This window comes from Pieris rapae, chromosome 11, assembly GCF_905147795.1.
Source record: "Pieris rapae chromosome 11, ilPieRapa1.1, whole genome shotgun sequence".
Classification (NCBI taxonomy): Eukaryota; Metazoa; Arthropoda; class Insecta; order Lepidoptera; family Pieridae; genus Pieris; species Pieris rapae.
This window is the reverse complement of record NC_059519.1, coordinates 3,535,889-3,824,246: the sequence shown is the minus strand read 5'-3', so window position 1 is coordinate 3,824,246 and position 288,358 is coordinate 3,535,889. Positions and strand designations below refer to the sequence as shown.

The 288,358-nt window shown below is 32.4% G+C and overlaps 10 protein-coding genes across 19 annotated transcripts; 4 read left to right on the top strand and 6 right to left on the bottom strand.

The window, feature by feature from the left end:
* Nucleotides 1-29,989: 29,989 nt before the first annotated feature.
* On the top strand, nucleotides 29,990-30,960 carry LOC110997406. The gene has a single exon (XM_022265553.2). It carries the CDS (start codon nucleotides 30,034-30,036, stop codon nucleotides 30,769-30,771), a length of 738 nt encoding a protein of 245 aa, XP_022121245.2. The 5' UTR covers nucleotides 29,990-30,033; the 3' UTR covers nucleotides 30,772-30,960.
* A 40,679-nt stretch (nucleotides 30,961-71,639) lies between these two features.
* Nucleotides 71,640-73,646, top strand: LOC110997401 (probable DNA replication complex GINS protein PSF2). Its single transcript, XM_022265547.2, has 3 exons — nucleotides 71,640-72,041; nucleotides 72,378-72,648; nucleotides 73,433-73,646. Exons 1-3 carry the CDS (start codon nucleotides 71,797-71,799, stop codon nucleotides 73,505-73,507), a joined length of 591 nt encoding a protein of 196 aa, XP_022121239.1. The 5' UTR covers nucleotides 71,640-71,796; the 3' UTR covers nucleotides 73,508-73,646.
* Nucleotides 73,647-74,915: 1,269 nt separating this feature from the next.
* On the bottom strand, nucleotides 74,916-133,828 carry LOC110997409 (TNF receptor-associated factor 4). 4 transcript variants are annotated; one of them, XM_022265558.2, is made up of 8 exons: nucleotides 133,507-133,828; nucleotides 124,446-124,497; nucleotides 79,547-79,651; nucleotides 78,444-78,605; nucleotides 77,903-78,052; nucleotides 77,209-77,373; nucleotides 76,795-77,055; nucleotides 74,916-76,455 (listed from the first exon to the last, which is right to left on the bottom strand). In XM_022265558.2, exons 1-8 carry the CDS (start codon nucleotides 133,539-133,541, stop codon nucleotides 76,102-76,104), a joined length of 1,284 nt encoding a protein of 427 aa, XP_022121250.1. In that variant the 5' UTR covers nucleotides 133,542-133,828; the 3' UTR covers nucleotides 74,916-76,101. The 4 variants fall into 4 exon arrangements, with proteins under 4 accessions (XP_022121250.1, XP_022121248.1, XP_022121249.2 ...); XM_022265556.2 differs by lacking the exons at nucleotides 124,446-124,497; nucleotides 133,507-133,828 and adding an exon at nucleotides 99,088-99,354; XM_022265557.2 differs by lacking the exons at nucleotides 124,446-124,497; nucleotides 133,507-133,828 and adding an exon at nucleotides 79,928-80,035.
* An 18,082-nt stretch (nucleotides 133,829-151,910) lies between these two features.
* LOC110997408 (cytochrome b5 domain-containing protein 1) lies at nucleotides 151,911-153,877 on the bottom strand. Its single transcript, XM_022265555.2, has 4 exons — nucleotides 153,540-153,877; nucleotides 153,137-153,398; nucleotides 152,694-152,939; nucleotides 151,911-152,007 (listed from the first exon to the last, which is right to left on the bottom strand). Exons 1-4 carry the CDS (start codon nucleotides 153,783-153,785, stop codon nucleotides 151,919-151,921), a joined length of 843 nt encoding a protein of 280 aa, XP_022121247.2. The 5' UTR covers nucleotides 153,786-153,877; the 3' UTR covers nucleotides 151,911-151,918.
* A 175-nt stretch (nucleotides 153,878-154,052) lies between these two features.
* LOC110997395 (RWD domain-containing protein 4) lies at nucleotides 154,053-156,410 on the bottom strand. Its single transcript, XM_045630165.1, has 5 exons — nucleotides 156,247-156,410; nucleotides 155,989-156,110; nucleotides 155,094-155,197; nucleotides 154,740-154,920; nucleotides 154,053-154,550 (listed from the first exon to the last, which is right to left on the bottom strand). Exons 2-5 carry the CDS (start codon nucleotides 156,094-156,096, stop codon nucleotides 154,386-154,388), a joined length of 558 nt encoding a protein of 185 aa, XP_045486121.1. The 5' UTR covers nucleotides 156,097-156,110; nucleotides 156,247-156,410; the 3' UTR covers nucleotides 154,053-154,385.
* Nucleotides 156,411-156,575: 165 nt separating this feature from the next.
* On the top strand, nucleotides 156,576-157,997 carry LOC110997414 (serine/threonine-protein kinase Aurora-2). Its single transcript, XM_022265570.2, has one exon. It carries the CDS (start codon nucleotides 156,717-156,719, stop codon nucleotides 157,731-157,733), a length of 1,017 nt encoding a protein of 338 aa, XP_022121262.2. The 5' UTR covers nucleotides 156,576-156,716; the 3' UTR covers nucleotides 157,734-157,997.
* A 94-nt stretch (nucleotides 157,998-158,091) lies between these two features.
* On the bottom strand, nucleotides 158,092-162,767 carry LOC110997405 (glutamate receptor ionotropic, delta-2; the record flags this gene model as incomplete). The annotated part of the gene is made up of 7 exons (XM_045629959.1): nucleotides 162,721-162,767; nucleotides 161,946-162,141; nucleotides 161,456-161,604; nucleotides 160,750-161,131; nucleotides 160,206-160,492; nucleotides 159,712-159,854; nucleotides 158,092-158,966 (listed from the first exon to the last, which is right to left on the bottom strand). Coding segments are annotated over exons 1-7 (2,079 nt in total), but the record flags the coding sequence as incomplete, so codon positions are not given.
* A 487-nt stretch (nucleotides 162,768-163,254) lies between these two features.
* On the bottom strand, nucleotides 163,255-172,577 carry LOC110997399 (peroxisomal acyl-coenzyme A oxidase 3). Of its 2 annotated transcripts, none has more exons than XM_022265545.2 (14): nucleotides 172,481-172,577; nucleotides 172,025-172,229; nucleotides 171,568-171,705; nucleotides 171,171-171,486; nucleotides 170,131-170,302; nucleotides 169,502-169,641; nucleotides 168,810-168,952; nucleotides 168,244-168,346; nucleotides 167,342-167,479; nucleotides 166,846-167,079; nucleotides 166,156-166,310; nucleotides 165,555-165,686; nucleotides 164,455-164,607; nucleotides 163,255-163,855 (listed from the first exon to the last, which is right to left on the bottom strand). In XM_022265545.2, the coding sequence occupies exons 2-14, from the start codon at nucleotides 172,184-172,186 to the stop codon at nucleotides 163,745-163,747; spliced, it is 2,097 nt and encodes a 698-aa protein (XP_022121237.2). In that variant the 5' UTR covers nucleotides 172,187-172,229; nucleotides 172,481-172,577; the 3' UTR covers nucleotides 163,255-163,744. The 2 variants fall into 2 exon arrangements, with proteins under 2 accessions (XP_022121237.2, XP_045486056.1); XM_045630100.1 differs by having other exon boundaries at nucleotides 172,025-172,205; nucleotides 172,481-172,573.
* A 1,463-nt stretch (nucleotides 172,578-174,040) lies between these two features.
* On the top strand, nucleotides 174,041-190,045 carry LOC110997403 (beta-1,3-glucosyltransferase). Of its 3 annotated transcripts, XM_045630200.1 has the most exons (12): nucleotides 174,045-174,190; nucleotides 175,278-175,463; nucleotides 175,598-175,648; nucleotides 184,458-184,567; nucleotides 185,063-185,254; nucleotides 185,648-185,796; nucleotides 186,692-186,881; nucleotides 187,572-187,704; nucleotides 188,462-188,615; nucleotides 188,864-188,973; nucleotides 189,459-189,628; nucleotides 189,838-190,045. In XM_045630200.1, exons 2-12 carry the CDS (start codon nucleotides 175,451-175,453, stop codon nucleotides 189,982-189,984), a joined length of 1,419 nt encoding a protein of 472 aa, XP_045486156.1. In that variant the 5' UTR covers nucleotides 174,045-174,190; nucleotides 175,278-175,450; the 3' UTR covers nucleotides 189,985-190,045. The 3 variants fall into 3 exon arrangements, with proteins under 3 accessions (XP_045486155.1, XP_045486156.1, XP_045486157.1); XM_045630199.1 differs by lacking the exon at nucleotides 175,278-175,463 and having other exon boundaries at nucleotides 174,041-174,190; XM_045630201.1 differs by lacking the exon at nucleotides 174,045-174,190 and having other exon boundaries at nucleotides 175,100-175,463.
* A 14,576-nt stretch (nucleotides 190,046-204,621) lies between these two features.
* Nucleotides 204,622-288,114, bottom strand: LOC110997394 (integrin alpha-PS2). Of its 4 annotated transcripts, XM_022265536.2 has the most exons (28): nucleotides 287,772-288,114; nucleotides 263,740-263,900; nucleotides 241,471-241,568; nucleotides 226,494-226,620; nucleotides 225,934-225,954; nucleotides 224,986-225,047; nucleotides 219,873-219,921; nucleotides 219,655-219,711; nucleotides 218,412-218,587; nucleotides 217,693-217,899; nucleotides 217,500-217,599; nucleotides 216,580-216,814; nucleotides 216,275-216,441; nucleotides 214,500-214,645; nucleotides 213,997-214,190; nucleotides 213,680-213,832; nucleotides 212,877-212,979; nucleotides 212,449-212,606; nucleotides 212,022-212,197; nucleotides 211,060-211,194; nucleotides 210,482-210,547; nucleotides 209,711-210,380; nucleotides 209,038-209,210; nucleotides 208,276-208,578; nucleotides 208,104-208,192; nucleotides 207,861-208,007; nucleotides 207,225-207,455; nucleotides 204,622-206,847 (listed from the first exon to the last, which is right to left on the bottom strand). In XM_022265536.2, exons 1-28 carry the CDS (start codon nucleotides 287,918-287,920, stop codon nucleotides 206,770-206,772), a joined length of 4,431 nt encoding a protein of 1,476 aa, XP_022121228.2. In that variant the 5' UTR covers nucleotides 287,921-288,114; the 3' UTR covers nucleotides 204,622-206,769. The 4 variants fall into 4 exon arrangements, with proteins under 4 accessions (XP_022121228.2, XP_022121230.2, XP_022121229.2 ...); XM_022265538.2 differs by lacking the exon at nucleotides 219,655-219,711; XM_022265537.2 differs by lacking the exon at nucleotides 225,934-225,954.
* Nucleotides 288,115-288,358: the final 244 nt, after the last annotated feature.

The window sequence follows — 288,358 nt, the reverse complement described above, 5'->3', positions numbered from 1 at the left end:
TTTTTTTTAATATGACATACGAGTAATTTTGGTCTGAACGTTAGAAAAGTCTTGTGTTCTTATGTCTTATTCTCATTTATTTAAAACTACCTAAAAGAATTACTTTACTACGGCTTCAAATAAAAATGTTAACAGGAATTAATTTAGTTCTCTAACTAATAAATCCCTAAACGCTCATGAAGGTCAAGTAATTACTTTTCCATCAATAACAAAGCTCCAGTCTTCTACTATTTTTAAGTGATGTTAAGTGATATCGCCGCTATAATACTTTATATTATATTTAATCTTTCTGTTTAAAGACGTCACATTTGAAATACATCAGTCTACAAAAACCACCCAACCCATTCCTAGACTGACCCGCCCCCGGGATAAGGGGGCAGAACGTCAATGCTTGTCACGTGAGAGCTTAAAGATGCTCAATGCACGTAGACGTTACGTAGCGGAATCTTGAGAAATAAAGTGATTTTTGTGTCCTTTTAAAATTTAATTTTTGGGGAATTAAGTTCTATGTTCAATGGCGCGATTATCTAGAAACTGTATTTGAAACAAAAAAGCTTTGCCAACACGCTGAGTCCTGCTTTTGTCTAGATATGTATTATTTTATAGAACAAGGGGCCAATCGGCAGGAGGATCACCTAGTATTAAGTGATGCAACCTATGGACACTCTCAATGCTAGAGGACTCGCAAATACGTTGCCGGCTTTTTATAAATTGGTATGCCATTTTCTTGAAGGAACCTAATTTTAATGTTTTTGTTTTTTTAACCATTGGAGTACATTGCTTTCCTTCTATTGTCTGTTACTCATATATTAATGTTTATGTACAAGTTTTTTATATGTTCATACGCCTTTTATTAAAAAAATCCCCTCCGATTGAGCTCTTCTCCAGTGCAGTTCTTCGAGGTTTAAATACACTGAGATTATAAGTCCATATTAATTTGTTCACTGTCATTTTTTGTGTTTGTTTTTCGAATAAACAAAGGTTAAATAAAAGAGGTGTAACAGGCATCAATAACGCTATATTCACGCCCAATGGAATCCAAATGACAACTTCAGTTGTAGGCGGCAAACACAATTTTATTCATTGTAAAATAAATTATATACATATATTAATTAAATAATATTAATATTTTCTTTTATTATCATCTATCAATATGGTGATTCGCACCACAATTGCTTCTATTGGATTATTTATTCGTATATAATAATTTCCATCGATAGATATAGCTAGATAAATGGCATTTTAAAAAACACTGAATAAAATAATCATTAAATAGTGTTTTTTTTAAATAAAGGTTTACATCATACATACCCTACATCGTTGCTTATGAGACATATGTGTGGATAAAAAGCTAGAAAAGAAAATCTCCCCTTTCCTTAAAAGGGACTTTATTTACTTAAAGGTAGTTAATTCAAGTACTAGGATACAAGAATGAAATAGTAATAATAATAATAAATTAACATGACACTTTCTTTTTTACTATTAATTCAGTAAATTACACCTTAATTACTTTCTCAACTTGTATAAGTCAAAAGACATAAAATACCTTGCTATATTCATATTAAAAAACATTTCTTTGTATAAAATCTTATTTATTCGGTACAAGAACCGTTGAAAAACAATAATAATTACATTCCAAAGCGTCTATTCGCGAACAAACGTCCCTTATCTACGAGCAACAAAATTATAAAAGGGTAAATAAAACAGAAAGCTTACACAAGTCATAAATTTGATTTATAGAGATTAAAAAAGGCGCTTTAGACGCGGCTCGAACGAAAATTTTCGGTAGGACGGATCGACTTGTCGTACGGTCTGAATATATTTTTGGTTGTTGTTTTGTTTATTCATTACACTACAATTATTTAACATTATTTTTTACTAAAGTTTATTTTTTTACAAAAATATCCCGATTACTTTATAATTTATTTTGTACCAAAAGGGACTTTCATTTTGTTTTTTTTTTGTATTAAGTTGAGTCAGTTAGAGTAAACTACTTTTAACGGCCCAAAGAAAAAAACTGCAACATCCGTTGCAGTTTCAAGTGCAATGGTGTTTTAATATAAAGTCTAGGTACATTAAATATTTTCCCAATTTATCCAACATTTCTTGATATAATATTTATTATTAATTTATAACAAGACCTGGCCTTTTTTTCTATCCATACATTTCATTGCTGTCGATGCCGCCGTCAGTGGGGGTAAGAAAATTTACCGCCACCGACATATTTCAGCCGCGCTAATCCACCCCTTAATGCGTCGCTTTGTTTACCTGCTGACCCTACAACGTTTAATGAACGATTATTTCATACGTACGGTTCGCAAAATCATTTTTCATTTTAATTAAGAACATTCAAAGACCACAAATTTATTAAGGTGATTATTTAAGAATACGAAAAAAAAATTAACTCAACTGACTAACCTTTGCCATGCCTTTTAATGCCCCTTCACGATATGAAGTAAAGGACAAATATGTTTTCTAATTTATTGCTCTTCTCTGTGCTTCTCTACGGCGTAGAATCCTGGACGCTGACACAGACTTACCTTAGCTTAAAATATATTGGACAGACCGTATACGGAATACAAACGTGCTGGATAGAATGTAGAAGAACCAAGAAGTGCTTATGACAGTTAAAAAGGAATCTTGACTATTTCGAACACGTTTTACGTAACATCAAAAAATACTAGTTCCTTTACCTATCATACAAGGCAAAGTGGCAGGTAGAATGACACCTGGCCGTAGACGCACCACTTGGTTGATAAGACGATGGTTTGGTCAAAGCACCAAGTCATTGTCTAGAAACGTGGCATACAAAATTAAACTACCATAATGATTGCTAATCTTCGCATGGAAATTGAACTATAAAAAGAAGACTTTATTATATACATATTGATTGGGTTATAAGAAGGCACAGTATAAAGCCGACGCATTTCTAAGTCTATCATTGGATTACTGGATTCTGTAGCGTATTTGTTACGCTTGGAATATAACCTAGAGACTAGATTTCGCATGTATCGCTAATGTATGTATACGACACTTATAATCATGATAAAATCTTTAACAAGCTTCTCACATTCCCAAAACATTGTTAAAATAGTGTATATTAGCTTCGCATTCTAAGCGCGCATACTAAAAAGCCGTTGAATTTAATATCTGTTTAGTTGTGCTAAAACCTATTATAATTCTCGGGGACCGCACAGTGCTCGTAAAGAGGGCTATACACTTGCAGTTTTTGTCTAGTGAGCTCGTGGTCACCGCATAGTTAAGGCGAAGCTGGGACTCTAAAAGTGTAGACGAAATTGGAACGGAAATTTAAATAAAATATGTCTGAAAACAAAACTCAAGATAAATTAATAAAAAAAACACTAGACGTGACATGACAAAAAAAAATAAAAAAAATATTCCTGACACAGACAAGTTAGTTTACATAATTAACGACAGATGTCTCTATGTACTGTTTTGATATTATTATTTGCGACAACATTTCGCGTATTCGTTAAAAAAGTTTTATTCATTCGTGTACTCATTAACCAAACATGAAAATTATTATCATTTACATACCTATATTCATATGTTATTTGGTTTTTTTGTAACGATTTGGCATAAAAAAAAAACATGATCAGATCTATTTTCTGAATCCTCTAATATTTTAATCAATAAATTTATATAAATTTCATTATAGTAATCCAAACTTTATTTAAAAAAATTCTGAAACACAGTTACAGCTATACCATAACGTGAATTTTGGAAGATTTAACGAACCGATTAAAATTTTAATAGTTAATTATTGAGTATAAAAAATTATAGGAAAAACTATTGTCAAAACCTTCGCCTTAACAGGTGGCCAGGTATTTAGTTGAGTATTTATAGAGGCGTGTTTAAGAGTCTGAGCCAGCACAGATCTTCCCCCCGATATTACGTGAATATGTGACTCCTGTATTGTGCTACCGTTACTGATAATGTCCATCGACTTTAGCCTATTTTCACTTTGGAAATCTCCGCTTTATATGGTTTTTACCTTTGTGGTTTATCTTAGGTAAAGTTCCCTCAAAATGAAATCCATGTAACTTGAATTCTATAACGTCTTTTACGATATCCATGCAATTTATTGTTTATCGAAGACTATAATATGCATTCAGCAATAAATCGCATTTTTTTTAATTCCCCTTTAGCCTTTAAAAGTACAATTTAAATACTTATTTATTTTATAAAGGTAGTCATTAGCTTTTATACAAATTACAAATCCAAATGTACAGTGTAGTAATAATAATTAACAAAGAATTTTCATGAACGGGCGTACCCTAGTAAAATATAATATTTATAAGCGTGTGAGTATAATTTACTAGTTAATATTTACTTAATATGTATATTAAATTGTTTATCGTTTTTAGGTGATAATATTTTATGAGTATACATAAAAGTTCATTCTAGAAACAGCCTGTATAGCAAATACACTTCTGACTCGTGTCAATTTCCCCGAACCATGCCCCCTTGTAATAAAAAACAATTCCTTTATTCAATACTTAAACGTTATTTAGCTTCATCCAAGTCGATTACAAAACTCAAGACGGGGGTATGCAAATATGAAATATGAAAATGAAGATGGCATGTAATAAAAATGATATAGCGGGCTCCATAGTGCCATTCTGGGAGGGAAGTCTCGTCAGGTTTATGCTGGGCCGTCTATCATGGCCTGACATGCCTCCTAGGGTGGAGGGAGAGTCCACTTCAGATTTATGATTGCAATGTTGACGCGAGAAGTTTTATTCGCGGTTGCTGTTTTTGTCTTGAAAGTTTTAAGGGTTAAATCGATTTTTAGTTTGACATGCAATCGTTATATATACGTGATTACATCGTTTGTGAGACTTAGTTCGAGTGGAAATAAGAAATAACAAAATTGCTGTATTGTGATTAATAAATTCTTGTTATCAACGGAATGTTAAATTTATATCATTATTGGTAGAACACGTTTAATTTTTAAATTAAAAATGGAATAATGTTTTATTACGATGTAATTAAAATAAACTACGTCTATATTTTATACAGTCAGAAATATATACAAGACCAAGACCCCAATTAATATTTTTTTATTTTAGTAATGTATGTTTTAGTAATCACGAAGAAATTATATTCAAATATCCTATTGGATTTTTATTATAGGATAGGGGTGAACGACCTCCTACTTAAAAAAGTCTGTGGGATGCTAAAAAGAGCAATCTCACAGCCCATGGACACTCATTTTAGAAGGACTGTTGGCCTTCTAAAATTCTTATATTAATATGCCAATATTTAAAAAAACAAACAACTGCCTAGTGGATCCACAGTTCGCTAGTTCCCAAATGAAATCTTGTGAAGTGGACTGTGGAAGACTTCTAGCCCAGGTGGTGCAGATAAAATTTTGGGTTAATACGGTCATAAAACGAGGAAGGGATCAACCCAAACAACTCTTCAGAAAATGTTTTCTCTTAAATTAGTAGGAATTTCATGTATCTAACGCCATCTAGTGAAGCTTCGTGAAAACTTTGATTTCCACCTGAGATGCAAGGAAACATGATTTATTGCATCTCCATATTTCAATATCGATCAAACAAACTACGAATTTACGAGTGCTTTCTTACTATACAGAAAAAACTTGTTGGGTCTGTCTATCAACGGATATGAACCAAAAACTATTCATCATTACTATTTATTAGGGTTGCGATATATAATGTTTAAATTACAATCGTTTTTTGTTATTCATAAATTACACTATTATAATTTAAAGCTATTCATTATCTGTTTATTTACAGCGTAATATTGAAAAAGGTTTGATTATACATATTATTCATATTCGTGGTTACGAATGTTACAGCAACATTCAGCGAGATTTAAATATTTCTAATTTGCATTTTTTTTATATATAAAATCTATAATTTCTTTAAATATAGTTTTCAACCCTAGTAATTAACTGAATCAATAAGAACTTAACAAATGAAAATCACTATGAATTGTTTTTAAATTTCGAATGGCCATTTACGCTAGAAGGATAATTTTAAATTTCGAACTTCGAAGACAAAAACCTGAGTGTAAGCTAGCTAACGCAATATTGTACGCGTTAATGTAAATATTTTGATGGTTAGTACCGCACAATGCCGTGAATCAGATTGTTAACGCATAAATCCGTCCGCACCGAGTAAAACAGTACATACATATTTTGTTTCGGGTTTTAAATCGAGGTACGTGTGCTCGGCTGTACAGTGGCCATCTAGCAGGAGTACGTGAGACTTTTTTGTTATTCTTTTATTTTTTTAATTATGGTTTGTTGGAGGATTGCTTTATCCTCGTACCCCAGAAGTAAGAAAATAAGATTGATGGAATATCAATAAATTGTTAAGCTATTGCATAGATTTTATCGCGGGCTTGAGCGCGACGACCGAATCAAGAAATTCTATATCGGGAGTGGACGGGTATTGCAAATGTGGAAGAGGCGCAGGAAAGACGCGTTTCAGTAATGGAGAGGCACTTGAAGATGAGAAGAAGAAGAAGAGAAATATTTAACATAATTTAGTTTAATAAATCGTATTTATAAATCATGGACACCCTACTTTGGCATAGTTGCTACTGTTTACGTTGTTGCGTGAGATCGCTCGAACAATTCGTCATCGGCCGAATGAATCTCTCAACACTTACAGACTTCGCTCAACTGTAGAGCTACGCGTTTGTAGAGTGGCCACTTAGTTATACAGACGTAAATCATTCGTTGAATTTCAGATAATACGGATTGCTTTACTGTAATTTATATATAAATATAATTTCCTTCAAGCCAATTTAATTCTGGGTGGCCTACAAGAACTACTCTCTTACTCAGCATTAGCTTTGTCTAGTTTTGTTTCTGATATAATATTTGTAATGTGTTTATCAGTTTATTTCTTTGTTTCTTAATATGAGGACTTTTGATGCAATAGAAGACTTTCTTGAGTTAAATGTTTCGTTTTGCCGCAAAGAGAGAGAACCCTTTCATCTCTCTCTAATGATAATTATCAAACCTATACTATAATATGATGAAATGAATGCACAATCGCTACATTTTTAAATTTTAATGAAAATGACTCGTACAAAGGCTTCTACTATTTCTTATGGGATATTTTGTACAATAACTTTGTAAATTATGTTATTACCTTCCTTACTGAGGTATTATCTGTACAGTCTTAAATCTTCAACATGATGCTGTATCCTGCGTCTCGCGGACAGCCACTGCGCACTAAAATATCACTAATACATTATCTGGGTTTATAAAAATATTTTATAGTTTACTAAAAATATAGTCGCTAATTCAGTACATAGTATAAAACAAAGTCGCTTTCTCTGTCCCTATGTCCCTTTGTATGCTTAAATCTTTGAAACTACGTAACGGATTTTGATGCGGTTTTTTTAATAGATAGAGTGATTCAAGAGGAAGAGGTTTATATGTATAATAACATCCATTCAATAGTGGAAAAGTACTGTTATTTTTGAGGTTTCTAATGTGATGTCGTAAATAATTACATTTTTTCCGCTTACATTGCAAACGCAGGCTGAACCCTACGAGTTTTATCAAAATAATGTACTAAGTATTGTACACAGTTTTTCTGTAGTGTATTTAGTATCAGCATTGCAGTAGGGTCGCTAGTAGGGAATAAAATCAAATCGAGCCTTATAGACAAGAGGATTCTTTTTTCGAAAACGGGTAGTCCACGTGGCTACACTTTGGCATATTATATTTTTGTTGGAAAACTTATTCATAAAAACTACTGACTTTCTTTATCTCTTTAGACATCATGATAATGGTTCAATTGGACTAAGTTTTTAAAAGATACATACTTTAGCTTTTATTTTATTTATAAAAGTATATTTTGTATTACACAGACCTTTATGAATAACGGGATTCAAATTGATGGTCAGAAGCGATCACGAATATTTCGTTCATAATAATATTTTTTATACCATCGTGAAATCAAGTCGACTTGGGGAGCGTTACGTGCTCATTGGAGTGTGTCTACAACCGCAAACTTACTACAACAGAAATCCTTACATTATTTTCCGAGGTACCAAACCAGTGGTGTGAGTAGAGATATGTAAAGATACAGGTGTAATAAAGTTGTAACACGAAATGATTACGACAAATGATTAACATAATTTTTGAAGTAAATGGGTCCGAGATAATCACGGTTTTAAATGTGTACATATTAGCGCAGATATTTAAAATAGCATTGGACAGTTCACCGAGCACATTTTCACTAATTAATACGTTTACAACATCATTCGGTTTAATGGGGAATACCCGAATAATTTCAAATTAAAACGAATTCCGCGTATTATCGGTCAGGTGAAATTTATTTGCAATTTTGAAATATCCAAAACAGAAGTGGGAATCTTTATAATTATTAAAATAATTACAGGACGAACGAACAGCTAACGACCGCAGTCACAGCCAGATGTGAATTAACGGGATTCATTATCAGCAAAAATGAGTTTATTTATTTGAGTTGCCGCACGCGTCACCGCTGTCAAGCCACAACTAGATAGAGCCGATGGAACCAGGTTTTAGACTATTTTGTTTATAATAAGACATAATTGTCTGTTATGAATTGAACTTCAGAAAAATTGTCTACGGTCGATATTAGTTTAATAAAAAAAACATTTCAGTGTATTTACAAGAGTGTTGCTACAGCAAGTGGAACTTAGCCAACTGTGTCTACAGAATACAATTTTATATCCAATTTAAGACTAGCAGGTCATACATGTATTACAACTTCTTATTTAGGTATTAACAATTAGTTACATTAAAGGTACAGGTAAAAGTAACATCGCGATAGCTTTCATGCAACCCTTGTAAGGGAAAATAAATACTAAAGGAAGTGCAAGATGTAAGTGCTGATTGATAGAGGATCTTTTACAATCTGGGACAAATCTTTGTTTTTAATTTATATTATTATTTTTTACTTTATATATCATGTGGAACATGGTATAATCGTTGAAGCTCTTTACAAATGTTGTGAAAACAAAACAAAAAAATTGGCGATTAAAAACAATGGCGGAGAGTTTATTGCCAGTTCTTCTCTTCCGTACTACGCCCTTCATTTGAAAACTGGCAGTAATTGTAAAATTAGAAGTATTTAGTGTATATTTCTTTTTTTGACGTTCTTAAGTGTACATTATGTTACCTGGATGAATATATGATTTTTGACTTTGACTTTGAATCCATAACAAACTCTAATGGTAAAGTAAAAGATAATCTTTTGTTTCTTTAATATCATACCTTAAATTCAAGGCAATAAATAATACACCAATTAGAAGTTATTATTGAACTTCATTGAGCGAGTATTACACCAGTCTTAAGAAAATAAAATAAAGATCTTGTGCATGTTAAAATAAAAGATATATCAATTTAATGTTTCCTATGTAACGAAAATTAGTCATAAATAATAATTGTTAGCATATCAAAAAAGCGGAATCGACGTCAGAATTCATTTGCGCATCACTGACCATTTACAAAGGCTTTTCAACTAAAACTTTGTTGCATTCAATTGTTCAGGATATGGATTGTACCGATTTTACATAAACCATCGTTTATAACATTTACAAATGGACTAGTACCATATAACTACCAATAATAAATTTATTTTGTATAATTACATCATCATACTTTGCTATAAGAACTATATGAAAATTGGGGGTCCTATGCCAGCTTATTTGAAATTCCTTTTAAGAAGCCTGAATTAATCCACATAGACGTTTTCTTCACAAAAATGTTTTAATGATGGCTTCACCTTCAATTGGCATTAATCGAAAAATAATAAATCACAGACTTGATGGTACATGAAAATTTTAATTTAAATTTTGAAATTTTACTATGGCTTTCTAATCGTGTCGTGATTTTTTTAATTGTCTCGGCACAAAGAAACATTTTACCATTACAGAAACTACGCTCGTTTATTAACAAAGATATTTGACATAAAAGTGTCCAATAACACTACTTACAGTCTCTATTAAGAGGAAGACACTCTGTTGTCCCGTGCTATTTTTATCCATACACCACTGGAAAAAAATCTTATCAAAAAGATCATAAAATTTGAAAAATCTTTCATGATAATACTTTTAACGTATGTATCTCACTAAATCGCTAATAACTCTATATCACTCTAAAAATCTTTATTTAGTTAAATAATTTTATATTTTTTAATTTACAGAAATAGTATAAACAGTTAAAATCGACGAATTTACGAATAGGAAAAATATCATTTAATCAATATGAATGAAGTAACATTCGAAAGAAGTTAATTGACTACGTATCTTTCCGGAACCACTACATCATTGGAAACGCTGACGAGGTCCAAGTTATCCAACTTTTCACCCGGACACCTTGAGGCCATTACGGCCTTAATGACTGGCTGTAAATTGGCCATAACTCACGCCTGCTCGTAAATAACATTGTGATAAGGGCCGCTGACTTGTCGCGATGTACCAATGTCTATCTTAGTTTAGCATGTGCCCCGATTTATGGAGGGGCAAATTTATAGTGGGACAGTTTGTTTGCTAATGGAATTCTTGGGACTGGCACGGAAGTTCATTAAACTCTTGACTACTTAATTTGAATTAATTTTGTAATGTATTTTCCATTTCGACATTCTATTAAAACAACAAAATCAGACTTTGTAAAATTTAAACAAACATTTGCCTGTATTATTGAGAAAATTTAGAACACAGAACTTTCCATAAAAGAAACACTATATAATGTGTAATTGACGATCTATATACAAATGCTAAAATATATTCTATGCATTACGTCAATCGTAAACGAGCTAAAAATTAATGACAATATAATAAGTGTCAGTACAGAAAGTGCCTACTGATAAAACACAATTATTTATCTCGAAAAGCCGAAATAGCCACAAAACGGTCGCGCGACAATAGCAAAATTCATTATAACAAGTCGACATTACTGCGAATGATAACCTCATTTGTAAGCGGGATGAATCAAACGGGCATAGCATTGTCATGCAGGAGAATTATTGTGACGCCTCTCGTTACTAGCACACTTCGATGCTGGCGGGCGTGGCATATAAAATGCTGTAGAGTCGCTAAGTTACAGGTATTGCAGTATCAGTAGAATATCACAGATAATGCGATCTGTTTTGTGTCTCGTGTACATATATATGAATATATCATAAGGCTTCAAATTTTTATAGTTGTGAATTGTCTCTTATCTTTTGTAAATAATATATATGATTTTAAAATAATATCTTCAGCAATTACTAAATACGTGTAATACAGACAGAGTTTCATTTTTAGAAATGCAATAGTGATGTAATTATGAAACAAAACAAAATTATGTGGAATATCAGATCATACAAGGATTGATCTTTAACATAATATGTCTTGTACAACGCCAATTTTTAAAGCAAAGCGTAAGCAAAACTTAACTTAGATATTCAAAGTTTAGTTAGCATTAGAGCGACTCCACGCCATTACGAACCAGCAAATTTTGCATTATCGCCCGCGAGTATGACAGCCCAGTGATATATACTCGGACGTATTATAAAAGCAATAAATAAATAAATTTGGGAAATTTAGAACATCACCGATTTTATTGGCGAGATAATATAATGAACGCTTTGTCGCGCCATTTTGAATATATTCGCTTTGTGTTTGACATTAGCGGCGTTTATCATTAATTTGTGTGACGTTAATGCGCTGTTTTATCGAGTATTTGTTTTTGATTTGTACTATATTCCCAATTCATTAAAACTTTGTTAGATTTATAAGCTATTAATAATTAAATAACAAAGTCTAACAAATCTAGCATGAAGCCTTTTTGACGTATTTCAGTCTTACCTCAGAATTTATTGTCAAGGAAATCTGTGGATACACGCACCTGGAGCACTCTAACCAAATAAAAACAAACAATTATCAATAGAGGGTGGGGGGCGCTAAATTAGCAATTACTTGGTCGGATCCGACCGCCCTATTATCTTGGTATCCGTAACTCTTAGCTAACTGTTATTGCCATCATTCCAGCTTGATTTAGACAAGACGTTACGCCGCAGTCGCGTCACTTTTAACAGAATTTCTATGTAGATATAAGAACAAATAGACATTTCACCTTTCTAAGATATAGATAAAGTCAGATGACAGTGAATATAATGGAATCAGTTGCCCACTACAGTATTTCCGAACTAATTCGACTTTGGGCCTATTCGGCCTTCAAGATTACAGCGTATTAATAAATTATAAAACGCACTTGCGAATATTTTGTATATACCATATACAAACATAGTTTGCCTCCTGTCAGTTTTTCCACTATAAAAAAAAACATCATTAATAAAACCGGAGGTGTACCTTATGTCCCATTAACGTACTAATAAAGAAATTCATATTATTATATAAAAAATGAAGGAACTATCTCTATGTCTTCTAAGTCCTGTAGAGTGTCACAAAGATTTGCTATATCAAGGCTGATAAGTCCATTATTCCAGAATGACCAGACACCTTCGTGTTATCTTTCGCTTGAAACGAGCCATAATCTACACCCTTAAATCTAACGTACATAATGAAGAGACACCTTAAAACTAAAATATATTCTCTGGCTTTTTGGAATTAGAAAACATGAAAATTTAAAAATATAACTAAAAACATAACTATGTAGAAATCGTGCGTTGGAAGCTGAAGCATTGGGGTTTTCCAGGTACAAAAATGGTCATATATAAAATCAGTATGAAGAAACAAAAATCGACGGCGTGTATCACAGAAAACACCTACTTACATGTTCAGTAGCTTTATCAAGTTAAGAGATCTCAGATGATACAAAAGTTGTATTGTGCACTGTGAATCCATCTGGACACAATGATTAAAACCTGTCAAAGCAGTGTTGGCCTAGTGCCTTTAGCATGTGACTCTGACCCCTGAGGTCGTAGGTTCAATCCCAGCTGAGCACCAAAAGACTTTATATATGCGCATTTAACATTCACTCGAACCGTGATGGCAAACATCGTGAGGAAACCGACTAGTCTTGAACTCAAAAGGTCGACGGTGTGTCAAGAACTTGATCACAATTATAATGAAACAAATTCTGAAATCTGAGGCCCAGAACTAAAGAGGTTGTAGTGCCACTGATAAACATTTATCAAAACAAGAAAAACAGCGAACTGCTAGTTCTTTTTTTGTTTTTCTTGAATTGACCAGAGATTTCCTATTACACGTTCCTAACCTAAATATTAGGATAGATAAATAAATTATTATAATGACAATAATATATCTTAAATTCGCCTAACAATTCTTGGTTGAAATGGGGGACGTCTTCCTTGGATTACCCGGTGGGGGGAGACATTTAGTCGTGACATTTGGAGTATTTATTCGCATAATAATAATTCCTCAACGCGTCGTCGGGCCACCGCCGTTAAGAATTATAGCGAGGGAGACGCCTTCAAGGTGACAGAGATGAAGTCTTGTGGATGTTCTTTAAATATTATTTACTTTGAACTAGTACATATTTGCTAAATTAGACTTAGAAGACATAGAGATAGTTCCTTCATTTTTTATATAATAATATGAATTTCTTTATTAGTACGTTAATGGGACATAAGGTACACCTCCGGTTTTATTGATGATGTTTTTTTTTTATAGTGGAAAAACTGACAGGAGGCAAAACGAATATTTTGTATATGGTATATACCTTAGAATACTTTTAACATCTTATCTTTTTAACTTACAATAACTTTTCTTTTATGGAAACTTTAACTTTTAGTGAATGTGCCTTTATAATACTCGTCCACGCTGTATTAGACTAAAACTTTAACATCGATTATAAATAACTTAACTTATTATTATGACGTTATGCTAATGTTATTATTATTTGACATTATAAAAATTAATATGATATCTTGCCAAATTGTATATGGCTCACTGTGTGGATTTTTATAATGAATCGATCTAATTGTCTACTTTCTTTGTAAATAAACGATTAATTAATTTATTAAAGGACCAGCAGAAAAAGGATCATGTTCTCATTTATTCGAGGTAATATTATTTAATATGAATTAATGAAATGTATCAATTTTTTTGTTGAGAAGTATGTGAGATAAAAAAGTCCCTGGAAAGGATGGCAGGAGAGTAAAGTAAATGATTATAATATAAAAAAACATTAACACTTTTTTTAACACGTCTAGACATGACATACTATGTAATCAAACTATATAAGCTTTTTAAAGAAATTAACTTTCCAATAGAATATGGGAATGAATCGTCCAATACATTGACTGAGACACGAAAATTACTTCCTTAAACCCAGTAATTCTGGGCTATATGCCCTACGCCTCGCCTAAGGATCCTTTATATAAAAAGTTATATTCCTTATCCATAGCAGCTTTCTCTAACCGTCCATCGCTTCAAGATTAAGGCATTAGGCGTTACAAGCGTTGCGTCGCTAACCGTCCTCAATACTGTTATACCTCAGATTACCTTCCGACACCTCTCCCCACTAACCTTATACCGACACAAAAATTTTCAGTTTTCTTACTAAACAACAACTCTATACTCAGTTAAGGATTGCATTGCTGTTATTGTTTCGATTTCGAAAATAATAAGAATCTCATTAAAAGAATGCATGAGTCAAATAGTCAATATCTGTCACTTATAACACAATAACACACATACTATATTTAAGAATTAATATTATTAAATATATTACAGAAAAGCTGATACTATATTTAATCATAATAATTCTTAAATATAGTATTAGCTTTTCTATGTTATATGAAAACTTTAGGCACATTTCAGATACGATTAATGAAAGTTTTGAATTTTAATTTCACCTTTAAGTCAAGGTTAGGCTTCTGTAATATCTAACATTATTTATTCATTATTAAACATTGGCAAATCGAATAAATCACAAGTATTAACGGTTTAAACTGATTAGACTTTGACGTTGTTAATATAAGCTCTGAGACATGTAATGACAATGGCAACTGACAGATACGACATCGCTCCGAAATTTATTTTATTATACTAAATTTATATACAATAAATACAATGCTTTGAAATAACTGCTATGCGTAGAAGACTGTTTGTAGACTTACTTAACCATATGCTTCTTAGCTGTGTGTCTTCGATAACTGTTTTTTTTTAATAATATTTAAACGCATAAAGAGTATCAAACATAACTTTTCTAATTAAATGAAAGCTATTGAAGATCAAAGCTTTCAAGGCAGCCATATTTATTTGTTCCCGCAAGCCTCGTAACGGCGTCACATCTTGTAATAGAGCTCGAGGATGTATGGGGCGCGATAAAAACGTATCCATCCGATATGCCTCTACTAAATCACCACTTAATAGTCGAGAAAGCCATAAATATGTCAGCGCGGCCCAATATCTTTGGATACAGCGCCCTGCACTCCGTCAAGATTTGCTTTTTTCACATTTACGATGATGCTTTTAAGTTCTTTTCTCCACAGCTAAAGGAGGGGTAACCTAGGGGGAGGGGGGAACAATGCGAATTGTACATATTGCCTAATGAACATGAGTTTATTTATTTGTTGTAGATATACATTTAGTTAATTAATAGCGTGGCACATACTGTACTAAAAAAATAATACAATATCTATGTTTAAAATAATTTATTTTATATTACAAAACAATCCACTTTCCACACACTTCATTTAAAATTCGAACCAAAAAGGGTCGTCGGCTTTTCACAGTAATGTATAAAGTTTATGAAGTAAAGGTTATCATAATACTAATGAAAAGAAACTATTGTGGTCAGAATAATTGGTCTCATTATTATGCATCTATATAAGACAACCTTCTTAAAATAAAATAATAAGTGTAAAAGTTACAAGTTATCTTAAAAAACCTCATTTCTTTATTTAAATAAAACGCAATACAAACGGGTTGCAAAGTACCTAGAGATGTACGAAACTAATTAAATTCAAATTAATCGTAAAAAACCGGCATCATGTCAAATTGAGCGCGAAATTTCAAGAAGAAAAACAATGGGGCAACGACGATAACGGACCACGACTTAAATTAAATCGGAGCTGTTTCGACGAACCCTTCTGTGAAAACATAAGGGATTTAATTCGGCATAGCACTTTTCTTAGATAGTACTAATACTATATAATAATATATCCTGTCCATGCCTATATCAACTACAACTGAATTGTTACTCTAACTACAACTTAATGTGATACATAATTTAAAATTAATAAGTTTTTATTATTATAATTATTAATCCGATTTAAAACCAATAACCTGAGAGTATCGCTTAATTTTAATTGGCTGAATGATAATGACCAATCAAAAAAAATTTGGCTGAAAACTTTGGGAAAAATACAATTTTAAATAATTTTACAATTCAATGGATATAATATAAAAACCAGGATTTTTAAGCAGAATTTAATTTTCATTTATATAATAGCTATTTATATAGTAACTAGTATTCAATATGAATTATATTACCATAGTTAATGCCAACTTATCAGTTATTAATTCCATATTCCTGCTTTCTTAGTTTAAGGCGTTTCTTAAAAATAGCTAATAATCCCCCGTATATTTTGAGCGAGGTTAACTCTAAACTTCAGGCAAGGTATGAATATTTACGAAAGCATTAATTATTTTTTAACTTTCTACGGTTTTAAGAGGATTTTCTTTGCCCGAGAAGAAGTGAATGACTGTGATTATTTTTAGTTAACAAACTTTCCCGACCGTCGATATATTTTTACAACAACATTTATTGCCTTTTTTATTGACTTTTATATCGTAATTAATTACAAACTAAAGTAAATAACTAACAATATTGTAGGCTTGTAGAACTCATAGTACTTAGCTCTTAAGATATAAGAAAATACCACGACGTGAACTAGAAACAAATTGCTGTTCCTTTAACGGTATGGGCCAGCCTATACCTGAACTGACCAACTGTTTGAACTTGTGAACTCCATGGCACGTAGCAGATTGTAGCGATTCAAACTTTTCTGTAGAGCTTCGTAGCTCCGATGTAGAACCAAATTCCGTAGCGGTGAAACAGATATTCATAAAACGTAATTCAACGAGTTTATAAAGCGGGAACAGGACAAATTAGTAATAAACAGGGGCGAGTAATGCGCAGAGTTTGATAGTACATTCAAATCTAGTGTACACATTAAGTGTAATGGCGGAGGTCTGCGCCTCGAGATGATGGTGAAAGAACGTTGTGGATATCCGAAGCTAATTAAAAATTTGTTACAACAAACTGAGTCAGAAGGGCGGCAAATAAAATGTGTCTTCAATAAGTGGTGGTTGCCAATGACCTCAAAACTTATGCTAAACGCGGTCGTACTTACTTAATATGTTGTATATAAGTATGTTCTACAATGATGCCGAAACTAATATTGACAGTACAGTTAACAATATTCAAGTCGGCCTATATAATAAGGAATATTAATAATCAAATATCTAAATTATAATAAGTCAAGATTGTTTCACAGCAGATCTTGTACGCAAAATTCAATTGCACGTATGTTTCAGCACACCGCATGCAGCAAGCGAATTAATTTTTCTGTTTAAATTATAATATATTTGACAGCGGTGAAACGGTTGATATAACTTCAGATATCCATCGGAATACAGAGAATTTAATTCATTAGAGGTATTATAAGAAATTTCTTCATAATGTTTTATTATCAAAACCATATCCACATAAAACTAGCAACTGTTCCGTGCAGCGGTACACCAACAAATTCTCGGCTCATTTGTTTTTTATTCATCCAGCAGCGTAATCGAAAGTATAAATCGGCCTTAACTACGCGCGCAGGCCTCAGATAGCCACCGTTAACTCGTAATAAGAGAATAAACTTTACTTATAACTGGGCTATATCAAACTTTCTGCTGCGCCTTTGAAGAAGTCTTTTGAAATGTGTTTCTAGAATTCTGATAGCGTTGCAGAGCTTTACCGCTTGAAAATTGTGAAAATTGTGCGATTTATATGTTTCCTATTTGTATTTAATTTATATAATAAGGTTTGATAAGTTTAAATATGCTTATAAAAAATACAGTGGTACTACAACCTGTTTAGTCCTGGCCCTCAGATATCTGTTTCATGATCATTTGCCAGTCTACTTTCCTAGTAGGTGATCCTGTGACTTTTTTTGGTCTAAGGCCAGTCACTATATTTTCCTTCACCGTTCGAGCGAATGTTAAATGATACACATAGAAAGAAATTTCATAGGCACAGCCGGGGATCGAACCTATGACGACAGGGATGAGAGTCGTACACTGATGTAACTGCCACTGTTAACACTGCTTATATATTGTAAGTTTAAATATGTTTTATCACAGATGTAATCTCCAGTTCGTAGATACTTAAACCCCGTTCGCCGAAAATGAAACTCAGACTCAATCTCTCAAATCTTATAAATTCTGTCTCTCACTATATATAGCGAGTAAAATAGTTATAACTATTAAGTCAATATTGAATTTAAATTGCTAGCAATATGAAATAAACTAAGCTAGAATGGATTTAATCCGGCCGAGCATAATTTGGGCATTGTCAATAAACAATATAACATAACAGTAACTCAGGCCGTCGGCGATACGGTCTGTCCGTCACTGCAATATCGTAAACTAGGCTTCTGCGGATTTGTGCCAGCCCTGATTATCTCTATCTATGTGTGAGTGAATTGCGATTGTAGGATATGTGAATGTGCTTCAGTTTATTGTTTTATTTAGCAACATCCAAACAATTTCTTATCGAAATTAATATCGTAAGTTATGTAGTCGGATAATAAGGCCAATTGCAAGCGAAAATCACTTAATGGAACAGATTTCAGTTGACAATTTTTAATGAGTTGACCTGTCCGGAACATGACAGGTATTAACAAAGTTCATGGCCCTAACGCCCAAACCCAATAACCTATCTAAAATCATTTTTATCCATCTGAGATAGATTGTTTTCCATCTGAGCTTGATATATTGAGAATTTTTAATATTTTTTGTAATCAAGAAATTAATTAATTGATTTAAAAAATACTATACATTTAAATAAAACGGATAATGGATAGAAACACGAATCTATTATATAATATTAGGCGTTTTAAGTGCATTTCAGAAATCAAATAGCAATATTTATGTGAATAGTGTTAAAATATCTCTATTTTAATTCAATTAAAAAATTCACACTTACCTACCGGTATCCGGTAAAGAATTAAAAATTAAAAACAGTGACACTACGACCGTTTTAGGTCTGGGCCTCAAACTTCTGTATCTGTGTCTTCGGTTTTCTCACGATGTTATCCTTCACCGTTCGAGCAAATGTTAGCAGTCGTACATAGACAGAAAGTCCATTGGTACAACTGGAAATCGTACTTACGACCCCAGGAATGAGAGTCGCACGTTGAATCCACTAGGCTAACACTGCTTTTTATAGTATTTAATATATTCGAAGTATTTTAGCCTAAAGTATTTAATAAGCTCATTACAAAATAATAAAGGCAATATATATGGTGGACGGAACGAGTCGTTATGTTTAGCTAATTACACCATACAGACAAATTTGTTTAACATTGTTATTTACGAGTTTTACACAATTAAAATAGGATTTTGTAACGATATTAATTTAATTCAAATGTTACATTTATATTTATAACACAACTTCATTTGAAATCGCGAGGCTAGGTTTTTTTAATATGTTACAGTAAACTTACAATAAAATTCTCAGAATACTCCAAAGTTCTCGTGTCTTCAGAAGACTTTTCGTATGTCGAAATGTAAACCAGTTATGACAGCACTAAGTTTTGACACTAACTCCTAATATACCTCTTATTTCTTACGTAAATAAAGTAGCAGCATACAAGTAGGTATACAATTTAAAAGCATTTATTTAAACGAAAAGACAATTAAGATTAAAAATTAAACTATTTTAATGTTATTGTTTAACCGAAACGTATTTATGTTAAACATTATAAAGCTACAATGTTACGAGTGCATGTAATTATCGTAAAATGTCACATGTTTATGTATTTTTAATTCCACCGTATATCGAGTCTCGTGGCGGGAAACCGTTGGCATACAATATGGTGGCGATTCGGAAATCGCTCGGCGATAAAGTTTCGTTAATGTGATGGCTTCACTATTCGATGTTGTATTTTGACGCGTATTCCTTTTTTAAATGTTATTTAAAATGATTAAGAATTGGCACAATATTGTAGCAAATAGACGCTGGCTAAAAGACACCGCTCCAGCCGAAAGAGGATTTTAGATAAAAAAAATATCTTTCCCTCTCTTGGTCTTAGTGTAACTTTCAAGGCACGCAAAACAAAAAATCTTTTATTTGATTTACACAGATGATTGAAGCTATATGATAAATAATTTTCTGACGAAAGAGACAGCATGTCTTAAATCTCTATAGTTACTGTTAAAAAACAAATGAACGTAAGACACCATTTGCGCAACTCATGCGTTTAAAAACAGTTGTAAAAACTGAGTCGAGGAGTTAATTAAACAATCTCCATTCACGTTCATTCTAATTACCAATAATTACCGTTATTGCGATTGGATGCAATTTTAATTCGGCAATTGCACAAGCACAGCGACTAACGACTGGAACCAATGGCTTTTTGATCATCACATTTATGCGTTTTAATGCTTATCTGTCTTCTAATGTTCTTTTTCGCCAGGAGACAATGTTTGAATAAAAGTCAATTTTCTTAGCTGCTTTAGAATAAGCCGTTTCAACAATTATTGTGAACTAGTTCCTTCAGACGCTTTAGATTTACCTTCATGTCTTATCATATATATTATCTTAAAAATACCTTATTATTTTTTATAGAAATCAGTTTACTTATCAATGTATTTTACTATTAAGGATTTTAAAAAACATATTTATATATTTAGAAAGACCTATAATACTAAAATGCGCCATAGCATAGATTCATAATAAGTAAATTTTTAAATGTATACAATATTTCATTCAGAACTGTATATAATAAACACACTGTATTTTTCTCTCTACAAACAGACCTGTTGTTCAGACACACAAAACTTGTTCTACAAACATCGGCCGGTCGTCCGATTGCGGAGGATATCGTCGCAATAAACTGCGCTGCAATACGGACGCTTGTCCACACGCGCTCGGCGCCCGCGTTCGTAACTCCGACCATGCGGTCACTGTGCAACATACGGAATTACATCGAGCTGATAGTACTTTATTCTTATTCCACAACATACAGTTTAGCTCAGAATATAGCTATTGAGTGTTGTCTTCTTCACTGTTGTCTCAATTTATATTAAAAAGGTGATATAACACAATTTTATCTGACAAATGAATAAGTAACTGTTATTAATAAGTACTGGCGAGAATTATAAACATACAATGTGGTGTTGATTTTTATTAAAATAAATCACCCAGCTTTAATTAATGATTATACTACTTTTAGTACTATCACATCGGATGATGCGATATTGCCAGAACCGTGGTCTCTGCCTACACTGTCCAGAAAAAGGCGTGATGATACAAATGAATAAAATATTAATAACTGTGTACCTATTTAAATCTGACGCTAAAGTTATATTTGTTACTTGAAATTTTCTTTTGGTCTAATTTTGAAATAGTTGTTCAGTAATTAAAATAACTCTTAATTGTGTGCAACGTAAGCATTGTACCAATAAGAATATTAAAGTCTCGACTAGTATCATACATAGTACCATCTAGTAGTAACTTGGAAAATTACTAATAAACTTTTCATGCTTACTTCAACAAAAGCTTTATAAAACATTACTGTAATAACTAAAATAAAAAGTAACTATAATATATCATAGCAATGCTCTCTAAGTTAAGTTTTAATCAAAAGACAATATAACATTCACCTATGTAACAAAATTATCAACTCCATATAAATCCTTTGCAAACTAGCCAATTAAAACAAGGCAAGTCGACGTCGGCCATCTTAAATCTGTGAGCGTGTATTGGCAATATCTGGGCGCACCTATTACAGTGCGTGCACACGTTCATCCTGGATTTAACACCACCGCCGAGCTTAAACATGCCCTAATATTCTCTCTCTACAATTCTGGGTGGATTTGCTTTTTAGTCCACTATTGAAATGGTTATAAACTGCTTTAATTAATATATTATGTTTTTATTTAATATATTATGTGTTTATACGTAAGAATAATATCATACTTAGCGGCCACTGAAGCCCAGCATACAAACCTGTGTCAAAGATCGATGGGACGATTTATGTTAGGAAAGAAAAGTAATATAAAAAATACAGCTTTAAGAAAAAAATGAAGGTAACAGACGTTAGAATAAAAATAAATAATAATCATTCTTTAAGGCCGGCAACGCACTCGCGAGCCCTCTGCCATTCGAAGTGTCTATAGGCGGCGGTATCACATAACATCAGCTGAGCCTCCTGCCAGTTAGCCCCCTATTCTATAAAAAAAAACTAAAGTGGAAATGAGGACGTGGCAAGAACAGAAAAGTATTAAACTGATGCCCAAACGACAAAGAGGAAGGCAACTTAGAAGGTGGATTGACCAATTTAAAGAAACACCAATGGATACATGGCAGATAGTGGCACATTGCAGAGAGGTATGGTGGAATTTGGAGGGTTAGAGGAGTAGTAGTAAGTGTGCATGAATGAAAGCCAAGACCGTGATGGGCCGTGTCTTGACAACACAGAATTATATAAATATTTTGATTTTTTATATAATATATATAATTATTTGATTTTAATTAATATTTTGCAATTGTCATGAAGACATATGGAAATTTGTTATGTAGTTTCATCTTTAACTTACCCGGAGTCGTCATTGTCTAGTGATGGCGGCTCTCTGATATGTTATCACACTGAATTTAATGCTTCATTAAATATCTTAAACTTTAATAATACCTGTAACCTAGAGACCTCTTTTGTAAGACATTATATGATACAGAAAAATCTATATAACATATATCTCATACAAATTACATAAATGTATGCATAATTTGGCGTGGTTATAAAACAGGCACATTAAATTAGAATTTGCACATAGTATGATTATTTATCACGGCAGTCAATAATGTCGGATGGTAATGACTGCACTAAATATGATTTAGTGATAGTGATGTATAGGCGGCCATAATAGGCTGATTCATGAACAATGCCGATGAATTTTAATGCCAGCTGCTTAAATATTAAGTAAATGAATTGCTCGTGAGGTCTCTATTGGTCATTCGTGCTATACACACCCCATCACGCATATAACGTTTTTATTAAAAGGTTAAAGTTTAAGGTTGGTGGACTCAGTTTCTTACTAGCGCCCAAACCCAATAACCTATCTCAATCCTAATAGTAACAAAAGTGCGCCAATAACCAATCGACGGATTGTAATAGCCATCTGTCGATATAAGTTATCTATGGTAGGCCGGATCGGTGTGTATGTGCATAGATCTTTTCGTCATGAAAATCACAGTTCAACTTAGCCAAAATCCCATCTTAAGATTTTAAACTACACCAGTTTTTTTAAATAATTAAAAAGCTTTATTTATTATATTTTATTTTATTATATTAAAAATGTTTTAAACATATATTTTAATATTATTTGTACGGTTTTATTTACTTTATTTGGTTTATATTGATTATCAAATATGAGTGTAAAGAGCGAAGAGATTGCATTCCATCCGTCGCCAAATTTGATTGTCTTCGTAGGATTTTGTTATTGGGATGCAGATAGGAGATCGATCGATTGTCACGGTGTGTTCTCAGATGCTGTTCAATCTGAGATTGTGGATTTATGATTGGGCGTAAGAATCTTACTAGATCGTAAAGTCCTTGTTAACTAAGCCAGCCTTGCTACTTCCAGAAGCACAGACTTTCTTGGACATTTTGCAGACTTCATGGAACTCAATGCTCCGAGGATTTCTATACGTAGGTTACCCACAGCCTCGCATTCTAGGACTACGGTTATGGTTTGTATTAATGTAGAATAACAGTCTTGTAGGAGCGCGACAAATACATATAAAAATTAATCTTCAACTTGTTTTTTGCCTGGCACAAATATAGTGATCCATTACGCATTTTAGAAAATAGTAGTGATCCGTATCCTCTAGTTAATGTACAAAGCAAGGAATTTGAGTCATTACTCAATTTCACCGATGTTTTTTCTGATTATCAAGCAAATTATACTGGTCTAACTAGATTGCCAACTGTGCCCTTAAACCCTAAATATTTCGTCCAAAAACAGAAGAGAACTTAAGATTAGCACAAAATAGACAGAAACAGGTTTACTTTGAGATATTAAATATTCATGTATATGTAAGAATTACTTACTTTAAGTACCGCTAAGCAGAAATCATAGACATAATATGTATCATTTAAATACATATATATTTTTAGACCATTTATGAGGGTTGAATCCACTTGATATAATTTAACAGCAATGTACGATCAGATAAATATTGTAATAATTCCACATTGTTGCACATTATCGCGAATCTAACCCATAAAACTAGAGTCTGATCAAAAACTGGCGTTCAGAGAGGCATAAATCACATCTTAACAACGCATCGATGATTATAACCAGTTATAACCGTGGGCACAGGCTAATTACAGTAGTAATAATGTCATGCCGGGTTTTAGCCAAATTGACCGATTTGTTTGAGATAAGGAAATAACCCTCTAAGATGGTTGTTCTTGTAATATAATTCTGATTACAATTTATATTCATAGCAGCTCTGTGAACCTAAAACGAATAACTGGATTCACTAATTACTTACAAACTAGATGGCGTTAGCACCTAACAAAAAACTCTGATGACGTTTTGTACCTTCAAATTATTAAAGACTAGCTGACCTGGCAAACGTCGTCTTGCCAAACTACTACCTTTAACTCAGCGCCATCTGTTAGAATTGTATCAAATAATAAACAAATGTTAATGTTATCGTAATTTTAGTAAGGATGCCTATTTTTTTGAAAATGAAATATAGCCTATGTCACTCAGGAATGATGTAGCTTTCCAACAGTGAAAGAATTTTTCAAATCTGCCAAGTAGTTTCGGAGCCTATTCAATTCATACAAACAAACAAACAAAAAATCAAACCTTTCCTCTTTATAATATTAGTATAGATTAATATAGTTTTTTTCAATATTCATTATTATCTGCCAATTCAAACTAGACTTGTCTATGCAATAGATTATTAAATGAGGTCTAGGACCAGAATATTTGCCTAGGCTAGGCTTTTTTTTGTCTAAAATGTCCGTTACTACTTGAAGTTACTAATTGAAGAGGCAAGTACAGTCATCTGTCGCTGGCAGTTTCCTCACGATGTCTTTTCTTTTTCTGCACAAGTGAGTGTTTAATGCACACATGGCGAGAAAAACCATAGGCTCCGGAGTTCGACTCCTAACCGTGACGTCGAAGGTTACATTAGGTAATTGAACAAAACCAAAGAACACACTGATGCCTGATTGTTTTTCCTACTGCTTATTTAATCTGTGGAATGAATGTATTACAGCAAAGGGTAATGAGAGCCGCCAATGCGCTGTTTTGATTTAATGTCGGGGAATAATGGCAATCAATATGTGTATCAGTGGCCGGAATGAGCCGTAAAATTGTTGTGAAACTGGCCTATTTTAATTTTAAAAAAAGCGAAAATTATTATTCTTATTTAAAATAATTATTTTTATGTAAAATGGGTACACTCCATATATCATCTAAATATCTAGTAAATTTTTGTATTAAAATCATGTAAAAAAACTATGCATGGTATAAGAAACATTTTAAGTTTTATAATTATTATTAGGAAATGCAATGTTAAAGGTATACTGCCATAGGTACCCAACTTTCATATTTGTTTAAATTTTCTGTTTAATAATTCTAAATTATAAATAATTATGTATTTCGATTATGCTATGTAGGTTAAGAGTGTAGGAATCTAGTTATCTAGTAAATTACTTTATTAAAATGTATTTATACTAGTTATATATTCTAAAAATAGGGAGATATGTTTTCTATAGCCACATATAAACAACTTGTTTAAGTATTATTACTACTATGTAGTTAAAATCTAGCCAGTTAGCTTGACAAAAATTTGTTGATAAGAAGCTTTCTATCACTCTTTGACATATAAAAATCTCTGTATTGAAATTAGGGTCAGTGCATGATATTACTTTCCATGTACATGTTCTCACGCGTGGACCTTGAAAACTTGGCACATACTTTAAAACACAATTTCCACCGCCTAACTAACAGCCATAGATTTAATCTAGCTCTTAAAGCAGTCCATAACACAATAAACCAATAAAAGTAGAATATAAATAAAAATAACTGCGCTGTTGTAAATAAGGAGTAGCGAGTAACTCAGGCTCAGGGTGACACGTCAGCTTTGAGTTATGGCGTCACACAACATAAAATATACAACAAAAACTGTTGTTCTTCCAACAGTTTTGCCCCATATTAAGAATGAGCGTAAACAGAACGTGGATTCGGAACAAGTTCGATTTTGAGGAGTGGAGTCGCTGTTGTTTATAAATTAAATTATTCTATGTGTCAGTATAGTTTGGATTTTTTTTATAGAACAAGGGATAAATGGACAGGTTCATTTGGTGTAAAGTGAAACCGCTGCCCATGGACACTTTTAATGCCAGAGGATTCGCGAGTACGAACTTTAGTAACTTTCAACATTGGTATTTTATTGAAGGATCCTAATTTTCGTACTCATGGAATTTAGTCATATTCAAAGCATATATATATGTGAACTGAAAAAACTTAAAGTTGAATCTAAATAGGGAACTTTACTTTCAATTACAGCTGTAAAGCGGGTACATTAATTAATTGAAGTGATTCATTATAACAAAAATAAATAAAATATAAAATGTTGTTTATTCAATTTTATTACATACCCACAAATACATTGTGACAGTAGCAGTAACAAGCTCGGACAATGACGGCATCTTTAAAATATCACAATAACTAACAGTGGTCTCGATCTTTAATGAGTTTTTGTTAATTGTTTCATCGAGGTTATATAAAAAAGCGTCGGGATAAAAACTTCAGGAACAGTATAGCGGCCCTACTTAGAAGTTACTGAGTATATACAGGTCCACATCTTTCGCTGTCCATCGTCGTCCTCCAATTCAAGCGGGTCCGTGCAGTAATTCGTTATTTTTATTGTTTTTTGTTATTATCATTCCGTCCCCGGATTACGGAGCACATCGTATGATACACGACATCGCGCGGCGCTGGCTGCGTTTAATTGCCTCGTTTTACATAAATAATAAGATTTAGGAGAATAGTGTTATGAAGTACAATAATTTGTATGTTTTAGATGGTTCTTAATGTCTTCATAATAATAATAATATATAATCCGCATCACAGTCTTCGTCAACATCTTCGTCTTCGCCGTTTATTGGGAATCTATACCTATCTAAAAAATTTCGAACGAGCAACTTTGCGCTGAGAGAAACACTGATTACCGAGCGACGAAAGTGCGATACACTCCAAAGAGATTCCAATTATATCGGGGCTATCAATCAAACCTGGCGTCGTACTTTTGCAGGCAAGGAGGGCCGGAAAGACTTGGAAGAAGGTAAACAGGAGGCTTCAAGCTCAACGCGATGGAGACTCACTATGGACGCCAACAGCTCCATCTAGGTGACATTAAGTAAGTCATCTACGACATAATGGATTTTAAAAAAATGATTTTTAAAATCAATTTAAAACAACTATAGTAATCAAAATTTAATAAGGTACGAAAATAATTGTTGCCGTATAATAAGTTACTAATAATAATATGTTTTTCCAATTTTCAAACAGGAACTCAAATCAAAACAAATGTATGGGAGTTCACAAAAAGTTTTTGTTTGAAAAGCGTATAAATTAGCAACTGACGCTGACGTGTACAGCCCTTTGTAAATCTACTAATTAATGTAATACCACTGAGCTCCATACAATTTATAATTTCAATTACAGTTTTCATAAAATAAATTAATAGTTCAAATTTGAAACCAACTTTGTCACATTTTATATAAATGTATTAAAAGCAGTGCCGGGTTGTATGATTTTTACGTAATTTTTCTACGAATTCACATCAGACAGAAAGCTACTCGCTAAGTACTAGGTAAAGAAAACGTTTTAGTGTTACCAGGTGAGTAGCACTTAAAAATGTAAATTAAACTCGTACCGAAAAAAACCCGAAGTTTCTAGGCTTGTCCTTTTTACGCTTGAAGCTATACACTGTAAAGAAACGGCCGGCAACGCACTTGCGAGCCTTCTGGCAACGTAATGGGTTTATTTAACTTCAGATGAGCCTCCTGCCCGCTTGCCTCTTAATGTAAAATCTTAATAAACCTAAATAATATTTTAAAAAAATATTTTGATTAATATGACATGCTTTTTTAGGGTTTTCATGACAGCGAACAAAATCTGAACAAAGTTAACTATAAAGTATTTACTACAATAATTTTCTTGAATGCTATAGTAAATTTGAGCTATATCTATATTAGCTATATGAACATATCCTTCACATATCTACGCCAGCTTCACTTTAAGAAGTCATTTGATTATGGCCAACAGGTTCAAATTAAATGACGTGGAATAAGTGCTCTTATGTTCCAAAATAAACGTATTTTATTTTTATTTTATTCAATAGTTTTTAAATCCATGTCTAAATCAACCCATATCTCCGGCTTTAAGCATTCAGCAGCCACCATAATGAGCGCTTAGTTTTAATTACACCTGTTATGATAAACAAAATAAACAGCTCTATTTAAAAGCGGGTTCGCTGCTAATTAAATCAGTATCTCACAAGTGAATGTTCCTATAAATTCATGCAAACTACACGTGTGTTTATATTACTGTTGTTTAGTATAGGGATATTTTTATGTGTTAGTGCGATTATTGTATGGTAGCAAATTCAGGCTACCAACATTATTTTACTAATATAATTGGTCGGTATCATAATGTCCGAAGGGATCCATATCATATTCCTAAGCAGGCGCTTCATTGGAATCCGCAAGGACAGCGGAAGGCCAGGCAGATATGGCGTCGTACAGTTGCAGATGAGGCAAATAGGGACGAAAAGACTTGGAGAGAGGTCAAACACAAGGCTAAAGACTGTAGGAGATGGAGACACGCTGTGGATATACTCTACCCCATCTAGGGGTTATAGGATATATGGTCACGTAATTCAAGTCTCATAATGTCAGGCCACTAAATTTAATTGTTAATAAAATTTAATGCTTGTTAATTCTATTAAACTAGATAATGTCTTACAATGCAACTTTCAATGTATTATACATAGTACATACTTTTTTTTTATATTGTTAGGGTAATTTGTTTCTACGTGTTCTACGTAGGCAACGCCTAAATTATTTAAAAATATTTTTAACTTTACGCCAAACCAGCGTAACGCGTGCACATAAGTACACACACTTATTTTTTTCAATATGTTGAACTATTTAGAATAAATTAGCTAATTAACGTATGTAAAAAGTATTTAAATAATTCATAAATATATGAAATAGATCAAAATATAACAAACGCATATTTTTATAGCTTTATATCAACTGTAAACTTAATACTCGTATAAATGTATTCAAGGACTAGTTACTGCAATTGAAGGTCAAAATACCAAATAGGTACATTATAGTTTCTTAGGAATTACACATTTACATTTTAGTTTTACATTTTTTATTGTATATGTACTTATGTAAAACATTCCATGTAGGTTTTCCTTTAAATAATGTATATTCAGTTGATATGTTATGCAATGAATATGAATATAATATTAACTGAGATGTTTATTAACACTCATATTTAATTTACAAAACAAATGTCATTCTTAAGGTAAAATATATTTATTTAATTACCTAAAGTGAATAAAATTACAGAAAAATTCATATGTCACGATTTCGTAAAAACATTATTAGCGCGTATTCATTTAATAACTTGTTTGTCCCATAATGCACCAAGGAAAAGAACGAGACAGCATTACTATTAAGATAATTAAGAAAAATTAAATCTACCGTGCTTCAGTTGCATTTGTGAGACAGCACGCGACGCGTTAAAATGAATTCCATAGTTGACACCGACCAAATCCTCTCCGAAAACGAACATTGGAAAAAACTCGAAGAACAATGGGGTATACCAATTGACCTGGAGGTAGACGAACGCGATGACCAGCCAAAATTAAGACCAGTCTTCAGCTGCCTGGACCTGAAAACAACATTCGATTCGTCCTTTCTCTTCAAGAAAGTCAGACGGAAACTCGGCCGACAGCTGTCAAAAACGTCAACAAAAACGGCAGCTGACTACCAGGACTTCCTCACCAACCTGCATGACCCTTCAAAGGAATCCTCACAACAGTTTTTATGCATCCAAAATGCTATCTCAGCATCATCTGTTGAAGAGATCTGTAAGAAAATTGATGATATTTTTCGATCCATCGAGAAGTTATCGACGTGTAGTATCAGGAAACCCAAGGTCAACCTCCCAGAAATAGTGCATTGCAGCATATCAGCATCGGACCTCTCATTCGATGATACAGTCCATGAAGAGAGTCACTACGACAGTGAAATAGACAGACATATGGAGGAGGCATTTCATGACTTGAGCACCATCAAAAGCACAGAACATATAGACCAGTCTACCTTGGAATCGGTGACAACACTCGTGAGAAAATTTAGCAGAATTCTAGAACATCCCACAATGAAACAGAGTGCAAGAAGACAAAAGCAGTGTAGTGAAAAGTTTAGGGATTTAGCTGAGTTTTGGAAAAGTCACGCATTTAACACACAAAATATCTAATTTTTATTTTGGTTATCAAATCAGGTAAAATTTCGCTAAATATGTAATACATATTAAAAAGTATTTAGTTATATTATATGTGCTTATGATTATGACAGATACATTGTGTATTGCCTTATTGAATTATTAATATTATTATTGAAATATTATACTGGAATTGTAAAGAGATTAAATGAGAATATAAATACGTTTAAGAGTTTAATTTATTGGTACCTACATAATAATAAAAACTATAATTGTGCATGCAAAAGAAATAAAATTAATATGTAACAGGAGATTACCTAGTTGTAAGTGATATTAAAAATAGTTGCTATATGTACATGATTGTCCTTTTTATAATACGCCTTCATCCTAACTTCATTCATATTTAATAGTATTATTAAAGCTAAAAGATATGTTGAAAAGCTTTTATATTAAATGTATTTACTTCAAAGAGAAGGTTTTGTTATATATTGTATTTAAATTTAATTTTTGTATTACGGAAATTAGTACGATATATTTTATAATTGCCTTAAATAGGCATGTAAATTATTATGACCTCTGCTTCATACGGCTGAACTATATTTTATTAAAATATTGAAATCAGACCAGTAGATTAAGGACCCGGTTACACAAATAAATACAAATATATCCTAATGACAAGAAAAAGTATTTATTTATAAATTGCTGTTTTAATAATGAACAGATAGGGTAAATAAAGGGAACTATTAGTTAATTACCTGAGCAACAACAAATAGAAATTCATGGTTCATTAGCGACAGAAGCATGGCTCGACTCCGTAGCTCGTCCAAGGTCCAAGTTGGACGCTAAATCACTGCTGGTGCCTGTGGACCTCCGTCAGAAAAATACAGTTTCTAAATGGGATCAAAACGTCACGCTTTTTTATCAGACTAGACTTGAAAACTGTAGTTCACGATTAAACTAAGACCTACTAAAAGTACAAGGTCAATACACATTTATTTTGTCAACATAGATAACGTACACATATTTATTTAAATATCATTACTTTCGAATTACTTCTGTATCGCTAGATCAATAGGGTGGAGGGCCTGCTGCAGCTAATAGGCATCAATTTTTGGCGATTGGCGGGAGATGGCACAGGACCTGGAAGGATTCTTATTTCGGAGGCCAAACCACTTTTTGGGTCGCAGATAATATTTCAGTTCCACTGAGAGTAGAATACTAGTCCTGGGTTCAGCGTTAATAATCTTTACATTCAAAAGAAAACATCGCTTTCACGATCACAATATCGTCTCGTATGTTTCCACTGTCCCGCGCACTGACCGTAAGCATAAACTTATTCGTGTTCATGAGAGTTGGACACTTTGTCAATTTATGAGCAGCACAATAGCCGTAGCGATACGTGAAGTCAGATCTGCTTAATTGAGTTACTGTAATATGAGGATGCAGCTTAGATATATTTTATCTTATTAATTATATTACTACTTTTCTCTTGCCTCATAACATCTCCGATAAGTATCTTCGTGAAGAGGTTTTAAGGTAAGTTTCGTAGTATGTGTACTAATATTGAACAAAGCAAAAGTACAATGGTTTGTTTAGGTATAATTACTAGCGGATCCGACACACGTCTTGTAAACTCAAATGTTTTAAACACAAAAAATCTTCTTATTTTTAACCATTCTTGAATCATGAATACAAATTTCATCAAATTGGTCCAGCTGTCGTACAAACAAGTGGAGTGATTGTATTGAAGCCAAGAAAATGCTTCATGCATAATAAACATCGTTATGAATCTGATCCATATAAACCCTATGCCAGGATACAGGCTATCAAAATGATAATTGATTTTTTCACGGGCTATGCGTCAAGCGATCGCAAATGGCTTACGCCACCATATTGAATTAGTGCGTGGACGGAGCCGATGACTGCGCATAGCAAAATACACACAGTAGCTTATTAAACAAAATTTCAATATGATCAAACAATGAAACTTATTATAAAACTACGCCATCTTTGGACTACAGCCTGTACTAACAGTAACATTAAATAATATATCAATAACTTAAGCACTATTCAGAAGATTATTTTATTTAAGGTTTTGTATTCTTTTTAAAGGGAAGCCTTTGCCCGTAGGCACACAGAATTAGTAATCATAGATTAAGAAAAAAAACAAGTTTAACGTATTCGTATTTATTGTAGTACGGATGAAGTCAACGTAGTGATGTCTTCCTTTTCCTTACTGTTAATAAAAATTTAGTAAAGAAATATATTTCATTTGTTATGAGCGCTAAGTACTGGTTGGTCTAGACTAATCAACATGTAAAATATTACAAACAAAGCAAACGGTTGATGATGACTACTACACACAAGTACAAAATTAATGTATGAGTGATTATGATGTCACTACAGGTATAACGAACGATTAAATGATTATTAAATTCTACACAAACTTTCTACAGTATAACTGTAACTGTAACTGAAAATCAAATATATATTTGAAAAATATCACCCACTCCAATGCTTTCTCTAACCCAGTGATGTTCACTCATAAAATTAATTAAAAATCACTTCTCTCTGGCGATTTCCTGCAAATTGATTGAGAGCGGTGTGCGTTGATGTCACTAATGGAGTGACAATGTTGCTACTTTTTACGAGCGTAATTTTTTAAGTTCCTTGCCCTTTGTTTTGGAAAATTAAGACATAATGGAAGGAAATTATGAAGCATTTATAATTTTATTGAAATTTTGCTTAAGAAAAAAAAAGTAAACCGTTTCCTTATTTATTTTATTTTATTAATTTATTTTAATTATACAAAATTTAACAATTTAAGTATTAAATCATCGTAGTATAATATGTCTGGAGTAGGTAGGCCTTTGTTATAAAAGGCACACTCCTAGAAGACGATTTAAATATTAATGTTTTAAATGTTTTTAAGTATTTGAACTGAATGGCTATTATTATTATTGATCTAGAATTGAACTCAAAAAGTAGACTTTAATTTTGAAATTAAACGGCCGATGCCTACAAAATAATGAATTAATGTCAGCAATGTGACGTCACATTTTTTAATAATTTATCTGCAAGTCCTATTTTTGATATTATTGACATCGTGCGTTCTCGGTATTGTTGCTAATTTCCCTTTACACAATTAGAATGTTTTGTGTATAACTAAGTTAATTCCATAATACTTTTATAAAATAATTCAAATTTCTACTTTGCAACGTTGAAATTAGTTCATAAATTTAATAGTTAATGATTAAATCAAGCATTGTACACTTAAGTAGTTAATGACTACAATAGATCAAGTGTTTACGAGATCAATATTTTGTTTGTTTAACAAGAATTATTTTTTCCGAATAGAGGGTATGCAAACAATTACGATACTTAGATATTTTAAGTTATACAGAAAATTGGCTTGGTCAAAATTAACATTCGCCATTGAACAGTCATACAATGGTCGTTACGAACAATTCACATTAAATTGATTTAAATTACAAGAGAACTAAGCCAAGTATATAATTAATTGTCGGTATTATTAGCATACATCGATGCAGCATTGCACTAAATATCAGAATGTTTTAATATATGAAGGAACTTGTGCAGTTTGGGGCTGATGCAGAGGAGCAAGTTTCGATACACAGGGACCATAAATTGATAACGGCTTGATATATTAATGTTAGATGCTAATGGACTTAATATTATATGAATGGGGAAATTAAATCCCTTCTCCAATCCAAAACATTAGTAATATTTTCCTTGTTTTTATAAAAAAAACATATGAGTCGGTGTTGGTGTTGCAGTTTTTGTATACAAATTGGTGTTGCAGTTTTTTTTAAGGCTTTGACGATACTTGAAGAGGTCAGTTTTCCAAATTATTTTTGTTTTTTGACAAAGCCCAAGGCTCACGACAGTGGAGTGAGTAACATAAACATTATTTTTACTTGATAAAAAAGTAATTGCTTGAAAGTATATTTGAATTCTTACTTAAACCCTTTCAATTTTTTATTTAATTTATTTAATTCCCAGTTACCTTAATACTTATTAACCTGTTAAAATATGCGTCTCGTAGAATCAAATGAAATATTTTTCATACCTGTTTATAAATTTCAAATTTTAAAAAAGAAGATCTATTTGTCCTTTATCATGTTTGTGTGTTGATTAAATTACTGACATTTTAAAGTATTTTTTTTTCTTTTCTACTACTTAATTCCGTTCAATAACAATAAACATTCATTAGAAATCGTAATACATTTTTTCATACACTAACAACGTTATCAAATTCGCAGCGTGTATCATAAAGACGTACGATGCACCTGGGAGGTCGTGTATTACCGACATGTTTATGTGTCCATGCCGCTAATTATACTCTTCCCCACCTAATGAGCGCTTTTACGACCGTATCTCTTAATCATTGTGATGCTAAGCACTCTGCTTATCTATTTATTTAGTAAGACTGCGTGTTCTCGCTCTAAATGGGGGAGGATTTTTTATGTTTTCGTCAGGTGTTTATGCAATTCTAAAGCTTGGCGTTGTGCTGTGCACCAGCAATCGTATGAAGGAAATAACAGAAAATAATAAGGTGATGAACTAAAGTACAAAAAGTGGATCACCAAAAATTGCTGAAATTTTATCAAAAACATCATACAACAGACGCAGAAATGTGCCTTTAAACCCTTGATTATTGAATGAAACTTTCGACTTTTCACACATTAAATGCTCTTTTCTCGGATCCGAGTGGATCGGGGTCATAGTAGCGATGCCGTCCACTCGGAACCGTGCGATTGTCCCTTTTTTTTTAACTATTGCCATCCCTAGCTCTCGGATCCGAGTATTCGGCACCCTATGTGCTGTATGCCGACAACTCAGATCCGAAAAATGTTTTTTTAATCAAAATAATAATTATACATTCCATTATTACACTATTTAATATATTTCATTCATTTTTACTTAATCGAAATTCGCCATAAAAAGAAAATTGGTTTCCGGCTATTAATTTGTATCCATTGTTTACGCATTCAATGTATTTAATGACGGTGATGATACATTTTATAACGACGTTATAAGCTTGTGGTGTCGAAACCTTAAAACATCATCAGAAATATGTGCTAAAATGCTTAATGAAATTGGGACAGCAGGACCCTCGGAAGTGGTCGGGATTCAATTTTAATAATGGAAAGTTGAAGTAGCCCAGTCACTGCTCCTTACGTGCGTAACCGCGCCCTCACAAACAAACAATCTTGTTATGCTACGGCCACACATTCGGCGCGTAACATCGTGTCGGGAGAATTAATGAAAAATAAAAAAACAACTTTCATTTATTAACTCTCGTCTGCTCTTTGCTGGACTACACTACAACAATTCCTATATGCATAACTGAAAATATATATTTTTTTAAATCAAGCACGTAAGTGTTTTGAAACTAAAAAGAATCAAAGATGTTTTTTTTTAAATATTGTTTATCGTAATTATTTTATATAATTACTTTGTTAATACTGGCGTCGACAATAATTAAAAAAGTAAGATAAAAGTAAAGTAGTCACAAAAGAAAGATGACTGGCTATAAAACATTCCCTTCCAGTTTATTACTATTATCACATATAGTCGATATTTCTGTATTACATTTTGCGTTCGCTGTTTTATGTCAAGTGTGGTCGCACAGTAACACCGGCCTCAAATTAATCTAACGCCTAACACACTAGCACAACAGTTAGGATGACCATTCTTCATTAGTACAAAGGAACTCGCCTTTTGTCTTGCGACCATTCATTTGTGATTGTTTGCGGCGACCGAGAATGTACCGGCTTATTCTGAAACACCTTGACAATTTAAATACGAATGTTAATTCACACTATAGGGAGTTTAATACATACAATTCTCTTGAGTCTCTTCCTCTAAAGGCGTAATTTATTTATAAGTCCTAACATGTGTGCTTAAAAGAAACATTCACAAATTGTACACACACATACTCTTATATTAGGACATAAAATAATAAACTAACAAAAAAAATGAAACGCAAGCAAACATGAAAACAAACTGAATGTTAAATTAGACAATATTAAGAACGTAATAGACAAAATTACCGTAAATAGGAAAACGGTGCAACAATGTACAATTATTTTAATTCAATATTTTCATTAATGTTACTAATTACTTGGTAAAAGCGATAATATTGATTGCTTAGGTACCTATAGAAGGCTTTTAGTACTAGTCAGTCTAGGATTTAGAAATAATTACAAAGAAAGACTAATCGACTTTTCTCTGAAATATTTTATTTCAATAACAATTATTGAATTAAATGACTCATCTTTATCTATTAATTTCGCACTTTCTGCATTGCCATATCAATCTTAACATCAGAATAGTCCCTTATCTGGCCCGGCTTGATCCCTGTCAACAAATCCACAATACTGTGACTCGTCGTCACCCGAGTCCAACAATGAAGTGATTAATGGACACCCTTCATGCTCTCAACTATTTGACTCCTATTCGATTTGAAGTTGCATTATTAATTAAGGTAATGGATTGTTGAATGTTATACGATGGATACGATAATTTCTTAGTAGAAAAGCTACATTTAGGATCTTTTTACCTTACATAAATTTACTGGTAAATTTAATTCTAAGCTAGTTATATGCCATATACATATAAGCTAATCTGTTTTGTAGTAATTAGGTCGTAAAAGCAGTTCAATATTTGACCTTGATCTACTTTACGACCACTGCTTGAAGTATTCAGTGTATTAAGCTAAAAAGCAGTGTTTGCCCAGTGGTTTGCCTCTCATCCCTGAGATAGTAGGTTCGATGCCAGGCTGTGTACCAATGGACTTTCTTCCTATATAATTAACATTCGCTTGAAAAGTGAAGGAAAACATACTGAGCAAACTGGCCTGAAAAAAAACCCACAAAGTCAACGGAATGTGACTGAAACATACTTGCCTATAACACAAATAATCATGAAACAGATACAGAAATCTGAAGCTCAGACCTAAAGAGTACCAATGATTTATTTTTCATATTAAGCTGTCATATTTTTTTTATATTAGGCTATTTTCAAAACAGTACTTTAAAATTTAAATAAGTATCTCCGAACCAATTCGACTTTGACACAGGACAAGCGTACAAATTTTTAAAGTCGGCATTTGTCCATGGTGTATCACATAAGATGAGCTCTTGCCCATCCCTTAAAAAATTTAAAAAAAAAAACTTCTCGTTTCTCACTGAATTCCTTTAAGTTGATGGTATTTTTGGAATATCCCCAAATAATAAAAATCTTCAAGTCTTTCAGAATTTTATTTAAGAAGCCTTTTTGGTAATCCTCATCTAGGAGACAACCGGCCGCGGCGACGGGCTCCGTCACTCCGGGATTATTTTCAAAGATAAGCGACGACACGGTGAAACTTAAATAGTACTTACTTACTTAGTAGCTACTTATTTAATTATTCGTAAGCAATTTTTACTAGCAAAAATCCAAAAAAACAAAATTTAAACTAGTTATTTTAAAACACTTAATTTCTCTTATATTTTCTACACTTATTAGACAAAACATCCATGCATAGTTTTTCTGACCAAAGAAAGGTGGACAAATTTAAAAGTTAAACGAAAAAATTTTTTTTATAGAACAGGCTGATCACCTGTTGTTAAGTGATAATTTCACCAATTAACGCTCTCAATGCCAGAGGTTTAGGATTTTATTGTTTAAAAAGAGCCGTCACTATTGTCTTCCCAATAATAATGTAGCTTAGCTGAAAGAAAACTAGAATACGACTTAAATCTCTTCAATTAGAGGCGTTAAACGCCCACTTAACTTACTATTAACCGACACAAGTAAGTGACAAAACAAACTTGCGCCGTCATGCGGCGGCTCTAACCGCCTTAACCGGTTTACGCCGGTGTGAACCGGTTCATGCCGGCTTAAGCTCGATTTACATAAAGTTGCCAGTGTTAGATGTTTAGTATTTCATAGAGCGTTCTTGTGAACATTATATACATTTTTATATTTATTCCATTTAATATTTTACAATAATAAAACGATGTCATTTATGTGTCTGGTAAGTAAATTTCCACTTTTATTAAGATTGAGAGTAGTGTCCCCGGCTGTGTACTAATAATAGACATCTTTTCTATGTGCTAACATTAATAGTGTAAAATAAAGTTTATATTTATTTAGTTTTATATTTAACTTTCTTTCTTGCCTTAGGGCCCATACAGTCGACGGCGTGTGTTTATTTTATAAACTATTTCAGTGCCGTGCAGCTGAACTTAGGAATGGTTAAAAGTATTGTTTACTTTACAGGTATAATATAACATCAATTACGTAAGGAAAAACCATTTATTCTTAACATCTAGAAATGCACTGATCCATATCCTTACGCGGCATTAAGCAAGTCGTCTTTATACCCGCATTTAGAACATTTGTGATTCTATGGTCACACTGACATTTAGCTAAAAGGGTAGATAGTAATTATTCTCAGGTACGTTTATTTTTATGAAAGTTCTTTATATTATACATGTTTCCATGTCATCTGATGTAATATAGATACTGTATATATAATTTTTATTGACTACCAAATGTTTACATACAAAAATCATTCAGATGTGTCACAAGTCTTCTTTCAAACCAAATCTATTCAAATAACTTTTTTAACACTATTACTCTTAATGTGACCCAATTACAAACAGATATGATGCTGTCAAAGAACAAAACGTAACATACACATACATCAAGTTGATAACAAAGTGAGTGGCAAAATGCGTGAACCGCAAAGCAAATAAGAGAACAAAGTTAGCAGCTCGGATTGTACAGGATTACGGCGCTCAAAACTGACGCGCGGCGGCTCGAGCCGGTTCAAACTAGTTAGAATTAGGCTAGTTTTGTAACTAAGAGCGCGGCCCGGTTGCGGAAGCGATCTGTCCCTGTTTTTCAATTAATCATACTAAAAAAATATTACTTAATGTAAAAAATAAATAAATTTACACTACATTACCTAGTTGTTTCTCTCTTGAAAATCTTTAAATATTCATGGCTTGAAATTTGTTTGAATTAGCACTAACGCCATAACACAATTTACTACATAGTTCGTACAACTGTCACTCGAACTGGGTTGATGGTGATTTTTTCACTTCAAATCCAATAACGTTTATACATTGTATGAAATATATTCGAATACGTAAACTTTTCAATTAGCACAAATAGCGTGAGGCTTCACGCAATCGCCTCCGCTTCCGCTCCCGCAAGGCATTCTATTTACCCGGCTAGAACCAGTTAGTGGCGGTTAGAAGCAGTTAGTCAGGTGAGATCCGCGGGTTTTACTATTGGTATTATCGTTGCGCGATTGCGGCTGAATGTTAGTTACTAGTTTTACTAATCCACTTATTTTCGGTTATATCTCTCTGTTACTTAGCTGTTTAGTTACCTAAGTTCTATAATGTGAGTTTTGTTATCAGTTTGATAAGGACGATTACTGTTCAAAATATATTTATTATTCATTCACCACAGTTGCAGATAATGCAAAGAGAGTCGGAAGGACTTAGAGCGTGCAACTTGAGGCTCAAGACCGAACGGAATGGAGACTCACAGTGGACGCCCTCTGTCCCATCTAGGGGTTAAAGTCGACTCAGTTAGTACTGACCGTAAATATTTTAAGCATTGTAAAATGAGTAAAACTATAACGGTTACCTTTATATATTATTAAAAAAATACCTTCACCTAAATGTTGGTATTAAATAATTGTGCTACAGAAATATGATTCATTTATATATAAACAAAATTTATTTCTGTATTTAAGTCTTTGTAATCGCCATTGTATGATCGTGTATTATACGAGACCATAGTCCTAGAATCAATTCCGGGAATAATAATAATTGGGTCAGCTGGTACTTGCGTTAAAAAACATCAGGAGAGGGACACACGACGAATACAGAAAACTATGGCGACTTATTGCCTTAGCGTTGCAATCAAAATTAAACTGAACCAGTACTGCAATATCATAATCAGTCGTTCAAATTCACACCATCAATCTCCGCCATAATACACTAAGCGGTGCCCTTAAATCAATAGGTCTTTGTGCAGGTACCCTAAGTGCTATCAGGCTTGTTTGATTTAATATAATGGCCATATGTGCCCATTAGACGATCAATTGGGCATCAATTGCTAGGTTAATTTGCAGTAAATACGCGTTAATCCTATGCGTTGAGGGTAGATTTGAATGTCTTAGTGATCGGTTTACTGAGCCTATGCAGGAACAACTTGTTATGGACGAAGCCTAGTAGTTCTGTAGGCCGTGTCAGTGCTGCTCTTAGGCGGTGTATTATTTGCACTAAGCACTATTAATTCAGCTGCTTCTTGTGTGAGAGCAACATAAATAAATATTTAGATTTGGCAATGGTAACTTAAAAGCATACTACGATAACGATACTATCCAGACGTTACCTTAAATCTTTAATTAGGGGGAATAGTTATACCAACGTAGTTATGAGTTTATATATGTAAGAAATATAATTGTAGTTAATTCTAATATACCTAATAACTAACCATAATATTTAAATATTAAAATATATTATTGAAAGAAGTCCCTTTAAGCAAGGTTTCGAAGATACTGGCAGCCTTCCCCCTTTGAATAGCTAAACTAATTCTTTGTCCGAGATAGCTGCCAGCTCTTCGTTCTCCTGTGATGTCGACTAAACTTTTTGATATTTCACTAAAAAGCCTAACAGCGTTAGGACCCCACAGACCAAGGGTCTCGACACCGAATGGGACTAAATCATATTCAGAGCCTAGACCCCTGTATTTGTAGGCTTTAGCATTTTCAGCCGCATCACACGCGGTTCACATCACAATGAATATATGAAAGGGCCAGTGTGTCTGAACAGGTGGAATCCCATACCAGCAACCGATCCATCTTCAATGGAATCAAACTCATACCGTCCGGTCTCTTGCCATCGTCTCGAGAATTAAATTGTATTAAAAAAAGAGAATCATGGGCCGTGGAAGTCAAGTGATCTTTTTCAAAAGGAACAAAATCAATGAAACCTCTTGTAAATATTAAATATAGAAACTATAATATAAAAATATATTTCTTGAGTTAAACTAAAGGAAGTATGTACAACAATTTTCAACGACACTATATACTATTTTAATACGAATAATTAAGGTATTCAAATGTATATAAATTAACTCATAGTGAAAATTCCGAAAGATCAAAACAAATCGGCTGTCGTCTTAAAATCAACAGCAATTTTTCTTTAGACGGCTTGAACTAATTGATTATCCGTAATTCAGTCGACACTACAAATTGCTAGGCGATATCTCAAGACGACAACGGCCTATCAATAAGAGCAAACCTACAGTACTTGCGGATAGTCTATTGCCGGTAGAAACAACATCATTTCGTAGAACACAGGACATTATCATATACGCGTATTCTAATAACGAGGTACTAAATACTCCCCGTGATCCCGACTTAAATAATGATGATTTGCTCTGCGATTGTAAGGTTGCATCAGTGCTACGAATATTAAAAGATATTCCTCTTCGTCTTCATCGAACTTATGGAGACTTTTTTGGAAACAAACACCGACCACACCAGATCATTCACAACTCAAACAATTCAAATCTTTATACTTTAATTATTAAATTATTCTTTTGCAACAATAGTTTAAATATATATAGAAAAGACTAGTTGCCCATGACTTAGGGAATCTTAGTGAGGGGCTGCACTTTCATTAAGTGTTTCTATTCAGTTTTTTTTTATTTTGTTTTTTATACAAACCGTCATTGGTGTCAAGTTACGGAGTAAGGAAGCATGGAGGAAATTTCACACAACTTCTCCGAGAACTAATCAAGGGTTTTGTGCATACAATATATTAATGATAATGACAACGATACTTGTCAACAAAAATCGTATAGTGTGATAAGTGAACCGGTATCTAAACAAACCAATTTTCGAAAAATATTTTTTTTATTAAGTATTATATAATATACATTTATATATAATATACAGTTCTTATTTTCTACCCGTCATTTCATTTATAATTTTTTTTTATTGAAATTACAAAATAATAACTTAATGTGGAGACTATTTATTTTTTATTTTTTATAGCGACTTCAAATCCATCATTAGTTCTTTTCCTCCACTGAGTACCATTATTTACCCAACATTGGTTTTTCTGTGGAAATAATGATAGACATGATGGTCACCCGAAACGGTGTAAATTAAGAGGACCAATTTACGAGCATCGGTCGGCAGTCGTTGCCGAATGCTTGTCCTTGTCAATGTTAGATTGAGAGCGTCGTAATTATTACCACTAAGTGTCGTACTGTATCTTCCAAGCAATAAGAGATTATTACACATACATTTACAAAAATCAATTTATAATATAATTTAGACTAAGTAGAAAAAGTAGATTAAGTTTTATTTAATCTAATTTTTAGTTGTTTAAATTTATTTACATTTAAGAGTTATATAAAACACGGGACATAATGGATTTTATTACCAAAACTACATTCATTATAAAAAACTAGCTGACCAAGCAAATACAACAGGTTTCCTCATTTATTAATTAAAGTACCAAAGATTTTACTTGTTGCAAAATTAAGTAGTTTGATACATTTTCCTTATATTAATTAATCAGGACCTGGATGACCGAGCTTAGCTCTGTATTTTTTTTTAAAATCGTGTTTATTGGAAATTTTATTTAAGTACGAATTACATACTAATAAAATTATGAAATATGAACATAATTATCGAATAAAGATAATTATATTCATGTTTAAGTTTTTATTTGACTGACATCTTTAAACGAGCAATTCAATATATTGATAAAAACACAAATAAAATGACATTTTCTAGAAATGATTCCTAGCTAATTCGATTTATCGCCCCCGAAACCCTCTGTATACTAAATTTCATGAAAATCGTTGGAGCCGATTCCGAGATTCCAATTATATATATATATATACAAGAATTGCTCGTTTAAAGATATAAGATAAGATAAGATAAACATATTTCTAAACGCACGTAAAAATATTTGACAGCCAATATGTATGTCAATTCTGTTCATTACTGACATTATTATATATTTTTAAAATCGAAATTACGCGATTATCCGAATATTGTTGATATAAAGCGAAGAAATTGACGTGAGGAACATTAAATATTTGACATTTTGTATTTAATATTTTTGTGAATTTTACAATGTTTTAGGTAGGTATTCCGTTATTCAGGGCAGAGACAAATAAAACAAATCGATTCTCGAGTTATAAGTGTTCGAACAACTTTGTTTCATGTATTATATTTTTTATACATATATTTTTTCACAGTAGTAATTTATTATGAGTGCCAGAAAAACAGATTAGCACTTCTATAGTTAAGATTCTTCACTGTCATGAGCAATTTATAAATGTCAAATAAACCATAAACAATAAAATCGCTTTCCAAATTCGAAAACGTAGACAATTTATTGAATAGATACGAAGGGAAGCCAAACTCATATGACGCTAAAAGACCTGCATTATATCCACAAAGCATCTTAAATTCAGTGACCTTTTAACGCGGGGAGTATATCAGCCGGTCTCGGCCTGTCCTCTTTCGATTCCGCCCATAACATAAACATGACGGTACACTATTAAAACTTGGACTCGTTTTGTAAGCCGAAATATTCCGACTACCTTCTATCTCGTCTGTATCGGAACCAGGGTTGCCAACAGTATAACATTTGCATTTTTATTTTATTTTATTACACTCGCTATCCGAATTCGAAATTCCATTTTTAAAGTTTTCGAATTCTGTTTACAATTTTGTTATCCCCGTTCGCTGTTCACGCTTATTTGAGATTTAAACTGGGATATTTTGTACGCGCTAATAAATTTTTGTGGTTCCGTATTTGCGAATATGTAAGTCGACTAAAGTAGGTGACTGTTTGGTCTTTATTAGATTACATTCGAACTCATAAAATAACATTTATTATAAGTATTTTATCTTACGTTTATTTATCTTTTGCTATTTGTACACACTTTTCACCATAATTAATTATTTCTATCCATCAATAAGTATTTGATATTATCTGCATTCCTTTACGTAATTTTTCATTCATTTGTCTATTTGTCATTTGTTAGATTTACAAAGTTTCACTGATTTACTTTATAAATGATAAATATTGACATATTTCTTTAATCTTTTTAACGTTACGTTCCTTGTAAAGATAAATGTTAATCATGGTACGAGTCACGGGAGTTTTGGCTCAACTGTTAAATCAATTATAATAAGGCTATCTTTGGTGTTGAAGGCGGTAATGTTTGAAAGGACATCAACGTGTCAACCCTATCGGCATAGTCCAGGGTAGCCCAGCGGCTGTCTCATAAACATGGCCCCTGTATCAGCGCGTAATCTGCCGGATTTGTCGATCAGGCCGGCTATCCACTGGCCAGATTTGTACCGGGCTTTGCTCCATACGTTTTGCTTTTCTTGTCCAACTATTTATTGGTGCGCCAGGTGGACCTAATGGTTGGATGTTATGATCGGAATCACTTTATTGATTGCTTTTTATCGGTAAATTTATCATTGTTAAAATTGATTTTTGAATGACATTAATAAATACATGTTATAAAGTAGATTAAAGAAAAAAATAAACCCCAAATCTTTAATATACTCAAAATAACAGGATTATGGAAACAGCAATTATTGTTATTGGGTGTATAAACATGTAAAGAAAACTATTCTAGTGTACGATTTTTCATTTTAATTAACGCTAATGAATGACATCTAATAGGAATGTCAATATTGTTAATATTTCAGAATAAATGTAAACTGCAGAATAGGTATTGAATGTTGTATTGTTTAATGTACGATTAAAAGAAACTTCGCCATTTTTTGGTCGAACCTTATACATGTCGGCGCAATGGCGTTACTGTCAGCTGTCAGATATATGTCAAAGAGCTTATAAATTACCAGCTTCAAATCTATTTAAAACCTATAATACTTGTTTGTTCGATTTGCCAATGTGACTAGGTTTAGAAATTCACGACTATATTAGATAGTCCATTGCTACAGTGATTTCATAGTCATTATTATTATAAAAAGTTATTCGATACTCTTCGATCTTTGTAAGTAATATTGGGTATATTACTTGTAGTCAAATTTTTATTTTAATTATACCATTAAAAATATAGTACGCTATAAATCAACAAAAGCACCCTTAACTAGACGTAATAAAGGCCATTTGGTGTCATCTTACACTTAACGAGATCATCAAAATTGGGAACAAAGTCAACCCACAAACCATAAAATATACTTTATTTTCGCCTCGCCTCTTTTCATTTAAACATTCAAAATTGTTGCAAACTTATACATACAATTAAAGAACATGCTATTCTATATATTTAAGTGCGTATAGCGTAATTTCTTTACAGTTAAATCAAGATTGTTGGACTCTGAAATCTAGAATTTTGTGACCTACACACATACATAAAACTTATAAATATAAGCCTAATCTATTGCAAAAGAGCAAAAGTTGTGTTGGCCCTTTATCCCTAAGGTTGGTACCCCGGCTGTGCACTAATGGACTTCTCTTTCCACTACTAATCATATCAGTACTTAAAAATAGTTATGGAAACTTTTTTCTAAACTTTATTCGGTGCATTATTACACATAAAATCTTAAACAACATAATCATTTAGTAATAAATTCCTATTACATTATTACATACATAAGCTTTGTGTCACAGCTATATAAAAACATTCGAGTAAAACCACCTCCATACTTTTCTACTGCAACACGATCCAACGATAAATAATATTTTAAATTAATGCTAATGGCGAGTTTGGCTGAACGGTGGTTTGTTATAACTCAAGATGTCCATCCCTTCGTTAATATAACAATATTTAAAGCGGCATTAGGCGTTATTTATAGTAATTGTCGGTTGAGACGTTATTGTTACAAACTTAATTGCCGTCAATGTATCAATGTCGTGGATAGATGAAGTAAAAAATTCAGCTAATACTTATTAGTTTTAATTAATTAATAAAAGCACCATTTAGATACAATTTTTAACACTAATAAAATCTACTAAGAAACCAAAATTATGACGATTAAACAGCTATGTGTTTATAGCACATGTATATTAATTTAAAAAAATATCTCTATCTTCTCTCAGTAGTTTATCTAAATACACAATAGACACGCAGTACTCGTTGATCGAGTTTGCTTATATTGCCGAAGCCGCGTACAAATTATTTGAAGAAGTCTATTAGGTATGAGGGTGTTAGTTAATCAATTGTCATCTAAAATTCGAAATATGAGCATGTTTAACAAATTTATAAACGCATTAAAGTCGCATGTTATAGTGAATATAGTAGACTTAATTTGGGACTGATAAATATTAGACGTATTAGCAACTACGGTTATAGTATGTTATTTAAAACCTTTTTTTATCCCGTAATCCCCAACACACCTCAAAAGGAAAGGTATTACTTAATCTTAGTCCTATACATGCTGTAAGCATTTTAACTTCATATTTAATTTAAAAATTAATTACTGTCTTACTTGATTTAATGTATTATAGCCCTGGATAGGGAAGAGAGTTTCCATCGTGTTCGGTCTTGAGCCGCGTATTCCAGTTCGTTCAAATTTTTGCGGCTGCAACTGTATATGGCCTGATTTGTTTGGGACGGACACTGTTCCTCTTTCTTTGCGGGTTCCAAGCGTCTGCTAAGATTGGAATCTCTTTAGAGTGAACGGTCTATCCAGTTACACTCATATTACTTAATCTACTTGCTACTGGGAAGGGTTGATTAATCATCGTAAGTTAAATAAAGAAACCTTTATCAAAGCCATATTCATATGTCTCAAAATAGTCGATATGTTTTGTTTATAATATATCTATATATGCAAGTAGATGAGCCTTCAATGCCTGATACGCATTGTAGATTTTGTGTGTCTTAAAAATGATGTTTCCTACGTAGCGTCTTAAGAAAATGCTTGTATGTATAGCTTCTTACCGCGGGACTTAGTGTGGTGTACGTAGTAACATAAGTACAAAAGACAATTCAATAACACAAATAGGAGCGCAGTGTGTCATAGTTAAATCGTTGGTAGTTAAACAATGCAGGCGTAGTGCGAGTTAAGTGTGAATTATCGGCCAAGTTCGTGTCTTCATATTGTTTACCTTGTCGAGACCCGTTTACCATTCCTAAGTGATTAAGAATACTGTTGTATGGACAGGGAAACTATTGAGTTTAAGAAAATAAGACTATAAATGAAATTTAACTCACAATAGTTTTTTTAAGTAATGATTACATGTAATTTTATATTACTAAAAGTATCTGTTAGTTCAATGTCAAAACATAAGTTTGGAAGTTTGGAATTGAATCAACACACATTACCTCAGGAGGAGGAGGAGGCTCACAAGTGCGTCGTCGGACTTTTAAGAATTGGTACGCTCTTCTCTTGAAGGAGTCTAAGTCAAATTGGTTCGGAAATATATTTATGAGTTTCACTACGGTCATATGTGGCACAACCTGCCTTAAAAAACACTCAGTTGTGGAACGGCGGACGTCGATGTGTATTGGATAAATATTTCAATTTTATTCCAATTTGCTTTACGATTTCATCGTTTCAAATGTATTTATTTATTTCAAAAATATACACATTATCGTTACAGCCTATTCCAATACGACAATGTGGAGAAACATTTAATAAAAATATAATAATGTACATAAAAATTAGACACATAATATACACAATATCGCTACTGTGAATTCACTCTGCGGACATACAAATATGTCGATAGTATCGGAGACAACATTTAGTAAGCGCAACGTCCTGGATAACGGGGATCTATGCAACAGACTGGTTCTTGCCTTTGGTATCGCAAATAACCTAGGCCCTCGCCGTCGCACATATCCCATATGTACTAAGAAGCCCAGTTCCTGGAGTACACTCGGGTTACACACTATCCCCTCAACACTTTCAGTACGTAGTAGGCCAACTGTAAATCCCGTCTGGTTTCCAATTTGTTGTACCCCACCATCCCTAATACAAATAATGTTGGGTACATTAAAGGATAAATTATATCGAGAGAAAACCTTCTCCACGTATCCTATATCCCAATCTCGGATGTTAAATACACAAGACACAGTGCTCAAATTCCAAGTCAAAGTGAAGTAAGTTACATTCAGCCGATCGCCTTTGTAAGCTGCGAGGCAATTATCATTCATTATTATTAAATGTGACGTTTCAGTAAACGTTGGCCGATAACTTGAGCAAATAATTCAAACGGAGGGTCGCTAAATGAGAATCTGATATTTAGATTACAGAGATATTACTTTGGTATAAGCTAATAAATAAATTTCCTTTTTTCATTGGTTTTTAGAATAATTTCGTTGCGTAGAGTGTAGCAACGATTAAACGCGCACGGCGTAGCATGCTACGAGGTGCTACGAATATCTGTTAAGTCTATTCAAGTTAATTTGAATAATTTATGTTTAGTATCATACTCCAGTAAACAGTATTTACTATTTTCTCTACTCCTAAGGGATCACAATAGAAGTTGGAGGAAAGACTTATATTTGAGCCGTTTATTATTTTTCGCCTGCTCTGCGACTTTCCCAGCTTTTTTGCTTGTCCAATAGGGGGCTTACTCTAGTAATATTTTTACTGAAGTATTTCCGAACCAATTCAACTTAAGGTCCTGCAAGAAAAGAGCGTACCAATTCTTAAAAGGCCGGCAAGGCACTCGCGAGCCCTCTGGCAATGAGAGTGTCCAGGGCGGCGGTATCACTTAACATCAGGTGAACCTCCTGCTCGGTCTATATAAAAAAAAATAGAAAATAGAATAGTATGATTATCTTTGGCATAATTTACAAATGAAGGGTAAATCAAGAAGCATAAACCTCCCATAGAATATCGAGCTAAGGATTTAAAAAGTTTTGTATTCTGTAGAAAATACCCTTTTAATGTGTAGTATAGTATTATATTATGTCATCAAAAAATAATATGTTTGTGCATTTGACTAAATAAATACTTTCTATCTTTTAAAATTTCCGTTTGTAAAAACCAAATTATACTGTAAGGTGAAGGTTAATTAACAAAAACATCATTTCCTGTTGCCATCAAACGGAACACTACATAAACACGAAAGGTAATTATTGCTTACGCGACTGAATCCCGATAGATCTTCTCGTAGATAAACAAGTAAGCGACGCACTTTGTTGCCGAATTCTTAGCTGGGTTAATGGCATGTAACGGTGATATCAATGGAGGTATGAATTCTGAAGAAGGTATTTTGTATTAAAATTTTAGAGAAAAGAAAAAAAAAGCAGGCAACCAAAACATAAATAATATAAACATTAAAAAAATTATATTATATTAAAAACTACACTAAACTTAGTATAAAAATACATATAGGTATAATATCCGAGGTTAATTGCAATCATGTAGTTAATTGTTTCTTAAATGTAAATTTAGCCTGCGAGATCTGAACATGCAAGACTGTAGTCTTGCCTGTAGGCAGACCATTCCCCAATCGAATCGCAGTAACGATGAATAAGGAATTTTAAAATTGGATCAATAACACGGCGTACAATCCAGCAATGTTTAATGCCTGTAGAAACGATTATTAATTCCAGAAACAGGTCTAAAGCCTGGTGTTATCTTTCTTACCAAAGTGTGACCCAGTTGTAGTGACATCTTTCGGCACAATTAAGACCCAATAAATTAAATTACACATGTGAGTACTAAATTATTTTTCAATACTATACGAAAAGTATATATCTAAAATAACGTATCCAATAGCTCAGAACTAGTGTCAGTATCGCGTATCAGAAATCTCAATAGGATTTTCAAATAGGAGGGGCTTGACTCGATAACTAGCTTTCGATAAGAAATTCTACAAATCTAGATATCAGCACTTAATTAATTAACATTTAAGCGAATTTATTTCGACTTTGAACTAATTGTAATTAGTAGAAATGGTTTTCTTTGGAATACGAATTTTAATTATTAGAAATGTCGTTGAAAATGTTATTAATTTTTTTTCCTATGAAATTATACTTGTTATATTTCTACAAGTATTTACTAACGGCAATTGTACAAAATACTTAAACCTGTTTACCTTATGTCGTGCACAGAACGTCCAAGATTATTAATTCCAAATTCAAATAATATTTTAAAAGAAGTGTATTTTCTTAAAACCTAAATAATTAAATATAATTACAATCTTCGACGTCCACGACGAAAAATATCCACGTTTGATTATACGATGTTTTAGAATATAATAATGCCAGGATCACATCGGATAATTCAAACAAGGCCTATTGTGTTGATACACCTTAAGTTATCAGATAGGAAAAGTTTGAAACAAGAGAGAACTCATTTATCCACCTCAATACAAACTGCGATACAATCTTAATGCTACTGATCTAATGGAAATTGTAAACAGCTTTAGATACTTGACTTTATCAGCCACCAGGCTAACACTGCTGATTAAGAAACATAATCACATTTTGCTTGACAGACATGCAATCTGAAGTCAGAACCCATGAAATAAAGGCTTAAGCGGAACTGCACCCTTTAAAGGTTTTTTAAATAAAATGAAATGCCGAAAAACACTCTTGCGATAAGCAAAATAGCAAGGACCATCTCTTCTCCCAAAATCCAAAGTATATAATCTGTTACTCTTGTTGGTTTGTTGATGTTGTGGCCTAAATATATATAAAAACAAAAGAAGAAGATAATATTAACTTTGTCTTAAACGACTGTCGAAATTGATTAATCTCTAAATGGATTCAATATTAAAAAGTTAAAATTTAAATTAATTTAAATTTTCTCTGGTTCTTATTGACGCGATAAAGTGAATAAAAAAAATAACTCAAGGCGCATACTAAATAGACTTTAGACAATCACCTTAACAAAGCACCATTCGTTGTTTAATTAAACTCAAATTAGTGTTGCCAATTAACACGAACGTGTACGCAACATGCCGTGAGCTTATATGAAAATATCCCTTATACATACGTGAATAAAGTAGAATGTTCTATGAATGAATTTCGTTCGACAAATGAGACGATCGCGCCCTCTTACAAATCGTCCGCATTAATACAAAACAAAAGATATTCTGCCTTCGACTAAAGAAAGTGTAGGAAAGTTATAGATGGATGTTTAAAACTTAAAACATTGGTTAGGCAAGGTAAACCTAAGAAATAATTATTAATTTGTTTCATTATTTATTTTTTTATAATAAATTCCCTATATTGAAATCTTAGTTTATGGTTATATATTATATACATTGGTATCACAGCATATTTCATAGGCAGGTTATCAGTTTGGCCTGTAAATATGCAATTGGATATGTATACGTGAATATATGAGTAACTACGTACGAGCAGTAACGTCAAGAATCTTTTATATTTTTATTAAGTATGGCTTCCAAATTCTCATAAAAAAATAATATAACTCCATACATATGTGGCAACAAGTCTCGGTTTTGAGTGAGTGGACAAAGTTTAGACATATACTTTTTCCAAGCTTATTCGACGGTGAATTCCCAGTGATATGAATAATTTTCCCTGTATTTCGTAGAATGTCTATTAATGAAGTAGAATGGAGACTGTTGAATTACACCTTGAGGATACACTGCGTAATTGAATAGAATAATGAAAAATCTACGAGTCTAGGCGTTGTTGAAAAACAATCCAGCAGCCTATACAGACTTAGGTCAATTTTTATATGTATGTATAGTTGAACACATTCAAATGTGTAAAACTTCATACAAATAGAAAAATTATTTGACAGTTCTAACGAACATAAACTTAGAGCTGCAATAGCTTGGCTACTTCTTCACCAAAAATACTCATTTATTAAAACCGCTTTGGATGAATAGAATAGTAAGTAAAAAAAGTAATAACATTTTTCTAATTCAAAATAGAGCCCACCCACAGTGCCTCAGTCCTATGTGTACAAAAGTCGATATCTGTCGGAGTGATCCGGTAAAGGTGTGGAATGTTAATTAAAGACTGATCGACCTCACAGTCTCACCGGCTCATTGCTGTCATGAACGATCACAGCTAACACAAACTTTGTTCTAATTCGATTTTCCAATTGACGTTTTTGACGATTGACATATTTTCTGTTAATTTATAAAGAATAACTCAGTTATTTGATTGTTATCTATACTTACATTTTTACAATGTAGATTTTGGAATAAAAATATTTAACATTCAATTTTGCAGCTAAATAATTAAATTAATATAATAAAATGAAAAATTGCTATTTTTCGAATACTACAGAATCAGTATTGCACTAATGCAATACTGATTCTGAAAGACTAACATTTAGCATATACCTAAGTATATGCTAAATGTTAGTCTTTATGTTTAATATAGTACTTTCCTTCAAAATCTTCTACTTGTCCTCATCCTTACCACCACTTTCCAATCCTTATGAAATAATATATGTAATTATAATTCGATTCACCATTTACATTAATTATACGAAGCTAAGTGTCTAGAACTTGTCTATTAAAGATAATATCAAAATAATAAACAGATAGCTTAAACAGAAACAAAGAACTAAAGGAGGGTGTCGTGGGGACGACACAATGCAAAAAGGCGCTAATTTCGCGAAACCAAAAAGTGGGAATGGTTATGCGTTGCAGCGCCAACGCGTTTGTCTCACGATAACGTGAGCTTACAATTAGTCGGGATGGCTTAATGCCGAAGTGATCCATATTTTTTATCGACAAAAATCCGGAGAAATGTGTTTATGAACATATTTTTGTGTATATTCGAGAAAAACAATAATTTTGTGGATCGAACTAGATGATTGGATATGTTTCAGTTGTTGTAAATTTTGAAGAGTTGCAGTGATTTTGTAGTTAGTTATCAACTATGATTGAGGTTTTTTCTTGTAGTTTTTAAAACAATAAGTTTATTATATTTAACTTTAACTGGATAGTTTTTACTGTCAAAGTCCGTAAAATTTTCGATAAAATAAAATAAAAATATTATTCAATTTTATACAACCTATTTTATATAGATTATTTACCTATTAAATAATTTAACTTGGCCTCAGATTGTATTAGTTTATTTTATCATATTTATTTCATAGACTTCCGGCTGATACATGTCGTCGATTTCTGGATCTAACACATGCGGGTTTCCCGGCAATGTTTTCTTCTCCGTACGAGTGCGTGGTATATGTACACATAAACAAAAAGTACATTGGTATACTGCCAAGTATCGCGCATATCACGCTGAAGCTATTAGGCCAACATTGGTTTATACAATTTATATACTTATATTTTGTATTCTACGAATGTTAAATTATGCATAACACTATCCAGGCACAATTAGACGCGACTTGGCGGCTATAATCGTTAATGTTTAGCACCGTCCACATATTTCTATACCTTGTGCCATTTGCCTTGCACTTTGATACATCCAGATCTTTAGGAGTTTGCTGCATTCGTTAAAAAATTTTTATCAAATAAAATACCTTTTCCGAAACCGATAATTTGTATATTTTAAAAACGATTATAGATTCACTGTTATTTAATAATATAAAAAGGCTCCACCGTCACGTGAATGTAGAGGCTATTTAACTCCTTGACACCACGGGCCTAGTTAGAAGATTGAAAAGGACAAAACCTCAAAGTAAAACTCCTTTGAAAAGGAAAAGGACAAAAAAGGACACACTACAAAACTAGTGAATTAGTGTAAGTGCACGTTAGTCTTAAATACTTAACAGTGGTAAGTGAAAAAAATATGTAACACAAGAACAGAAGGTTTTCCCTTGATTTATTCATGTATTAAAGCCTTTAAGTAGGAAGTTATTGTAACTGTAAATAACAGTAAGTTAATCATAATAAAGTAATTTAAGATTTAAATTACTTATTAGTCTTAAATAGGGCTAGATCGTAATTTCCATGATGTCTTATTAAAGACACATGTATTCGAAGTAGTACGTTAATTTTGTACGCATTATTAGGGTAATTGATTAGGGACAAATAGTAGAACAGTTACAACTCGACACATTTATTTATTTATTTCGTAATCCTACAGCTAACATAAATTACACACAAATACACTGAAAATATAGCCATCATACATTTTATTACAAAAAAAGTTCAATGATTAACAAAAGGGAAGAAATAAACAAAAAGTATTCAATACATTTAACTTAATGATACCTAATTTTGTTGTGTTGTGTAACAGTGTAAAAGTGAGGGTATGTAAGTGATGGTGTGTATGTGGTGTATGCTCATGGTTCTGGTGATTTTACGCGATGGATATTATGGATACACTTTTTAACCACATTCCGCGATAGCCTAAATAAGTCAAGGCTTAAATAGTGGTAATTGTATGTCCAGGCAACGCGATACAAAACGATATGAAAATATACCTATCTCCTTTTACTAACATTAATATTACGGCAAAACCCACCTAATTACTGTAAAGAGACTAAAGTATAGCGACATGTAACTCATTAACTTGGCACATATCGACGGGGCTGATTTCTCCTGGGCGCATCTACACTTTGATGCTCAACGTGTATGTACTCTTATTAACTTTAGGCTGCGAAGTGAGCGGTTATAACTATGTTCTATTATAATAAAATACCATGTATTTTTGCGTTTTATTGTTGGTTCGCTTCGTTTTACGCCTTTGGTTTGAGAACTGACAGTAAATTTAAATTTAGAACCATTATTTTTTTATATAACATATTAAAAAATAATGGCAAAAGGCTAAACTGATGTTAAGTGATTCCGCTGCCCATAGACACTCACATAGCCAAAGGGCTTTGCCAGCCATTTAAGAAATGGTACGCTCTTTTCTTGGAGGACCTGAAGTCAAATTGGTCATAATTGTAGATTATATCTACATGAATAACTTACTGACATTAACTTTTAAAATTCGAACGAAGAATTTACGAATCATCTGCCTACAACATTGGCGCTGTTTCTTGATTTTATAATAAATTTTACTAAATTTAATAATAATATTATATTTTGGAAACATAAAATACATAAAATAAATCTATCACCCATATAATTTACAAACTTTACCCTTTGATAATATTAGAATAGTAACGCTATAGGATATAGATTTAGTTTTTTTTTGTGGTCGACGTGAACATTTTTAAATTAATACAGTTTTCGTTAACATGATTACTGCATAAAAGTATGGGATGGATGCAGTACATATGGATAGTGTTTATGTAGTAAAATTGTCTAATATTAAGAAAAAATGTAGGTGTTCAAACCTGACAAAACTATTTAAAGTTAAAAGCATAGATTATATATATCATTATATAATATAAATAAATTTAATCACAAAACGCTTTCTTCATAGCCATCTAAATAGCTTCGTTCAAATATATGAATAATCTTAAACAAAACCCATTTTCGTATCTTAATAAAAACTTCTTCATATTTTTACTTTATCGTCCAATTTTCTCAATCCTTACATTACATCATTCAATAATAAAATTAGCAAGTTTTGAACATAACGTAAAACTAACTACCTGGCTTCTCAAATAAGGAGGTTATTAATTCAACCAGCCCTTTTTTAACGTTTCAAAACCAAACACAATGTCTTTGTACAGGTTAAGCTATTTAGTCATCATAATTATTAATTGCTCAATTATAGATAGTCAAATCAACTAAACGCATACAATAGTTAAAAAAACTAATTATACAAATTACAACTACAAATATGATTGAATAATTTTATTTGCTGATAATTTCGTCTTTCACTCAGGGCCCAAGCAAAATAAAAGCAAATGTAGAGAAAAAATCTCACGCTAACATTGATTAAATTACACTCTTTATCTTCTCAAATCACTGCCGTAAAGGAAAATAAGCTGAAAAATACAAGGGCCCCGCGTTGGGCGCCAAAACATCGCCTATTAAATATTCATACACCGTAAAAAGTTCCGGAAAGATCCGTTGAAACTCATCAAATTACAAGTTGCTCCAGTTATCAGCGAGGGAGAAAATACATCGAAAAATGAAGATGTTTTCCTATTAATACATTGTTTAAACAGACCCGGGGTATTCTTATTCATCGTTGTGCTGTTGAGGATTATTACATTTTTAATATGATTCTCTCATTGCCTCTGCCTCGGCTCATACTGGCAGCTCGTGCTCTGTATTAAGTATAGATTTCTTGAGTAATAGAATTATATACTTAATACAAAATTGAATAACTTGATAACAATTTCAAAGCTGTCAAAAGTATATCTAAAGGAATGTGACTGAGACAGAATACAATAAATTTTAATTGATAAAGTCAGAGCTGTCATTAAACTATCTGAACGACCGGCGCCGTCGACCGCTCGAGGCGAACTGACAAACTTTTAATTTCTTCACCACAGACATTGACGTAGACGATTGCGATTGGCGGGAAAGTTACACCGATAAAGATAAGTTTTTGAATGTAGAATCTAATGGGTGCACTTGGACTTAAGGGTCGTTTAACCCTTCAACTATCTTCATGCGACATCTTGATTGAGACGATTATGCCTACTTTACAATGATATATTGGGTATTAGATTAGAGCGTCATATTATGTACTTTGGGCAGCTTTGACCAAACAAAGGATTTCAGAAAATCTATTAAAGTATATATTGAGAGCTATTACACAAAATATTTTAGTTGTATGGATATTAAAAATATGTTAGTCATTTTGACACAGCAAAGGAAATGAAATATTCCCACGATGACCATGAAGATTAATAAGCTTGAAACGCTAATATAACCAACGTTATCAAGGCATATAAAAAAAATCAGGCTATTAGGGAGTCAGCGAATCGGCCTAATGACAGGAGTTAGACGCTAAACAATGTTTTAATGCCGCAACTCCCTTACGTGGTCATGAATGGTGGACGTATTTGTTTAGGACAAGCAAACGGGCGGCCGTTTAGGTGACCCTTTACGGCGTCGGCGTAAGTTACAAAACGTCGGTAATTCTTTGTTGAGGCTAAAGGTAGCGCTTGCTTGCTTAAGCTTAGGTTCTTTTGACTTACAATTATAGTATGAAATTATTTACAGTTCCTCAAAACTAACGTTCATTAAAAACGTCTCAATTGGTGTTAATATCTTATACACTTAACTATCTCGAAACAGACTTCATTATAGACATGTATATCCTGGACATGGTTTCTCAGGATACAAAACTTTTTATTTCTTACTAGGCGTTAGTTTGGTTGGATAGATTCTCCAGGTACATTCAGGGTTTGTCATTAACTATTATAACTTTATTAGGAAAGTAACACGAGAGAGGTAAGGACAAAACATTCAATTAATATATATTTGACATAGTTTTAGGAATGAGTGAATCTTTAATACTCCTTTTAAATGGAAACATTTTGTTTTACAACAGATATATTCACATAATTAAAATAATAATAAAAAGTTGAAGTCTTTTTTCTTTTTTTTTAGAAAACAGTTTTACAAGTGTTTCTAGAAAAAAGAAATATCATTAAAAATCGAGTTATATGTAATACAAATCATTTTGTATATTAAGGTAATATAAATTACACACTTAACGGAGAGCGAGTTAGTAAAAGTTCTATTGACTTGTACCACACGTATTCGGTGATACAGGTGCGAGATTAAATGGACAGTGTATACATGGTGTTCATTACGATATTGCTGCGAGTACAACGAATATTGTGAGCGGGTTTTATTAGGGATGTCATAACGATCGTCGCCATTTTGATGAGAATTGAAAATATTATGTTTGATCAGGGCCTTATGGGATTTGCGGGGTTCGTTAACAAAAAGAGGTGATGATATTTAGCTGGCTCATTTTGCTGTTTAATTAATTACCTAATTTCTCAACTTACCTATACCTCAACAAATATACTATAAAAAAGCGAATATTCATACAACATGTTGCCACACGTTTAGCCCATAAATAATTTTAGTGGGCGAGGCAACGACAAAATCGATGCAGCAGTTCTTGAGTTACGAGCTACCGTACATACGGACATAAATATAACCGTTACTCACTCGCCTCGTTCACTCCACCTGTTACGGTAATCGATGTCCGATTTATTAGTAGCCTTCAAACTTAAAGTTTTGTTGTCTGAAAAAAGGTTTGAATCAGTGTTAAAACATTTGACAGGCGTCACTTAAGTGTGATAATGTAAAACAAAGACAAAACGTCGGCTGGCTGTGTGATTGTTATTTGTCAACGCCATCAATCACAAGCTCCGTGTCCTCCTTTTGATATATAATTCGAAGTCAACAGGAATTTGTTAATACTTGGTTGCAGCTGGTCTTAACTACAATATAAAAAATCTGATTATTTATAATTTAATTATTTTTTAAAAACAATTAATTTAAGCACTAAATATTGTACGTGTCAGAAAGAAATATGGAAAGTTTTACATTCCATTACAAAATTTTCTGCTGAACTTCCTACCTCGTTTAGGGACAAATGAAATTAACCCTTAAAAGATAATATGAATGGTCAGTCGTTCAGTTATAATTTCATTATCAATACAGTGTGTTCTGAAATAAATATTTCATTTTTAAATACGGCCATGAATCAAATTTAAATTTTTGCCTACTTCACAACTTATCTTATTTAATGGAAAATTATTAAGTCATCATCAAGCTTAATTAGCAGCATTAATAAGCAGCATAGCATTAATAATTTACATTATTATTACTTACAAAATAAATATCTAGTTATTTATCGTGTAACTTGAATGATTAAGAATTTGTTTTAACGCAGTCTTAAGACTGCTTCGGTTTGATTAGCGCATTTTTCACGATGGATCGCAGATGTACCACAGACCACGGCTAGTGTCGAAGAAATTAGATTTGTATGGCTCCATATTTTTAAGTATCAACCTGTGTGTTACAGAAATAAATTATCGTAAAATAGTTTGTGGATAAGGGTCCTCTCTATTAAGCTAGTCACGGGTTAAGAATAAACCCCGTCACTTTAGCAAAACGACAGTTTTTGGACAGGTTTCGGTTATTTAATTATACAAAATTGCTAAAAGATATTTGAATTATGTACAAACATTTAAATATTAAGTTTATGTTATATGTTATCTAATGTTTTCTATGTACGATTTTATATTAATCATCAGTACCTGCATAATATTAACTTATTTTTTAATTATTGAATATTCCTCTTTTTAGTTACCTATATGGGATGGGATATTAATATGTACCGATTGGGGCACAGGTCGACCAGAATGCAACAATAGACTCACAGAAATGTCGCCTTTGCAGTGATTACATGATCTGTTTCGTTTGGATTTTGGATATGAAGTATTTAATAAGTATTTATTGTTTTTTTTTAATACAATAAACTTCTATCACTAGAGATTTGTCATTATATTCTTTGTCATTCCTCTTAATGAATTATGTAGTTATACTTATTACATTTATTTGACAATAACAATAATACTACTCGCAATATATATCAGTTCTATATGGTTGTAAGTGTTAGTTATACACATTTTATGGATAATATTTACTAGTGTAAAAGTTAAAACACTAGCTTTATAAAAATAAATGTCGTTCGTTAACAGTAATCACAGGTTTACACAGTCACGCCACAAAATACTAATTTTCTACAAAACGTATCAAACTTTTGTAATTACATCAAATGTGATGACCCCCTTTATTGTCCGTTCTCCACCTGCTTCGTTTTGCTGGTAAATTAGTAAATATTTCTGTATAACAGTAACAGTTAGTAATATCGCCTTCTTTGAGTGTTTAGCGAGTGTTTATTTCCATACAGATATTCATCAGACTCGCCTCATGGTTAATACATACACATATTTTACTCAAATATGGATATAATCGGTAGGGGGCTGAACAATTGTAAAACCTACTCTGCTGATTTCTTGCTTATTGTATAACATATCCGTTTACGCGTTTTAATTTGTGTATTTAAGTTTATAACACACAAATTTAGCTTATTTTGCTTAAGCCGCAAAGTCTGTATAAGATTATAATCCGATAAACAACATATTGCTTATATCTATAATAACATAATCTCATAATTACACCTGTATATTGTTTTCGGTAAACGTCATAAAAGAACAAACATTCTTGTAAAACACCGCGAGGAAATTGCGTAATAAACAAGATAAAACGAAACGTTAGCGAAAGCACAATGACCGAAATTAATTCCATAAACAACATCACATATGCAGGAATAGACAATAATTTGCACGCGCGCTTTTCCAAACGCCACGTGGCGGTCGAACAAGATGGCCGGCCCGACCTTTTGGCGGGAAACGCTTCTCTAATGCCGTCTTTTTACGCTACCTGCTTGCTAATTGGAAATTAGGAGCTTAATGTATACGGTTCTAATGCACGTTTGAATTGTTATTGCTTTTTTCGATTTACGGATTTGTTTGTCTTTTCCAATTGACGATGAGACAATTTGTTTTTATGGTTGTGATCTCTTGGATACGATTACTAATTAATATATAAGGGCACGAGTCACTGACTTCTTATATGACGCCGTCGAGTTAACTTTATTCAAAATGTAAGAATAATATTATCCTCTTTAAAAGCCTCCTTATTATATCCTTACAATAAGATCCTATTCAAATTTTCATTAAAACATAAACATTACAATAAACACATTAATAAACAACAAAATTTCAAATATTCCGGTTCTAATTAGATCACCTATACGCTCGCAAAGATGGCTGCCGCATTACCGCCATCTGTCGCATGTAAAGTGAATTTATTTATATATCTAATTGCTTCGTACGGCCATTTCCGACGCGTATGCACTTAATATGGATAATATTAAAGCTAAAAGCTGGTATCTGCTTAAAACAACGTTTTATTGCTCTATTGTCATCAAGTTTTATTATTGAGGAACGGCTATGGCGCCATCTGTATTTACGTTATCAAATAAAAGTTTTTAAGACGCGTCGTAAGTCATAACTTCAGAATAGTAAAGAAAAATTAACTTTCTTATAAAAACGTATGTTTTAATAATTATCGAAGTTTCAAAGTTTATACATGCAGGTTTTACATAAATTTATGGGTTTTGACAGCTAATTCTCATAAAAATATTGTAAATGAACCTTAAGATTTTGATATGGGGGATATGATTGTAAATTGTATTAATTTGCGTCTAACATATTCTGCATTGTATTGACTATTCCTTAGAGAGTGTTATATTACATTTTTAAAACAATATTTTTAGTTAGAATGTTGTATAAACCTTTTATTCATTAAACAAAGATTTCCCGAGCAGCAAAACATAAATGCCAATAACTTTTGATTAAACAGGGCAATTAGTATAATATATTACGTCATAAACATGTCAAAAAATCACATTACTGGCGGCTGATACACCCCATGGCAAAACAAGACGCCGTGCCTGCATTATGCCATAAACCACAGCCGAATCGTAATATGCATTATGACGAAAATATACTGAGATGTGGTATCGGCAGATAATACTATTTTATCGCCATTTTAGAGTCGTATGTGATCGCCGTTATTTGAGAGTGTTTTTTTAAACTATTCTTTGAAAATTTTGCTTTGAGTGTAGGACATATATTTAAAAATTAATTACGTTTATATAAATTACTTTAAATAATATCCATGAACAATTTACTTATTTAGACGTAATGTGTGTGCAAAACTTACTGGAGGTTATTTAAAAATTACAAAAGCGTAGTTTTATATAAACACACGCAAAATTACTATAATTGATTATTTGTTTCGTATATTTCAAATTTTATTTATTTTTTAAAGATCACACACATCATACATAATGCTAAACCTACAGTTTATGTTACAAGCTTTTCTAAAATAAATGAGAATTATGGTAAACAGAAATGTTACAAATACAAGAAAAATACCAAGATTTTTTATACACAGTACTAATTTGCATACATACAAACTCGAAGCAAACGTGCGCTTTCAAATTCATTGACCAACTTTCGTTACATAATTGAAAATACTTTACGAGAAATATTGCCAGCCAGAGAGCACCCTTAGCATTTCCACTAACACTACTTTCCACTCATAAATCCCGTCTGAACGCCGCATCCTGACGAGCGCCACTTTTTATTACACTCGCCGTCATTACAGAGGGACCGATGCTATCTATCACGGAATATGGCTGTTTATTTGTTTTTATGTTCCAAATAATATTCCCAAGGAAATTAATGGCTCAGAAATATTGAAGCCACATCTGGATAGTGTCATTTAAGTTTACCACGGGGTTATCATTTTCCTGTTCTAATAGCACGAATATCAATATTCTTTTTTCAGTTTACTAATAAGAATGGCAAAGAGTTTATGACCAGTTCTTCTCGTATGTTCTACGTCCTGGTTTGAGAACAGTATATTTAAAATTAGAAGCATTTCATATGTATATCTTTACTGACATTTATGTCTACATTGTATTCGTAAGTTAATACATGATTTTGAATATACTAATATAAACGGTAATCAAATATAAACATTCGCATTCGAAAGAACTGTTTAAGAAAGCAATACAAATGGGTTATACGATTTTCAAATCCGTTCAATCAAAACTGACGTAGTTTATTATACATTAGATGCAATTTAACCGTCAAGCAGCATTCGTACATTCCAGAACAAATTCTGTATAGGGTAGAGAACCCAGAATCGAGAACGCTGTTTATTCTAAGGGGTAGAACTGTTTAAGTAACCCATTTGAATGCATACTTGTCCGTCACTCGGCGCTATATCGAGAGAGAAGCGAACGCAGAGCTGTTACCAAACCACCACGTTATTCTGGCCTCCCACGCCCCGCGCGTCGCACTATTTAAAGGGGAGATAAGGACAAACAGGAACAACAGGATAGTTCACACTTAAATGGTCGGTGGGTTGAACGAGCCAACTTGTCACATACGCGATTAAACCTGATTGTGATGTAGGCTCACAGGATAACTGTTGATTTGATTTTATGTTACGCCGAAACGTCTGTTTGCGCGTTTATAGCTTATAAACTCTGGTTTGAATCGAACTGTATCGACAAATAAAATTGACTGTTAAACGATTATCATACCGTGCGAGCGTTTGGATAATATCATGGTTTTGTCTTTATTGCTTTTAGAGATTTACATAATTTATTTTATGTACTTTGTAAATACACAATACGATGTTATTACGACGCGATCTGTGGTAGAAAGGATAAGTAGTCTTTAAAAGAATAAGCTGTATATACATTTTGGTATTTTAAAAAATATTTAATACTCAAACATTGCACTTATTTCTTTGATAAACAAAAGTAAGTGTCAGAAATATGGCATTAGCAATATTACAACGAGAATACCAAATAGTCCTTGTTTTATAAATAAGATAACCTTAAATTTTATCTGATTTACAAACATCTGGACTAGTGATGGTAATAGAAATTGGCATTCACAGAGCTTGTTTTAAGATATTAAAAATAACATTATTTTTCTTGAATGAGTACACAACCATCAAGAGCAAAGAAGGCGGAACACATTACATTCACAGAAGTTTCTCGAAGCTGCCGCCCTCAAACGTGCTATAAATAAGGGGGGCACAACAAAAACTCTCACAAGCATCACCTCGGCACGTCACCCTGCTCAGATTTCATTACCATAAAGAACTGGAGGCCTTAAAACCCCCCAGTCTAAAAGGTGACGTATACCACCCAAACACACATGACCCGCCACCCCACATAGCTCAAACCCGCCACTGCCTTGTTTTAACTCCTTGCATCGGGGTGAAGGAGATCTTACTAGAGTGGACGCTTGGAATCCCAAAGCGGGCCGGTCCCCGCGTCGAAATGTGCCGTAAATCGTCATAAAACTGTCTGGATCCATGATGTGACGCTGCCCGGGGGTAATTAAAGGACAATTTATAGTTTTGCCCGCTTCTCCCCTTTATGGAGACGACCTCCTCACGACGGATGTCGAAGCGTACCTCGTTTTTGCTTAGGTTTTCTTTACTCGTAAAAATGTTATTTCATTATTTTTAATTTATGTATCTCAGTAAATTAAAATGTGTCACCGGTAGCGCTATTGGGTATGAACTAGTTTTCGGTATACAAATGTCATACAATGATTATTTAATTAGTCACGAAAGTAAAATATAAAAAGGCCCTTCATATAGACTGGCCTTTAAACGTGATATAATTAATGAGTGATTAAAGTTATTTTCATTTACAAAAATATGAGTTTAAATAGCCTTTTAATTCAACATTAAAAGGACATAATTAAATTACCTACATTCATCGTGACAGATTAACAAAGAGGCTTCGTCAAGTTGAAAAATGGCGGTTTTAGTTAGGTCGGTGAAGAAATATCACGCGTCCATATAAATCCGTGGGTTTAGTGCTATGCTAATCTCGGGTCCACCTTGTGTAATTAGCTCGTCTCGTATTTTTGTTGGAAATTGTGTTTATTTTTTTTTAACACACCAAATTATGATACGTCTTCGTCCATGTTTTTGTTACTTACGTACGCCATCTTTTATCAATAAATTGAACTTATAAAGCTAATTCCGTTTGAGATTTTTCTGTTTTAAATAATATGTGTTTGATTAAAGATTCAAACATTTAACTTACCTAGAAGTTTACTTAACACTAGTATTGAATCATTATAACTTCAATTTAGTGTCATTAATTCAGATGTATACTTCATGTAAACTACATGAAGCTTCGATTGTAGAAATTGTAAGTTTCAGGTCCATCTGATAAAGCAATTTCTGTGTCCGGTTAAAACGATTATTGAGTCAATTTTTTACAATCATGTGAACAAACAGGGAATTAAAGAAAAACAAACTTAGGGAGTTTGTTTATAAAAGTGTAACTTTCTTTATTTAAAATTGTTATTATAATTCGATATATATATATAGTATTACAGTTTAACGTCTAAATAACGACACTCAAGGGACTATGCAAATTTTGACGTTACAAAGAATGGTCATAAAATGGAAAGAATCTGTATTAGAAAAAGAAAACGTTAGTAACTATGTAAAACACAATTCTTATTTGAACACATATAGTCTGTTATTTTCGCATGACGTCTTTCGCTGCACCAGAAATGATGTTTTAGCTTTTACTTATTTTATTCTTCTCTTCTTCATGATAAATCACGCTCAAGCAATCCCAATTCTTACAAAGTTGAAATCATGCCGATAGTCGAGTTTTTTACGCGCTTGGATAATAAACCGACAAAATAACGTACACAGCTCCGCAGTTTTAACTTATTTCAACAACTGCAACTTAAAAATACTTTTAATGTTTAATTCTCGTTATTGAGTCAATCATTGTATAGAAAACGAGCTAAACCAACCAAAGTCGAGTGATTCCGCGTGTTGGAGGTTTCATTTTTTTACACTGTATTTTTAAACTCACAACAATTCAGCTAACAAGATTTAATGTTGATAACAACATCTAATGTAATGGACATATTAAAGAAATAAAGATGTAAACAAAAACTATCATCGTAGGTTCGTGTGTTGCAACAAATTACGTAGCGTCGTAACCGCGTAGACGTGCTACATCACAACCCAATTTCGTAGACGCGTCCCACGAATAAAAAACATGGAAAAATCATTTTAATATCTCCTCAATAACATGAGACCTTATTTATATCGTCAATAACACTTCAATAATGACGTTACCTAAATTGAACGGACTATTTTACCGATGTAATTTTCAGAATAACAAAAGCGTGATCTGCGTTACGAATAAAATGTATAAACCAAACGAAAGTCTTCTCAACAAAAACATGCTCTGAATACACTCAGTGACCAGTTCTCACTACCTGATTGCCAATCATTGTATCTACAACTGTTTCCTTACAATATTTTTCAGATACAATCGTTTCAGTTTCGTTATTCACATTGGGCGTTCTCGTATTTTTTTATTACTTTAATTACCTGCTTGTAAAGTTTACAAACCCTATAAAAAAATCCTTTATTGCATTTTTTAAATTCAAAATGGCCCATTAAGACAATTTTTCTATAGACATATTAAATCGTATATATAAAGACAAATATTGATTTATCAGAATACATTTTATCATTTTCTAAAGATTTACAAAGTAGAAAGCATAAAAACAATTTAAGTTACCTCAAATTTAAATACGGTATCATCCATAAATGTTACTGAAGCGGCGACTGCAAACTTTCCGAATAATCCGTATTTTCGTTCATTATTTAATGAATTATGTTGATTACGCTTGGCCTGTGCCGGTACAAAAGTTTTTCCTATCTCAAGATATAACTTGAGTCGTAAACTCTTAGTACGAATGTATGGAGAATTTTATTTTTCGTTTAATTCTTACGAGCGCACATTTTTGTACGTAAAATTCATAAGTAAAATCCGCAAATAAATCATATTTATAATGTTTAATAACTACAATTTAAATACTAAAAGTTTTTAACTTAACATTTTCAATGAATTAATCTTAATGATAAACTGGCATAAAAGACGTAAAAATTCTCAAAGAAATAAATACAAAAATGGCAGCCCCATTTCATTACAAATAATTATTTGTCGACCGAGTGAATCAATCATTCACTTATCAAGTATTTATTTTGTAAAAATAATACGAAGAAATCACTGAATTATACTTGGAAAAGCTTTCTACGTTTACGAGTTACAGAACTTACAGTAGGCTTATCGGCCGGAAGCCGAAACTATTCTGGTCACTTAGCATCCAGCAATTAGCCACCGCGCCCGAGCCTTGATAAGAACTTTATTAAACTCCGCTTTCTTATGTTTAACTACATATGATATAATGAAAGTTTCAAACTCAAATTTAAGATTAAAACTATTTCTGTACAAACTGATCTTACCTATCTATAAAGCTGTTTCTTTTTAAAAAACTTGCCTTTTTTTAACTAACAAGTAGTAAGTAAAACATTACACTGAAGGTAAAAATTGTATGTAATCAATCAAATCAAAAACTGCAGAAAGTATTGAAATTACCATACACATTAATACAGCTACATCGTTATTACAACTACCTCATAGGATGGTTGAAACATTTCGCGTATAATCGGGAAGTTGTTGCTTCAATTATTGCCAAAATAATGACGTAAGCTGATCTATTCACTAATTCAAAAGGAACTAAACTAAACTTTAGAAAAACATCAACGAAATAAATGCCCTTCCAGCATCGCTCTGAAGTTGAGGTTACAAAGACTTTTAAATTACAGAACAACAATAATACTTACAAGCAAAGCCTTAGTTTTCATAAATAGCCCAATCATAATAAATAGGTAGTGGATACAAAGGGTGGCTTTGATATAATGTTATGATTATCAGAAATTAATCGTTCAAGAAGTTAGTCGATTTCTGGATGAGTAATTGAAAGGAACTCTGCCCATTCGCTGTGCTCGAATACATTTTAATGTCTAATTTTATGTGTTACGTGCGCTGTGAGGCGAGAGGCGTCTGGGGACCTGATTTGCACAAGTAATGATAAATGTAAAGCTTAGAATCAATTTATGATACTTCAACTTTCAATAGAAGCGCAAATGGTTATAAGTTTAAATATAATTTAAAATGAGTATTTAAATATATATATATATTATATATATATATATATATATATTTCAACAAATGGTATTTATTATGTACGCTGACAAACTCAAACGAATCATATCAAACTACGCGACACGTTCCAATGTAGTTTTAATAGACCGGATGTTATTAAGATTTTGTGAAGAAAGGAATCCGATAGTAGTACTATTTCATAATATAGATTATGAATAGATTGTTTCACGTTTTGTAGTTATAGATTACAGCTAAGATGTACGTGGATAAACAGAAATTGATCAATCTCTAGCCTATAGAGTCGTAACTGTCAATTACAAGATGTAATTTCTGTCTAGCCTGTGGCAATTCATAATAATTATATAATCACTGTTATCTGTTAATTCTGCAATTCATCCAATCGACGTCAATTCACACCTGCATAGCTAATGTTATTTACTATAGCAAATCCCCTAAATTACAATCTGATATAATTACGTACAATAATGTTGGTAAAGCTAATTAACGGGATATAATGGTAATTAGATGTGTATTAGTTATTACTTAATCCTATATATTGTCATAATTCGATTTTAATGCGTATTTCACTGTATTTTTACGAAAATCAACCTTAAAATTTAAACAAGTCGACGAATTTTGTTTTTTGTTTTTAACTGAACGTCATGCCTTAGTTTCTTTTTAATTTGACATAACACCGAACATAATTAAATAAACACATCACGAAATAATCACCGCCCTACCACAGACTAAATAACTGCCGCGTAAAATTCAAAATGCGAACATAATTTTGACAGCAGCCACCAATAACGCTACAAACGTTTCCGTTATTAACGCTAATTTATAACGCATTGCCGGTGTTTCGCACCTAACGTTGGACATAAGCGATTGTCGTTAAATCTCGCACTATGGCTGGTTTACGATTATGCGCCGATTCGCCTGCAATGACAACGGGTGGATGTTTACGATATAGGGGGCGTCAGACACACCTGATTAACAGTTTCTATTGCCACCGGTTTGTCGTAAATTTTTATTGATTATGTATTGCAGTAATTGGGAGGTGGGGAAATAATGTTCTTTGTGAATTAATTTGATTGAATAGACTTTAACATATATGTTAAACTTTTCAATCAAATTAATCCACGGTGGTAGCGGTTACAACCGCTTCATGCTGCATGGTCACTTTGAGTTTGCGTTGATGGCGTCTACGGCGTCTTTCCAGCAACATCAAGGCCAGCCCCGGCAGTCGATATTCGAAGATATATACCCTCTCAACACACCGAGTCTCTGTCAAATGAAAGTTCTACTTTTAAACAACATACAATATAGAATATATTTTTTCCAGGCATTACTAAAATATTGCTTTATGTCATGTTTTATAATATATTAATCAAAAGTTGTCGTATCTCTAAAGCCAAACTATGATATATATGATTGCCACCTTTGGTTGCAATATACTCCTTGTTTTGATTTAACTATCACCATTTCTGAAAAAAGAAAGAAAGACGTTTAATAACCCGCACTTACAGTCCAGTGTTAAGTTAGCCTCAATCCATTTGCAAAGTCTGGACTTAGGCAATCCACAGCGCTCTATTTGCAATAAGACTATTGAGCATATATCTTATATGTGTGTAATTAAAATTGGAACGACTACACCTAGCCTGCTTATTGATATGAATTTATCTATACTCTCCATTAGTTATATGCTGATAGGTGCATCCTATAATATTATATAATAGCCTTTTTATCGGACATGACAGCGTATTCTTTATTTTATTTTTCGTAAATTGTTCCTTTTTTTCCATTTTCGCTTGACCGTTTGCCAGGTGGCAAAGGCCTCCTCTAATATACTCCATTCTGGCCTTTCTAAGGCCACTCTACCCCATGTTGTTCCCGCGACTTGTCTAATGTCGTCGTCCCATCTTTTTTGTGGTCTACCTCTCTTTCTCTCTACCCTCCTATAATATTAATTATGTGATATGATAGTCCACAATTTTTTTAGTAGTACATATCGTACTAAAGTAAAATAAAGATTCATACACAAACGCACATCTAAACAATTTAAATATTAAGCATATTAAGGCCTTATTTGCTAAGTACTTGTAACTATTTATGTCAAAATATTTAGTAAAAATGTGTATGAATGAAACATACCTATACAAATTTGTATCATATGTTTGGATAAAATTAAAAATACTATAACGCAATCGCATCAGAATTAACTCCGTAACTCTCCTACAAACAAAGAAACTAGAAGTCCGCTCAGCAAATCTCCATAAATATCAGATGTCTGCGACATTGTCAACCGGCCACCCTAATTTACTGCTAGTAATTAGGACTTTGCACTTTGCCAAAGCGATTTGCATCGATCGTGGGGCCGTCAAAATTATTATCTTGCTTCAGTCCGCCATTTGGATACTTGTAGACTAAAAGACTAGTATTTAAATAAAATCAATGGTTTTGATTAGGACGTGCATCTGTAAAATATTGCTAACATAATTTTGTAAAAGGTAAATTTATTACATTATTTATGTAACTATGTACTTTATATCGTATGTATTATAAAATAATGTCCCCCGGCGACGTCTATAAGTCTGTATGAACGCGATGATCTCAAAAACAACTAGACGGATATTTGTACAGTTTTTACGAATATAGTATTAAATGATTAACCGAAGGAAGGTTCAAGTGTTGGTAATTTCTAAAGAAATCGCCAACAATCTTATAACTATATATTCAAAACATATGAAATCTAAAGGTTATTTTTATGAGTGTGAAATCAAAAGGCGTGTGTCTTTTAAGTAATAAAATAGTGCTAGTTACTTGTCCCTAATAAAGTGTTACAGTTATGAAAAAATAGTAATTATACGCTGTGTCTACAAAACTACCCCTTATTTAATGAGGATATTTTGATTCTATTTAAATTATACTTAAGATACTTTTTCTGTTTTGTGGCTATTAAATTTAATTAAGTTACTGTTATGAAAGAAAATAAGGAAAAACCTAAATGATCTTAAATAGATAAATCTAATTTTTAGTTTATTATCAGAATCCAGAAGGAAATTGTAAATCCAAATGTTGAATTTTCCACAGTTTAAACTTTATAATATATCGAATTAAACGTCATATTATAATACCAAACTCCGATAAGCGCAAACTTGTTCAAAAAAAATGTATGTGCTGCGCTCTTTCTGTTTCATATAATATTAAATCAAAGTTAACAGTTATAGTACTCTTTAATACAGAAAAGCATGACTAGATGGCGTCATAATCAGTAAATTATTTATTAAAAAAACAATTTAAAGTTAAGGCGCTGGATGTCACTATAATACATTAGCAAATTTTCTTTCCATTAATTTAGCGCCAAAATTTGACATTGACTATAAACTTTTAGTTTCCATAAAAGTTAACTTTTGAAATTTCAACTTTCGATTTTGTATCATAACATTAATGATTAATCACACTTAATATTTGACTGAATTTTTTTATTTTTTAGGTTTTATGTTAAATAACCTTATTGTTTAATGGTTGAATGCGGTGCCGTGTATCTGAAACAAATAAACTATGGATCCGTATGAGATAGAGTTTATAGGTGAAAACAGAATAGCTAGTATAATACCAAATTTTTCTTATGACAAAATCTACTTAATTTGTGGTGAATTTGGACCTTTTCGTGCTGGGTTACCAATGAACGTTCCATTGTGGTTAGCGGTTATGTTAAAACAAAAACAAAAGTGTCGAATTGTGCCCCCAGATTGGATGGAAATTGATAATTTGGAAAATATCAAAGAAGAAGAAAAAAGATCCAGGTAACGAATTAGTGTAAGGATAACGCTTTTGGAAACGAAACCTACCAATTAAATATAGAGTAACTAAATAGTCAATATTTGTTACACATACTTAGATGCAACTGAGTCCAATAATGTTTAATTTAGTTCAATAAATTGTATAATTAATCAGGATTATACAACATTACTCTTACTGTTTTGCAAAGCAAATATAAACAACAATGACCAATTATTAGCAATAACATGCTTATAAAGTATGTCTTAACTAAGACTTATTTGATATTTAGAGAAATAAATACAGATTTATTATTTTTTAAATTAGTTTGTAAATCTTATAGGTAATTTATCTTATTACAGATTTTTTACAAAAATGCCCCATGAACATTATATGGTAGAAGCAAAACTGATATTAGGCGCTGCATCTGAAGATATACCAAATGCATCTGAAATTAAAACAATTATCAAAGACATATGGGATATAAGGATGTCCAAACTACGGACTTCTATGGATGCTTTAATGAAGTCTGGTGGTTCTTATGGTAGACTGGATCATTTAACAATGATGGAAATCAATTCTGTTAAACCACTGCTGCCTTCAGCTATGAATGAATTACTGAAGATTCAAATGGTATTTTTAGTGTACACTTATCTAAAATAAATACTATAAAGCATTTCCTTACAAAATTAGTTACTGTTAGCAAGGCACAGGAATCTGATCACGTATTTGCCATTTTTAAATACATAATATATTGTTAACTTTTTATTCATATATGTATGATAATTTTGAAGCATATGATTAATAAATCAGTGTTAGTTCAAAGCGAAGTTTTTATACATATTATTGGTTATTTTGTTACTTACAGAAGTCAAAAAAATTACAAAATATTAATAAGTCGAATGTTATCTATACCCTATATATATATTTCTTGTGTGCGTGTGTATGTGACTGAACTCCTCCTAAACGACTGGACCAATTTTGATGAAATTTTGTGTGTGTGTTCGTGGAGATTCGAGAATGGTTTAGATTCACAATTTTGTCCGCTGGACAATGTTTTTTTTAATTAATTAGTAGTTGTTGATTTTGGAATGTTTTACATTGGATCCGACAGACGGCGCTACCATCGCACTGTCAAATTTTAAATAATATTCGAATTTTAATTTTAGTCTGTCCCGAAATTTAAAAAAAGTTTTGTTATCATTGTGTTATATCGTGTGTGACCATGTGCTGGATCGTTAGATATTGTCATAACATTTGAATAATAATTTTCATCAAAATGGTCCAGAATGTTTTAGCTTATTAAAAAAAGTTTGAAATTTTCAAATTAAAGACGTATAGACAGGACAACGTCTGTCGGATCCGCTAGTACCCTATATGTTGCTGTCATTTCTTAATTTTATAACTTTATTTTCAGACTTCTAAGAAGTCAACATCATCAACACTGAATAGCTCTACATTCAGCCAGTCGGGAACTTCACAAAATATGTGAAAATATACTGTGATTGGGAAGTGCATAATATGTGCTGAATTGATATGTGTGTGTTCCTTTGATAATATGTCAATGTTAGAACCAATTTTACTGTAGTCTTTTTTACCATCTATATTTTTTAAATAAATTGTACACCATTGGAAAATGTTTATTTTTGAAAAATATATTATATAACTATATTATTGAAATTAAGGCTTTTCATAAGACATATTCAGTCCCTGATTGTGGACTATCAAAAGGGTTATAGCAATTAATAGAAATCTGAACCCATTTAATTTATTTGGTAGTTTTAAAGGAGTTTCCTTGTGTCAAATCTTTGTAGCGAACTGCCGTATTGCAGTAATCTTAGGTGTGTACATATTATATATATGCTTCCTTTTTACTGATATTAAAATTTCCACTTTACAATGTGAAAATAATAGGAATTAATATTTCTAAATATTAGATTAGGTTAGTTAAAGATTGTTGAGGTTCACACCAGAAATGTGAATGTAATTTTCTGACTCTGTAAAAACACCCACCAGAGCCTTCATTTTTCTGTTTCTCTTTTGCTCCCAAATTTGTATACTTGCATCTTTATTACAGACAAAATTTTAAACATCAACAAATCCTGTAACATGCAGGCTGTAGACTTATAATAAAATACTACATTTTCACTAACAGTTAATGTATTAATTAATTATTCATAAATTTATATCCAAAATCAGTTTTAAACCAAAAATATAAATATAAAATCTTTTACTTCCAAGAAGGCAAGGAAGGATCCACGATGGGATCCCACCTGGGGTTCGGCCAAACGAAGTAACTTTCACTATTCCAAGGGACGTAAAATGTGAAATCTGTTATAAATTTTAAATATCGTTCATTTACATTCATGACGCGGGAGTAATTTTTAATAATTATCTTGGCTAGTATTGATTATATAGCGTTCATCGTGGTGTTGTTGTTCGGACCGCTTTCCTTATACGGCGAGTTTTTCCTGGGGCGGAAGAGCTGCCAACTTGGAATTACGGAACCGATGTTCCAGTCAGGTTTCGAACTCCCGACAGCTGTAAACATTATTATATACTTATGACATGTACATGACAAATAAAATTAAACCGTACTTTAAAAGTACATGAATATACCTGAGTGACTCTGTAATTAAAGAACGGAGTGTATAATTATGTTTAAGATGCGTTATCAGTTTTCACAGGTACTCGCTAGGCTCGAATCTAATCTAAAATCGTTGTTAAGTAAATTTATAATATATTTCATATTCAGTCGATTATGTTCACTATGAAGACCATATCAATTGTGATATGTGTTATTGTGTTGCATTTTTGCTATAGTTGCAAAGCGGAAAAGTGATGTTCCTGCTCACAAACAATTAATTATAATATTGCATGATAATTCAATAAAAGATTTATTTAAGAAAAAAAATATATTTTCCACCTTATCATGTAAATCATCTACTCTTAACACTAACTATTCTATTTGTTAGTCTCGTTGTCATTATTCTTAGCTAGGCTAGGTTATTTAGAACTAAATCTAAAGAAACCTATACTAAATACATTGGCATGAACAGTACTATACTTTTCCTCCTAAGATAAATAACTATACTATAATAATCTTATCTATCATGCTATCTCTTTCCAACATTATAATGATGGAAAGGAAAACATAATTATTTTTATACAATAAAATACTCTTGGAATTATACTCAGAATGTCTAACTATGGCCTGAATAGAAGTTGTATTATATTATCAAATAATAAAGCCCTCAATGCTTTACATAATCACGATAGGCAATATCCTTAACCTATAGATAATAAAATATGTTGCAACTAATAAGTGGTCTTATAATAAATGTCTCTGGAATGTAAAATTACCGTTGAGATTAATTTCAAGCAAGCGTTATTTAGAGATCCGAAGTAGAAATTTAGAAAAAATGGGAATACTTAAACAAAATATTAGAATCAAAAAACGCTTACACAATAGTTCACGACTTTGCCGCCTTTTATTGCGTTGATAACTTTGCTCCGTCTATTTTACATCTCTCCTTCGCAAAGTCATCAAAACACTTTGGTCTAACTCCAGCTTGTTAAACGAGGTTTTTTATATTTACAAAACATTTTTCATGTCCTTCTATACATACAATAAATATATATTTTAATATTCTTTATACATAGACGTGCCGAAATAACATAACTAAACGTGTTTCAAAGCTTCTATACTGTATATGTAAATCTAAATTTCAGTTCTGCATTTTTTAAAACGCCTATTATCTTTGTAAGGCGACCAAAAATGCTCAGCGAACGTTTTCTGGCAACACACAATTTTTGCAGTGACCTATAAAAATGTGTGCATATGGCACGGGTAAGTATGAGCCGATTACCTTTGACACACGCTGAGTTTGTTACGTTTCAGGCGGCAATGAAATTCAAGAGATCTTCAGTGAAAGGATAACAATGCTGCAAATGCGCTCCTAATTAATATTTACAGCTTACAGAAAACGGAAAACTATTTACACCTTATATTAAGTATGTACATCTAAAACTATGACTTTTAAATTTTTTAAATATCTAATACTAAATAACAGTGACTATTTTGGTTTATACGGCGACAATCTTGCTGGGATCCACTTTGACCCGTAAAAATAGGACATCATCTTTCACAAAGTTCCTCTTCTTGAGCATTTCGTGTGAGACGAATCGTGGAAAACCGAATCCTAGTGCATCTGGTTCCTTTGATGGGCGCTGGAAGTTCTTCCAGGTGGGATCTGGGACGAAACTCTCGACCATATTGCAGGCTCTGTCTGGCGTGGAGCTTTGATCGAAGAGTGTGAAAGAGACAGTATGGGCGAACGGCCAGCGGAGCAAAGCATCGTATTCGCCTGGCAAAATCTTGATATAAACTGACATATGGGTAGACTCGCCGGCGCCGTTGCCGTTTAAAAATAGTGACGCCTGAAACAAAATCAAGTAATATTAACACAAGGAAATAATTTAAATATGTTATCTTTTATTTGTAGTAGGTAGTAAACGAAAATAGATCATAATAAAAGACCTGCAACCATAAATTCCACAATAAAACGTCATGACTAAGCTACACGGATTTAGTTGTACTACGGCCGCTGGCAATGGCTTAGTCACGCGATATTATTCACTCCATATAAATAATCTCTCCCTTTGTTTACAAACAAACTAACCTAACCCAATGTCACTTAACAATGGTTTCAAATTATGCAGATGTTTTAAATTTCTTGATATTTTTACTTAAAAATTTAAATTTTCTTATCTTCTCACCTGCAATTTATAACCATATTGGCTGGTGTAGAAAGCCGGAGAGACAAGTTCGACGCCCTCCTTGCATTTAGCTTCAGCCATCTTAGCAGCGAAGTCTGATATTCTCCAGACAAGAGCCCCAGACTGGTTTAGGGCTAATCTTGCAAGAGCAGATCGCAGGGATTCCAATTGACGCGCCTGTCTGGTAGCTACTCCACATACGAGGGCCAAATGCGCCTGACAGCTTTCTTCAATATGGCGGTCAAGAGCTTGACGAGTGCCCTGAAATTTAAATATCTCAATTAATTTAATTGATAAGAAAATAAATGTAACTTACGCTAATGCTATTCGAGGTTCGAGATTTTCTTTTGTTAGGTAAGCAATAGATTTGGAGTTTTTATAAGATTCCAAAGAAATATATGTCTTTTATCTCACCTTGAATCGACATCCGGCGTCTCTATAGGCACAGGGCAGCGACGCAGCGGCGCAGTGATCCCGAAGGTGAGCATCCAACTCGTCTCTGGCAGGAGCTGCGGCGCAACGCTGTGGGCAAGGAACCGGCGCACGCGCACACGACGCTCCATGGGCTCCCACTGTGTCCTGTAATAGTCATAGTACATTAAATCATCGCTATTTTATGGCTTAAAGAACTATTATTAATGTGTTCACTCTAGTGAAACAAAAATATACTTAAAAAAGGAACACAGTAATAATAATGAAACGGTCATTTTTAAAATAAATATTCTTAGGGACTGTTTCACAATGTCCGGATAAGTTCCAAATAAGCTATTTATTACTTATTGGTAGGATAAATAGTATTATTGCGTTTCACGACTGTCAGATAGCGCTATACGTCATGAAATGCGAAGTATCTTATTGAGAACTTTTATCTGTCGAATAATTTATGTGTTGCATAGCTATTTGACACTTTATCCATACATTGTGAAACAGGCCCTTAGTGTTGTACAAAAGTTATCATTATTTAAAACTGCCGAACATAACAAACTATCCGTATGTATGTAAATTCGTACGTCTAAAATACTTTAAATCCTAAATCACACTAAGTTTTGTTTCTGAACTACATAAATCTTGGAAAAAAGTATGTTTAGTGAAAAAAAGAGTATCTCACCTGTGTGTATCTCTGGGCGCAGTGTCGGCAAGGCACAAGCCTCTTGCTGCAATGTTGCTGCAAGTGCTGTTGAGTATGACGACGCTGAACTTTAGCGCCGCATTTGTTCTCGCAGTAGACTGGCTCGTGACCACAGTTTCCTTGGTGTTCCTGGAATATACGTCCATTATTAACTTCTAGAACTTGTAAATAGATTGTGAATAAAACAATAGAATAGAAATTTTAAAGCGAACTGTGAAGTAACTGGCTACACATGCAGTCAAATAAGCGAAGTGATTAATTGTGTTTACGAATAATTCATTTTATTTCCCACCAATTTATTCTTAACAGTTACTACTAATACGACAGAACTGCACAATAAAACCTTCATATATTTCAACTTTTTTTAAATTTCTATACATAATTCAACATTTAAAAAATTCTCTCTTGTAACTAATAACATAATAAGCAGTTCTTCAACTCAGCCAGTGTACAAACAAATAGTTATACTTCGATAATATTTTCAGTAGCTCTATTTGTTCTTAAGGATCAGAAAGATTACCTCAAGCGCACTGCCAGAGAACTCCTTAGCACAGTGCTCACAATTGGCACGGCGACGTGGGCAGGTGTAACGCAGGTGGTCTTGCATTAACACGCGCGGGATCATCGCACCGCATTGCGCTGCGCAGAGTATAGCGTCGTGTTTGCAAGTGTTTAAATGCGCCTGGAATGAGAAAACAAAAGAACGGAATAAGAACAATGTTATTAAATTTTCGAAACGGTAGATATGCACGGTTTTTTTTTGTTGTTAAGTAAATAAAACGTCGAAATTACACGACTTTGTTTTTGCTTTGCTTATACAATATAATGTTTCTGCCGAGACAAACTCTATATACATAGTTTAGATTTTAATATTTGCAGAATAATTAAATGTTATGTAATTCTTTGAGATATAAAGTATCTTTGAACCGATACAACTGATAATGCCCCAAATGTACTACGTCGATATATAGTTTAAAATATACTTTTTACGATAACGCTAATAAAAAATAGTGTCGGTATCCACGCATAGGTAATATTTTTGTATGAAAGTACGACCTCGCATGCAACAGAATAACTAAAATTTAGTATGGATAGCCGATTAAGTTGTTACTTTAACTTACAAATCCATCAATCAAGTGTACTTTTAAGGTTAACACAACATGTATAAATGCTTGAGCTAAATTTTTAGCTATAAAATAAAACATGTGAAAATTTGTGTAAATATGATTTATCAATAAAACACGCTCTCTTTATGTCACATAATATTACGATAGTGTCCTACTTAGCAATTGTAAATCAAGCTTATCATTTTATACATATCATAACAGAAATTATCATTTAATACTTTTGTTCTGAGATCGATGCATCTATCTGCTTACTAATTATTAAATTAATAAATTATCAACACCTTCAAAGACATAATTACTACTTATTACTGTACTGAAATGTATGTATATGCTATTGCGCCGATTCCTCAGTAAAGAATGTTTATCGTCTAACAATCTGTTTACTCAATAGAACATCTGATAAAAAAATATGCCAAACAGGGAAAGGTTTCAAATGTGAGCCGTTTTATCGCTCACTTGATTAATTTATCTGAACTAAGTTATATTCCCAACATACCTTCAACTTGCGAAGCTCGTCAGACCATTGGCATCCTTCTTTGTGGTGAATGCAGTACACCACTGAACCCATTATAGCCTTCTCCGATTCCGGGTCCGGATAAATCTATAACAAAACAGATAAATCTTAAATATGAGTTTGAAAACTCACCAAAAATCGCTTCAAATAATATTTACATTGTTCGAAGTAAACAGGTTACAATTAGATGACACCTTTTTAAACTTATTAACTATATATTTAAGCATTTTGAAATATTGAAAGTATACACGTCAAGCAACACTACAAGACTGATGAGAGCGCACGCGGTGCGCCATAACGGATTAAATAGGACAACGCGATCAAAAATAAACCACATCTCATACAGAAAATCAAACAACGCACCGTAGGATCGAATATGGAGCACATAGTTTGTATAAAATGGCGGATTTTTCGCGCGAACGAGAGCTCTGCGCAAGGGTCTGACACAAAATGCATATCGTTCCCGTTTGAACAATTTCGTTATCTTTATGGGTGCAACGAACAGATGGCTCTTGGACCACTGTTGCCTTGTTTGCGCCGAGATAAGCATGATTTTTTTACTTCCCAAAGCAGTAATGAATGAGGCAAATACACGCTAAGAATCTCATAAGCGATACTTTCACACGCTTAGACACAGTGAAAACTGAGAGAATGCATTTGTCCGCAATTAGTATCTAAACAATGAACGAACAAAAAGTTCAGCGTTGTTTGTAAACAAGAACTAACGATGTCACATACAACCGAAACATCTTTCAAAGATGTCACAGCCCCAAAGTATGTGAGTAAATAAATGATAACGCGGATATCACTCTGTATTATTTCATTACTGCATCTCAATAAACTCCCGACATAACGCCGCTACCGAACAAGCAGTGGACGTCGAATCATTCATTAAAGTTGATAAAAATACAACTGAGTAGTTACGATGCGTTCTATTTACAAACACTGCTGCATGTGGTCATCGCCATGGCTCCTGCATAACAGCACCTTAGAATCCGTATTCTATAAATTAGGATAAAAGCGCATTATACATTTTGCTAATACATGGAATTATGTGACTTGTATATTCCGTAACAAAGACGAAAACTGTGTAGACGCTTGACCGTGGATGATCGCTCTTAAAGCTGTCCGTGTATAAATTTACAAATATAGAATGTTATTTGTGTCGTATTCTAAAAAGATGAACCGCGATGTGTTGAACTCTCCCGCATCGCTCAATTATAGAACGCGTTGTATCGTAAACACGAAATGCGATATTTTACTGCGCTTACGACGTTTTGACAACGAAATTGCATCTACAGATGTAGTAATCTACAGATTAAAATGAGAATGTTTGCTATTAGCAAAATCATACAAATTCCGTTAAACACAATCAATTTGAAAAAATAGCTAAGTTAAAAACAAAGCAATAATGAAGTGACTTTATGAGGGCCTAAAATAGATGGACTTCTGTTTGTAGACAAGATTTCGAAGCATCTCGTTAGGTCGTAACAAATTATATATTAGTGTGATGAATTAATCAATAATTTGTTTGTGGAATGTCATCAACGCAAATGTTCTTGGACACCCGACACGACAAGTTATTACTTTACCACAAATAGACTAAACCTTTATGCAGGTAAAAGTCTATATAGTCTGTGGGTTCCGAATATATAGACTATAAATTCGTTGAAGAATATATAAATTTTTAAATGTAAAGTTACTATTTAATGACTTATTTTATACCAATAAGTAATACTTAATTTAAGATTACGTGGGAGACGTGATGCAAGTAAATGGGTGGGCGATAGGTATTGCTATGTAATTGGATATTATTCCTTATACGAATAACCTGTTTGGAGATTCCTTGGTTTTGAAATATTTTGCATTTGAATAGATACAAAATCAAATACAAAAATACTTATAACCTCAGACAATAGTTTATAGATATACTTGGTCATTTTAACTTAAAATAAAGAATTTAATTACACATGTTATAAATTATGTGTAATTGTTTATTTGCACAGAACTCTTTCGCTCGCTATTTACCCGCCGAATTCCGCTAATTTAAATTGAAAACGTTCTTTTTACGGTGAATGTTATTTTCGACTCTACAATTGCCACAATTTATTAGCTACCATATCCGGTGTTACGTCGTATTAATGGCTAATTGTGGAGTAATAAAAATTTAGCTTAAGCTATGCCTCATAACTTTTACGAATAATCCTTTGAAAGGTTTCTACAAATACAATGATTTATTCAAATTTATTATGTAAGTAGCGGTAAGATTTTTGAAATTTATTCACTAACTAGTTATACATATAGTCCTTTAGTAGAAGGATTCTTTTGAAAATTCTATAATAAATATAAATAAATAAATATAAATGCGTTGTTGAATAAAATACTTATATAGTAAAAGTTTCTTTGTTGACGAATATAATTGGCTATACAAAAACATACTTAAGGTTTAATTTTTGCTTCATAAACCGCTTGATGTCACACAATTTCGTGTTTATTGAAAACCAGTGAACTAAATAGAGTATTTACTATAGCTTACTACATGTTTACATTCTCACGTCAACGGCCGACAGCCGACAGGTATCGTCTGGTTAATCTTAGCCTATCATAAGGTGCATGTCAATGAACACCATGTTCCTTTGATGTTTAAAAACACTTGTCAATTGTCAAGGCTGTCACTATGACACTTGCTGGAAAGTTATTTAATTGGAAACTGTACACGTCTATAAGTTGTTGAATATTTTATAATATAGAGTGACAATAGATAAATACATTTCAATTACTTTGATGAGTGAGAATTGCAAATATACGAATTTTAGCTTATAAAGTAAGAGAAATAGGAAAAACACCTTCATGATTGTAATAATCCTACATCTGTTTACAATTATTTTAAGGAGATGATTATAAAGTCTATAATGTGTTAAAACAATTCTGACAGGTAATCTTTTAGTCACAAAAAATAAAAATATCCTTTACCAGCGAACTACATTTTAATTACATCCTCGTAAACTAAATACATTGAAAGACTGTTTACAATATTAAATTATGGTAAAAAACTTAGAGCTAAGGAGCGGAAATGAGTTCGATGGCCGAGTATAGCGGAACCTTACTTGGAATATGTAATCACTTTTACAATTGTAATTAGTATTGTTAGCTGGTTATGATGTAGGAAGATGTGCTAGATATTTGTTACTGTTATAGTTTAAGTTTGCCCTGCTTGTACGCAGATTTGTGTCTAATTAGACCCGGCCTAAGGATATCGTTTGATTAAAAAACTGCTCACTAGCTAATATTAAGAAAGTACATTAAGAAATTGCTATATTAAAGTAGTCGTAATAAATATAGTGTATTGATTTATTGTTCCCGAAATTTTATTCATGTGAAATTTTGAAATAGGCCACCAATTTCCAAAACTCGACAGTTCATTATCATCGATCCCGGTTAATGCGTCTAAATTGGGCTTTGTTTACGAAATGTCAATCAAATCTATGAATGTGCATCAGTCTTTAAAGATTTAATTTAAAATTGCTTTATGAAGTTGGAAATATCTTTGATTTAATTGACTTCCAACTCTAAATTCTGGTACCAGCAAAACTCCCATGTAGAATTCATTATTGTTATACAAAACACGCAAGACGAAACGTTCAAATGTGATTGGAACAATTATTGTCCAATCACAATCAAACACAGCGTGCAATAGTTTTGGTTTAAATTCTAACCAAATTTTTTATGACAGACAATCCTGTGAAGAACTCATGAATTTCCTCTAAAGCACAACTGTCAGTTACACGTGTATTTCAATTAATTATCAATATATACAATAAAGATCCAAAACATTAAAAGAACCAGAAATATCGCACTTGACAGATCCTCACTTCAATTAATGTTAGAACATCTCAGAACTCGGGCGATCGAGTTACATTTAATTTAGAATGTTTATTTTCATTTATTTTTGTTATATTCGAATGGTCTCAGCATATTATCTTACAGTCATTCCTTCTTTCAAACTTTTTATAAGATTCCAAAACAATCGAAACAGTGAGGCGTTACTTACTTGAGTGATTTACTATAAATAGTGAAATCGGGTTTTTTTGATAATAGAAAACCATCATGAAGCGCTTCACACTTAATTCTACTTCAAAAGATCGTTTTAATAATTCTATTTGATGTAATCAATTGAGGTCATAGTCCTTTCCTAACAGTAGGTATGAAATATGAATACACATTAAAATTCGTATGACATTTACACAAACTTCATGTCAAGGTTGATATTTAACAATAAAAAAGTTTATAAAATTTGAGGACTATTATGTTAAACTATTATATATTGGTTTTGTCATATATTTTGTCTATAAATCTTATTATAGACAAAATATATGACAAAATACTGGTTGTGTATAATTAAAATTTTTCAATAAATAAAGAAAAATTACGCACGGCCACCCTTAATCCTTTAGGGCCAAAACACTGTTGACACGGGAATTTTGTATATGAATTTTATACCTTTTTCACACATAAGTAAAATAAATCAAATATTAGTTATATGTACATCTACTCTTAATCTGCATATCGAATCAAATTATTATTTTTAATGTAGTTTAACATCTTACAAAAAAAACTTAACCATAAACACGAATCTCTCAAAGATAGCTAATACCTGTGTTATGTAAACTTGTGAAGAGGCCAGTAACTAAACTTATCTTCAAACAATGTATTGAATAAATATTTATTGCACATAATGCTGCACTTGAACACTATCAAATTGACAAGAGGTTTCGAAACTGATATCGGTTCCGGTGGTTTGCGTTGATTTATGCGTTCATAAGCAGAAGACTGTCGGCGCGTCTATTGTGGTAGACTGATACATTATCTCGATATTGCTTTAATTAGTTACGAAATATTGATGTTTGGCGTCAAAGATAGTAAAGTAACTCAGTTTGACATGCACAAACTATCGGAATACAAACGTACTAGTTCTTGATTTTTACTTTTTAATCTCATTAATTTTTAAAATGGCAAGAGTGTAAAAACAATTAGATATTGGCACTTTACTCAAAATAATAATGCTAATAGTACATGGATCATGGATGGATAGTACCATTAGTTTGATTTTATGTAGACAAAATCTGATCTTTTTAGACAAGTGTTTTATTAGATTTTTAGATATAGACATTGACAAATATGACTAACAAAACACACACACAAAATAAACATAATCAAATAATAAAAGAATAAAAAAATGAGAGATAAAAAATTGTTTTTAAGGTACAAGGTACATTGTTAGAATGTAATGCGTGTATGCTGTGGTTGTAATTGGCCCTGGCTCAGCATTATGCTAAGGAGCCTATGCTCCTAGTGTTTTACAGCGCTGGTCATTCTGCCAGAGACCACAGCATCTAGTTTGTGCCTCAGTTGTAAAAAATAATAAAATGTCATAATACTAATACTTAGTAGAAATATTAATAATAATAATAGTAGTAAAAGTTAGCAATGTAAGTAATGAAGTCTTGAAGTCGGTATAAGTTAGAAGTTTTCATACGAAGTTACTTTGTACATCTTCAGAATGTCACCAACTTTAATGATTCAATTAATTCAGTGTACTAAAGAACTGACCTTACAAGCCTACAACTTCCGTGTAGACCATCGTTACATACAAAAAGTAAGCAATATATACATAAAGACCCCAAAAACAAATTTTGAATTAATATGACCTTATAATCCCTAATCCATTAGGAAATCCCTAGCAATAAACCCTCCATAAATAAATTCAAGTAGCCAATTGAGTATGCGTCCGCGCAGATTGATCGATCACCGGAAACCGCCATTGAGCAATTGTGAGTTCTCGCCGTCAATTCGGACATTGATCCGCGAATCAGTCGCCATTAAGAATAATACCCAATAGTATAAAGCTAAGAAGGAAATATCAACTAGAAATCAAACTACTTAGATTGTTCGAATTTCGAATTACTTAGTCAAAATCTGTTATAACGACATCGAAGGAACTACTTATGAATAATAATAGAATAGAATTCAGCCGCGACATTTGATTTTCGTCTATATAATCGGTATGTTGTTGTAATCGATGTCGTCGTTAACGGTTTTGACTGTATTTGGATTCTCAATCTATCATTATACAATATCCAACCTCCAAACAACTAATAGTTTAGTAACAGACAATAATTCCAATCTTTAAAAACGTTAAACAAAGTAAAAACAAATGCTTTATTGTACTTTTTACTTAATATCTATCCTTTTCGTTCTTATGAAAATAGAGAGAGGTGCAACAATAAAAATGAAGCGATGACAATATTACGATATCGTCGACGAGTTAACCTCGTAGTAAAGTGCTAAAAGACGTAATGACTGCGTTACGGTTCAAATAACTTTGTTAACTATTATTTATTTTAGGACAAGGACTGTTATTTATTTTACGAGAGGTAGAGGTTTAATAGTATTAATGTTTAAAGAAAATAGAGATTACTGATATTAAACTTTTATCGATTTGTTTCGTATTTAGTTACAGGTTTTATAACTTCTAAGTAGACTTTCCTCGCTAATCGCAAATCAATCATGATAGTCGATACGTATTATAGGTGTATTGGCCTAGTGGTTACAACGTGCGACTCATTCCTGCGGTCGTAGGTTCGATTGCCTGCTGTGCAATGGACTCTGTGTCTATGCGCGCATTTAACACTCGCTTGTACGGTAAAAGAAAACTACGTGACGTAACCGGTTTTAGTCCCAAATGTGTGTGTGTTAGGAGAAGAAGGTTGATATATACTTTTCTATAAGAAATGACATGGATACAGAAATCTGAGGCCCAGACCTAAAAAGCTGTATCGCTCTTGGTTTATATAAGTGTTGTTCAAATATTTTACTCGGATTTTACATGACAGTTTCAAGAAGATCACCTTATCTAACCGCGTCATAGCATTGGCCAAGTGATTCATTGGTCATTACTGTACACCAAATATTTTATCACTTCCTGCATGATCATAATGCTTATTTGCAAGGACCTCTGCTTGTAGTGTCTTTTACGCTTTTATATAATGTAGCTTTTATGTAATTATTCTAATAAGCTGGCTATTGTATCTACATTATTGTGTGGTAATTTTTTTATTCATTTTTAATGCAACTTCAGTACAAAAGTGAAACGAATAAATGTATTTGTATAATGATAGACCGAAATATAGAAATATATTTTTTAATATAATATGTAGACTATCGTCTGAGTTATCACTCACAAGAAACGAAATCTGTGTTATCGCAATACAGTACGAAATCTTATAAACACTATAATTTGGTAATAACAGGGATGTAAAATGGAGTATGCAATAATGTTTTGTTTTCTTAAGATTACAGTTCAAAGTAAACGTTTACATCTGATTACACTAATTGAATGTAAGCTCCCACAGTTCCCACATCTTATCAGAATCGTTTCATCTATTATTACGTAGTTATTAGACATTCACGTGCCTTTGATGCACCGATGTTACAAAATAAACACAACGAAAATCGAAGAAACTATGTATGGAGATTCTTTGGATATTGGTCTTGTTTTTTATTTTTTAAATTGCTTACACTAAGACAAATCAATAAAACATCTAAAATAAGCTTAATGAGTAGTTATGAAGATATAAGAAGAGTGTTCAATAACAGTTTTATCAATAACTTTTGATTTTTGACCAAAACTATACGATTTATCGCCCTCACGTATGTACACATAGTTTAATAAATCAATAAAAATAAATAAAATACAAAACATTTATAAAACGTTTTAACCTTTTTGTAAATATATTATGTCTTCCATCTTTGGTTTAATTTATTTCACATTATCTGTAGTAATAACAGTTTATACTAAATAAAGATTTTATTAAGATCATTATAAGACATCTTTCATACACACACTGGTCACATAGTGGTTTTATAAATACAAAACTAATTTATTAGTTTTTCCTGATAGTAATACATATATTTTGCCAGCTGTATGAATCACAAAGATCCTTACTAATTCGCAACACGTTTTATAGAAATAAAACGGAAGTTTAAAACAAATTTTACAGTACAAATTTCTGCACTTTTCCATTATTGATCGATAAATTCCATATACGTAATTAAACTACTATTAATTTAATGCCGAAACACGTGTTTACTTTCCTTGTATGTATGAATAGGAATTCAGATCACCAGCATGTTTTGACATGTCAGAATCGAACCTGTTGTTCTAGTATTGGTATTCCACTTTTTATCATACGACCGTTTTGGACGCTAAATGTGTACAAAAATATGAATAACTGGCAAGAAATTTAACCTTTGATAAACAGACCTAACAAAAAATCAAGAAATACGTAGAATTCATTGTTAGTTGGCAATTATACAAATTCCCACGATTAATTGTCGAGTCGACGGTAATGTCTTCTTAGAATTGAGTAGAGTCAAATTTAAATTATGTATTATATAATATAAACACATTAATTCTGATGATATTGTAATAACCAAAGATAATCCAGACTCTAGACTATGCAAGCAATTAGAATTAACGTGATAATTAATTCCTGTAAATTGATTTTGTATATTCAAAGATTATATAAGAATGAAAAATTTGCAACATTAAATCATCAAGCATTCAAAATAATAATTTATAGTTGTTTTCATGTCAACGTTATAATATTTAAAATAACCTTAAAAATATGTAACGAAATATTATGGAAAACTTTCCTATAATCTAAGTACCTTTATCCAAAAAGGGGGACCATAGTGCAGAACACGAAGGAATGGAAATAACAATAACTACCGTAGATTAACTGTAAGAAAACAAACACTCATGGGATTTATAATTTGTTTAGTACGGAATTAAGTGGTATTTTTTATTATTATAAAAAAACTATATTATACAGACCTCTAGGAAATCATGAAAAACAACGACGTAACTCATCACTGCACTGTTCTTTGTACAAAATATTTACCAGATTTTTTTTAAATAACACACGTCATTTACCAGCCAGTAGACAAATTAAATTAAAGCCTATATACAGCCTCACCTGGTCACCCACGTACCCACCTGACCTCTACAGCTTTTCTACTTATGGGCATCATTTCGACAAAGTGTATTTTTTGTTACCATGTTAAAAGAAAATTGATGTTTATTGCGTAGGAGATTAAACGATAAAACTTTCTTATTACAATTATTATATATATATAGATCATCTGTCAATTTTGGCGCGTTAAAATAATATTCTGGCTATTGTTGTAATGTATATACGCGTGTCATAAATATATCGATATTTATAGTACAAATACTGCATAAAGGACATATGGACAATAATAATAATTAAGATATCATAAATTGGATAAATTATTTGGCTTGACGTTTGCCAAGCTTTCTTAATTAACGATAAATACATGTTTACGGCGCAAGCCAGGTTAACGACATTAATGTAAATAGCAAAAAGGATAAAAGCAATATTGATAGAGTTTATTAAAACCATTTCACGCTGGCTGGCGTCTCGGTGCCACTCCGAGGCGAATCTCCGCCTCAAACCGGTCCCAAAGTAGGCTTGCAAAATCGACTTCCTATAGCTAACGTATTGTGATTTAGTAACAAAAATAAACACTTTAAAAGTTTAAATAATGTTATTTTAACATTGTTAAAATAACGGTATCAGTTTGTATCTTATTCTTTACAAACAAAAATATACTCTTTTCATTATGATGCTTATGGATTGTAATTTTCTTTTACCATTACGTGTCATAGTTACAATATACTAAGATATTTTTGGGTTCTTACTAATATTTCTTTAAATACCCAGCCTTTTATGCCGTCCTATTTTTCTCCTGGAAATTGGATCTTATTGTATTGAATAGCTCAAATGCGCCCAAAATACAGTCAAACGATAGACAAGATAATAAATCATGCAACTAACGCACGTCACAGTGCGCTTACGCATCCGAGGAACAGATAATGCAGCCTAATGATAGACTATACGAACAATCAAATGGCTATCATACGAAAGTGGTGGTTTTGTTCTATTTGGCTCCTTAACGCCCGAGGCGCGGATGTAAATTAAAAAAAGATAATAACGCGTGCATGGTCATCCGTGGGAACGAATTTTGTGTTGCTGATTTGTATTGCAATTTAAATTCGATAATGACGATTCAAAACTAACATGAAATCCACTAGGTACTTCTCTAGTTCGGTTCTCGGATCGGAAAAAACTATATTTTGGTTCTAATATTCGATATTTGTTTTTCTTTTCTTTTTTTTTAAATAGTGTTGATTAAACAGTTACTAGATTAAGTGCCCTCAGGCTAGCTACCCACGACACAGGGAATGATAGTATGGGGGCTAGTGCAGTTTCTCTTCTAATTAAACGTCCTTTTTTATTATGTGTAAAGATTTTCTTTTTTTAATTTAAGTTTAATTGTAAGCATTTTATATGGCATTGCCTCCTGTTTTCTTATTGATAAAACAATGAAAAATTCTCGAGTTCTTCCGGGCAATCATTCGGTTGACGAGTGCCAGCGTTAGCAAAACTAAGAATGTCAATTAAAAACTTAACACGAAGCAAAACAATGGCGAAGCGAATAGGACGTTTAGTGTTAAATACGGATGTATTTACCGGTTTTAATCTTAATTTCAAATTGTTAACATTCTGATTGCATACTATGACCGTGTAATTAAAATAAAATATATAATTTATTTTTGTTAATTCATACATTTAAAACATAGGTTTATATAAATATTTATATTGTTATATTAACAAGGCCACGAAAGCAGTGTTGGCCTAGTGGTTCATCTAAGGCCGTAGGTTCAATCACGACCCTACACCAATGGACTTTCTATGTGCGCATCTAAAACTCGCTTGTACGCTAAAGGAATACAGAAAAATCCAAAAATCGACTATGTGTGCTAGAACCGTCATAATAAAATTAAAAGGCAGTGCGTGTACGCATTACAAAATGATGACTAAACTTTTGTGCTTATTTTCAAGTCTCCCACAAGTTAACACTTACGCGAAATGATCGGGTACTTGCCGATTCGTATCGCGTTCGACCGAACCACAGATTATCTAACAATACACTGATTTACATTCTGTGGAACATTGTCTCAATGTAGTTTTAAAATTTATATCAATGATTTTTATGTTACTTTTATTTTAATATAATTATTATTGGTAATAAAAAGGACTAGGACAACCAACAGGAATACACTGCAGTCAAATTACGATCAAGGTTTAAACTAACATCCGGCCAATTGAAAATTAATTCGGATTTCAAATTAATTCACTGACCACAATAAACTTAATATAAACTTTTAAGTTGCATTCAAGTTAATTAAGTCATGTTAATAATGCATTCGGAATTTATTGACCAAAAAACCAACCAAAACTGATGGTTATAATGATCAATTATTCAAATCATATAAGCCCTATTCAAATCCAATCAACGTATAGGGTTATAATTTTATAATAAATTATACAATTTATATGTGAAGGTGTATAATTAACCAATTTGAGAATTGGTCTTATTAATGTCAATCAACTGCCTATGTAATTATCAGATATATAGATATATCTAAGGAATGATAGCTTCTATTACAATTTCATTATTGTTACTAACAAAACTTTAAGTGACACAAATGATTTTTATTAATAGAGCCATTTTATTTATGAATATTTTATTTCATATTCATTAAAACGGTTCGTGTGTTTAGATGGAAAAATCTGTTTTTATTAAACCCAATCAAATTAAAATACATACAAAAATATTTAAAAATAAATCAGTGGCGCTACAGCCTCTTTAGATCTTGGCCTCAGATTTTTGAGTCTGTTTCATGATCATTTTTTAAATCTAATAGGCAAGTAGGTGATCAGCCTCCAGTGCCTGACACACGTCGTCGACGTTTTTTTTTAATTTTTTATGTAATAATTAAAAAATATTTAATTATTACATAAAAATTAATTGTATGAACAAAGTTAGCCAAAGAATAGGTCAATCAATTTGCTTGAGATGCACAAAGATTTATTGAGGCATAATTACTAACTGACTCCCCATTGTTTGATTGCATTGTCAGATAAATCATTTCAAACTTATATTACATTGTTCCATTATCATGAGTTTATGAGCCATTTTTAAAAATCGAATTACAATTGCTGTGCAAAGTGGCTTATGTCAAATATATTTTTTTATATAGGAGGTAATCTCTGGAACTAAACGATTTGGAAATTATATCACTTATTAAACATATTGCTTTGTTCCACAAGAACTATTTTCGTGCAAGTATCAGCTAGTCTATGATAAAGTGGCGTTAGTAACTCGCAATAGAATAATGGTTTCCAATGTAAAACTATATAAAAAAGCAAATTATTTACCGATCCTAACCCAACATTAACCCACGATCTAATTAAGCACATATTATCTCAACTACTAGATCAAGGGAGAGCTTCAAAAATAGTTAAAGATATACAAGTCGAAGGTTAAAAGGTACTCAAAGGGCTCAAGCAACAAACATTCGATACAAAACAGACGCACTTTGTTTATAATCTATAAATACGAGGGCCCTTTGAGCTTTTATAAAAGTTTTTGTATGAAACAGCTGGTCAGTTTTTGCTGCTACAGTTCTTGTTACAGGAGACTGCATGAAATGATTTTTTAGGCCAACATCGTAACGGTCCGTATACCTATTTGTTCTCCCCTACATGTAATCTCGAATATCCAATTTTCAGTATAAAACAATACCTATGTATTTATTGTTATTAATTTCACCTACATGCCTATAACCTATACCATAACTTGAAATGACATATATATACAACAGCAAGATTTAAAGACATTTAATTGTCTCGTAATAGACAAGTCACTGACATGCTATATACACTTATATTACTTATATGCTAAAAATATAATTTATCACGTGGTGGCGGTGATAGAACTTGGGTGGACTTTCATTTCCGTAGATTGGGATCACTTAATAGATGGTCCTTTAATCTCAATTTAAATATTGCTAGGCTGCCTGCACTTTTTATATTTTATGGGAGTCTATTATATTTTTACACAGCTTCAAAAGTATTTTGTCATTCAAATTGATCAGTACTCTTCGATACGGTCAAAACTAATGTTTTAGTCTCTGAATGATGATTCTTTTCACAGCGTCAGACTTATATATGTAAATAAATTATCATGTAAAATTTGACGGACCGTATTTTAATAATATAAAAGAGGTGATATATTGCTTACGTAATACGGTTTCATCCTGAATATTTGAATCGTAATGTATGTAAGGGTGTCTCAGGATTTACTGCATAAAGTTTTAACGTTCTTAGTACGAAGAATTAATCTTTTTTGTTGGCTAAGAGAATTTTCATAAAAAATTACATTTTCAACATCGCAATAGAAACGCGGTTAAAACGAAACTTGGGATGAGGTCAAGATAAACTTAAGAACATTAAGGCGTAATTAACCTTGGACCAATTTATTTTTAAACTAATGGCACTCGAAACATCTTCTAGCTGAAGAAAACGTTAACAAAAATAATAATTTCATAATTTAAAGTTAGTTTCATATATTTTTATATTCTATGAGAGCTTATCTTAATATATATATTTCTTGTGTGCGTGTGTATGTGACTGAACTCCTCCTAAACGACTGGACCGATTTAGACGAAATTTTTTGTGTGTGTTCAAGGGGATCTGGGAATGGTTTAGATTCACAATTTTGTCCGCTGGACAATGTTTTTTAATTAATTTTCAATTTATTAGTTGTTGTTGATTTTGGATGTTGGATGTTTTACATTGGATCCGACAGACGGCGCTACCATCGCAGTGTCAAATTTTAAATAATATTCGAATTTTAATTTTAGTCTGTCCCGAAATTTAAAAAAAGTTTTGTTATCATTGTGTTATATCGTGTGTGACCATGTGCTGGATCGTTAGATATTGTCATAACATTTGAATAATAATTTTCATCAAAATGGCTTATTAAAAATTGAAATTTTGAAATTCAAGACGTGTAGACAGGACAACGTCGGATCCGCTAGTAACGTTGTATATTTACGTTTTCTCAGTTATAATTTTTTTCAATAGAAAAGTTTTATTCTTGATTTTTTTTTCAGCCAATACTTATCCAATATAAAAAATTTGTTGTATTCTGAACGCGACTTTGCTGTCCTTACATTGTGGTTATTAAAATCCTATTATTCGCAGCTGCCGAATCAGCTGATCAATGAATAATCTCTACACTCAGGTAGTATTTTTTGCCGTCAGCTGTTAGATGCGTGCGTTAAATCTCCCGAAATTTCCGTTGTAACATCTGCGCACGCGCACCTGCCAAGGCCTTTTCCTGGTATGCAGCATCTGCTTGTTATCAATAAATTTTCATATAGTAATTGAAATTAAGACGGCCTCAAAGCCTACTAAACAAGAATTTCATTCAAGACCTTTATGGGAATATCAACATATTTCTCCAACGATAAACATATTTAACTTTTATTACAAAATTCTTCTTTTACTTTTCCAGTTTAGTTTTAATATAATTTATAACGTGCGTTTTTAGAAAACCTTTTTTCCAAATACACGATTTCCAAACAATAGAAGAATTCTCTACTATATCGTAAATGTTGGGCAATTCATTGTTTTCTAGTTTCAACATAGGTGATATAGGCAACATCAGTTTTATAGAATCTACAATACAAAGTATATAACATATTATATAATAGTTTCTAAGTTATCACAAACGAGTGCATCGTGTAAACAATTTTCATAAAAATCGATTGTAATATATAATATATATATATTTATTCTTTATTTATATATATTCAATTAGAAAACATAAAAAACACAAAATATATAAGAAATATGACTAATAAGAAGTCCTATTGCTTCTCAGATGAGAAAAATACGAAACACCACCAAAATAAGCATGAAAATGTAAACTCACAAATACACATTTTTGTTACTACTTCTATCGTTCATTACATTATTGCCTAGGGGTATATTATCTATTCGACTTATTCAAATCACATCTCGTTTTATTTGTGTTAGCTATCACACTCGAATGGAATTTAATCACGCGATTATCATCCCTGTCCCGGAAATGCAATCTTATTTTTTTCGCATCCGCACCGATATAGAAATATCCCGTATATCATGTAACACATCCGCTGATATTGGAGTATTATGAATCAAGGGTAGCATTGATAATAGGTGACTTGTAACTAGTCAATTATGTGTTACATTTTTGTAAGACTTTTCAGATATCAGATATAATTATTATAAAAAATAAATATGTTATTTCATTATAACAAAGCATTATAATCTGTATGACTTGGCAACCCTTTTAAGTAAAAAAACCTATGTTCCCTGGTCTTCTATAAGAAACGTAGTAGTTATAAAAAAATATTCTTTCTTCAAAAACAATTTTGTTTTTTTTTAATAGTTCCAATGTTTTTAACCAAAAGCATAACGCGACGCATAACACGCATGAGTGGGTGGCATAAACAAAAGATGTGATATAAAAAATAATGCGTACAAACTCAATTTCGCGTCTCTATTAATCAATTTTCTAGTAGGTCATCACATTTGAGATAGATTGCGTTGGCAAGTTTATTGTAGTCTGTGATGATCTTTGATATCTTAGATAAGGAATGTTATCGGATCACGCATTTGTCTCAATTGGGTATAAGGTATTTCATTAATATTCGTAATATTCCGTACTTCAATGACAGATATAGCAAATACAGGTTACATTTGTGTGTGCTTTTTCTACGCAGCAGAAGGCGCATGTAGAAAGAAATCCATGGTATAAGCATTAAACGTGAACAACTGAACAGGTCTGATGACTAAAGGAAGTTAATAAAGAGTAACAATAAAAAAATATAACAACTAAACTGTATATTAAACATTTGTAAAGATTGGAAATTATTATTTCTACGCTTAATATTAAAAAAGTTTTACAAGAATATATGTTGTATGGATAATGCTTATCTTTGATAAATATTTATTTGACCTAATCAAATATTGAACGTTATTCCTTGTCGCTTGCTCAATTCACATAACGATAAGCGTACGATTCTTAGCAGTTTTGCAAAATTGTTTACGCAATAGAGGTGTATTGCGACGTTAAGACATTAGAATAGTCAATAAGGACTAAAATTAATTTGTATTAATTATGTATAATTATAATTATCAACTATATTATTTAATGTACAACTCTGATTATGGTTGCTAGCCTATAATTATGATACCATAAAAATCAACTGACGTTTTCGTTTCAGTAAGCAAGTAATGTTTGTAAGCGTAAAATTTGGTAAAAATGCGACCGTAAATATGTAATGAATTCAAAATACCCATTCATGATACGCAAAGTTCGCCTAGTGGCTCCAGACGACTCTCATCCCTGAGATCGTAGGTTCGATCCCCAGCTGTGCACCAATGAACTTTCTTTATATGTGCGCATTTAACATACGCTTAAACGGTGAAGGAAAGCAAAGTAACAAAAACTGTTTTAGACCCAAAAAGACGGCGTGCGTCAGGCACAGGAGGCTGACTAAGAAATTATCATTAATCTGAGGTCCAGAACTAAAAAGGTTATAGGGCAACAAATTCATGTTATTAACCTACGGTCCTTTTGAGACGTCGAACACGCGATTTCAATCGACATCTACAACAGAAATATCGCAATTGTCATCAAGTAACTAGAGACTGGTTCAAAGGTTGATAGTATATCTAATTACAACAACAGCCTTCGAAAACTGATTATTTACTGATTCGTAGCGCACACGCACCGCGTTGAAATGCGTTGAGACGTGACTTTATTTGCTACTTTATAACCATTTCAATCTACTTGATGTAATAATGATAGTCATAGATTACTATTACAACTATTAAAGTGTTTAAAGTATATACCTACATATATGGGTTCTGATGATAGTGTAGTTTAATACGTTCATACGGTTTTTCGCTTTTAAAGCTGATATATTTTATAACTATGTGATTATAAAGGCTTCATTGACATGTCTTTTGAATTCGTTTCAATAGGGATCCTCTTTACCGGGATGTCATCGGACAGCTGACAGTATAAAAACATGCACCCTCCTCGTTCACTCGTGACCAATTCGTCACACTACAAATTTAATAAATAATAATAATTTTACAGAGTTCTTAATTCCATTTTTGAAATATATAATGTCCAATAAATAATGAATATCCTTAATTTTAATAAATGATGAGCTAGTTAAGTTGTATACTAAATAGAGTTGAGTATAATAATTAATTTGAATACAGTAATGTTAACTGATAGGTCGGATTAAAACTGATTGTGTTATATTATGATCACTATGAGTTACTAATTAAAAACGTATTCTATCGATTGAAAAACATCTTATCATAGACCACAAGTGAACCATGCGTTCCATTTTCAAATTGTAATTTTAAAGTCATGTGTGCACGGTTCGCTTCCCACCAGTAGCTTGCACATGGCATCCAGGAATTTGACACGCAGATGTTCCACAGACAATAAAATACCTATAAAATATTGCAACGCTAAGGGACATTCTTCCGGGCTAAAGTTATAAAGGCGAATTTCAGGTTATCACTAATGTTTAAAACGTAATAACTTTGTTTTATGTTTCACGCAGATACAATCGTATAATTGAGAAAGCGAGAAATATATTTTTTTATGAATCACGCAAAAAATCTTGATCGGTAACCGAGAAAGTTATCTGTGACAGCCATTAGTGCGTGAGTTGACATGCATACGACACCATCAAAGATTCTGTTGTTTAAACACTTTAACACGACAGTCAATTGTCAAGTCTGTCGTGAGCTAACTTAATGAAGACTAGTGCTTCTTGTATCATACGTTTACTGTAGAGTAACTGTAATATCTAATGTGAAAAGGCACAGATATCTTTAACTTATATACGACCTTTATATTTAAAGTAAATAATAAATAATTATACGCACAAATATAAAATATTTACAATATTCTTAATCTACATTGTAATAACTTGCCAGCAATAAAGATAAACTGGCAAAGGGACTAAACTTATTTTTTTTAAATATCCTATTTACTTACGATTATTATTATGTAATGAATGTATGTAAGAATTTTCCAATCTAAACTAAAAAAAATATAATCTATAATGAATCCAACAATTTTAGACACATTTTAAAAGTCATTATTTTCATTTTATTTCGTTTAAAATCTACTGAATGTTTAGACTCTTCAACATTCAGTAGATTTTAAACTCTAAACTTTAGAGTCTACTGCAATTTTAGTCGCCATCTGTAAGCTCACACCATTGAAGGACTTTGTATTCAAGCTTGTATCAATGAAATGCAGTCTGCATTCCATACAGACATTCGCACCAAATGTTTTCCATAATATGTCTTTAAAAATGCACTCGAAATTAATGTTCATTTTACGATGACAAATAAATTTAAGTTTATTACTTTCGTCGTGTCGTTGGTGTAACATCTTGTATAATTTTAAATTAGGACAGTGTGTTTTATAGCTGTTGCGATACTACATTTGTATTTAAGTTAAAATGCCTGTCTGTTGTGTGATTAATTTTAATTCGCAATCCTTTTCTAATTTGTAAACAATTTGGGTATGCGAAACTGAAGCTGTGTTTGATAATACTCTGACATAATAGGTATAATAATTAATAATGAGACATATTATATATTATTTTAAACAACGCGACGTACTAATTGATAACGAGATCGAACACGCTAGTCAAATAACTCTTAGCTTCTGTCAAATAACTGTAGGTCTACTAAAAACGTCACACTTGTAGAATCAGTAAAAGTCCTAAATCCGACACTTCAGTATTTAGAAAGGCATCTTAAAAGGTGAAAGTCATGTACTAGGTATCATGGTTTGCAAAAACTCGCATCTCTGTGCGGCCTTGCCAAGGTGATTGCAAGGGGGACAAATATAACGGTGCGCTGCGCCGCGCACCGGCTGCCTCTACCACTGTAATAAACATTCATACAACACCGCTTCATTGTATAACCACTGCCGGCCGCGCACTATACACGGTTGTTAACCTACAAACAAAGCCTTCAATGGTTCATAAATTTGCCACTAAGCAAAAGTACCACTTGAGGCTACCCGTGAGAAACGAAACACGTATAGTTCATTTCCTTTCAAAGATATAGCTTAATAGCCAGCTAATATGGCGTACCTCGGTTTGCATTTCGGACACGTACACCGTCTTTAAAGGGAAACCAGTTACTTTTAACTGTGCTATCGCGGTTTTAAGGGATGAACTACTTATTGTTTGTTTGTAAACATATTTCATTGTTACTAAGTGGATTACGAAGATTTGGACATATTATGAAGTAATATTATCCAATTTAATATTATATTCTATGATGTAATCCCGAATCAGAATTCAACTAAATAATATACTATTATAATAGTGGAGACAAATTTAAGATAATATTATATTTAGAAAATGGAATAATAAACTTATAATCACATTACACCCATATCAAAAATAGCTAAAGGATAGGGGAACTTACGATTTGACTGATTTCTGTGATGGGTATTGGCGAAATTGTTTTTTCCGATCCTTGCGGGAGGGATGAAGCACTAGGCGTAGGCGATACCCCGGGGGAGCTCGGATGGACATTGACAACGCTTTCCTTAGAGGTGCGATTGGGAGATAGCCTCGAAGGAAAGCTAAGCGTCTTCGTCCACTGCGACAAGCTTCGCACCATCTTGAAAGTTCATAAGCACAACACGACACTGAACTTTGTTACAAGCGACACGTCCGCTCTCAACGAACGCCGGCGAACGAATAAAATGCCATAAAGTAAACAGCCTGTGCAAGTTGCGACGAGTTCATGTTGATTCCTGGCTGTGTGTGTTGTGTGTAGGGTAGGGTCTATATGTGTGGGTGACCACTGTGTTGCAGGAGGACCCTGAAGTTTGTTGCCGACCAATCATTTGTTTACTGTGACTATTATTATTATTACAATAGCATTTGACAAAGTTCAGTAAAGCGCTTAAAAAGATTAGCTAATATATTTAAAATTGATATTTTTTTGTGTTTTCTTCGTATTATTTGATTATTTTGTATATTGTGGGAAATTATAATTAATTGATTAGGCACTGTATTTATTATAATTGTGTCTCTATTTCGAAACAAATTTGCTAGAAGTTTCAAATTCATCTTACTTTAATAAGGATATTACGTACGCGAAGGACTATGGTAGTTAAAAGATTTGAAACGCTATATAGAGTGCAAAAAATAACTGCACGTGGCATTCCAAAGGGTGGCACCCTCCGATTAATGTGCAATAAGATGCGAGTATGGGGAACAAAGAATGTTATTTATGGGCCCTAATATAGCTGGCGAATCATTTTCTTATATTACATCTTATATTTGTTACAATTAATTTCAACATTAACTAAAATTTACAGCTGAATCCAATTTTGTGTTTATACTTAAATATAAAAGTTAATTACCTACGTAAAAAAATACTTACTATTTTTAATCTAATAGAATAGTTAATTCAATAGCTAAAGTTATGCATATAAGTTATGTATATAAGTTATGATTATAATTGTATAACAACTTTTCCAGGGTTATTACTTATTGTCATTTTTAGTCTCAACATTGACTACCATACATTTTTACACTGATATTATTTACCAGCCTTCACGTGAAGAAAATATTCCTGATATTCCTATAATTTAAATTCCCCAGTTTTAAAACTTTTAGTAGATATAAAACAATGGTGTTCATTGCGTGTTGCAACTTCCGACAAGCCACGTGCGCAGGCGCAGCTGCCTAGTACCGCCCGCAGTGCTTACGCATTATAAGTGGTACTCTCAAAAGTTGGCTTAACTCTCTTAAAATCTTAAAGAACAAGTAACAATTATTTACTTAAATCTTTATATTTATGTATGGTTTCTCTGTCTAGGTTATTTACAAGTTGTTTTGGTATATCTCAATTGCATTAATCAAACATATTACGTTGGGGAAAAAGTCTTTTCGCATTATAGTATATATGAACTTGTAATTAAATCTCTTTGGCTGCTGTCTTGGTAACATTAAAAGTTTATATTTTAAAGAAGATAATTCCAAATTCAAATAAGGAAAATGTGTGATTTTTATTTGTTTTTCGTACCGTTAAAGTGAGTGAATCGAATGAAGAGATTCGATCGAATCTTAAAATGTTGCTACAAAAAAGGTAAAAATGCAACCCGCAAAAATGCTTGCAATGTTTATGGACCTATTCCAGTGCCTGTGAGACTAGCAAAATATGGTTTAAGCATTTTCAATCCTAAAATTTTGATGTCAATGATGCACGTCGCTCTGGTTAATGGTAAATAATGGTATAATGGATGCCATTTTTGAAAAAGTCGAGCAAAATCGGCATATAAGTAGTTACGGCGTAGCTGAAGAACTGGATTGACCACTAAACAGTTCTGTAGCATTTGGTAAAAACTGGGTAAATAAAAAAGCTCGATACATATTTAGGTACCTCACGAGCTCACTGAAATAAACCTCATGTACGACAAAAAGGTTGTGGTCAAAGGCCGGTCAGGCTTCACACACTGTGGCGAAACCCGGGTTAACTCGCACCAAGGTGATGCTGTGTGTGTGATGTGAGCATCGATTCTGAGTTCTACTGCGAACAATTGATGAGATTAAAGCAAGAAGTTGACAGAAAGCGGCCGGAATTAATCAAAAGAAGGGGTGTGGTTAGTCACTCAGAGAAAATTAAGAGAGCTTGGCTGGGAGGTGTTAATGCATCCACCGTATAGTTCTGACCTTGCCCTTTCAGATATCTATAGGCAGTGTCAGGTTAACTTTACGAGAGGACTGCCAAAACCAATTGTCGCGGTATTTTGATCAGAATTTCTATTAAATTAATTCATTAAATTTCTATAGCAATGGGATCATGTCCCAACCGACAAGACGACAAAAAGTTACCTAATAAAAGGGTACCTTGATAATTCAGTTAACGGTAAATGAAATATATTAAAAAAGTTTTGAATTTCTTAAAAAATGCGAAGAAAATTTTCCCCAACCTATTATATGCAATCTTTTTTGTCTATTATTCATATTTAATGTGATATATAGCGAAAACGTAGGAAAGCAATCTTGATTATATATATGATACATAATACATATAAGGACCTGAGAACATTCTCTATAAAAAAGGCCACGCGACCGACCCTTAGACAACATTTGTCTGATAATACAAACTCCATACGCATTCTTTGTTTTGTTTAAAACCAAGCAAACTATCAGACTTCAGTTTTGAATCAACCCTTCTCTAAATAACGAGGGTGGCGTGTGATTGACAATGCATTTCTGTTGGAATAGTTATATGAGATCGTAAATTAATGAATGGAATCAAACATGTAGAGTTGAAAGCACTCGATCTCAGATTCCATTTAAAAAATCGATAAATACTGACGAAGGGGGACTAATCTGATTGATTTGGTATTCAGTTGGCATGTATGTATGTATTTAAAATGCTATTCCGTTAAATATTTTTTGTTTTCGGAGTAAATGTTATTATTATGTAATAATTATATATTACATCAACCTTATTGAATGGGCTTAAAGGAATATTTTTCACTGGACTTGTCATCTATATAAATATATATGTACATTGAGAGACTGTGAAATTTTAAATCTGACTGTCGTCACCAAGTTGACAGCTGTAAATTTGATATTGAAGACTATAATTTGTCATGATTATATTTATTTTGATCGATCTCTTAAACCTTTAACACTCATAATGACAGTAAAACATATGATATTTACCCCATCAAGCATAGCCACCCTATATTACAATATCCATACAACAAAAATAAACTGTATTTTTGTAATAGCTAAATGTATTTGTAAAAGTCGTACAAATTAGTCAAATGTCAATCTGTTGCATACACAACTTATAAGTTGTCTGTGATGCAGTTACAGTTTGTCTATTTTTGTGAAGCCGTAAATTATAAAGTAGCACCGTTTGTGTTTTGTTAAAAGCTAATTATCTTCACACGTGTTTTATGCGAGACATTTTAAGTAATCCTGTAAAATCAGTGGTAATTACGACGATTATTTATAAAATTAGGCTGAGTTTTTCAGTGTAAGAATAAAAATTTAGTTTACCCTAAGATTCAGAGTCGTTATTTTAAGTCAGTCGAAGTCAGGGTTAGCCGAGTTGCGGCCAAGCCAAGTTTAAATATTCATATTTAGAAACTTATTCTTGTCAAACTTTGCTGAATCTTTATTTTGTTGTTCTATTGTTTTTGGTATGATAGAGAAATTGTTGACTAATTTGTGTAGTCAGACACAAATGTAATAACAAAGTAATAATTACAGAAACATATTACATTATCATTTGAAATTGCAATACATATCAATTTAAGCATTAAGAACTTTAAAGAGAAAATAATATCAAGTTCATAAGTTTTTTAGAGAATAGAACATTATCTGTATTTTTAATTATATGAATGTCCTTTTCGCGCCTATATCTCATTCAAGTTGTAGAGGTAGAAGAGGTGGGTAATCTATTTTGACAAACAGGATTCACAGTTCGTGCTTAGTATCGTTCAGCTCACGCTTAGTTCCCATGCATAAATATAACAAGAGTCTGTGACAATATAATTGCAGCAAAATCTTTGCATTAAAAGCATAATTTTCCCCAACTCTTATCTCTCTTCCGAAAATCTTGCCAGTTACTTATGTGGAGTTAATAGGTGTTACAAAAATACTGAAGGATGATATTAAAAAACCGAGACTGAGCGCGACCTATGACGCCCGTAGGTATGTCTAAATCCGATAATTTTTGACGTACTAAAGTTCCTCCGCCCTTGCCTGGCTTCTGATTCTCACTTCTTATTAATAATAATCATAGTGTTAAATTAATTCGGCAGAAAAAACGAACGAATACTGATTTAAGTTTTATTAGACCGAGGCAGTAAATATAATAACGAACATAATGTGAACAGGATTTTGTTTCATTTATAATCTGTCCATTAGTAGATGATTTAGACATTGTTAATTAAACAATATTTGGGTTTCCCATAGGAAGTTTTATTGTCTACTATTTATTAACTGTACTCAGTAGTAATACAAATAGTAAAATACCTCATTTAATTATAGCCTTTATTACTTACTGCATAGGGAATCCTTTCACTATATAATTATGGAAATTTATAAAATTCACACGTATAGGGGTAGTGGTACTCCCAAATATTTTTTCTAAACTAATTGCTATAACAGATAAATTATTTCCTCATTTGCAAGTTCCCCGGAAATAACCCTCTAAACGGATATTAATATGTGGGCAACTAATTAAATTAATCGCTTTGTTACGTGACTTACCACAATAAAATAATTTGTATCACCATAGCAAGGATACACAAATAATCTATTGTGTATTAAAACAAAAATAATTGAAATTCAAAGGTCAGTAATATATCTCCAAAGGCTAAGTCCATGATAACTTTTACTCATGCAGCCGTTTGGCAGTAAGTTACTAAGTGTCGTAGAAAGGTTATTTCAATTTATCTTAAATATTTAGCTAATCGGGGATTAAATTTGTAGATTACAGGCACTGTTCTTTTTATATATAAATTGATTAAAACCACTCCGGTCTTTCAAAACTAATAATACATAAAGAAGAGTCTAATAAAGACAATTAATAATATACACAAATAGAGATTGAATGTTTAGTTATGTTCTTTTATTTCAAAAACAATACAAGAATAAGAATGAAGATACTATATGATATAACGTCCAATTTTATTTTTAATATGTTAATTTGTAACATAATTATTTATACTTAACATCGCTACACAAAATAAAAGGATTAATAGTCAATTAATATAAGATGCGGTCCATGAAAATATTTTTTTCTTTTCTAGTATTTTAAAATAGCACATTGTCCCACTTAATGTGGGTAATTGACCATGTGCGGCCAGGACAAAAGCGTTTCACACCATGTGTGTCACGGACTCTTGAAAAACAAAAATAGATTTAGCAAAGCGACCCGCCGGATGGCCCGACCACCATCAATCTTTAAAACATGTGAATAAATATATTAAGACGCAAGGGAAAAAAAACCTTTTAGCGTCGTTCAAATTTATTATAAAACTCAAATTATTTAAAACAATATTCCTTAAAAACATAAATGTCTTAAAATACGTATTAAAAAAGTTGCATAAAAATTATTTTTATAATAATTGTCAATTAAAATACCTACTATGAATTTTTATATTTGCTCTCTAATAAAGTTTCCTAAAATCTCTAGTAAGACAATAATTACACATTTATTGAAGCTAATTATATAAGTAAAATATATATATTGACTTACACAAGACGTCACGCAAATCTAGTCATTTTTTCTGATTACCCTTAGTACAGGGATCTCTTCTTTCTTCTATGATACGCTAAGCGAGAAGTCTGTTTTTTAATAAGTAATTGTAAACTTACATTATCTTTTTGTAAACTAATATTACATTTTTATTTTATTAATTCATTTTATGGTTTAAACAATCGTGAACTCGTCACACGAATTTACAAGGAATTAGTCTTACCGAATGACCTCTTTGGCGCCGGATTTTTTAATTGTCTTGAATGGCATACGTGGTCACGCGTCATATCCTACGTGACTTTTTTATTGACTGGTATAGACTATAGATTATATAACCACGTGCCTCATAAGTAAAAAAGCGCTATATGTCTATGCATTTCATTGTATAGTCTAATTCTTTTCATCATAAACACAATTTGAAAGCATGACAGACATACCAAAAATCTTACTCGTATTTATTTTGTAACATTTTTTTTCCATTTATAATAACATTTTTATTTAAAACGTATGCAATGAAGGTGTGAATGGTTATTAATGTTCATAAAATATGTCTACAATGACGCTGTTATTGGAGAGTTGGACAATGCAATTTTTTTTTTGCTTAAATGTGGAAAAATTAAAATTACGTGTAGGCGATTAAAAAATAATGTACACAATTTACTATTGCCTAATATTTTTTTACGTTTAATGAAATATAGCCTTCAATTTATCTCGGCGTAGGAGTGAAATTACTTATCTATTTTGAAGCACAGATAATCCAAATTTGGATTTTGAATAATTAACGTCTATAGCCGTGCATATTTACGTTTATGTTGCGTTAACATTCCATTCCGAAGCCGCATTCACTAACAATCAGAATAGAGGCAATTCATAAGTTAACTGTCACTTTAGTAACGCTTTATAGACCGTTATGACGATTTGTTGTACAACCCTTACAAGTTACAGCAACAACGGCCGTAGACAATATTCTATTTTTAATCTGTGAATACTATTGCGTCATTAACATTCTCAATTTAAAATTTCTAAACAAAGAAAGGGCAGAGAACTTTTAAATCATGTTATATTGAGGTGACATTGATGGCGCACGTAAAAGAAAAATAAAACCAATGACACATTTATTAGAGCTGTCACTTACCTGTGACGAGTCGTAAGTTTAAAAGTTTAATTTGTGATAAGCCTAATGTGCGTTTAGATGGCGTGGATGGATGAGCTACTGGATTTTAGATTTTAGCTTTCACGTTGTTATGTATTAATGAACCTTAAATAGGACATGTGATAACCAATGTGCATTTTGAACTTATAACTAGTTTGAGACATTTATTGCACAATATTACTTCAAAAATACTATGATACGCTTCAAGAATTTGCAAAATGATTAAAGTTGCGTAATAAATGATGCTTTAACATCATTGCTCAAGGTATCTTCTAACCTTTATTTATTGCGGTATATTTTACATTTTGCTCATTGTCTTAAAAATATAAGTTTAAGATAATTAATCAACCATCCAGAGAATAGCTCAGGTATTTAGGAAGAACTTTTAACAATGATATAATAATCGTAAGTAATTTCATTTATCATGAGGTTATTAGACAACGTCCGAACGCTAATTATACCCGCTGACAATACGGTTAGAGCATTACTCGCCTAATTCATTTGACAGCCAAGCATACGTAATCGCTTTCCCGCCTGCAATCATCGACAAGCTGTTACTTTTTTTGGAACGTTGACATTAGTAAATTGGTTTAGGAATTTTTAACGTGTAGGTATTGTAAGCGTGTTCTATACAGAATGTGAGTTCCATTTTTTAAAGATTGTTGCTTTGTTCTTATTATTTTTTTTAATGATTTTTTAAATTAACACAGAATTTCATCATAATATATGGTTTCAACGAGCCAAAAGCCTAAACTAGAACTTTAATTTTAGAACTTCAAATTAACAAACTTGAAACACAGACTAATCAATGATCCATAGACAAAGGCGGCACCACAGCTGCCTCCAAACAATATATCGACAGATGTGCACAACGATTTAGCTCGATCTGCCAATTTTATTAGGCAATGTTTGCCAGTTTTATCGTCTTCGTTTAACGTTTATAAAATGGCTTTACTCAATGCTTTCGGTACCTTACAGAATTATATCGTATTATTAGGGAAGTGAATACATCTACGTCACGAGATTTACAATTAACTGAGAGTTATTACAATTATTGCTTTAAAATAACTAAAAATATTCAAAGTTAAGGCTTCTCTGATACTGTCTTGAAAACCCATAACCGATACATCGACTTGCTGCCTTCACACAGTTATCCTCTGCTTGTTGTGAGACCCATAATTGTCTTAATTTGGATTTGCAAAGCTTTCTTATACGAATGTTTTTAAATATTTGTCTATTTTTTTTAATTTTAAACATACGTTCATTTACTTTCTTTGTTTATCTTAGTAACATCATTATTTTTATCGTAGATAATACGCTTTGTGAAGTCAAAGGGATGTGTACACAGTTCACACAATAAAAAGCTAAGGAATGCAACAATTGGTCCCACGACTTTTAACTGACGTAATTATAACATTAGAGAACTTTATATTACAGTTAACTTACGTTATCTTGACCTTTCCTATGTTTATTTAGACTAAAAACTAGTTAAATTTTAATTTGTTCAACGACAAAACATTTAAGGATATTCTCTCGTTTTTTTTAAATGTTAATTCGAATTCAATAACTGAGCTAAATATGATTTAGTACTTATTTAATATTTTATATACCTATATATTTTACATATTAAATAATAATAATAATATTCCTAATAAAAAACAACTAATATTCCTACATATTTTTAGCTGTTAAGCTTATGTTTATGCTAGTTCTTTTCGATCGCTCTGTATACATTAATCCAAGAACTAGCTGCAAATGTCAATTTTGCATTTTATTATTAACGTATAACATCTTAAATGACTAAATATTATTTAAAATTTTTGATTGATTTCATTATTGTAATGAAATGTTTTTTCACTCATTCACATTATACTTTTTCCCATAGGTACCTCTCTTACAGTAATATTGACATTTCAAGTAATGTTCTGAAAAAGGTAAAGCTATGGCAAGATGGTCTAAACGACATTCCAAATGTTTTGTTGACTAAAAATTAATAAGACGAAAAAATTAATTCGTCTACATAACTGGTGTATTGAATTTGTTGATGTTGGTAATAAAGAACTCATCAATAAGTTAGTTATGTTAGCAAGACTAGCTAACTGTTAAATCGAAAGTTTCGTAAAATTAATATTAAGTTAAAAAAATTGTAAGTATTTGATAAAATAATGGTGGAAATTATTTGATCGGCGACTAATGTATTATTAAGCCTCGAGAGCTTCTTAGTCAACTGTCATTTTTCAACTACAATTCAAAAAGAAACAAACAAAAGTATTTCAAATATTCCTTATCATTTATATTTCAAAGTAACATAACGCATTTAATTCAACAATCTCACAAATTATAAAACGTATAGAACCACATTACAGGACAATACTGTCAGTTAAATTGACAGGGGTCGTCCCGGTGGCGAACATTTAAACCCATTACAATATGGACGGACCACCCGAGGCCTGCCCGTCTAAATAACACCTAATTGGACCAAAGATAAGACCAGTAACATATGGTGACGTATTCTTTTGTGAGATGTATTTGTCTATTACGAAATACGTAAAATATCTATCATAATGATGATGATATCGGATAATGAAACTTTTTCAAAAGTGATTTTGTATGTCAGTGAAATTGCTATTAAAGTTTCTATTTAGTTTAAAGTTCGCAAGATCTGGCCCCATAACCAGATATATTAAATAATGACTAATCTATGATCCATAGGCTATTTTTTATTATTCACAGATTACATACGTTGACACAATACTGTGTAAACTTGTGTAATCTGTGGATAGTAAAAAATACTTTATGGAGTATGGACATGAGATTATTTCATAGTCTGATTTTGATATTCAATCAATTATATTTTAAAAGAATTATATTAGCTAACGTTTGGTCACGTGATTGGATATAATAATAATATTAACTTATATTGTCAGGCTATGCTAATAAATTCCTAGTGTAGTTGTACTGTGCCTCTTAGTTTAAATTTTCTCTTGAAGTAAATCTATGTCCTTCACCGTACTCGCATTATATTACACGTGATTTTTTATAGACATAGGTTGATAGGAATTCATACGAATGTTCCAAACAGAAACTGGAAATTTAAGCCAGTCGTTAGATAAGTCTTCCATAGTCAATTTTAGTTAGTGATTAATATCCATTAGCAAATGAGTTATTTATCGTTCCACAAAAGACTTATCTAAAATAAATAATGGACCGGATATTATAATCTATAATAATTTAGGCTTAAATAAATACAATTTATTTACACTAATTACCCTTTACTTTTAGTCACTGAAATTTTTATGCATGTCTGATCAATTTGTATCGTGTTTACACACAGCACATACTTGTTTTAATATACAGATAGATACAAATTATTATTTAGCGATAAACTTTGTAGTAAATATTATGAATCATGGAGGGAATTCTCATCAATTAGTAGACACATAATAAAAACGGCTTAACAATGTTTCATTGGTTATTATTTTAAACAATTTTAAAAGGCATTTTAATTCCCGAATCACACGTAGAAAGTATGGCCTGAACACATTTATCATCTTTTCAGTAATACATTTCACACAGTTCACCTTTTCCGTCTATTAATTATATTAATTGAATCTGGTTCACAATTAATATAATCAATGGCATAGGCCACATGCACACCAATGTAACATTTAATACAAATGGTACGAATTGTCCTAAAAATGTTTTGAAACCGACCGTTAATAAATCTATACTGACCTCACCAATCCGGTCCTGTCTAGCCGTTACATTGACAATTATCATCAGCTGCTCACACCCAGAGGCCACTGGTCAATGGCTCTAGGATGTAGGCTTTTTATCAAGGCCGTAACGAATTTTTTATGAATCAGCAAATGTATTTCTCAAAATATTTACTGGTCCAACTGTTTTATGAATGATTAATAATTATTATTAATATGATATCATTAATTTCATATAATTTTTATTTGTATTGGTTATTTTAAACAAACGTTTTAGTAATTTGTAGTCAGACTTCGAATAAAATGCAATACATAGAAAACACAATTTTCATCATAAAATCGGTAGGTATAGTATGTAATTACTATAATGCTAATTTAGTTATCTAATATTTTAAATTTTAAATAATAGAAGCTTATAAACTACTACGAAAATATACCTAAGCCCATATTTTTGTTAAAACTGCAATATACAAATAGTTTTTTGGCTGCCATAAAATCTCAGAATCAGGACCACGCCCTTAAAGTATATTCCTGAAACTGTCGACTTTCGAAAGTATATCAATCAAATAAAGTCTCACAATACAAACATCATTGTAAACGCCACAATTCTTGGGCGGTATCTTTATGACTCATTTCAATTTGGGCAAGAATGTGACCACGCGTGTGCAAACACGACCAAATCTATTAAGAATGTGTAGTATGTTTTATTGCCTTTTAAAACGTTAATAGATACATATTTGTTCTCATCCAGAATTGTTGGCAAGTTAAATTCAGTTCTCAGACTATTAATCCAATAAGACCAGTCGTTAATTTGCTCGCCAACACAAGAAATATATTTCCAGAATATTTTACATTGATTTCACAATTACAGTTTTAAATATTTCAGATATCGATTTCTTCCTGTCAGTTATCTCTAGTCATAGATGTATAAATATATATCTAAAGAACCGTGCAACTCGGTTACAAACTCTTGGCGATGCGTAGCGGGGTCACTCTGCATCTTCTACCGCATATACCATTAATACCTGCAGCTGAGTTCTATTATCATTGAATCAGTATCACCTCGACGTCCGTAGTTTAACAACTGAGCGTCTTATGTCTTCTTTATGCCTTAAAAGACGCTCAGTTGTTTTTTCCGCGCACTAGGTCTATGTGGAACCAGCTGTCCACTGAAGTATTTCCGAACCAATTCGGAAGGCGAGCCCTCTGCCATTGAAAGTGTCCATGGGCATCGGTATCACTTACCATCAGTTGAGCCTCCTGCCCGTTTACACCCTGTTCTTTAATAAAAAACAAATTTTATAATGATCGAATTCCCGAAACATTGGTCGATAAACTTTTAGCTTTGGATCAGATCTTTTAAGAACTTACTGAAATGTTAAAGAAACTCGTCTGTGAGTTATGTAGATAACCTAACATAACATGCCTACATAGAAATCCCTTGAAGATTTCATGCCATCAGGTGTTGTAAAACATTTCTTTATTTTAATAACCGAAAATACGATTAAAATAAGTTTGTTAATAACAAAATTGAGTCCGAGAATACTGTATCTTTTATGATTTTACTGAAAGTACCGCTAATAGTCCCACCCAAAAATAAGAAGTCGTGATTTATTGTTTTCTTTCGCAATACTATTTACGTCGGCACTTGTTTTGGCTTGTCAACAATTTTGCTTATCTTTGTTTACTGTAAGCTATTTTCAGTCTTCCTGCGTAATATTAAAGTCGTTTATTGAGCTATAAGTATAATTAGTCAACGCAGGTGGTTTATCTATTAACCTGGTAAGACACAGCTTGACACCTTGACTCCTTCGCCTTATTTTGTAAAGGAATTTAAATCTTAATCACATTGTATTAAAGTCGCCTTTGCAGAAGTATATGCTTAGTCACTGAAGGTAGCTAGAAAGCTCACACAAAGTAAATTCATTTTTGTGATGCTACACTTAGAGATGACTATTGTGTGAGTTAAATTTGTATTTATTTGTTGTTTCTTAATGCCGCCCCTATCAGCGGGTAAGGAATTGGGTTAGGGCTGTTACCTTAATAAAAATTATATAAAATATGCCCGATACTTAGCTAACAACCAAGGTATTTATATTATCGATTTGCAATTTACAACAGGCGTTGTAAACTTGATTGACAGAGTTTGTCCTACGTCACACAATATTACAATAAATCAGTTGTATTAATTAATATTGGATCATCATATACACTAAATGGCCTCAGATGTCTGTATCTATGCCGTGATCATTTCTTATAGACAAGTAGGAGATCAACCTTCTGTGTCTGACACACCGTCAATTTTTATGGGCTTGTCGGTTTCTAACTACGTTTTCCTTCACCATACGATGCTTATTAGACAGAAAGAAATATCTATAGGGATCGAATCTTCGACCCTTCAGACGCACACTGAAACCCCTATTCCAACACGGCCAAAATTAAAATTAAGATGGTTTATTATTATTAAATGTCTCATAAAGATTTAAATTTCTAGACTTGCCACGTCATGCTTCAACATTTTTGACTTCATCATTTACACAAAACTTCCTAAGAAATGACGTATTACAAATCTCAATAATATTAATCAAAGAGTAGAATGATGTAATTACCATCAGGTATATTTATTTATTTAAATCACCGTTTACAGGGGTATGGTATTTTCTTCATTAAAAGCAAGGTTGCGACATCCCTGCCGGCGGTAAAGTAATTTCCACTGAAAGTGTGTAGTTAAATCTTTGATTGTCACTTTGTATGTTTTGCTATCAGCCGAACCTGTTGGAGGTCTGTTTCTAAGTAATGAAATTGTCATGGATGATCGGCGACTTTGAAGTATTTATCAGTATTGATGCATCTTCTATTTAGATTTTTATGGCTTCACGGCAAATTTGGATTTTACGTGTCTTAATGAAAAATAAATGTTCTATTTTATACGCTTATTTTTAGCATTTACAATTTTCTTAGCCTACATAGTAATCAAAATATATATTTTTTATAGAACAGGGGCCAAACGGGCAGGACGCTCATCTGATGTTAAGTGATACCGCCGCCCATGGACACTCTCAATGCCAGAGGGCTCGCGAGCCAGCCTTTTATTTAATAAATGGAAAATTAAAACAAATTAAAAATGTTTGGTCTCTGAGGCAGTATACCTTTACGCTGGCAGGATTTCCTCGCTGTATTGCGATACTTATTCGTTGGGCGAGGAAAGTACCAGTATTCATAAGTAAAGTAATATAGGACGGTAAATACAAACTTACATGTCACAATTTTCTAAATGTTGATTATGTGAATATGTAGTAGATACATGAATGGTACATTACCCTTAAAATAAGCAAAACATACTATACACAAGTGTTAATAGTGATGACAAACATTGAGATTCTAACCTTTTTAAATAATCCAATTTGATGCTTTGTTATATATCCATTTCTTAAATCCATCTTTTATTCATTATAATTTAAAATCTAATATTTTTTATCTGTTATTAAATAATTATATAGAGATAAATTTGAATGACTTTCAGGTCCGGTTCCCAATGGGCCTAAAGCGAAAAAAATAAATGTTTTCAATTCCGACTAGTAAACAACTTTTCTTTTGATATAAAAATATCTGAAATCTACTTGGTTTCACAATAAATTATTGATTGACAAACTAAACTAAAAAAATTGTTTATTTTATTTTGAAAATATTTTGGGGCTCGGGAACCTCCACTCCTTTATTGCCCCGAGGTCTCCAGACCTCTTAACCCGGCCCTTTAACTTTACGTTCTGTCCATATATTATACAGGTTATGTAAATAATAAACGTAGGTTTTCCGTTTGATTATATTCCCTATCCCAAGTGTGATACGCTACCAAAATTATTCTGAGCCTAAAAAAATAATCAATAACTATGACAAAACAATTATAGTATTTAAACAGGTAAAATACAGTAATAAAAACTAATAAAGACGGTTACTTGCGACGTTATCTTTTACATTGCAAATTCAAAGGACCGTTAAACTCAAAATCAATTTACAACTTCAACAGAACTTTTATTACCCATTATATTTATTATTTGCTCCCACAATGCTTCCTAAAAGCAACAAAACAAACAAATAAAATCCTACCTATCGGTGTAACTAATTTGGTCACCATAGATTTCCGTCACACCTTTGTCAAAAGTGTTTATCTTTTGTACAATCTGCACTCCTGGTTTCACTTTTGTGTTATCTATATAGAGAAATGTTAGAAAGATTCATGTTAAAACGGCGTGTACTAAAATTCTTTAGCTGCTAATACATTTACCAGCAAATACTTATCTATTAACTTTTTAATTTTCATTTGGAATTATATTGCAGTCATTGATTACTAGTTAAGTATTAGTACTAATTGATTTGAAAGCATAACTAGCCGTCGACCGGACTTACCGTCGCTGAAAAGTCGCGGTACAGAGGAATTTCCTCCAAGAAGCCGATGGAGGCAAGGAACATGAACATGACTGTAGGTGGCTTTTTCTAGTCTCGTCAGCCTAATATGGGTCGCTGCGGCAGTATAACAAGCAGTATGTAATGTAGTGTAATGTCCATGTAAAATGGACTCTATCAAAAAGTACCTTGAGCGCATGGGCTAAGATCAAGCGATAAAAGAAGCTTTCTGAAATCCGCCTAGAGGACGTAGAGTAGTACGTCGGCCTAGGTACCGCTGGATCGTCATAGTTGAGAAGACCCAACTGCAGCTGAAAGCCAGCAATTGGCAAGGTGACACAGGACAGAGAGCGCTGGAAGTTTCTCATTTTGGAGGATATGACACGTTCGCAGAGTTAGCGGAGTGAATGAATATCAAAGAAAATTACAGGCATTTTGAACAAAATGGGATTATATAAATCATAGTTTAAAGCTTACAATTTCAACACAGAAACTTTTTTTACAAGTCTTTGCGAAAAATATTTAAATGGACGATAGAACTACATAATCACAAGGTCGTACATTCCACTCTCAACTTATAAATATTCATTAAGATGTTTATATATTGCGAAATGTATTTGCATCTTTTACTAACTCCTATAAATTGACATTAATCATGGGGGCGCGTAATTTTTTGTAATAGTTTAAATCCAATTATTAATCAGTCATTGGTGATGTATTCGATATTTAATAATTACTATGAAATTTCATTAAAATTTGTTTTGACATATTTTTAGTCTGAAAAATAAACACCCTACAACCTACTAATAGCATTAATAATACAAATAAATTTTCATATTTTTATTTTTCATCGCAATATCTATAAGTATCACGTCTTAGACGAGGAGAAAGTTCACGCATGTATATTTAGTTAGATAAAACCTCAAAGCGACTTCGCGCATCTAATGACACTCGGCCATTTTTTGCCGGATGCTTTATATGTTGAACGTTAATAACCAAAACCTGTTTATAAAGACAAGACGAGGGTTGATCGTACAAGTTATAACATGTCAAGACAAAGACTTCCGACCTTGCCATGACCGCCGTGAGTCCAGACCACAACAGTTTTCACTTTTTATATAGATCGATCAATATCTTTAATAAATATCAGTTGTTGAAGTAAACAACTGTTTTTGACATTTCAATTCTCAGCACCGATTGCTGAAATGTACTCGTAACGTCCACTTTTGTAATGGATAAGATTGATTATTTTCATTTTGTATTTTGTAGTTTTTAGTTATTTATTGTCGTTTGCTTGTTGACATTGTTTTTTGTAAAACTTGATTTCTTGTCGTGTCCGCATCTTATTAGGACGACAACGCTAACATTAAATGAATGCTAAATTTTAATAATAAATACCTCAAAGGTAAACGGAATCTGCATAACCAATCCGCATTGGAAAAACTACTAGTAAAGATTAAAGTTGGTTGAGTCATATTTATATTTTTATAATTATTTTTATTGTATATAAAATTTATTTTCTCCATAATTCTAATTTTTTTAGAATAGATAGCTAAACTTAATAACATAATACTCTAGGTGTACTTTAATAAATAAATAAAATAAAAACTAAATCCGTGTACACTGGTTCAGTCTCTGTTCGACTCAGTTAATCGGAAAGAGACAGAAGTAGGCTAGTCAATTAAGTCATATTGTAAAGATTATATAAATAATTAAGGTTTATATATCGTTAAAACAAAATCGAGATGAAATTGGAAGTATTCAACAGATTTCTATAAACTTGTTTGCAAACAAGTGTAGCGGTAACGAAATTCAACTAATCCGTTCCGCTGGCTTTTCCCACGCTTCGTTTTTTGTCTGCCAGTCCACCAGTAGAGATGTCTAGTTAAATTAAAGCGTTGCATCAAGTTTTGTTAGAGAACGCTGGAAAAATGAATTAATTAAGCCTTAAAATAAGGTATTCGAAACCAGATTTTAGAGTCTAAGCAACTAAGACAAATTGCAAGTAATTTACCAAAACAAGTTCACCAATTCTAACACCTATCAAAACGACTATCCTAAACGACTTCATGAAATATGAATCAAGATTTATAACAAGTATGAAGGCACTAGAATGCGCCTGCGTCGTCGCACCTTGCGCCGGCTGCGGGCGCAGCTGCCTTCGCAATCTCTACCACCTTTGCCGCCCTGATTGTTTCACAGTACATATTATCCATCTATATTGGCTATTAACATAAAATCTGCTGTGATTACAAGAATACAAGATATTGATGTTACAAGAATATATATATTATGTTTAGTGAGATAAAAGCGCAGGCGAAGGCTAGCCAACCGACTTGTTCGCCCAGAAACCTTAAAATTGTTTTTTGCCTAAAATGGCGAAAAGCGATTTCTGATAGTTATGCAATGAAGCTATGTATTATACGTATAAAACTTCCAAGAGTATAAAAATATATATATTCGAAATAAAAATGTATATATTCATGAAAACAGCATTAAAATACGCGCAGTTTAAAAGGTTTTAGCGTATATATAAAATACTTCTTTCGTATTAAATCAAAGGGTATTGAAAATTGAGATTTGATGAATTTGTTTGTTTAAGTTTAGTTCAGTCTGGATTATCTAAAACAATAAAAATACTGCAATAGTGTTGTTAGGAGAAACTAAAAACGTATAGAATTTATAGGCTTCTTGGACTTGAATAGTATCTCGTAATTAATGTTTTACGTAGGTAAAATAATGTTAGTAGATACTAGAATATGCTGTACTGTTTTAATAAAGTAATGTAAACAAATGGCCCATTTCTTTTATGTTTCTCGGATTATATCAAGATAGACAAGACAAGAGAAACAAGTTACTGATAATATAGTCAGTAGGATGTGAATAAATCAGTTAAAATCTAAATTTAAGTAAATTATTCATTAGAGTCGAGGCAGACAGGCTTCAGGTCAAATCACTTGAATCTGGTAACAGTGTTGACAGTAAAATATTCATTTCTTTTTTCTTTAAATACGATCTCTTTACTAGTATGTTATAAATACAGATATATTAATTATAAGGATTTGTCTGTTTCATCATTCGGACTTATACAACCTACAAATTTGGAAAACACAAATACACATCAGTGCTTGTATTGCTTTTTAACATAAGAATTCAAAGTAATAGTGAAATATTCTTGCTCATATTCGTCATAATTATGACTGCAAGGCGACTTAAGGCTCAATATGTCAAATTCAATAACAAACAAACAAAAAAAAATTTAATCATATAGGTAAACAAATACACTTATGAACGTCAAACAAATTGTAATTGTAAATTTATATTTACTACCACTTCGCAAGTCAAGGGCGTATATTCTAATAACGCACTCACATTAGTCTCAACTTTGAATATCAGGGATTATTTATCCCATTATATTTTCACCGAGTTCCCAACCCAGGACTACTCACTAAACGCATAGGTTTTACTGAGCATCGACCCTCAGAACGTAATGGTAATCTTAAATTATACAAAACCGTGCTATATATTAAATTTAGTTCAAATGTAATCTCGTTGATGTCTTCTATATTGCTTTACACGTCGCATCAGTGAAAAAAATCCCTGCATTTACAGAACATACTGAGAGATTATCAGAAAGTGCTGATTAATAAATTTATTTACTCAAATGAACATGCCCAAAGACTCCGTTGAAGGTTGAGAAAGTGTGGGGAGATCGGAGTGTTAAAAAAGGGTATCTCAATAACCAACCAGCCGCTGATGGCCGGTCAAAGATGCTGAAAAAGATCTACTCGATCTGCAAGCACCATTGGCAAGTCATAGTTCGCAATCGACAAAGATAGTGTTATTTAGTTTTTTATTAGTGTTATTCCAAAAGCAGATAATAATAACACATACTGTCATCATCATTATTCAAATCTTATGTAATACGGCTACGTACTAAGAGAATGCAATTAAACCATCGTTCAACGTAAGCTTCGTCATATGAAATACAACATATCAATGTAACATATATTTTATTGTCCCGTAATGCAATGACTTTGACCTATAGATGATTCACGTCGATTTGTTCGTCTGTCCATGCTAAGCCGACAGAGGAATTTAACTGTAACATTCTTATTCGTTATTGTTTCGTGTGAAGTGATCTTTATGGGTACTAATAAATTATGATAATAAAAATTTGTATAAGGTATAAATGTCCTAAGATTTATAAATAACAATTTAATGTACTTCATGGTGTATTATGAAGAATCGAAACAATGATGCTATTAACATATTTATATGGGATTTATATTTTATTTTAATAATACAAACCAACGAAATATATACATATATATATAACAGAGAACACACAAAATCCAAAAACATATATGCATATGCGTCTATTTGAAGTACAAATATCTAATGGAAATTAACGGTTACATATTTCTTCTTTGCAATCGTGGCGTAACAATATTTAGAAGAAATTTCTTGGTAATTATAAACTAAATAATTATATAACAATTAAAAAATAAGTGCATGTATATTGTTATATTAAAATATATGATATAATAATTCATTAAACATATTCTTGCGCAATACAATCAGACATCTAAAGGGCAATTGGAGACTCCGTCGCTATTAAGCAATCTAAGGCAAAATTTAACATCAAAGTCATTGTAAAACTAAATAATTTTCATTTATATCTAGTCATTATTAGCTTGTCTTTCCGAGTATGTTTTATGTTAAAGGTACGAATATCCCTTGTGAAATGTGATTTCCCGATTAGTAGATATTTTTACGTTCCACTGCAATATAACTAACTTGATCTGTTTGAAATAAAACTATCTCTTAAAGCTAAATACAATGTATATAGTGGTCTTTAATGTTCTTTATCACCAAATATGTTAAAACATTGCGTCATATCGGTACCACAGTCACAAAGGCTCAGTGTGACTTGTGGCCACGCTTACACATGATAGCGGTGTTTCTGAAGATCATAAGATTAGCTACTATTTTAATTGTTATATTTCGTCATATTTACCGGTGTATGTTTGATATACGAACTCTTCAAACTATAGCAATGAACAAGTGACCACAATACAGTGTTTTTTAACAGGGGGCAAACGATCAGCGACCAAAGTAGAGGACATTATAAAGAAAATTAAACAGTTGAAATGGCGCTGGACCGGGCACATGACAAGAGATAGCAGGTTGAATGGACAAAAATTATTACAGAATGGCAACCACGCGATGAAAAAAGGAAAAGAGGAAGACAGAGCAAAAGATGGGTAGACGACAGGACACGCTGATTACCCAAAACGGGTCAAGTGCTGTATTACATTAAGTTTTATTTATGTATTAGAATGAAGTTTTTTTTATGTAATTTAAATAAGTGTTAGTACATTATACTGGGTGTCAGCAATAAAGGCTAATGAATAAATAACCCTGGGTTAATACGTGGTCTAATAATGATTATCCTGCTGGCAGGGTAGTAACCCGCCTGCTTACAAAATGGTCTTTGCTTTTGTTTAAAAACGTGTGTATGTCCCATAGAGGATTTTAGGGCTCATATAAACACTGAATCTAACTATCTACTTATAAAAGATTGTAAATTCCCTATTTAATAATGAAAGTATACTTCCTTACTTTTTACTTTACTTTTATTTCGTGTTTGTAATCTAGTTGCTTGTCACATTACCTAATTCTTGTATTTTTTGCGTTGGCAATCATTTGGTAATAAATAAATAGATATAATTAATTGATTTCAATCACATGCTGACATAAATAATATTTATGAGAAACTGTAAGCTATCGGAATGCCTTTATTCATAATACCCTGATTTTAATATCCTTAGAACCACGTTCTTTCACGTCTTCTATTGTTTCCAGCTACTTTACATTAAAAAAGACCCCATAATATTATGGGGACCGTGAATATGGTCAAATTGGATCCTTTCAATGGAGGTCACTGAACTATCTCATGCCAGATTAATCTCTAATTTAAACATTTAACAAAAGATTAAGTGTTAGGACGTTTACGCACTGTGCAATGAACTTACAAATCACGGTTTATATGACTCCTTTTTTTACATATTCAATGCGTAATTTATTAGTAAATGTTCGCAGAGGGAATTCACAGTAGCCAAATCGTGCTTATTATGTGTTGTTTATTTTTCTCGACATTATCGTATTGTCATAGGTATGTCTGTAATTCCGAAATTCATGCCAAAATAGAATCTATTAATATATTAACATGCATTTAAACAAGAATAAAATATGATATAAAAGGCCCAACTGTCAAACAAAATAATATAATATAATAGCTGACATAATTCGCTAGATTTTCGGAAGTATCGAACATGTTGAAATAATTGCTGTTATTATTAGAGGTGATATGGGTGGAATGGTAGAAATTGCTGGAAATAAACAATTCCCAATTACTTCGGTAAATTAAAGCTTAGTCGTATAAAGCAACACTGTGACTTAAGGTATAAGGTATCATAGTGTTGTTGTTTTACATACCTAGCTCATTAGTGTTGCGCATTTCTTAAGACAATATGATGCGTCTACATCGGTAATATTATAACAATATTCATAGGCGAGCCGGGGCACCCATATTTAACCGAAGCGCAGTGTGTAAACGGGCAGTCAACAAATATTTGGGAGATATGATAACATCTGTCTTGCCTTCGTGATCTAAGGGCAATCTATTATAACTGAATGCACTCTCTATGACATTTGTCTTCAATAGATGCCTCAGATGGCCTTTGTAATGATGGCATTAAAATTTATATGTGTAATGCATTGGAAGGTTAGGTTTTATTATGTTAAATATAAAAAAATACAGAACATATATATTCGTTTGGGAGGGGTTATATTTTGTGCTATCATAGCATTAAATATTGGCGCTACAGCCTTTTCGTCTCGACCTTTGATTTTTGTATCCGTTTTGTTAGTTTTTTCTAATGTGCAAATATATGCTCAGCCATCTATGACACCGCACACCGCCGACTTTAGCAACGACTTTTTTCGGGTCTAAGTCATGCCTCACGATGTTTTACTTCGTGCCTATATACAACCTTAGGATTGACAGTCACACTGATCTTAGTTATACATTGCAGATACAAAAATCTATGGAGTATAATTGTTTGTGGCATACTTCCGTCATGCTTCCGATGCCTACCATACTATTATTTACTTATTTATTTCGTAATTACATACTGAATTATGAATTTAATAATATTAACTTTGACTATCTATCTAACGCTTAAGTAGGTTTGGTTCTTAAGCTAGAGCTATAGCGGTTTTTTTCGATGCATTCTTATACGTTATTTATTAACAACAAATAGTCTTATTACACACTAAAGCAAAAGCATTTTAGCCTCAAAATCGAAACAAACAAAGAAGTAATGTATGCAACACAACGTTCACCCTTTTACGAAACAAGATATTTTCAAAAAATTTCACGCACCTTTGAATAACAAGGGTTCAATAGTTCAAATAAAAACAAGACATCATAGAATTTAAATTTCAAATGGCCGGATTTCGTATCACATTACTATTGTGTTGTGCATAATAGTTACCCTTAGATAGGTTTAAGATTCCCAGAGAATTTTAGAAAGATAAACACGTTTTGATGAGTGAGAAACCTCAGTTCACGAATTATGTACTATTTTATTTGCGGGTATTCAATTTTCACCTCATCGTCACACTTAGTAGAGTTTGAAGACCAAACCAGTCTTTAAAATCATATCACGTACTATTTTTTTTTAGTACTGATGGCTCATCTGATGTTGGGATGAGGAGTTGGGACGCTCTCGGTTCGAAAATACTTCAGTGGACAGCTGGTTCCACATAGTGGTCGCGCAGCAAAAACTGCCATAAAAACGCTCAGTTGTGGAACGACGGACGTCGTGGTGATACGAGTGTTATTTTGAATGTATCGGCGTCCGATAAAACCGCTGCAGGTATTAAGCCGAAGAACTCCTCTTAACATTCTTCCTGGTAAATGCGGTAGAAAATACAGAAAAAAGAAACGGCGAAGATATGTTTTGTCTATCATCATTTCACAAACCATCTTTATTAAATGCACGATGTATATTACTTAATTTAAATTTACCCAATCGGTGTCTACCAAAGTACATAATTATTTAGCTGAGAATCGCACCGAGAATATATAGATCTCACTACTAAGATAAGTGAAACTCCTGTCTTTGCCTAGGTCTACATTAGTCTATCAAGTTCCCACGTTAGGCCTCACTGCACTAACATGATTATACGTCACACGGGCTCGCTGATAGAAACTCAACATGTAAATTTCTCTCATATTATTGAACGGAATACACTCAAGAAGCAGTTCACATATATTTATAGAGAAAAAGCAAAAAAATTATCACTTTAAACGGCTTTAAAAATTAAATTCTATAAGGGGAAAGAAAAGAGTCATCCGTTATATGTACTATATGTAATACAAAAATTTATATTGTGGAAAACAAATGTTATGATATTACGTATATATAAGTGAAGTTGAGTCATTATTTAACACACATAAAAAAATAATTTAAACAATACTTTTAAGGAGTTCCACTAAATGCTATTAACCACTGTGTAAAATCTGTATGTGGCTGTATGCCTACATATATTCGTATATAAGACTTGTATCGTTCAATAAAAGTAATAATAAAAAAGGCGGAAATTAGAATGTCAGTTGTAGAGTCTCTCTACTATATTAACAGGTGTACAAAAAAAATGAAAATTCTGTGTGCCAGCGTGCGACTCTCATCAGTCGCAGGTTCGATTCTCGACCAATGGAGTTTTTTTATTCCTACCAATTTAAAAAAAATAGCTCTAACGATGAATAAAAACGGTGTGAGGAAACCGGCTTGTCGTACACCCAAAAAGTCGACGTGTCTTAGGTACAGGAAGCTGATAATCACCTACAAATACGCCTATTCGATTGACAAATGATCAAGAAACTGATAAAAAAATTTGAAGTATAGACCTCAAAAGGTTGTAGTGCTGATTTATTTATTTAAATATACTAAAAAACAATCTTCAATGTTAGAAAATGATAAACAAAACTAATACAAAAGAATAACTAGTTTACATCGTATTATGACTATGTGCAGCTGACTTGATCTAGCGACACTCAAAACCGGTACTAAATTGTTGAACAAGTTAGCATTGCAAGGACGCTGGTGCCCGAGGTGACTGACACGTTGCGTGCCAAAAGACTACATTAAACTAACTATTGGTTAATGAAGATAATCACCGATTGGCTGTGCGTTACGGGTGCAAAGCGTGGATGATCGGATTTTTGGTAATTATGCGCGTGAAGGTCACTGAAGGCTATTTGATTCACGTGTAATCTGCGGATATGATCATGACGTGATGAAATATTTCTCAAATAATTTGATTATAAGAATGACTACATAACTATTCCGAAGTAATTTGATCGCTAGATCTACTTATCTCTACTAATATTATATATCTTCACCGTTCGACCGATACTAAGAGGAAACATTTGTGTTGTTTGGATGTATGTATGTTTGTAATGTTTTCACACAATAACTACTGAACCGATTTTTTAAAAAATTCACGAGTAGAAAGCTGCATCTTTACTAACTGACTAACTCGTAGGCTATATTCATTCTCAAAAACTAATCCCTAACAAAAATGGAATTCTTAAGAACTAAGGAAACTAAGTAAAATAAAACTTTTATGATAACAAAAATATATCTATAGTCCATACTAGACTTTCCACTACCACAAGATCGGTATCTACGTTACATATTATATTATATGTTATATATATTATATTATAATAATAAATAGTACATGTTTATTTTGTGAGTGCTTAAAACTTATGATTATTTGGATAGCACATTGCAAGTAGCAGTCCTTCAAAATAAATGTAACCCTAAAAAACTATTATACTTTTAACGAGCCATTAAATGTATGTTTTACAGTGTAGTAAAGACTTTTAAAAACAATGCCATCTAGTGGCAGCTGCATAAACCACTTTATATTTGTGGTAAGGGCCACACGCAGCTTCGATCGTACAAACTATGGTTATTTTACCACAGCGCCATCTACAGGTATAATAAAAAAATAAAAAATATTTTTTACAATTACACAAACAGTAATATAATAAATAAGTTTTATTAGAAGTATACCCTTAAGTGAATTATTAAGGATTGAATTTGGTTGTAATAAGGATTTGTTAAATATTAAATAAAATCTTTGTTACATATGCGTAGAGTACATAAATAAAATTAAAATATTCTTACCTTCGCGTAATCGAGAGGAGATGCATTCACTGGACTCGTAAAAAGGCCCTCGCTGAAACAAACAAGACAGTTACTGCTAAGGGAACTACAAAAAATGTACATACATAAAAAGCATAAAAAACGTCGCGCATGTAAAGTTACGTCTATCATCATCGTCACTATTATCGTCATCATCAATGGCCCCTTGTGCAATACAATAAATGAACTCCGTGTGGGCCTTAGCCTCCGCAAGTATCTTTCGCCATTGCAATCTATGTCGTGCTTCCATCCAACTTCGAACACTTATTGTTTCGAGGACCTTTTTTATTTATTTATTAAGTCTACAACATCATACATATTACGAAATCTAATGATAATTTTATAAAATCTTCTATTTAATATGTACGCAATATATCTAAATATAAGTTTTGCTAAAAACAATTAAAACATATACAAGATAAGACAAATACACAATAAAATAAAATTACCAAGAATTTTGGTACTTAAAGCAGAGAAAAAAAATTCATCGGCAAAACAGCGAATTAGGTTCGAGAAAGGCACCCAACAATGCTTTCTCTAAAACCGATCAGCCCACTACCGAATATATCCAGCTCCGGATAAGCTGTATTCAATCCGTTAAATTCGCGAAGAATTCGAACGAGAGGTGCCTGAACTCCTAGGTTGGTTTTGGCAGAAGGAACTTGGAAAATATTGGTGAATTTAGACCTATGGAAAGAGTATGGTACTACAATTTTAATACCCTGTAAGAGGTCACTGCTCTGTATATGATTATTTAGCAATTTATGTAAGAAGGTAACACCGGCTAAAGTTCTCCGATCGTACAGTGAAAACATATTAAATTCCTTGACAACTCCATCCCACTAACGCAGCCTCGTTCTACCGGGGTTTTGTTCTACCATTTTCAATACGCGGACTTTAAAACTAAATTACAACAAATTTAGCTTTGAGCACATCGCACTCACACATCCTCACGTTTACACCATCACACACAGCGGAATTAGGTGTTACTTAGTTAAATGTATTAATTTTTTCCTTTCTCTTTAAGTGTATGTTTGAACCTTTTTGTAAATATTATGTATTCCATATTTGGCTATATCTTAAGAATAATTGTTTTTTGTTAATCATGTCAGCTGTAGGAGTACGAAAGAAATAAACATAAAATTAGTGAAAAATAAACTAAAAAGTAACACTGTAACTGTAATGTTATTAAAAAGTTAATTGCATTTGACACTCGCAAATCAGCGGCCAGGCGATCTAGATATCGATAAATCAACGTCGGATGCGCTTCATCGCAACGATTATACCGATTATTAAGCAAAACACTGGCTTGGAAACGAGATCATCGCAATAAAAACCCGCATCTTAACGCTAAACAATAATTTTCCTCACATTACTAGCTCATTAAATTCACAAGTAAAATTGTTTTATGGCATATCCGAAATAAAAATATATATGAGACTTTACTTATGTTACTTTATTGAATTTACAATAGAGTTAAACGCTTTTCAAAACGTTCAAAGCAAAGCTGGTGTTAGGGAGGAGCAAAGGAGGTTACGCGTAAAAACTTTATACTCAGCCAAACATATGACACAGTTTGACTTTATTTTATAGATTAATTATTAGAAGTGTTAATAAATACATAAATATTTATTTATTAACACTTCGTTGCATTACATAAAAGAAAAAAAATTAAACATAATTTAATGAAAAGCAACTGGCAGCCTTATCGCTTTCAAACGATTTCTTCCAGACAACCACTTTGAGTAAAAAAAACATGGATTAAGTTACATATATAAGGTAGGCAAGAAGAGCAAAAATACATATTACAAATACAATAAGAAGGAAAAAACATACTTAACAGAAACTAAAAAAAAAACTAAACTGATATAGGCTACATAAAAAAAACAAAAAGTAAAAAGTGCACATGAATCATGATAATCTAATTCAAGATCAGTCTCACATCAGTTAGTAGTTAGCACGCAAGTTAGGGATATGACGTGGACAGGTAATGTTTATACAGCAGAAATTTAAAGGAAGATAGAGAAGGAGCTAAGCGAATAGTGACGGGAAGTGAATACCATAGCCTAACTGCTGAAACCTTAAAGGAATCGCCAAGAAAGGAGGAGTTATGAGATGGGATTTCAAGGATATAGTTTTCGATAGAGACTGGTCGTTTGAAAGTTCTGAAGTAAACATGTCTTATAATATACTAGTAATAAAAGTCAATTAAATTGCATTATTAGTTCGAATTATCTATAGCATCTACAAGCTTTTATTAAACGCATCATTAAATCACTCGGTTCGCGAAGATTTTATCTGTCTAATGTAATTTGTGTGCAATTTGTCCCGCTTAGGTGAACACGCATTATTAAAATTACAGAGATTGATAGACCCCTATATTTATAATCATACAACATACCTAGAATAATTATGAATCTTTCTTACGTATCAAATAAAAATAAGTAAACATCACTAAGAGCATTGGTTGCCTAGTGGCTTTAGCGGGTGACACTCATTCGAGGTCGTAGGTTCGATCCCCGGCTGGGCAACAATGGACTTTCTTTTAATGTACCCACTTTACATTCGATCGATTAATGAAAGAAAACATGGGGTAAAACCCGGTTTCCTTTAGACCCAAACAGTCGATGGAGTATGTCAGGCACACGAATGATTATGAAGCAAACACAGAAACCTGAGGCTCTATCTAAAAATATTTCAGCCACTGATTTCTTATTTTTTTTGATTTCTCAAAAACATGGTTGAAAAACCAAAAATATATTTAATTTAGTCTGCATTCATGATTCTCGCGAAGACTCGTTTCTGAATTTTAGTTAAGTTTAGGAGCAGTTAAGAGCAGCTTGCTTGCCGACAATATATCTTTATGATCTCATTTGTCACTTGGAAACCTACAAGTAATATCCGTATATAATGGAATGGACTACATTGTGTCTGCCCTATGGCCCTTTCGGGAGTTGCTTTACTAGTCATCCGACAATTGCTAGTAATGTCGATATTTTCTCATGATATTCGTGACACACTTATAATTCTAAGTAGTCATTGACTGAATGTATTTGAAGAATGTTGTAAACCGGAAAATATATGCAGTTCCGTTTCTGTATTCTCTTAAATGTCACGCTATCTTTGTCTTGTCTTTTATCAGCTATTTATTATTGGCATGATTAGTGATATAAGGGATACTGAGCTGTTTACTATGACTGCATTTCTCCTGAGGTAAGGTTTGTTTAAGAGTTTGATTTTCCGTGTAGCATTCGTGAGTGAGGAAACCAACTTGTCTTTAAAGCTTCAAGACGAGACTTCTGCTCTCTCAAAATGGTATTGGGCTTGCTACCAGGTGGTTAACTCTTTTTTTTAAGAGCATTTTTGGAAGCTCTGCGGATAAACCCCGATAAGCCAGCAGGTCAAGCGACGCAAGTGGAAATGGAGTGGTCATACACTCCAAGAGGTTCCAATCCCAAAGAGAGATTCCAATTATATCTCCAAGCAGCTGCTTGATTGGAACCCGCATAGTAAGCGGGTGGCCCAAGCAAACCTGGCCTACATTACAGATAAGGTAAAGAGAGTGGAAAAGGCTAGAAGTGAGGTGAAATACGAGGCTCAAGACCGATGGAGACTCAGCGTGGCCACCCTCTTCCACACACACAAAGTTAAATCACTAATTTGTATTCAATCGCTTAATTTGTGCGATGAAAAAACAACTAATATATCGTTAAACATTCTTCAGTAACGAAACGAACTACAGAAGCCTTTTATAACAATAAAGTTCCTAATTCCATTGGAAATGCGAGAAATAATTGATAAACTAATCGCCCGTTTCAAATATAATATAAAATTATCAGACGATTAACTCAGGAATGTCTGTCATAACGTTCAGCGAAAACAGGGAATATAATTAACATAATAATGCTATTATGACATGAAAAACTCGTAAAATATGTAAAATCGTCAATTACAATGTAATTTGTACTGTTATGTAAGAAATTGAATATGTAAAAGTGTGATGAACCAATTACTATATTACAAATGATCCATATACACTCTGTTAATTATTAAACCTATGCGTTAGGTTATTAGAAATTAAGTGGCGGCTCTCTAGTGAGATCCTGGAAAGGCGTGCCCTTTAATAGGCCGCATCTCAATCCAATTAAGTGGGATTGTGGCCAAATGTCACCGTCTAGTACTGCCTAAAAAAACAGATAGCCGCTGCAAAACTTTATCTTTTTATTATTCATTAAAAGATTGCCTATGTATCATATCATCATCAGGTGGCTGTTCACCAACCAGATGGATGGATGGCAGTTCTCTACTCGAAGTTAGTTAAATCGTATCGTTGCTTAAAGATAACAAATAAACTCAAAACTTTCACCTTATTATCGTGTTTAGAGCTAGTACAGTATTTGTCACCATAGTTACCATGTTTGAAATGACAAAGTAACCATGGTTAGTGGTTACAATCAGTAACTTTAAAACGCGTTTTGTAATTTGTATCCTAAAAAAAGGATACTCGCATTTTAATTAAACTAATTGTCTACACCCTATCAAATAGACTTAGCTTTAAATTTATACTTGTATTTAATTACACATGTTGTTTTATCATCAAAAGCTCTGATTACAGCGATATTTAATCCACCGCTCCTGTTGAGTATTTGATACCTATTCGTACCTGGGAATAAATTTGAGGTGGACATTTATAAAAACCTGTTATACCGATAGTATTGCATTCATTAGCTATTTAGGTATAAGGAAACATTGCCAGTCAGACAATTTTGTTCAACTTTCTCATGCACCCTTACGGTCTCCAACTATTTACCATTTGTTGGCCACTCTGCATCTTCTACTGCATTTACGATGTAGAGTGTTCAGAGGAGTTGTTTGGAATAATACTGCAGCGGAGCTTTGTCATCGAACGTCGAGGCAGAATACGAAACTCCAGCCGTATAACCTCGATGTCCGCCGTTCCACAACTGAGCGTTTTTCAAGGCAGTTTCTGCTGCGAACCACCACTGCGTTGAACCAGCTGCGGGCTGAAGTATTTACGAACCTATTCAACTAACTCAAGAAAAGAGCCTATCAATTCTTAAAATGCCAGCAAAGCACTCGCGAGCCCTCTGGCATTGAGAGTACATGGGTGTCATAAAAACAGAATTTGAAGTTAATTGTTAAGAACGTCCGAAATATAAATTGTCATTCTCACTGGTCCAAAATATTAAAAGCCAAGATCCTAATATGATTGTAGGAATATATATACCTAACACAATAGATATGCCAATTCACCAAAATATATAATATAATTAATGAATCTTAATAACTCAAGCCGAACGAGTTGAAAAAAGAATAATTTTACGTCGTCTATTCGTTTCCTATGTTTTCTGCTTCGTGTGAGTGGCCATAGGATCTGTAACCAGTAGTTACACAAGATTATCGGATATGGCTAACTAAATGTGACAGGTTCAGGATGATTCCGTCCAGGAAGTAACGGGCAATGACTATTTACTATACGCTAGGGTTGACACCAATATTAGTAGCTTTCGAACGTGAAAATGTGCACTTGAAAGTCAAGTGCGTGTCCCAATGGCTGGTGTACAAGTATTATTTATAAAATAAAAAAGCTCTATATTCCGTTATCCTTTAGGCATTTGAGGAGACAGTTCAAGCGACAGGGTTGAACACTTGTGTTTTTAAAGGCTTAACATTGAAAAATCATTCATACAATTAATAACTGCAATTTAACAGTCGATACAATTAACGATTATGTTTCATTTCATCTACTACCAAAGACACTTTTTTTTTATAGAACAAACGGGCAGAAAGCTCACCTGATGTTAACTCACACTTCACGTCTGTACAACATAATTTTACAGATATATGTAATGGCAATATTATGTATAACATTAAGAAAATATGAAAGTGATCGTAAGGAAAGCTTCCATCGCCCAATACATACCGTATTGGGCGATGGAGTCTCACTTTGGATGCCCTCTACCCCATTCAGTCAAAGTGATATGACCTACTTCGTTATCTTATCAATATAATTGCGATACCTGAGGCCAAGAGCCATAAATGATTGTAGCGCCACTGGATTATTATATAGAAATTAACGTAACTTAATAAAGAAAATATTAATGAATGTAAGTTATTCATTTCCGGCAAGCGACCGGTCGTTACACTTTAAGTCTGGGAACTTAAAGATTTGTTTGCGATTACGATGATAAACTTTTTACATACATTTTATTATATTTGAATTAATGGACGTGACACAGTTGCACAGTGATAAACAGATTCATTTAAAACTTACATGTTTTATTGAGAACTGAAATGATTTTGTTTCGATTTTAGCAATACTTGGCATAACATTGTATTATTATTTATTTATACCTTGTTGCATTACATAGTTGGTACAGATACATTCAGATAACATACATTATTAGACAAGCAATCTCTTCCTTATAAGTAAAAATAAATACTAGGACATAACTATGTTAACAAAAATAAAATTACAGATAACAATATAAAACCTAAGGTCACGAATTGAAATTAATCCTAGCTTTGTGATATCAGTTCTAAAATACATAAAAATTATATACGTACAATAAAAAAAAATTAATCAAAAAAAAACAAATCAAGCATTCAGGCGAAGTTGAAAACCTTTTGGTCAGGGGTAAACGGGCAGGTGGCTCACCTGATGTTAAGTGCCCATGGACACTCATTAAATGTAAAATTAGAAGAATATATAGCATTAAATAACTATTTCTTATATATTCTATAAGTGTTACATAAATGATTCTGACATAGACTTGACACAATGATACAGTGCGTTTCTCGTTTCGCTGCCGGCCTTTCGAAATTATCTAATTTCATAGCCAAACCGAAATTCCACCATAATTCATCTTAATGAAACTAAAACCTGAATCTACAAATCCAATCAAAACTCAAACATGTGAGGGATTTTTAAATAATTTTAAATTCAAGAAATTAGTTCTGGACATACGAGAAAAGCAGAGAGAACGCTCCATTTGCTTATGAATACAAGTGATAGATTGTCAACTGGTTTAGAGTAACCATTCCGAGTCGGTAATTAATACTACAAGACTGTGACCGTACATAGAAACTTGTACAAATCAAATGTTTGTTCGTACCAAGAGTAAGTTCCTGACTTAAGTCAAAGTCAAAAAAAAATATACAAAACTATTAAAATAATTAATAATTAAACCAACAGTTTCTTGTTTTTCTTGAAATTTTTTAGAGTCTTGTTCTTGATGTAAAAGAGCTTATACTTTCGGTATGAACACCCAAATAAATACGGACATTTCGGGTCGATTTCCGGTGAAACAATAAATCATCATAATAATAATCTTTATTATATATTATAACAATTAGTTATATAAAAAAACAAAAAGACATTTTGCTAATCTATCCCATAGAGACTGTTTGCTTCTCCGGAATAAAAACCTAAAGTACTACTAAACAAAACTACTTTTTATTTACTTTTTTAAATCCCAATTTCCCTTCATAAAAACCTTCCCTAGAGTTCAAGGATAAATAACAAAATACTCGAATACCAGACGTCTTCAAGTTTTGCGCTTAGCAACATATTTTTATTCATATAAATAAAGAGCAGTGAGGTAAAGTCGGGGGTGCTTTCTTGTATACTCCATATAATTATTCCTTGTAGACAGAAAACCCTTAACCGCAGCCCGCATCACATGTTATATTTACTTGTGTTAACTCCTAGTACAACTACAAACTGGAATTAAAAATTATGTAGAACATGTCTTTATTATATATAATTAAATCTACACTTTTAACCTAAAATTTAAAAAACATTATTAAAAGGAGTCCCTTTAGGTTCCGAAGATACTGGCAGCGTTCCCCCTTTGAAAAGCTAGACTAATTCTTTGTGCGAGGTAGCTGCCAGCTCTTCGTTCTCCTGTGATGTCGACTAACCTTTTTGATAATTCCCTAAAAAGTCTTAACGCGCTAGGGCCCCACATACCAAGGGTCTCGACACCGAATGGGACAAAATCATATTCAGAGCATAGACCCCTGTATTTTTTTATAACCTAAATTATACAATTATATAAAACTTATTAAACCGATTTTGATGATACTTGGTTGCTATTCCATGCTACTAAGCTGTAACTAGCCTAAATTCAACAACGATATAACTATTAGTGTCCGAGAAATTGGTGTACACTTACGAAATGTAACTTAAACTGATAACCTTCTTTAGTGAAGTCGGTTGAAACGTTCTTTGTGAAAGTCTTTAAGGGGTCGTACATCATTCAGCCATTAAACCTCATTATCGATTATATGAAGGCTTCTTTCTAGGCCTTTATAACCCTTTATATATAGTAAGCTCAAAGTGTTTCAAGGCATCAGAATTTTATTTTTATATACAGTGAATTAAAACTGTGCGTTTAATCAAAAGTAATGATTGTCCTTGTGATGTTACATTCACGCTTCTTGAGATATTACGATACGCGACTTTATCGAAATATTCGGGAAGTTATGTTATATGCGAGAGGGAGAACATGAAATGTATTGTTACTTTATTGTAACTTCTCTTCGGTTAGTAGTAGTGTCACTAAAATAATGTAGAAATGTTTTGCCTTGTTATCCCCTACAAATTAATGAATTGAATAAATTGTGTCACACCCCTTTCTCTCGCCACTTTGCGTTTAAAGTTCATTTAAAAATCGAACATAATCGTTGGCAACCATTGGTTCCAATTTACGCAGATATCTAGATGGACATAATAATATGTCAGTCCTTTGATCCATTTTACCGTTATGTCAACGGTGCAAGCCTTCATTATCTTATTATTGCAGTAATGACAGCATTGCATTTAAATAAAATACTAATTTATTATAATATTTGTTGCTTCTCGTAATACAGTTAAACAGTAAATAAACAAATATACTTTTATCAAATTCTACAAAAATTGCTTAAAAACATGTATATAAATATAATGCCAAATTCCAACATGAGTTTTATTTATGGGAAATCTTTAAACAAACGGAAAAATTAACACTGGTTGACTCACCTGGTCACTTTGAACAAAAGTCCTACTGGGGTCATTGCAGGTCAGAAATTTTCTTCACCTAAAGTCCAAAAGCTTTTCAATTAGAAGCTCACTCAGTTACAATTCCTATTATAATTCCACTTTCAAATTAACAGTCACTTAAAATTTCGATAAGATTTTAACGTTTTCGTTAGGATAGTTGGAAAGTTCCAATTTGATCGCCTCTGTGATTTAAATATAGAATTTCTCATAAAAAAATTCTAATTCGAAATTTGAATTTAATAGAAACAAACACTATCAAATCAATTTGAATCGAACGCTTACACGTGTAGGTCGAGCGACGGCCGCGATAGTTCTGAGTGCCGGAGGTGACAATGCCAATTACGCGGTGTGTTTGTGACAACAGGTGCCACTGCACCCTCATTGTTGATTGTTATATCAACGGAGCCCGAATATTTAGTTTTGGTATACTTAAAACAACTGTGTAACGACTGTATAATGCCGTTAAATTCCTTATTCAACCATTTCTGTTTCAAGGTTCCATGTAACACACTATAACAAAAATAGACATAGGACATATCATTTATTACAATCAGCTCAGCATTATGCTGAGGAGCAGAGTGTTCCACAGCGCTGGTCATTCTGCCAGAGACCACATCAGCTAGTTTGCGCCTCAGTCGCAAAAAAAAACGAATATCTATATAATATAATAATAATATAAATATAGATACTTATCAACAAACAGAAATATTTATATTATTTACTAAAGTCACTTTTCCCTTGCAACAAACAATATTGCTTTAACAACAAAGTATTTTTATTTTGTCACTGATAAGAACTAAATGTCTTGGAGCTTAGGTGAAACACTTGGATTCAATAGGCAAGTTATATTATTGAGGCTTTACGTTAATTCTAATTAAGGCTTTTCGAAGGTACAAAGACCCTCCTTATTATTTTTATTACGTAGGAACTTAACATCCGCCACGCGTCCACCGGATGTGGTATCTTATTTACAACTTAAACTATAACCTCCTTTAATAACAGACACATAAGACTTATTTTGTTGGCCTGTAATAAAAAGAACTTTAGCAGAAGTAACTAACAAGTATAGTATTTAAAAATAGAGCTTAAGACACTGTACTTGAGTCGAAAATTAAATATTTTTTAAACATTTTGTGGTTACAGTCTTGGCATCGAGTGGCATACTGTTTCCTTTAACGTAATTTGTTAAGACAATGGCGCCATCTAGCCATTTTGGCTACTATTGTATTTTATTATTTCTTTTGTATGCTAAACGTTTAAACCTAGTAGAGTCTAGGTCTATAAAGTCTGCAATAGGTTACCACAAATAAAGCGATTTTTTATAATATGGATTTTTGAGTTTACTCGTGTTTCTTCGTTCGTTGCTTTTCATAGAAGATACCACCGAACCAACTAAATTTATTGTTCTGAGAATACCATACAATACATCCGTGTAAGTAATTTAAATATAAATTGATAGTTATATTTAGTTAAGGCCTTAAAACATATTCGGCATTCAACCTCAGAGCCTCGCAATTGTATGAAAGAATTCAAAGCATTAGTAAATAATGCGTGTAAACATGTTTTTATACAATAATTATAAAATTAACCTTTTCATATTTGACAAGAATCTTAGCACGAGTACTTCACATTTAAATAAAAAGCCCGTAATGTGTACATTATTTACATAACTAGACTTTTCGTGTGCTTTTTAACAATCGAGGTCACAAAGTTTATTTTTAATTCAATAGTCGTATGAAAACAAGATAATAAGTTTGTTTATTACTAAAGTTTTATCTTTTAAAATACAATTCAACGTCTTTGCATTATTAATTCAAAGTATGCGATAAAGGCTTTAAATTCCCACCCTGAGTGTTCTTAAAAACTAAGAAGCCAATCTACATTCCCGAGTCCTCATTTAAGGGCAGTTTTAATGAATTTTTCCTATAAATAGAGAGACAAGTTCGAGTTGCAATAACGTGATGTACAGATGGACAGGTGCTAGAATTCTGAGTGATTGAGAGTCGCTTTACTCGTCAAAACAAGTACTTGACTATTATTGGTTTCAATCTCCAACGTATTGTTATTTCTATGGGTTGGGTATGTAATAATTTAAAACATTTAAATTAGTTAAACGAATAAGTTGGCACTTTGAATATGCAATAAAATGAATTATGCGCTGTGGAGCTGAATGAAAAATAAACTTGTATAATTTTCAGTACATCTTGATTGCTATTGTGATAGGTAAAACCAAAAGTATTGAAATAGGCGTATAGTAACAAAATAAATTTTGAAATATATTTACGTATTTATAAATGCTTTTAAAATAAACAAAACCTATTTTTTTAAAGAACAGGGGCAAGAAGCTTAGCTAATATTAAGTGATAATGATGTCAGTGCCAGAAGGCTCGCGAGTGCGTTGCCGGTCTTTCAAAACGGTCTTTTTTCGAGGGACCCTACGTTGAATTGGTTCGAAAATACTTCTGTGGACAGCTGTGGTGGTGCGCGGAAATAAACGCTAGAATATAGGAAGGGTTCTATAACTCGTCGTGTATAAGAATCATCATATATAAGATCAATTTACATTTTATAGTCAAAATAATCCTCCTGATAGAACATCTGTAATAAAATTTAGAACTTTATATTAATATTCGACCCTACAGAACACAATATGTAAATACGCACATTTAGTCAGAAAATTGCGATAATTTTATTTGTTTATTCGACAACTGGATTTACAAGTAAACTTTACTTTAATTTAATAACGTTTATTTTTAATTTTATAATAATAATGAAAATATTTAACGATGGCAAGGCCATTTATTTCCTACATCAAGAAAAAAGATAAGAGAAATCATACATCATTGCGAGATCGTGCTGGCGAGGATTCGGAAAGAAGCTTTCATTACTGCTATTTTTCTGCAATGTGTCTAATGTTTGTCCATAGAAGTAGACCTTCAACTTAGGGCCGCTTTCTATTCCATATTAAAATCTGGATTGAGGAATTTCCAAATCCGAACTGTCGAATTCATAGATATTTAGTATAAACGATCCATCGATCGGTTGTTAAAAGTATTGTACGAGACGGTTTGAAATGTCAATCTCTGGTAGTGAAAATTGAATTGGGAATGAGTATAGAAAGCGGCTGAGCATCCTTGAGAAAAAGATCATACAATTTATAGTAAAGCTTTTTCTACCAAGCAGAACATACATTTACCAAACAAACTTAGGGAAGTTTTGTGATACTTGGTCTGTCATTAATCTACTTTTTATATATATTTTTGAAACAGTGTCGTTTTTAACCAACTTTTATAAACAACTTTATTTATATGCAAAGACACGCATATGCTTTCGCCACGCTTGCCATATCCATAATGTTTCCTATCCTTTCATCGCAATATTCTATTTCAAGGCCATTTATAATAATAATACCAGACACCAAAATTCACCCATTTATGCCCGTCTCACTGATAACAGGAAATTCACATTATCAATCGAACTATATTTCCGGCAGACTGCGTAATATTATCAATAGTTAAAAAACCTACCCCGTTAGGTCTGGGTGATTGTCCTTTGTTTGTTATCGTTAGCACGGGTTCGATTCCTGTTTGCATTCCATTTACGCTCGTAAACTTTGAACAATAGCGTTGGTAACTTAAACACAATCAAGCATTTCCTCAATTTTATGTTTAAAATTCATTTGTCTCCATTAAATAAATCTCTTGCGACGTTTATTATCGTCTATTACAGAAGGTAATTATTGAGTCGTTAAAGCCCTTAGCAAACTTTATATACACATCTTATACGACTAGCGGCTACAAATATTCCTATATAAGGTTTCGGTGCCAGAAGAAACGGTCTTCCGCGTTGCCCAGAAGCGAGGACGGCGTTAAAAACTTCTTCGTCATAATGGCTTAATTAGTCAGTAACTTGCAAAATAGACATTTGAATTAGGTACAACATCAATCCTGTGACAGTTTAAATAAAATAAAAAATCGTAACAACTCGTCCTATCTACAAAATATAAAAAATAATTAAACGCATAATAATAATAAGCATAACACCTAAACGCATTTGATTTTACGGGAATAATGTTGTCGCAGCATTATTAATATTGTTTCATAGAATGGGTTGTCCATTAAAGACTGAAGTCAATTGTGTGAAAAAGTGAAGAAGTCAATTTTGATTATGCTTAATTTATTTTATAGAGTCTACATATAGGTTGTCATGTGTAAGTTGGCGTGTGGCAGAAAAAGGTACTAATTTTGACAGTTGTGTTGACAGTTCTAACAGCTTGGTAGCCTCACGTGTGTCGGTGCTAATAATTTGTGTTTTAAAGTGTAAAAATCATTACGAAACATGCCAAAAGTAGTGCGGAGTGCAGCTAGAGAAATTATTCTAGCTGTAAAACGTTTTTGTGAAGAGGAGAAATGTAACAATGGGCCGATTATTCCATTTCAACAAGTGAATGCTCGAACAGCGGCATTGACAGGTAAAGTATTGCCAGTTAAAAGTGATATTTATATCCCCAAATTTAGGGAAAAATAATAATTGCTTTTGAAAGTAAATGTGATTGATGGATAACTTAAAATATTTTTTGTTTTATTTAAGGTGTTTCTGAAAGAACCGTGAACCGTATAGTTTCAGAGGGAAAAATCATGGAAAGTAATTTTACAGCGAGAACTGAAGTCAGAAGAGAATGTTGAAAATAATTATCGTATGACAGACAACCGCCTTGAAACAGTAATGGAACCATTTTTAATTGATTTGAATAGCAGCGACTCAGATTCTTCTGACACAGATGACTCTGAAGAATTCATGGAAGGAATAATGCCTCTAACAGACCATAATTACTATAAAAAATAATTTTTTGTTATTGAGTTTTTTATTTACCTTTAATGTAATATCTAAGAATATCCATCAATCCAAACTAAACAAAAAAAGTGGCAACACAGAGGGTTGTAGGAGGCGCCGCCACTGGAACGCCAACTTATACTTGACAGTCTATATTATTTGTATTAAATAAAGAAGTATGCGTTCCTCTGTTCACAGCTTACTATTGGCTTTAACTTGGAGTGACGCAGTTTCAAGATCTAGCAACCAGTGAACGAACGATTCAATTCTTGCTCAGAACTATACAATATTTTTGTACATAAAAAAATATGTGGTACCAAATAACTTGCTTACGAGTTCTACATAGCCCTATGGGATGCCTATGTATATTTTTTAATACAATTTTGAACACACAAGTCGAACAATGGATTCTCGACTACTTCTCACAGGCTCTTTGCCATGTTCACGACACAGTTATTGTAACGGTTTTGACATTTGTTCGTCAAGTAATTATAATTATTATACCTTATTTTCACCGCAGCCTGAGTACTCTGTCCGAACAAAAAAGGTGCATTCCATAAGTATTGATTCGAAGTACTCGTGGCAAGGTAAAATATACGTTTAGAAAGCTTGTTGGCAATTAGTAAGTTTACTTTTAATGTGTTAAAACTATTGAGATTATAGCTCTGCTGTCTTACTTGAAAACTTTTCTGAAGGCTTAAACTAATCCACAAATGAAATACATATTTAATGATTATGCGGAATTCATTATTATATTATACAGAACAGTAAAGCAATAGAAATAAGAAATAAAAATCCCTGGCAAGATAAATATGTTTATATAATTTCCCTTACAAAATATTAAACAAATCATCGTTGATATCAGCCTCATAATATAAATGCTGCAGACAGGCTTTAAATTGATTACACCAATATAATCTACATCATCAGAATTAACCAATTTCGCTACAAAGTAATATAACAATATCTCTTTTGTATCATTGTAGATACCTGTATGAATTTATAAATATATTTTAAACGATTATGCGATAAAGTAAGAAAAAATATATAAAGGATTTTCGTCACCGCAGAGCGAAATGCTGTCTAATTGAACATAATTACGGTTATAAGTTTGCAGGTGGAACCTGCACGGATGTACATACTTTTATTAGTCGGTGTCTTTGACTTAATATTATGAAGGAAGATGGCTTGAGATAATCTAAAGTATTTCAATCAATTATGCTTACACCGGTAAGCAGTCATTATTAATTTAACTTCAAATAATTCTTTTGTAAATCTAAACGTAAAAAATCGATAAAGAATATAATTCTTGAGTGAGTTAATAATATTATTCTTATACATCTGTTATGTGAAAATTGTAGTTTTTTGTATGCGCGTGTTTCGTTTTATACAAAATATATGGTATATATGTAGTTTTTTATTAGTGAAACCTATTGTGGATACATCCAATGTGTTTATTTTATGTTTTATTTTTAGTGTAAAGATGTACATATCTGTTTTGTTTCCAAATAAAAAAATAAATTAGTATATTTTGCAACGAGCTACCCTACTTTTTATTTAGTCCTAACCTTTCACCATAAGTTGACTATATATAACTTTGTATGTATCTTAAGTATACATAATTATATAGCAAAATGAACGTAAATTAACCTACAATTTGTCAAGCAGCATCGGAGCATAGTATTCGCGTGTGACTGCTGACTGTATAACCAGTGGTTAAACAAAACATATGTTTTGAACTTCAATTGAAATAATAATGAGTTTTCTATTGAAGCCTTTATCCTATCGCTTGGACTTGTGGACTTCCTCTTGGACGGTGTTACTCTTCTATATCGTTGTTTTTTTTTAATAACGCCATTAACATTTTGTATAATAAAGAAAAAAAGGAAAGTGAAAATGTTACTTTTCCTACATCCTTATATATTAATGTACGACATTTTTAACCATGTATAAAAAAATCTGCTATAACATTTTTGGGTCCGGGCTTCAGATTCTTTATCTGTTGCATGATCATTGGTATGGCCTGACACACCATCGACTGAGCAAGCCGGTTTCCTCACGATATATATATATATATTCTCCTCCACCGTTCGTATGAATGTTAAATGCGCACATAGAAAGAGAGTCCATTGGTGCATAGATGTGGGGATCGAATTTACCACCTTAGGGATAAGAGAGCTCATATCCATATATACAACGATACCCGACATAGACGTACCTTGTGTAGGCTACTCTTGCTCGTATGGTAGTCAACGACGTCACGTTGATACCTAAATATCAACGACCTGCTTCAGGCACAAAAGGCTCATCACCTACTTGAGGGCATCTCATAACAGTAGCACCAATGTATTTTTATTTAACAGGATAAGTAAAAGACAATATGTAAAGATAAAAAAGTGCAGTGATTGCGGCCCATGGTCACCCGTTTTAGTGGGTGAGTATCCTGTGAGGAGTATGCTATTTTACGAAATTTTATGTCATATGTTTCATTTAATTGAGCTTGCTATGCTCCGTAAAGTGAATGAGCATCTGAGATAGGATTCGACGAATACTCATCGGCCTAATATATACATTGCTCAGAAATTATACTTCGTTTTGCCTGTAACAGTGTATCAGTAAAAAAAATAATTACAAGAGAGACTTAAAAGTATCCGAACTAAATTGCAAGAAAAATGTATATTCTTGAATACCCATTTAACAAAGGAAACGTGAGACTTCATTATAACACAAAGAACACAGATAATTTACGATTTACATGGAGGTTTTGTGCAAATTATGGTAAATTATATACATGCCATAAGATATATATATACTGCTTGATAGACGAGTATGTATCATTAATTATTAGGCGAGCTTATAAAAATAATTGCAGATTATTTAAAAAAATATATATGTGATAGAGAGGCAAACGAGCCTACGGGACGCCCAAAAAGGGCAATCATCTCAGCCCATGGATGCCATCGTTAGTGAGTGCGTAGTCGGCTTTTGTGAGAAGAGTATGCAATCAATTTCAATATTAAATAAAAATATTTTTTAGACAATAAATAAACCGTGGTCCTGAGCGCAATAAAAACTTAAAAACACTACAATGATATTTATTAAATCATTCGTGGACAAGTGCCAAAACGTATGGCTTCGAAAATTAGAAAATGTTTACACCCAATAAGAATGTTTACAGTTTATTTATACTAAAATATTAATAATATTTAACTTTCCACTAAGTACAGGTACTTAATGTAATTGTAACAATATCTAAGCAACTCACATTTCTTACACAACATTTCTCATACTTTTCACATTGTAGCTCAGTTTCTCTATAATTTCGCTAGCTCATTGATTTCTCATTATAGGAATGCATTACAAATTCCGACCTGCTTAGTTCGTTAACAAACCAAAAATTCTTATTATAATATTAACATATTATCATTTTTTTATGTTACAGGAGGCAGACGATCAGGATAACCTGATGTTAAGTCACACCGCCGCCCATGGGCACTCGCTCTGCCAGAAGGCTCGCAAGCGCGCTGCCGGCCTTTTAAGAATCGCTACGCTCGTTTCTTGAAGGACCCTAAGTGGAGTTGGTTCGGAAATACTTCAGTGGGCAGCTGGTTCCTGGTTCTGATAATAACCTCATAGTGTGAGATTCAAAAACAATACTTAGCACAAACTAAGACTCCTGTAAGTCAACATTTAATACAAACTTGACGTTCAGATGATAGACTTAGGGCCTGTTTCACAATGTCCGGATAAGTTTCAAATAAGCTATTTATTACTTATTGGTAGGATAAACTAGTGTTTTCGTTTTTATTGTAGTGGTCGAGTCATGAAACGCGAAGTGTCTTATTCGGAACTTTTATCTTCCAAGCAATTTATGTGTTGCATAGCTATTTGGTACTTTATCCATGCTTTGTGAAACATGCCCTTAATGATCAGCCTGGTCTCCTTATCAATTGACAAACACTGTTACAGGATATGCTGCATTAGTCTTAATATATATAGCCACAATATTCTCAAATCAAATTAGCATTTTTATTATGCCTATTGAATTCATTTTTCTTACATAAATTTCATGATAATCTGTAATCTATCTTTCCATCGGCATGTGTCTAATGTCGGTATCGTGTCGGTAACGCGTTAAAATAGCACTTACTTGGTTGGCAAACTACACTATTTATTAATGATTTATTGCTGATTTATTTCTCGTATATGGACAGTATTAATTAACAGGTTTTAATAAAAGAAGTCTTACAAAGACTGTATGTATGAAAGACAGATTTAGGCAATATTTTATTTATTTATATATACATTCTAAAACAATGTGCATGCCTAAAAAATACAGAAAAGAATAGAATTACATTAGAACTTAAGCAACATGTCAAAGGAAAAAACTAAAGAAACGACCACAAAAAAAAATTAATTTAATTTTTTTTGTGGTTGTTTCTTAAATTAAGAGGTTTTAAATTAAAATCCATTTTTATAATTTTATGTTTTGTTTGAATAGTAATTTTTGTTTTGTTTAATTTTTGTTTTGTTAAATAATTGTTTTGTTCAATATTTGTATGTACCTCTTCGTGTTTGCCTATAAGAGCTTGTCACATTAAACATTCTATGACTTTTATCAATAAAAAAACGTCTTTTGGTTTTGTATTTGTTTCCGATCCTTATTTAATTTTTATTGACGAGTTACGTTTTGGGGTGTACATACTGTTCAATAAAGGACAATCTTTAGTATCAGTTCTCTTATAACAAAGATTGAGTATACCACTATATTGAGTAGTCTGCTTAGGTGTTAAGATGGGTAGCTGTCGGTATGACATCTGCAATACTATCACGACTCACGAGTCTGGCAAATTCGACTGCTGTCGTCTTCGTAAAATATTTTTATGAAAACCAATGTTTAGCCCATAACAACCAGTAATACCGTGACAAAGGGTATAAATAAAGCCAATGGCTGTAGCATGTCACTTACATATTGGGGAGGATAATTAACATTGAATAAAAGTTGCAACTTTTAATTACCTAATTCTAGAACGTACATCTAGACATTCTTTGCTTCTTCATTAAAATTTCTTTAAGTTAACAAAAATATTAGTTGATACTCAGTCATCTGTATATATTATCAGCATATTTAATGAACAGTTTCACAAAAACTAAACAAAGAAAATTTTAATACATTCCTTATTATTGATATTGTTTACATAGTTGCCTCCCAATATAGCCTCCCCGGGGAGCTATCTCGACACGTGTCTATCACAGTCTTCGCCAATCGCATTAAAACAGATGACACTGTGCACATGCCCAGTGTTTACTAATAAACATTGCAGAGTTATACTTATTTCATATAGATTACTTACAATTAAAAACGTTCTCGCTACATAAATACTTACGATTTGCGACTCGCTTAAGAACTGTAGATATTGTTTAAATTTAATATCACTTTAAAATTGTATTTTCTTTTCTAAAAGAAATAAAGTATAAATAAGATAAAAAGAGAATTTTTTAAATGAGTAACAGTTGTATGATTGTATGATTATCAGGGTTGCCTGGAAGAAATCGCTGAGTGGATAGGAGAGAGCCCATACACTATTCCTAAATAATGATTTTTAATTTATTTTTTATATTTTATAATTTGTTAATATGAACAATAAAGTTTGAATATTAAAATTGAAAAGAGCCTTTAATTTGATAATTAATAAGTTGAATTAATTAAATTATAATTTACATTGTATATATGATACATTACATTGTATATATGATACAATTAGATACTTTTAGGTTTTTGTTAATGAATTTTACTATGAAAAGTATGCAATCGAAATTCCAAAGAACTTGTTACTAGGCTTATTAGTTATATCCGGCAAACTTGCAACCATTGAACCAGTTCTTAAACAGATAATAATTATATTACAGATGTAGTACAACGAATTTGTTCTTCGTTTGTTTGTGGTTTGAAATTCTATAGATAATCAAACCAGAAATATCCTGCATTATTTCATATATTAATGCTTATTAACACTTTTAATCCTGAATGAGGCACGGAAGAGACACATGTTAGCGTCTGTTTAATTAAACGCTTAATATAAAAAAACGATCAGTTACCTATGGCCGCCACGCCGCGCGCCGATAACTTTTCTTTCAATTTATAGTTTTTATTTCGAACTAATCTATTAGAAGACCATCGTTTCACTTGTAAGCTATTAGGAATTACAAATGTAACGGAAGAAAGCTTTCCTTATTTGCTCTTTGAATAGACTCAATCAATATTAATAATAGAGAAAAAGGTAAATCCAATACAAACGTTACATTAAATTATTTCTTTAATCAATTGTGTACATAGAAATAAAAATCAAGACCTGTAATAAAAATCGCTTAGCCACTAAACACTGTCTTTCTCATATTAAATAAAACTAATCTGTTAAAAATACGTAACGTCATATACATGGGGTGTGGTGTTTTCAGTGATCAGAATACAGGAAAGAATAATATTAAAAACAATAAATCAAAACTCGCAAAAAACAATGAATACGCCACTTTGAATAAGCACGCAAGAATAAGTCGTGCGGTAAAATTTTATCTCCGGATTCTAAAAAATTAAGTGCATGTCGGCATAATGTGCGAATCGATGCCTGACGGTAAGAGTGGTATATTAAATTATATAGAATTTTTATTTATTTTGAAATTGACATGGAAGGACTTTATAGTGCGAAGTAGTTATGTACCTAACATTAAATTTGAAAAATACCACTGGAATATTTATATAAAAATATTCATAGTATCGCCATACTGGACGAACTTTTATTCTATATAATATATTTTTTTTGGATTGGATTATTGGAAGCGATAGATTTTTAACAGATTACGATATTCATTTATTATTGTTAAGGAAATTATTTATGAACATAACCGGCAAGGATAGTAAACAAATTCTTGATCTAACTTATGAACAGTTAAATACGGTAGTTGTTATAAATGTTTGTCATATTTTCTGGCTCACACATGTAAATCATTTCAAATACCTAGTAATGAGAGAAGCAAATCTAATTTTCTATTCGCTGACTTCACGCAATCACGCGTTGCATTAACATTGTATGAAGATAAATATGAATTTATGTGTATCATCAATGATATTTTTCAAGTAATACAAACATAAGTTTTAAGAAATATAGATTCGGATAGGTTTGGTTGTCAATTCTAACTAGAGGTTCTATTGGAAGAAATTTCAATTCAATTTCGTCAAAGTTTTAAGGACAATTAAATACAGCCTTTGTGGCTTATATAGTGTACCCAAAGGCCTGAGTTGAATTCCTGACTAAACTTATAGTTTCATCAGGCATTTGCAATGAAACTCGCACACAAATGTATTCATTGTTAGTGGTTATAGGATGTACTTTCACATAGATTAATACCAAAAACATAAGGAAAGCGTTATTCTTAAACCTGAATATATCTCTATCGAGTTATAACTGACTACTATACAAATTATGAAGATGTTAGACATTTTCCACCTTACCAGAGTGGGTGTAGGGGAATATATTAAGAAACTTGAAGACTTTGACTTTATTAGGTATTTGTAATAATTTAGATTTTTCTTTAAATGTTGAGTTGTCGTTGGTTTAATATTTAACTTTAGGTTTATTTTTTATCTATTAACGTACTAACTTACTTTACTTACGTTTTGTAAATTTTGGTTATAAATGTAATTTGTTTTGGCTTTCTATCTTGTCCAAGTGATTTCTTTCGTATTGTAAGATTACTTATTAATAAATAAACTTTTTGATTCTGATAACCTTCATCAACGGTTTTATTTTTATTATTAATTAAAAATGCAACAAGTTACTGTATAAGGCAGGGTTTGATTTTAATATCATGTAGGCGTTAGTTTTGGTTTGACGTCGAGTGATTTAGAATATTGATAGCCAATTAACATACTTATGACAGTAATTTTAAGGGGATCGAACTTATTGCAGTTTGAGTCAACAGTTTCTTAGAAAAACGGTGTTCTGAATTTGAAAATATATAATTACTATCTCTTTGTTTGAACATTTTTTTGTATAAAAGATTAATCGAACGATTGGGTCCGGTACAAATGACCATTTCTGTTGCTTGGGGCAGACACATTTCTGTATAATGCTAATTAACATGTTGTTGCAAGTAAGCGACAAAGGCCAAAATGAAAACAATTTATTATACATTAAACATTTAATAAAAACAAAATATAATTTCGTATTTCGTTTAAATTAGGTGCAATATTTTATTTTTATGTTAACTCCATACCAACCCCATATCGTATTAAATCAAATAAATGCACTGTACTTACTTACAATAAGCTTTGGTATAATATAATTGTTTTTAAAACTATGGTCCCTTATTATCACTCTGGTCGATAATATAAATTTGTATGTGAGAAGAATTTTATCTGTGCCCAAAAATGGCAGTCAATAGAACTTCTATAGAATTGGCGTTACATACATAGCGATAATAAGCTCTAGGGTTGTCAAATCTTATGAATTTGAAACGATTTTGTAGATAAAAATAAAATGAACTTCTTTTTTATTTTAAAAAATTGTCTCTTGATCCTTTAATGTAGGCCTTAGATTTAAGTATTAGTTTGTTGATAATTTTCCTAATAGACAAGATCTTTAGACTCCTCACCTGTCCATATCGGGTCTACGACAATAATTCTTTCACGATTCCACTGTTGCGTGTGTTGTTAGTATGTATTTAATACATACATACGATATGAAGATCTATCAACAGAGCCTATCGACAACCCTAAATCAAAGCACGTATTCGCATTTTACTTCCTTACCGGGAGACAGGAAGCGACGGAAAGCTCTGGCAAGTTTTATCAACGACTATAAACAACTGTACTGCAGTCTTTTGTTATAAAATGACTTGACGTGACGGAATTTTGTCACTTCCGATGTTGGTTTGCATTTGTTGCTACAAGATACGAATCAAAATCAGTATCTTAAGTAATGCAACGAAAAGTCTGTTTAACTATCGCTTTTCAGTAAATAAATAATGACATTATGTTATATTTTATTGGGGGAAACGGGTTGAAAGATCACCTGATGTTAAGTGATACTGTGTCACGAGTGCGTTGCCGGTCTTTAAATTTGTACGGATGTACTTGTATTTGTTGATTCGGATATACATCAGTGGGCAGCAAGTTCCACAAAGTGATGCTGCACAGAAACTACCTCAAAAAATCACTCAGTTGTGGAACGGCAGAATATGAAATTTCACCAGTATCTTGTATCCCGATAATGAAACTCACCTGTAGCTATTAAACCAAACAACCTCCTGAACTCTCTCCGTGGTAAATGAGGTAGAGAGCGAGAGAGCTTCAGAGTTTCCGACATCTCTACGCAACGCCACGGCATCTAGTCACTCAGTCAAAGATTGATCATGGGCGATTCAAACCGCTCTTCATTGACCTTGGTTAATGAATAATTTATTGTATTTAATTTTGTGGCACCAGGTGCCCACTGAAGTATTTCCGAACCAATTTGACTTAGGGTCCTTCAAGAAAACAGCGTACTAATTCTTATTCGCGAGCCCTCTGGCATTGAGAGTGTCCATGGGCGGCGGTGTCACTTAACATCAGGTGAGCCTCCTGCCCGTTTGCCCCCTATTCTATAAAAAAATATGTATAATTGTGGTTCAACAACTCAATATTTTATTTCAATGTATGAGAGAGTAATCGTATACATATCGTATACACAATATCTTAGTTATTTTCAAAATAGCAAATAATTAAATAAAATTTGTGTACCTACTGGACAATTTTACAAAAATAATATAAGACAGTTATAGTTCCCTACACATAATTTAATGTGATTTTAACGATCTACCCTCAGTGAAAAACACGTGTCGACGCGTGCTATCATTAGTGTAATTACTTCATTTTATCGCCGTTTTACAGTTTTCGACGTGACGCAGACGAACGCGTTATGAAATTTGGTCATAAATTTGTTAATTATTTGACAGTTTCAGTTTCCTTAAAATGAACTTCAAGTTTCTGGCGATGTTTTTAAACGGCCCATTTCTTTATGAATTTTACTTAAAGTGGGATGTTTCTGCTGTTTTGTTATGCATCGCAATTCATGACCCGTGAGATTAACTTTTTAGATTTTAGTTTATTTTATCAATCTTTTTTTCGTATAATTTTAGATTCAGGTTGGTAATTCTATTTTATAATAAGATTTGGTTATATACTTATTGCACTTTTTTTAGCTTTCTCCTTACTAGTGTTGCCGGGATAGATCGCTTGTTAGTGATAAGGCCGCCCGTTGCCCTTATAATTGTTATGTATTATGTTATTTGTTTTTCAATAAATGTAACAACGTATGTTTGCTTTTACACAATACATATTGGATAACCACTTGTATCTTAAACAACAAATTATATTAATTTCATTTGATATAAAGGAAGAAGGAAGCACCAGCAATGTACCTATTTTAATGCAGTTTGTGCTTAATTTAGACTTTTATTTTTTATTTAGTTGATAAATATATAACCTTTTATTTATTGTTAATACATTTTTAATTTCATCGAACTCTCCTTTCTTGTTATCTTAAAATATTGTTTTAATTAATAAAAGCATATTCTTATTGTTACACTAGTTGCATCTAATTTACCTGCTCAGTGAGACGTAAATTGGAAGCGTCGCCATGTTGGCTTCTGAAATAAAGAAAATGATTTGTACTATTATTTAATTTGTATACCTTTATATAAAATATCCTTAAACCTTTGGACAGAAATCCTAAGTATTTTACAATCAAAATATTACAAAAATAAAAACATCAACATCAAGATTTAAGAAGGGGTCTTGCTTCATCTACGATGGAATGATATGTCAGAGTTCTCGCATTAACCTGTAGCTGATATCATCGGACAGCAAGACAGAATACGAAATACCACCCGTATCACCTCTACGTCCGACATATCACAACTGAGCGTTTTTTAAAGCAATTCACCAATATGAGACCAGCTGCCCACAGCGGTAATTACGAACCAATTGGAATTAGATACTTCAATAACAGAGCGTACCCAAAAGGCAAAAGGCCGGCAACGCACTTGCGAGACGTCTGGCAACTTGCTCTGCTCGTTTAATGTTAAAATAAATGTATTAAGAACCCTTTATTGCCAAGTTTTCAATGAAATACTCTAAATGTGCATACAGAAATGATATAACACTACCAATCGCTTTAAAATTCTCATTACATTTGGTAAACTGCCTACAGTAGAAAATACTTTGCTAAATTAAATGGGGTGTAAACAGGGGGTAGAAGTATTGATTGTCCTTCGGATTCGAAATCCGCTTGACCTAACCCGTGTTTAATTTGGGCACTCCTAGTCCTACGACTCATAGAGGGCTACAAATAAATTTATAAAAACAATTATTATTATAGCGAGCAAACGTTCTTATTTAAAAAAAATACAATTTACGTACACAGTAAACGTTTTAATATTTCTCACCGAAGTTTAGAAACTTCTCTTTGTACACCGATACTAAGTGTAATTCGTATAAGACCATAAAATGTCCAAAAAAAGCTTAACGTAATGGACATAAGTCAAAAGCAAGTAGGTAAGTCTCAGAAATTTTTAACGAACTCAACTTATATATTAAACTGACTTTTAAGAGAACTGTCTTAATTACCGATACCATAACATGTCATGTATATCAAGAGTTAATATTTTAAAACGATGTATTTTATATTAATTAAATAGTTACCAACTCACCCTATAAATTAGGTTGATACAAAAAATACTGTTAACTTATAATTCACACTTCTATTAGCAAAAGCGTCCATATAAAAAGTTCAAACAACCAAGATCTTTACGCGCGAAAACTTTTGGCTACGTCACACGCGCGCGTCCATTCTATTCTCTATGGTTTATGTGATGTTACGCGTATACTTTTAATGGAACTTTGCATGGGGTATTTTAGGGTAGCTCGATGTGAATTATCCGATCCGCGCATGCCTGGTGGTCTTTTTGTTACTTACTGCAAATAAGCGGGTGCGTTGTCTTGAAAAGTATTGATGTTGTGTGTGGTAACGTAAGAAATGCTATAGAATCTTTCAATCAACACTCTGGTTGGTATTACTTATCAGGTCAGCTTGCTCCTCGTTTGTCTGTCTTATTAGATAAATAATTAAAGTAATTTGCACACTCTCTGACTCATTCTGCTGTCTCTGCGGGCGAAAACTTTAAATTACTATATTTTATTATTAGCGTTCAATTTGCTGAATTACTTATATTTTAGTAAGTGACGCTTCCAATCCATGAATAGATAAACATATTTCCTTAGATTCTAAACATCTAGGCACGATTAAGTAAGCCAAATGCGGAATCAACTCATTATCACATTTAAAATTGAAACAAACTATGTCTATGTTTACTATATCGTGAACAATACGGGTCACGTTGGTCATTAACAGGTAGAACGTATAGAAAAAAGTATATAGCAATGCCTATTAAAATGGTAGCATACGCGTTCCCGGTCATTAATATTCATGACAACCAGGTGATAGTTTACGACCATGGCAACAGTGCGCCGGAGCCTACGACGCGCTCGGCTGAGCATATATCCTGTGGACAGGCATAAGTTGGGATTTTACGAAAAAAACATAAGGTTAAAGACTGTAAACAATAGAGGATTCTTAAAGACAATCAAAGTAAAAAAGTAGCTTTTATAAAGGTATTTTATTTCTTAATTCAGTGAAAACTCAATTGTATTTTATAAAGACATTTTGTAGATGGATTCGTCAAGCATCTATATTTTTTTTTAATAATTATGTTTATATAATGATTCCTCGAGAATATTTAAATTGCTGACGATCAGAAGGAGCCCACGCAAAGAATCTAACTATAGGTATACACAGTACAGTCTACCTAAAGCACATTGATCCCTACAACAATGTGAATTTATTACTTTTTGCCTACGTCGCGTGCCGTTCCTGTGATTACACATACAAATCAAATGAATAAACTTTATTCATTACCCGGTCAAAGGTAAATACCAACGACCGACCACGTGCCAAGAAACTTATGCTCTTGTATAATAATTACGTAATTGAAATATACTTCTAAATACAGCAAACTGGCACGTGATCTCAGTAACACGGAACGTCACAAAAATATTACACTTATTAAAAATTATCTTGTATTTACTTTTTAATGAAATGTTTCAAATTACATAATTCCAATTCCAAAAAAATCAACTATTAAAATAATAACATCTACATATGTATATCAGTAGATATAATAACAAAGACAGTTTACTTTCTCTTTGATTGAACATTACTTATAGTCAGAAACATTTTTTTTGCGATTTTGGTGGATGTGACGGACCGCCTCAGCGATGGTGAAAAACTTTATTAGTATCATAGAATGGTTAAATTAAATAATGTGATAATAGCCTTTTTTGGGTATAGTTTATTAAAAAAGAAAAAAGGTATATATATATATATTAAACAAGTCAAATAGTTATTAAGAATTTAGGTAAAATGTATTAACAATTAAATTTTTAAATTAATAAGTAAACTAATTAAGCATCTTCAATGTGGACATTATGGCAGTCTTCTGGGTGTCCCGTTACGCAATCTTGGTGTTCACAGTAGCATTCTTTGGGTGGGTCTGAAATTACAAATTTGTGAAAAAATTGAAAAAGCTCGAACCGGCGCAACTCCACTATATCGAATATATTTATGATCGTAGAAGTATATCCGAACCGATTCGACTGAGTGGGACACTTAAGAAGAGAGTGTACTAATTTCGGCAACGAACTCACGAGTCCCTGGTTTTTGGACACACATAGAAGATAAGGCCCCTGCCCGCTTGCCATCTGTTCCATAAAAAAAATTCGAGTGCAATATCTAAAATTTGGTCCGGATTTAGAATACGATGTTTTAGCGCCAAAACTACATAAATAATCGAGTCCAAAAACAATTGTTGAGTTTTAAGGATAGCCTTGGTACGGTCCAAGAATTTAAGACTACAAGAATTACGTGATTCTGCCAAATATACATTCGCGGGGGCTGGCATGGCCACCAAGTGTGCTCTTGTTCGTGTAACAGGAACAGGAACAAAAACAGGAACAAAATCTGAAATTGGCCTCATATTTCTGAATCATTTGCTTATTCTAAGAGGCTAGGTGATCAGCCATCTGTGCCTTGACACGCCGTCGTCTTTTTGGAGCTAATTAGTGCACAGCCGGGGTTCGCACCTCAGAAATGAGGATCGAGACACTGCCCTTATACTACGATTAGCCCAGCATGCTATGCTATTACATATATAGCTTGTATGCTATATAAATTACACACCTTCAGTCAAATCGTCATTGTAATAGAGAAGCAGATCGGGTATGTGCAAATTCTCTGGTAACGCTAAGTCATTAAAGATTTCCCTCTCGTCCGGAACACCGTTTTCTTCCAAAGTTAGATCGTATTTCAATGACTTATCCAAGTATCTCCAGGTGTATGACAGCATGTGAGAATTGTGGGGAAGGTAGCGCATCATTATTTGATAGAGAGTCTCTTCAGAACACACCTCTAGAGTTGTCGATGTTCCTATTATAAGAAGTCGGCAACAATAAGAAATAGCTAAAACCCTTATATTTTTTATATATGTCTATATTTAGTGCTTAGCTGCGTGTGCTTCGGAAAAATATTTTTCGGAATCAATATAATATAAGTATATATATAGAATATGAATTGCGATTCTATTGTATATAAAGGATATTTCTTCGTTGTTAAAAATAAAATACCTATTAAGGTATTCGTAATCCGAATAGGCCTCGTCTTTGCAGTCACCTTTCCAACAACATTGCTCTCATCCAGCCACCAGGAACCACATTTACAAATCGGGCGCCATTTGGTTGATGGTACTACGGGTTCTCTATTCCCATGCCCGTATTGGTGAAAGGGGATAGTGGATCCCACTATTGGGTGGGTATATTTCACCCAGTCATCGCCATTAAACCAGTGACTCACATCTTTGCCCGCGTACGCAAGAATTGTCATAGCCAACTGAAATATTGCTAAGTTGTTTTATAAAGGCATTTAAAATTTCGTAATTAAAAAAAAACATTGTATTGTTAGCTATTTCTATATAATTTTATATAATGAATGTATATCATATCATGTTATGTATAAAGTCTAGTCTATTACCCGTTTGGCATCACAGTATAAGAATCCCCGTTTAAAACATGGACAGTACTCAACACATTCATCCCTACAGTACCAGTTATTAATGGGACATGAACAGGATTTAATGCATCTGCACAATTTAAACTGTTGCTCCAGCCAAGGGGTGAGGTTACGAACTTTACCATTAAGAGACACCCAGCAATCTGTCGCCTTGTTGTGAACTGCTACTTCTGCGGGCGTATACCATTGCTGGATTGTGTAAATCATTGCTTATATATTTTACAAAAGTCGTAACAAAATATTGTCATTTTGACAAGCAATGCACATATTGACGTACATTGTCAATTTTTACAACAGCACGACTCTTTTAATAGAAAAGACTGAACTCAAAATTATTGTTAACCTCAAAAATAACAATTTGATTGCGTGAATCTGTGGTGAGATCTAACAATGAACCATTTATGTCATGTAATCAGACCGTATCAGTAGATATTTTTCAATAAATATTTTTAAAATAATCAATAAGACATCACAATTATTTTATAAATTATATTATAATGACAATAATAGTAATATATACATTTTCCAGACAAAAGCATGTATAGTACAGATTTAATTAATATTAGTATATAAAAAATCAACCTGTTGGTTGGGTAAAATATGTTTTATATTTTTATCTGAGTAATGGTTTATATTCTATGGAATTTATACATACAACATAGCGATTTTAAAAGAGGCTTCTCTAATTGATAATAATATATAATCTGAGATTATTTGTTTGACTAAAACTTGTTACATTATGCGTGAACACCTGCAGAGTAATAAGCATGTTTGTCTTTTTCCTGGTTCTGCTATCTATCACTAGTGTCAAGATGGCTGAACATGTGGTGCTTGTGACAGGTGTTTGACAATATCAACCCAATCCCAGCCTCTTGGCTTCTCTCCACCTTTACCCATTTCTGCTTTATCCCATGCTCTTCTCTTTTGTGATTTGCTGAGCTGTTCTTTCTTTTCTGGCTTCTTGGATTCCAACTAAAAATGAAATATAAGTTACAGAAAGGGACCTTAACATTGACATGTGGTGAATATTTTTTGTTTCTTATCTGCTTTTAATATGAAAAATTAACAAAGATATTATATTATTTTTTAAGAGGGTTCAGATCTAGATTTAGACTTGTAGATTGTTGATCATTACCATTGAGTTTATTCTTACACTCTCACCTGTTCTGTAATTGCCACTTTCTCTAATCGCACTGCGACCACCTCCTCTACTTGTTCAGCAAGAATTTCAGGCACTTTCTCTCTAAGGCACTCAAATAATGTATATGTCATAGCACAACCAAGCCACTGCTCTGCTTCGGCATCAAGAATCTTCAGGATATTTTCTTTCACAGATGGAATCCTGGAATATTTAAATTAATTAGAAATCAACCCATGCTTTTATGTCAAACCAACTAATTTGCCACCATAGGTGTAGGGTGGAAAGTTCTTTACTGCTTCTTTCTTGTTTTTATTGCCTCTTCGACTTCACACTTTTCACATTAAACTTTAATTTAATCATAATGAAATACTTACAAGTGTTGATTGTAGAATATTTCTAAATTGATCCTAGGTTTTTCTGTTGGATATGTAGGACCCCAACATATCTCTACTATGAATGATTTCTCTTCATCTCTATACTGTAATTTAAACAATCAAACAGTGTTAAGATGAATGAACCAAAGATGTTAAATATTTTGACTTTTAAACAACAACAAAAACTAGTGGCAACCAAATTTCTGTATCTATTTTGTGTATTCAGTAATTTATATATTATATAAGATAATACTGAATACAGGATGCGCAAGTAAGTGACAAACCTTTGGTGCCTAATACATGCTATAAATTTTTAGGTCTAAGGCATGCCAAATTCCTGCTATTTTTCTGCACCTGACAAGCAAGTATTAATTGTGGGCATAGAAACAAGTCCATAGGTGAACAGATGTAAAACCTAACCTCAGGGTTGGGAGGTGCATGCTTAAGCCACTAGTGTTGGTCTAAATGGTCTTAAGAAAAATTATTTCTCAAGTGGGAGGTTCAGTTTATATTAAAAGGGGGTTGTAGTCTATTGAATAATAATAAATACATACTACATATAGGTATAAAATATTAGTTAAAAATAGCATGCTATGTTCATATCATTATAATTTTACAGGGCAGCAATTTTACAAGACTGTTTTACTTAACTTTTTGGCTTTCACTACAAAATAGATGAGAAACAATGGTCCATACATTAGGTCATACTTTTCTAATATAATGGATGGAATGGTTATGTTGGAAAAATGTGTGACTGTGAACTCTGTGTGCATTATGTTATTTCTTTCTTTGTAAGATCTAGATGAAATTATTATTAAGGACTTAGCTTTTACAAATTTAATCCTATTAAGTTTAGTTTATTAAGCTTTTTTATATCTTAATCCTAAATAGTCACCTTATACTGATAAGTCTTGTCATTTAATTGTTTAAAGTTCTCGTCTCCTTCGTAAATAGACTTTAAAACCTCCACTTCTTCAGCCTGTTGCTCAGCATCATCAGACATTTTATATAAGAGATCTTTAAGAATGTACAAACATTGATAATTTAATATATTACACTATATGAAATATAAATTATTTAAACGTTTAGTAAGTTCCGATATAACATTAATTTAGGTTATTATGAATAATATCGATATAACACCTCCACTTACCCTAAGCACAGAAAGTTTATTGTTGAAATAAATTCAGTTTTAGATATTTCGTGCTAATTAACATTTATTTTATAGACATCGAAATAATCTTCCTGTCGCTGAATTTATTTTTATTATATAAAAAAATTGAACAGCTGTTATGACTTATGAGACGTTTTGGTTGACAGTTTATCCACAGAGTAGTATTTCATATTTATTTCCTGTGATCTGACAGATAGCAGCGTCCTGGTTTCAGTAAAAGGGTTTAAAAATCGTTCGTTTTTCGTATATCTGAAGTTAGCAAAATGCAATGTGTCAAATGGAAATGACGTTCAGTTTTAAGTTCTTAATGTAATTGTTGTGACAGATAAATGTTCGTTAAATCCTGATATTTGAATTGAAAACTGTGTGCTTTAGAATTCCAGCAAATAATTTTAATCGTTTTGATTAAATGTTAACTTATAAACTAGTGAAGAAGTTATTTTCGGAAAATGAATTCTAAAGAAAATAGACCCCCGGTATCAGGATCTACAACAAGCACACCTAAACTGCCTGGACAATGTGATGGTTTTAAGATACCGACAGCACCAGCTAGTCGACCGTTGCTGAATAATGCTCAAATACAAAATGTTACGGGTGAAGCAAGTACGTCTGAACCTACTAAAGATGGGAAAAAGCTATGGGCTATTACTGACTTTGATCTTGGACGGCCACTCGGAAAAGGTAAATTTGGAAGTGTTTATTTGGCAAGGGAAAAATTATCACATTACGTAGTGGCCCTTAAGGTTTTATTCAAAAGCCAAATTCTCTCTTCTGACATCGAGCACCAAGTGCGGCGTGAAGTTGAAATTCAATGTCGGCTCCGTCATCCTAACATTCTTCGCATGTATGGATACTTTCATGACGAAAAGCGCATTTATCTTATATTGGAATATGCTAAACATGGTGCTCTGTATAGACTATTAAAACTTCTCAAGAAATTTGATGAAAAGACAGCTGCTATCTATATAAGAGATTTGACTAAAGCCCTCATTTATTGCCACCAGAAAAAAGTTATTCATAGAGATCTTAAACCAGAAAATTTATTGATTGGTCACAATTGGGAATTGAAAATAGCAGATTTTGGCTGGTCGGTTCACTCACCTTCATCTCGACGCATGACACTTTGTGGAACATTAGATTATCTATCTCCTGAAATGGTTGATTCTAAACCACATAGTTATGCAGTTGACATATGGAGTCTTGGAGTACTTTGTTATGAATTATTAGTAGGACTTCCTCCATTTGAATCTACTGATCACAGTCTAACTTATAAAAAAATTAGACATGTAATTATTAAGTATCCTGATTATGTGTCGGAATTAGCAAGAGATTTAATAGGAAAATTACTTGTTATTAAGCCTGAGGACAGGCTACCATTAGCTAAAGTTTTGAAACATCCTTGGATTGTTCAGAATGCCCCAGAAGGTACAAAACCTCCTGCTTTTGATATTGTAGAACAGAAATAGTTCCCAAAGATATGACAATTAATATGACATTTAAGGAAATTAAGCTGGCTTAAAAAAGGCTGTAAATCCTACTTTACTCGTTTTCAACAATCTTCAATACTCACTACACACATGACATATATGTTAATTCTGTAATAATATTTTTTGATGCAATTTTTCCCTATATTTACTAACAATATTATTTCTTACTTTGCTATTATTGTTATATTGTTAAATACATTAAATAATTATAAGATATAGAAAATTGTGTAGTAATAATAATAAAACTTTGAAAAATTAATTATATGGTAAAATATTTTAAAGTTTTAAGGACTGATTAATTATGAATAATAATATACATAGATAATTAATAAAGGTTATTTTTATTTTTACTCTTATAATATTTATCTAAATTATATTTATCAAATGTAGGGTCCTTTTTTACTATCAAATTCCAGTGTGCATATTCACCCAGTAAACAAAGAGTACTAATGGTGTAACCAATGGCTAAAGCAATAAAAGCACAATACATTTTCTTCAAATTAATTAAAGCCTTAATTTCTTCCTCACTTGTATCCAAACTCCTTATTTTGTACATAGCATCATTTTGCCATTTCTCGATAAGACCAACTTCAATTATTTGTTTCAAATAAATATCTACTAAAGGCTTCAAAGGAGAATTCTTATGAAAACCTATAGATATAGGTGCATTAACAACACAATCTGACATAATGTGAAGATTTCTTTCGCCTGGACTATCCACTTCTGTGCTATTCATAGTAAAATTGCCAACATCGGTAATTGTGCTTGCTTGTTTTCTCCTCACACTAAGGTACTTTAAAAAATCTGAGCTGTCGTAATAGGCGAATTCGCCACGGGCAATACGCGTAGCAGCTTCGTTAGGATCATTAATGTGTTCAAAATTATCTCCTATTTTTTGGCCTTTCTCATCTAATGATTGTCGAAAAAATGTCTTTGTTTCGCTACCCCAGCCTCCGCATTTCAGTTTACTATCAACCAATTCGTTCAAGTTATCAATGGTGACTCTTGGCGCTGGATTTGCTAGAATAGCAGTCATGCTGGCTCTGTATGATACAACTAACAAAATACAGTATAACCAATACCAGCCAGTTAATAGCCTTATTGACCAGCCAGTAGGTAACTTAGGTAATGACACGACTAGAAGCATTCCATATGTATAAAGTATGCTATTTGTAATTTCGCCGAACAAATACAAGCCAACTGGTTTTTCACCTGCAAATAGATTGTCCGTTGAGTCAGATTTAGCAAGCATGTTTGATTAGCAACATTTAATATTCTACCTGAGTATAGGTTGTTGACCTGGTCGAGTGTCGATAAAGGTTATTGATTCATAAGTAAATTATAACATACAGCGAAATGTCATAACAAAATTATGATTTTAATCAAGCATATTATTATTTCTTGCTTTTACTTATAAAGGCATGAATATAATGAAATATTTCAAATAGTTTTTTTTATTTTAAACCTGTCGTTTCTTTTGAGGAACACGAGTCTGTCTTAGCGGTAAGTCTCGTCTACCTAGTACCTACTGGGAAACGAAACGATTTGTCATATTAAAAAAAAAATTTAGTGCAACTTATCGCCACAAATCTTATCTATTTACCGTATAAATATAATTGTAAGAACGAAGAGCTGGCAGCTACCTCGCACAAAGAATTAGTCTAGCTATTCAAAGGGGGAACGCTGCTAGTATCTTCGGAACCTTGCCTAAAGGGACTCCTTTTAATAATATTTTTTAATAATTAAATTTTAAGGTTAGTTATTAGATATATTTTTATGTATTAGGTGATGTAGTTGGAATTATTGTGAGATATGTAAAAGTGTAAGAAAATTATTAAATATTAGATAAAATATCGGTTGAATTTAATAAGAAACTTATTAAAATATGAGATTTTGAAAGTATACATATTAAGAAAGTCTAACAACGTTTGTGAAGTATAAAATATTTCTTTTTTACCTTGCGATATGTCCTTATTAACTTGACAGGAATCTTTTAAATCCTCACGGAAGGTAAGCAAATTCAAGTAATAGTGTGCTAAACCAAAAAATATTGATCCAGTCACCAGCAGAACTAGCAGAACGGCTATCCACATGTTTAATCTAAATATTTTTAGCAATTAGTAGACTTTCCAAACAGGTTTGTTAGAATTATTAAAATCGGTTCAGTTCAGGAGCATTTAGCTTAATACGTTAGCGTTAACTTTTCACCATAGGCGTGAATAAAAATGTAATCATTAATTATAAGGTCATATGCATATAGAATGTGTGGAAACCCTTTTAAGCAAAAAAGTACCTGTGCCAGGGTGCTCAGGTCTTCCATAACAAACTTAATTATAAATTTCTAAAAATATATATTGATAATTTAATAATAACTGTTTTTTTTGAACTGCATGTGAGTGAAGAGTGAGGTGGTAGTGAATGAATGTTTGCATAATTTAAATTAAAACTTACTTAAATGGTAAAATTAATGTTTTCCACGAATTGTCTGTAAGTGCCTCTGGCGTGAGGAAAGTCCAACATTGCGACGTGTAGGGAATGCTCAAATCTGTCAAATCCAAATGATAAGGAGTATACTGCAGGTTGCCCAGGGCAACATCAGCCTTCCCACTCACCATTTCACCTAACAGTCCAGAGTAGGATCCATTTGCCTGCTTCTCCCCCCATTTGTGAACATCAGCGTTAATTGGTTGGTATAATTTTGGTTTGAAGTTCATTTTTTGGGATAGTGTATTGAGAATCTGCATAATAATAAGTATTTCAGTGTAGGTTCTACAGAACAAATTTGCGCTAATACGGAAAGGTCCGTGACGTTGTCAGTAAGGATAAGATACAAAAATGTATCTAAGAGCTTAGTTGTACTGTACAAAAGAAGCTTGATTTTACAAATACTCTCAAAGTAGTTAAGGCCAAAAATTTGAAATCTTAACAATACTTTGGTTAAATTAGGGTTGGAATAATACTGTATTTTTTATTAAATATAATATGTAAAACATACCTCAACCTCTACACCGCTGACCTTATTAGACACATTTTGTTTCATAATCACCACCGACGGAACATGTTCCAAGTACACAACATTTAAAACTTCACCATTTAAATTACTTGTCTTAACAAAAAACAACTGTTTTCCATACTGAAACCTGCCGTTTCTCCAAATATCCACCCTGCGTGGTACAAAAACTCCCTTTATCGGATTTGGGTAGGGAACGGTAGATATGTCAAACCAGGGTTTGCTTTTCAACTTTCCAATTACTTTTTTATGGTGTTTTATAAAAATTGCGTTTACAATACGCTTCCATAGGTAGTGGAAGTCGCTATGGAAGAGTCTTATGTCGTAAAGCATTATAAATTTAGCACGCGTGTTGAGAAGTCGATATCTGAAATACAAATTGTTTATAATTGCGTTGTTTTGCGAAAAAAAATTAGTAGGAAAGCTGGAACCTGCTCCTTTCAACATGGAGGCCTTCCGTTAGAAACTTTGCAACGATTTTTGAATTTTCTATCTAGTTCCTTCGCTGAACGAAACGAAACGAAACTTGAATAAACCGGCTTACCTTTTACCCAAAAAACTGGGACAAATATGATGTGGCACTAGTGGCCTTTAACACACATTAGCTTTGACTGTCGAGTGAAAATGAAGTGTGCAAGCCGCAATAGGAGTAAGATCAGAAATTAAAAGAACAAAGAAGTCTTTTTAATACCTGTCGCCAAATTTTAAAAGTCTTGTTACTTGTAAGCCGTTAGCCAATAAAATCACATACAAGTTACAACCATCATCTTTCGCACGAGAAATGGATTCCAAAGTATCGAAGTTTGGTGAGAGTAAATCCTCATTTTCTTGAACAACAATCTGTGGAAAACCGTCTTGTCCTGTGGTTGAAAATTCTTTACAATGAATAAGATATTCAGCGGCCCTCGTACTAATCCTTTTTCGCAGACGTTTCATACTCCCGACTGATTCATGGAAGAGCTGTGCCTCTAATCATGTTCCTCAGTTTGAAGTGAACTACCTAACAAATCAGTTGCTCGAACGCGCTCCAGGATAAAAGTATTGACACTAAGAAAATGTTTAAATTCACAAATGCTTACATTGAATGGAACAAGCTATTTAATTTAATTTATTATATTTCAGCCACTATACTGTAATCTCTAATACTGGTACAAATAATTAATTGTTACAAAACTAAGTACCGTCAGGAAAGGCAAAGACCTAGTTCTCCTAAAGAATCCCCCGTCAAAGACATTTAGATAGATATCATCAGTGATTGCCGTGACGCAATTGACATCATTTCTTTTTGCCAGATCATTGAGTATCGTTATGATGATATTCTGTAGGTCTTTACGAACGTTGATGTCTTTAATAATAGATCCTATGTCGCATAGACCACTAAAAAGAAATAAAAGACTTGATTTAAATATATTTTGGGATATATGTAAAAAGAATTAAATATTAGGTCCTTACATATGAAATTGGCGTTTTGTATGGGAGGAACAAAAAGTTGAATATTTTTAAATATAATATGCACTAGCTGATCCTACAGACGTCGCGCTGTTCATATACGTGTTACAAAAAAAATCTAATAATCTTAATCATTCTCAACTCCACTTGAACTCACAAAATAATAATAATTTTAACAGAATCTGTCCAGCCGTTTAGGAGTTAAATTACGAACCCGTACACAGAAGATTTATAACCTAGTTACCGACTACAGCGCCAAATGCCGGGCTAATTTGTGAATATAAACCTTCCAGGGCGCCACTCACAATAGCAAATGCCATCTCTCTCTCGAAACATATAAAGGCCAATTTCTCAGTCAAAAATCCAAGTCGAAAAAAATGCCGTTCCTTCCCCTGAACCCCTATATAAGGGGTATCCCAAATTATTTAGACTTTGTAACTCGAACTAAATGTAAGTTAATTACTTAATTTCTCTTCATATTCTTCTACGAAGTATTGAAACACTTACCAATTAAAAAATAGCCCACTTAATAGAAAAAACAAAAGTCCTGCCATGGCCAAAACATGCTAACAAGTAACTTAAATGTGAAGATTGATTGACAGAACTAATTTAGTATGTAAATTAAAGGTAGCAATGATTGTATTTAAATATTTATTTCAATTATTCCAGTTGTAAAGGTATATCTTTTATTAAATAGTATACTAGACTGAAACGCTTTTTATTTTTACGGATATCTTATGAATTAATTATTGTAAAACTATGTTTATATATATGTATATATATATAGTTGTGCTTTATAGGAACCATATTTGCGGATTGTCTTAAGCTTTCCTACTTTGTCAAAGGCTTTTAGGTGTTAATTTTTACTATAAACCAGTTGACCTGTATAGACCTCTATACAAGCGAGTTAAAAGCAGATAGAGATAGAGAACGGAAATTAAACTTTTTGGTATTATTTAAATTAAAGACTCCAGCAAATATAAAATTCATTTATTATTAAAACATTTTATAAAAATCCCCAATAACATTAAAAAATATAATATCTTATTGTAAATATCACGAGTAATATTAGCTTAAAACTATAAACCATCACAAAAATACACTTATGTAAAATAAAGGCAAGTTCAGCTAATAAAAAGTACCTTTTTCTTAATTTTTCAGTCTAAGATTTTTTTTCGTCAAAAGTAAGAAACAGATTAAAAAATGAACGAATTATGCCGTCAAATTTGTTGCTCTATAATATAGAGTCTATATAATCATCAAAATAGTAGCACGATACATAAAATTGATACTTTAACTTGTTAATACACATTAAAATATATCAAATAAAAAGTTCCTTTTTTCTCAATTTTTCAGTCAAGATTTTTTTCGTAAAAAGTAAGAAACAGATTAAAAAAAGAACGAATTATGCCAAATTTAATGCTCTTTTTAATCATCAAAATAGTAGCGCGATCCATAAAATTGATGCTTTAACTTGTTAATACACATAAAAATATATTGTCCCACAACCAATTCATGCTTAGAATAAATCTCAAAGTTTCGACTGTACGTATGTGTCCCAGTAGACGACGTCTTTCCACCAATCGGGTCGTGTCATAGACCCCGGGTAGGTCATCACATTGTTCTGTATGTGTTTGTATACCTAAAAATTAAATACAGTATAAGGGATACTTTCTCGAACTATATTTAATATTTGGTTACAGGACGCTGTCTTGGAACTAAAACGCGTTTAATTACCTAAATATACTTTCTGCATTTTTCGTGCAAAAAGCATATGTATGACTTTATTTATGTTATATAATTTTTTATTTATTTTATTCAAATTCCAGATATTCTTCCCGTAAAATACTACAGAAAAGGAAGGCTTGCAAGCGCGTTGCCGGCCTTTTAAGCATTGGTATTTCAGTGCCGTAATCAAAGAAAAAGCAAACATGACAAAAGTGTAACTTCAATTCTAATTTGTCCTGGGGAAAAAATTTAACTAAAATAATGCATACTAGGCAAGACTAAAAGCCAGCAGCGCACTTGCATGTGATGGTCCATGGGCGGCGGTAGCACTTAACTTATGGTGGACATCTTGCCCCGTTGCCCCTGTACTATAAAAAAGGCACATTCTTACTACAATTTACATACTACTTTTTAAGATAACTTTCAATGACACATAGCCATACTGGAGATACCCTGTATACGTAACAAAATATGTGTTATTAAAATCGCTTAGAAATAAATAACAATAGTTACCTCTCCATCAGCCATGCCTAAAACAGAGTTTAAGCACCAGTCAGGCGGCGCCAGGGTATCAGCTAGTGCGATAGCTTCTGGTGCTATTTCACTACAAATTTGCAGTATCCCTTCACGTAGAAATAAGCCTTGATCTTTTGAGAAATAACCGCCCTGAAATTATAAAATTAATATAATTATGATAGTCCAATAGACGTAGTATATTTATTGTATATATATATGTATATTTTTCTATTCATTTTAAGTACATTTTCTTTTCAAAGTGTAAGATTTGGAAACCCTTTTAAGTAAAAATACCTGTGTTAGGGTTCCCAGCTCTACCATAACATAATTACTTAAAATAATGATACTATTTAACCTATTTCTTTTTGAACTGTTTCCTTTTTATTTTTTTAACCCGTTATCATCGCACCTGAGTGTGTGCATGAGTAAGTGTGTGGGTGTAAATGTATGAGAGAGTGACTGAGTGAGTGAGTGAATGAAAATGTGTATTTACTTCGTAGGTCTCAAAAGCAGCTCTAACACTGCATAAGGTTTTTAGGTTGTAGGCGGTGAGAGGGTAGATGTTAAGCAGCCTATTTAATATATAAAAAGTCGGGTTTGTATGAACTCGTGAAAGGCCAAACCGATTTTCAGAATTTTTATTTGTTGTATTTGTCTCTCAATAGCAGACAAGCTATAATAGCAGAGAAGCATTGGAAAATTGACAAAAATAATCTAATACAAAATGTTTTTGGGTTTAGTAACTGTCAAACATTTACCCCTTCGATACGGTCTACCCTCAAAAAAGCGTGTTTAAATAAAGCTTTCAAATTGGCATGATACATTTCGATATTGTCGTATTAACAATTTCAAAAATGTTAAATCCTTAAATAATACATAATAATATAAAAGGAAATATATTATATAATAATATTTATTTTATATTCAATACATCACCCTTAGTAAGCGAATACGATAACGTCGAATATATTTTTTTTTCATATATTAAACGAGCACGTACAGTACGTTAAATCGACAATATTATTATATTATATTAGATTTAAGAAAATGTAAGTCCTTCAGAGGTAAAAATATGAATTATAGTGGTGCTAACTCACAATGTATAAGGTCGCCATATGTTTCTCCAATAAGAAGGCGCCGTATAATGATACAAGTTTAAGTAGGACTCTTTGACATGGAATATCTTCAAACTGCTGCACTGTCTTGTAGAAATGGTTGAGGATGAAGTTCTGTAATTAATTATTAACGGACTTTTACTTACTCATTAAATTACAATAAAATAGTTTGTCGTACTTTTATTAAAATCAGGTCCAACAAAAAGTTTCTATTCTTCGTATATCTGTTTTGTTAAACTATATAAAAAAAAGGGTTTTGGCAGCTCTAGATTTAAGTTTGATTCACGTTCTAGAATACCCAGGGTTCGAACACGTGACCTTGCAGGTATTAGACGCTTGGGTACTAAGGCTAACACTAAAATGCGGTAAATTTTTTATTGCTTCATTAATAACAAAGAAAAGAAATGAAATGCATATAAGTACTTGAAATATTTTCCCTTAAAAATAAAACATACTTTCAAAAAATTCGTATGGACTTAGCGCGAAGTCTGACTCCCGCCAAAAACATTTAATTTAACTAAATTCATACATAGTCTCTAAACTAAATAGAGTGGCAACTCCGGTTATCACAGATTATACTAACCTCTCCATAGACAATAGATAAATTGACAGCATTGTATGACTGTGACTCGTTCTTTGCCTGTAAATTGGTGCGTCCATCCTGTTTCAGTTTGTTTACTTTTTCATAGGTCATTTTAAGAGTATATGCTGTGAGCCATTTATATATTTGTATTAGGTCTGAAAATTTAATATTACCAATTATTATTTATTACAATAATAAAATGAGATTAGAGTAAGTGAGGTGTATGTAATGAATAGAGGTCTGTAGTCTCTGCCAAATTACTATGAAAAGTAGACTTGACTTAAACAATACAAGTTTATTATTTCTTGAATTAATCAAACTGAAACTTTGAACAAGTGCATAGATCATAATACTCCACACATATATTATCATAAATTTGTCTATGATTGTATTTTTACTTTTTAATAGACCTATTTTAACATTTAGACATTAATACATTACTTAATTTAGCAATAAGCTATGCGTCTTAGGTAAATATCAAGGTCATAAACAAGGCCAAATTATTTTCAATTGTATCTCCATTTATATAGATGTGACGGATTCAAGGTAAATTCTTTTCATAGTCGTAATCAAAAAGTATTTACGCAATTAAAAAAAACAATTCTTCAACGGATTTAGTTTCAAAAAACATTTTTTTTAATAAAAGGGGTAATCGAGTCTAGAGGTTTATATAATTAAAACAAAACTTACTTTGAGGATTAATCATATCCTGAACATTTTTCACTCTACAGGCCTCAGTTAGATCTTTGTCGACCTCCTGCAGGAATCCCAAGGAACCAAGAGGCGAATGTTCTGCTGTAAGACTATTCCTCTGTGGCCAAAGACCTAACAACCAATTGCTGGTCTGCTGAACAAGAAGACTGTTCTCACCCTCGTACGTACAATTTGCATCATTATCATTACGAATGTCGCCGATACGTGCCGCTATAAAAAAAAACAAATGAATAAAGTGACACAACAAAAAGTTTGGTACTTTTATGACGTTCATAAGGTAACATTAGGTTACCTACATGAATAAATGATTTTTGAATTGAATAAATCTAGAGAACAACATTTATAGAAAATCGGACTATGATGCATCAACAAATATATTAATTATAATTATTGTTACTTTTTGTTAGGTTAGGTCAAGACCCTGTTAAGTAAAAAGACACCTAAATCAGGGTTCCCAATTAAATAACATTACCTCGTAGATATCCGTGCCCACCGCAAGCTTCCCGGCAATTTTGTATGGCGTCACGCGCGCTCCACCCACTTAAAGGCTTTATGGCACATGACAGAGCATGCATCTCTATACCTTTGTTCGCTGCATTATCGTTTGCACCTGAAACAATGTCCTATTAGATATAATCCTTTGTATTTATACAGTCCTTTGTACTGTAATGTATTGTAAATACACAATTAAAGTAAAAGAGCCTTTATATCGTCGTGTGATCAAGGAGGTGAGAATATAAAAGGGCAGACCAAAAATACGTCTGATTCTGATTGGTTTTTTAAACAATTAAAAATGTACATGTCATATTCTATAGTACTGAACTGTAGATGTTGTAAAAAGAGAAAAAATGGCGGGCTCAGTTACTTAAAAATACTTTGTATTTAGCATTTTTGTGGCATGAGATTGTGAAATTCTAAATTATTTAACATAAATATAAAATATTTCTGCGAATGCTGTTTCGTATGACTTTGGACTGACCGTAAGGCGAATAACAAATATCAATCGTCCTTCTTGACTCACTAGTTTGTCCTTAAAACATGTCGAATTCTCCCAATGTTTTCTGTACAAATGTACAAACAAAAGTGTTGTATAGAGACTACATACATCCTCAATTAGAATAAATTTATTTATTTTAGTTACTATTTATTCAATTGAAGATATAAACTAACATTTACTACCAGTTCCCAAATTAAAGTAGCAAGCGAAAAGAACTGGCAAGACACTCTTACCAAGTTTACCTCAACGGGTCTTTGACCAGCTGTTAAGTTTGTTAATAAAAAAAAATTAAAAAAGTCATTAAATTTAAACCTGTAGGCATCTCATACTCCGGCAAAGACAATATCACAATTAATTGTATAAAATAAAAATCTCACCCATCATATTGTCAATTGTCATCTTTACGTGCTCAGTTCCGAACCACGAACAAAATATACGGAACGCGTACGTAGTCGCTAGATATGGCAGCAGACGTATTTGCTGAAATTATAAAAATCGTTTGAAAAAATGAATAAATAAATCGCAAAATAAGATATTAATAACTATGCATGAGAATTTCATTTTTTTGAGAGGATAAATGAAAAATCATTACTAAAAAAGATAATGTATAATAATGAATAAGATGCATAATCTATTTATTTAAGAATTATTTAATTTAAAAAAATGCAAAGTAATGCGGGAGAAACTTCAGTGTTTTACTATATTGTTTTTCTTAATAATATGTTTTACTACCTATAACAACTCTTAAATATATTTTGATAGTTTTTTGATTTGGTACATTTTGTTCATTTTATTATAAGCATAAAATCCGGTTTTTAAGAGACATAAAAAAACATTACTATTTTTCAGGGTCTACAAATGATCTTCATTATATAAAACTGAAAAATTACGCTTTCCCATTATTTCTGAATCGGTAGTTCCTGAAATATAAAGTATATAATACCTGTTGTTGATATTCCAAGATAGGGGTTTCCTCGGAACCATTCTCGGGCCCAAACTGTTTCCTCACTCCAGAATATCTCACAGCTATCACTATGGCTTTTTGGAGGTAGTTCGTCGATATTGAAGTAATGTGCACACGACCACCTTCAATTAAATAAATTATATTACAACTCTCTGTACATTGTAACACGAAAGAATTACTGTTTCCTCTGTACCAGGGTTATTTGCTAAGCACAAAGTATCTTTGTATAGGCTGTATTTGAGGACATGTATCCATAAATATATGGATATGGTATTAAATTAGACTTGTTTTTAAAGTTTCAATAAGTAATTCTATGATTTAAATCTGTATTATTATTGTAGGTTTGTAACGAATAACCTTAAAAACAACAACAATTTAGAATTTGTTATACCTCTCAACTCAATATCATATATTCCTTTAGTAACAGACATATATTTGAATTTTGATATGGATGACCTCTACTATTAGAGGTCACCCATATCTATGCAACGATGTCGAAACGTCGTGAAGCGCATCACATCTGCTCCTTCGCATTACTACTACTACCGGATAAGAACTATATTTGACAAAAGTTTAAAAAACAGCAGCATTCTTTAACCGACTACAAACTAACCGGAGGAGGCTATTGATTCAGCGTGTATTGTCCTTCGGTATATTAAAACATGTGTTACCTGATAACACTCCTAAGGCAGCACCAAATCTCTTATTGGGATCTCGGAATGGCGTCTTATAATCCCCATTATCATCCACGCCACCCAATTTGTCCAAAGCTAAATCTTTTGGAATGTGGTAGTTATTGAACATAACAAATCTGAAAATTTTAAAAATATGCATATTGTTTAAATTTCACACGAATTAGATTTGTGGACGTTAAATTAGATCTATGAAATCCCTGTGCTGCTACTATACCATTTTAATTAAGTAGAATTTATTGCGTCAGTACCATGTTTATTTCCATTTTGCCAAATCAGTAGGTACCTATAAGTTCTAGTTTAACCTTAAGGACCTATCCAGTGGCCAAATTCCGAAAAAAATACATAGATTCTTTCAATTTTTGTCATCGTTTCTTAAAGTAGGGCAGAATGGAAAAAAAATGGTGGAGTTGAGTAGTTTATGTATCCATTTTGAAAGATCGATCTTTCTAGAAAAATCTGGATAGAAAAAAATTCAAGCAGCCAATTTTTGACACTAAGAATTAATTTTACGACGAATATTTAGAAATTTATTTTTCGATGATTAATTTATAGAAATTTAGAGATACTGGATTATTGAATGATTAATTCTAAATCTATTAACATACCCATTGTCAACACCGTTCAGACCAATTTTCTCGCCAATGTCTCCGACGATGACGCCAGCGAACGGCTTAAGAGTTTTAGGGTCACGGATGGGGACAATGAACGAGTGCAGGCCGTGGTTTGTGCCCTTTGATATCAGCATCGCATACACGATGGCGTGGGTAGCACAATTGCCTGATAACATTCCCATTTTATGTAAAAAACTCACATTCTGTATTATGTCTCTCGACCGTAGGTGATTCGAGCTTTGAAATAATCTTTGTATGAATTTACGTATGTCATAAGAATGAGAAATATTTTATATTTGGAGATAAAAAAACTATGAAAATTTTTGGCGATAAAGCAATGTAGTAATTGTAAGAAATATTTAACTTTTAACTTCAGTCACGTTTTTTAATAATAATAGAATTTTTGTTATATGGATTAATGATAGTGTAATTGGTTTTTAATGGCGCATCCACACATGCCCGGGGGCACATACACATGCGGTCTGTAAGCCGGCGGCATGTGTGGATGCGCCATTAAAACATAACTGGGGGTCTAGTCAAAACGGCTAAAGCCGTTTTGACTAGACCTCCTGATCAACAACATGCGTGACGTCGTCTTTGCAGATATCCTTTAACGCAAGAAAAAAAAATTCCTCTTTGTTGTTTATTTATTGTTTGGTTTTTCAATAAAAATCATGTTCAAAAACGTTTCTTAAATTGTAAATTTTTACTTTGTAATTTTTAAACATATTAAAAATGTTAAAGTAACCGTGACTTTACTTTTATATGAATATTGACCTTTTCTTCAGTTCAAATAGCTTCCACTACATACATTATGCAAAATGTTAATACATGTAAGATACTTGTGACTAGAATTAATGTTAATGTATGAATAAATGAAAGTTATGTTCTATTATATTTAGAAGCATAATAATTGTAATAATCTAATATCAGTCTTCATAGCTAATATATGAATTAACAAGATAAAACTTTAGTAAATTTGAAAATACTATTTGTAAAAAAAATATTATCGATAGAATATTTAAGATACATACCTAAACATCCAACCCAGAACTTAGCCGCTTCAAAATCTGGTGAATGTAATATAAACTGCTTCTTCTGTGGGCAATATGTAGCAGTTGTTCTCATACCCTTTGCATTTGAACCATGAGAAACTTCTGTTAATGCAAAACAGCCACCTATTCGGGCTTTCTCAATATCCTCAATAAAATCATAAAGATGTCCTCTTCCACTGCCTTGTATAGTGTTAGAGAACATTCGAAAAGTAAGGGAGACTTTGACAGCTAAAGAACTGTCAAACATGAAGAGTGCTTCTGCCTCTGCTTGAAATATTCTAGGATCTTCGGCTATCTAATAACAAAATTATGACATCTATTACCGCAATTATTAAAGGTTTGCATACATTAAAAGTTTTTTTATTGAAATAGTTACTTTTTCCATCGGTAAGAAGCGTTCATTATAATAAGCATACATTCTCTTGATAGCAATGTGTCTCTGCTCATCCATAGAAAGAGGCTTATCTGAGTGTTTGAATAAAGGATGTCCCTCCATAAAACTCCAGATATCATTCTAAAAAAACATGTCATTCATTTATATATTTTTTTAATAGAACTGATATAAATTTACTGAAATCTAATTATTGAGAAGACTATGTTCTCTTAAAAAGCCTGGAATACATATTTATACAATAATTGCTCAACAGAATGGGATGATATACAGTTGATAGTAGACAAGTGTTGGAGATTATTTTATCTAAATATAATGCATGTAATACACTTTTATTATATACTTGCACATAACTTTAAGAGTATTTTACTAATAAATCCTTACTATAAAAGATTTCCCATTCCAAATTTTATTGCCATTTAAAAATTAAACAATTGCTTACTTTCAATTTAATTGATTCGAGGGTTTCGTAAATGAATTTCATTCGGCGCCAGTCAAATGTTGCTTTCTTTCTGTACTTGTCCAGAGGGCCAGAAGGCAGATCCGAAAAATAGTGCCGAAGTTCAACGTCTGCCATTCTTGTATTAGGCTTATCAGATTTCATTTTAATTTTATTTCCTTCGCTGTCTCAACAGAAGTAACTCTACCTGTGTTAGATAATATTTAGACTTAGTTCCGCTATCACAAATAAGTATTATAGTAACGAATTAAACATTATTCACATAAATTCAGGCTACCAGATACATTATAATTCACTTTAATAAGAAGTTTATTTATAAGCAAAATGTTTAAGTCCTTTTAAATATTGTAATATTTAATTAGATAAGTATTGAAACACAACATGGGATACAATAATTTATTGGTATGGATTTTAATAGTAATAAAATCTAAAACTTACCCGATAGTTACCTATTCATTAACATTACCGACCTTTGATTTATAATTTGTAAATGGTAAGAATAGGTAAATATTTAATATTGACACCTTGTTTGCTACAGAAGTTCTGCCGTCTATGATCCGTGTCCGTGATCATTATTGCTAACTTACTGATAATGTTGTCACACTCAAGCACTGAAAATTAGGAAAAAAATTAATTTAAAATATATATTTTGCAAAAAATAAAAATAAATTTAATTTTTATTTAGTAGGGAGTCTGCCTATCCAAGGCGTATGCCAGTGACGCCCTACGCCTTGGGTCGCCCTTACTTATCGCCCTCTGTTGGGATAATTGAGCAACAACTACTTCCACCAGCGCAGTCAGTTAGTCCAAGTAGTGGGAGTGTCATACTGCATAAGCAGCGTTAATAGAACATTATTACCCTAGGAGATTTTGGGAGACATAAATATAAAATTCGGCTCAACTGCAGAGGCAAATCTAGAAATAAACTTACGGCAATACAATTTTACACAGACTTCATTAACATTAGGGGGCTTTATTTCGAGACGGCAAAGCCGGCTTTATTGTTTCTAACGGAGACCAAGATGATTCGCTCTCTTGTACATTTGTTCATTTGCACTATCCAGGCTATTGTTTTGAACATAATTTTAAACTACAAGCCGGTCTATGCGTTTACATTCGTGAGGATATAAATATCCGTTGTTTCTTACATTTGGAAGAATCCGTTCTCTCTACTTTAACAATATGCGTAGAATGTGCTAACCATCCACGCATATACTGCTGCCTTTACAGGTCAGACAGCAGCAACACCGAAGTTGATCGACTTATAGGACATGTCCAAATTGCACTCGATTCCCTTCTGTCTCTTTCGCCTGCTGAAGTCTGAGTGGTTCTCTCTTCTCTCGCAATTCTCGTACGGCCGGCTATTTGGGAAGAGAAGTTCAATTCTAACAAACGTGAGTGCTTGTTAATCTTTCTTGATGGTCCTGACGGCGTTCCCTTAACCGTTCTTCAAGACTTGTGCGTCTAAGTTGACTCCGGTGCTTACATGGCTGTTTCGACTATCGTACTCCTCGGGCGTAGTTCTAAGCTCATGGAACCATCCAGCTATAGACCTATGGCAAACACTTCTTTATTTTCTAATTAATATATTGATGTGGTATTTTCCACATAAAATTGGAATTCCATATTGATTTTTCTCCATACATACGGTAGAATTTATTTGAAGTGACTTCCTTAAGAACTTATCAGATTTAAAAAAATATAAAATCATGTTTGAATTAGATATAAATATTTTACATTTATTGCAAAAAATTAAAAATTCCTAGAGTGCACATCGATGATACCAACTATTATTACATTGTGACTCAATCGCTATATGAATCACATACCATTTTATTACCCTTTTCAGAAAGTATGGATTCTGATACTATCGGATCTTAAAATTTTGTCGATCGGATACTCATTCAAAATTGTTGAATAATTCGATTATCACGTCCCTAGTCGGAATATTTTACGTTTTATTTAAAGTTTAAACTTCACCACAAATTTAAGTCTAAATATTTATAGGTTTCAATTGTTTATTGTTATGGTTACTAATTAAAAGTTAAATAAGACTTTATCAAGCTTTGTACTACCAGCACAAATAGTAAAAAAGTTTATTATTGTAATTTAATTTACTTTTCATTAGAATGAAGCTGAATAATCACCGTAAGTTGAAATCTTTTAGCCTGCGATAATTTAAATTAGTATGTATATGTCATGATATTTACATACCATATTTGTAATTTTTCTCTCTTATTAAAACAAACTATTGCAAAAGCTTTACTTTTATAATAATACTTTCTAACATTTGTAATTTCTTTTTACTTAATTTATTTATAGAATATGTAAAGATGATACTATGAATACTATAATACTATGAATATGATGCTATGAATATTTATTCAAATAATATGAATCATATCAAAGTATTTCTTGAAACCCTATTAGGGTTTTTCATTTCAATATTTTAAATTTCTGAGAATGTTTTTATGGCATTATAAAAGCATTAATAGAAATAATGTATATATAACATTTATAAAATATATGTAAGCTGTATGTGTGTACAGATTACAGACTTAAATATCTAAAACTTGAATAATATATTGTCTTAAGCCTTAAAAAATATCTATTACTGCTTAATTGATGAGTTAAAAAATAATAAATGTTTTGACTTCGTTATTGCCTTCTGTAAAGAAAAAATGGTGCACAAAATAACATCATCATTAATACAAAAAAAAAAGAATGCTTGTAACTATATTTTGTGAGTATATTCTGGGCAGTCCGAGATATTATAATGGTCATATTCGAGTCAAGACCAAATTTACAAGTAATGTTTGTTGCCGACAATCCCTTGGATGTGGTAGATATATTCAATAGAAAACAGTAAGGACTGGATTTATTTGGTTCATTTGTGTATTGATTATTCAGGAAATTAACTTGTAGTTTGATTTTAAATATAATAAAGACTTAAAAAGCTTTTGGTTTGAAATAAGAAAAAATATGCATATTGAATTGAAAAGAAAAAGCATGTATTGAAGTTTTTGAACTTACTATTATTGAATTATGATGTAAAAATAAAGACATAATAGACTTTACTAGATATAGATTGTAGATAGCTATTTTGAGTAACGGAATTGTTTATCTACCAAAAACATATTCTAAATAACTTATTACCTCACACTTACAATTTCTATAAACATATGTTTGTTCAAATAGTCAATTTCCGCAATGCTTTCATGTTCAATCAATGCAGAAAATAAAGTCGAGTACTACCGCTAGGGGCGATAAACGTATTCCTAATAGCTTTGCTTATCCACGGAAAAACGGAATGGCGCATTCGGAAAATGGGAATTGGGATCTGGGAACGATAGTTTCCTCTCCGTTGCGGTAGGGTACGCACGCTTTGTCGTGTGATTTCCCGCCAAAATGATCGCGAGAGGTAATAAGATGATTATAATAGTGTTGACTAAATACCTTATATAATATATTGAAATTTTAAATAATGAAAGAATGAATGAATATTTTTAAATTTGTATTCGAACTTTGATAATTAATAATATACATTTGTTGCAGTTAGAGCATTCCTGTTGATAATAGTTTCCGTCCACGCCGCGAAAAATTTTGGTAAGTACAATTTAAATTCGAATAATGTTAATGTTTATTCTGTTGTGTTGTATTATTAGAATACATTGACATTGACTAGTGCTACTGATGATTTAAAATTTTGTCATAAAATGAGTTAGCATTTATTGTTTCTTTCCCAATTCTATCTCTGTACCACAATATTTGCGGATTCGTAAAATAAATAATCATACTTTAACATTTCTTCGCAACATTCAAACCATATTTTATTATTTATGTTCGAGTTTTTAAATAAAAAAAGTAGATTAAAATAATTCTTATACGAATATTTAATGATTCAGGTTTGAAACTTAATCCAGCATTCTTGTCAAACATTATAAACCATACGTAGATACTTGCTCAACTATTTCGTGTTAAATTACATATGTTAAAACGTAAGTTATGAAATTCTAGATCTTAATAATGTATATAATTGCGCTATGAATTATATTAACGAATTTTTTAATCGCGCTATTCTAGAACTGGCTATATTAGTGACATGTTTGGAAAGACTGAGAGGAGAATGTAAATTCGTTTATATTTTTAAGTAGTTTTTTTGTTAGTATAAGTAATTAAATAAATGAATATAGTGTGTTATATTATTAAAGAAAATATACTCTGTATTAGATATATATGTGGCCATGTAATATTTTTTTGTGCTTAATTAACACTTGCATAACATACACATACATACCCTATACTTCACCTCACCTTCAACTAATCATTAAAACTAAATGACACATATAAATTGATATAATCTTATTTTATATACAAAACAGTTTAGTTCTACCCTTGTTCTATTTATCTTAACACTATATCCTTCAATACCCAATGGTAAATTTTCACAGACAACATAGACTCTATGTTACGTGGTAAATCTTAATAAACAACGTATACACTTAACGCTGATTTTTTTTGGAATTCCACGCCAGTTTCAAAGAAAAATTTAATACCGTATGTAGACGACCCAAGCACAATGTGTTTTTCACTACTTTGTTTATTGTTAAATGATAATTTGCAAACGTGTTAACAGAAGCGAGTATCCGTAGCTTTTATGAATATTATTTCTGTAGCATTCATTAGTCTAATTGCGCTCGCCGCTCATATTACTAGGTTTGCCCGCAGCAAATCTAGGGATGAGATAACTTTTATGAACCTAAGATTTTTACATATTTACTTCTCATTTATTAAATAAAAGTAAAATATATATTATTTATTTTAATTGTTGACAACGTACAATTGGTGTTCGTAAAACTGATTTAGATATTTACATGTCTCTTTGAGGTTTTAATTCTAGGACCTGGATGACCGAGCTTTGCTCGGTATTTTTGTATTTTTATAAATCGTGTTTTTTGTAAATTATATTTAAGTACGAATTACATACGAATAAAATGTTGAAATATGAATAATATTTTTCGATCTTACCGACAGAATAATAAAAAAAATTGAACTGGTTTTTTAAAGTTATTAATTTAAAGAAAAAAATCATGAGTGTGATAGAACACGAATAAAATGAAATTTTCTAGAAATGATTCCTAGCTAGATCGATTTATCGCCCCTGAAACCCCCCGTATACTAAATTTCATTAAAATCGTTGGAGCCGATTCCGAGATCCCGATTACATATATACATATACACAAGAATTGCTCGTTTAAAGATATAAGATTTAGTTATATGTGGGTAGTATTGAAAAGTAGGTACTCAACCGATTTTTACCAGAGTATTTTGCCCAAAGTTGACAATAGCTTAACTGTTAATTTTTTTTAAATAACCAAAGCATTTTTTTAACAAAATGTTATCATAAACTATTCTTTTTTATACATCTGTGAAAAAGTGCAATAAAGTAGTCATACCGTGTCTCAAATTTATTATTGAGGGTAAGTATCCTGCCATATTACGTAAAATTAATGGTATGTTCATAATCATTAATTTCTTAATATAATTACCACAGCTTCATAAGTTTTAATACCGTGGTAATATTTTCGTCAGCTATGGCTTACTTGGTTTTAGTATTTTTAAACTCGAAATTACGACAAAGTTGTAAGCTCCTTGCATCGTCTCGCATAATTTAAACGTTGTTCTTAGTCAACTTCCTAAGTCTACCCAGAAATTGTCTTTATAACTCGAGGCGACTGCTCATCAAAAAGGTTCTTATTACAACATTTTGACACTCAAACCTGGGAGTATTCCCAGGTGATGTTTATCAATAAAAAAACACATATTGTGGCTTGTAGCTACTTTGTTACAAGCCATATGTGTTTTTTTAAAATAATCATTATTATTTAATTATAAGCCTATCCTGTACATTTATCTTAAATGCAGTTCAGCAATAAGTTAGGTAATTATAAGATTGTCGTCGCAGTGATTTAGCATTAGACAATATAGGAGGTTTGCTCGTAGGGATGTGGAGAATAATATAGGTCAAAATTTTATGTTTGGGCCTCATATTTTTTATCTGTTTCATAACCATTTGTGAATCAATAGGTAAGTCTCCTGTATCTGAGACGTCTTCGACTTTTTGGCCCTAAGGCAAGCCGGTTTCCTCACGATGTTTTCCTACACCATTCGAGCGAATGATATATGCGCACATAGAAAGAAAGTCCATTGGTGCACAACGAATCCAAACTTATACCTCAAGAATTAGATTCGCACGCTTAATCTACTACGCCAACACTGCTTTCTTGTTACTGTAGTTGTTAAACTCTTACAAACCATCTGATAGTGACATAAAACTCTTTGCTTGTCTTACATATTCGTCTTTTGGTCTTTAAAATGTCTTAAGAAGGCCATTTCTATGTAACAGTTGGAGTGGTCGCTAATATCGCAAATTCTAGAACAAGTTACTGTGTTTATACACATACATTGGTTATATTTACAGTTATACCATCACTATATGTATCTAATTCAGAATTCTCAGCGACTATAATGCCCTTATTAGTAGTAATAACGGTTCAAATCAAGGCGTATTTTGAAGAAATTGACTGAAAATACCGAAGGCTTCTTAACGAGACCCAAATTATAGGACTTGAAGGATTCAATTGAGGCGTATAAATGATGTTAGCCAGGAATATAAACTATTGTATGATTAAATATAATTTGGCTATTATCGTTCACCAATGTTCGATAACTAAATTGTATGTTATATTGAAATTCCTTGGACCCACGGTTGTGCGGAAGTATCTTAATGAAAAATCCGGATAAACTAGTCAATACACAATAAAACTTACTAGATTACGCATATGTGTAAACTAAAATGTAGTACCAATCAAACTGACATCAAAGTCCGGAGGTAGGTAAGTATCAACCAAGTCGAATTCCCACTTTCTCTGGTATATCGGCACAAGAAAAGGACTCCATAGAGAGATCGGTAGTGGGAGAATCTAGTGATAGCTCAATCAAAGGCCTGGACCTCATTTTTCTGAATCAGTGTCATGGTTATTTTTATATCTAATATGCAAGAAGATGATCAGCCTCCAGTGCCTGACACACGTCGTTGACTTTTAGGTTTAAGACATATCGGTTTGCTCATAATGTTTCCCTTCACCGTTCGAGCGAATGTTAAATGCGCATATCGAAAGAAAGTCCATTGGTGCACAGCCGGGGTTCGAACCTACGACCTCAGGGAAGAGACTGTCACTAGCCCAACACTGGCCGCTCGCTCATTTTGTTACTTCCTTAGTATGGAGATTTGGAGATATTAATCTAATCTTTTACTTCATTGCAACATACACAGTAATAAATACATGATCATAGTACAATGTTATTACTTATTAGACTTGTAAGTCTGAGATAAAATATCGACGTTTGTTGCTAAATCTGAATTATCAGATTAAAAAGCATTAGCTTATAAAGAAGTCTTATTTGAATTTCAATTCCAAGAAATGCCTCGGAGTTCTTACTTATCTAGTTACAGCGATGTTTTTGACCGTGAAATACATTTCCGAGTTAGACTGATGTAGATAAAGTCTTGTTAGCATTTCACAAAAATTAAAAAAAATAAATGCTACTTTCCTTAATTGGATTCTTAAAAGGTGGTTCTTTTAATGTCCTTCGTTTCATAAGCATTAGGTACAACGTGAAACCAGCCCGTCAAAATATTTTAAAGTAATATCGCCATAAGGTTCATAAACTATTCGATAGTGTTTCTAAGGATTAGCTAAGAATTTATTTATTTATAAACACTTCGTTACATTACAATATAAAAACTTAATTATTTATAATTTAATAATTAATTTCAATTTCATTACAACATAAATGAAAAGAAGGGCAAATGGCGGCCTTTTCGCTTTCGAGCGATTTCTTCCAGGTAACCACTAATTATTATTAGATTTAAGCTGAAAACTTCATAGAGTTGGACATGTATTTTTTGTGTACGTAAGTTTTCTATATGAATTTTAAAAAATAATTATTTTTACTTTCGAAATTAATTTATTTAAAAAACCTTGCTAATGATCGGCACAGTGAATTATTAGTAATGAAGAAAAATTAAGTATGTACATGATTTAATGAGACAGGCACATGCAGGCAAACATAACAAACACGAAAAGATAAAAATATATCGATTATTAAATTTAAAAGATGGATTGTAAAAACTAAAGGAAATTTGATTTCTAAATATGAGGGGAGCAACTTTGGATATCCAGACTTAGGTCGTTGTAAGTTATATTTTTTGGTTTTCTCATTTATATAACTCAACCAGGTGATGGGCCACACGGCTGTATCGAGGTCAGGTTGTCTAGACTAAACCCTTAACTTTTAAGTTTTAAACTATGAACTAGATATTATCACTTACTAGCTGCTTAAGTACGATAGTCGTTAGATGTTCAGATGCACTCGTGATAGGGTGACGTATGCATCTTCTTTTAATGTCCTAATTAGGTCAACTGAAGTCTTATAAAGGCAACGATTACCACTTATAGTTTAACTGCCTTTCTGATTTTATTCACAACATGATTAACTTGGATATTTCAATATTAAATAATTAATAAACCGCCAATCCTGGCGGTGTGACGGATGAGACGTGGCGCGCCAACAATAGAAGCTGTCGATCCAACGTGTTCATTGGTATGCTTTTAGTTATGAAATTTTTAAAATTAGAGGGTCTTAAACATATGCTTTTTTCTTGCAGTCTTTGGACAAAAGCGGTCTTTCTTTTTAAATAATTTCCATTTTTCCAGCAACGCACTTGCGAGCCTTCTGGCAATGTGAGTGTCCGTGGGCGGCGGTTTGCCTCCATTAAAAAAGAACACATTTTTCATGGATCCTGGCGCCTCCTCCAGTTCTTTCAAATATTTCTAAACAGCTGAAATAGACTTTATAGCGTATAGTATAGATTCAATTTCACTAATCATTGAATGTAGTATTTGATGATGTTTATTTTATTTATCCAAGTTTTCTTTCATATTTCATTCCATATAAAAAAACTGTTTATTCATGTATTCTTGTTTTTATTTTTGGGTAATTTGTATTAGTAAAATCTGAATGAAATACAGTAAATAATATCAACATACTCCTAATCAAGGTAGCGTTTGACTTGTAAACACGCTTGCTTACGTGAAACGTTAATGTATTTGTAAATGTTGATAAAATGAATAAATAAATACATAGGTTATTTGGTACCGGGTCGGTTCCCGTAGGAGTCTGGAAATCTGTTCCACAAGGTGGAGTCGAATTATTGATGTGCACTCGACAAGGTGCTGGCGACAGTTGAACGATTTTATTTCGTTTTCTGCACGTGCCGCAGAAATTATAATCGTTAGTCGGGAACATTCGTTAGTATTCGCCTAGGCTTTTTGAGGCAGAATTGTTTTTTACTGTACTTTTAGTTTTAATTGATTGGTAACAGATACCAATACGAATACAATTTCTATGCGGTTTCAGTCTTCTATTTTTTGACTCGAAATATTTAACACACCTTTGTCAGAAGATAAAATGGTAAATGTACTTACAAACTTATCTTTTTTAACACAAAAATATAACAAAAGGCAGCTGGCTCATCATGGTCCAGGCTAACCATAGCTTGTGCTGATTTTCAGCCAACTCTACTGCCACATTCACAATATATTATGAAATCGAAACATAGACAAGAGCAGATCCTGCGAATAATATCAGTAAAGGTTCTGTAGTAATCTGTGTTTTTAAAAATATTGATTTTTATACACTATTAACGAGTCTGTTGCTCTATTTATAGTCTGTAAATGACGTAGCCGATATAGTCATAGAGTTGTCGGATAGCGTGGATTGGGATAATCCCAGTAGATTTGAATAGAATCCGATTCGATGGCTACGAATTATTTATGACGTTCAGAGCTATTTGCACCTTATCGGGAGCCGGGGTATATTACAGAAAACTGAGTTTAACCCGCGGCGATATGGAATATCAAATTGCGAAAATAGAATTATCAATTGGGTACTGTGAAAGCTTTTATTTTTTAATAATACATAATACCGATAATATTTATAAGTATTAGAGATCTATATAATTAAGCTTATATTTCGACTAAGACGTTGGTTGATTGTTATATAAAATCGTTTAAATATATATTAAATTAATTAATATTGTTATATATATTAAAAAAGATGTTTGTATAAAAAACGAATTAAAGTTAGCGCTGTGTTATCTCATATAATGACGTTTGTGGGCCGTGATTTAAACGTTTTATAATAAATGTAATGTCTATATAATAGGATCGAAAGAGCAGCGTTTACCTAGTCGTTTCAAAATACGACTCTCATCCCTGGGGTTGTAGGTTCGATCCCTGGCTGTACCAGACATACTATTTGCGCATTTCTACACGGTTAAGGAAAACATCGTGAGTAAACATAGGACCCAAATCACCTACTTGCATATTGAATATATACAAAAATCTGAGGCCAGGACCTAAAAGGTTGTAACGCCATTTGTATTATAAACCATAGGACCGTTACTTCTCTAAGACAGAGTGGATTTACTTACGTATAATTATGAAGAAGTGTTTATTGCAGAGACTAAAAGCAACAATTAATATAAATTTCGCCTTTATTCGTAACAAATATTAAAGTTACATTAATATCACTCAACTTATGTCTTAGTTTTAAATTCTTTTGACTACATAAATCATGAGTTACTACGCTCGACCAAGTGGAAAAATTCTCAAATGGCTTATCCCTGACCCTATCTTCGAAGGGAATCTTAGTCAAATAAATTCGCAAGCTATGAATAATGTAGGTGCACCTGAGATACGACACATTACGTCGAGGCACTCTGTCTCATTCTGAGGCGTTTTTAAAGGCGATTAAAACGAAATTACGCGGGATTTGTAAATAAGAGCGAAGTTTTTTTTTGCATGAGAAGCTCATAATTGTTTCTTTCTATGAATATGCGTGTATTTTGGCCCATTTTGCGAGTGGTTTTTAAGCAAATATGGCAATTCGTTTTAAAATGTAAATTCGTAGTAACCATTTTTTTCTTTTAGAAGTTTTTTTTTTTTCAAGAATATTATTATTTAATGCGACGTCAATCTATTTATAATAATTAAGTTTCGCATGGGCACTAAATGTAATTTAATATATTATAAACATTAAAATCAGTTTAACGTATTTTATAACGTTTCCAATTCCCGACACTGCCAAACGTGAAGTATATTAACGCGCGAGTTCACACGAACTTTGGACGCGATAAAATCCGACCCGAAAACTTTCGGATTGCAACCAACTTTGCACAGGTTATTATCTTCTGAATTATTCATCGGCCTTACTGCAGTTTGTCATCTGCACTTGTTTCTTGTTTGGAAGCTTGGGATTGTGCTGAATTCGTCCAAATTGTATAGGATTTTAGAGCAGTCATATTTAAATTATTGTGAAATTCTAATTACCTGTTTTTTTTTTTTTACTAAAAATTATTCAATGTCTGATCTTTACTGGACAAACGCTCGAATTACATTGTATTAAATGTATGTACTTTAGGTATGTAATAAAACAGCACATTCGGAACGGATGAAATTTCACTGGAATCACCTTGATTTTCTTTGTTATCCACCATTGAAGGCTTCCTTACTAGTATATACCCAACAACCCATCGACATATTTTCGACTTTGGGTCCATCACAAAAGGGCCTACCTACCCCTGAAGAGTAGTTTTTTTTGGCAAACGTTTTTTTCGAAAATTTAAAATTTCTTGCCTGCATCTAGCAACTATCACAAACTCATTAACATTATTTATATTATTAATATAATAAAATTATTTATTGTAAAATTTATCCACGAATTATTTATAAAATGAATATGAATGATATCGTATTACCATTGTTTTATCATCGCCGTTACACCGTGATCTGATTAATCTCCAGTTTGACAGGACGTACCTGACGCCTCATATGATGGATGTTCCCGCAGGCTTCACGAGCTCAAAGCTATTTGTCATAATTTGATGATGTCGTTACCATATCGATATCGATTTCTGATAAGCGTACCGTGTTCAAACGGTTCACTACACGCTTTGATTATGCTCCGAAGAATTATTGGATTTGTGCAATCTATTTGTGGTTAAATTATCACGCTTTGCTGATGATTATAACACATTGTGGGCGTTGTGTACGGCCAATTTTAAAAATATAAGACCCTTTAGAAACTATGTGGTAGATATTTTTATACTGTGTCAATAAGATATTTAAATTATTCAGGCACTGCTAAGAGTTATACTTTCGATTCCATTCGCCGCTTGTCATATAAAAAGCTTGTATACTTTTTTTGTCACGTCGCTTCGCTGTTATTGTCTTTTCAAAAACGCACGGTTAATAATTTATTAAACTACAAAAAACGTCACTTGTTGCAGATTCAAGAAACGTTGTTTTTACAATAATCGGCCAGTCTGAGCCATATCACGCCAGCGTCGCTAGCCGACTCAAATTGGACATAGAGAATCAGGTCAATGAATTGGAAGGCGTGAGTATAAGTGCAATGTTTATGTATGTGTGTTTATATAATAGTACCTGGATGGCCGAGCTTTGCTCGGTATTTTTATTTTTTTATAAATTGTGTTTTTCGAAATTATATTTAATTATAAGTAAGAATTACATACTAATAAAATGATGAAATATGAACAATATAGATTATATAATGCTGGAATAGCTTTAGTGTTGTTGTGTCGTTAAAGGAAAGTTAAAGCAAAGTAAATTTAAAAAAAATAGTATTATTATTCGCCGATAGATGTCAGGAAGAACACGACCTTTTTGTTATTTTCTATCATTTATTCCTAGCTAGATCGATTTATCGCCCCCGAAACCCCCCGTATGCTAAATTTCATGAAAATCGTTGGAGCCAATCCCGAGATTCCAATTATATATATATATATATATATATATACAAGAATTGCTCGTTTAAAGATATAAGACAAGGTAAGATAAGATTTAGCTTGATTAAGCGTACAAACATTTTTAGCGAGAAGCAATTATACACATTGCACACGAAGATTTCTCAGTTCCCGGTGCGTGGACAGTGATTCCACTCTTTCGGCCTCTGTTCACAAAGTACAAGGGTAGCGATGTACGATGGGTCCTATTTTTGGAGCCTCACACCGCTGTGCGTTGTGGAAAACTTTTCGAGGCTCTGGCTGCAGCTGATAAACAGAAGGTAGTGTTTGAAAACAGGAATCGTAAAAGTTATGCAATTTTCCGTTTCTATTGTTGTACGTTAAAATAATTCTAGAAAAAACAATTGCGATGCAACCTTCTAATGTCTAGCCTCTTGGATTTTTTTCGTCATCATTTGTTTTTTCCTAGGCAAATAGATCGCCTGTTGTGCCTTACACGCCGAGGACTTTTTCGGTATAAGGCGTGCCGAATCCTTACGATGTTTTCCCTTCATCGTAAGCGAGTCAAAGAGTCCATAAGTGCACAGCTGGGGTTCGACCCCACGACCTCAGAAGTGAGAGTCACACACTGCTGTCACTAGGTCAACACTGCTATATAATTCGTAATTAATGGAAGAAGTGAATTTTAATGAAGTCTGTCTTAATTTTGACAGGATGTAATGTGGGTGGGGTACCCGTTAAGTGACGATGAACCGACTATCATACACCACTTTACGCACTTTGAGGAATTGGAAGACGATGGTGGTTTTGTATATCCCAACTTCGCCAGCGGTTTTGCTATGAAGATGGGATTAATAGAAAGGTCAGAAGAGAAAAAGATTTATTCTTACCAATCTATACAATAGAATATAATCATTCTAGTGGTTTTAAAGTTATTCTCTATCAATGTTGTATATTCTGCATAACAAGAATTTCAATACGTTTATTATTACGAGACTTCTTTGAACATTTACGATCTATCAACCCTAATTTACTAACAGTGTCGATTACGACGAAGACACTACGTTCTTGTGTATTTTTTTCTGTTACCATTAAATCAAATCAAATCAAAATATCTTTATTCATATAGGTAAACATGTACACTTATGAACGTCAAGAAAAACAAATTAAATTAATTGTAAATTTACATTTACAACCAGTTCGCAAGTCAAGGGCGTAGAGCGGGTAAAAATTAATAGTAACTACATGCTAAACTAACATGTACTAACACTATTTTACTTATTCAAATGGGTTTGTACTTTTCAATCTTCTCACTAAACCAGTGAATGTTTAAAGTAATTGCTTTTATATAAGTTATCACATTATATACAGTAACACAATTATATACTGTTTTAAAAATATTTCTCGTTAGTAGTACAACGAATTAATTATTATAAATAACGTAAAATGGAAAAACATTTTGGACTTCCGTTGTTGATTATTTGACGTTTTGAGTTCTTTTAGAAATGGTAGTCAGCGAGAGATGATTCGTTATATTTGAAAGCAATGTTCTGCTATATTTTTTCACAAATTGTCCTCATTTTTTATACAAATGTGCTGAGCGCTAACAACCCAAAAACATTATATTATTATATAAATTTTGCTTGACTGAAATGATTATAAAAGTTTTGTTTGACGCTTCGGTGGACGAAGAAATTGTGACCAATTTGTGTTCTATTAAGAAATAGAGTTATAAAGAATATCATTTGTTTTAACAGTGTTTTAGAAAAAATGGAAAGTGGCACAGCCAAAATCGATGCTGATTTCTCAATAGACCCGGCATTCGAACTGGCCCGTCTGATTTATGGAAGTCGGGATAGCCCCGGGCCACTGCTCACCCGAGATTTGAGTTTCTGTGTTGTCTCTATGGACAACTGTGCTACGTACCCAAGGCAGTTTGATTCATGTGTGAGTAAAGCTTCAAGATTTAGTATAAGATGAACTCAAAGGCTTGAAGCTAAACCACCTGAAGCCTCGAAATCCTAAGAGAAATCCTCGTCACGTGATGCGTAAACCTACCACATGGTACCGGTGATAAAAAAATACTATGATATAATAAATAGAGCCTAATTTATGTTTTAACTGTAATGTTCGGAGGTTAGAGGGGCCTTGAAATGTATACGATAGCAAGTCGAAAATATGTCATATATATTTATTGATTTTTATACACAATAAAATTCTATATATAAAAACCAGTAGTGCCACAGAGTAATCTGCAAGAGCTCTTGACTACAGGGATGGAGCCCATTAATAACTAAAATATAATTTAAACAATGTATAATGGCTCTACAAATATAAGATTATAAGATATATAAGACTAATATAGGATATATAAGACTAATATAGGATATATAAGACTAATATTACACAACCATGGCTACATTTTTTTATATGTTTTTATTCGATCTTATCTTTCTGTGTATTTCTAAATGCGTACTCGAAGAGTATATTTAAACTCGAACAATTTGTTTATGTTACATAAGATTCACGTATTTTAACCTTGAATTAGAAACAAGAAATATGTAAACCAAAATATTACATTTTGCCTGTATTTCAATACATTATCTACTCCATTTAAATGGTAATAATATCTGGCAGGGCAGTGTGGCTGAAGAGTCAATATACTTCGCGGTTAAGACGTGGAGCGCGTTCCACTCGACACGCGCGCGCGCACTCAAGAAGACATGGGGGAGACATGTGATGCACTTGCACTTCTTCAGCGATCAGAATGGTATGTGGAATATTGTAGCTTTGAAAAAAAAGTCACTTTTTATTATACCTTTGAAGAATAATCAATAATCAGTGAATTCTATTTCTTCCTTGACATCTGCAACCAGAATAGTTGAGAAGTTTAGTGTTGTTAACGGATTAAGTTTGTTTGGATTTTGAATTTCAAATCTATAGAGGCTGTCTGATGTCTCAAAAACTAACGTAAGGCATACTGTACGATCATAACTTTCACCTACACTCTCAAATGCATCCGCATACACACCCATTCACACACTAGTTCACTCATTCTTAATTTTTAACACTACTTTTTAAAACTGTTTTAAACATGTATCATGTACCACGGAATAATTGTTTTTTAGTTTCCCGCTCCCTACTGTGGGGACTAGCGATATGTATATGAACCTTGTCACAACCTTTTTGTCATAAATAAAGTTTTTGATTTTTATTTATTATTATTATTATTCTAAAACGCATTATTTCCGAGTCACAAGAAATATGTAGGGGCGTCGATATCCTCAGGACTCATCTCTATAGACAATACCGGAGGCAAAGATCGCGTGGCGTTTCGCCTACGAAATGGACTGATCAAGTCAAAGACTAGTTCTCAAAATAATACATCCTTGTAAAGGAGGCGAAGGATCAAAATCGGCAGAGGAAAAGATCTTACTACATGCTATGTAGTAAGATCTTTTCCTCTGCCTCTGACCACGATACTCCGATATGACGTACAGACCCTGAATGATGATCCTTGTTCACAGATCCAAGTTTGCCAGCGACGAACATCGGTGTCCCGAACTCAAAAACGGGACATTGTATGAAGACAATCGCGATTTTAAAGGAAGTCGTGAGACGTGTGCAGAACATGCCGCAAATTAAATGGATTTTCTTGGCTGATGATGACACTATACTTGGGTATGTCAGTGTCTAAACAACTAGTATATAAGTGTTTTTTTTTAATAGAACAGGGACACACATTAGGTTCAGTATCTAACTTCTATGTAAAACTCTTCCTTTTTAATTATGTAAGATAAATTTGTATGTACAATGTTTTTGTGTGGCGGGATATGCGAAGTTTAGATTGTACCACTAAAATATTTTTGTACCATATTTCTTGGAAATAAATTATTATTATTAAGAAAACTTTATGAATGCTCTTATAGGGTCCAAAGGTTATGCGAGGTGCTGAGTTGTTACCGCGGTGGTGGTGACGTCACAGTACTAGGCGAACGATACGGATACGGTTATGGAAAGAAAGACGCAATTCATAAAGGTATATGAAATTATATAAATAAACACACATACACCAACAAGTTAATAGTTACTCTAAAAAAATAAAATTTCTACTTAAGAAAATACAATTTTTGTATTTTCTCTCTCTCCAGTTGAAGGAGGCCAAAATTTTAAGTGTATTTTTTGTAAAAGTGGATGAATGTTTCAAGGAATACATGAGGCTTAATTATTATTATTATATCACTGACAAGGAAATTAGGATTAGGATTTGTAATGCTAATAAATTTTCGCCTAATACCCTTCCTACCTTTTATAGCTTCACAGAGCTATTAGCAAAAATAAGTTAATAATATTTTTTTAACATACATTTAATTTTAATTATTACTATTTACGTTTAAAACAACGTACGTTTAGAATATTTAAAAAACTGTATATTAAATTTAACTTTGCTATAATATATTAGTTAACAAGTATATGAATTAACGTATACTTAAACAATTAAACATATTAAACAATTGTTCTAAGGATACGATTACATAACGGGCGGTGGCGGTACTGCTCTAAGCGTTGGCGCAGCTAAGCTACTATCTCAATGCGCCTGCGCAGCCCTGAGCGCACCAGACGATATGACGCTCGGCGCCTGCGCAACACATCGCTTACATGTGCCCCTCACGCATTCACCGCTTTTCCATCAGGTGATTTTTTTCGTGGTTTATATAGTGTATGTTAAACTACAGAATTATATAATTATCTGAAAAATATCATCTGTAACGAAGAAATCATTTGATTTTTTTTTTGAAGTTCTATAATGTATATTTATAGGATACAAGTTTGTTATCGTTGAATTTTAAAAGCGCGCAAAACATTAAACATAAAATAATTAATAAAGCTTTTTTTATATTAGGCTCGCCCCCAAGATTACCCGCGAGAAGTGCTTGCTCGGGACCGTCCCATATCATTCCACCGGCATTCAACCCCCGACCCTTTAAAAGTATATGCAACATGGTTCCAGCATGACGATCTCGCACTACGCATACGAGACGAACTATAGGATCTATGCAGTTACAATAATTCTACCATGTACAAAATCTTTATTAAAGTCGATTGTTAATTTCAATTTGTATAATTTCATCATACTTTCCTGAATTAAGATATATATGAGTAATGTCTGTATATATTTATGTTTATAGTCTCAAAAATTTAAATGGAAACGCTTATATTTATAGTATTTTTTCTAGCAAAGTAATAAGTTACTTTATTCTAAACTGTCGTTGACAATTTGGCATTTGACACTCACTGCTTCCTGTTACGTCTATTAAAGTCGCCTTCGGGTTTTATTTAACAATAAAAAAGGGCTCAAAAATGTAATTTCTATTTGTAATATGTCCAATGTAGTGTATGCATCGAAGCATACTTCTCCAATTTTACTTAAATCAAATTCTATTCATTGATTATTTGATTGCATGCAACGGCCCATGCGAACCAGCTGGCAATTGACCAAAACCATGTTAATAGAAAATTCTAGATATTTCAGGGATTTTCTAAAATAAATTAAACTTAATATTGTTGACTTTTACAATTTGCTCCTTGCCGTAAAAAAAATGTTTACCACCACCACAGCCACTCGATCAAAACCTTTCCTGCCATTTAATAAAAATATAAAATTTATATACGGGATAATCGATGGTAATATTCACTACATTATTATTAAAGCATATGTAACAATACCATTTTCAACTTGTATGTAGTTAGTATTATAGTTAATGTGATAATAGCATTTGTTTTATTATAGTTTAGCTATAATCTATTAGTAATTAAATTAGACTAGTGTGTATAAGCTAACATATCGTTAAAAAAAGTAATAAAGTTTATTATTTTTGTAAACATTGTTTTCAATTCAACTTCAACATTCTACAGTTCTCGGCACAGTCTATTTGGTCAAATAAAGTCCTTGATATAATATGGACTAGCCAACATAAAATTATTATTCCTGAAATATGCACGTCGACCAAACCTAACTGTATCGTTTATGAAGGGACTTAAAAAGATTCGAAGTCAAAGCGTCAAGATTGGTTATCCCTATCTATTTCGTGGTATATTTAAAAGGCATGCGTAAAAATACTAAGGTGAGTGTCTAAAACCCCAAATAACAATTTTGACTATCATTACTCACTCTGTCTCAACTAATGGAAGTATTGGATTCCGGAATAACAAGACAGCACCGTCATTCGGCTTCTATAAGACACTCCGGTGTTTTGTCTTAACTCAGGGAACTTTGTAAGGCACTCGAACTTTACAGAGTAAAAACAAATAGAACACGGAGTAAGACTTCAGATATACTCGTATGTAAGGAAGTACACGACATTTAACATATTTTAAAATATAATTATTTACGATTGTATAAAAGCTATTAAAGTGAAATGTAGTTTTATTCCTTCTGTGAATGTTCCTTTAACATTCATCATTGGAACAATGGGTAAAAATAGATTAAGAACGACTAATAATCTGTGCATATATATATATATGTATTATTATTACAAATAACATATATACACACTACTATTAAATGAAAAGCAGGCTAACTGGCGGATTTATCGCTTTCGCGCGATCTCTTCCAGACAATCACAGCGAGAATACATAGTTTGGAAGGTAAACAAGAACTGCAAAAATATAGTTATTTAGACAAAACTAATGGAACAAACAACAAACATGTAAACAGTTATCAGAATAATATTAAAGAATTTGTAGTTTACACATTAAAAAAAAACTAAACAAAAGAAAAAGTTACAATTAATTTTGTATAAATGGATTGTAGGCGATTAGAAGTTTTATTTCGTTATAAATATAGATTTTATGCACACAACAATATAGTATTTACAATATTATTAACATGTATACTATATAGTAATGATATTAATTAAAAATGAATAACTAATGCTATAGGTACTTACCTATTTTATTATGTATATTATGTATATTTTATTATATATATTATTTATGGCCGCGTGATATGATAAGAATATGCTCCATTCTTTAATTTTGAAAATAAAAGATTCATACCTTTTTTCAGCGATTCTCAATTCTAATTTTAATACTGACTTTCTTACTAAGTATGTGGTATGACATTATTTCAAGTAAGCAAAACTAGCGGTATTGTAAGATTGATATATTGTTGTGTCAATCACTAAAACTGAAATTCAATATATATAACAACCTAACCAGATTGCTCTACAAATGCAAATTTTCAAACATTAAAAAACATATTTTAAACCTATAATTAAAAAAAAAATAATTTGTTTTTGGTATAGGCATTACTTCCAACGCATTAAACGTACTTAGAAACGTCAATAGGAATAATAAATTCTGGCGAAAACTTTTTGATGTCGTCACATAACCAATATTTTACGAAAAGTTGCCAAGTTAGGGAAACCCGTGGGTCGCTATTAATCATGCGACACGCGATCGAGGTAAGTATTCTCTAACTTGTATTTTTCACTTACAACTTTCTGGGTGCAATCTGTCATATTAAGCATTACACCAACTTATATTTATTATATCTTAAAGATATAATTTAAATAACTTTGATTTGATGACGTTTTTAATTATGAATATTTTGATAGGTATCATTGGTTTTATAAACAGATTAATGTTTAAAGCTTAAGTTTTCTTAGGTCATAATCTTAGATACACTATTTTTTATAAATTACAATTCTTAAAAATTCTTAAATATAATTCTTTATTTATATATTTATAACTGTGTATGGTTTATAAATTTAAAGATTTTGATTGAGATTGATTTAGGATTGATAGGGTTTTTTCAAAATATTTTTTATGAATGATAAATCTTCTAAGATTCAGTTTTAAATGTTTTAAAATAGGGGTTCCATAACGCCGTGGTTTATGTCCAGCTGTCTATAAATCATCGTTTCGTATTAAGTCGCAGGTATCTTAACTAAATGTTCTAGAATATACGAGTTGATTCCCAACGTCTTATTCATATATCCAATGCGCTATCGGTCAAATAATGTAACACGAGAATATTTCAGAAATTTATAGGTAATAAGGACTAGGTTATTTAAATAAAAGAAATCAAAATTCTAACCACGTAAGCGAGCTATATCTCTGATTAGGCGCGTGCGGAGCGCCCTTACAGCATGCTGGCGGTAATAGCGGGCTGTTTACATGGATGCAATGTGCCTACATGGAAAAAACCTCTGTGTGATTTTGTTACGGTAATTTTTTAAATAATTTCATGATTCAATGTACTTTAAAGCAAAGGCACTAGTATTATATGTAGGACAATATTGTTACTAACACAATAATAACCATACATGTCTGCATAAATAAATAATGTTATTATAATAATTTCAAGTTGCATCATAAAAAAAGTATTGATATAATCAAGAGTTCCCGGATAACTTACTAGAACGATAATCAAAGTAACAATAAGGACATGAAAGAACTGTTCTTAATGCAATTTGAATCTTAATTTTATTACAAGAACTACGTAAATTGAATGTGCTTCCATTATGTCTGCGATATACTTTGTGTGACTTGGCAACACTTACAAGACAGCTATTAATCAAATTGGCACTCGGGAGTTGATGTGAACGTAGAGGACTTTTGAACTCGGAAGTTTGAAAGAAAACGAAGTATAGAACGAAATTTGCTATTAAGAATTAATAAATAATATTTTATATGTACTATTCAATCCGACATATTATTTTGTTATGCTATGCTATGTTATAATGAGAATGAGAGGAAGATCTATAGATATAGTTCTATATATCACATCTATATATATATCGGCAAGGTACGGATACCTTCCCCAACAAACATGATGATATAATATAGAACTATACACTCTTAAATGATTAAGAGTGTATAGTTCTATATCAAACACCTTACTTAAAAAAAACTATATGCTTTTATGGTTTAAGCCTTCAATTAGGGCTTTGAAAACTACGAAACAACGAAACGGCTTAAATTGAAAAAAATAATCTGGTGAAAGAAATGTGGTTTAGAATGAAATTGTCTGCGGGCGTATATACAATTATTCTCTGTTGCCATTACAACGCCATTAAAACGGTAAGATGGCGACAATTTATCTTTTGGACAGATAATTAAAGGATTCTGCTGTCAGTCCACAGATTAAACAATAAACAATAGCCACCCGATTCCCATTTCCGCTGCGACCAAATACATTTATTAGTCGCTCACTCTGTTAACACGCTTAGAATAAAAATATATTAACAATATCAGTAGTTATATTTTTAGCTTTATAAATAATGAAATCAAGACTTCAATGTCCATTTTGTAATAAAATAATATTTGAATTTAACCCCGCGACTCGAGATTTCTGAAAATATTTCCCATAGTAGCTTTTATATTTGCTTCGATAACTCTGAATAACATTTAAGGTTTACGATAAATCATAATAGATTCCATAGAATATCTTACATTGTTTTTTTTGTTATTATGATTTATTTCAGAGGCAATCCAAGTTCTTGATATAACAGGAGATCATTATCAAATATGAGTGTAAAGAACGAAGAGATTGAATTCTATCCGTCGACAAATTGGATTGTCTTCGTAGGGTTTGGTTATTGGGATGCAGATAGGAGATAGATATTCTATCACGGTCTGATCTCAGATTGTTTCCGATCTGTGATTGTGGATTAATTATTGAGTTCGGGCGTTAAACACATTCCTAATAAGAGTACGCTCCTAGAATGAGATGTGCTTACTTGGGTTACGTTTGTCTCCACAGATTCTACGAACATTTAACGATGGAATGTTTAGGCTGTCTATGTGAAACAGATACCTACCTAATATGAATTATTAACTACATTTTCAGATATTAAAAATATAATGTTATCGTAACCGCATCGTGACGTTTAAAAACACGCACGGATGAGGCACTCGGCTTCCTCTTTGAGCAAAATGCAAATAAAATGAAGGTTTACTTCGAAATCGTAAATCAAGCCACTCGGGCACAATCTTCGAGTATGTATTCACGTTAACGTTAAGATAAATGGAATTTTATGTGTATATGTCTGTGTGCGACTTTTATTCCTGAGTTCGAACCCTGGCTGTGCCAATTTATATGCGTGAATTTAACACTTGTCTGTGCCGACATTCCCTGACCCAAAAGTCAACGGCGTTGAACAGAATGCTGATCACCTATTTGTACAATAGAAACAATAAAATTCATGTGACAGATACAAAAAACGAAGGAGAGGCTACACCACTAATTCAAAACTTCAAATTATATGTTTTAATAAAACCTACTTTCAAATATGAAATAAATTGTCTTAATTAAATAAGGAAGGCTAAATTTTTGGAATTACTATCCCAATTATTGTTAAAACATCTTTATTAAATTACATTTTGTGTTCAGTGTTTATAATTAAAAGTTATTTCGTAATACCTAATACACGCCGAGCCTTCTTTTTGTGTTGGTTGGTAATTGGCTGACAGAGCCACAACGCTACGAGCAATTACAATAAATGGTTTTTTCTTGCATCGAATGGGATTGAATTTTTATATTATATATATAGAGTGAATGTAAATTTTTATAGAACTACTAGCGGATCCGACAGACGTTGTCCTGTCTATACGTCTTTAATTTGAAAATTTCAAACTTTTTTTAATAAGCTAAAACATTGTGGACCATTTTGATGAAAATTATTATTCAAATGTTATGACAATATCTAACGATCCAGCACATGGTCTACAATAACACAATGATAACAAAACTTTTTTTTTAATTTGATCGCAGCGCTAACTGTTACTAATTAATTTAAAAAAACATTGTCCAGCGGACAAAATTGTGAATCTAAACCATTCTCGAATCTCCACGAACACACACAAAAAATTTCATCAAAATTGGTCCAGTCGTTTAGGAGGAGTTCAGTCACATACACACGCACACAAGAAATATATATATTAAGATTTGCTATTTTTGACCTGTTACATTAGCCGTTAGATTAATATTTGTTTAAGAGATTCTGTTTTTGATTCCTGACGAAACTTAATTAAACGAACCAATTCGACTTAGGGTCCTTCGAGAAAAGAGCGTACCAATTCTTAAAAGGCCGGCAACGCATTCCCGCCCGCCCCTCTGGCATTGAAAGTGTCCACGGGTGGCGGTATCTTACCCATTTATGCTCGTACTTCCTCTAATGGATTTATTATAGGTTTTTATTACTTCTAATAATACTCGTATTTCTTTAAATTCTGTTGATCTGATTGATCTGTAGTCTATATATATAGACTACTAATGGACAAGTCATTATTGACATTTAACCTGCACTCCAGATCAATCAGTCTCTTTTTATGACCTCTATAGGGTCATATTCTCATAACTCGACCCTAGTCATGATAAGCTATCCCAAAATTGGAATCAAGAACTATTATTTCAAAAGCAAACCAACGCTGTCGTACTTCATGAATTGTCTTTGATTGTAATGGAGCGCTTCTATCTGCAAAACCCAGTGAGTGCCTGTGCCTCACCTGTTTTAAGACTTATAGGTCGAAAATATCACATTTCTGTATCAAACAATTTTACTCATAATTTTATTTGACTCTTACAAATGTTTTCTATATTTATTTTAACTGTAAAGATTAAAAATTACACTTACAAAATAGAAGTGCTTCAATCTAAGAAAACAGTCCGCACAAGACGCCAATCACAATAAATTGCACAAAAATTAGATGCCGAGTTTATGTTTGGGAGGATGAGAGCAGATATATAAATGGTAATAAAAATAAATTGGACGCAGCGGCTTTCTGGCATTTTGTACGAGTTATGTTTTGTACGAACAATCAAATCTCAGGCTTCGAATGTTATCTTTTTATATCATAGTTTGAATAGGATTTGGAGAAAATGCAAGAATACCATTAATAATATTATTATATCCCTTTGATGAGCTAAAGATGTTTTGTTTAACAATGTTTTCATTCAAAGTGATAGCAGTGATTTACTAAGAAAAGTATTAAAATACTTGCTTTTTATTTAACGATTGAAGATATGTTTTTTAACAAAAATGATAACTATCTATCATTTCTACAAACATCGTAACCAAAGCGAAAACTATATTTATTAAGACCTCGTCTCTCGATTTAATATTAGGACATGAATGTACAGAGTAGATAGTTCTTAAATTTTTTGAGATTTGATTTTCATTATTGGTAATGTCAAATAGTTGGTTGTGCGGTGAAGTAAATCATCGTGAGGCAACCGGCATGCCTAAGACCCAAAAAATCAACGCCAGCCTTGGCTCTGCCTCAAGCACAATAGGCTGATCACCTACTTTCCTATTAGAAAAATCATCACGAAACAGCTGTACAAATCTACCAAAGATTCCAAAAAATTCCAAAAAGAGATCTACCAAAAACGTTTATTTTATCAGAATCTTTAGGTAAATATTTATTTCGCATGTCCTTTCCGAAGAATCATTCCCAATATTGTAAAAAGCTTTCAACGTAATTAACCTTTAATTAATTATCTTCTGTACGTTTTATGTTACCTTGCGCAAACCAACGAAAATTTCCTAGAATTCGTTGTAAAATAAATTGCGCTTTTCAAACTATTTTGTGAACGCTTCAATTATGTGTCCGGCAAAATCCTGTTAAGTTTTAATTAAAACATCTATTAGAGAAAATTGCTTGCTACACGATAGAAAAAGGATATTGGAAAATACACCAGACCTGTTTTATAACAAAGTTTTAACAGTAAGAATTCGTTCTTAATGTGTATGCTTTCATGACAGAATCTTTCAGAACTTTAAAGTAAGATAAATAAAATATAATATTTTTTTCTTTGTACCGATTGTTGTTTTTATTTATAATTGAGTAAATAAATAAGCAATCGTTGCTATAATAATACAACAATACCTATCATTGTCATATATATTATCATTACTCTCCGTAGATGCTACAAATCGTAGCACCGATCCGATTTTCCGGTCCGGTAGTCTGTCCACCACTGCTCGCGCTTTTTGTGAGAATTCTTATATTATTATATTTAAATTTACTCTAGCGATATTTACTTTTCAAATGAGGTGTGCGAATCGAATGAATGATTTAGTTTTCACTAGAACAAATTGAACGAGTAAATTAATTTATACGATAGTGTAAACTTATTATTGAACGTATAATCTATTTTTTACGCTCGCAGTTCTTCGGGCCACAACATCTACGTTTTTATCTTATTTATATATTCAGCTGTGATGGGAAAATATTACTAAAAATATGTTTATTATTGTTAAAAAACTGAAAAATACAGGTTTAACAACGCGCCTTCTTCGTGCCTTGAAAACAACAGTGTTACTTGAGCTTGCTCCTGCGAGCTTTCCTATTGAAGAAATAAACTTTAAAACAATTCCTAATAATATCTTCAACTGACATTGAGATGAGCAGATGCTCCTCTAGAGTATTTCATCAAATTGACATTGCAAGCGCCAATATAGCTGTATAAGTGAAACTCGTTCAAAGTTGCACAATACATCAGGTGCAGTGCAACTTGAGACGTGTTCCGAGTTCCGAACTTGACTGTTTATTAATTGAGTGCTTCGGAGAAGGCGACTATATTTAATAATTTATTGAACAAAGGCGTACAATAAGTTTTTAATATTCACTTATATATTTCACTAATTACATTAGGCAATTACACAAGAACTTCATTTAAAATTTAATTACGTTTTACGGTATCAGAGTTAAATAGTTAAATTACTTACGACATCTATTTATGATAATTCGAAACTGGGTATATGGGTAATATAGCCACGGGTTTTAACGGTTTAGCCGCTAGTTATGATCGGTATTATCACTAGCCATAATGTAGAGTATAATGTTGGATAGCATGTTGCCAATATCATTAACGTATGCCGTGTAATAACAATTTCACATTGAGCCAAACGACCGTTGATCGGATCAGCCATATACACTTAATTTTAAATAAATAATGCATATTGGCTTTACATAATCCGTATTGGGGAGATTTGGAGCGAAATCTTTTCGTTATAATAACCGATTTTTCGTATATGGAATGGTCAGTATTTTTTATATGGTATATAATATATAATACCTACTTATATAGTCAATTTTAGGATTATATATATACGTCATTATTTACTATATTTAATGTTTTAAAAATGTTTTTAAGCGTAAAAACGCATTGATCGTAGGTACTGTAACAGACGTGAAGATTAAATTTCAATTTGAAATATCTTAGATAAATTAAAAAAATATAAGTGACTAAATTAAATTATGAGTGAATGTTTTAAAAGTATATCCACGACTCCTTTATACCAGCACGTCTAAGTTTAGTAGTGTTTCGAAGTTAATAAGGCGGCATAATCTCTGGGGTCCGTAGAGCATAGACAATAAAGAATATTGACACAATAACCGAGTCGCACCCGCTCCGCAGACGCGACCCGAATATTATAATGCAGCTAAGAGGAACTATTCCCATCGTCACCCGTTGGAGCAAATTGTCAAAGTGTCGGAAATTAATTACTCCGATTTAGATTTATATCTAAAAACACATATTCTATCAAAAATCTAGTCTATTTTCGCCATTAATGTGTCATTCCGCTTCCCACTTACTTTCACAGATTAATAGTCTTCTCGACTCTTCGCCAAAGAGCGACCTGTTTGTGAAGCGTATAGGGGTAAAATGTTATTAGAAAGTATTATTTATATTTTAAAAATAACTTAATTGAATAATAGGTCTATAACATTTTTAGCAGTAAATAAATAAACTCTGTAATCAATTTTTTATAAACCTCGTGACTTAGATTAATGGAAACAAACATTTAGTTCGCGCAACACAAGAGGAATCCCAAACGAGCTGTTAATAACATTCTGTATCATATCAGAGTATTGGGCAAATGGTTCGTTTAGTTATTTCACAGATCGATTACCAATTGAAAATGAACCGTAAATCCTAAACGTAAGATTGATAATAGTAAAAAAACAATATTGTGATTGAATTTATGTGTTCCCAAGAGCTTTTTTGTGTAACGAATTAAAAAGCTATCAACTCTTTTGAATTTGTGCTTTTATGAATTGATTCTTTCTTCTGTATATGGAATAGAAATGTAATAAAAATAGGAAATATATGTAAAATAAATATGTGAAATATTTTTTATATAGATTCAATCAAGTGTATAAAGCAATATACATATTTTAGTTTTCATTATATACAGTTTAAAAGGTTTTATTTTATTTTATTTATTTAAGTTTAATAATTTTTATAAAATATATAAGTTTAAAATCAAAAATCAGAAAACGGGAACGGTTAAAACTTTAAATCCTATTCTATTTTTATTAAATTTTATATTCCCATATAAATATTAAATTATTATAACTATAAAGCAAATAAGTAATATGATAAAACTTATCTAACTACTTATTTATTTTCTCCAATTATCCTTCTTAATTGAATCTGAAGATTACAGATAAAAATAATAAAATTTTGTTTTTCATTTTAATCTTTAAAATGCAATTAAAATCAAGCCTACGAGAGTCTCAGAAAAATGTTAAAAAATATACTTAATCAGCTTTAAGTATATTTTTAAGCATTTTAAAGCTTTTTCGAATATGTAAACAAATCCATCGGAAAATGCGTGAGAATTGGTTCCAGGAGGCCAAAGGTATTGTACAGATCCTGAAAGTGGATTTTCAATTACCGGTCGGATGCTGTTAATGGCTTTTGAAATGATTTTCGTGTAAGCCAGCTGCCTTTTACTTAGTGAAATTATTTACTTTCATCCAAAAATCTATTAAACCTTTTGAGTAGGGAAAAGTTAGAATATATTCTTAAGCTTGAATAAAACATATAAAGGTACGTATACAAGTCCCCACAGTAAGGCGTGGATACACATACCTCCAATTTTGATTCAATGGAAATTAAGAAAAACAAAAGCCATCAAAGGCTTTTATAAAGTTAACCTCTTGCGATTATAGATCAAATAAAAAATAATATTTATTGATCGAATGATGTTATAATTGTTGATTTATTGACAAGTTATTAGCAAAACCAATTATTTTGTTAAATCTTATATTTGTTTTACAGAAATATATTTAAATTAGAAATTGTTAAATGTGAAAAACTTAATGGCTCATGTTATAATTAACTAAAGATTGTTATAATTACGTATTTTCTGGGTGCGGTCCCCTTTATATTTTCTTATTTTTCTTCGGAATATTTGCTACTCCCTTTCAGATAAGAGTCACAAATATACCTTACTTTGGTTAACAAAATATATCATCTACTAAACACTAGCTATGTCTTAGATAACTGAACATCATATGAAGATTTACTGTAAGGAAGATTCATAACGACTTCTTATTCTTCGTATTTTTAATGTATTTCTTCTTATAATAAACCCTACAAAAGTTATACGAATTGGCTTAGCGATTGCGGCTAGACAATAATTGGCTTGGAGTCTTTATTTGCCTTTTTTCTTTCCTTGAAGACTTTCATTATACAATCTAAATAGGTTTGCTGCTTTGTTAGTGGAAATAAGAAATATCTTACTCCGACTACGATTTCTCATTCAATTCCTTTTAAAACTAACGAATATATCTTTTATAATTCAATAAACATTAATTAAATATTAAATGTAGTAATGCGTAAAGATCTGAAATCTTTTTAGACAGCACAGAAGAGAAGAAGGGTTTACATATACATATTTTCTTTCCCAATACAATGAAAAATTGTAAAAACATATAATTATGCATTGTTATATTTTGTCGTGCAAGATAAGGCACAAAATATTAGTTTCACGCCTTGTTCAGATGGATACCTTTTATGTCTCTGAAAGCTCTAAATATAATTGTAATATACTGCTGAGTCGGGAAAGAAATTAATTATTATTATTTATTTAATGTAGGTATAAAGTTTATTAAGTAATTAAATTAAATTTGTGTAAGTACCATAAATATATAAAACTGTATCTTTAAAATATGTTGTATGTACAATACTTAAAATCAATCATATAAAGTTTTTATAGGCTAGAATTATATTTTTAATACATTATTTATTTCAATTTGATATTCGATTTTTGTCTTCGTTTCTATTTGCTAAGCTTCAAAGGTTTCAAATTTTTGGTCATGTTAAAACGCATTTCTTATTCAAGAATTGTGCGCGGGTTTCTATTCACAGCGCACTGGGATCATTAAAATAATCCTTAACTTTGTATTATGCTTTAGTTGTACATAATTATTCGGAATATCTTGCTATTTTGTTATGTATACGATTTATAATGACTTGTAGTATACCTTGATCAATAAAAAAAAAGTAATCTGCCTATCTGATAGATACCTAATTCGTTTTATTAAGGAATTTAATTTAAAATAAGCAAAAAATTACGAGTAAAATCTAATATTGGATGTGAAATATGTTATACCTATACGGTAGCGGTAAACAGGCTCCTTTTCTCTCACTCTAAGCTGCGACTTTAGCCGTATTTTGGACAGACGCTTTCCCCTCTCTCTACTCATGTTCATCGACATATATCAGTGTTCAGTGTGCGTTAAACATTTCTTGTTGACGGAGGACATGGAACCTCAAACTATCACTGTTTTTGAGATTGATTTAATATATTTTAAATGTTTACCATAATAATCGTTATTTGGAAAATAGAGTTTGTAACATATAATAGCATTATATATGATGTGGAGAACTTTAGTAAATGTATGTATGATCCCTTTATCTGTAAATATTAATACAATAGATGAAGAAAACTATCCGCTCCCTTACGACAATGGTAAATCCTACTACAGACGGGTAATAGACAACTGACTTTGGCGAATAGTTTTCGTAACTAGATCTGGAACCTTTGCTTTGGGAAATTCATATCTACTTAATATTCTCTGATATGCAATGTGCGTGTATGAAAATACTTGCATATCAGAATTTTCATGATTTATTGGCGATTCGTGTCTAGAACGCCACCATTTGTGTCAACTACCAAAGTATTGTGGTGCCATTCTTTTTATTTGAGTGCCATTTAGCGACGTCTCCCAATACTGAACTTAATATGGACGGCGAAATCAATTGGTTATATATTATTCTTGGTATACTTATCTCATAGCAGTTGCTTTTACAATTATAAGGTGTTGTATTTTCTGATACAAATATCTTTTGTTTTTAATGACCAAAATTATGAGTCAGTTATGTGAATTTTATTTTAAAAGTATATAAATTAGTCCAAAATTTTAATTCTTTAAAAGATATCAATATTTCAGACCAGATTGCGGTGGCACAAATAAAACTTTAAAATTGTTATTACAGAACAATATAGTTCTGAAGACGCTTAATTTCAGTCGAGTCCAACAGATACTTGATAAAGGGTCCTCAGCGGGAAATTTACGAATCCGAGCAATCGAATAGCGTCAACAAAAAAAATTGTGTCCTTATCATAAAATTTTAATTCTGGACAATTTGTGTAATATCATACTAATATATTTGCAGGCACTTTTGTAATGGAGTGCAAATGGGACTTTTACTTTAAGAGAAGGTATGGAGGGTCTTTTCTTGATCATATTTATGCCAGGTATTGTTAAGTAATAGTTATTTAATAGTTTATAATCTCAAACATTGGGATGAAACTTAGGTAATGAGTCTAACAAAATTGCACCTTTAAATATACAGGTTATAAAATATAAAAATTTCGCGCCTCTAAGAAAATAATAATTATAAAAACTCATTGAATGAAATTTATATTTTTCCTTTGAACAATAATTTTATGATGTATTTATTTCGTTACTTAATTTTCGTCACATATTACGTAAAATAAGTTGATATGATTTAATTTACTATTTGACTACAATACTTATTTTGCACACTGTACAGACTTAAATTTAATCGTTGAGAAGTTCGGTATTTCAATGCTCATCTGTCTTCTTAATCTAAACGCTGTTAGTCAATGCCAATTTCATACAGATTTATAAACCAAATAATGTTCATTTACTATTCTTGCTATTACACTTGGGTTGTTTGTTCTTTTGTAAGATTTCTTATAGTTGGGCCATTTCTATATCGGTTTTTGAGTCAGGCTGACTACATAAGTAGGTGAACAGCCTAGTATCTGCGTAAATAATACTTCTTCAACGGAATTCCGAAGCCGACATATTTCTGATACGCATTACGTGTCTAAAGTCGTAAAGTCATATAGGTTTGTCTGTAAAGATGTCTTTAGGTTCATGGGATGAAAGTTGAAAACTAAATCATTAGTTAGACACTTTGGGGTTCGAATTTAAGAATAACAATTAGGCTGAAAACTAGCATCAAGTGTTTTTCTTCGATAAGAGATTATGACTCGAATCGATAGGCTTTTCATATATGGTTATATTAATCCCAAGTTTAAAAAAATGTTAACATACGTCGTTTAATGTTGGTTATCAAGATAAAAAAATAGATGTTGAAAAAATAGTTTGAAGTGATTAATACAAATTTCTAACCTACATTTTAACTTCCGGGTCCGCAATGCTCGTAATGATTTACGTTTAGTAACGTAAGTACTATAAAAAATTCCGACTATATTGTTTAATAATTATATAAATTATATAAATATATATTTACACTTCAATTTATTAGATTTTTTATAATAAACTTTGAGTAGAATATATAATAATAAAATCTATGTTCTATTTGAGATATTAATAAAAGACAAAATGATTAAAAAACAAATATTTAATTACAGTTCTTTTTGGTAAATGCAAATTACCCAGACAACCCAAAAGTTTATTATCATTAAAACATTATGGCATCCACTTAGGATCCCCATCACTCTTTTTCAATTCTTCTAATACTTAAGGCAACTATAGACGCAAACATATCTGACCACATACTTTAAAAGTCAGCTTTGTCTGTAGCATTACCTTGCAGTTAAAAATTGAAAAAGATGTATGGGGTTTCAATAATACGTCTTATAAGTAAAAGCTGAATTAAAAGTTAAGAAAATAAATATTTATTAATCGAAATAAAATAACAATGACGCTTAGATAATTTCACAGAACCATTTAAAACAAAATAATTTTGGTTATTCGTGGCCTAAAGTAAATTCCTTAAAATAATTAAGTACTATACTTTAAAATAAAATGGCCGTGAAATGTTAAAATTTAAAGAAATAAAACTTAATATTTACATTATTTAGTAACTGGCAGTTTTTGAAGGCACAATATTAAAACTGCTGTAAAATATATAAAAAAGCAACACGATTCTGTTGACTATATGTAGCGTGTTTTCATTACTGAAAGTATGAAAAACTGTATTCTCACCCACTTCTGTAGACTAATAAAAAATATTTACATGATCCTATATTTTATTATAGATATGTTTTCAAGGCACATACATTTTATCTCTTAAGGCTGTATTTTATGTTTTTTTCCTAAATATCTCTTAAAGGCCCAGTAAAAAGGGGGAAAAACCCGAAGGAACACACCCAAACTTGTATTTTATATTAAATTTCAATTACCTACCTTATGCTAATTATTGCAAGCTAATCTTAAAAGATGAGTTAATTTATGAGGATCCTATCAATATATAAGTAATTTTCTCATAACGCTGATTTCAGAATAAAAAAAATTAAGAAAATTTCATGTCGAAAATTTTCAATACATTATTAAAAACATAAATATGGCGAAAAGATATCTGTGCAATATTGTTATTTAATTATTAATACTCTGTACCAAATTTAATCAGCACCTACGTTATAGTATGAAGTTTAAGCATCAAGCAAAAATACACCTTAACATTTACAACATAGATCACATTTTGCACTCCGAGCTTAGACAAATTTCTTTATCGGGTTAGTTTTAGATATGAAAAATTCAAGTTTATTTTAGTATAAATAAATGTCTAACCCCGAAGGTATTACAACTAAATTAACGTGATCCTATTCGTGACTAGTTATGTTAGCGATAAAATAAATTCTTGAAATATTTTTCAAACAAAAATATCCAAGAAACATTCAGACCTCACAATTATTTACATTAGTCGAAAATCGGTAATTTATACAAATGAGGACGCGAGTCCGTGTGTGCGTTTTTTATTTTTTTAATAATTCTCACTTCTCCAAGCTTATCTTGAAAACATTGAAGAAATAAAAAACTCTACCGACACTACACCAAAAACACTGCACTATTCGCAGATCTAAAACAATGTGTCAAAAGTCATTGAACTACTAAAATTCATACAGATCTAAATAGCTATATACTCAATATAGCTTGTACCACATAAAACTTTTCTAAGGCACATAAGCAGTCTCTAGTACACCATTTTACTGCTACAAACAAGATAATTAAGTTCAGCGCCATCTAGTAGTACACGTGACCTAGCACCACAGTACATAGAACATAGACAAGAAATGTTTTACAGATTTAATCCTTGTGTTCCTTGTAGTGTACAAAATATACGAGATAATTAAGATAAAATTGCACTTTATCCTTATAAAGATTACTCAATAACACAGAATAGATAAATAATAATAATACTGAAAAATCCTAAAGTCAAATTTTCCTACTAAAATTTATAAATTACATATGTATTTTTTTAGCATGAATATACCGATATATTGGTGGCGCTAGTGTAGCCTACATGACCATCCTTATTTATCTATTCCGTGCCGAATATAGTACTAGACGTATTTATAACTGCCGTGAATTTTTACAAAAACTATCAGTAGCGTTCAATACTGGAGGAGTCATGACTTGTAACATCACTTGCCGCGTCCGTTGAGGAACTGTATCGCGGAGAGTCAGTGTCGCTGGTGCGAGTGTCAGCGGTCTCGCGGGAATCCGCGGTATCGCTGAGAGGTGGATATCAGAGATGTTCGTCGCGACCGTTTAACGGCTGTCGCTCGGTGTGGTCAGAGGGGCGGTTGCGTTTGAAGAAGCCGCACTGAAAATAAACAGTTATTGCTTATAGTAGAATTAAAACGTTTTTAATTATAACAATTTGACTATTAACGTTTTGTAACTATATAAATACAGGCATCAGTGGATTATAAACTGCATGTTAAATAATATTACAACAAACTGATTGACTTGACATTCGTTGTAAATCCATAAAAGGCTATTTGAGAAGGTTTAAAAACCATTTTAATTATTTGTAAGTGAGGTCCTATACCTACTTAAATTGTAATTAAATTAAACATTTATAATTTAATATATCTATTTAATTGTATTTTTAATGTGCCAAAACACTAGATTTTGAAATTTTTTTAAATAACCATGTCAGACTTTATGACATGTTAATAAAAATAATTGAAGTCTTACTTTGTAAAGAGCGAAGATAAGCAGCAACAGCAGTAATGCCCCAACAACAGCAGCTAATATGATTACCCACAATGGTATTGAACCACTGGAAAGGGCTTCCAACTGTGGTGTAACCATAGTATGAGCTTCTCCAGTTTGCCAACCCTGGTCTAATGGCCGACCGACCATGGGCAGTCGGGATACACGGGTCGCCGTTAGGGTTGACAGTTTTACAGGTTGTTCCTTTGATATCTGTGAATAAAATCTTTCGTTAAAATCGATTTATTTTACACACGGTACAAAGCTTTACCAAGTGACATAAATTAATTTAAATGTGTTACCTAATAGTAAAATAGGAAACTTTCTGACATTTAAAGGGAACCACATAATTATAAGTTGGATGAGTATAGGGATTCTTTTGCACACATAATTTAACTATAATAAGGTTAAATAAAAAAAAATCCTTTTCCTTAACCAAAAACCTAGCTATTTTTGCTCAGCCTTTGATTTTGGAAGTGGTAGTAAATATAACCTTTTTTAATATTGTCATTCAGAAGCGTAAATAGTAACATATGAATAAATAAATTTTGATTTTAATGAATTTAAAAACCACTATATGACGAATTAGGTCAAGTGCCATTTCGCAAAATTTCCTACCTCATTGAGAACAGTAGCGTTGATGCGCGCGCGCAGTGCCAGCCACACTTCCTGTCCCTTCAACAGACGTCCTGTACGACAACGTACTACAGAACACTTGTACTTCTCCTCACATCGCTTCAGCATCTCCATTAATTGGGGGTCCACCTGTAAATTAGAAAAAAAATATTGATATCAAAAATATCTATCAAAAAGATGGTTAATAGTTAACGTATCATTAGTATATATATAAATTATAAATACCTCATATTGTCTTCGGCGCCGGGTGCTCTCGTGTCTTTGTTCTGAAGATGAGCTGAAGCTGCCACCTGAAGAGGAATAGGAGTGGCCACCTAAAATTCAGTAAACATTAGATGAGCACCCTGTCCATTTACCTCATGTTACATAATAAAAAAAAATAAAAAATATTTTGTACCTGATCGTGAATAAGAATATCCACCACTGGATGCATGTGCTCCACCCTGGGAGCCACTCTGGTAACTTCCACTGTGGTATCCCGTTTGATATCCTTGTCCTCCCTGGACTCCTAAACCTTGGCTCTGGTATCCCTGGCTACTTTGACCCTGGAATCCTTGTGTACTCTGCCCTTGGTATCCTCCAGAGTTGTATCCCTGGCCCCTGTAGTTTTCACTTTGTCGGGAGTTGACAGCACCTGTGACGTCGGCCATTCCCACTTTGAATTCGTTGTTACTATTTTGGGCGGCATATACTCCAAAACCTATGAAGAATAGATACTTTAGTAACATATGTCTAATATGGAACAATATAATAATGTAAATCCTCCTCGATTAAAGAAATCATTGAAATCTATTTAGTCGAAATTTATATTTGTTATATTCCAGCTGTTCATTTGCTGTAGAAATAAATAAGACTAGATACCGACTGCAGCTCTATCTGACGGGCTTTTTTTTATCTAAACCATCCAGGGTGCCACTGCATACTTAAAAATTCATTCAAATAGCTCCAGTCGTTTAATAGGAGTTCAGTGACATACACACGTACAGTAGAATTTAATAGATGTAATGTTACCCTAGTAAATGAAGAAGATAGTCAAAATGGCGTCACTGGTTGAATTGGAGTATTCCTCCAATAGGTCTTCTCAAATATTTTGTTTTTCGTTCACAGACATATATATATACAGAAGAATATCACTAAAAACATGATAATTTAAACAAACCTTCAAGTCTGTCTTCGTCTTCATCTCCAACTACAGTAACATCAGAGCCTCCCCTGATGGCTGATCCAGTATTCATAATCTCTGGGTTAATGGTTTCTGTAGTAGACCAGGCTCCATGCACGAATCCACCAGCACTAGCCCTGCTTCCCTGACTGCCCTGCTTGTTGAGGTATCTGGAAAAAGGAATTATAGGATTCATTAGAACAATTAGATTAATTACAGAGCGAGTCAAATTAAATGTCGTTGATCTGTCTATCGATCTATCATCTTTATTAGCCATTCGATTAACTGCCAAGCCTCTAAACTAAACGGCGCCGTTTAACTAGTGGCCTGAAAGATATTCAGCCAGTTCATCAAACAGCTAGGGAAATGACATGGATCGATTACGTTTTATTATTTACCTAGCTTGTTGAGTGTAAATTTAAATTTAGTTCTACTTTCTGCCACTTTCAAACTTGAAACGAAAGTCTTCCAACTACCTTTCCAGGTATTTCCAAATCGTTAGGAATTAGATTAATTACAACTTAAAGGCCTGCAACGCTGAACGCTTCCAGAACAGCTGATGCGGGTGTCAATGGGCGGCAGTAAAAAGTAAACTTTAAGAAACCTCGTCACCCCACCGAGACCTTCATTAATTACCTCCTAGATGAAGACATTATCAATTATTACTTACGCATTAAACGAACTTCCAGCTTCTCCTTCATGGCCGAGTGATCCATACTCCGTACTCGTCTCAGTCTGAGAAATTATATTATGGTTCGAGTCATAGATTATAGTCCTATTTTTCACTCGCACGACGCGTCCATCGTTATCGTAACCCGCTTCAAATGGCTGTCCGCTTATGTACACTCTTCTTTCGTAGCCATTTTGTCCTTGGGCCTCGCCATATGTGAAGATTCGTCCAGAACTGTCTCTATATCTTCCTTCACCTAGATATACTGCGCCTTCGTTGTGACCACTGCCGGTTTGACCAGGTGTTCTGGATATGGCTTCAAGGTTTTTCCTAATAGCTTCCTTTTCTTCTTCCGAGAGATTTTCTTCAGTCCAGGTGCGATTGTATGTGTGACCTTGTCCGGAGACTTGACCGCCAGTTGCATGGTTTGTGCTGAATTGGCTTCCAGATTGACCACCTGATGTATATTGCCCGCCTGAAGCTCTTCCGCCTTGGTATTGACCGCCATTTTGAACACCAGATTGTCTAAAGTGCGTTTGGCTATGTTGGGAGCCTTGACTAAATTGTCCTCCACTTTGACTGACATGTCCCCCACTTTGACTAAATTGGTCACCAGTGACCTGACCTTCTTGTTGACCGCCACCCTGACTTGCGAATTGTTCCCAGTATTCTGTAATACATAAGAATATAACATAGAAACAAATTTTAAAAGTTTTATTATTCATTATTAGGAAGTAAACAATAAACTGTATAATATTTAAAAAAACATACTTTGTCCATAGTAAGTTCCGGTACCACCAACTTGTGAAGCCGAGTAGAACTCGCTGCTCATCATAGCTAAGAAAATATTTATATTTAGTATGAAGTTATGATTTTATTTTTTAATATAAACATGTAAAAGTACCTAAAACTAGTCAAACGAATGAACATTTATAAAAAATAAAAAAAATAAATGTGTTTATTGATCTGACAACAATTGATTATAATGTGTAAGATTTGGGACCATAACAAACTTAAAAGTATTTTTTTTTTATAGAACAGGGGGCAAACGGGCAGGTGGCTCACCTGATGTTAAGTGATACCGCCGCCCATGGACACCCTCAATGGCAGAGGGCTCGCGAGTGCGTAAAATTAAATTTAATAACACCTCTTTTTAATTACTTATTTTTATTTTAAAAAACAAAATAATCAACACGCCTAAGTGCATGAGTGCGTGAGTAACTCTTACGATAGGGAAAATACTATTAAGTTTTACATAACTGTTAATTCTATACATACAAATGATTTGGATTTTAATAGAGAAGGCATTTGTAATAATAACATAAAAATAACTAAATCACAAGACTCACCCTCATTCTCCTTCGTAAGAAGGAAGGCATAGGGATTTTGCACAAATAGATTTTCAGGGTTCACGTGCCTTGCAACGTCACAGACCATGTCACCGACCCATTGTGGCTGAACTAACATGTATAGAAGGTTCTCGCCTGAAAGAAAAGGTAACATTGAGAAACAAAGATTTCCTTAACGCCAACAGAAAAGATGTTAAATTTATTATAAATTTACATTTAAGTCCTACTTTGCAAGTCAAGGGCGTAGAGCGGTCAAGACACTCTCCGCCACTGTTTCTAATCGCTATCTAAAGTTTTAATTCTAAGCTTAGGGTCTGTTTCACAATGTCCGGATAAGTTCCAAATAAGCTTTTTATTACTTACTTGTAGGATAAACAGTATTTTTGCGTTTCACGACTGAAATGCCAAGTATCTTATTCGGAACTTTTATATTTCGAATAATTTATGTGTTGCATAGCTATTTGGCACTTTATCCATACATTGTGAAACAGACCCTTAAAGTCAAATAAGTTAAACGTAGGTCAAATACTTTGGTTCAAAAACTGCGGAACCGATTGAATTGCACTTAAACCGTTTTCTTAGGGCTTAGAAGATATTAGAGAAATTGGTACACAAACATACACATGACAAAATTTACGGCTACTGTAGACTTTGATGATATTGAAAGAATCATCAAGAAATATTATTCACACAAACATACAGTCCAAACAAACCATATTTAGGACTTAAAAACTATAGTTTTGTCAATTATTACATATTTTAAGTTAAAAAATTTAATACACGTAATCTATTTGTATTTGGGCTCCCGTTTAGTTCCAAATGCGTCCACGGAGCGCTGATAAGTTAACTATATATCTATCGTTATAATACGTAACTACCATTCATGCTATGGGTATAGTTAGAATGGTTAGAATACAGGATGTATATATAAATTTATAAAAAATAGAAGTAAAAATACTTACCAGTTAGGGTCTGGTAGGGCCACATAATGTATAATTCCGCCTCATCCACTGTGAAAGGTCCCTCGTTCTTGATATTGTACTTGTGAATAACTTGCGGTCCCAACTTCGTATCATCCTTCAAGTTTTGCGATTCATATAGCGATGCGTTGTAGTGTAATTCTGGAGGGTCTGATGTGCTGCAAGCATTATATAATTTGTTTAATGTGAGGAATCATACATTTTCATAAATTAAAAAAACAAAATGTTCAACCAAATTGTCGAAAGTTATTAAACGTTTGTTTTTTTTTAAATTAAAACTAAAATAATATATTTTTATTTTTTACTAAAAGGATCCTCAAATCTTACAAATATTAATGCAAATGTACTTAAATTGAATAAACACATTTTTTAATATTAATTTATATATAAATAGAAATAAAATACATACCCAATAATAGAAAGGGCAGCCTTGACTACGACTCCAATCGGTAGATGTCGCACGTTGTCATACTGCGTGCCTTGTTCCGGGTTAGTAGAGTTGGTCTCCATGTCAAAGTTGAGGGTTGTCACGCGGGAGTCCACTTCGAGAATCACTCGGAAGTTTACCTGCAGGTAAAATAGAGTTTATTTGCAAACGGTAGGTCTAGTTTTATTCGTATAAAGTCAATAACTTTATATACAAAGAAATTAAGAGTGATGAATTCCTACAGTATATTTTGATATATATATATATATACTCTCTTTTCTTGAACCCGAAGTCGGATTGAAGTGAAGTAATTTTTTGTTTGGTTATGCCAGTTTTAACGCAATGCATTTGGAACACATATTTAATATTTTATTATAAGCTATATTTAAACTAACAATCACAAAACTTACGCTTTGTCCAGTGGCCATAGGGTTGCCCAAATCACATTTGAGGGTACTGTTTCCATCATTGCCCTTCTTCTTCATAGAACAATATATTGGTGGTGCGTCAGAACTATAAATATAAAAAATAATTAGGAGAATTACTTTTCACAAACGACACTCCCGCTATTCTGTAGAGTAAAACTTTTGCACTTCTAACAGTTATGAGGAAAAGTGTTTTTAATCTAGATATGTAAAAGTAGCATTAATATTGAACGTTTGCGTTGTATGGAAACTTATTTATGAAAATAGAACCGGGTTTAAAATCACAAGTTAAAATTGTTTATTATTATTTGAGTACTACATTTTAAATAGATTTACGATTTGATGTTTCGAGGTCTGCAATTGTTTTTAACAAAGTTTTATGAATGACTTTCGTCCGCAGCTTATAGTGTGGATTTCAAGATTTTTTTTCAACCTCTTTAATAATCGTCTCTTTAAAAAGCAGTGTTGGCCTAGAGGCTTCAGCGTGTGACTCTCATACCTGAGGTCGTAGGTTCGAACCCGGGCTGTGCACCATGGAATTTCTTTCTATGTGCGTATTTAACATTTGCCCGACATGTCTTAGACTCAAAAAGTCGACGACGTGTGCCAGACACTGGAGGCTGATCACCTACTTGCCTATTAGATTTAATAATGATCATGAAACAGATTTAGAAATCTGAGGCCTAGACCTGTAGAGGTTGTAGCGCCACTAATTTTTTTTTAATAATCATTGTAGTTAAATCCTTTGTTTAAAAAAATAAAGCAATATTAATATTGGCAATACATACAGGTCTTTGTCAAGTCGTTCCATCCTAGAGTAAGTGACTCCAGCGGGCACCTTCAGAAAGTATGCAGCTTCAAAGGCATCTTCAGCACCGTTCTCTACCTTCACATCGATGTGGACATCCTCGCCTGACCCTAACACGTAGTTCACTATTGGCCTGAAAATGTTTTTATATATTTGAAATACTAATTATTTTTTTAATCGTTATAAGTGAACTTGGAGATTACTTATGTTCTGAGCTTTTTAAACATAAGTAAAAGTTTGTTAAAATTATTAAATTAGTATTTTTATTATTTAATATATATTTCGAAATCAACTTACGTTGTGACATACATCCTAAGGTCGGGTATACACACGTTATCGGGTCCACAGTTCTTCTGAATATTGAGTGAATCAGTGTGTTCTATGCTCTTAGTGTGGTCAAGGACTGGAGGCACCACGTTACCTGATGGCTGATTGACCAGCTCATAGCTTAGTTTTACTTCTATTGGGGTGAGCTTGTCGCGGACTTCCTCCTAAAATATATTTCAACATAATTCAATATTGAGGCATTGGCAAATTTGTGTTATCTTCCTTCTTTTTATTCAATGCATTGAATACTTTAAAATCGACTGCTTAAGATGAAGACTTTTAACCAAACCGAAACCAACCTTTTGATTTTAAATTTTAAACACAATATTGAAATTGAAAAAAAAAAGTTTAAAAGTTTCGTTAAAAACCCGTTAATTTTAATAACAAGAATTATGGGTAACAATAATTTAGCTGAAATGAAAACAGCTCTATATTTAATCTACGAAAGGATATTTATAATATTATTTGCTTACATCAAGGTACACCATAACCTCCTTACACTCTTGCTGCCCCTGAGTAAGAAGAATGTGAGTCTTGTACACGGTTTGTCTGCTCTCCATCAAGAATAGTCGCTTGCTGGTCTTTTGGCGGGAGTCTAGATCTAACGTTACTTCGAAGTCTGGAATAAAACATTTATGTAAGGTCTTATGCAAAATATCCTATTAAAGAAACCTTTGCTATTTAAGAGAGTGATGGTTTTCCGCTCTACACCGTAGATTTAAAAATAGTTTTTCTAATGACGTTCATACGAAACAATGTTGGCCTATTAGCGACTGAGCAGATAGAGTAATTCTGTGTACTTGCGTTTAACACTGGCTCATACGGTGAAGGAAAACACCGTATGGAAATCGGAATGCCTTTGAGTCAAAAAGCGGCGTGTGTAATAATTATACCTTTATGCCAGTTTCAAAGGTAAAACTTGTCTATTAGGCAAAACAAATGATCACCAAACAGACACAGATACCTAAAGACCAGATCTAAAATGGTTCTAGTACTGGTTATTTATAATTAATTCATATACATTTCAGCCCGTTAAAGTATTACGTAAGCATGTGGGGGATTGGGGGGGGGGGGCTTTGATTTCCTTATTTGGTGATAACGTCAACTGTAATTATTAACTTTTTTACACATATTACCCATATGTTGTCTATGCTTGAAAACGATATTAATTTTCGAGGATTCTAAGAAAAATTAATTCATTATTATTTTTGAGAGCTTTCTTATTTTTACTTACAAGAGGAAGAGGTGGTGGGGAATTGCAGTAAATTTGCTAACGTAATACTTTATATATTATAAGTTATCTATATGAATAAATGATATTTATATTTTATATTACTATAAAATGGAAACCCAAAAACGCTTAGATCACTCTCTAAACACTTTAAGTATATAATGACATTTTTATGGTGATGATATTTACAAATCATTGCTTGACATCTAAAGAAACTACAACTTATAAGAATGCAAGGCCTAAGGGGTAGTTTTGGTCCATCTGGTGTGAGTTGATTAGGAAATTTAAGATGGATAACTCGTTCCTTTATAAGGAGTTTCAAGATTTTTTTAGTATTCATATTTAAACAATAGAAATCCTAGATTAAAAATATGTGACATCTATTTACGATTACTTAAGGCAGACGGAGTGGATTGACAAACTCATAAAAAATCTACAGATGTTCCTATACACTACACAATTAAAGCACATTTATGACGCTCCTAATAACGTCTAAAACTCACCGAAGTAACAAATGTATCCTTCCGCTTGAAAAAGAGAAGTATTTTTTGACGTAGGATTTAAAGAACGTACCTTCAGTAGTATTTGGCAATGTATATTTATAGTGGTGATAGGCCCTTTTACTTCTGTACCATATTATTTAGGAATGGAATATAGTATCGAAATATAATAATAATATTTCTTTGTGATATGGTCTTAGTATTGCATATGTATGGTGGACAGAAATACTATGTCTAGTTTATTTCCAGCACACTATTATAATAATGTATTTAATAATAATTATATAGGGTTGCTTGGAAGATCGCTTAGTAGCGATAAGGCTGCCCATTGCACAATGTTTTTCTTTTATTTTAGAATTGTGAGATATTAATATTACTTTATTCTTGTGCAAAAATTATAAATATAGGTGTCGTCTTTAAATGACGTCAATTAGGTTTTTCATATAAGGAGCCAAGAAATTTATAATATCATAATTTATTGTTCTTTTAATAGGTTTTGATACTTAATAGTACTTACTTATTTGCTGATCAACGTTGACGCCGTCATAAGTTAGACAGAACATAAGTTGCGCACACGCAACTTCGGTGCCATTGGAGAGGCGACATCTCTTGTCAGTAAGAGAGATTAATTTGCTGTCTCCCATGAATTTGACGTCAGCCATTACTTTCACCACTGGACGAGATCTATAAATAATCATATAAAATATAAAAAGTCGAACAAATTATTTTATTGATTTTAATAGTCTATTTTCCGAGCAAAGCTTTAGGAACAGTTTATTTAATAATATGGAAGATTTTTATTAATTAAGTTTTTCAACTTACTTTAAGAATACAACACTATCTGACTTATATGCGCCCACGGCCAGGTCAGTGTAATTGTTATTATCCAAATCCACTCCCCCTGACAATGAGAATCCAAACGTGGAAAGACTGGGGCTGATCTCCTCAGCTGTGATGGCCTGCGAGTGCTTCTCTCCAATACCGAGTTCACTGCCATGGTAGATGAAGACAACGCCACGGCCGTTTTCACCACCGTATGGTGCGCCTACGGCTATATCTGTAATGATTTTGGCATATTAGTTTCGTAATAAACAAAGTAAATTTAAAATGCCTTGAGAAAATTTAAAATGCCCTTAAAATACAAAAAGTATATCTTGTTTGTTGTATTATAATTATAAGGCGGTGCCAGTTCACACCACGGACAGGAGTTATGTTTGAACATACAAAAATAAATACGCGGTGAATTGATACCTCCGGTTTATTTCATTCCGTATAGATGGCGCTACAACCTCCTATCGGTGGTGTGCTATTTAACTTTATTGATATTTTTTTCTTAATAAAGAGTATTTTTTTATCAATTCTACCTATTATCTTCTTCGATCTTAATTTTTATAGACCGACGCACAAATCCACGTAAGGAATAAATAAGACTGTTTTTATTTTAGAATTACACTTATTATTACTTTGAAAGATGTTTTCTACTCGTCTAGAATACAAAAAAATCATCAAAATCGATTCAACGGAGTTAAATTAGAAAAACACTTATAGAAGATTTATACTTCTTAAGATGAACAAGGTCTTTCTTAATGCATATATAATGCATAGAGGAAGGTCCAACTGTTTCCAATACTTCCTCTTACGCCTGTTGCCCATGGTTCCAGCGTGGTACGAATATTGTCTTCCTCCCTTCTCATCGGGTGTCTCTATTTCTATTAATATTAAAATACATTTAATGCGCTTACCTCCAAAGCCGTCATAATTGATGTCACCAAGAGAAGTAACAGCTAAACCGAACCTTCCGCGGGATACCTCACCAGTTCTGGCGTGATTCTTGGAGAACGACTGAAATTTAATATTCGTTAAAGGTACTGTACCTTATACTAAACGGAAAATCTAGAATTAACTAGATCATATTACTTCATACAGAATACTTACTCTGTTCTTTCCCTGGTAGATGACATACACTCGTCCATGCTCATAACCCCCACTTCTAGGCTTGGTGAACATGGGAGCTCCAACTATGATGTCATCTGCCCCATCACCATCGATATCACCACTGGCGAGACTGTACCCAAAGTAGGCTCCGATTTGGGAGCCACTTATGTTCTTGATGTTTTGGAGTTCCCATGTATAAAGCACAACCTATGAAGGCAATTGTATTTTTAAGTAATAGTTATCATATTAAGTGTTTCATTGCGAGACATTCTACTGATACTATTCGTATTTCATAGTTATTTTTCGTATCTAGAAAAGAGATGAAGGGAAAGCAACTAAAGAGATAGGACGATGATTCAACAATGTGATCGCAAATATCAAGATAGAAGGTACTAGAAGAGCCCTATTTCAAAGGACAACTCGATGAAAAACCTGTTTTTTAAGCAATATTAATATGTTTAATTTAAGACCGAAGAAGTAAGACTTACAGAACTAACATCAGTTTTTGTAAATTAAGTTTTTCTTTTAATCAGTGAATCAAGGTTTTTCTTATCTTTCATGAAAAAATAATTTGATATGTGATTGACTAGATTTTGAACATCGAAAATACGAGGTACTCCCGACGACTCTTACGGTCATAAATTTAACTGCAAAGATTGTACAATAATATGAAACTTTACATTTTAATCTACGAAACTCTTGCTCATCACAATACTTACCAATCCCCTCAACTCCGAACCTCGTGGTACTCCAACAGCAACACCCTGGATTCCTTGACCAGCGAAATCACCCACAGTGACCGAGTAACCCATGTAGGAGTCATCATACTTGGGGCTAGCTTCTGGCGTTGAAATCAAAACCGGCCTCTGGTTCAACGTTTGCACTTTCAGTTGTCCTATAACAGATATTAACCTTGAATTAACAAATTAACAAGTGTTTTCTTCTCAGGCGTTTTCCAAGCATGTTTTTGATTGAATTTATAAAGGTTAGTCGACACCATAATCACAGCAGCAATGTTCGCAATTCATGTAAAGTACTAGACATGATAGCAGAATTATTATACCAGGCTTATATCAAAATGGCGATGATTGACGATTGAATAGCTCGAAAATAAGCAGATGAATTTTAACAAATGATCCGACAAATCTATCGAACAAAAATAAACCGTTAAAAATACATTAATTAAAATCAGATTAGGGTTCACACCTTAAAAGTTTAATAACCATAATTTTAATGTTGTTAACCACCAAATCGTAGCGACCAATTAATTTAAAAGCCAATGGGAGAGGAACGATTCCATCATAAATTAGTTTTGAAGCAATGGGTATTTTCGAAGCATTAATTAATCCTCTTTAACCCATTTTAAAGGTCTACTGTCTACTCTCCTAAAATTATTGGGATCTGTTAAAATCTATTACATGGGGTAACATAATAGGGGCGTGTGTTTATAAATTTTAACTATAGAACATAAAATCCTTTAACCAAATAATCGGAATCTTATTTTCGAAACAGCTAACGATGGAAGTTTTAGGAACACCCGCAGGATCTAAGAAGACAAGAAAGTTAGCACTTCACTAAGAGACAAACTACGAGTTATAACTAACTCGTGCACTAAGGGACGTGGATCCAACGATGTGACATGAAAAGCCAATGAAGCTATTCACGTTGCCTGCACCATTGCAATTCCTTAATGGTTTGACAGCTGCATGAATATATTACTTTATTTTAATTACATAGAACTTTTGAGCGGTTTTTTTAATGTCAACAGTTTTAACTTTATGCCAGTTTCAAATAAAGTTTGAACTGTTTGGCTTTTGACAAGATTTTTGATAATAAATTAAAAATTCTATAATCAATTAAAATAAAGTATAATGAATTGGGTTTATTTTTTGGATTATGCGTTGGTAAGCCGTCGCTGTGTTATTCGGTTAAATGTTACGAGGTCACTGTCGATATTTTTACCTTCCTTCGGCATATAGTAGTTGAATCTTGCGCTAGGATCAATGGATATTGTTCGTCCTGTGGATTTTTATTAATATTCAGAATCATATATAACTACGGGGTTTGCGTCTTGAATGAACCAAAATTTTTACAATTTATATATAATTATAAAATTTTTGTTTCATAATCTAATAAAATAATACATAAAAATATATACTATTCAATTTATTATATATTACCTTGCCAGTAGAAACTGCCAGGCGCACCCATAAAGAGTCTTTGCCCATCCTGAAAATTTCAAAAAGCTCATTAAATAGTCTTTTCATTGATCTTAAATTATATCTTTCTAATAGACTAAATTGTTTTGTGTCAAAGATTTGTTGAACATATAACTCAGGAAAAAAGTGGGTAAATGAAGAGAAAAGCAATTGGGACATGGAAGAATTAAAAAAAATATAGTTGCCTACTCTAGACAATCGGAAGACGATCCAAACTATCGTACAGTCAGGATAATGTGAATTGTTCAAGTATCAGTACTATTTTATGGTAGCACTTACGCTATCTCCCGTTAACATACACACCGTAGAGTGCCAGATAAGTGCATTGGTTTATGTGTGAAGATGCACTTATCATATAATGCATTGGAGGAAATGGACCGAAATTACTATTATTATTTACGATCTCCGAAAAGTGTTTCGATATCGGTGACCTACAAGTGACTTTAATTTTACTTTTCGGTGTTATAATGTGAAAAGATAATGTTATCTAATTTTCTTAAGAGAGCCGACACGAAGCAACAGTTATGCTACTTTTGACAATAATACTATAATTTTTTTTATAAAAGCAGAACACATATTGCGTTCAGTAACCCCCTCATAGGGGATTGGAGGAGATTGATGGAGATTGATTTATTGATGATTCTATCAGGCACGTTCAGGCCTTCTTTTAATATTTTGTTTTTAATTAGTAATAAATACAAGTAGTTAATTTTGTTTTTAAGTTTAACATAATTGTAATGAATGTCTACGCTTCGGTGGACAGAAAAATTGCGATCAGTTGGTGGTCCACACGTAAAACAAATTTCGGTATTTTTTTTAATAAATGAAAACAAAATTTGTAGGCTTACGCAATAGCTTCTAAGACGTGGTGGATGCCTTATAACCGCCTTATATATATACTTCTGTGATCAAGTACTTGCGCATACTATAAAAAATACAGTAGGCCAGGTTTGAAGGCATGACTCAGGGTTTAGATAGCCTAATGCCTTATCTAATGATAATAGAGTGGCAGAACGCGTAGAAGGTTTGAAACAAATTTTGTAAGAAAGAAATTATAATAGGTATGTAATGTGAACTGTATCATATTATATTTATTATACTAAGAGACATCGAAAAATAATTAGGGCTATTCCTGATTAATTCAATACATTGAATACTTAGCTAGAACTTATGCGCCTAGAGAATAATCTTGAGAAATTATGCTATAGCTATAAATCGTGAAGGTCCAAAACAGGCAAAGGATAAGTATTTTTATGTCATGATCGTTTTGACATGCTGAAGCATAGGCGCCGCCGCAAAGCCGGCAGCGCAGTCGCTTGTCTTTATATGGCATGGCTGACGGCGCGCGCGCATATTTTATTGGTCCAGGCGCCCATGCTACTCATGGCTTCTCTTCTTAGATGCGAATATTGTATTTTATATACAACAATAAAGTTATGAATTACAAAGTGTTTATTTTATATTTATTGATACGGGCTTTTAATTGATTCCGATATCGTCAATTGAGAATTGATTATGGCACTAAGAATGATAGATAAATTTTACAGAACGAAACCATTTAAAACAAAACTGAATTTTGTAGAATTTATGAAAGCAAAAAGGTAATTGGTCATTCCAGACGGGTATGGTCCATCTCAAAATCACATCAATAAATATAATCTCGAGTGGCAAGTGACAAATCGATGCACACATGTTTCATGTTATCAGTACAGACATGACTGTTTTGTTTCTCACAAGATTTTAAAATATATCTCCTATATTAAATTATGTATTTACATTTGTTGTAGGCAAGTATCACTAATTAAGTTTAAAAAAAAGCTATTTGAGATAGATTGAATTTAGTTTAGTAATGAATCACGTAAATAAAAATACTTCTATATAGTTTTTTTTAGTTTTATTTATTACGAGTGACTATCAGTTACCATACTCAAATATGGCAAACGAGTGCGTTAATTTCCTTGACTTACCAAAAGCCAAAAGGCAAATAACAAAAGTGTCATAAAATACAAGAACAAACTGAAAATATTAAAACGTGTTCATCTAACCGAAACTTGCTGAATCTTTTTTGTAAATACGTTGCCTTTAAAATGCCAACGTTCGTAACAAAATCTCCTTTACTGGTAATTGAAGACAATAGTGCCATTGGCTAAGCACGTACCACAAATAAAATATGTAATACTGGCTACAGTTTAACGTGAATAATTGTATATTCTATTAGAGGTGATAAAATGAGGCCGTTTAAATCCCCATAACGCACCTATAACCCATTCATTTCATGCTAATTTTCTCTAGGAAATGCTCTCGGCTGCATATTAACATTTAAACAGCATGACCGCAAGCTCACTACGCGCTCGAAGCGTTTATTCTACTTGTTTAATGTGGGACTTCATTTCTTTTTTTAGGGCTAAGCGAGCAGTTGTCACTTATTATATACATAGTTGAATATAGTCTCGTACCCCTAGTACTTACGTTAACAATGTTTAAGAATACGCTGTCTTTTAAGATTCTGTATCAAATTTTAAATAAATAACCAATGATAAACTTGAAATCTTATTACAATTAAAACGAAATGTGGCAAAGAGGGAAGAGGCGTATGTTAAGCGATATCGCTGCTCATGGATAGTGACACTGCTAGACTGCTTCTAAGTGCGTAACTATTGAAGACTATGTACGCACGAACGTAGCACCCTAAGTTGAATTTGTTTAGTAATCGGTTTAACAAAGAAGTGTTCCAGTAAAAACGCTAAGTAACGACGGACGTAAAGGTTCATATACCACGTATTAGCTTTAACTAATGGGAGTCGTAAGTATGCTTAATCCATAGGCATAGACAGAGAAATACCTATGTTTGTTAATTTTATGTCACAAAAATATGCAGAGGAACTTTCTGTTACAATACGGTTGTGAAAAAGACCATAAATGTTAATTAGATCAGTGTGATATTGTAGATAATGCTGTAAGGACACTAGTGAGTGCAATCCAAATCATGGTAAAGTTACTAATCGTTAATGCTACTTAATATAATTGTTTCCTTCTTTGGGATATTTGCAATAAAAATGTGAAATAGGAATCTGATATCTTAACCCATCCTTGTTGTACCACAATTGTAGATTGGTTTATTATTTATAAGTTCGTGGCGAGTCGTAATACTGACATCACAATTCACAATAGACCATCGAACTAAAAAATTATAATTTTTGACCACATAAAACCTTTCGTTATTGTATGTTAAATCATGTCAGCTTTACGTCGAAACCAGTGTTCGTATATATTATTTATCGAATATGATAAATAAACACAACAATTATTCCGACAAATCCCTAAATGTCGTCGATTCAATTTCGAAATGGCGCGCGTATCGCTTTTCCCGCCAACGCCATTGTCTGCAAATGGCCGCCCGTTTACGGCTGCGTTCCGAAACCATGTTTGTAAAATCACAAAGAATGTTTAAGACATCGCAGTGACAGGGAATTTTGTTTTGCATATGAAAAAGGCAAGGAAATAAAATTATATGATGTGGTTGGTAAAATGTTAAGGGCGCGATTTGCAATGTCAACCCTCAACAGTACAACTACGAGTAGTTGATATAGTCAGAAACTTTGAAAGTAAATATACTATTAGAACGATGAAACTGTTGATTTTTTGTTGAATAATAAAACTGTTTTGGTCTAAAAAATTGTCTCAAAAGTCATTTTAACGAAGCATACAGACGAGATAACACTTGTATAATAGAGCCACATCTAAAAATGTTTAAACAAGCATCAATATACAAGGCACGTTTAGCTAGACAGTTCAGCAGGTAGTCCAAAATGTATGCAATACGTTTCTTGAAAAGATAACGTATCTCTTAGTTCTTGGCGTGATGTTGCTAATCTGTTTCGTTTTAACATAACGGGTCTTCCTCGTGCATTAAAAAAATTAACAAACAAAATCATTAGGTATGTCATAATGTATCAATTTGTTTTCACGTTTCAGTCTGCTATATTTTTTTTATAATACATATTATAATTCATCAATAAGCACGCATTTAATAAAGGATGGTAGAAAACGATTTAAAATTGATATTACTGTTTATAAAGTCATCTAAATTATAGTAAACTTTTTGCTGACAACAATAAAAGTTAAATAATTCATAAGCGTAGTGCGCATGCGCGTCACGTGCGCGCAGATGCGATCGCTATGATAATACAGCACTGCTATTCCCACGATTGTAAAATCACGCTTAACGTGAACTAGGTTTTTTTTGGCGCGAAATAGGATCCACGAATTCAAGGTGACGTGTAAAACTTTTTTCTGTAAAATCTTTGGATTTCGACCTAAAAATATTATTTATAAGATATTAGGATTTTAGAATAATAGTAATTTTAGTTTTCAGCTAAAACTATATTATAATTAACATGGCCATCCGTCATTTAATCAATGGTAATAATAAAACATATAACTCTTCACACTATGATAAAATCAAATAATATATAAATAGTATATGAAAATTAATGTGGTATGGCAAACTGGATTATAATAACGAAATAAAGAAAACTCCAGTAGCATACCTTTGATCGAATTAAAAAAGAAAGTTTGAATAACGTAATGACAAAAAGACAAACGGTACGTAACGATTTCGCACGTATAATTCATTTTGCGGTAATTTCAGTCACAACAGGACGTATTACTAATGAGCGTGTCGAAGTCGATAATGATAGTAATTTTGTAAGACCCACATTTACATATTTCGCATGCTTTACACTGATTTTATATGAGGTTAACAGATTTAAATCGTACTTAATCGTAATTTAGTGTGGTTTTTATGTCGGAATCCTGAGTTGGTAAAAGTTACAGAAATTTTAAACGGTCAATTCTTTAAAGAATTCGAAGCAAGCGTTTTTTAGTAAATATTTTTGTTTTTTACTTTGGTTTATATTAATCGGATTTTATATATGTAACTATGCATAAAGCGATTATTATAACGTTATCAGCCACTGATATTATAATTTATAACAATTTATGAAAAGATTAATATTCGATCCACCTCCTTCATATTAAGAAAATGACTGTTATTATTTTTACATTAACTTACCTTTGATACTGCCGCAGAAAAACCGGCCTGGCACACTCCAGTCTTCCGTTGACCATGGCTCGCTGCGGATTTTGACACAGATTAAAAATATGGCACTGGCATAAAAAAGGAGAAACGTCTAATTGAAACGTCAGATTATTTTACAAGAACCGATTGCATTAATTAATATCTATAAATCATATGTTAAAATTAAATACGTAAGTAATATACACTTAAATTATTAGCCTTATTTTTTGTATGAAGCAATACATTATATATAATAACCGACTTCGAGGGAGGAATTCTATCCTATTCTATGGTTAATTTCATTTAAGCGTGTATTATACATCTATACGTAAGCTAAAATAACGATACACATACATAAATACATACATGCAATAGTTATATCAATTTTTTTTAAATTATTGTTTATTCCAGATTACATTTTTATTGAGTTGGATTATATCATTTACACAATAATGTAGAGTATAAAGAGAGACTTAATGGCATATTTTTATTCCATATACAATTTGTATAGTTTAAACAGATTTCATTTCATTGGATTTATTTATTTATAAAAACACTCCTGCCTTAACAGGTGACCTTAAATTGACCAAAAATTAAAATGATCTACGACAATGATATTCTATTATTTACAATGTTGTGTGGTGTTAACATTAAATATTCGTAGCGTGAAGATTGGTTTCATGAGATCATAACAAAGCCCTGCGAAATAGAAGCATAGAATAGAATACGATGCAACGGAGATAATAAAATCGCGTATAGTTGCATACTCTATGAGCGATTAGGTCATTGTTTTTATCTTTGGCTTGAATTATAATAACTTAGTTATGATCTTATGTTTACCGAATACATCTGAGATTTTAAATATAACTCTTGAAGTTATGAGCCCGAAGAATGTTGAATTGGCGATTGGTGCATTAACATCAATTTTACATTTATACTCACCGTCATCCTGAGTGCGGAACCCTAAACAGAGTAGGTAATATCATAATAACTAAATGCAGATAATAATATTTAATTTATTATATTAAATATAAATGCACAAATAAGTTAACTTATAACTTAAAACAAATAACTGTTTACATAATGCTTTTTTAATATAAATATATCTGATAAATTATAACATAAATAAATTGTTACAGACACAAAATATAAACACTTTTGTTAGCCATATATGTAGCATTAAAAGTGGCACTGTATAAACGTCACGCTAATTTCAAATCCTAATTTACCATTACCGGCGGAAGTGATTGGCTATTTCGCGCGCTTTTATTATGCCGCCATTTTAAGTCGGTAACTAGTTTTGTTGTTGTTGGATACATATAATTTAATTTACTTGACGAATGATGGTTGCAAATTTTTAGTAAATATATTTAGCTACTAACTATTCGGTTTTCCAATAATACTGAACTTGGATATCTGGCACTAAACAAATATAATTATTTAATTTGAGATTATCTTTACTACAAGTACTGTAAGTAATTTTCATTAGATAATGCACTTACAATTACGACATGGAGAGAATTCGTTGACATCAATAGCGTCTGGTGTTTTGGCCACGAAGCACGATCCCACGGGATCTCGCTGGTTCAACTTGGCATTCACAAATGAGACATACCGCGGAGCACACGCCTGAAACAAATAATACATATATAAAAAAAGTTCCCGGACAGATTTAAGCTAAAAATTATTTCAATAGTTTTTATGGCAGCTTCAGCTACGTCATGTTTAGTCTATGAAAGATTTTTTTAATAAAAAATTTGTATCTAATAAATGTCTGTTTCTAATATAGGAAAAGTGAGATAAATATCTTGTTTTTATATTAAAATTGTCCAACACTGCATAATGTCACTCTCAAATTGATGTTCATAACATCCTTAAATGGTGTTTCATTCACCTCAATTCCTGTTAAAGTCTAATTTTATAAATACGTAAATAAAACGAATGAACTTGAAAGTTCGGCAGTTCATATGTCCTGTAATAACATGGGGTGAATCTGTATTAGGGTTGTCACATTCTTATATTTTTTTCAGTGGCTAGTTATATATTTTTCATTTCCCTATAAACGCGCCTTATCTTATTATTTTTAACCAAAGCTTATACGAAATAATTTAGAGCGTTTACAATGATGTATTTATAATTTCATATAATATTTTCTTTTGTATTCAATGTTTTAAGACGCCGTTATATGCATGTACATTGTGAATATAAAAATAATGAAAAATACTTTTTCATAACATAGATAGCCCTAGCAGTCCTTCGCAACTGAAACGAATTAAAATAGAACATGCGCGTGCGCAGTAAACATTATAATAAGCTAGTGCGACCGAGCTGTTAGAAACAACAACGCCAGCTGTGATGATTAAATCATAGTACCTTTATAAAGATTAAGTATTATTAACGAAGTCTAAAATCATACGTTTTGTTTGTGTTCTTCTACTTTATCTTTATCCTTTTACTCTCTCATTTTTATTGGAAATCCAGTAGAAAAGTTGAGTCGGTGCTAAAGTGTCAAGTCTGCATAGACTGCAAGTTTACAGGTGAAAAAATTATATCGGCAAACTAGCGGATTTAATGTCATCAATTGCTATTAATAATTAATAACAATAACTACTACTACTAATATGTAGTTATATCAAATAGTAATTAAGGGCCCGGTTGTTAAAATCTACTAATTATTTTTAATGTTTGCGACCAACATACCAATATTTATATGTTATCAAAGGGCCTGAATCAGGTGCTTTACGAGCAAGCAATAAAATCGTCCATCTGTTTGTTTACAACGAGTTTACGATGGACCATCAATGGACCATTATTGGCAACGCCACACTCACCCGAATGACTCAAACATTGTGAATATACACGCATCAGTTATACAAAAAATATATTTAAATGTTTCTTATTAAAAAAGAAATAATTCATTACTTGTTGAGTATATTATCCTTATTAATACTTGCCTTTATTCATTTGATTAATTAACACCGTTGCAAGACCGCACCGTCTACTGAAATATATCGCTTTCATGCGATCTCTTACAGGCAACCACTGTTAGAAAAAATAATTTTAAAAGAAAGCGGGCAAATATGGTTACTTAGTAAATTTGGATACTATGTGAACGGGTATGATTGTAATAAGTAATAAATAAATTAAAAAAAAAATATGTGCGGTTCGTTCCTGAGTATATACTTCATTTCGATATATCCTAAACAAGAAGAATTGCAAACAATTTTCAGTTGTATGGATACGAAGAATTTATTTTAATTTGGCAACAATAAGAGACTTTAGAGTTTAGACTACTTACCTACCGTTACCATAACGATATATTGCCTTGCAATAGTGCATAAAAATATAAGTAACATAAAATTTGGAGAATTAAAATTTTGTATTTCGAACACATTCAATATGACATTTATTATTTTTTTTAATATCTTTTTGGAAACTCTTCATAAATAATGTGTGTGATAAGATAAAAAAATTATTACTTTTTAATCATGGAATATAAAATAAATATTTCTATACTGAGATTTCTAATACTTATACAATTCTCATCTCCATCGTGAGACATCAAGACATTTACGAATGTCTCTTCGCATTAACATAAAAGTTAGACTGATTCACGTAAAGCCTGAGTCACGAACGAGCATACGGTTATTAACCTTAAGGATAATATTCGTCATTCGCCGTTCACTGAGCAATGAACCGTTTAAAAAATAATCATTGATGCATTACTTTTGGGTTAAGAGACGTGATGTAAGTAGATTTTTTTCCTTACAATAAAATTCACAAAACAGACTGCAACTTTTCCCCACGTCATATATAATGCTATGTCCATATGTGTTACAAGCTGTATTTTCTAAAGTACATGACAATTATGGTAAACATATATGTTATAAAAAATAAAGAGTAAATACATACAATAAAAATATTATACGTCCAATTTTAGATTTTATTAGTATTTTTTGCTTATTGTTAAGCAAGATAGCGGATAAGGTAACACAGAGGCACTCGACAATGCTTTTTAAAATTGATCAGCCCACTGAATATATCAAGCTTTTGATAAGTAGTGGATATACTTATAATCGCGAAGAATTCGAATCAGACTCCTGGGTTGTTTTTTTTTCAGACAAAATTCGCAAAATTCGGTGGCAATGTTGGGAACACAAAGTTAACATTCAGAAAGAGTTAATTGCGCTGTATTTGACCATTTAACAATTTTTAGAAGACGTAACACCGGCTGGACATCTTCGATCGTACAGTGACCTTATTTTAAATTCACTGGTGGCCTACGAGATCACACGCATGAATAACAATCTATTCTATACAATAGTTATGGTTAATAGTAATAATAACTAATATTATTTCTACAATACTGAATAGCACAAATTTAGGTAAAGTTCATAAACGACGAACGAACGAAGTTTAAATCATTAAAGAAATAAAATGTCTTATAACGTAAAATATTTTACAAAGACACATTAAAAAAATATTATTTCAAGCTTGAAAAAGTGCGTACCGGTCAGCAGATACTTTAACTTATGCTTTTCATATAAGCATACTCTCTAAGTGCAACGATTTGTACCACGTTGGTACAAATCGTTGCACTTAGAGAGTACGTGTATTAAAAATACACTCAGTTCAAACATTCAATATGTTCTTGACGTAATCAGCGCAGATTGCACAAAGCAGCCCAATTGACACAACTCTGACCCAAATCAGTTACGAGAATAGTCGAGAAATAGGCTAATGTTGCCAGTTTATTGCTGTCTGGTACATTAAACAATTTAAAATTAAGCATTCTGAATCGATACGAAATTTTTCAACGTTTCCTTATATGCTACGCTAAATTCTTAAGATAAATTACAGATTTTATTATTATTGAAATACTTAACATGAAAACGATGACGAAAAATATTTGTTCCACATTTAAAATGATTCCAAATATATTTTTTCATAGACTATATTTAATTTACCACAATCATCGAAATAACAAGGAAAACAACATTTTGCACATGCACGGATCATCAAAAGAATCTACAAACAAAGCCCTCTTGTTAGAACTTACAATAATGTTGTAACACATTCCCGAACAATGTCTATTTGACCTACCTGACCCATTTGTCACCACACAATGGTGGCAGTTGTAAATCATAATGGGTGTTCAATGAAGTTGTAAAGTTTCGTAATATTTGTACCATTTGATTTAAGAGTGCCGCTATGTGATTTATGGACGATTTTCTAGATTTGTTGCTAAATGGAAAGGATTTTGTGCAAAAGCGAAAGTGATTTATAACACAATCGTGTATAATTTCGCAATACGAGATTCAATATATTTAACATGTAGCTCGCTGAGAAGTATCCTATCGTGTTAGATATATTAGGAGTGCAACATGAAAACCTTAGATCTTCAAAGCGAACCAAAGCAGGAATGTACATGAATTTATGTGAAGATTTTTTTGTTGCGCTGCAGATGTCGAAAAGATTAAAGATTTGACCCGGTATATATGCAGACTGTCATCATGTCACTGTCGTGTGTCGTGAGTCTCTCATGTGACAGATTGCATATTATAAGAACTTTTATTTATACATTTTTTTTCTGTTTATAAGTGATTAAACAGCATTTAGCTTAACCTCATTTTTGCGCTGTATACTCTTCATATCTACCATTGTTTGATCTAACAGTAATGTTACACAACATTCCACTTTACAACGTTTAAGTTGCGCACGCGCGTCTAATCTTCCATAAGAGTTGCCACTTATCACCATTGTCACCGCTAAATTTTATAAGCATATGTCAAATATATTTTATGTATTGCCTTGCGTAGTTTTTCTTCTTTCTAAAAAGCAATTTCTGACTCTACTTCATACGGAATAGACCAGTGCCGAAGCCTTCAAAAATGGTAAAAAATGAAAAAAAATTACAGTAGGATGAAACCCATTAGAAATGCAGGGAAAATCTGACTTGACTTGACTGATCAATTTAAAAAAAGAACACGATTAAGTGCCTATCCGATACCTAGTCCGCTATTTTCCTAGTACTAAGCAAACAATTACTAGGATTTTTATTTTATTTTATAGATATTTTCTAGCATTAAGGCATAATTAGAAAATATAGTTTGTAACATATATTATGGATATATAAATAACATACACTATGGATGAATAAATAAATAAATAAATAATAGCATTATGTAGCGAACTTCAATAAAATAAATATAACATTTTTGGTACAGTTTTTCGTTCCAGTTATAGTTATTTTTCATTTGTTGTTGGGATTTTCATTTAAGTCAATATTTTACAAGCAAGATCTCGGATTTCATAATTTGTTCCATTTTCTGCCACCTGTTGTAACCTCATTAGATACGAAGCTAGCTGTACTCAAGCACAGTTAATTTTAGGAACGCACTGTTTGGCCTTAGGGAGATAAAGGGAGAAAAAGTGCCAGTACAGTTGTACGCATATATGGGAGAATGATCTCAATACATCGCTGTCATAGAAAAACTCGATACTGACTCTAGACCTACCCGATTGGAGTCAATTACGGGCGAATGAACAGTTTCGAAGGTGATAATAAAATTGTATTACTATGGTAGGCACAATTTAGCAGTATAAAGCAAATGAAAAAGCGTTAATACAAATTTGGTGATATGTTGTGGGATCCTACCCACCTAAATCTAAAAAATTTTATAATATCAGAATTTGTGTACATTAACACAAAGGTGCTGAGGTGGCCTAGTGACTTCAGCGTGGGACTCTCAACTGAGGTTGTAGGTTCGATTCTCGGCTTTAAAATTTAACATTCAATCGAACGGCGAAGGAAAACATTGTGAGAAAACCGGTAAAAAAAATCAACAGCATGTGTCAGGCACAAGAGGCTCATCACGTTCTTGCCTATTAGATTGAAAAATAATTTTAAAACAGATAAAGAAATCTGAGGCCCACACCTTAAAAGGTTGTCAAAAGGTGTGTGCCTCTGTTTTATAATTATACTTTACGCACAAAAAAGGGGTTTAGTAATTTAATTATCATAAGAATTAATATTTAAGAATGATAATTTTCTAATTAAAGGACATCCTTTTCCTTGTGACTCAAATTCTTGAATGCAATTGCAACAAGCATGAAAATTGCAATAATTATAAACCGCATTTACTTCATAATTTGCAAAATTGTTCTTGTCGTCATTATGACTTTTAAGGCATTACAATTTGACGAGAGTTTACAGTTTTAATTAATTTAACTTAAAATTAACCGATTACACGCATTACCGCTTTAAGCTTTTGGTGTTAAGTGTCATTATTAAAAAGTTAATAACACTAAGTAATGTATCACGAAAGAAATTCATACGCGACAAATTACAAAATGGTCCTTCGGTTTCAAGTCAACATATTTTCAAAGCGGTAATACATACACCAGTACTGATTTGTTCAATTAAATTACTTTCTAAGTGTTTACTTGATATATGAGCAGAGAAAAAGAACAGACTACTTTCTTGCTTTCTTAGCAGCGCCTCTTTATAGTACTGTAGTATGACTTCGAGCTCTGTATAAGTAGTATGACTTCGAGTAAAAAATGATGAAAATTACTATCTATATATCCTTTACTATGCTTTTACTCATTGAATTAAATATACGAGAAGAAGCTCCCGAGGCCTACATAGAACTCGGCTACAATCCCTTGACCACTTCTTACGTCCCTCTAATTGTCCCGAGCCGTTAGATCTTTAAAAGGGAAACTCGAGATTAACTGTAGTACTGCCCTGTGCAGTTATGATCCATTCCAAATAAGGACAGGCCCGCAAAGGTAACCGTATAGAAATAGAACTCTGATTTGTTCCCGATTTCCTTTTGTGGATTTTCGTGTGTGAAAAGTTTGTGTCGCACGCAGCTGTTGCTACACTTGTAAAGTCGAGTGACGAAATCCTTTCTGTGCGTATAGCGTATCTCGAAAGCAGTCTTTCTTTGAAGTTAGTATGAAAAAGTTTAGCTTTTATATTTCTCAGTGAATTAATCGACGGATTGGAAGCGTAAAACGGCAACTTCTAAGAGTTAAACGATAAACAAACGACTGAAAACACAACCAATTCGACTTAGGGTCCTTCAAGAAAAGAGCGTACAATTTCTTAAAAAGCCGGCAACGCACTCGCGAGCCCTCTAGCATCGTATACTATCAGCATGGGCGGTGGTATCACTTAATATCAGGTGAGCCTCCTGCCCGTTTGCCCCCTGTTCTATAAAAAAACAAAAAAAATCCTTTAACTCACAGCAACAAACAACTTGTACCGTTTGAATCTCCAATAACATTGCCTTAAAAAAACTTAAGTACAAATAAATCTCCGCCGATAAACTAATGTAACCTTCCATATTAATTATCAACGACTTTCGCGTCTAGGACCGCAATAAATGACACAATATATTAAGTAATAAATTAGATAAATTGTCTTCCGTGAAGAGTTATCAAGCGGAAGCTGCAAGGTTATCGTGAAACTTGACTTACGCATTCGGAAATCTTGGGAAACGAGTTATCTTCAAGGTATTGTAAATAAAATTACCAAATATAGGTTATATTAAACCTTTTTAAAACCTTAAACAAGTGAATATTCATTTGAAATAATGTTTTAAGTTTAATGTGTGCTTTGGTATGTGTTCTGAAAATTTGTTTGGGTAGATCTCTTTTCCCGTTTCAACACCGTACGAGACAAATCAAAGGCCTTGATGGATAGAAATCTTCCACAGTCCCGTTCACAAATCATGTACTTTTGTGAACTAGCAAACTGTGAAATCGACTCCGGTGGGAGTCTTCCCTGAGAGAGACGACCTCCAATTGTTCAAAAATCCGACAACCCATCCACTAAAAATGGGCGTCCATGGACTGCGATTAGTCTGGCGTCACGTGGGCTCGTTTTCACCACTATTCCATTAAAAAAATGTGTAGTATACAGAATCTAATATATGTAAATAAAAAAATAATCTTTCTGAAATTTGTGTCAAAGTTTTTATATATCAACAACAAAACAAAATAAAAACAACAACAAACAACAAAAAAAGACTATTTAATTTTATTTGCTAAAATGAGGTTTTGCTTATATGTATTTTCATAGATGAGATTACTGAATCCGATAACGAAGAGAAAACTTAGTAGGAAAGGCTATCCCAGTATATTGATAACCATTTAAGCTGTAGCCGCATACATCCCACATACAATAGACTATTAAATCACATCAATTTGTCTGCTAGACGTTTATTCACTACCTTGTATAGCTACCTTCATTGAGTACCTCGAAAGCCTTTCAAGGAACACCAAACTTGGACCTTTGTTTTAAAACCTTTTGAAGTGCCGAAAAGTGCATTGTAATGTATTTTTAGTATACTCGTATGTTACAGTAAAGAATTGTTGAGAATGTGAGAGCATGGTCCCTTATTCAGTGCGGAATATTGAAATATATTATCAAGGCAAAGAGGCAAAATCATTTTTATTTGGTTTAATTATCGGATCGTCTTGGTAGGATTACTTATTTACAAAACACTTACAGTTAAATAATAAATAGGACCAGAGCGGCTTTATCGTTTTCCAGCAATCTCTTCCAGATAAAGTTTTAAACAAAAATTAGGAGTGAAATTATTGATAAAGAAAACAAGAAAAAAACAATTCCAAAAGATGGAATATAAAAAATATAATATAAAATTTACGATTAAGAAAGTTCTTTGGATAAGATTTAATTTGAAATTATTAATTCAATTAGGCCTATTAAAAAGCCTTTTGAAATTCAAAATTAGGCCAAGATTCTAGCTACCAATTAGTTATTAATTAATATAAGTCTCGCATTACATAAAACAACACTCAGCAATCTCAAACTTATCGCACAGAGATTCAATTGTCTAAAACTACCGTTGCAATAAAGATTAATAATAGCTATCTCGTTGATATGGTATTTATAGCGATTCAATATCTTGTAGCCTGTGCCTGGAGGACAATGGGGTATTATTAGCTGAAGACGCCACATTATTATATTGCAAAGTAAAACCCGACGTGTGAAAGTCCGAGAGAGAAGCTGGAGCGGGTCGCGAAGCTTCGTCAAAATAAAAGGTCTTACAGGCTTCATCATAAAAATAGTATTTGTGGATTATAATACGTCATAAATATAAGAGTCAGCTACACAAGTATGTGTTGATAATAAATTAAAATTGAATTATTTATTGCGTTAAGTAAAGTTCTAACCGATTGATTACATAGGTATCTGTTAGGTGCAGTTGGTACACAATTGTATTACAATGTATTGAAAATTTAAAGAAAACACTTTTTTAACGGATTAAATTTATGTATTATTGTAAACTTGTAATTATTTAAACATAATTTGAATTTAAGTTATGTTAATAAAAGACAATACTAAGTATTGAAAATGTTTTGAAAATTTAAAAACGTCTTTAGTTTGGACCACTCAACATAATAATGAAAGCCTGCGCAGTATATCACGCCTATTTGCTGCGCAAACGCCTCAACAGGAAACGTAATAATTTTCTTATTGATCTTTTATCATACGCAGAGCATATTGACAATGGCACAATGGGCAAATTAGCTGTGATTCTTGTTGCTTTTCGACGGTAAATATTTTATGCAGAAATAATTTGTATAATAAGGAATTTTTAGCTTTGTTTTCTATTATTTTGTATTGTCGGTAGGGTTTGCTTAACTCAAAAACGCATTACGTTTACTACTATATATGATATATGAGCACACTGAAGCTACAACACTGCAATGTTTTATTATTATATTACATGTAAATTAATCACTGTTCACATATTTAAGATTATCAACATGCAATCCTTTTAAATTAATTTTCTTTCCACAAAACATTCTTTCTCACAATGAAATTAATCGAAACCTTAATTTCCCAAACACAACAATATAATAATTAACTGTTAACCGGAACGAATGAAAACATAATAGTTCATAACGAAGCCCCATAACCCCATCACTAATGGTTTTTGCTACAATTCCTGCGCACGCGTGTCCAATTTCCTTTCATTTGATACACGGATAGAATATTGAACAAATTACTAATAGAGTGTTGTAATTTCATTGATAATAATCAGATTTCTTGACCATCTTGTTTTACTATTATGGTATACAAGGATACTGCGTCCACGCCGTACGAATATTAAATTAGGTATATGGTTAAAATATAAATTAACACACACACACATATTCCTCCACGAGCTGGTAATCCCCTTGAATGTAGAAATGAAAAACACAAACATTTTTTTTAATATAGAATTTTGTATCTGTTTCTGGCCAGTTATTTGGAGTTATATATAGTCTATAAATTTAGAGTTTCAAAGTTTATTTCTACTATAGTGGCCTACTATAGTGGTATATTCTACAGTGGCCTAATCGGGAATACTTTACTATGTATAAGGGTTACACTGGATTTCAAAATATAACGTCAGTAGAAAACGATAAAAAGTCACAATACAAAGAAAAAGCTAAGGAATGAAAAGCTTAAAATACAACATTGAAATAAGCATATTTATTACCTGTTAGACTTTCCGCAAAAAGGGGTATCGAAAAACATGCTGAGACACAAATGAAAACAATAAGAGAAATGTACCATATAAGGTTTCGAGATGCGCACCCGTCAGCAGACACCATATTAGGAGCGCCACAAGAACTCAACTATGCCTGACAAATAAGCGGACAATTTGTTTAAATACCCTTTTCACGGGACGACCGAAATTTATTTAGACACGCCGAGAGTTTAAAATTTAAAGAGGGTCAGCAAAAAGTATTCGAACCGAGAATTTTGGCTGACAAGCTGGAATAGGATTTTTCAGAAGGGATTCCATGTTTGGTCCTCTTGAATTAGAGGTTACTTTGGGTATATCACTAGACGTTTTTCCTCAGTTACTCCAGTGGAATGTTATGTTATACTGTAATCACTATCGTAGTTTGTGTTATTACTTTTATTTAATTCTTGTGATGTAGTTGATTGTTTTGCATGGACAATCATGCAGCAGTGCCTTAACTTCAATGTGTTTGATGTTGTCAGAAGACAACATCGTTCGCCGTTACTTCATGTGCCCATATGTGTGGGCACATATAGTTCGCTGTATTACTTTAGTTAACGAATTACATAGTTTAACGGACATTTGTCATTTTCCGTTGAGTAAACTAGCAAAAGTCCTATTTTTCTATTGCCTACAGTTAGTTAATTTTTGGTGTTTTTATATTTTTTTTTCCAAATTAGTTTCTCATGTTTTTTTTTCATTTGTTGGCTTCATATCGATTTAGGGTTACCTGCTAGGAAAAGATTGTATTTTTTATAAATAAATAAATGTATATGTTATAGTCGTTTATGTTAAGTCGTTTTTGGATATTTAAAGCTTGACATGAAAGCTTGAAAGATCGTCGTTAGTCTTCCAATCACTCCTAAGTTACAGAGCTCTAGCAATGACAATACGACGAAGAATATTCTTAGCATCATTCTTCCACCACGTCATATTAAATGCATCAATACTTAGAAGTCGTGGTAGTGTGAGTGGAGACAAGTAAACAATGCAGGTACTAAGAAACTGTCTATCTCGTCACCGATCTGTCGCTGCCTTATACAGCTTATCAAGTCGTACTTGAATTTATCCTTCATCAGAGGTTTCAGAATGAGGATGGGAGGTTAAAGATTGTACAGTGATTATTCTTTTTGATGGAACAGAGGTGTGAAATTATCTTTTAGATAGTGCGACTGTGTGGGGTCTTTTTAAAATTGTACTCATCAAATTGTACACATGTATTGTTGAAATTTCTGTGTGTTCTTAGAATACTTTTGTATTATTTTAATTGTTATTATGTCAGTAGTTAAGGAGTCTTGCAAAGTAAGAAAACAAAATAATTAAATGGATAAGGTATGATATTCTAACATCGGGTTAGGATTTTATTTTTTAAGTTACTCAAGTATTTAAGTTATAAAATGTAACAATTCAAGATATTGCAATGAACATTTTTTAATTTTTAATCGACTCCATATATTTTCTAGTTCTTCTTGTTCCATGGAGCCACGATGAATGCGACGGATACGACTGGATATCTAATGATTTATCGCGCGATGGATTTGCAATTACAATCGACGATGTGTCGCCGGTATACTGATCTACGGCTCAGAGAAAAATGTGGCAAACATGTACTTAGATTATTTTGTTTATTTATTTACACTTTCTTAAACGTACATATAAAAACTAGGTTACATAAATTAAAGCGATTTCTCCCAGGCAAATCTTGTGAGTATCTTTATATATATATATAACGTAAAAGTAGGTATTTACCTACTCAGTATTTTTATACTGAGTAGGTATTTGTTTTTTTATTTTTCTTATGATATTAGAAGTGCATAATGAAATAACAATGAAACAGAAAATTACATTTAAAATTTAAAAAAATATATAGACTATGAATTTATAGACTAAGCTCGTCTGATATCAAGTGTTCAGGAGTTCCAAGGCCAGATACACTGCACAGTTGGGTCATTATTAAAAATATCTATTAAACTAGCACGTCCTCCTGAACGCGTCTCGTGAGAATGCAATGAAATATTAATACAACTCGAATCGCGTGTGGCGAATACAAACAAACGCATAACATTAGCTTATCCAAGCAATTTGTTATAAATAAACGATTGTAGTAAAAACTCGCCGATCGACTAACAATTATAAGTTTGCATTGTTAGTACAGGGAGTTCTCTCTGTAACCGTTTAGATAATTCACACTTCCAGAGTTTTCAGTGTTAAAAAATTGTATATGACTAATTTATATTGCTAAAATTTACCTATAAACCAAAGTAATGCAACTAAATAGAATTGATTTGGTCTTTATAAATAAGGCAATATGTATAGAGAGCAACATTTCTCTTCTGCCTCATAATTAATCATGATTCATTTACTATATAACATTAACATTAAATGTTTAATAATATATTTTTACCCGTTTAAGATTTTAGTTTAGTTTAATTTTAGTTAGTATTTCTAGTTATTCTAGTAGTTACATGTAATATAGTTTTTATTTATTATTTTTTATGCTCTTCTTGTACATTAACTCTCAGTTGGTGATTCTTTTTTTATTTTTCTATACATGTTTAGCTGCTTTTTTAGAGAAAAGGCCTTCCGTTGCCAAATACCTTTTAAATTGTTTTTATAAGCAATTTTTTTAACGAAGTGTAAATAAATAAATTATCATGTAGATTAAGAATATTGTAAATACTGAATATTTGTGTGTTGTAAATAAACACCCCTTAATTCGTAATATTAGATTAGATATAAAAAATGCTCAGAAATTCCCAACAGCCTGTATATACGGCATCAGACATCCCAGTCACGTCGATTACAAATGAAATAAAACAGCTAAACAAATTGCAACAACGGCCTGAGAAGGTACCGTTTTTGCACTAATTCGGCATACCCCAATAAAAATTCCTTCCCCATAAGGGAACGGGCAAAAAGCATCCTCGAAGCTTGACTGATCGCGGGGAATGCAAAAAGTGAGGGATTGAAAGCGAGCCGACCGCATGAATAACCATGTGAGTAAGCGGTCTAATTCCCTCTTTACGTATTAGACGTTAATACAAATAGCGCTGAAACCTTTTTTAGTTGTGGGCTTCAGATTTCCGTATCTGTTCCGTGATATTTCTAATAGGTGCCGTGCCACACACCGTCGACTTTTTAGGTGTAACGCAGTCTGATCCAGAAAGTTTATGCAAGGATCAAACCTACGACCACTAGGCCAAGTATCAGATGTTTAGGCAAAGAAATGTATGAGAAACTTCAATTACGATACATAGATTATCTAAATAAAAGGACTATACTATGGAGAGATGCGTTGTTTTATTTTGATATTATAGAAATTACAAAAGCTATAATCTTAGACTTTGACCAAATCTGTTTATAAATTTATTAAATGCTGAAAATTAAAAAATTAAGTCTCTTTGGCATAGCATTGTTTCCTCGCTCTATTGCTTGCTTATATACTGATATTTAATGGCGTTTTTCATAATACGTAAAAACTTTTTATTATTTGTAAAAGTTGTTTCAATGAAACAAGGGCAATTTTACTTTGTCTTTGAGACAGAAGAACCATATTAAAACTGTACTTTTAACTTCTAATTATTCGCACCAAAAGATATTTTATTTAGCAATAAAAAGGCTTTCAGCATTATGCTGACCCCATCAGTGATAGCGCAAACGTCCTCAAGCCGTAAAGTTTACCCCATTTCGACTCGATTGACCCACTTTCGTAGCAAATTGATGGTTATTTTGGCAAATTATACGAGCAAAGGTCACTGTGATGATACAGAGTTAATTACATGGGACGACGCCACGTCACGCTCACCTCAGTGAGTCTTTATCTTTAGGCATATATTATATGTACGTATATACGAGGGAACTGGACAGACGTTTACCCATGTATTTCAAGCGATTAGGATGTTAAACTAAGTACCGACTGCATCTGCAGGGCTGATTTGTCTATCTAATCTAGACCATCCAGGGCTCCATCCAAACGCATTCAAATTGGTCCAGCCGTTTAACAGGAGTTCAGTGACATACACACGTACAGTAGAATTACTTATAAGTTAAATAAAACTGCAGACGGCGCAAATTTGATTGAAATCCGTTAATTAGTTTATGAGACCATAGCGCACAAACAACGTGACGCGTAATTTATATATAATAGATATATCTTAGCCTACGGTGTAAAATTAAAATGGCTGATAACAACTATTCTTTTAATTTTATACACAAAAGAGTTCATTTTTATATCAGACACATTGACAATTCTTACGACATACACTTTATTTGCGAAACTGATAAATTTAATATAAATCTAACTAAAAACACATTATTTCAAAATCCTACTTCTGCATACAAGAAACAAATCACTTGCCCCAAATCCTTTAGTACCTCAACCATACCACTACATTATATATGAACTAAATGACAAGTTTATTATGTCTGCTGGGTGGAGCAGGAAGGGTGTAGTCGTTCCATAAACTTTATAGGTCACTCTTATGGGGTCACCCGTCAACGTCTTCGCAAATGCCATTCATTTAAAACAATATAACCATTGTCTTTTGCAAATGGTTCTTGTGTGTGGTCAAAATAAAGCTTAAAATGGGAAGAATTTGTTATTAATACGTTGCTATTTTTGAGATTATATATAATAAACAAATGCAAACGAATCCAGCATCTGTAGTTCATAACGGCATTACTAATTGATAATAAATAAATACATCTTGATTTCTAAGTGAGATGTTCCAACAACGTGCGATAGAATTTTAAAAATGCATATGTGAACAATGTCCTTTGGTGTTCAGCCATAGTTCATACGACCTTAACTAGAGTAGAACGCTCAAACCACGACGCCAACATTGATTAAACTTAAATACTGAGACTGAATCGGTTGACAAACCTTGCATATTTGGTGGCCTTGTAAAAACTATATAGAACTTACCACAATAGGCCCATTTCTGCCTGTACTCGTAAGGGTCGCACCAAACCATTGATTAGATTTCTGGTCTATCTGTCGATGGGCACTGTCTACGTTGTTATCTGCAACAAACATTTATTGTTGAGGTCACATAAAGCTTTAGGTACATAAAAGTCTAACTCAATTATTATTAAAATTAAATTGCACTCCTAGTTGTGCTGTGCTGTTCTCTTTCTTTCGTGATATGTTTACGCTGTGTTGAAAAGAGATGAGTTACTGTGCCTAAACATACGCTTATACTTAAAAAATGATTATGTAAAAAGAAATATTTAAATAGTGATGTTATAATACTCTGAATTATATTCCAGGCTACACTGACAGATTAAAATTTGGCTGCGTATGTATGCTCTTTGGGATATTCCGCGGTAAAAAGCCGTAAATCAATTTTAAAGCTTTATATCTCCATAAATAATTGTAAAAGATCAAAATTGCATACAGACGAGTATTAAGATAAGATCGATATTGAAATTATACTTGAGTGAAAAATCAGAGGCAATAACTTAATTTTATATCCCAGAGGCATCATACGCGGTTTCAATTTCGTAACGGCAGAATTGTGATGGATACATGCATTCTGCTGAGGACTGTTTCCATCCGCAATCTTTTCGTATATTCGACAGTTATTTTATTAACAAATATGTATTGTTACTTCCAATAATCTTAAATCTAATTTCTAATAAATAGTTGTAACTTAATATGTTTTGTGAGAAATAAAGATTATTATTATTATTTAAATACATGTCTTCACTGAGATTTTTTTTTATAGAACAGGGGGCAAACTGAGAGGAGGCTCACCTGATGTTAAGTGATACCGCCGCCCATGGACACTCTCAATGCCAGAGGGCTCGCGAGTGCGTTGCCGGCCTTTTAAGAATGTTACTTATATATTTATTAGGTTAAGAATATCCATAGCGCAAAATCATACACATCATGAGCACACCCCACATACACACCATCACGTGCACACACTTTTACATCATCACACAACTCAACTAATTTAGGCTTAGTTAAATAAATCAAATCACAATTGGTCAAATGTATTAAATTAATTTTGTTTGTTTGTTCCCTTTTTTAAATATTTTTGCTGTTAAATGTATGTATCATCTATGTATTCGATCTTTTGCTATATTCTCAGTATATTTGTTTGTAAGTATATATAATTTATGTTAGCTGTAGGAGTACTAAATAAATAAGTACATAATTTTTTTTTATATATTTATATATACAAATTTTGGAATTAGGACATTTAACATAAGTCGGTGTCTAATCGCACTACTAACTATATCTAAGGGGAAGACACTCTGTTCTAATGTTCTATTTTTTTACTGAGGCATTGCGGTGGGCGTTGGATCTCTTAGGCATTTCAGTTAATATTCTGAAAACTCTCTGTCTAGAAAAATTCTCCAACCATTCGGGACTTATTCAGTACAAATCAAATCCTGTACACAGATGGAAGAGCTACACGAAAATCTAAAAATCCTTTTTCGGTTTGGTAAAACTAAAGTATTAAAAATTGATTAAATTCTTAAAACTGCCGAACAATGGAAACAAACTCATGATGCATCTTATCGCGCATGAGTATTATAAAGATTCTTGTACAGTTAAAAGGCAGTTATGATTAATAACCGAGTGAAAGCGTTAATTATTTTTAATTATTTTTCGAGCTAGGCGTGTCTTATAAATGGATGATGAATGAAAAATAGATTCCATACTTATACTGAAACTACTTTAAAGGAAAGATTTTAAGCTATTCAATTGATTAAACGCTTGAAGCTTTGTATAGTAAAAGATTTCGATACAATGGTGTTTTTAATAAAAAATTATGGCCAAGAAACGTGTATTTTAATTATTTTTATCATTAATAATATAATTTAATATTTATTATCGAATATCAATTGTTTTGGACCTAGCGAGTATCACACAATAGTGTGTGTCTAATATTTTACTCGCGCGCGTTTAGACGAACCAACAAAATATACAATTGCCGAATTAAAACGTAAATACATTACGAATGTACTATTTTATATTTAGTCAGTTTAATAGACAAAATGTATTATCATGAAAAATGTCTATTATTTTATTATAATACATTTTGTGTATTATATCTTTATAATACACAAAATGTCTAATTTATTTAATCATTATAGAAACTGATTGCTTTTATGGGCTTTATAAAGTTCTTTTTCATAAAGAACAATTTTCCAAAGTGACGTCACTCCCTGGCACAAGGGGATGGCACCCCACTCTAGACCCTGTAGGGTAGCCTTTTAACTGATAATGGACAGTTAAAAGCAAACTGCTTTAATTCTTTCAAATAGAACCAGGTTAAAAATATGTCTAATTATGTTGTTATTGATAATTGTATAGCTTCGTCGTTCGACGTACCGCGAATGACAATATAATATTTTCTGTCGCTTTTTCAGCACTGCAAACGTTTTTTTTTATAATTTAGATCCGTATTCAAAATTATCAATTTTATTATACGCTATTCTAAGATGCTCTTAAACAAGTTAAGACTCCAGAAAAACCAAAGACAAAACAAAATTTGCCAAATTAATAAGAAATGAATGTTTTATGAACCGATAGAAGCTTAATATTATTTTATTGATATCCTAACGCTATTACGGCATTCTAATTAATTAAATCTCAATTTGATAATAGACGAACAAAATAAAGCTCTCTCCGGAAAATTAAAAACTAAAGGCCAGATAAGAAGAAAGTTGAATCGTAATAAAAAAATTGTCATTTTGTCTGTTGTACGCAACTGTACCAAGTATGACAAGTCTGTGTCATTAGCTACTGCATATCACGTCATATTTTGTGGCATTCGTAATGGACTCTTAAAAATAGTACGACAATTTATTTTAAAAGCGGAACAAAAAATTAACTATGACTGATGTCTAATGAGAAATTACTTATGTCAAAATGGAAGCTTTCGTTATAAGCACTCTCAAATATTTTAGTAATAAATGGATTCTTTATTAAGATTTTAATAAATGTAACTTTCACAGTTTCCTAAAGAATTTTTTTTATTGTTCGTTTTAGTAATTCATGAAATTAAATGTGTGTATGAAAATGAAGTTAAAAAATTTTACACTTTAAATAATAAGGGGCCTTACACTACACATATTATTATTGTAAATATCTTTTAGTGAAACAACCAACGTAATATCTTCATTTTACAACAGTCTATAACCCCAAACGGAATCCATATAAATCGCAGAAAGCTTTGAAACCTTGAAAAAGCTCTGACAATAGCGTAGCTTGGAAAACTCTGAAATGCCAATAAAAACTTCAATTACTAAGTCATAAGACCGCTAGGCGCTTTGATAAAAAAAAACACGAGTCGCCCACGGTATTGGCCACAGATTACTGTAACACTTGATTATTTTATCTCTTATGAGGTGATCAGAATTCAGTATCTGACTGTTTCGTCACTGTATTTTGCTTTACTGAACATCTGTAGCATTAACTGATGTTCAGTTCAGCACATAGAAAAAGTAGTCAAGTGGTAAACAACCTGGTAACGCTCAACATTAGAGAAAGAAGCCTAAAGGACTATTACATATCGCCAATGCGGATCGGTACGTGTATAAGTTATAAGACCCTAAAGATAACCTTTACATTGCTCCTATCATTTGTCAAACTCGTGTGAAAAGCTTTAACAATGAGTCAGGGGAAAACCACGCCGAAGCATTTCACTATTGGCACGCGATATTAGTCATAATATACCTCACATGCCGATCTGACATTAAAAGATTTTAAACGAGTGCTTTGGTTTTAATTTTCTTTACTAGATTTTTTTATGCCTCTCGCTTTATTCGCAGAAAAAATTATAAGTAAAGTTATTTTGACAACAGAAAGTGTCGCTAATAACATCAGGCAACCAGAACGGTTTATTCAGAATCGCAATAAAATAAATCAGTGGATCTTTTACCCTTTTCTCTTTCAGGACTTCTTTATCTGTTTTACAATCATTTGTCTATCTAATATAGTAAGTAATCCTCCTGTGTCCATAGGAATATATCTATACGACAACAAATTCTTATATTGTTTTGTTTTTACAATCCACAGACTATGAAAACATGTATAAGATGTTTTTTACGAGTAAAAAGAGGTTTGAGCAAGAAGCTCACACTGGTAGTAAAGACAGTCCAATCACAAACCAATTATTGATATGAACCTCCTATACAATCTCGCAAAATGATAAAGTAAATAAAATTAATTTAACTTCCCATTAAAGCTCCTCCCTTGTACGTCGATCGCCGAAAGCTCGATGTTTATCGCGATACCATTCACGGCATACCTTTTACCGCAACCACTAAATTATACACTCTTTTTATTGTTAAAATTAACGGAACTGGCTGATTTCTTTTATCAACTTACGGGGTGTTAATATTACGTAATATTAAATTTTTATCCAAGACAATGCACTCGCGTCTGCGTAGATACAAGTGCACCCTTTATTACACGGAGATTCAGAGACGAAAAAGCGTATTTTACATACTTAGCGTACGCGCTCATCTAAGACACTTTTACACACGCAACATTCTTAATAGCATTGAATCTTCTTTCTTTTATATGAAATTAAAAAAAAAGGATTTAAATTGGCGCCTGTTGTTCTATCCAGATGACCAGGTGCTTTCCTCGCTCAACGAATCAGTATCGCAATACAGCGAGAAAATCCTGCCAGCGCTAAATGTAAACTACCATGGGGACAAAACTTTTTAAATTTGTTTTAATTTTATTTTTATTGATTATTAATTATTTTTATTACTACTATGTAGGTTATGAATTAATGAAATTACTGTATATATAAAATTACGTCTAAATTTATTAAATTCATGGCTAATAATTTATGTTTAAATTTTAGTTTTTTTACGGTAATAGGAAACATTACAATGTCACATTTCTACATACAACATGTATCACTGATAATCGATACATTTGGACGCAATACTTATAAAGAGAAAATATTATTCACAGCAACATATTAATGTATACAACATTTATGAAGGATTATGGGTCGTTTATCAAAGAAACGATAGTAATTAGCACAAATATAACTTTTATTTGGTAATCAGATGAATGACAGCAAGAACACTTAGTTACAATCAACCTTCATATAATATAGTGTTGCCACCTAGTTAAATTTTCAAAGACTATTTTACTTAAATTGCTCAATACTCCCACTAAAATTTAAACTAGGTACAAATATAAAAAAAAATAAACTCCTACTGAAATTAGAGTTGTGAAAAGAAAAACAAAATGTGATCTCTTAAATAGATAAAAGCTTGAGTTGGTAACGCTTTAGTTAACATATCTGCTAATTGACTGTTACTAGGAATATAATTTAGTTTAATTACACCCAACTCAACCTTTTCCCTTATAAAATTAAATTTCACATCTATGTGTTTGGTTTTCTTATGATAAACAGGATTGCTAATTAACTTAATTGCACTCTGATTATCAACATACAATGGAACAGATGTAATATTTTCACCTAAATCTAATAATAATTGCTGTAACCATAATATCTCTTTTGCAGCTTCACAAGCAGCTACAAATTCTGCTTCAGTTGTGGAGAGAGCAGTAGTCTTCTGTTTCTGGCTACACCATGTTATAGGTCCCCCATTCATATTAAAAATATAACCTGTAGTAGACATACGCGTGTCTACATCACCTGCAAAATCTGAATCCGAATAGCCAGTGAGATCACTACTTTCTCCATAACATATACATAAATCTTTAGTATTTATTAGGTATCTAATAACACGTTTAATGGCATTTACATGTTGTTGACTTGGATCGTTTACATATCTACTCAAAACATTTACAGCAAAAGAAATGTCAGGCCTTGAAACAGAGCTCAAAAATAACAAGGACCCTATAGCTTCTCTGTATGGAAAATTAATAATATTTTCATCCATTTTCTTTGAAATAACAACATTTACATCTGCAGGGGTACTGGCAGGATTTGAATCACTCATACAAAACTTCTCTATTAATTTTTCAATGTAATCTCTTTGATAAATACAGATACAATTATTTACTTTCTCTATTTCCATTCCCACAAAATATTTCAATTTAGGGTCATTACTATTACAACTCAACATGCTATCTTCATTCTCTGATGATGAAGTTTCCACAAGAGTATCCCCTACATTTGTTTCTTGCATTTGATTTTGTTGTCCTAATGTCTTCACTTCATCGTCAATGTATATTTGTGTAATATTCTTCCTTATCTCTGGAACATAATGTTCTTCAAACATTACATTTCTTGATATTTTAACCTTTTTGGTTTCTGGATTGAACATCCTGTAATTGTTATTATCATACCCAATTAGTATCATTTTCTCACTCTTTTTGTCAAGTTTAGTTCTTAGCTGATTAGGAATATGGACATATCCAATACTTCCAAACACCTTCACATGGCCTATATGAGGTTTGATGCCGTTCCATAATTCAAATGGTGTTTTCTTAGGAGTTTGGCTGGAGGAAGTCCGGTTTAATAAATATACTGCACAATTCACAGCCTCAGCCCATAATTCCAGTGACACATCCCTTGCGTACAACATTGAACGTGCACTCTCCACAATGGTACGGTTCTCTCTTTCAGCACGCCCATTTTGTTCTGGTGTATATGGCGCAGTACACTCATGAATTATACCTTCTTTGCTGAGATAGTCATTGAAGGTTTTATTCACATACTCTCTTCCATTATCAGTATGCAATATTCTGACACTATGCATGTACTTATTTTTGATCAAAGCATTGTATTTCATGAATATGTCCATCACATCACTTTTATGTTTGACAAAATATACATGCCTGTAACTTGTAGCAGCATCCTTAAATAATATAAAGTATCTCATACCTTGGATAGATGTATGACTCATAGGTCCACAGACATCACTATATACAAGGTCACCTGGCTGTAGTTCTCCTCGTATAGATTTGTGAAATGGAAATCTGCACTGCTTTCCATATGCACATGCTTCACAAACAAAATCAGTTTTATCACTGTTATTCAGTTTCAAGCCTTCTACCACATTATCAGCACTCATACTCTTGATTTGTTTTAGGTTAACATGTCCCAGTCTTTCATGCCACATTTTAATGTTATTTTGATCACTTTGAACTAAGTTACATGTATCTGAGACCACAGCTTTAATTTTCAATTCGTATAAATTATTTTCTGTTATTGTTGCACACATTACCAAGTCATTTCCTTTGTAAATGAATGCACCAGAGTCTTTCTTGATAATGATATATGATTTACGCATTATCACACCTTCTGAGAACAGATTTCGTCGCAAATTCGGAACATACAATACATCATGTAGTTCACTGTTCTCCCACTGTCCATTGACACATCTCTTTATTAACACCTTGCCAATGCCAGCCACTTCCACTGATTGTTTGTTTCCTAATGTCAATGATTTCTGGTTACATTCCAATAGTTCTACAAAGAACTCCTTTCTATAGGTCATATGTGCAGAGGCACCACTGTCTAAAATCCACACATTGTCTTCAGCTTCATGGAATTTGGTTTCTACATTAAACGCTAACAAGTCTGCACCTTCCTGTTGAGGTTTTCTATACTTGGATTTCTTTGGAGCACGACATTCTCGAGAAAAATGTCCTCGTTTCCCACAATTATAACATTCAAATCTGTGTTTACTGTTTTTATTTTGATTTGAATTACTAGCATTTCTATTCAGCTCACTTTGTTTTGGGCTATTTTTACATCCTTTCTTAGCCACAAGAAGAGCGGTTTCTTGTTCTTCTTCACACTGTAAACTAGCTTCTTCATCTAACAAACGAGCAGTGAGATTGACAAGAGTCTGTTGCTCTGGATCCAAAGACATCCACGCTTGACGGAGTGATCTATACTTATGAGGCAGTGTTCCAAGTATTTTTGTTATCACAGCCATTTCACTAATACTTTCGCCACTTTCTTTTAACTGCTTGGCCAATGATTCCACTTTAGAAATGTGTTGAGCTACACTGTCATTTGTAGACATTTTATACTGATAAAACTTTTCATGGATCAACATTTTACATAATTCACTCTTCTGTTCGTATATTGATTCAAGTTTTGTCATTATTTCCTTAGCAGTTTCACAATTTTCTATTAAAGTTATTTGTTTAAAGTCCATCGAAGATGTTATAATAAACATGGCCATGCCATCGTTCTTTGTCCATTCAACATTATTTCCAGCCGGTTTAGGCACTGAAATATCAATCCCTTTTGCTTTTAGGGCACACTTTATCTGGAATTTCCATTGCCTAAAGTTATTTCCATCAAATTTTTCTAAGTTTATTGACCGCATTGAATCCATTTTGAGGTTATTTTGTCAATTTCTTCACAATACGATTGTAACTTTTTCTTTGCTATTTTTCTTAAAACTTTCAATTGCAGAATCTACTGGGCCCATAACCTGAAGGATTATGGGTCGTTTATCAAAGAAACGATAGTAATTAGCACAAATATAACTTTTATTTGGTAATCAGATGAATGACAGCAAGAACACTTAGTTACAATCAACCTTCATATAATATAGTGTTGCCACCTAGTTAAATTTTCAAAGACTATTTTACTTAAATTGCTCAATAATTTAAAAACTTTTTTTTACGATTCATAAACATGTTATTTTATTAAATACAACATTTAATCATCAATTATTCGAATTTCTGTTTCATTGCTGGTTATTATGCTTAATTTTACATACACCCAAACTTAGAACAATGAGAAATACTTGTAATTAATGAAGCCATAATATCCATATGGATTTTAAAACATCCTGTAGTTACCAAATTTGGTCCTGAATGCCGTACTGACAAGACAAAAACGATTGTTTCAATTTTAAACAGCCTATATAAGATTAAGACATTACTCTCGACAATTTGTTAACTGTGGTAATTAAGTCATTGAACTAATATTGGACGCCATATTGGGTCATCTTTATCAGATATTGATGAATGTCAAGATCTGTGGGAAGTTATTAAAAGATAGCGTAGATTAATCTTTGTTCTGTTACCTTTATTACATGTACATTCTTAATAATAGTTTTATGTTCATCAATTTTGGAATAATGGGTGCAAGTAAAAATAGTTGTCTTTAAATTTTAGTATTAACTTAAGTATACTCAGTAACTTATGATTATTCCTAAGCCTAACTGCAGAGATTATTAAACAGCTATTAGTTGTTTATACTACGTATTTGCGTGTTGTTCTCACGAGTATGTAAGTGCGTGCTCCTATTTCACCATGACTCCTGCTGATATAGGACAAATCTTTGTTTTTTTTTATTCTTTATTACTCAATATGTCTTATGGAACATGGTGTGGTGGTTGCAGCTCCTTACAAACATTGTGTAAAAAAAACTTGGCGATTAAAAAGAGTGGCGGAGAGTTTATTGCCAGTTCTTCTCTTCCGTTCTACGCCCTTGATTTGAGAACTGGCAGTAAATGTAAAATTAGAATCATTTAATATTTATTGACGTTCATAAGTTTACAATATGTTACCTATATGAATAAATAATTTTTGACTTTGACTTTGACTTTGCTACATATAGTTAAATGTTTGCTATACCCTCTATGTCCGAAACGACTATAAAATTGATAAATTTCTATAATCAAAACGTAATGAACCAAATAACACTCTGTCACGCGAGGATACACAGATAAAAATGTCTAATGACTAGAAAAAGGGATTCACCCTTCATGTTTCGGGTTATTAGTCAAGACAGGTGTGCCGAACATTATGAATAAGTATATTAATGACTGTCCATTACTGAGTTTTGACTAATGAACACGACGTTCTTATTCAGACAGATCCTTTTCCTTAAAAGTAGTAGTAGTACCGACCAAACAAATAATTACACGTATTACGTTTATTGTATCTACCCTCCATATTTTTGTATATGTTATTTATAGAGATCACTGGCATTAATGGGAACTATAGTAAGACCCGACGAGTAAGCTCGATCTTAACACGATTTCTCATATAGATGCTATCAGATTGGGAAAAGAAATAGAACAAAAAATATTTTTTTACATAATTAGACTATAAGAATACTTATTATTAAAAACTCATCCGTGTCATCCGAGAATTATTACAATTAGACAGTCTATTAAAATTTGTAATAGTTTTCATGAGTACGTTGTCAAGAATACATGAGTATAGGCTTTTCCTGCTTGATTAGTTTCATACGAATTTTTTGTTTGTTTTTCAATTATTTCTGTGAGTTCTATAAAGATAAAAATTATAACAACGTCTATGCTTTAAAATAATCTTTTCGCCTATTTCAACAGATTTATTTACAATCCCCTTTTTAACATTTATTAAAGACTGTTAAATATCAATAAGTTAATATCTTGACTCACAGTTTTGCTTATATTAAAGTACAGTCCACTCTTTGAATTTCGCACATGTATAAGACAATAAACAGCAACTGTGAAAAACTTGTATTAATAAAGTAATAAAAAACTGTTTATCATTCTGACGAAAAATTCTAAATTTATTAATTCCCTCATGTCTGTGTACTTTTAACAAATAACAGATCTCTTCAAATACATGTGTAATGAAATATAATGTGTTAACATGAATCCTCTAACACAATACTGATACGCCGTATCTAACTGGTGTTACAGTGTTCAAAAGTCAGTTTTATACAGCGAGCAGTTCTGCAGGAGGCTCATCTGATGTTAAATGGACCCATGGACAATCACAGCTCCCGAGTGCATTTACCTACCTATTAAATCGGTCAGTACTAACTAAACCGTAAGAAATCCAATTTCCTTTTTCACGTGTATTTTATGAAAATCTTCTAGCGCTAAATACATAATAACTGTTGTCTATGTATAAACTAAGTTTTGTCTAGATGATTTCTCGAAATTTCAAAGCTAATATTTATTGGTTTCTAACAATGAGATTAAGAAAAAAAAATTTGCTTAGGTCCTAAAATTATAAATTTTACTTCACGATTTATTAAAGTAATATTTAGATTACGCGGCTTTATTGGTAATTGTTGATTTGACCTAAAATGACCAACTGCCAGCTATATTATCAAAACAAACAATAAACTCCGGAGGCATTGATGCGCTGCGCCCGCGCACCGAATTTGTTCAAAACCAGTACTCAAGAGGTCCGCCAAGCATAAAATTGTCCGTTTGTTGATTTCCCCTAATATTTGAAGTGTAATGGTATATAAAGAAAAACATAACTGTTTTTACTACTGTCTTTTGATATTTAAGCACAAGGCACACACACACAATATTCAAAATTATTCTTTAGCATTCGCCTCTGCGAAATAGGCCTCCCGCAAACCATCATATTTCATCCTTTATCTTGCCTACTTATGGATGACGTTGGCAATATATAGGCAACATCTTCGTGCCAATATATTTCCCCATTTCCTCCACCTTACTGCTAGTGGTGGTTTTAAACCTGCACACATACACCCATCTTCTTTCCAAACGTATGTAGAAACATTTTTGAACTATACACTTTTATTTAAATTATTAAAGGTCCTTCAACGTAAACTAGTCCCCAACCAATAAATAGGAAGCTTGCGTTATTTGAGCATCAATTAGCAACAAGTGGTTCGGGCGGAGCGGGCCAATTCATTTAATTTGGGCCAATTGCGCGGATTGAATATAGACCATCACTCTCCACTTGTCAAAACTTAGGAAGTGACCAATTGATGGTAAAAAGTGTCTGGAGCCATAACGCATGTCGATTGCAAGGTCGATGTGGTACGGATATTGAGGGAACAACATCGAAATTGAATACAAACACGTCACGACGGAATTGCTATTTCTACCCTGGAAATTACAGAGTACCACTGCAGCACAATTTTTTTAATGGAATAGCGGGCGAGTCGCTCACCTGATGAGTTATACCGCAAATGGACGATCGCACTGCCAGATCACATGCGCGTTATACCTGCCTTAAATGTGTATAAAAAAAGGGATTTTAAAAAAAATAAAATAATAAATAAATTTTTTTTTCATAATAATAAAAGCTATTAATAGCTTATGATAATTTCGACTAACAATCATTTAAATTTTATTATTGTTTGTTTGCATTCAAATTTTATTTGTAGACACTGTCAATACTCAAATTAAAAGCTTACGAACTGTCTTATTTACTATCTTATTGAAATTATAAGCATGTCCTATAATTCGTGGCCATGCAAGGATTATAATATTGAAATAAACAATAAATTCCCTGATGACTGCGGCCACAGACCGTTCTGTTCAGAGCATATCGTTGGACCGATGACGAAGCTTGGTTCAAATGTAAGACAATTCTTTTATTTGTGTATAGTCGTATAGTATTTTGACAGCAATAGTTATTTATCTATCTTAATACAAGCAACCGAATTCAGATAAAGTATTTATCGGAAAAGTACAAGACATAAGTAAAAGTTGTCCTTTGAAAATATTGATAATAAAATATATTATAAATGAGTTCGTTACCACGTTATTATACGAGTATTGAACGATATATGCATTTGCTTGAAGCAGATTCATTCGTTCAATACTCATTAAATCAATTTTACATGTAAGGCACGCAATATCAATAAAGAAAATCAACCAAATGTGCACTTGTGAATAACATGTGTTATGAGGTCAGTGAACTTAATGTTTGCGCATCCTAAACGAATAAACTTAATTGAAATCCTTTTCGTTGAATGTGAAGTAGAAAGAACGAAGGCTATTTGTTCTACACGGCTTCAAAATAAACTGAAACGCCAATAGGAAAGCCGAATATGAACTTTCGATTTGGTTAATCTTAGTATGAATAAGATAACTAAAAATCCGTTGAATATATCACCCGATATACAAAAAAAAACATAGTCTATACGTCAAAACCGTTTTAACAAAGCTATTTGCTGTAGTACTTTATAAGCCGCTTTGGTGTTTAGCCTTTGATCCGATATTGCAGAGCGGTTACAATATATTGCGTATTGATTTACGCGCGGTAAATCGATGTGTTAGTCTTGTACAGGAATCGAACTCAGTAACAGTACAGCACGAACACAGAAGATGAATAGCTTACGCAATAGTCTGACATAACATTTGAGGTTAAATCGTCAATCATTAAGTTAATATTATACAATAATAAATATATAATTAAATAATGTATTAACATGTAAATAATGGAAAACACAAAAATAAATCTCTGTCTTGTATTATATACATAAACTTCATATTTCATGTGCCATTTTTATTGTCTATTGGTTATTTCTTTGTTTTGTTCATTTGTTCTGTATAAATTATTGTAACATTTAACAACTACACACATGTTTTTTGAAGGTTAGGGTTAAATAAAAATCATAATATTAATATTACCTACATATTATGCGCTTCTTGCATCCACCTTATTTAATTATTTTATTCATTACACTGGTGGCATTATTTTTAGTAGGTATTATTTAATTGTACTGAATTTGTTGCAACGACGTGTAAACAAATAAACTTTTATGTGGCTTTAAAACAACACGTTTTTTTTATTCACATATGAGACTCGTTATTGAAATGCAGTACTGGTGCCAAATGAATCTAAAATTGTAGGAATCACTTTGGCAATATCTAAGAATCACTGAAGTATTGTCATATAGCAGTTGCAGCACGATAAGAGAGACCTTATTCAACAATTCTGTAGCCACATAGCTCGGCCAGATGATGAGAGGTGGAGAAAAGTTCGTGTATGTATTTTCTCTAAAAGTCTACTTAGGTCAACTATTTTACTACACAGGTATCAACCGGCATGTTTAATGCTATTCTCACAAGCTCGTCCTAAATCGGCCTTTATTGGCAATGCCATCGATCAAGTAAGATAGATTCAAGTTTTGGCAAAACTAGTTTCCTAACTTGTATTATTAACATATTCATGTAAACGTTGAATACATATAAAATAGCTAATTTGTTAGAAAAATGCTTGTATGGCAACGGTGGCATTTATTTCAATAGAAAAAGTCTTGAATTCCTTGAATTAATTGAAATAAAAATTGCACTTTCAACGGTTACAGATCGTGGAACTTCGGGTCATAATTACACATTTAATTATACTTTTATTCAATTGTAAAAATGTTTAGCTTGTGCCGGCAAACATGAAGTTTTCATATATGTAATAAATAATTTCAGAAATCCGCCAATTTGCTATATTTTTTAATTAATTAATTAAACAAGCAACTTTAAAAGATAATTAAGTTTATCGTAAACACCAACAAGGCTAGAAGTTAATTAAGTTTAACTTTTAGACTCGGTGGTGTTTACCTTAATAGACGATTAGTAAGCTCTAAACATCTAAATCGTAACGTCAACTACTTTTTGCTAACAAAAATTTTAAATTGTAAAGGACAATTTCGTATGATATAGAAACTTTGTATTTGTACAAATAATGTCCTTCCCCGTTTCTCAGTTTATCGTATTAACATATGCAACATTGTAGAATTTCCACCGCAAAATTACAACATTAAATACGTGACCAATGTTACTACATCATAATCCGATTGGGTGTCAAAAGCTCATATTTCAACCACATTTAGGGCGTTTGCGAAATTGCTATGTTACTTGCCCATGCGCAGTCAATTTGAATAGGAACGGTTCGAGTAGCAAAAACGCTAGAACTAGGCTAGTACGGTCCTAGGCCATAGAATCTACTTAAAAAGCGTGATTTATTATAATCGTTCCATTTTTAAACATAGTAGCTTCCGGAATTTTTACCGGAAATAGGATGTTGTGACAATCTGAATACCGGGCATATTAAATCACACTTTTTTAATTATGCTAATGGGCTTTAACCAGAACAAAAACCACGATCAAAGGAGGCGCGAACGGAAATATATCAAGTTACGGTAGGATGCTGTGATGACAACACGATAATCATTAACACGAGAGTATCAATATTTGCTTTCACGGATTGTTTTAATATATATCACGTTCATCGTGAAGGTAGATAATAGATATTAACCTTATTATTAGAACTAACACTAGAATTAAAATTGCTAGAACATCTAAGGAAAAGTATATTATATTCCCTACTGATTAAATATTATTCCTTAGATATACACAATCAATTGATTTTGTTAAAAAGCAAGCAAACAATTACCTTATGAGCTATTCGAGCCAAATGAAAATATTTTCGCCTTATTCATTCTTCTACACACTTGAAATAACTTTTGAATATTTCGTCTCGATCACGAATAATTACAATAACTTTTAAACTATCGTGAAAATCAAGCTCAATTTGTTTTGCCAGTTTCAGCTAATGGTGACCCCGATTAGACAGCAGATCAAGCGATCCCTTTAATTTAAAAATCCTATCAGACAACCATTGTTTCAACTACTTCTAATTACCTTCGAGAACAGAACCCGTCCTGACAGTAGAGATGGTCAAAAGTTCACACGGACATTGGAAACTTCGTGCAGAGACCGTCTAGTGTAGCCATTAGATATTTTTAATTGGGGTTCAAAACTATTTTATTATCAGAAGAGTAAAAATCTTTTAATTTATTAAATGGACGATTATATTGTATGTAATGTGGATTTTACATCAAAATCTGGACGTTAAAGTTCTTTTAAAGTCAAGTTTTATTTGATATGGTAATGTCATCTAAAGAAGTTAATAAACTTTCACATTCTATTACAAAATACTAAACTATCACTTGGGTCACTTATCAGCCTTATAAAGTCGATTCAAGCGAGTACTTGTGTTTGTCACAAAGACTACTTTGTTTAAAAAAGTGGTAACCATGACAACAAACACGCTACTATGTCTAGTGCAATGGAGATAAGAATTCACCATACCTACTTGCAAAACTAAACTAGTTTAAAAAGCTTAGGCTTACGTCTTGGTTCACTAACATACACTCCCCATGTGACGAGGAGCATGATGTAATTGCTTACAACAATTTGTAAAAACCTTGGCGATTTAAATGTGGGACGGAGAGTTTAATGCCAGTTTATCTCATCTGTTCTACGTTTTTTATTTGAGAACTAGCAATAAATATAAATGTAAATTTAGAAGAATTTCCATTGATGCGCTTGAAAGGAAAAAGAAAAAGAAACGTGGGATGACCAGAAACGCGATGGACTGATGACATCATAAAGGATTCTGGGGATAATCGGATGGAGGACAGAAAGAACAGATCCAAATGGAGAGTTCAAGAAGAGGCCCCAAAAAGCAGACTGCAGAACACAAAGTAATAGAAATAACAATAACTAACGTAGTCTAAGTACTAATGTGAAAACAAACACTCACCACATTTGTATTTTTTATAATATGGAATTAAAGCGGTTTTATTATTAATATTAATTTTCTTTGATAACGGTCATATTATAATATATATGTCGTTTTCGTCATCCTAAAGCGATGCGTCACGTTAAGGTTTCCCATGTGTGTTATTGCAAATATAGTTATGATTATCTTTAAATTTATTTACCCGTTAATATTATTTGGGCTTGGTTTCCTGAAAGTTGTCTTTGTGACCATTTTAAGCAAAGCCTTGCCGCACCGGATGTATCGCGTTAGTGCCCACGCGCATCGATTCGCATTCGTGTTCGTGATTTGTTTTGTACTACAGGTTTTTAACTATAATTTGTACTGTATTGTAATCGTAGTGGAAAGTTTTTTGAGGGAAAACGGTGGGAATCTCCATATCATTGCTTCTTAGAAGCCCAAAACTCTTAAGTTACGCCGCATCCAATACAGAATTACAAATATACGAATTGCAAATTATTTAGCGATTTTTTAATTAATTTAATAATTAAACATTTAAATCCTTAAATAATTTTATTTTTAACATTCAAAATATACATGTATTTATCATGTACAAGCTAAACTAGATATTAGTATTTCTGCGGAATTTTTAGATTTTGTGACCATTTACCATTACCATTTACTACTGTAGACATGTTTGTACACTTTCATATGTCAAATATCCTTTTTAGTAAATCAGGTTAGTTTTAAATTACTTATTAGTCTTATGTTAGGCTAGATCGTAATAATAATTTGTGTCTTTGTGCAGAGATAATTTATAGAAAAAAAGTCTTATTTTTAATAGGCAAAACTAAATAATGTTGTAAGTAATACTGATGAACGTCGACAATAAGAATTAACTTAAAAGACGTAACAAGAGTTAAGTGATACCACTCATGTTGATACACGCCCGAAGGCTCGCAAGTTAGTTTCCAGCCTTTTAAGACTTTGTACGCTCTTTTCTTGAAGGACCCTTAGTCGAATTGGTTCGGAATTATATCAGTGTCAAATAAGTTTAGAGTAAATAAATGTTGTAATTTACTCTAAACAAATTACGACATTTCCTATTTGCACATCATCTAATAATACAAAGCCTCCACTGTGTACACCTTCAAGCTACGAAGGCGTCTTATCGTGGCCCAAAATTGAAAACTGAGTTGTCAATGAAGTCACTGCGTAACTGAGGCCCACACATTAGCCCACGCCACCAAATATCGATCCCACGTAGGTACAATCAGCAAAATTAACATTTTACGAGCTATTCATTTAAAGTCCTCTTAGGTGTGTTATATAATAAAAAAACGTGTGTATTTATATACACGTGTTAAAACGTTATACTTCTTTGGTGTAACAAAAAACGACACTAAGAATAGAAAAAGGTAATTAATACATTGAATGTTTTATTATAACGCATTATATAGTTAAATAAAGTTTATTTAAATATCACAAAAAACTAAAATGTTGATTAGCTAACTTCGGGATGACGGTTTTTAGAGACGGCTGCGCGCGCATCGTAAAAATTTACTGTCATAATTTTTCCCTAACGGTATAACTTCGAAAAGTTTACTTTGTAGGAGTCAATGTATGCAATGTAGCCAAAATTAATTTAACCAACACATAATTACATAAAAGTCTTGCCATTTTCCACCAAAGCGTAAATGCAAAGGGAAAAACGGCTTACATATAGGAAATCTCAGCGCCGATTATACATTAAACACAAATTTCTCGAGGGTAGTGGTTGCATTCGGCAGGTGACGAATGCGATTACATTATAATTAACTGCATACATATATAATATTACATATTTTTTTTATATTTATAGTTTAATAAAGATGAGACTCCCTGTATTTATTCAATCGTAAACCTATGTGCCAAAAACTATAATACTTTGCTAAACGATTTCTAAATAGTGAATAAATTGCTGATAGTACCTTCAGTAAGTACTGTAGTACCAATCTCTGCGGTAATGATACAATTTGGTAAACACGTGGGTAGGTAAAAATGTTGTCGCATTTACATATGAATATATTTTCTTTAACAGGTTGCTGATATACAATATGTTATTTTTTTTTTAAATACACATATCGTATTAAACAGTTGGATTAATTTGTTTTGTTGATTTTCTTTAATGGCAATTTTATTTTATTAAAAGTTATTAATTACTCGTGCCTAATTATTTTTATGTAATAAAATTTTAGTTTTTAACTTATAACCTTTACAAATCCTGGAATTTCAATACAAACGATTTAAAGTAGGTTGTTACAAATAATAATTAAATATCATCTATGCAAGAATAGCCTGGGACAGATTTAACAATCAATGTCAATTAATTCCTACACGATATAAGAAATATTTAGAACTAATTGAAAAAAGAGCAGTGTTGGCCTAGTGGCTTCAGCGTGCGAATCTCATACCTGAGGTCGTAGGTTCGATCCCCGGCTGTCCACCAATGGACTTTCTTTCTATTAACATTTGCTCGAAGGGTGAAGGAAAACATCGGGAAGAAGCAGACATGTCTTAGACCCAAAAATTCGACGACGTGTGGCACTGGAGGCTGATCAGCTACTTGCCTATTAGATTTAAAAATGATCACGAAACAGATTCAGAAATCTGAGGCCAAGACCATAAGAGGTTGGAGCGCCACTGATTTATTTTTTATTAATTTAAAAAAAGGTAACATGTGTGAATCATTAAATATCCTATACACAAATCTAGGATACATATAAAAACAATATCAAATTCTATAAGAAAAGTTATAAAAGCAATATTTCGAATAAACAGTACCAAATTATATTCTATATTGAAACTAATTAGATTACTCCGATATAACTGTAAGGTTCAGAGTGTACTATGGGAGCAGTCTATTGTTTAATTTGATAGTTAACGATAAGCGGGTTCAATGTGATAACATCGGAATCTGTAGATACTACGAGATAGTGAGGTCACGTTTTGTCGATATATTCTATACAAGGTGCAGTTCGCGGCTTCATCTGCGTAGGTAATATTATAAACAAGCCGTGCTTTGAAAGTGCATGTTAATTGTGCAAAGGGTTGATTCAAAAAACGCAAAAATTATTATTATTTTAATTAGTTACATATTCTGATAGTTCAACTAAGTAATTGGTGTATATGTTTATTTCATTTATTATATTTATTTACACTTAATTGTAGTAATAGAGAAATATAAAGGGCAACTGGCGGCCTTATCAATTAAGAGCGATCTATTCCACGAAAACACTGTGAAAAATAAATTTAGAAGCAGTTTATTCGAGTATTTCACCAATAGAATTATGATAATCGACAAAGCTTTATACACAATCGTCTTATCGACTTTACTAAGCTGATTTTTCACGCAAGATAAGGTGAGTGATTGAATACATTCTTTAGATCATTTATCATAGATCACTATTTAAAAGAGTAGAAATGATGCATCTGTATTATAAACTATGCAAAGTACATCGAAAAAGATTTTGACAAAATTGTCCAAATTAAAAACAATATTTAGAATTGAACGACCTCAAAATGTGACCCACAAACTAAGTTTTCTAACGTGATATTATCGTATTAACACTCATCAACTCAACTCATTCACTAAATGATCCAAGAAAGCTTATAAGTTCGTTTAGAAAGCTAAGAAATTAGAGCAAGGTGGGATTAATTTTCTGTGAATCTTCATCGACGAATACGATGTTTGTAATACTTAAAACTTATTTATTATTTATTAACACTTCATTGCATTATATAAAAGAATACCAATTTAACATAATTTAATGAAAAGGAGGGCAACTGGCGGCCTTATCGCTTACGAGCGATTTCTTCCAGGCAACCACTGTGAGTAAGGGAAAAAATATTACATAAGGTAGGCAAGAAGTGCAAAAATAAATATAAAAATAAACTTGATCTCTATTATTAATTATTATAAATTATGTGTTTCATTATTCATAAAAGGTATACATAGAATTTATTAATAAGTTCTAAAACAATATGCATGCTTAAAAGAGAGAGTGCTTAGAGAAGTTGTTTGTATGCAACTAAATTTCATCATCGGACGTCGCGGCAGAACACGAAATTTCACCAGTATCTGCAGCGTACCACCTCTATGTGGAACCAGCTGCCCGCCAATGTATTTCCAAACAATTTGACTTAGGGTCCTTCAAGAAAAGAGCTTATCAATCCATAAAAGGCCGAAAACGCAATGTGTCTATGGGCGGCAGTATCACTTAACGTCAGATTCATATGCGGTTGCAACCTACAAATGTGGCGTCACAAATTTTACACACATATACTACACACATATTAGACTATAGAACTGGCACACAGTAAAAAAAAATACTTCCTAATTAAGAGCGTAATAAATACATTTATTGAATGATTTGTATTTCTAGTGGGTTACGTTATACAATTTTTAAATGTATTATTTTATGACAAAAGTTTTCATAATTTTATGACAAATTTACCATTTCTTTAGAATAGCCGTGGACTGACATGATTGATTGAAGTAAGTTGCTATTACCAACTTCGAGCATCAGAATGTATTAACACGCAAGGCAATGTTTTAAAAAAGTATGGGCACATACATATTTTTTTTAGTAAGGTATCTCGCTGTTGGCCTTAAGGGCCTTTACAGCTCAGCTCGGCCTGAATGGGCATTTTCCCGTGACTAGCGCAAGGGCGTCTCCTGTGAGACTCGAACCTCGGTTTGGTCAATCGCCTGAAGGGCAGAACGGAAGCTCACTGGAGCGAAGCGAAGTACGCAGGAAAGGTCCTCCCCGGCAATTTTTCACCCTAATCTGTTTATGGATCAAACATTAAGTAAATTTTGTTCCCATTTCTATTCATTAAATTCTTTCTTCATGGCATGCTACTAAGACTTACAGTAATATTATGACAGAAGGACATACATAATCGCTACAACAATGGTTCTTTATACCATTCAGGACTGTGTACAACGACCGTTATTAAAAGGACTACAAAGTAAGTTGAAACGTATCTCGTGACATTACTTGTAACCTCCGTTCATAATGTAGTATTGTTTTATTAAAGAATAACTTATTGTCATATATGTACTCTTCAAAGGAATATTCTTAAAAATTTCACTTTTAAAATTAATTTTGAAGTTAACATTATAATATTGTCCCGACAATAAATATAAATAAAAAATTAGGTTTATTAGTACTGTCTTGTTAGGATTCTTTCGGAGAATCTCATTGATAAACCGTATAAAGCTTTATCCCATTTTATGTAATGTAAACAAAGTATAAGCTAGTAGCAACTGTAATTCAATTGATCTTGACAAATTCAAAACAAATGCACGCCGTTTACCTAAACATGGGGTATTGTAAATCAAATGCGCGTGCGCCTCGCCTGTCACACTACGCGGGAGCAGCATTCAGACACGACGTTCATAAATCGCAGCCACCAGCATAGAAAATCTTTATGTACATTGAACGCCTCCAAAGGAGATTTGTATCCGACCTCCTAGTTAGTAAGTAATGTATTGTAGACAATGGCAATTTGTAGACTCAGTTAGGTCTGACAGTGACATCTTATGAAAGACGGAGGGTGGAAGGTCGGAAACGTGAACTTAATACATAGTTTATCATATGAAAGATGGCTCCAACATATTTAAGACAAGGAATCTGCTTAGGCTTTATACAGAGCGAAGATAACCTTATGACTAGGGGTAACAAACATTAAAATTAACTATTTAATGTTAGAAATGTAACAATTTATAAGTGCCTCAACATTGCCATAATGCTCTTCTTGCTTAATATAATATACGATAATAAATTACCCTGCAAATGCCTTTTTTAGGTATAAAAAAGCAAATTTACCCAAAATTTGAATTTTGCTTTATATAATTAATTAGTACTTACATATACAATCACATTTAGGTACAATGCATATTAAACGTATGGTAGGTCTATTTTCCGCAGCCTCTGACATAAATATACTTACTTCTGTTTTTGTCAAACTCCATTAATCTGCATCGCTCCAAGGGATTAGCTAGATCTTCTGAAGCGAAGGCTCGGCTGGTAGGTTCACAGCGATATACTGCACCAGGTCGCTTCACACCATTTACTGGGTAGGGCTCATCTTCTGGGGCGCCTACTAGGATCCTAGAAAAAAGTATTTAGTTTAGACACACTTCTAATTTAGAGTCTTTGGTGTTTAGAATAGTAAGCTAATTAATCAGTTAGTTCAGTTGAGAGTAAATTTTCGACACCCTGAAGTTAGCTTAAGTCAACTTTTCAGTATTTTCTATTGCTAGTGTTGTTTTTTCTGCAAACGTAAAATAAGGCGAAAGATTAACATTTTTTTAAAGAATTTTATCTTGTTACGCCAAAGAAGTATAACTTCTAACGCGTGTACATTAGTACACACACTTTTTTTTACGGACTCGCCTTTCTGCCAAGCGCGAATTATTTGGCCACACGGAAGGCAAAAGATCACATGGCCGTTCACCAACCAGATGAACCAGCTATACGCTATTATAAAAGAGGCGCTGCACAGAAACCGTAGGAAACAGATGTTTCCTTGCTTACCACGACACTCAGACATGAGCTACTAAAGAGAGAGAGACATTTTTCCAGGTCAACATAAGTCTATTAGATAATATATTGGTTCGAAATCTTTGTGTATTTCTTAAATATATATTTATGAGTATCTTTAATTTCGTATATTTTATAACGTACTATCATTAGACGATTGTAATAGGTTGTAGACTAATTGCTAGTAAATGCTAATTTTATCAGCACAACAGAAAAACAATGAAATTATTCTTTGTGTTACTTAAATTTAAAGAAACGTATTATTTTATATATTGGCGATTAAAAAGATTCGCGGAGACTTTATTGCCAGTTCTTCTTTTCCGTTCTACGCCCTTGAATTGAGAACTGGCAGTTAATGTAAAATTAGAAGCATTTAATGTATATTTCTTTTTTTGACGTTCATAAGTGTACATTTCTTTACCTATATGAATAAATGATTTTTTAATTTAGAATTTTTTTGAATATACGAATTTCCACATTTTAATGAGCCCTTTGTCATAGATCTATTAATTATGCATCTAACGCCCAAAATAAGGTCAGACAATCCGCGCTGGCGCAGGGCCAACTCGCAAATAGCGCGGGTTCAATCCCCGTTCGCAACACAGCAAATTGTATTTATATATCTATGATTCAGAACTGCTTATAGAGGAAATCTTTGAAGGTGGTGACAGGAAATCTGGTCCGGGAAACTATGAAACATGCCTGAATAACTAGAATCCTTACAATAAAATCTAATATAAGCTAATCCAATGTTTATTTTCATGAAGGTGAATTTTGATTATAAAAAGTCGAAATTAGTAATCAAGTTTAAATTTTTTGATGTATTTATTTATACAAGTTATATATTACATTTTAAAGTATCTTCCGCTTTAAGTAATGTTTAGTCAAAATTTACCATTAATATAAAAAGGGTATAATTACCAGCGCAAGATATATTAATTGTATTCTACTTGCATTGCTATTAATATTGTTTAGTGTTAAGTTTAACCGCAACCCGTGAGCACTAGTAGACAGGGCGACAAAGATATTTTCGTCGCCGGAAGAGGGGGATATTTTAAGCGCCTGCGCACAATCGCAAAGCACTTTGAAAAATTAACACAGTTTCCTTAAAACTCATACTTATAAAGCCACCGATTGACTTATAAGGAAAAAGACTTATAAGTTAAAGGCGTCCAAGGATATGCTTTTTTATTTATTTATGGCCGTTGTATCAACCGTTCATAAGGAATTCAATGCTGTTATTAGTTGCTTATAAAAAAAATGTTTTTTGTAAAAGAAATGTAACAATTGTGTGAGTTAGTTATAAACGAAAAATATTTTGCTGATATTCCAAAAAATTGTATCTATGATACAATGGGATTGCAGACATTCTTAATACAGCTCTATATATATATATATATCTTCGGTTGTCCCTGAGGCCTATCAAAGTCTAGATACAACATCGTGACTAATTGAGACATTCGAAAGGGCGCGCCCTACCATTCTCTACGGTCAAGGTATAAAGAGCCGAGTCCATTTTCCAAGGTATTGCAAGTCATGACGGTTTTAAGGATAAGGATCACGATCAGATATTTGTTCATTATTAGAATATATAGTATTAGTACAGCGACATTACAAAATAAAGATTTATATATAAACTGATAAATTCCTAAAAATATCTCTAACGACTCGGTTACGCGTATTTAATTGCTAAAAAGAATGCAAAGGCTATAAATCACAATTTCTATTAATTGTAACTCTATAAACGTACTTGCGCATTGACTCTGAAGTTTGACCCCACTTGAGCTAACAAGTAAAGGTTTTATTTGATTAAAGGTACAGGCGTTTATAGTGTCATCATAGTTAAAGATTACCGTATGAGCTAGTGACAATTATTCTTGAATAATATAATATATAAAAAAATATATTTCCTTCCACTACATTAAAATATATAAAAATAGCGCTTTCTCTTGGAATTACACGGCGGACATTTTTAAAACATATTTTCGAAATAAGTTAAACGCCCTATTTCCCGAAACAATTTTTTTAACTGTGCTGTTTTATTTTAATTAATATACTATACATATATGAATATCTCGTTTCTACAGAAATAGTCGTTACTCGTTACGTTTAAAAAAATGATAATATAAATATGTTATCTAAATACGCATAAGCCATGCTACCTTTGAAAAAACTTCCTGTCTATTAAATAAAGATATTGAGTAGAACGTAAAAGCATTGTGCCAATATTGGTTTAAATATGGTGCACGTCATTGTTCACGAGGGAATGCACTGATATCCATCATAAAACAATCAATCATGCCATGACAGTCCCAGTACAACGTACTTATGAATAATTATTGCATATGTCTGATAGACTTATTATGAAACATATTCAAGCCATATTCAAGTTTAATGATGACAATTTTACTTTTTAAAAATCGCCGGTTCCTGCAGTAATAAAAATAAATGGCGCTACAACCTTTTTAGGTCTGGGCCTCAGATTTCTGTATCCGTATCATGATAATTTGTCAATCTAATAGGCTAGTGGGTGATCAGCCTCCTGTGCCTGACGTGCGATGTCCACTTTTTGTATCGAAGGCAAGTCGGTTTCCTTACGATGTTTTCCTTCACTGTTCTAACGAATGTTAAATGCGCATATAGAAAGAAAGTGCATTGGTGTACAGCCGGCGATCTAACCTACGACCACAGGAATGAGAGCCGCACGTGGGGGCTACTAGACCACAAATGCCCATGGGACTTCTCAGAAATATCTTCCTATTTTATTCACAATTTTATTTACATATAATTAGGTGTTAATGACCCTGAGCACGCCAACAAATATTCGTGTCCAAAGCATCTTTACTGTGTAATTCCAGAGATAGGCAAAATACAAAAATGCCGTATAAGTCTGTCGTCTACAAAGTAATACAAGGAGTTTTTGTGCACTCGGCTGGGTTCAAATTCTTGACCTTCGTAAGACGAGCCTCGATAGCACATGACTTCTAATGAACTCAACAATAAATTATTATATGTATTGCATGACGATTCGTAACTAAGAATTTAAATGAACATAGTTATGTTTTAAGGAGCTGCGTTGCACAACCGTGCGAATCTCAACTCTGAGGTCGTGTGTTCAAATTCCTGCTGAACATCAATCGATATTTCTATGTTAGTAACGTTATCGCAACGCAACTTTACCTTGCACCTTCGGAAAAGATAAATATCGTGAGGAACGCAGAGTTCAATCAGTTATGACTAATTGATAACAGTTTTTTGTCTATTGAGAACTAAAGCGTTACTCGACTATTATTATGAATTAAAATTTTTGTTTGTTGTTGTAATTATCTATATGTATACAAAATTTGATCTTCGAGGTTTTTCGATATCAGAAAGTATAATTTATTGCTATTTTACGATTGGGATTACTTAAGATATTAATCCTTTGCGACTTTACGTTCTGAATACCAATTACAAATTATCAGAATAACTGTTATCTTATTGTGAACAACTTTACATGTGCTATTTACACAACCGTGCAAACACGATATGTACTACATATTTTTCATTGTTTTGTCACATGTAGGTTGTATTGTACTTATTATGTAAGAATTCTTTTCATTCGTTTCATATTTCTGAAGATACTTAGGAGTAGTTCAGAATACATTTTATTGCATGTCCTTTATTATCAGTCCGATACTGATTTCTAATAATTAAATAAGTGGTAGTCCTAGAATCCCTACTCTAGGTGTTTTATGAACCATTTTAATGTTCGAATCATTAACAGATTGAATTTATTTAATGATTAATCATTAATCATTAATAATTTAATTTTAATCATTAGCCCGGCTACGAATGAAAAAAATTAATGATATAAAAAAACATAACTTGTAAAAAAAGTCTCAATGCATACATGAAATCCATGTCGGTTATTCGGTTCCTATTGAAGAGCCTTCTGTCTGTTGGTATTACATAATTAGCTAACATAACAATATTTTATAATGATCGTATCAGTATTACAAATCTTTTATAAATAAATACATTGACTTGGCAATCGCGTGATATCTTAAGTATCTTCCAGGTTTCCTAGTGGTATTTCCACTAATTCATTTCTAATACACACATAATATTTAGTTTAGTATAATATGGAAGGACAAGTTTAACAATAAGAGTCAATGTCTTCTAAGAATTGTAATACTTGGTACGTTTGCTGTATCATCTTAATTGGTGTGACGATTTCACTGTGTCCAATGCGAGTTCTGATGACTAGGCGTTCTACTTCGAGCGATATATTATAGTTCCAGGAGCTGCCAGGTCATTTTGTATCGAATTAAATTTTAAAAACACGAATATTTGTATCGGTAGTCCACCACCGTCTCATTATCCAAAAACCCAACGTATAACGGGTAGAAGACTAAACAATAAATTTTATAATAATATGGCTAAGCAATTATGAATAGATGGAAGTCAAGGCAAAGCAGGATATCTTTCTTTAAGTAAAAAATTGTCAAGAAATAATGTTTATTTAACAAGGCTGCTAATAGGCAGGTACGGAAGCACTAGCAAGACGGAGGGTATAGAGGAACCTATGCAACATCAACACGACCTTCAGTAACTAAAGAACGAAGAACGAAAAGAAGAAAGAACGCGACCAAAGAACGAAAAATGTTTATTTAAAAACAACTAGATGTCGGATCTTTGCATAATATTCATCGTAATTTTCCTTCATAGTCGCAATAAAATAAAGTGAACACTATTGTTATCTGTGGTAAAGATAAGGTGATGAGATTTGTGTCGCCGGATTGAAGCAATCTGTGTAAATTAATGTGTTTTTAATGACCTGACGCGTTGACGATATTTATAACGCTTACTCAGTTTCATGACAAGAGCATCCTTATTGTTAAATCAATTTAATATATGTGTTTTAGACGACCGGTATATTGGATCTACCCTTTAAGGCATCCTCGTCATTATGTTTACAAAGCTATATCGAATAAATCTTGTTCAAAGAACTTTTAATCAACCTGTAATTTACAAACTGCAACGACAAAAAACAAAAAACTTTTTTTTAGCTATCATATAAATATTGTCAGTTCCCTTGTATTAAGATATTTAATACATATTTATATTTTATCTTTAATTAAAGTAATATTCATTTAGAAGTAATAATTAACATACAGCGTCAAAATATGATCATTAGTTATAACCCCCTGATGTTAAATGACTATAAATTAGAAAATGAACTAAAATTGGAAAGAACAAAGTTCATTTAATATTCAAATGTATTTTCGTTTCAAATCAGATGATTTTGTTTGTCTATTTCGTGTTATTTTAATTAAATTAACTCAAAATGGCTTTGGCGTGTAAATTGCTTAAAAACGCTAAAACAAAAAGTAGTAAGTAGTAGATAAGTAGAGGGCGTTGTGGCATTTAAAACGTTTAAAATTTTTCTTTAAACTTTGAATTTCGAATTCTATTAATTATTTCTTCTAGCATACGCCTCAACATGCCTTCCAAGGAGCTTGGAAAGTAATTTTTACTAGTTTATTAGCGGTTCAAACTGACATTTCAGTATGTTTCCCAATGTTACATAAAGATTTGTGAGTGTGTGTAAATATATACATAATAAATGTATATTTGTATATATACTATCGCAACAATGCATGCAAGTCCTGAGGCTCCTGTAAATTATTCTCAGCACATCTGCAGTTTGTGGACTGCAGACACCTGCACCTGTCGGCAACTTCACTCAACATTTTAATTATTATGTATAAGCTCTACATACATATTATTATATACATCAAGGTGTTATTCAAATACTACTACTATATTCGATTCGATTGTTAAAATAATTTTATGTCTTTTAGTTAATTCTTATTGCACTTCTTTTTTATTTTTCCATACCACCGTTGCCTACTAACGTATGTAACCTGATTTCATATGTATGTTAATAAATATATTATAGTAAATTCAATATTAAATCGACTAAGTTTATTTATGAAACATTTGCTGAATTTACTACACGAATTGTTTCATTTTTTGATTTTCATATTTGCAGGCACGTATTGTTTTAACCTAAAGTGCACTGAACTTGAATCAGTACAAGTTAAACTGAATCCATACAAAAACCGCATGACTAAAGGATTTAATTTTGTCTGGCCGTTTGTCCTCACAACGTCTCGCTACTTCAAAATAACTTGTCTGGCTTGATTTGTTTATTTAAAGGTGAATCATTAATTCTGACGATTTGCTAAGGATTCGACCTCGAACAAGACAAATTATGAATGATGATTGTACCTACTCAATGTATACCTTGATGTCTGGTGAGATAGATAGGTAGCCATAGCAATATCTGTTATAGCTCTTAGAAAATATTTACTACATTACATTATAAGCACCCTATAGAAAGGATTTTCCGTCCAGAAGCCGACTAATGTATCGAAATTATTTTAAAATGCTCCAGCATTCTGGCTGTTATTGTTTTTATCTAGTAAAATTCGCAACAGTTTGGTATGAAAAAATATTATACATCTTATTTCCCCGTGTTCCTAATTAAATGTCACAAAATATTAAATACAATTTATAACGACAAAGAGAAACGGTTATATAACGAATAATGATTGAGACTTATAAAAAAGTAATTCAATATATATTTTAAATCAATATATATTTTACTTAAAACCTCAACAATGAAATACTGTTAACAGTTCTGCTGTACTGTAAACATATTGTATAAAAAAAGTGTAGAGCAAACTCCCGCATGGGGTGCGTCCGGCTGATTGCCTCAATGAGAAGATTGGCCGCTAATAAGACGAGGACCTCGTGAGAATGGCGGACGGCACGCGAAACTGCACTACACCTAAATAGACTGTTGTTTACTGGATGAATTTTCATGGAAAAGTAATTTCTCTTCAATTTTTATATCAGTTTAAAAACTTGAAGAATTGAAGTTTAATATCTCACTCATATACAAGAATGGAATCACGAGAAATAATTAGAAAAAGCAAAGAGATATCGTTTCAATACAACAATATACCTTTTCATCCGAAACTACTAGAAGAAATTTAGAAGAGATTTCGTTTCAATACAAGGGGTGAAATTTGGTTGAATCTTAGCGATATAGCGATAGTCACGTATTGGTTAAAGTCTTATATCTTAAAGAAAGCCTACACAGCTCGCCATTGTTTAAATCTCCAATAACTTGATACAAAAAGCTATAACAAAACCCTAACCTGTCTTATGAAATGATCGACAAACAATGAAAATGGGCCTTTTATGACAATGACAGTTGCGCAAGAGTTGATTCGGTTGATCCCAAATGCAAATGAAGGTGAAAGTCGCGCGTAGGTTGCGTTTTTATTAGATCGTAGCTGTCGACTCCATAAGTTCCTTGCATACAAACAACATTCAATTTCGGCACGTTGATATGAAATCTTTATTCTATATGCACTATATAGAATATACCGAATAATCTAGTGGACCCTTCAAAATTTCGAAGATATCCCAATCATCTATAGACATGTTTTATCGGGAGGCATTTGAAAATATCTCAAGATTGACTGCAGCATCACGATCACTTAAAAAGTTTCGACCTGGACCCATAAGACATGTTCTGCTCGTAATTTTTTTAATACCAATAAACCCACTATCTGTTTCGTTGCGTCAAGTGCTAATAGTGATCAATTCTCGCCTCACATTGGAGTTAGGAGGAAGCGTGGGAGCGGATAACCTTGTTCTATTTTACGCGAGAGGCCGATTTACATAAATAAATTACCAAATTTTCTTTAACTTTGTCTTACAGTGGAAACAGTTGCCTCGGTATTAAGTTATAAAAATATCGTCGACATTTTTGTAGCCGTAGCTAGTTGCTAGTTGCATAAAAGGTAATTCTTAAGGTCCCTATTGTACTTAGGGAGATAAATACCTACTTTCTTGAATTCGCTTTTAACGAGCTAAAACTGCAGTTTCAATTAGCATCTTGTCGCTGTTCGGTACCAGCTTATCTTTAATTAAGATTCACAGCCACCGCTTTACATCGTAATGAATAACTTAATTCTCTTTATACGGATTAAACTATAAACTTGTCTCAGATAACTGCAGATTTAAGGGGATATATTTTAATTTATATTATAAACACGTTTTAAAATAATGTTCAGACATACGTACGGTAGAGTCAATCTAGAAAGAATATTCTTCTACAACAAATCTTTTTAAATAATAGGTTCTTCAAATCCCCAAATACTGCATCCGCTAATAAGTGTGTTTATTTTGACAATAATAATAATAATACATACATAACGACTTCAAACAATTTCTAAAAGTAGCAAATTCCAATCGGCCAGAATTTTTTTTTAATTTAACATATTATGTTAAATTCGCAATATTGGAGTGTTTGACAAATTCAAAAAGGCAGTAAAGATGCATGTTAGAATGAACACAGTTGACTAAAATTAAGACGGCTTATGGCGACTTAATTTTATCGCTCGTATATATACATATTAATATTAAGTTTCTCATGTAAATAAAATATTTTCTTTGTAATGAGAAAGTTCTTTAAAGTTTATGTTTAGTTTAATTATCAATTTTAAAAACGCGAATTTAAAATGTCTCTGTCCTCTCTGCATTCCTTTGTTAGAATAAAAATGGAGTTCAGTAGTCACAGTAATATCGCATAATTGCATCAGAAAAATGAATTGTCTAGTAAGAGCGAAAATATACACACTCATATTCATTTTGATAATTTTGTTTGCATTAACTATCATCACATATTTTGACTAAAAATAATAAACAGTTTATAAGGCTAATTACCGTGAAATGAGTTTTAATTCACAGTCTCTAATGAAGGGCCATAGTTAATCTAATCATGATTATAAAGAACGCTTGCGCACGTCACTGTGTGTATGGGTGGTCGAAGGTAACCATATCCTGTGGTGACCAGATATTTTGTTTTCTTTTGTTATATATACATTATAATTGTAATAGACAAAATAAATATATATGTCATATATGTTTCGTAAAAACACCAAATCTATTATTAAAAAAAATATCAAGAACAACCTAAAACAATTGAAATTCTGCTCGTTTGCGCAATATGATATGTATTTTAAATATTGCAATCTATAACTATAAATTGCAAAGTATTGTCTTTTATTAACATCACTTTTATACATTTAATGAAAACACTTTTTTTACGGATTGCGCAAAACATGTTGCTAAGCGCAAAACTCGAAGACTGGACTAAACTAGATTTTTTTTAATTTCAAGGAATAAATTCTGAAAAAGGTTTTAATGGAATTATTTTTTTTTATTAATAAGTTTTTATTTGGCAATAGCGAACAGTCTCTATGGTGTATCATAGAAAATGCTCTATTTTATGGTACTAATAAATATGTAGACTAATTAAAAAAAATATTAAGGCGAAACTACTTTATAATAAAATCTTACACACAAGCGCACTCAATGATAGGTATATCCCTCATATAAGATTATATTTCACTACAGTATCTAGACGAGTTTTGTTAAAAATTAGTTCTTGACATTGTATGTAACGAAAACATAGTTGCTACCTGGTATATAAATATTCTTGTATAACATATCCACCCCAAAAAGATAGTGTAAACATCGGGCGTCACTCGTTAGATCGTAAATTGCCGTGTTCATCGTCATAAATATGTACGCAATGTACAGGAAAAATGGTTGTAAAGTCTGTTTGTTCGCTTGTTAGCTAATATCATCATTATATTAGTTTTATCAAATTAATCTTGAAGACATAATTTATTCTTTAAACAAACAAATCATCTACATGCTATTAGCGACTCATTCCAGCTTTACGTAAGAATTTTTAAGAAGCCAGATTTCTAGATTTTACCTTACAATTGTTAAAATATTTGTGAAAAAGAGAATTAATTATACATTCATTTAAGTTTGGTATGACATGTAGTTTGGCTTAAACACGATTTAATAAAGAATTTGTTGTTTCTGGTTATGTATATATGGCACAAAGATATGTGTTTATGTTGCACAAAGATATCATGTATCTAATAATGTAATAATTCAACACAGTTATCACACAAAGTATCAAACTAAAATTACACATTAATAATTATGCATAAGAAGTAAGAGGAAGCGCGGCTTATTTCTGTCGGACTCCAATTAAATCAATCGCCACCTCTCCCCCTTCCCCTTAACCAGCGGGATGCGCGCGCGCACGTGCCCTTCCTTCCTATGCCACCTACGTCTTTGTTAGCAGGTTGATGTAGTAATCTCGTTTCACTTATGAAATATTGTGCTTATAATTGACTTTATATGGAGATATTTTATGTACTAACGTTGAGTTACTTTTTTTATTTAAGGGATGTTTGCTTGCTTTATGTAAATGAATATAAGTAGAAAACTTTAATATATTAACTAAAGGCATTTTATTTAGTGCCTGCACTGTGTATCTATAATTCCTTATAATATGACATTATAAGGTGTAATTACATTAGCTCTTACACTATATTCTATACATCGAATTGTTCATTGTTAAAATATGCGTCTGGTATCCTACCGGCATCTTCTAAGTAACAGGTGTCACATATCTTTATTTTGTTTACGCAAAGGTACGAAAAAGTTATTATTGCCTTGACAAATAAATCGTAATAAATTTCAGACTACAGAAATATAACTTGAAATATACTGCGTTATATTGGGGACGGCGATCATGTTACCCCCGTAGGGTCTACTGTAATTGTGAACTGGAAGAGGGCTTACAATAAAATAGTCTTAAGTAATATTTTTCTCCTTTTTTATCAGGTGCAAATGTAAATATAAACGTATACGCTTAACAATGTTTACAAAGAAAGTGAAAATGGCCATATTGTTAAACATGTGGAAACCAGTCTAGAAGGAAATGGTTGAAATTCTCGCCTATTAGCGCCAACAAAAGACGTAAATAGTCCGAGCCATGTGCATATTAGTCTAACAATCCATTAAAAGATTTGATATGTAACTAGTTTTCATATAAGTAACTAAATATTCCAAAATATTTATATAAAAACTAGGAATTGGTTCGCTCTTTTCTTGAAGGTCCCTAAGTTAAATTGGCCGCGAAATACAGTATAAAAATAATAATGCCGGAGTAATGCCTGCGTAAAACCATAGGAGCGCTGGGAGGAATGGAGACAGCTGAATATTATCGCAAAGAATGCTTTTTAACCTCAACATTTTTCGTAATAATCTAATTTATCTACAACATTTATATTTTCTAAAGGGGAATCAGTGATATTACCCCTGCTAAGGGTGTCTCTACACGCAATATTTAGTTTATTGTGTGCCAGCTGACAGTAATTAATAGCTATGAACTTTGGATGTTTTATCGAAGGAAAATTAGAACAATACCGCGCGCAATTTAAGGTCTCAGATGTCTATCTGTTTCTTGATCATTAGTTTAATCTAAAAGCCTTCTGTGCCTAGCAATACATCTGATTATATTTTATTTTAATTTTGATTAAATTACAGTACCAGTTTCATATAATGTAATAGAAAAAACAAAAAAAAAACATTGAAACTAAATATAATCGCTTTGCTACAAAGCTATACTTTATTTATAAGTGGATGCAAATCTTTAAGAGCTTTGTTTTACAGTGAAAGGTGCAAAATACCTCGATAACAGGTGTCGTCAAAGAAAGTATAGCAGATATTTTGGACGATGAAATGTATGTTAATAATTCGAATGCCTTTTGAGGGTACTTTAATAATCTCTATTATTCAAGTTTAAAAACAGCAATGCAGAAACAAGAACATTTCCTGTGTAGATATCTTTTATGTTTACAAGACGAACGTTGATAACGTAAGAATCTAATTTTACCGGCGTATCCGTGGCGAGGTGAACCAATGTTTATTATTCTGTACATTTTCCCTAACTCTGTTTAACAATAGCCTGATTAAAAATTGTTTTAAACACGTTTTTGCAGTTTGGAAAATTCTACTATATTATAGGTATAATATTATCTGATTAAAGAAATTACAGGTGATACTATGTAACAGAGTGGCACAGTGGAGACAGAAATGGCGGGATTTAGAGGAGGACTTAGCCAGACAAGGCACGCTCAGTAATCAATGAGATGATAGTATCATATATGTATTTAAATGTAAAGTATCTGAATTGAACTTTTTTGGCAATGTTACATAAGCAGACTAAACAATTAAATAATAAGAAGGGCAACAAACGATTATATCGCTTACACGCGATGTCTTCCAGACAAACAATAAAGAATAATTAATCAAAACCTACTGGAAAAGTGAAAATTAATGTTGAAAAATATATATAAATTATTAAATAATATAGTCAATTTCGGTAAGAACAATAATTTTGGTTCGAACCCTAACTAACCGTATAATGTATGCAAATTTATATAAAGGTGACGTAATTAAAGCCATTAAGATTAAACGATATGTCATAATGACCAAAAAATAACTTTTTGGCAGGAACTCACATTGAGTCACGCATAAACATCAGTCGGCCTTGCAGTTTTTCTTAGAACACTACGTAATATTGTTTAACAACATCTAATTCGGGATGCAAAATTGTATGTCCCTTTCGTTACATTTAAAAACAACGTTTCACTAAGATTCTGTAGCAAACAAAATTTAACACTGATTTTTTGATGACAAAATATATTTACACTAGTTACTGCGTTTGTTTTTCCCAGATTTGGCTCCCAGCTAGTTTTTCCTCTTCTCATACCTCAAGAGAGACTCGACGGACATAAATTTATAAAGGAACCGCTATAAAGGTTGTATAGCTTCCTAGTGCAATATTGGAAAATCATATCAAATTCAATAAAAAAATAAGATTTTTTCTCAAAATTTTTAATATATAATATTTAGTACAAAAAATTAATAAAAGTAAGGACAGATGGTATAAACAATAATTAAGTAGAAACTTAATGCTTAATTCCGCCATAATAACAGATTTGTTGTTAAAGAAGTTTGTACTACACTAGTAAATTATCACAACACAACTGTTAAAACCATCTCAACTACATTAAGTTATAAATAACTGAGCAATATGGAGTTAACAAGTTTATGACGGACGGGTCATTAAATTCCCATAGACCTTTGCGAGGTCAAGTAGACCATAAATCGTGATGCGGTATCGAATTTCGATTCTCCGGTTTCACGACCACCAGCACAGAAGCTGAGATAGTGTCTGGTAATATTACAAATGTCAGCTCCGTATAGCCAAAACAAATGTTTAAATTCTTAATGTTCAATCTGTATTTAATTTCTTTATATTGAGGATGAATTTTAGTGCTAAGTATACCCGCGTGTCAATAACGCATAGAGCCATACTCATCATATATGTACTCTGTTTTATCTCTAGTAAGTAATGTTTAGAATACTGAACGGGCCTTAAAAATAATTTTGCCAGTCGCATTTGATTATTAACATGTACACGTATGCACATCAATATTAAAAATATATACAGTTAGGTACTATATTTTCAAAAAACTAATAGCTCCTGGAAAGGAATTCGCTACCACTCTTTACCGCCATCTTTTTGGTTAGCAAGCAAAAATGTAAGGAACTGCAGCCATGCCAATCGTTTAAGTTAGACATTGTGTTTAATATTTTTACTTTAGATTCAAATCCAGTAACAGCTTATTTTCTTTCGTTTATTAATAAATTGGGAATTCTATGTAAGTAACTTAGGAATTTCTGATATCTTTAATAATTTATTATACTTTGTTGTAACAGCTTGTCATTTGTATATTTACTGTCTACTTGCTACTATATACGTCAATATTAGCCAAACTTTAGTCACGGCTATAAGCATATGGTGTTATGTCATGCGCGTGGGCACCTCACTGCAATCATTCTCAGAATAAACTTATGTATTGGAAGTCAGAAAAGTCACGTTCAGGTATAATAATTAAGTCAGCTAAGTTTGATGAATCACTTGAGTCATCAGACATGATACTGGAAACGTGATTTACACTTCAAAGAAAATGAGATATTACTACTATAAAATAATAATTAAGGAAGGTCAAAACTTAATTGGCTAAAGTTTGAAGAAATCTAACATGTTTCTTTAATAGTATTGTCTTTTATTAACATAACTTTTACACATTTAATAAAACACTTTTTTACGGATTATAGTTATGTATGTGTTACCACAACATTTTCTGCAGCTGTAATACTTTTTGACATTTAACACCTTTGTCTTGAGTCACCGTGACCACGCACGCTGTAAAGCACGCGAAACGTCGGTTAAATTTAAAATTATGTCCAAATAATTATAAGTTTAAATACAATAATACATAACTATAATCCGTAAAAAAGTGTTTTATTAAATGTTTCTTTAATACAAATTGAAGTTGTGACAAACTATCAATATTGGCTGTTAGTGAATGGGGTGACGTCATTATGCGCCCACGCATCACCACATGGTCAGCAACCGGTTCCACGGTGACTGCGTCAATTAATCCATTGAAAACGATGTAATTGGTTGAATCATTTAAAATTAATATCTATATCTATTGTAGTATTGAATAAGTGCAGTGCTGGCGTAGTGCGATTCTACTCCCTGAAGTCGTTGGTTCGATCCCTAGCTGTGCACTAACAGACTTTATTCCTATGTACGAATTTAGTAATTCATTTTTCACTCGGACTCTAAAGGAAAGCATCGTGAAGAAACCGACTTGCCTTAGACCCAAAACATCGAGGGCGTGCGTCAGGCACAGAAGGCTGATCACCTACTTGCCTATTAGATTTACAAATGATCATGACACAAATACAGAAATCAGAGGCTCCATTGATTTATTTTATTTTACAGTATTAACATAAAGTGTTATACTATTAGCCAAAATATGATTTTCAAGATAGACACTGTATAATGAGCTTAAGTGATAAAAATAACAATTCAATTATATTAAGAAAACATTCAACACATTAATTCTAATCACGAAGATAATTATGTTTGTTAATTGAAAATAGGTCGACGATGTTTAATTTTCTTAACCCCGAGTTATCTATTTAATACATAATTAACGATAATACTCAATTAGTAAGTAAAAAAATAGAGAATATAACAACGTTATGGCTTAATTTTAAAGGTTTCGTTTTTCTTTTATAGAACAGGAGGCTCTCCTAATGTTATCACCGCCCATGGACACACTCAATGCCAGAGGCCTTTTAGGAATTGGTACGCTCTTTTCATAAAGGGCACTAAGTCAAATTGGCTCAGAAACACTTTAGTGAGCTGATTCCACTGAGTTGTGGAAACAACAATGTCGTAATATAATGATAAAATTTAGGTTTTTATTTTATTGTTTTGCTAATTTTAAGTATTTTTTTATCTGAATTAAACCGTTAAGACCAACGTTTTCTATGCAAAGTTAATATAAGTTAATATCCATTAGGCTTAAATATACGTCAATGCGGCCATAACGCCCTATTTGTGCGTTAATGACGTTTAATAAACAATTAAATTTCAAATTATGGTGTTTCCGGCGCGTCACATCCGCGTAAGGTGCACACACGCATACAAACGAAACAACTCTCCAGGCGCCATCTGGAGACCAAACCGGGAACTGTGTCCGCCCATTGTTTTTTCAAATAAACCAAGGATATCGGTCATCTTTTGCGAATCGTACGTGCACCTTTTGCGAATTTAAAATTGAATCGTTCTTCACACGTTGAGTTACGTGATAAGTTTCGTAATTAGAAATTGTAAATCTTATGAATGACAAATGTCCGTTACATATGCAAAGGATTTTTTAAATAACAGTTTTAGAGTAATTTTTAGTTCAAAGTAATACGAATCTCCAACACGTTGATAATGGCGAATATTCTTATTACTGTTATTTCTAGAAAGGCGTGTAAACAACTTTTTATAAAATACTGATTGTTTTCCCCCCAAATTTAGGGGTAATCAAGATGTCCAGGGGGGTTTTAGAGGTACATTAATTTAGGGGGATTTTTTGGGAGGACTTTATTCAAGATTTTTTTCTACAAACACACCATTCTATACAATTTATATTAAGCTTCGAAACAAAAAATACTTAATAAGTTTATTATTAGCGGAATAATTTTATGACTGGTTTCTTACCGCAAATTATAAAGTAATTACTAAGAATACACAGATTTCTTTTGTTAGTCATACAAGAAGGAAAATAAAATATGTTGTATTATAATATGTTGAATTGGTTTGAAACATCTAATTATAAATACACACCGGACTTTATTCATTGTTAAAAATTGATCATATTTTTAATAATTTATGGAATCAATGAAATTCAAAAAAATTAAATTACATTCAATTTTTATTTACACTTAAAAAATACTGAGCTCAATTGACCCTATAGCTTATTTTTCCTGGCCAGTTAAAACAAGGACGTGCAAAAAATATAAATAATAAACCTTCACAGTACTGTTATATAATCCGTTGCTAACATACTCGTACGTTCCTAGAAATATCTTATCTGGCTGTTTACCATTGATACCTACTTTGTAATTTGAATTAAAAACAAACGATCAAGTTTTATAGGAAATAACATTTTTTAAATGATAACACCACCTGTGTTGACAAAACATGATCAATCGATGACCAACAGGTGAGTCACTGATCTGCAATCACCTGCACACCTTGACGCAAGTCTTGACTCACTCGACATGACCCACGAATGACTACAGTTCCGTCTTTATAGTTTCTTTTCACACGAGATCTTAACACATTAAAAGAACTCATGCTAGGTAAGAAGAAATTAGTACTTATTGTAACACCCCATATAAGCTTGTCATCGGGTGCCATCGTATTTTATACATAATTCAATTGGTTTATTCTCGTAAACAAAACGTACATAGTACAGTTATTTTATGTAATAGAAGGCAAACGAGGCTCACCTGATGTTATGTGAACAAGTGCCGAAAAGTAATGATCATTATTTTTATATATAACTGTTAGTTACAATGGTCTGCAGAAATAATAGGTTCTGCATGCTATTTAGATACTGAGCCCTGTATAATTATATCCAGATATATATCTAACATCTCATTCCCAGTTATATATTTTCCCCTCACATTACCTGTTCAACTGTAAAATATCCTATATACATCGACATATATTTTTAAACAATTTGCTACATTCATCAATAGGAACTTATCCTTTTATATTGTGTTATTAAATTAGAGTTTTTAAACATTTACCCTACTTACAAATTAATGTAACATTGGGTTAACAACTGCATTGTTACACCAATTACAACGTAAATGACATTGAACTTGAGTTGGTGTCTGCTAAGCTAATTAATTTGGCCTCACTCATATTTAGGTCACATATCATTAAGATTTAGTAATGAAATAATTTATTCATATAAATTCATATACTTAACGTACGTTGTTGTGGATGCATCCAGTGTGTTTGTATTGTGTTTTATTTTAGACTTTGTTTTTATTAAGGATGTCTCTGTTTGGTTTCCCAATAAATAAATAAATAAATACATAAAAGTAATTCTACAGCTTACATATTTTATTGTAACCAAAACATAAAAAAATAAGTAAAATTAAATGGCAAGTTCCAAAGATACTGGCCGAATTCCCCTTTGAATACTTAAGTATTAGGAGAGTATAAAGATTTTTAAACTTGTAATTATTGTAATACTTACATATTTAGATATTGCAATCAAAAGTGTTTAGATTCTACACGTTAGTGTTTAGAGTAATTGATTACAATAGGATTGAATAGTATTAGTGTAGACACATAAAAAAATAAGCAAATATTACGTAAGAAGTATGAAAAATACTTCATACACCTATCTCTTGTAACTAGGAATCACGCTAATAATCAATGTATTCTTCTATCAGTATATTTGTGCTAAGGTTTCCGAAAGACCACTTCGGAAAGAAACCGACTGTTTTAAAGATTGTTTTCCTTGGATGGTGGCATTACAATTTACCTAAATGTGTCATTCTTAATAAGTAATAAATCATTATTCATAATTCAGCCTCGTCCAATACTGGATATTGGTGACTGCATTGAAATCTGTGGTCACAATTCTGCGAAGCTGAAAATAGCCCTTAAAGTTACGTTATTAAGGTCAATGTCAGAAACAATACGATATTTTCCTTTTATATGAGGTTGTTCTGCGTACAGCCTCCCTGACCTAAATTGCATTCGATATATTAAGATTATGGGTCATTGTTGCGAAGTTCGCAGAATTTTCACGGACCTTTACTTCTACTAAAAGAGCAGTTTTGGCTTAGTGGCTTCAGCATGCGACTCTCATACCTGAGGTCGTAGGTTCGGTCCCGGGCTGTGTACCAATGGACTTTCTTTCTATGTGCGCATTTTACATTTGTTCGACCGGTGAGGGAATACATCGGGAGGAAACTGACATGTCTTAGACCCTAAAAGTCTACGACGTGTGTCAGGCACTGGAGGCTGAGGACAGCAGGCTGCAAGTAGGTGACTTGCCTATAAGTTTTAAAAATGATCATGTAACAGATTCAGAAATTTGAGGCCAGGACCTACAGAGGTTGTAGCGCCACTGATTTATTATTTTTTTATTTCTACTAATGCTTTTCGATTTTCCTGATAAAAATAACCTTACAGTGTTGTTGGATTGTAGGATTTTTGACGTCAATGTAGAATACAAAATACCATCCTTATCACTTCGATGTCATTGATGTCCACATCTTTGCTCGTTTGAGCGTTTCTTAAGGCAGTTTTTGCCGCGCAACATGACATGTGGAACCAGCTGCCCACTGAAGTATTTCTGAACCAATTCAACTTTGGGTCCTTCGAGAGCGTACCTATAAAAGGCTGGCAACGCACTTGCGAGTCTTCTGGAAATGTTAATGTCCATAGGCGGCAGTATGACTTCAGCATCCTAGTACATAAAAAATGTATTTTGCTGTAGGTATATAGAGGTCGTAGTGGTATAGTTAGCATAGCAGATCAGCACAGTACTGGTAGCTTTATTAGGGTTATATATTTGATAACTAACAACATATATGTATCTTTACATTAATTATATAAGTAGAGAAAGTATTCAATTTAGTTAATATCTCATGTATTGATCTATATTCCCACACCTTTTACCAGCGTATTTTAAATGTCAGCGGGACAAGTTTTAAACAACATTTTAAATATTGCTGAAAGATTAATTGGGCAATATCGCTCTATATTAAATTTGACTTTCGAATACGGATTTTGCATATCGTTTTAAGTATGTTTAAATTTTTAATGGTCACACCGACACTGGGTAAATGTCGTTTAATTAAAGATAACTCTCATATTTACTTTAAACAGTCAAAGTTATCTTATCAAAGTCATTATAATGCACCGCTACTGCGGCGATCAACGCGTATTTTGTGACGTTTTTTGCAGACCAAGAAACATTATGACTGCCTTGGTTTTACGAAATGATATCTTAGAATTTAATTTCATTATTTGCACCAACAATCAGGACACATAAATTAATGATAATAATAGAAATTATAAGTTTTAGTTAACTTTACTACATTAAAATTACATATACATATACCTACCATGACGTCAATTGACTACAACAGAACTCTGGTAGTGAGGCCGTCTGCTAGCGCCATATTCGTATTGGGGTCATGGATCGTGCGCCGGCGCAGTCGTGCCACACATCTTAGATACTCTCAAAAATCAATTGTATATCATTATACTTATTAAATATACTAAAAACTATTACGCCACCTTGACAAGTTCATTCATAAAGCACTTGCGTTTGTGTTGAACAAAAAGTACTTTCAGCCTTTACATATACAATATATATATGTATATATAAAGGCTGAAAGTACTTTACTATATATATATATATGTATACATATTTTAATTACATTTAAAATTCCTCCTGCGTATGCGACAAGATACTCAAAATTGTTCAGTGTGCCTCGTACGAAGTCGAATTACCTGCGTAATTCTCCAATGTTTAGGGTTTTATCGAACTATGACAACCATTGTCAAGACATTGATCTTTTCTACCACAAACAGAGAGATGTCAAGAAGTACTTGGAGAAGCGGGAAGACTCCGATTTTTTTAAGTACTTAGTAGTTTTTTTTAAGTAGTAGTTATTAATAAATTCTTTGTGTTATTTGTTGCTTTTTTTAATTTTGCTGTTTTTTAATTTTATTCTTTTGTTTTTCTTTTAAATGTAACTTTGTCTTTTAATGCTTGTTTTCTGTTTTTTATATATAATTTGTTAATCTGTGTAATCTGTTTTGGCTTTGTGTATTGTTTTAGTATTTTGAATAATAATATGTATTAAGTAAGCTGTTAGATTACGTATGATTAAATAAATAAATAAATAATAGAATGTTGTAGGTGAAAACCAGCTCAAGCATCTAAGCTGTCTTTCCATAGAAATTACGGTAAAACATTTTTCTGTTGTACCTAATCATCATTATCAATATAGAGTTCCAACTTGGTCGCGTTCAATGTATTAGATCTATATTTTGCTAGAGTTAAAGATATATTGTAACAGTACTACGGTTCCGCAGATAGAGACATTGCAGTATACGGTAATGGAGTTGTAAACAAACGTTACGATCTTATTATCTTTGCGGTCTGTCATCGACAATGCACCTGGACTTATCTCGAAGGCATTTTAGATTAAGAAACTTTTGAGGAATCTAATACAGTTATATATAAGTCTCGTAGCATTTTAGTTATTTGTAATAGTAATGTGTAAAACTTTAATTTGAATAAAAACCAAACACAGTTTTAATTTGGAAATCTTTAAGGGTATAAAACATTCTTAATCGTATCTAATTATATATATGTGTGTGTTAATTTATTTTAATTAGCAAAGTATATAGTGAAAGTAAAAAAGGATAACTGTATAAATGTATTTTAAAATTGGATAAGAAGCCGGATGAGATAATAGTGAACAAAAGCTGCGGTTTAGGAGATAGCGCATGTCACGGGTTATCAACCTAGTTATGCCGGCGCCTGCGCCTATTACATGTTTAAACTGATAATTCTTTAAACAATAGCGATATATTCGAATTTAAAGAAAATCCGCGGCTAAATCACATCTAAAATAAGTAAACCCTAAATAATTAAAAATGCAGTCTAATATATCAGTAATATCGCTCGACTTAATGTCTCCGATTGCCTTGTCGTCCCTACAATATAAGGTAGTCCCCTTGCTATATATAATTTGTATTGTAATTTGAATTTTAAATTATTTACTATAATATCTTGCTAGAATATAGCTAAGTAACAATCATAAATCACATGAACACTCAAACCTACATTCCGACAGGTCGACATCAATAAATGATTGATAAAAAGTCCATCTGAGCGCGGCTTGAGACGTCCACACTCATTACTTATCTCCACCATTAGCTATACACTTGTTCGATACAAAATGTTAATGATATGCTACGTAAATGCCCTCAGCCTTAACGATGGATTTGTGCCATGTCGAGATGAAAAATGATGCACAGATGCACGAAAAGATCAATTTCGGTAATTAAGTTGTTGAAAACATTGGTTTTGTTTTATTTAGCTCATGATTACGAGAAATGTATCATTTCAATTGTGTGTTAAAATTTTATTTATTGCATTAGAAATGGTTTAATACAACAAATAATTGTGAATTAAGGACATCAAATATATTATATCTATTAAAATCCAGTTACATCTAAATTGTATAGTTTTTTCTCAAAGCGGTGTCGGGAGCAACACCAACCACATAACAGAGGTCGTTGTATCTGATCGTAAATCAAGAAAGCGTCGCCCTTACAAAAATAGCCCGTTCACGAGTAAATTATAAAAAAAAGATAAAAAGGGCGTGCGGTCTGCGCGTGCACATGTGGTGCGCATATGACAGCCCTGTGTTTCCGGTTCCACATTCAAATTTTTGCATCCTATTGTGTATGTGTCAAGACAAATAAATGAATGACACTAATGGTATGAGTTAATGAGAACTTTTTAGAGCGACACCAAACAATACGTCCTTGACAAGATGGCTTTGAAATTGATAGCTTCTAGCAGCAAAAAAATATTATTATTACCGTTCTCAAATTTCACCAAGGCTTATATTGTGAGACAATTAGACAAATAATTCGCGTAATATATAGTGTTTTTATGGTAGACTTATAAAATCATTTATTTAATGACATTGAGCTTTCTTCTGGTTCAGGAATAAAAAATTAAACTTTAATAAAAATCCTTATATACTTTTCATTAACGTATCTAGTATCTGCTGCCAAACATTTAAGGTGATCTTATTAATTATTTAAATAACAGATATCAAAATAAATACATTTTAATTAGACCTATTGCTGTACTCGTCATAACTTGAAACAGACCCTAGGTTCGGTTTCCGGTGAAAAGCAATTGTAACAAATGCAAATTTGTTACTGACCCATGCCCAATTCACGCTAGCTTTACACGAGCGAGGGACACACATTGATATAGGCGTTGAATTTTTTTAAACTGTAGAAGTTGATTTTCGTTATGATTAATCACACTTTCAAATCAACGACTATCATGAACAATATCTCAGCCAACTATCCAATACCCAATTGACTTATAATCACGAATAACGATAGGTATCACGTTTCAAATAGGAATGCAGAGTGCATTGTGGTTTTGTTTTACACTATTACACAGTAGAGTCGAATAAACAAAATTTCAGACGTGAGGAATAATAGCTAGCATACTCGGCATATTGAAGTTTTCAATTTAAAATTCGGCTAATAAACTAAACGTCAAAGCGCGCCACAAAATGTTGTTAATATACTATATTCTTATACATAAATATCGTTTAGTTTTAAATAACTGAGAAATGTTAGTGTTTTAACGGTCCAGTCCAGCTATCCAGACTTATAAACCTTACATTCAATAAAATAGCTTTTTGATTAATTCGCAGTAAAACACAAATTGGCTTTATAGCTTCGATAGAAACCGTGCTAAAAATCGCACTTATGTATTTCTTGAACGATGATGTCATTATGATAAACTTCGATTCGCTCGCGTTCGTAATCTCAACCTTCACATGACCATGTATGAGGTATAACACTGATCGTAAATACTTTTTATTTCATCTTAAGGTCTTGAGCAAATTTATGCTCGATTTTTCACGTACAACACAAGATTATCAAGGTTACTTGTAATATTTCTGTTAATTATTCTACTTAATACATGAATTTTAATTGTTTAATGATATAGGCTCCACCATCACGTGTATGTCGATTCAACTCCTTAAACAACGGGCCTACTGAGAAGACTGAGAAAGAAAAACCATTTGAACTACTGAATTAATGTTAGGGGACGTTAGACTTCAGAGCTTAACTGTGATAAGTGAAAAAAAAAACAAAAACAGAGTGTCTTCTATTTATTAGACAGTGTGGGCTAGATCCTAATTTTCCATGATGTTTTAGAAGAGAAAAATGACAAAAAAAATTATATGTGTGCGCAATTTTATTTATATACTTACATTTTCCTATCGCCATCCACGTGAGATTGAACAGTAAAACCAAACATGGACTTATAGTTTCCTGTGTATACTACCCTGGATGGGATATCCACATTGAAGCCCATGGCACCGGCCACAGCGCAAATAAAAACACACAAAAGCAAGGCCATCGTTAATTAAACACCAAGTCACAACACAACACAGACACTTATTTAAATAAAATTATATAATTCGTCCTCATGTTTCGTTTCGAGTTTACGTTCGTAACTTTGCGGCTTTGCGACGTACGCTCCCCGCGGCGAATAGGTTTTAACTGACGGACTCAAGGAGACGGCGTTCGTCGCTCGACTCGACCGTAAGTAGTGACTACGAGTAGTGAGTAGCATGTGAGTAGACTACGAAGGCGACTGAGTGACAACTGCCCGATTTCAAAAGGATTACAGCAGTTAATTAATATTTACGTGAAATAACCAGGTTCTCGTCCCCGTCCGACATACGGGTCTTTCAATAAAATATCGTAGCAATTCCTAAAACGCTGACAGTGTACCTACCCGCTGTAGCTTCAGGTGCGTATTCTGCGTGTCCCAATTCTAAAAATAAAATATTGT

Bases quoted from the DNA above. Each gene is read 5' to 3' on its own strand.
- LOC110997403 (XM_045630199.1), top strand. The intron at 186,882-187,571 runs GTGAGTAAAGCT...AATATCTGGCAG, and splicing joins CAAGGCAGTTTGATTCATGT to GGCAGTGTGGCTGAAGAGTC. The intron at 187,705-188,461 runs GTATGTGGAATA...CCTTGTTCACAG, and splicing joins CTTCTTCAGCGATCAGAATG to ATCCAAGTTTGCCAGCGACG.
- LOC110997408 (XM_022265555.2), bottom strand. From the start codon at position 153,785: ATGATTTACACAATCCAGCAATGGTATACGCCCGCAGAAGTAGCAGTT. The intron at 153,399-153,539 runs GTAATAGACTAG...GCAATATTTCAG, and splicing joins TATACTGTGATGCCAAACGG to TTGGCTATGACAATTCTTGC. The intron at 152,940-153,136 runs GTATTTTATTTT...TTCTTATAATAG, and splicing joins GATTACGAATACCTTAATAG to GAACATCGACAACTCTAGAG.
- LOC110997395 (XM_045630165.1), bottom strand. From the start codon at position 156,096: ATGTCTGATGATGCTGAGCAACAGGCTGAAGAAGTGGAGGTTTTAAAG. The intron at 154,921-155,093 runs GTAAGTATTTCA...TAAATATTCCAG, and splicing joins ATATTCTACAATCAACACTT to GATTCCATCTGTGAAAGAAA. The intron at 154,551-154,739 runs GTGAGAGTGTAA...TTTCATTTTTAG, and splicing joins AAGTGGCAATTACAGAACAG to TTGGAATCCAAGAAGCCAGA.
- LOC110997406 (XM_022265553.2), top strand. From the start codon at position 30,034: ATGAATTCCATAGTTGACACCGACCAAATCCTCTCCGAAAACGAACAT.
- LOC110997414 (XM_022265570.2), top strand. From the start codon at position 156,717: ATGAATTCTAAAGAAAATAGACCCCCGGTATCAGGATCTACAACAAGC.
- LOC110997399 (XM_022265545.2), bottom strand. From the start codon at position 172,186: ATGAAATCTGATAAGCCTAATACAAGAATGGCAGACGTTGAACTTCGG. The intron at 170,303-171,170 runs GTATGTATCTTA...GAATGTTATCAG, and splicing joins GTTCTGGGTTGGATGTTTAG to GCAATTGTGCTACCCACGCC. The intron at 164,608-165,554 runs GTGAGTTAGCAC...TTATAATTTCAG, and splicing joins ATATGGCGACCTTATACATT to GGCGGTTATTTCTCAAAAGA.
- LOC110997394 (XM_022265536.2), bottom strand. From the start codon at position 287,920: ATGGCCTTGCTTTTGTGTGTTTTTATTTGCGCTGTGGCCGGTGCCATG. The intron at 218,588-219,654 runs GTAAAAATATCG...TATCTGTTATAG, and splicing joins CTACTATATGCCGAAGGAAG to GACAACTGAAAGTGCAAACG. The intron at 217,600-217,692 runs GTAAGTATTCTG...ATTAAATTTCAG, and splicing joins TCTACCAGGGAAAGAACAGA to TCGTTCTCCAAGAATCACGC.
- LOC110997401 (XM_022265547.2), top strand. From the start codon at position 71,797: ATGGATCCGTATGAGATAGAGTTTATAGGTGAAAACAGAATAGCTAGT. The intron at 72,042-72,377 runs GTAACGAATTAG...ATCTTATTACAG, and splicing joins GAAGAAGAAAAAAGATCCAG to ATTTTTTACAAAAATGCCCC. The intron at 72,649-73,432 runs GTATTTTTAGTG...CTTTATTTTCAG, and splicing joins AATTACTGAAGATTCAAATG to ACTTCTAAGAAGTCAACATC.
- LOC110997409 (XM_022265556.2), bottom strand. From the start codon at position 99,285: ATGGTGCGAAGCTTGTCGCAGTGGACGAAGACGCTTAGCTTTCCTTCG. The intron at 78,053-78,443 runs GTAATCTTTCTG...CGTATATTCCAG, and splicing joins TCTCTGGCAGTGCGCTTGAG to GAACACCAAGGAAACTGTGG. The intron at 77,056-77,208 runs GTGAGATAAAAG...TTTAAATTTCAG, and splicing joins ACGCCGGATGTCGATTCAAG to GGCACTCGTCAAGCTCTTGA.